This window comes from Lynx canadensis, chromosome F2 (assembly GCF_007474595.2).
Source record: "Lynx canadensis isolate LIC74 chromosome F2, mLynCan4.pri.v2, whole genome shotgun sequence".
In the NCBI taxonomy this organism is placed as follows: domain Eukaryota; kingdom Metazoa; phylum Chordata; class Mammalia; order Carnivora; family Felidae; genus Lynx; species Lynx canadensis.
In genome coordinates, this window is record NC_044320.2 from 7,610,085 (window position 1) to 7,894,948 (window position 284,864).

At 51.1% G+C, this 284,864-nt stretch overlaps 1 protein-coding gene across 1 annotated transcript; it reads left to right on the top strand.

Moving 5' to 3' along the window:
* The first annotated feature begins 44,952 nt into the window (after positions 1-44,952).
* Positions 44,953-236,619, top strand: ZFAT (zinc finger and AT-hook domain containing). Its single transcript, XM_030303806.1, is given in 19 exon segments — positions 44,953-45,245; positions 77,117-77,296; positions 90,675-90,712; positions 90,714-90,816; positions 90,819-90,925; positions 103,656-103,665; positions 114,415-114,603; positions 116,251-116,401; positions 122,563-124,031; positions 124,822-125,054; positions 142,094-142,181; positions 144,555-144,704; positions 146,492-146,665; positions 163,099-163,187; positions 190,520-190,658; positions 200,453-200,571; positions 207,966-208,092; positions 210,703-210,833; positions 235,666-236,619. Coding segments are annotated over 19 exon segments (3,756 nt in total). The 5' UTR covers positions 44,953-45,226; the 3' UTR covers positions 235,906-236,619.
* The last annotated feature ends 48,245 nt before the right edge of the window (positions 236,620-284,864 follow it).

Genomic DNA, 284,864 nt, shown 5'->3' on the forward strand with positions numbered 1-284,864 from the left:
ATAAGATTCACTGGATGGATGGGCAGACAAGAAAGAATTTACCAATAGACCAAGTGAACCGATACCTTGAGCCATAAAAGAAAGAGGAACGGACAAGAGAATTCTCTTCACGTGGCTGGCTGGTTTGGAATTTGCCTGTAGGTTAAGAATGGACCTAACACCACTTCCCAGAATGCAGCCATCACTCGGTTAGCCCTAGGGAACAGTCCGGCACGAGTCATGTGCCTGCTGCCATATCTGGTGCTGTGTATTTATAGCTAATGCTGACGGGTTTTCACTTGTTAAACAGCAAAAGCAAAATGGTTGCATGAAGGCCAAACAAAACACTAATGGAAATGGTTTTAATAATTAATTTTTAAAGGCTTACGACTGACAGATCAACTGGGAAGCTATAGAAACATTGAAGCTGAAATTTCAGCTAAGGGAACCACTCTGTGGATTGTTCTGAGGTTAAATGGGGGTAATTTAAAAGCTGCCAGGAAGAAGGCCAGTGATACTTGGTTTTGCTTGCTTTTATTTTTTCTTTTAAACAGCAAACCATATCCTTGAAAGGAAGAGCGTTTTACATTTAAGTGCTGCAAGATGGTGAGAGTCAATAAAACATGGACTGGAATGAATTGGTAGCAATATTACTTAATATAATTTTATTGCCTAACAGTTTTCAAAATCACTTTTAGATAATATCTAAGCTTCCTTTCCTTATAGCTTAGTTGGCACGTTAACTTCTCTCAGGTAATTATGGCAGAGCACAACGTTCTATGGAGGTTTCCTACTGAAGTTTTTCTTTTCCATATGTAATTCCAGCAGTGAGCCTCCGTGAATGCTCGATAAACAATTAGCAGAATTAAATTCAGAAACACAAGCAATTCCCCTTGATAAGAGAGAGAATAGAACGCGCATGTATTGAGCACCTACCATGTCCAAAACACTGTTAGGCACCTTTTCACAAGGTATCCTAGGAAATGCTCACAATTAACCTGAAAAGCTCTCTCCACTTTACAGAAAAAGATAACAGTCTTGGAGGGCTTAGGCCATTATACCACCTACACAGCATGTGGCTCAGATAGGGGTTGGCCCAGGTAGGTTCACCTGACCTAAGTCTCTTACTTTTTTTTCACTTTTCATTGTGCACAGGCCGTGCAGTAAGAAATCTGGCTATTGCAAGTAAATGTAGGAAGCAAAGGGAGTGCCCTGAGGTGGTCATGTCCTCCTCTCTTCCTTTTCATTCTTTCTCCTTTAGAGCGGATGAGCGGACCTGTATCCCTGGCTCCCCCTTCACTATTCAGTGCCAAGCTTGATGTTAGAAAAAGATGATAATGTACATTTGAGTAGTAATTGAAGAGTTTAAGAGTCTGTGACGTCTCTTTTCGTCCTCATCTTACAACAGAGAAAATTAAACTCCGAGTAGCTTTGTGACTTACCCGAAGTCGCATATCTAATTAACAACAGAGGAATTTTAACTAAGTCCAGAATTCCTGATTCCAGAGACTCTCCGTTATATCCTCAAGTGAGAACATGTGTGATTTTTCTCTAAGGACGTAGAAGATTTCACTCTCCAGAGCTCCATTTGTTTCTTTTCTTCTCTCAAGACCAGCTTATCCTTGCAAGGGATGAAATGTATTAGGCACTCACAAGCCGCTCCGTATCCTGCTGTAATTATCTGGATGTGCCGATACCACTCTCGAAAACATTCCACACATGGGTGTAGAAGAACACATCCAAGTGGTTAAACCATCATTATTTATTCCAAATGATATGAGGGTGGTCCTTGGCACAGCAGAGAGAGAGAAGGCTTAGAATTCCACCCTGAAAGAGAGCTTCCGGCCTACTTTTCTCCCTACAACTTCTTACACAACTGCTACAAAAGTCCACCAGCTGAACAGGGCGAACTTTTCCGGAAGATGCCAGAATAGGAGGGGGACTATAATGGCTCTGTGGTGTCATTTCCTCATTCTTCGTTAATAAAATTAAGCTGGAGGAGGAGGGTGAGCCTGAAAATGGTTTGCCCGAAGTGGGCAAGTCAAATGGCAGAATGGGAAGAACACTGGATTCGAAAGACCACAGAAGCAGTCTGCTACTTGAAGCCTCACTTCCCTTCTCTGTACAAGGAGGATCCGAATACCACACGGTGTTGTTGAGCGTATTAGGTCAGACGGTATATGGACAGGGGAACTTGTGTTTTGTGTAAGGAGACAGAGCAGCAATTTGAGAAGGAACTAGAACACGTTCATAGAAGATCAGGAAGTGTGATCTCTCCACAGCAGAGAAGCGGGTAGTGTTATCAAGAGTAGGAGGGGTTGGTTTAAAGATCTTCAAGTTTCTGTTTTATTGGAAAGTGTTTTTTAACCAAATGCTTTCTTCAGGTTATAGCTCTGGCTGCCTTATCATAACGATAAAGATGGCAGAACAAGCTGAGTGGACAGTCTAGCATCTCTTTCTTGCAGGCCATCCTTTCTTGCAGGATCCTTCCATTTCCTGTTGCTGCCCTTAGTGTTGGACATGTGTACTCTGATGTGTAGTTGTTGTATTTTGTTTGGCATAGAGAACAGTTCTTTATTCAATGGTTTTAACCATCTAGTACACTGGGAGGAAGTGAAGAAGGAGAAGGAGAAGAAGAATGATGGAGGGATTCTCTTCTTTTGCTAATGGAAGACTCAATGATTTAGACCGATCTTCCTAGAGAAGACAAGCAAAAAATCTGGAACAAAATAATGTTTTAAAATGAAAAAGAACTAATACGACAGCAAGGAATTGCCAGCTGAGATCCAGGAAAAGGTGCAAACTTTAGAACGATAAGCTCAGCATTCATCATTGCTTTTGTCTTAGGAGTATTTGCCAACCTAAAGAGGAAGCTGAAAGTAACAGCTAAATATTCTTGGCATTCTGGGGCTACCGGTACAGAGTCAATGCTCAGGACTTATGCAAGATAAAAAGAAATCCATGACATAATGAAATTGTAGAAAACAAAAAGCAGTGAGAAAATCTTAAAGGCAGACAGAAGAGAACTTATCTTTTAAAAAATGAGAAATAGGGGCGCCTGGGTGGCTTAGCCCGATAAGCATCTGACTCTTGATTTTGACTCAGGTCATGATCTCACAGCTCATGAGTTCAAGCCCCGCGTCGGGCTCTATGCTGACAGCCCAGAGCCTGTAGCCTGCTTTGGATTCTGTGTCTGCCTCTCTCTCTGTCCCTTCCCCACTCATGCGCTGTCTGTCTGTCTCTCAAAAATTAACATTAGAAAAATTTTAAATATGAGAAGTAGATATCTCAACAGCAATAAGAGAAACCAACAGACAGTGGACACGGGTCAAAAGACATTAATTGCCAAAGTCGCATTCAACACTTACCAAAAATACCCTTCGAGGGTGAAGGAGAAATAAAGACATTTTCCGATGAGAAAACCAAGAGAATTTATCACAGATAAACCTGCACAAAGGAAATTCTAATGATCTCCATAGTGATTGAAGGTTAGCGAGGTATGAATGAAGAACAGAGAAATTGATAAAAACAGGGAATTGATAAATTTAATATGGAGTTAAAAGTATTTAGAGAGAGCTAAAATACATTACAGCACTGGGATACAAATCAGGAAGAAGGTAAATGAAGTTAAAAGTGTCCTAATGTCTATGTACTGAGAAGACCGTAAAGGTATGGATTCACATTAGACTCTGATAAGTCAACAGTGCATGTCTAACTTCCACGTGACCACTACAAGGATAAAGATTGTATTGCTTCTAACTAATAGCCCAAAATGGAATGATTGAAAAGGGCAAAAGTCTAGAGGGTGGTGGAACATAAGTGAGACAGGAAATGCGCTTTATAAGAGTGGATTTCAATAGAAATATATCATTTATATCAAATGTAAGTGGAATGAATGCTTCAGCAGTTACAAAACAAGGATTGTAAGACTGAATTTTATTTTATTTTATTTTATTTTTTTTAACGTTTTATTTATTTTTGAGACAGAGAGAGACAGAGCATGAACGGGGCAGGGGCAGAGAGAGAGGGAGACACAGAATCGGAAGCAGGCTCCAGGCTCTGAGCCATCAGCCCAGAGCCTGACGCGGGGCTCGAACTCACAGACCGCGAGATCGTGACCTGAGCTGAAGTCGGCCGCTTAACCAACTGAGCCACCCAGGCGCCCTATAAGACTGAATTTTAAAAAAAAATCTAAGTGTTGGGGTGCCTGGGTGGCTCCGTTGGTTAAGTGTCTCACTCTTGGTTTCAGCTCAGGTCATGATCTCACAGTTTGTGGGTTTGAGCCCCACGTCAGATTCTGTGCTGACAGAATGGAGCCTGCCTGGGATTCTCTCTCCTCTCCCTTTCTGTCCGTCCCTCCCCTGCTCTCTCTCTCTGTCCCTTCTCTCTCCAATAAACAAACATTAAACAATAATAAAAATAAAAAAACCAAAGTGTAAGCTGTCTACAAGAGACACCTCAAAAACACATGAATGCTGGTAGTTTGAAAGTAAAATAATGGAATTAAGTTATAACTCAGGTATTATCACAAAATATAATTTAAGGCAAAAGGCATTACTGAGAATAAGGAAGGTCACTTTATAATGATAAAAAGTCCAAATCACCAGCAGAATATACAAACTCTAGATTTGTATCTACTAATAATAGGTCTTCGAAACACATGAAGCAAAAATTGATAACATCCACAAGGAGAAATACATAAGTCTACAAACATAGAGATTGTAACATTAAAATCCTGTTGGCAACCCTTACCCACTAGGAGATGAGAGCCAGTAGAAAAATATCCACCACATCCACCCTCAAGTGGCTCATTCCACGTGCCTCCTCAGAGAGTCCCGACAAAGTAACACCCCGATTTCTGTAAGCCGTGGTCAGCTCAATAAAGGGCCCTTGATGGGGCGCCTGGGTGGCACAGTCGGTTAAGCTTCCGACTTCAGCCAGGTCACGACCTCGCGGTCCGTGAGTTCGAGCCCCGCGTCAGGCTCTGGGCTGATGGCTCAGAGCCTGGAGCCTGCTTCCGATTCTGTGTCTCCCTCTCTCTGTGCCCCTACCCCGTTCATGCTCTGTCTCTCTCTGTCCCAAAAATAAATAAAAAACGTGGAAAAAAAAAAAACAAAAAAAAAAATAAATAAAGGGCCCTTGAACTGGATTGGTCTCCTTCCCTGTTTTACTCTTCCCTGGTCCTGTTCTTTTTCCATGGGATCATATCCCAAAGTAAGTTCTTCATGCAAGTACCTCTCTAAACCCCACTACTTAGGTACCCAAGCTAAGACACTGGGTACCACCCTCAGCCCTGCACACGCTTTCCCGATGGATTCCGCTATTGGATCAGTCAGGGGTTGGGAACCCGTGAATGCTGCTAAGTGGAGTGATGTCAACCCTGGCACGCGATAGCGTCACAGTCACTGAGATGTTCCCCAGTGGTGAGAGGAAGGATGTAGGCGGAAGGAAGCTTTGGCTTCCGTGCTCGTGGTAACAAAAAGTACGTGGTCAGTGTTCGCTCTAAGGAACATAGAACTAGCTGAGTTTGGTTACTGGGCTTGAGGAGTCTTGTAAAAGGAAGAGAAAGTGGCAGCCTCGGTTAGCCAACTACCGGCCTCAAGAAATGCTCTTTCAGAGCCTAGGGAAGCCTCCCCTCTTCCCACAGCCAGCCGAGGCTGCTGACATTCAGTGTTAGGGCTTCCTTGTGAGTGCAGGAGAGCTGGCGAGGAGAATGAATACAAGCCTCCACCATCTCTGATGTCAGAGTCCAGGCCCAGATAAGGAAACTGGAGACCTTGAGACATGGGACCGGGAGATTTGGACGGACGGACCTGAGAACCTTGAACACAGATTCCCCTGAACGCCCCAAGAGGCTGCGCCCTCCTACCTCCTGGGGGAAGAAGAGGGGTTTTCCCTGCTGGCAGGCACTGTAGAGACCACCTGAGGCAGGAGCCTCTCCAGACGATGTTTGTCCTAAGACCTGTCTCTGCCTCCCTTGCTTCCTCCAGACCAATGGGAGTCAGGCCAGCACAGCGCAAGCTGAGCAAACCAGCTCCTTCCCTAGGAAGAAAGGTTGCGTGCACCCACAGAATTGCAAGATTTGGTTCGTTTGCACCAGCACAAGCCAGGAGACCTCATGCTGGAGTGGATCTTACGGAACTGCTGAGGAAAGGCGACCTCTCTGTCCTTCGGCTTGTTCATGTGCCGGATCTGATTAATAGTGCCTGTCCAACCTACTGTGTGTGGCTATATGAGTAAATGAAGAAATGAATATTCATAGTAACCTCTCTGCTAGTCACTGTATCAAACACTTCACATAAGCTAATTAATCAGAACAAAATTAGTTAAGTGTAAACACTCTCAGAGGTTATAATCTTGTTCAGGACACTTAGTGAAACCTTGATGAATCATAGTTGAAAGAAGAAGAAAAGAAGGCAAGGAATCTGACATGGCAAAATTACAAAAAAGTATCAGAATGTGGCTTTGAGTAAATTGTTGTTTTGTTTAGGGGAGGGTGGACCACCTGAATGGTGTTCTAAGAAAAATGCCTATTTGTTGATCTTGGGAAAACCAGGTCAGGAGCAATTCTAGCGTGGAAACTCCAGATGAGAAGTTGGGGCTTCAGGGGAGCAGTGTGACGTCCTGTGGCTTCCCTACGCCACACGAGGACCCGGCGAGAAGCCCAGAAACCCAGAAGCTGCCCTTCGCTGGCCCCCCACCACACTGGTGCCCCGACCTTGGACTCCCCAGCCTCCAGAACTGTGAGAAGTAAGTTTCCGGCGTCTATAAGCAGTGGGTGGTACTTTGTTATGGCGGCCCAAATGGACTAAGACATGCCCCTGGCCTTTGTACACGCCTTAATGTGGGCCTCAGCCAGAATCCGTGTTTCAACTGTACTTCTCGTGCTGCCCTATTAGCTTCTGGAAGTCAGGGACATAGTTTACCCAACCTTATTTCTCCTGTGCCCTGTACACAGTTAGGGGCTTTATAAATGTTCATCAATAACTAACTGTAGGATGGAACAAGTGAGAAAATAGATTAAAAAAAATTTTTTTTTTGCCTTTATTCATTTTTGAGAGACAGAGACCGAGCATGAGCAGGGGAGGGGCAGAGAGAGAGAGGGAGACACAGAATCCGAAGCAGCTCTAGGCTCCCAGCTGTCAGCACAGAGCCCGACGCGGGGCTCGAACCCACGAACCGCGAGATCATGACCTGAGCCGAAGTCGGACGCTTAACCGACTGAGCCACCCAGGCGCCCCGAGAAAATAGATTTTTGGTAGAAGAAAATGTGGCTGAATTTCAACTTGCTCTCCAAGAAATATTTAGGAAATAGCAGAGCTACATAGTTACATGGAAGTAAACGCACACCAGGGCTTGCGACACGGGCAGAGACAAGGTCAAGACCTTCAGGGTGCCACACAGCATGATCTATAACGAGTGTTGTGAAGTCACACGGTGGCTAAAATACGTTAGCTGTCCTGCTTCCTGATCGGTGTGCGTGGCCTCGTGAAAACGCAGCTTATCTTGTTATTCACACTGCTTCGGGACACGGCCCTCAAGAGCAGTTAATGAAGCTCACTCGGTAAACAGATGTTTCTAAAAACTGTGCTTGTCTTGATTGTCCCCAGGTGCTGGCAGCCAACAGATTCTTTTTTTCTTTCTTTTTTTTTTTTTTTTTTTTTTTTTTAACAAAACTCATGAGTACTGGTGTTGGTACACCAGTATAATCCGGGTGGTACAACTTCTAACTTCCATCCGAGTGTCCGAGTACAAGGTCTGAGACAGAGATTGTACATTGTATGCTTTTCAGCAAGTTTTATAACCTGCCTGAACCTCATTTTCCTCATTTGTAAAAGGGAGTTAATATCAGTCTCCAGCGAACCGGTAAATGTTTAACAGTTGGTTCTTTGGGGGGGGGGGGGAATAACCTTCATTTGTAGCGTTTGCTGACGTCCATGATGTAATTATTCCCACGATGGCCTATTTCCAGGTGCCAGTGCTGTGTCCTTGGACACAGAGTAAGGAAGAAATGTGCAGAAGTAGCACACCATTAAAGAGTAGTCCCGCCTGCAGGTGTTTTAGATGCCAGTGACCTCTGGGGCCCGGGTAATGGTTAATCATAGTGAGATAGATGGCTGTCGGTTAAGCAGCCAACTTTGACTCAGGTCATGATCTCACGGTTCATGGGTTTGAGCCCCGCATCGGGCCCTGCACGGGTGGTGCAGAGCCTGCTTGGGATTCTCTCTCTCTCCCTCTCTCTCTCTCCCCTCTCTCTCCTCTCTGTCCAACTCTCCCCAACTTGACCTCTTTCTCTCAAACATAAATAAATAAACTTTAGGAAAAAAAAACAATAGTGAAATAATAGGAAGTGGTGAGCTGTAAGTATCTATTTCTTTTGTTTCTAAAACAAATACAGTATATTAATGTATATAATTTGATTTTAATAATGGCTGAATATGGAAACCAGCTCACCACATTCCTGAAATTCCTCATGAACTGGACGTACCAGTTTCCAGCATACAACTGCCCCTTTCCAGCGCCTAGGATTTCACAGACATCACTGCAATGAGCAGATTTCTCCAGGATATATACCCACATCACAGGACGTATGACTGGAATGTGACCAAGAACACTGCCAGATTGTTCCCCAGAATGGCCACATCGACTCGGCTTCCCAGCAGCGGTATCTGAGGGCTCCCATGGTCCTCTGACCAGGCGCATCACCAGAGAAGTACGATGTGGCTGGACACTGTGATACCACAGCGCGTAAAGCAGCAGCAAGGCGTCTCTCCCGGGACGGGGACCGATCATAAAAGCGTAATGCTGAGTGATAAAAAGTAATAGCAGAATGAGATTTATAGCACAATTCTATTCATTTAAATGCATACAAAACAATAGAGTTTTTTCCCCAGGATGTACAAATAAAAAAGTGTCCACCAGATATATTTGGATGGCTGCCCATGGAGGGGAGGGATTTCTTGTGTCGACAATATTTATTGAGCAGTAGGGGCGCCTGGGTGGCTCAGTTGGTTAAATGTCTCACTCTTGATTTCGGCTCGTGGTCATGAGATTGAGCCCCACCTTGGGCTCCTTGCTGAGCATGGAGCTTGCTTGAGATTCTCTCTCTCTTTCTCTCTCTCTGCCCCTCCCCCCTCAAAAAAATAAACATTTAAAAAATATACTTATTGAGCATTAAATGGAATAATAGTATATCTACAAGCACCTAACACGGTACTTGCCACTCGGTCTCTTTTCTTATCCCTGGCCAGCAAAAGCTATGCTAATTTTATGGGTGGTATTCAAGATTGTATTCTTCCTGCCTTTAATGAACTGTGCAAGGTTGCATGTTTAAATGATATATTTTCCAGAAAAACTACATGGATCCTGTGTTTAGTATATTTCTATAGATAAGCAATATTTTCAGTGTAGGTGCTACACAGAGCAGTCACCAAAGCTTAAAACCAGGATGGCCCGATTATATGTCGGCAGTATTCGTTATAACGGCTGCAGAGAAACAAGCAATTTCAACTCTGTCGTATGTATACTATTGCACTTAATCTTCACAAAATAAGATTTGAAGTTTGGAGAGGCCAAGTGTTTTGCCCAAGAGGGGAGGGCTTTGCAAGGACAAGGACAGCAGCTGCCCAGAAAACACAGGAGTCACCTGGTGTGCTGCCGGGGAGAAGAAAGGTCGGCGTGCACTTTGCTGGTGAGTGTGAGATCACGGGGCTGCACAACCCCATCAGGCTCACTCTCTCCTGCAGTCTTTGTTTTAAGGCAAGAAGCACAGGTTCCAATTATGATTAACTTACAAGTGTGAATTATTTTCTATGTAAGTAAAGGGAAGGCTGGTAAGAACCTGGGTGGTTTAAGAAAACCCTTTGCCTTTATTCGCATGATCAGAATGATAAGGCCTAGAAAATGCAAGTTTCTTAATTTGCCCAAGGTCACCCAGAAAATTTTCCATGTAGCCAGGACATGGCGCACTATGGCCTAGCTCTTAGGCCAGGTGTGGCTTAATAGAGTAAGATAGATCAGAAAGGTACAGGGCCATTAACTAGCTATAACGCTGAGAAAAGCTGCTGGACATTCCCAAGCTCCCGTTTCCTCAGTCATAAAAGGGGAAAATAGCTCATGTGGCTCATGTGACTCATGTGGCTGCTTCAAGGACCATTCATTCATACGTTTATGCGCTCATTCAACAGAGAATTATAGAGGCAACTTCTATGTGCCAGTCACTGTTTTAGGCATAAGGATATAGTAGCCAGTGTATCAAAATCCCTGCCCCGTGGAGCTTACACGCTAGTAAAGTTCTATTCAAGTCGCTAAATAAATAAACATGGCAGTCAATCAATCAATGAGTGCCATAGAAAATAATAAGGCATAGTAAGGATATGGAGAGTGACAAAGAATGCTTGTTAGGGAAATCGTCCCTTCTAGGACGGAATTCAAAACTCGACATTTCTCGCCCCAGGATCTGTATGTAGTAAGAGCGTGTCCCTTCACCCTCAGATTTCTGCTGGGTGGTCCCATTGGTTCCACTAAGTTCGCCAGCTTCCTTGTGCCTGAAGCTGAGCTCCTTTCTCCCTTCAGCTCCCTCCAACTACTCGTTCTTCTCTCGATTTAATTCATTTTAGGGAATTGGACCTTGGTCTTCCTAGTCACCGTGTGGTGTTGAGCACAGAACGTGGGCTTTGAAATCAGACAGACTTAGGTTGGAATTGACCAGCATTCGGTTGCGGACGTGCTGGGAATGCTGAAGAAATAGGTCCGGGTGAGTTTCCAGGGACAGTAAGCAAAGCCACAGCTGTTGCCCTGAACTCTCTGTCGTGGAGCCTCAGTACTACTCTCCTGGTCACGAGGGAGACCAGCAAAATTAGGAAGCAGCCACCAGCATAGCTCCAGCCCTTTATTCCATCCTGAGCCTGTCATTTCTATGCGCCAAATCAGTAGTGTTCTGCGACAGCCACCAAGTCCACTGTCCTTTGAATTCCCGTTTTCCTCCTGCTTCTCTAGTGCTGGAAATAACACACCAGGAGTGTGGCCCCCGTCACTGGGATCCCATCCCCGCTCACCGCCACTGACATTTTTCCCAGGTGCGCCAGGAAAACACGCCAAGGGCTGTCGGTACTCCCCGCGCCCCCACCAGTGAAGGGGTCCTCGTTGCCAGCCGGCCAACGACCGCTCCAACTCTAAAATCCCATCTTAGAGTCTGCTTCCTAGGACCACCTCCAGTACCAGCTGGCTTAGATGGAGATCCCTGCAAATAGACTCTGAGACAGAGAGCTGCATGTCCAAAGTCTGTTGGGGAAGGTGTTGGAGATTCCCATAAGGAGGACAGGAGTGGGCGGAGGGAGAAGCTGGCCTGGGATGTGGCTGTCACAAGCCTCAGCCGACCCAAAGGCTCCATCCACCCGGCACCCCTACCCGCCATACGTGCTCTGAGCACCTTCAGATTGACTGGTTTCTATGGCCCGAGTTAAGGGCCACTTGCACAGAAACTGGCCTCTTACTCTGACCCTCTTAATCCTGGCAGATTTCAGGACCCTACAGGGAGCTCGGGAGCTGTAGTGGCCTTTCACTTGTTCCAAACTGGAGCAAGGAGGCCAGTCAGTGGCCATGGGCACTGTGACCTTGGGTGGGGCAGTCCCTGCTCCTGATAGCAATTCCCAGCCAGGGACACAATGTCTCCAGCATCAGTTGCGTAGACCCTGCAGAGGAGTGCCACAGGATCCACACACGTGAACCTTTTACTTTAAGTAAAGGAAATGGCTGGAAGATGGAAAAACAGTGGGTTTCACTGTTTGTGTCCAGCTTCGTGTACTTACCGTGTTGACGTTATTTCCCCTCTGTGAACTTTTGATTCTGCATTTGAGGAATGGGCATGATCATAAGAACATCTTGCCACTGCACACAGCTAAAGTTGAATCAGGTGGGAATCTGGATGTGAGAGCCCATGATAGAATTGTACAAATGTGAGGCGTCACCGTTCACATGGTCCTACTTGAAAGAAATGCATGACAGACGTGAGTTCTAGGGTGGAGCTCACTGAGGCTCTTGCCAGACTTTTGGGTAGCCGAGTTTTATGAGGAGGCGGAGGAGAGTGCCCCTTGTTCCTGTGCTTCAAGCCGAAGAGGACTTGTAGGGATAGGGCCCCAAAGGGAGGAGGAAACGTGGGGAGGAAAGGAAAGAGGGAAGAAGGAAGAGATGGAATGAGTAGGCAAGAGAGGAGAGTGAATCCAACACTTGTTAAACCAGGTACTCAGGGCCGGGTGCTATGCTTGGCCTTCTGTCTACATTCTCTCTCGGCAAGAGAGGTTGTTCTATTAGGAGAGGCTGGATAGCAAGTGAAAGAAAATCCAAGTCAAACTATCTTAAGCGAACGAGAACTCAAACTAAATAAAGCCAAACAAACCAACAAAAACAAAAGCACGAGGAATGTATTGGCCCAAAAACCAGAAAGAAGGGCTGGCTTCAAGAACTGCTTGATTCTGGGGCTTAAATGGTGTCTCCAAGACCCAGTTTCTCTGTTTTCCATCTCACAGCGCAGCCTCCCACATCACTGGCTTTGCTCTCGGTGTGTATGTGTCGGCCAAGATGGCGGCAGCTCAAGCCTTTCCTTCTCAGCTTCCACCCACTGGGTGGGAGAGGACCTGCCTCACTTCGCCCTCCATTCCTGCCCAGACCTCACCCCTCAGCACCTCTCATGGGTCACGCTCCCTCCCTACTCCGAACCCACATCCGGGAGAACCTGATGTGCCTGAGGACCCGGGGCCTACACAGAGCACGGGGACTAAGGAGCTGGAAATAGATGGTCCTTCGGGACCAGTTATGAGGAAGGTCGAGTGCACAGACACTGAGCAGCAAAACCCACACGTGACGCCAGAGGCCTTTACCACACTGTAGAGGTGAGAAGATGGGTGCCAGGCAGGACTGGGTAACTTGTTCAAGGACACACACTCTCTTAATTGTCATTTGAGGGAATGCATGATTGAGACACGGCTAGAAAGTGGTGGTTCTGGAGGTGGAGACTTGAGCCACACGACTGAAGGCTGCATTTCTCTTGCACACCAACTGCATACGTCGGCTGAATCGCCTCACACCCTCAACCTCTTCTCTTCATCCAGCTCTGAGGTTCGACGACTCTACCTTGAAGAACATATTTCCAGGTGAAGTCTAATGGCAAAACCAGTAACGGCATACCTATTGCCGAGTACCTCGTTCTTTCTCTTTTGAGTATTTGTTTCACGTGAGAATAAGCACAGGTCTGCTCAGACATCGCCGTACTGTTCAGGTTCCCTTTGGCCTATTAGCACGAGGGCCCCATTTCCCATCCTGCGTCGGAGATCACGGCCGCTCTGGCCGCAAGCGTGTAGTTCGTCTAACAGGCCAAATCCTTTTCCTCTTTTACCCTGCTCCCCCAAGTTACCATTGTTCCGTGCTTTGCAGTAAAACAAATACTGCTTTCCACTATATTGACCCCAAATATTTCATCCATTCACTGTCACTGAAAGCCAAGTGTTTTTTTTTCAGGCTGGCTACGCACAAAAGCTACTTTGTGAGACTGTGAGGGCAGGGAGCCAGATTACCTTTTACTGGTCGTTTTTTGTTTGTAAAATGGCAGTGTCTTCTGTAAACATGATGTGTCGATGGCAAATAATTGCACCAACCTAAGAAGTCCTCTGTTGTCCTTTTTATCTGTATTTGCATCTACTTTGGTCCATCTTTGGTCACTGTATTTATAGAGCTATAGTGTTGCATAGTTATAATATTATATTTTGTTTCTGTTGCTTACTTCAATGATTTTTCCACGCTATTAACCTGGACTTCCCTGTTTTAATTGCTGCTTTATATGCAGTCAGTATTTGTTGGTTCATTCAACAAACATTTATTTAATAACTACTTAAGTATTCCTCTGTGGGTTTCTCCCCGGTTTTATTATTGTACATAATGGAATGGATATCTCTATGCATATACCTTTCTCTATCTTTTGGATTATTTTCTTAGGATAAATTCCCCAAATGGGATCATTAGGATGAGCATTTTTATAGCTCTTAAAGCTAACGGCCAACTGTGTGTGAATGTTTCATTGCATCTGTTTTCTCTCGATCCTACTCATTCAAAAGATAAAATCCATACTTTTTTTTTTTTAAATACAGGACCCTTCCATGAATTTCCTGTCTCTCCCCATCATTTCTTAACCCTCCCCAACTTTCCATCTCCCTCACTTCGGCCCAAAGTGTAGATACTAGTGTTTTATGTGCAGGATATCTTGATTTGCACATAAAACTTCTGCTCTCGTGGGTGCTATATGGCAGCAGAATGCCGGACACATGGACAAAGATCCATTATAAATCGTTACCCTCTTTGCTCAGTGCTGTGGACTGGATGGCGTCCCCCCAATTCATATGCTGAAACCCTTACCCCAAATGTGATGGAGGTGGGGCCATTGGGATGTGATTGCATTTTGATGAGGTCATGAGGATGGGGTCCTTATGGTGGGATTCATGTCCTTATAAGAAGACAGCAGAGACCTTTCTTTCTCCCGTTCTCCCCTTATCCTTCCCTCTCTCTCCCACCTTCCATCTTTTTGTGCCACGTGAGGACACAGCAAGAAAATGTCGTGTGAAAAGGAAGGGAGGGAGGGAGGGAGGGAGGGAGGGAAGAAAGAAAGAAAGAAAGAAAGAAAGAAAGAAAGAAAGAAAGAAAGAAAGAAAAAAAAAATGCCATTTGCAAGCCAGGAAGAAGGCCCTCACCAGGAATTGAAGTGGCCAGTACCTTGGTCTTAGACTTCCCAGCCTCCAGAACTATGAGAAAAACAATTCTGTTGTTTAAACCACCCAAGTTACGGTATTTTGTTATAACGGCCCAAGCCAACTGATACACTCAGCCTCCATCAGTCTTAACAAATCTGTAATGTTGATAGACAATAAACAGGTCATCTGGAATTCATTATGGTTCTACATCATATTTTATGGACTTCTCATGACAGCCCTATAAACATGCCTATTTAGTAGGAAATAAAGGTCAGCGGGGACATTTGGGGAACTCTAAGTGGTTCAAGATGATTCAAGGGTGAGGGTGCTGTGTGTGGGAAGTCACCGGATGGGGGGACTCCAGAGGTGGAAAGAGACCAGAGCATGAAAGACCTTCTCTGTCAGATTCAGGACTTTGACATTGGACCCACGAGCCTGGTATTTGGAAGGTTTCTCGAGAGGAGTGACATGGTCTGGCATTTAGCATGCACTCTCGAAGAGTGTGAGCAGGATCAGGAGGCAGGGGTCCCAACTAGAAGAGCTGCTGTTGGGTGAGTGCTGCTTCCTGTGGGAGGAGCCAGTGTAGACGGACTGGACCAAGCAACACATTTGTTGTTTCCAGACACGAGCTCCAAATTGTGCCCCTGCCTTTTCTGCGGATTGAGCTTTCCCAGGCTTAATTTGTTAAAGTCAATCCACACCAAATCAACAACAAAACCTTACGCTACATGGTAAAAGATGAGAAGATTACCCTTTTAAGAGAAGGAGCGAGTCTGCACTTGAAGTATATGCAAGGTCCCAGCAGAGCAACAAGGAAGACGAAGAAACAAAAGGCACGTAGATTGTAAGGGAAAAAAAAAAACAAACCCTGTCATTTTTCTCAAAGACCATCACGTGTACATAAAAAAAATCCTAAAGGGTCTTAAACTATTACTGAAAGAAAAAAAAGAACATAATAATCATTATATTTCTCTATGTTAGCAGAAAACAGTTAAAAATAGAATTTTTAAGGATATGAATTAAAGTATGATTTTAAAAGCATCAATTACTCAAGGAGCAAATCTAGGAAAGACGTGCAAGGATTCTGAAAGTAAAAACGTGAAGCTCTCCGAGAAATACTGAGCGATGTTTAAAGGGCAGCTATGCTATGTTCTTGGATTGAACAAAATCAATATTTTCAAAATGTCAGTTCCTCCCACACTGAGCTACAGGCTCAGTGCAATCCCAATCAAAATCTCCGTACATTTATTTTGTAGAAGTTGACAAGCTGCTTTTTGAAGAAAAAGAAAAATGTAAGAGGTTTTTTTTTTTTTTTTTAATCTGAATCAAGACATTATAGTATTTTAGTGAACAAGATGGTGTGGCATTTATACAAAGATAAAAAAACTAGCCAGTGAAAGAGAACAGAGAACTTAGCAACAGACCTCACATGCCTGGGCTTGTTTGTGGGAGAGGTGACAGTAGGAATGGGCAGCGTTTTCAGTGGATGGTGATGGGAGAGTAAGATCTTCATATTGGGAAAAAATTGAGATTATACCCCTTTCTCATGCTGTATGTCAAATCAGTTCCAGGTGGCTTAAAGAACTAATATGGAAGGCCAAATACTAAGCTTTCCAAAGATACTATAGGAAAATGTCTTTTTTTTTTAAGATTTTATTTTTAAATAATCTCTATACCCAACCTGGGGCTCAAACTCACAACCCCAAGGTCAAGAATTGCACACTCCACTGACTGAGCCAGCCAGGTGTCCCTATGAGAAACTATTTTTTGTTAATGTTTATTTATTGGGGTGCCTGGGTGGCTCACTTGGCTAAGTGTCTGACTTCAGCTCAGGTCATGACCTCACAATTCATGAGTTCAAGCCCCGCTTCAGGCTCGCTGCTGACAGCGTGGAGCCTGCTTGGGATTCTCTGTCCGCCCCCTCTCTCTGCCCCTCTTATACTCATGCTCTCTCTCTCTCTCTCTCTCTCTCTCTCAAAATAAACAAACATGTAAAAATAATAATAAAATTACAATGAGATAGAGTTACACACCAACATGATTGGTAAAATGGAAAAACTAGCGATATTAAGAGTTGGCGAGGATACGGAGATGCAGAAACTTATACCCCTGACAAGGAGGTAAGTTGGTGCAAATGCTTTGGAAAACCGATGTTGCATTATCTAGGACATGTTCCCATGAGATCTGCACAATTGTGTGCATGAAGATAAAATCAAAGAATGTCCATAACAATGTGCTTCACGATTACCAAGAAACAGAAGAAAACGAAACGCTCACCGTATAGTGCACATACAGCAAGAAAATGAGTATTTTAATTTTTTTTTCAACGTTTTTTATTTATTTTTGGGACAGAGAGAGACAGAGCATGAACGGGGGAGGGGCAGAGAGAGAGGGAGACACAGAATCGGAAACAGGCTCCAGGCTCCGAGCCATCAGCCCAGAGCCTGACGCGGGGCTCGAACTCACGGTCCGCGAGATCGTGACCTGGCTGAAGCCGGACGCTTAACCGACTGCGCCACCCAGGCGCCCCGAAAATGAGTATTTTAGATACATGTAACAATGTGATGAATCTTGCAGTGTTGAGCAAAAAAAAGCAAGTCACCTAGAAAAATACAATAGAGCTCCATTTTCAAACAGTTTAGAAACAGGTAAAACCAGGGATGCATCCACAGGCAATACAACTACAAGGGAAAGCGAGGAAATTAGAAAAGCTATAAAAAGAAAAGTGGTCACTCGCCAGAGCAGGGAGGGGCTGTTACTGGTAAAGAGCACTGAGGGGACTTTCTGGGGGACTGTCTGCGGGCTGTTTCTTGGCCCCGGGGCATGATGGATGGGTATTTACTTTGCAACCCTTTGTTAAACTTGTCTACATAATGTATTTTATGTTAAAACTGCTTTGTAACTTAAACATTGCTTTCTGTTTTATTTTTTGTTTTTTACTTTTTAGTGTTTTAAATGTTTATTTTTGAGAGGGAGACAGAGACAGAGACAGAGTGTGAGGGGGAGGGCCGAGAAAAAGGGAGATCGAATCCGAATCAGACTCCAGGCTCTGAGCTGTCAGCACAGAGCCCGAGCAGGGCTTGAACCCACATACCGCAAGATCATGACCTGAGCCGAAGTCAGACGCTTAACTGACCGAACCACCCAGGCACCCCAAAAATTGCTTTATATTTTACATTAAAAAAAAAAACTAACTCAAACCCCAGATATTTCTAAGATGCAATGAATATTTGATACTGAAATGAAACGGACAGATCTAACTATTCAAACAGACGGTGCACATTTATTATCAGAAATAAGCTCTGATTCCTGTGATTTACATTTCGTTAATTCCGGACTTCATCGAGACCAAAGCCCAAAGGGCTTTCACCCAGCACCAGAGACCAGAGATGCTTCAGATTCATTTGCATCTCCTTTGGGCTGCTCAGACCTTACCATAATGAAGAGGCGTTCAGTAGAATAAAAATGGAAGTAGGACCACAAAATTCCAGGGGCTTCTGAAAAGGTGAGGAAAAGATTGCCTCAAAATAAGAACAAAGAAAAGCAGGTGGCCTCGTTTCCATCGCTGCCGCTGACCCAGAGGTCATGATTTACCTGTCTTTGTTCTTCACAGTTACAAGTTCCATAAATGTATTTCACAAGCTTGGTATATTTAGCTATCTTCTGCAGGCATGTGAGTTATAAATAATAGTAGCTGGGAACGTTGTTAGGACCTTGCTGATTTGCCGTTTTGGAGAAGTGGTAAATTTTTTAGAAAATCTGTGAGCAAGTGTATTCATATAAGTCAATTATTTACATAAATGAGACTTCAGAAAGGATCCTTTTTTTTTTTTCTTTAAGGTTATTTATTTATTTTGAGAGAGAAAGAGCGCATGCACAAGCAGGGGAGGGGTGGAGAGAGTCCCAAACAGGTCCCACACTCTTAGCGCAGAGCCCGACCTGGGGCTCAGGCTCATGAACCGTGACATCATGATCTGAGCCGAAATCAAGAGTCGGATGCTCAGGGAAGTGAGCCACCCTGGCGTCCCCAGAAAGGATACTCAAACAAAGTTTCCAAACGCTCTAAAGATCTTTAGGAAGGAGAAGGTGTTCCAGGAACAATTATAATAGCATCAATTCCCCCAGAAAACACTAGGCTGTGAATTTAGCGGACAGTTTGTGATCATTAGTAATGACTAAGGATCAGCATGGTTTTCCTAAGGAAAGATTATTTCTCATTAATCTCATTTCCATTTTTCAGAGAATCACTAGGTTCTGGATAAAGAAGATGTCACAGACATACCATATCTCAGTTTTCACAAGGCATGGGTGCTAGTTCAATTAAGTTAATAAGGTTTTAAAAACGGTCAGATTACTGAAATTGCCATGCCAACCTCAGAGACCTCAATTCGTCAGCCTGTCCCTTAAAGCCTTGATTAATATCTGGGTGAAGAGGAAGAAAACGTACTTATCAACTATACAGATGACCCAGAACTAGAAGAGCTTTTCCATTACATTGGAGACTCACACGTAAAGGGATTTAAATGCGTTCCAGAAGAGGACTAAAACACGATGGAAGTCAGTAGGCTAAAAAGGTTCGGCAACACAAGGTTCAGGATTGAGAGGATCTTGACATCTGTATAGTTGAAAAAGACTTAAAGTCCCCAACTCACAAGCGTGTGAATCCCGCCAGCATCCAGAGTCACAGAATATCTGGAGCCTCAGATGGGTCCCCAGCCAGCCAGTACCTTGATTTGAGCCTGGTGAGACCCTGACAGCGATCCCAGTTAACCCACACTCCTGAGACTTCTGATCTACAAATGCGGAAGGTAACACATTTGCGTTAGCTGAAGTCACTGAATTCATCGTCATATGTTCTGTAGGCCCAGAAAACTAATGCAGGAACAAGAAATGCTTTTGGCCCATCCCTGTCAGTTTTTCTTGATAGCCTGCATTTTCTGTCACATTGCAATTAAAAACCCAGTGTCCCTCTTTGCCCAGAAAGGAAAGGCCATCTAAATTTTGGCAGGCATACCTCCTCAGGCGCCTCTCGAGTAGGAGGTGGTTGGTGGATTCCATTACCATCACCATCATGTCGAGGTCAAGGAGAAGCAGGCTCTTAGCTCTAGACCCATACACCCTCCCTACTAGTCTAGACCTAGAAGCTTCTGAGTCTAGAGTTAAGAACAGTAGTTCAGACTGGGACATGACTTCAGGAGCCATCAGCATATAGATAGTAATCGAATCTGTGATAAATGTTTCCATCACCGTGTGTATAGAAACAACAGAAGACCTGGGAAAGAATCCTGGAAAACCTACGCTGATGAAACAGCCAGAAAAGGGAGACTGGCAAAGCCCACAGAGGTGACGTCATGAGAGCCAAGGAACATCGGAGAGAATAGGGGGTGTCAGTAAGTATTGAACAGGGCGGAGGAGGCAAGTGTGATACAGGTTTGAGAAGGTTGTTGGACACGTCGGTCAGAGCACCGGCACAGGAAGATTGGGATGGGAGCCAGAGCCGGGTGATTTGAGGGGTAAAGGTAATACTAAGTAAGGATAGTGGCTCATGCTTTCAAGAACTCTGTCTATGAGGCACAGGAGCGAGATGGAGAGGAGGAGGAAGAACCAAGTGGGGGCTTGTGATTTGGGGGAGGTGGGAACTGGGGTTTGAATTCTGATGGGAAGGAGCCAATATAGGAGAGGCACGGGGCTCAAACTATAAATCATAACATATTTTCCACTTACGCCCTTCAAAATTTGCTTGAGCACCTACTGTGTGGCAGACCCCGGGCTATGCTATGGTGGCTATTATCCAGGGGTTGTGGGGACGGGTGGTGAGGAGAGAGGTTGCATGTCAAGTTCAAGGATGTTGCAGCCTATTCCTAGAAATACGTTCAAAATTTTGCTGACAAGCTGGCTCTGGTAGGTGCGATACCGCCTTCTCTTTCACCCGAGGCGATTTGTCGCTCAGTCTTCCTAGGCGCCATTTCCACTAGTTGGCTTCTCAGACCTTGTTGGTTGGCTGTGTGAAGGGTGATGACTAGGCTGTGCGGAGGCAGCCCCCCAGCCCTCCTGAGGGGCAGCGCGTGGGCGCGAGTCCTTGCGAAGCTGGGGGCTGGAGGAGGTCCTTCCAGAGCCCCGTGGGCAACCCATGGTTCCGGGGGCCTGAGGCTGGCTTCCAGGCAAGGGGCCCTGTGCTTCATTTTCTCTCAAGGTTGACCTGCCCTGAGGGCTACAACAAACGGAAAAGACGTGAGTAAGAAAGGGAACGAGGCATTCTGAGCGTGTACTTCGGACTATCTGAAGTCAAGGTTTGCTTGTTTTGTTTTCTAACATGCCGTAGCCTGATGCCACCGTCGTTTCTGCCTTTGGACCAGTAACAAATAACTCCTGGAGCGGCTCTGGTTTGAGAGCCACGCTGTGGCCCATTTCCCCTAGTAACGATGACATTAGTCCTGAGTCCTCGCACAGGCCCCGCACTTAGGGGTGGCCAGCTGCTTTGCGTTTGCGGGGCTCAGAGCTCCGTTCGGATACCTCTTCTTCCAGGAGACTCTGGTCTCCCGGCTCTCGCTTGGCGGGATTGGGTGCCTACCATCTTACAGCGGGCTTCCCCGGAAGCAGGCACCCAGACCAGGGTCTGAGTGTCAAGGAGTTTTTGGGAAATAATCCCGGGAAGTGTTGGTAATGGAAGGAGTCAACAGAGGGAGAAAAGCCTGGGCAGTCACCATGTGGGCAACCGGCCTTGTCCCGCAGGGAAATTCTGAGACACAGGCAGGATACTCGCCCGCGAGTTCCCCAGCCAGGGCACAAGGCAGCTCTTTGTTACCACCACGCCACTGTCATTTCTGGGTTGCGAGCTGCTTGGGAGGCACTGGCCCTTCCTCCTTCCCACCTGCCGGGCGCAGTGGGCTCCAGGGGGCGGAGGAGGGCAGGCAGTGTGGGAAGAGCTGGACAAGAGCAGGGACACACCCCGTGGCCGTGGAGTCTGCAGCCTCTGCTTCGCACTCCAGCCTCCTTGACAGCCCCATCGTGCGTGATGCCGTGTCCCCGCGATCCCTGCCCATCACACTGTCTGTAATTGCCTACCTCCCGGACTGTGAGCCCCCTTAGGGCAGAGGCTGGACCCTTGAGCTCCGTATCTCACCGGAGGGTGTGGTCGGGCTCCCAGGAGTGGAGGATGCCGTGACTCTGCCCCCTCACAACGCCCCCAGGGTGAGATTGCTCTTACCCTCCTTTCACAGATCAAGAGACCAAGGCTCAGAGGGGGCCGCGACCTGCTGTAGGTTACGGCGGACTCGGCCCTCCCAATTCCAGATGCTTTTTCTTCTCATGCTGCTGACGACTCTCTTCTCCGTTCGAGGTTCGCTGCCCTGACTGCACGGCATGCAGAGCACACACACCTACCTCACCTTGACCCCCAGGCTAGAGAGGCTTCATACTTGTCTCCTTTTTTTTTTTTGACCAGTGATAAGGTGAGGTTATGAACAGGTGAGAGTAATTTTCTAGTAGCTATCTGCAGCTTGCAAACCCCCTGGGTCTATGCAGGTGACCCCCCCGCCCCCAGCAGCTTTTCGTATCTAACTTTGGTGTTTCCCGGTGATGGAACACAGAGCCCGGGCTTAAGTCTGAAGAGGGTCCATCTTTGGCTTAAGAATCTGCTGCTTTGAGCTGCCTATGATCAGGGCCAGTGCTGTCATTATCCTTCTCCACTCATTTTCATGACATAATTATGGAAAAGTACAATGGGACTGTGTTTTTAAATTAAAACAACAACAACATCGTAACAGCAAAGCCTTTTCTTCAAATGAAATCCTACGGGGAGCCTCAGGATAGAGGCCAGTGAGGCCAGTGCCGCTGGTGATGGAGGGTTTCGGGGGAAGGAGACCACTGTCAGATAATCACTTAATCCTGCAGGCGGCCAGGTTGGAACAGCAAAGTTGTCGACCCTCTTGAAACTGAGCTGTCCGAGAAACACAGCGTGCGGGACCACCGTGGCATACCCTGAAATGTTTGCTTGTGGCCCCCCAAACGTCCGGTATGCGAAGCTGTCTACTTTTGCATGTGGACAGTGGTCACGGGGGTCAGTTTGTGACTCATGAAGGAAGGACCGGTCAGCAGTGGAAGGGATACGCGAGCAAGGCCACCTGCAGTAGGTTGCTGGAATGTGCTGATTTTAAATTCTTCTCTCCCTTCTCTGATGTTCCCATTTTAGTACCTGGGGCCCCGGGGCCGTGCCCAACACTGTCACCCCCACAGCTTAATAACTTCAACTCTGAGGTCTGAGGTCAGCAGAGTCTTGATCTCTACTCCTCAGCCTGCTTTTACAGCTTCCTGACATCTCTATTTCCTTCTAGAAGGTGTGGCTGGGCCTTAACCTTACGTGCTCTGATGAAAGCTTGGGAGCCTTTCCCTAGGAAAGATGCCCACCCATACTTTGGGCATAATGCGGTATAATTTTGCAGCATGCGTCTATCCCCCAAAACCATGGGTCTGGGGAAACAAAACAAAACTCTTGCTCTGAAAGTCTTTCCAGCCCCGACACCGAAGGTGTGGAGAGGCGAGTCAGACAGCCTTCCCTCATAAATCATAGAGTAGGGACAGGTGATACGGACACGCTGTACCCACGTGACTTCGCTGCAGCAGGGAACAAATGGCAGGTGCGGCTCACGCGCCCGCACGGGGAGCTGCCCACAAACCCGAGAAGGACTAGCAGACAGAAGTGGAGGCCAGACGGGGCTTTGCTGATCTGATAAGAGGATTAGGCTTCTCCTCCCTCCTCCACCCCTAATGCCCTCAGACTAAGCAGCTGCACCAGCTCACTGCTTCTCGGTTGGAAACCGTCTCTCCCTCCAGGCAGTAGCCGCGGGCCAGCGCCCCCGGGGCCAGCAGCCTCTCGGCGAACATGCCGTGGTCTTGCCCCCCCCCTCCCCCCCCCCCCCCCCCCGGGCCCGCGCCCTGATCTCTGCCAGGACGCCCCGCCTGCGGGTCACAGAGTCCGCTCAGTCTCAACCCCGAGCCGCCATCCCTCTTTCCGGGTCCACCGCTCCCTCCCGAGCCCTCGGGCCCCACGCTCACCCCGCCCTCTGTGCTCGCCACGCTGTCCCGCAGCTGTTGGTTCACAGTCCTCTCCACCCGGAGAACGAGCTTCCTGAGGACAAAGACCAACTTCCTGCACAGTGTCTGGCATGTCACGATTGCTCGTAAACATTTATGGGACGCTACCTACCTCCGGACGACACACGGCCAACCCACCGAAAGACAGCGACCGCTACAGGACACACAGAGGGGACAAGACCCTCTGGAGAGGCACCGATTTCATGAAAACATCTTTCCTGAAAATGGAGACGAGTCACAAGGCTCTACGTACGAGCGGCCTGCGGCGGTGGGAGCCGCCAGATGCGGAAGCAACCAAAGCAGGACACAGATGGCCCACCTGCAGGCCAGAGTGCCCGGGGCCTGGGACCTGAGCCCTGACGGCCGCTTCGAGGCACAGTCCCCGCATGGCTTCCTGAAGCAGGAAGGTGCCCAGGGGGCCCCGTCTGCCTTCCCACACTCTCTCACAGGAGCGAGCGCCAGAAAGTTGAAAGTTTTGGTGCAGGGGTCTCGTTTTCCAAACGCATCTTGCAGACCTGCTGTTTGTTAGGCTTTTGTTCTCTTCTAGTTCCACTTTACTGGAGTTCAGAGAGTCCAGGAGTTCCCGCAGATAAGGGGAAGGAGCCGTCAGGAGCCCAGTGCTCCTCCCGGGTCCCAACACCCCGGGGAGGAGGGGCCCTGAGGAACCCAGTCGGAAAACCGTGGCACCGAATTGCGGATCTTCCCCTAGGGATCCCAGACGCCAGTGACCCCAGAGGCCAGATGGACAACATTAAAGGGTGACAGGGGCTCCTTCTGGCTGTGGCAAAATTGGGGGTGTTCTAATGGAGGGAGCCCCAGAAAAGAAGCTATGTTTCTTCCGTGAAGCGACTGGCAGACCCAGCAATGCAGTCTCCATGTTCCCAGATTTTCCCAATGAAGCCAGAAATCCAGAATTCTCCATAGACCTACCTACTTCTTTTCTTAAAAAAAAAAAAAAAAAAAAAAAAAAGTAAAAATAATAATGGCCTTTATTTCTTGGAGTGGTTTTAGGTGACAGAAAAATGGAGCAGAAAGTACAGGGAGTTCCCAGAGACTCCCTTGCCGTTGCCCCACAGTTTCCCCCTTTATTAACGTACGTGGTGAGCTCATTTGTTACAATGATGGGCCAATATTGACGCTTTGTTACTAACTGGAGTCAACAGTTCTGTGGACTCTGCTCGTTCTGTGGGTTTGGACAAATGAATCACGACCTGTGTTTACCAGTACAGCATTCTCCAGAGCCCTGCCCCGGCCCTAAAACTCCTGTGTGCGCTGCCTGGCCCTCCTCACTACCCTCCAGCAACCCCTGGTCACCACGGATCTTCTCCTGCCTTTGTTCCTCTCCAGGGTGTCCTACAGTGGGAACCAAACCACACACTATGTAGCCTTTTCAGACTGGCTCCTTCCACTTAGCCTCACGCATCTAAGTTTCCTTCGTGTAACTCCCAGCGCTCAACTATTGAGACTGAATTGAAATCGTCACAAAATACTGCAAGGCAGCCAGCCCTTCACCCTATATCATTCTCTTCCTTGGATGAGGAATATACCTGCCTCCGGCCTTTTATAACCGGTTTTGGAGGCAAGGGGCGGAGGCGAGGGAGAGGATCATCTCAAATAAGAACTAAGCGCGAGCGAGAGGCAGGTGGCTCATGCAGGGTGCGTGGCTTGTGGTTTCCAGCTCACAGGGCTGGAGACAAACCCCTCCAGCTTCTGGGCGCTCACCTCACCCAGCATGTCGCCCTTCCCTCGCTCCGTCCTCTCCCCACCACAACCTCCTCCTGCTTTGCTTCAGAGAAAAAGCCCTTGGAGGCCGGGTCGGTGTCCTCTCGGCTATACCCATGGCCAGAAGCAGCCAGCACGGCCATCCCCTAATAAGATTTGGCAGCCCTGGCCAGTGATAACTGGCCGAAGCCAGTGATAACTGGATAATATTTCTTAGTGCGGGGCGTATAGTTTATTTTTACGCTCCTGCAATGCTCATGTAAGAAGAACCGTGTTTGCATGTAAAGCCTGTGGAACAACTTAAGAACACGGGCTCAGAGTCAGACAGGCCCGGGGCCCAGATGACATCTGTGTTCCCAGCAGCTAGCTGTATGATCTTAGTTAAATTCATACCAGAAATGAACGCAATCATTCCTTCTCTGAGAGTTACTCCAAGGATTGAATGTTTATATGCGCCTTGCCCATAGGAAACATTCACTAAGAATCAATTCCTCCTCCTCACTGGGAGCTGGGGACCTGGGTTGCAACCCCAGTGTTGTTATCTAACTTTGTGACCAGGGGCTAGTCCTAAATCAGAGGCTGACAAGCCAACGGCGGCCTTGCTCCTGTTTATTTGTAAACTTTTTTATTGCAAACCTTTTTTAAAAATTGAAAATCGTTTTCTATACACTCGGCACCCATATCACAACTGTGCACCTTGACGAATTATTAAAAGCTGAATATGCTGTGTCCTCAGGGCCCAGATAAGAAATGGCATCCCAGAAGCCTCCTTACTGCACCTTCCAGTCCCTTCCCCTGCAGGGGGCCTTATATAAAGGGAATCGTGCAGTTCAGATTCGGGGGTCTGGCTCCTTTTGCCCAACACCGTGCTTGTGAGATTCACCTGTATCGTTACCTGTGGTTCCAGGTTGTCCGTTCTCATTACTGTAGTGCAGCAGTTGGCGTTCAAGGGCCGGCAAGCCAAATGCAACCTTCCATCTGTTTTCGTAAGTAAAGTTTTTGTTTAAAACCCAGCTGTGCCCGCTCATAGAAGTCCGTGGCTGAACCACGCCACCGTGACAGAACTTGAGATGGAGACCACATTGTCTGTAAAGCTGAATATACTATCTGGCCCTTCACAGAAGAAGTTTTCTGAGCCCTTCTGTAGGGCATCCCGCTGTGTACTCGTTCATTTCACTGGTAAGAGGTTTTGTGGTTTCTGGGGCTCCTGGGTGGCTCAGTCGGTTGAGCATCTGACTCTCGATTTCGGCTCAGGTCACGATGTCAAGGTCGTGAGTTTGAGCCCCGAGCCGTGTTCCGTGCTGAGCATTGAGCCAGCTTGAGGTTCTCTCTCTGTCTCTCTCTGTTTCCACCCATCCCCCCCCCCACCCTCTGCCCCACCCCCGCTTGCGCTCCATCCACGTGCACGATCTCTCTCTCTCTCTTTCTAAAAAAGTTTTCTGGTTTCTAATTCGGGGTTATTGTGAATAATCCTCTGTGAACGTCTCATGTCCGTCTTTTGGTGAAACGTGTGCATGTGCGCTTCTGTTGAGTCCGTTCCCAGCGGTGAATTTGTTAGATCACAGGGTAGCTGTAAGAGTAACCTCAGTGAGAACGGCCAACCCGTTTTCCAAAGTGGTCGTACCGTTACCTCTGCCAGTGGCTGCGTCTGAGAGTTCCAGTTTCTCCCTGTCTTTGTCGTTTTGGCCATTCTCTCCGCCCCTGTGTTGACGCGCCCCCCCCCCCCCCCCCCCGTCAGGTACATCTCGGCCTGTGCTTGACATCTCCAGTGACACAGCACTCACGGCGTCTAGGGCCACCTACTCCATCTTGGACACCTTTGCTCCCTTAAGAAGCTCTTCTCCATACCGTTCCCCGTCAGATGTTTCAAAGGCAGCAGTTTTGGCTCAGGTCATGACCCCACTATGTCTTGAGTTCGAGCCCGGCGTCGGGCTCTGTGCTGACTGTGTGGTGCCTGCTTGGGATTCTTTCTCCTTCTCTCTGCCCCTTTGCACGCTGTCTCTGTCTCTTTCAAATCAATAAAAGTTTTTAGAAAAAAAAAAAAGGATCTTTGAAGTCATTTGAACTCCAGTGTTCTGTGCTAAATGTAATCTTGGGAACGAACTCTTGCAGAGATGCCCACGTCGATTTCAGATCAGGGATCTGGACCCCAAAAGTGCCTGTTAACATGTATCTGCTCACAGTAGAGAACGGAGACATTTATTCATCCAATTCCTCCTTCTTCCAACTAGTAGGTCCTGAGTGCCAAGGATGTTTCAGGCGCTGCAGAAGGGAGTTCGGGATGGCAGGGCGGCCCCGGGTCTGTCCTGCTACAGACAGGTCAGGCAGGAAGCTGGAGGGGGGAGAGGACTGTGTGTCCGGGGGACCCTGCAGCGTCCACGGGAGGCTGTAACTGTCCCAAACGCACTAGAAAAAGACAAGAGTCGTGGGACATGTCGACGCTGACGAACATCACTCGTGGCTGGAGGAAGAGAGGAGCTGACCCTGTGTTCGGTCACCGGGAGACTGTGGCCAGGGCATCGCTCCCTCCGGAGCCAGGGGGCAGCAGGTTCATCCCTCAACATTCTCAGGACTCACCTCGGTTGCAGCAAATAATTCCCGGGCCACTACTGCTCGTTCTGCTTTCTCTCTGACGTAAGTGTCACTAGCGTGTGAGGACCAAAGGGCAGGTCAGCAGGTCTGGATGGCGGGCATCCTCTAAAATTTCCACCGTGCAGAGACCAGCCTAATTTCACTGACCCAAACGCTGTCACAATGCGGAGGCAGGGAGGAGAAAATAAAGATGCCGATTACGTTTGTGAGATGTCACATTTCTCGGAGCCTCATAGAAACGCCGCTTCGAATATTTTAGGAGAAAACCTGGTATCGCGTGTTACTTTATTTGAGCCTCATGACAGGCCCATGCAGCGGTGATGCACCCCTTGCTTGGCAAGTGGGGAAACCAAGGCACAGAAAGTTTTAGGACTTGCCCGGGGGCTCCCGCTTGTGAGAGTGGGGCCAGGACCACAGACTCAGGCAGTCTACCCCTAGAGGCACCCTCTCCATCACGACGCCACTGTACGCCAAACGAAAGGGCTTGAGGTTTTCCGGAAAACCTACACTAGCAGGTTGAGAACCCAAGGCACGGCAGCTTGGCCGACTCTGGTGTTGGAATGGTGAGCTCTCTAATCTAACTCTCCTCCGGTTTTACCGAGGGGCCCAGAAACGAGTGCCTCGGGGTCACCGAGCACACCGATGCCCATTATAATGTCAATAATAGCGATAGAAAAAAAAAAAAAAATCACTCCAGAGGACAAGGAAGTTTCCTGAGAAGAAGCAGGATGCCGTCACCAGGAGAAGGGACCCACCAGGGAGCAAATGCAACTTGCCCGAGGTCACATAGCCAACGAATGGCAGGATCAAACCTGAACTCCAATCCACCTTACTTCGAAGGCCAGGGTGGAAGGGATATCATCACTTTATACCAAACCTTGACTGAGAGAGAGCCTTCTCTCCTTCTCACTCAGCCAAGCACGCAATTGGTCAGTGATTTAGAAAACAAGCAAATTCGGGGCGCCTGGGGGACTCGGTCGAGCGTCCGACCTCAGCTCAGGTCATGATCTCGCAGTTCGTGGGTCAGAGCCCCGCGTCGGGCTCTGTGCTGACAGCTCGGAGCCTGGAGCCTGCTTCGGATTCTGTGTCTCCCTCTCTCTCTGCCCCTCCCCTGCTCGTGCTCTCTGTCTCAAAAATAAATAAAAATTAAAAACAAATTTTTTTAAAAGAAAACAAGCAAATTCTTGGGGCATACTTAGTGCTCTTTTCTGGGTTCATGACGGTATGAACAATGGATTGCATCAACGGTCCCAATTCTTCTCTTTGTCCTGTGACTTTACCTTCTCTCCCCAAAGACCAGAGTATGTTGCCCTACCTGTTGATTCTGGGTTTGGCCTTATAATTTGCCTCCGTCGATGGGATGGAAGGATAGACTTACGCTTCTACTTACCCTTCTGGCTTCTGCCATCTGCCTGAGAGGGCGTCGCTTCGGCTCACCCACTGTCCCCGTAGGCAGGTGAAAGCCACAAGAAGCAGAGCGGACACGGCTAACGTCCCAGCCAGGCTCAGCCCAGAGCAGGGTCCCCATCCACCCCGTACATGCACGAGCAGAGCCTCTCTCCTGCCCCTCAGAACCCTCCCACCCCCCTGCCCCTGCCCAGCGCGGGGCTATCACGGCAAATGGCTGTTTCTTGAAGCCACTGAGCGTTGGGCTGTCTGTGTGCAGCGAAGTCTAACTGGGTCAGGTGTTCTTTGGCATCTCTTGCAGAGCGTCGCACACACGTATTCGGTTCAATAAATCGGTGTCACCACCTTGACCGTTTTCGTTCGGTAAAAATAAGTCATCTGCTCCCCAGTTTGCGACCCGATCCACCCAAACTGTTCGACATACATTTCAATTTTGTGCAAACAGGCTTTGCAACATGGCAAACTTTCTCTTTTCTGTTTCTCAGTTTTCATATGCCCTACATTCTGGTTAAGCCCATGTCCTGATTTTGCTGTGATAGAAAGACTGCTTGCGGTCAGTCCCATCTCCTGCATTTGTGTTTGCAATTGTCTGTAAATTGTAGGTCGTCATTCCTTACAAAGGTATTAGCTGCAGTGGAGCTCTTAGATGGAACAGACAGGTTTTCTTATCTTATAATACAGTTCTCCTAAGAAAAGTGTTTAAGGATTGTCTTAAACTTTTAATTTTTTTTGAATGTTTTTATTTATTTTTGAGACAGAGAGAGACAGAGCATGAGCAGGGGAGGGGCAGAGAGAGAGGGAGGCACAGAATCCGAAGCAGGCTCCAGGCTCCGAGCTGTCAGCACAGAGCCCGACGCGGGGCTCGAACTCACAGACTGTGATCATGACCCGAGTTGAGGTCGGACGCTTAACCGACTGAGCCACCCAGGCGCTCCTGTCTTAAACTTTTAAATATGACTATTGGTGTATAAAAATTCATGGATTCTACGATTTCAAAATGGAAAATAAAAGTCATGTATTTTATTTTACCTCCCATTTAATAAAATCCGAAATAAGTAACTGGAAAAATGGAATTAACTTTTAAGAATCACAAATTCAGTAAGAGAGAAGTATGTGGTATGTATAATTTACTTAAAAATATTTCGGTAGAGGCGCACCTGGGTGGCTCAGTCAGTTAAGCGTCCAACTTCGGCTCAAATCATGATCCCACAGTTTGTAGGTTCGAACCCCGGGCTCCGTGCTGACAGCTCGGAGCCTGGAGCCTGCTTCAGATTCTGTGTCTTCTTCTCTTTCTGCCCCTGCCCCCCCCTCTCTCTCTCTCTCTCTCACACACACACACACACACACACACACACTCTCGCCCTCTCTCTCTCTCTCTCAAAAATACATTAAACATAAACATTAAAAAAAAAAAAAAAGCCAAACTGGTTTAGGCTTGGCCTTAGGAGAAATATTTTGTAATTAAAAAAACATGTTAATACTGTAATACCAAATTTAATAGAATTGCACCCCTAGACACAGACGGGGCACATTTCAGGCACTCGGGGTCTGTTACTCATCACTGTGCCCGGTACAGCGTGTCTGCTTAGTACCAGGAGACAGGAGCACTGAAAAAGAGTCCCGACCGCATGGCCCACAGTTAGAACTAAAATGACAATGTGTTTTTGATTAATGATATTTATCATCATGAAGTAGATCAGGGGTCAGGAGCCAAATCCCCCTGCTGCCTGTTTTCGTCAACAGAATTTTACCAAAACATGGTCCTGCTCATTCCTTCACGTACTGCCTGTGTCCGTTCTCACAAGCTGCAGAGCAGAGTGGCCGTGGCAAACACCCCGTGGCCTGCAAAGCCCCAAATCGTAACTATCTGGCCCCTTGCAGAAAGCTTGCTGACCCCTGACACAGACAGCTTCAGTTTCTGGTCATGCTACTTTCTCAAAAAACTCCCATTCACTTTGAAGTCATGGGACTGGCTTGCCTTGTGTTTTTTTTCAGTTCTAAAACGAGTGGCACTTTTAGGAGCGTTCTGGGAGCTCCTGGGCGGCTCAGTTGATTAAGCGTCTGACTCTTGATTTTGGCTCAGGTCATGATCTCACGGTTCGTGGGATCGAGCCCCATGTTGGGCTCTGTGCTGACAGTGTGGAGCCTGCTTGGGATTCTCTCTCTCTCTCTCTCTCTCTCTCTCTCTCTTTCTCTCTCTCTCTCTCTCTCCCTCTCTCTCTCAATATAAATAAACTTAAAGAAAAGCATATTTTGTTGGCGTTATTTTTTCATTTGATGTTAAACCTCAGAGCGTACAGAAAACCCAAAGGAAGACACATCACCAAGAAGAGGGGAGGAGGGGTCTTGTGATGATCAAAATAAGAGGAAGCAGTGGGAGAAGACAGGGAATGAAGTAGCAACAAGGCCCTGTCCTCTGCCTCGGAAAAAAACCTGCCCCATTGCCTTTTCTGCTGCTTAAACATGCCAGCTTTGTTCTGACCTCAGGACCTTTGCACGGACTTTTCCCTCAGGAACCAGGATGGTTCCTACTCCTTACTCAGGTTTCAGGTCAACTGTCCCCTCCTTGGGAAGACGTTCCTGACTGTCCTCTCCCTACTCCCAAAACACACACACACACACACACACACACACACGCACACACACACTCACACACATGCGAACACACACACACCCTAGAAAACATTACCCCTTCTTTTATTTTCTTTACATCACTCCTTAATTGAAATGATCTCTACTCCAAACACCAGGAGAGAAGGACACATGTGTGTCTCACTCATCACGTGCCCTTACGCACATCCCGGGTCCTAAAGGGAAAGGATGTGGAGTGAATTAATGGGCAATTAGCAGTCACATGACAATTACTAAGTCCTAGGTCTCTGCTCCTGTCCCCACCTGCCGAGGCTCACAGTGGAGAGAATCAAGGCAAAGGCTGAGGGGACATCTATTCACAGCCTAATCGTTTTCTTTACCTCCTATCAATTTGGGGAATGTCCGCTCTTGGCCGGGCACTTGAGCCTGTGCCCTCAGGAAACTTACTGTTCAGGGGGAGAAAGTCACTAAACCCGAAAGAACTGCGTGTGCCAACTGGCCGTCCAGCGTGCCCAGGAAACACTCGGGAAGGACACCTCACCTCACCTGCCCGCGTGGGGAGCCGCCTCTGAGAGGGGGACTTCCAACCAGAGGCCTGAAGGGTGGGAAAAAGGTAAGTGGCAGTGCAGGGACAGGTAGGGGACGGTCCTCCCCAGCAGGGGAGTGCAGGGACAGGTAGGGGACGGTCCTCCCCAGCAGGGGAGCGTGGTGGTACCTGAGGAACTTCACAAAGGCCTTCGCCACAGCGTTTGAGGCCAGTGCTAGTGGGGAGTGGCGAGTCCTGTCCCCCAGGCTCTCCGGAGGGCCCTGGGGGGTGCAGCCTTCGGCCAGCCAAGGGGGGCGTGGGGTGACACCCTGTGAGCCCCTGCGGATCTGGCTCTGCTCCGACCCCTCCACGTGGGGCGGTCACAGCAGGGGAAGGAAGGCAGCGCCTGCCCTTGGCAGAGACAGCTCTCGTTCCGGTTTGCAGATATCTCCTGGGAACACACAGGTCGGGACGGAGGAGGTTCCTGGGCCGCGGGTCCTGCCCGGCAAACACCAGGAAGGTCCCCGACCAATCGGGACTAGTTGTTCAACCTGCCCCTTGGAGCCCTGCACACCGGAGGCCACGGTGGTTCTTAAAAGAATGAAATACTTCTTGGGGCGCCTGGGTGGCTCAGTTCAAGCATCCGACTTCAGCTCAGGTCACGATCGCACCGTCTGTGAGTTGGAGCCCTTCTTTGGGGCTCTCCGGGGGCGGTGTGGACAGAGCCTGCTTAAGATCCTTTCTCTCCGTCTCTCTCTGCCCAACTCTCTCTCTCTCTCTCAAAAATAAATAAATAAACTTAAAAAAAAGTATGAAATATTTCCATTCTTAGTGGCTTGGGAGATAACGGTCCCCTGAGCCCCTGTGCCGAGTCCCCACATCTCTGTCAGCCCAGCTTGCCTGCCCAGCATCCCCCAGGACCTGATCCCTTGAACCCCAGAACTAAAGGGGTGACCTTGGCACAGCAGGGGCATTCTCTCAGATTGGCCAGTGCCCACGCTGTAGGTATCGACAAATGGTTTTGTTGTCCCGCCTTCTGCGACGGCTTGGTGAGGCCTGGAGCTCCCTGCCCCTCCCCTGTCAAGATGCGTGCCTACCAATTTGTAGAGCCGCTGCTGTGTCCCCTAGTGGGCCGGGTATGGGGGGAAGGGTGATAGTCAAAGATGGCGAGCAGGGCACAGCCCAGAGGGTTCTTCACTGTCCTCCCTCTGGAGCGCCCACCAGGATGTGGCCGGAGCCTACCGATGGAAACTGAGAGTCTCCACCTAGTGAAGTCCAGCAAATGTTAGCCCCTGACTCCTCGGAATGGAAGTGAACAAAGCCAGGTTATAAACGAGTTTGGGAGCAACCCCGTGGTTCCTCTTCCTGGGCGGCTCGAGGCAGCACATTGAAAAGGGCAACCAGCCGCCTCTTTTAGGTCGCACTTTGGTTTTTACCAATTGGCGATATTTGGGGTGCTCACGGCCACTGTTCTTTCAGGCTTACTGGTTTTCTCTCCGCATCTCTCTCTAACCAGTCGCTGCGGGAACTCTACGAACGTGCTCCGAGGAGGAGGTTTGCTTGTGCACCTGCTATTACACGGGTAAATACGCATTTGTTGACCTCCTCCTTGTGTGTGGGGTTGGGGGGGGTGATCATCCCAAAGCCCCCTGGGACCCACGGCCCTCCCAGTACAGTGAAGGCACAGTCAAGGGGAGACTTCAGGTTAGGTTCAGCCGAGGGGACACCCCCGCAGATCGGGAGGGGGCGAGGAGAGGAAGATCTGGGCATTTATCCTGTCTCCTCTGTTTTGTTGTAGAGGGTTGGTGATGTCGCCACCTGTGGCCACGCAATCAGGACGTGGACTTTCCGGAGGTGCTCTCTCCTGGCCGTTCCATTGCTACTTCGTCCCCTGTGCCTGCAGGCTCGAGGGAGGGGGGCCTGAGGCGCTTCACGGTCTCTCTCCTACCCCCTTAAGCCCTGCCCACACCTTTGTAAAGAGTCCCTTTATTAGATTTTCCTTAAATTTCCCGTTTTGAGGGTGCTACCCAGTCCTGCTGGGGGCCTGACTGCTAAGGAGCTGAGTTGTAGAGGGGGGGACAGGTGTGGGGGGACAGGTGCTCCGAAGGGCTATGGGGCGTGTCTGTGATGACGCCTGCACAGCACCACTTAGCTCGGTCAGAACCGCTGTCACTCCAGGAGCTAATGAGCAGTGTCCATGCCCGGCTTCCCCAGGGTGGCGGCCGAGTCCGCAAGGGCCACCTCGAGAAAGTGCCACAGAGCGGGCAGCGGAAGCAACAGGAACTCATTTGTTCTCAGCTCTGGAGGTAGAAGCAAGACCAAGCTGTTGGCATGGTTGGTTTCATTCTGGGGCTGCTCTCCCCTCCCTGGCTTGTAGGTGGCATCTTCTCCTCCTATGTCTTCACCTTGTCTCCCCTCTGCATGTGTCTGTGTCTCAGTATCCTCTTTTTTTTAATTAAAAAAATTGTTTTTATTTATTTTTGAGACAGAGAGAGACAGAGCACAAGTAGGGGAAGGGCAGAGAGAGGGGGAGACACAGAATCCGAAGCAGGCTTCAGGCTCTGAGGTGTCAGCACAGAGCCCGACGTGGGGCTCGAACTCACAGACTGTGATCATGACCTGAACTGAAGTCAGATGCCCACCCAACCGACTGAGCCACCCAGGCGCCCCTGTCTTAGTCTCCTTTTAAAGAGACCAGCCACTGGGGCGCCTGGGTGGCCCAGTCGGTTAAGCGTCCGACTTCAGCTCGGGTCATGATCTCCTGGTTTGTGAGTTCAACCCCCCTGTGGGGCTCTGTGCTGACACCTCCGAGCCTGGAGCCTGCTTCGGATTCTGTGTCTCCCTCTCTCTCTCTCTCTCTGCCCCTCCCCTGCTCGTGCTCTGTCTCTGTCTCAAAAATAAACTTAAAAAAAAAGACACCAGCCCTCTTGAATTAGGGCCCACCCCTATGACATCATTTTACCTTAATTGCCTCTTAAAAGACTAGTCTCCAAATACAGTCACATTCTGAGGTACCTGGGGGTTAGGGATTCCACATATGAATTTCGGGGGGACACAATTAAGCCCATGAGAGGCTGTAAGCCCCTTCAGGTCAGGGACGGCGTCCTTGAAGCTCCGTGTGCCCAGGTGCCCAATTCCCGCTTATCTTTTGCTGAGTCATCTAAAGCCAGTCCCTTCCCCCGGAGATCCCTCCTCGGCAGGGTGGGGGACGGCTCTCAGCCTGTATCAGTCCTCTAGAGGGGATGAGGTGACATCCTGCCCTTGTCCTGTTTGCCTTTGGGGACGGCCATGCTCCATCTCAGGATCCGGCAGCTGCCAGGTGACAGCCTGTGCGTGGGTCACCTTTCACCTTTGCTTGGAGCTACGGAGGGACGACCCAAAACAGCCACCTGGTGACAGTGGTCCGGGAGAGTTAGCTCTGAGTGGAACAGGGCGACCCCCATTTCCCTCTGTTCTCGTCTCTCATCACCACCACACGATCGTGTGTCTAGCCTGCTGTTTCCTGCCCTTCCGCCTTTTGCCCAGGCTGTTCCTTCTGCCTGGAGCAGTCTGCCGGCTGAACACCCCAACTCCCCTTGAGTCATGCCTTCTCGTGGTCTTCTGTGCGCCTCACGCTGGGTTGCGTCCTCCTGGCTGTTAGTCCCAAGCTCTTCTCTCTTCCGCACGCTGCACGTACCGTGCTCCCCTCCTTGTGCACCGTTCCCTCTTCCGGGTTATGAAATTCTGGAGGAATGACGCTGTGACGTCTTTCGTGTGCCCTTAGAGAACACTTGTGGCCACCGGTGAGCACCCCATAAATGCTTTAGGAGTGAACGAAGGAACAGACCATTTTTTTATAAGGAATTCCTCCCAAATGTTACTCAGCAAACGTCCTGACAGCCCTTTCACTTCGCTACGATAAATGGTCGGTTCACTACCGACTGGTTTAGCCATGTGGGCTCAGATCATCCTCTGACGGGGGGATGATGGGCGGGGAGGGGCGGGGCAGGTGGACAGAGGTGAGTCAGGTCCTGCGCTGGCCTGTGCGAGTGCCCTGTTCCACAGGGAAGACAGGTGCCTTAGCAGGTATGGCACAACACGTAAGAATCATGGCAAAGGGCTGTGAGAGTCGCTAACTCTGCGGAGTAAGGAAGGCTTCACAGAGCAGGGGATATTTGGTCAGGGTTTTGAAGGATGTAAAGGAGTCCAACGGGTGGAGAAATGTGGGGAAACTATTCTAGACATTTACAAAGGCCTGAGAGAGTTCTAAAGAGGCCTGGCTTCCTTAAGAAATGGTGAGTTGGCGGGAGGGTGGGGGTGGTGGCGCCTGGGTGGCTCAGTCGCTTAAGTGTCCAACTTCGGCTCAGGTCGGAATCTCACGGTTCATGAGATCGAGCCCCGAGTCAGGCCCTGTGCTGACAGTTCGGAGCCTGCTTGGGGTTCTCTCTCTCCTGCTCTCTGACCCTACTCGGCTTGCCCTCTCTCTCTCTCTCTCTCTCTCAATAAATAAATAAAACGAAAAGCACAGTGGTGACTGGTTAGGTGAGGTGAAGCTGGTCCTGTGTGACATGAAGTGGTCGCTTGTACTCAAACGACAGGTGCACTGGGGGGACCTCCACCCCTCCCTCTGGGGCCTCCCGTTCCACCAGCACGCGAGCTGTGAGCCTGTGAGCAACCAGCCTGGGTTTGCGGCTGAAAAGGTGCACGTGAGAAATGGAGAGAACTGTATTAGAGCGGGGAGTCTCCTGTCTCCTCCTCTCCCTCCAGCGTCCAGTGAGGCAAGGCAGAAGGCTGGCGGCCCCAGTACTGGCACTTGAACTTGGGCTCAGCATTCGCAGAAAAGCAGCCCGCTGCTTTCAGTGGGGCCGTGGCTCTCCACAGCCCGCCCCGCGGATGCTGTGCGAAACCACGGGGCCGAGGGGAGAGCCCCGGGGTCGGTCAGGCCGGCAGAGTCAGTGGAATGTGGCGTCTCACAGCGAAGCTCTGGGCGGGGCGGCTCCGGCCTTGACCTTTCACTAATTAGGTTTCCTCTCCCACTGCCGCTCGCGCCACACTGCGGGCTAAACACATAGCCCACTGCTTCTCGTCCCGCCCGGCCTGCTCTGTCCACTCCACGGGGACTCAGATGAACGACGGCTTCTCCCCGTCCGACGCTGCTGGGCCCTTGTTCCCTGGAGAGTCCTTTGGAAGCTAAAGAGGGGGCGCCTGGGGGGCTCAGTCGGTTAAGCGTCCGGCTTCGGGTCGGGTCATGATCTTGCGGTTTGTGAGTTCGAGCCCCGGGTCGGGCTCTGTGCTGACGGCTCGGAGCCTGGAACCTGCTTCGGATTCTGTGTCTCCCTCTCTCTCGGCCCCTCCCCAACTTGCGCTCTCTGTTTCTCAAAAATGAAAAAACATTAAAAAAATTAAAAAAAAAAAAAGAAGCTGAAGGGGATGATGGGGAGGCCATGCAGAAAGGCCTGGGATACTTGCAAGGCCCTGTTTCCAATCCTGAGACGACACTGTGAAAGTCCTTTAACGCTTTGTTCACTGTCGTCTCCCTGCCCCGTACGAGGGTGGTGAAGGCTGCGTGAGACATCAACCTCAGAGGGCTTAGGAAATTCTAGAAGATCGGGCCCATGTTGTCACCCAGCATTTACTTGGTTTCGTTCCCACCATTCTGGCAGCAGCTAGAAGCTTCACGTCCACAGCGCGTCCCCCTGGTGATCATATTTTCCGGGGCTCGTGAAAGTTGATAACGAGAAGGCTCACTAAAGGGGACTGGGGGGGGGGGCAGGGAAGGGGAAGCCACACAGGTCAACGTCGGTTACAAAGGAGTGTCAGTTACAGGGAAAGACGCGCATGGTCTCCCACGGGAGATCGGCCACGGCTTCAACGCGGCCCTGAGAGACCCTCACGAGCCCTGAACCCCTGCCTTCCTCCCGTGGACCTTCCTTCAGAAAGACCCCTCCCAACTTCCTCCTTCTTCTCCGAAAAATAACATTCCTCTCCTCCGTTTGTGGGACTTGCCTGTGGTCTGGCCGGAGCTTGCTCATCCCGAATTGCAATTCTCTGCTATTCCTGAACAAACCCATTTTCGCTGGTAAAAAAGGCCGTCTTACTTGTAAGGTTAACAGCCCCAAAGGGCGCGTGTGGTCTGAGAGGTGCACGGACCACCGGGACGAAGGCCTGCACGGAATATTTGACCCTGGGATGCTTGGGGGAACACCTGCTTCCTTCCACCTCCAGGGGCCCCTGCGTGATCCCCTCTGCGGTCAGACCCTCCCTGGCTCGTCCTTCTTGGTGCCGTTTGCTCCTGCTGCTGCTTCTGGAGCTGCCTCCTGGCCTGTCTGCTCTGATCCAGATTCCAGTCACCCTGAAGGCCTTTGCCAGGTTCCTTCTTTCTTCGTCAATAAGCCCCCCTTGGTTGGAAGACAGCCCGGAGCCCAGCCAGAGGCCTATCTCTCTCATTCCCCTTCTGCTTCTGAGAAGCAAGCTCTGCGCCCCACCTCAGGCAAAGGTGGGTGATGTCCCACGTCTGTAATCTATTGCTGTCCGGCAAAACCTCCAATTTCTCACAATTTCGTGGGCTGACTAGGCCCAGCCAGTGGTTCTTCTGTGCCACGTGCAGTAGCCAACGTCCCTCACGTGGTTGCATTGGCTGGGGTGCAGCTGGGACTTGAATGTCCAGCAGAGTCTCTTGTCCTCTGGCTTTTCTCGCCACGTGACCTCCGTGTCTGGTATTCTAGCATGAGCTTCCTTGCAGCCTGGTGGCTGGCATCCAGGGAGACCCGGTGGGCAAGTGCCCATCAGGCCTTCGCTTGTGTCCCGTGGGTCAAAGCAAGTCACAAGGCCAATCCCAAAGTCAGTGCGGGAGGGGGGTCACACGAGCATGTGATTGCAGGGAGGCATGGTTCATTGGGGGCCACTGTTGGAGGACTTCCCACAGACACTCTACAAGTGTCCTTTCTGTTGGGCCTTTACAAGAACAGTGAAAACAGTGCATATCTGTGTGGCTCCAGGGTCTGGTGGCTTAGCCTTGCTACCAGCTAAGTGGTTCCTTGCTACACTTTTCCTCCCCACAAGACCTTGCACAAAGGGCCAGCCCCTCTACAAAGACGTTCTGCTTGTTTGCAGCTGGAAGCGATGGCTGTGTACCGGAACCTCCTCCGGGGGCTTTTTCAGGCCTCAGTTATGAGGAGTTTCAAAACAGTATTAGGATCTTTCGTCGTTGTTGCTGACGTGGGCCCGAGAAGCCATCTAGTTAATCCCTGGTCCCCCAGCACCGCCATGTAACAGGCGAGGGAGCTGAAATCCACAGACCTTAAGTGACACAGTGGGTTGGTGGCAACGCCTGGATCACCACCCCAGCCCCTGACGCTCTGTCCAGTGTGTTCCTCTGTATGCCCGGTGCCTGGTGTTGCTTTTTCTTTTGTCCCAGATGGACCAAAGCTACTTGGCCCAGCACAGCCACCACGGTGCTCACGGCACTTCCGGACCTTTGCCTCATTTGCCTCTCACAATTTTCCGATGTGGGATCAACACCTCTGTTGCCCAGAGAAGGACAGCACGGCGCAAATGTGTCCCAAGTCCTACAGCTCCTGTCTGACACAGCTAGGACCGGAACTCAGAGCTGGGCCTCCAAATCTCCTCCCTCTCCTTTCTTCCCTAAAAAAGCATTCTGTTCACATGGACGGACATGCAAACTGTTTCAGAGGAATGTTCAGTGGGAACTAAGTCTCCCAGTGAGCCCAGATCCCTAGGCACAGACATCCTCACGACGCTGTCCGCTGCATCCGGTTTCTTTTCTGTATTTGCAGAGATTCTCTATGCATGTGTAATCGTGTTCATGCAGATCTTATCAAAACTGTTCACAAATGGTAGCCTGGTCCACACACCGTCCTGCATGCTGATTTTCACTCAGTGGTGTATCTTAGAGGGCACCCCTTACCCATCTCTCTCTCTCTCTTCATTCCTTCTTTGAAACAGTGTTTCCATGTTGGGTAAGCCAGCTCTGTAGTCAAGGACACGCAGATGCCTGTGCTTCTTCATAGTCTCTTTTTTCTCTCTTCTAAACATCTACAACAGTGCTGCTCACACCACAGCCACAAAAGAAGTGTTTAATTATGCATTGTTCCTTTTCTTCACCTCCTGGGGCCACCCCCAGGGTGCACCCCTCCCCCCAGTCCCTTCCCTTCACTCCACAACTGTTTATTGGGCCCCTGTGATGAGCCTGGCACTCTGTTAGCCTCTGGCAGTGCTCCTGCTTTTCCTTCTTGTTGCTGGGATCCAAGGCCACACATACCCCCTTCTTTTACATGGCCCAGTTACTGCTGCTTGTGGATGGCTGGAAGAATGTTTATTATACTTATACAGCCTTTGACTTTTTTGTAAACTATTCAAGCACAACTGATAAAAACTTAAAACCTTACAAATCATATCTCCTTAAACATGCACACATTTAGCCAAATTACCATTTCAGTATAACTTCTAATATAACTTCTAATATATGTCTCATGTAACTTCTGTTGAATGCTTTGAACACAAAAGTTTTTACTGTACCCTTGGCCTATTTGTAAAAATCGTAACGATTGATTTGACTGATTTTTTTTTGTTGTTGTTATTGCTATCAAACTTATTTTTGTACTTTTCCAGGATTGCGATATCAGACCCAAAAGAGAGAGATTATCTCTTTCCCAGGTGCATTGAAATCACAGCTTTGGGGTCCCTGACTGTTGGGACTTTTAATTGGAACACAGAATCCTTCAAGGTGACTCGAAGGGGAGCAGGTGTTTCCTGGTTGGGGTGCCCTCTCTCAGATCAGGTTCAACTGTCATGTCAGCAGGACTTACCAGCCAGTTCTCGTACAGTAGATCTTCATGTACGGAAAATCTCAGATCCATCATGTTCTGCCTCAGTTTACAGCTAACTTCATTACGCATCCTTAGCATTTCGCTGTACTTGGTAGGGCCACATGGCAGCGGAATCTGTTAGCCGTTCTCCTAGGACATTTGCCTAATCCATTAACGTGCGACACCAATCACTGACTCGCTGGCCTTGATCAAGCCCTTCCTGGTTTGGGTACAGTTTTGACTCTTTCTGGAAATTTTCAACACACTTGTAGTAAACTTACCTGCTTATACAGATGTATCACTTCATAAACAGATGTGGAGAACTTCAAGTAAGAACAGAACCCCATATATGCCAAATGCACCCACTTATGAAACTGTTCTATTTTTACCTTTTCTTGAATTATAATACACTTTGTGATTACACCTGACTTTTCCTTTTTTATCATTATAGTCTCACGCCTTTCATAGGCTCAGCTTGTTCTCGTAGGTCAACCACCATAGACCTGGCTCCTTTTTGTGACGTGCGGGGAAGAGGGACCACCTCGTTCTCTGAGCCGACCGCTGCCTTCCAGCAAGAGCCCAGCACACTTTTTGCGGCATCCTGGTTTTCTGGCGATAGCGTGGTGTTTCAGGACGTTCCGATTTTCCCTGCTCCCAAACGCAGACTCAGCTTATTTGAGGGAGCCCTGGCTACTGCTAATGAAAAATACTATTGAGATCAATATTTAGGGGCTGAGGGTACAGGCTGACTGGTGAGGGGGCAGCACCCGATGGCCACAGAAAAGACAGAACTCAGAAAACATGTTCCTAAGGTCCTAATTTTGTTCACGCTGAGACTGCTCATATCGTTCTAAATATTACTACCCCCTTTTCTTTTATACAATTTTAAATGGATTTTTCTCTACGGCGTGCCTATTTAGATTTTTAATACGTCACTCAGACTGTGATTATCCCCAGCTCTGATTTTATCGTTGCTGTGTGCCTCAAGGCCCATTATTTGGAGGTCACCTGTATGTATCCTTTATCTAAACCTGCTTTCAAGAAGTGTCTCATAAAATTATGTATATATTCTCTTTTCATGTAAATGGATATTTGTCATGTAGATATGAGATATAATTATAAAATTATTGACACAAATATATTCAATTACAGAGATTACTTATTATGTAACTAAAAGCCATTTCATGTTCGCTGATAAACTTCTTGACACAAATTCTTTCACGTGCCAGCCTCGAGGGGCTGATTGCCACCAAAGGGCCAGCTGGGAAGCTAATCGCCTCTGGGAACCATTGTGGAAGTAGGGTGCCATTAATTATATAATTTTGAGCAATTTATACTTAATTCTACTAGTGTTTCTTCAATAATTGAAGCCATTTTGAGATATTACTGGCAAATGAGAAGAATAAAGATGTTTGCTCGTTGAAAATGTGCAAATCCAGCAGAGTGATGGCTGAGCTGGGATGGACTGATTTCTCCACTTGCAAATCTGGTCCCATAGAAAGGGGAGTCTTTGTTGTTTCCATATGCTTGTGGCCAGGCCAGTTTTCAGTAATGATACATGTTCAGTGAATTTTCTTTGGATAGAGACGGAAGAAAATGCCATGAGAATAATAGAGAAAATCGTAGCTGTCCAAATAACTCGGGACCGTCACCCGTAACTCACAACTTCTTCTTCTTCTTTTTTTTTTTTTCATTTTGACATTGTTAATATTCTGAGGCAACTTGGTTTTCAGATAAATTCTAAACTGCTTCATTTCCAAAATTCATTTTGGTCACAACATCCAGGAACAATCCATCTTCTAATCAATAACTGACATTTATATGCACCTGCAAGAAAGCAACCCAGCGCGAAACCAATATTGTCAGCAACCAGAACAACCCTAGTTTCCTGACAGACATTGATTCACAGCAAAATAGCGATTATTGTAAATATTTATAGTTCTAAAAGGAAAAGCTCATCAATGCAGCGTGTTGAGATTCCAAATGAAATCGGTGATGGGCTCCACCTAGCCATTTATTTGTGAGGTAGGATGCGATGGGTGTGTTGCAGCAACCTTGGAAGAGCCGTAACCTTCCAAGAGTCTTGGAATTGGCTCTTTGGGGGCACGGTGGGTAGTTCGGGCACGCCTCTGGTGGTGACGTGGTAGAATGGGAAGAACACCCGGTGGGGAGAGACTAGTTCCACACCTGGGTCTTCACTGGCTTGCTGTGTGATCTCAAAAAGCCACATAACCTCTCTGAGCGTTGCTTTCCTCATCTAGAAAAGAACGATAATCATGTCTGTCCAATTTAACATCCCTGGTTGTTATAATGATGAAAGAAAAGGGTGGGGGAAGGAGATATCTCTGAACATATATTTAATGGACTGGGCAAATGAATGTGGGGTCTCATAAGGACTCTTTATCTCTCAAGAACAGGGTTAAGGAGCAAGACACATGGTTCCGGAGAAATTTGATGCGTCACCCTAAAGCTCAAGGTCCCTGGGAGTTTTACTACTGAAACGCAGGTGACCCTGGGAACGAATGTGTTGCTCATTCAATACTACTGTGCAGTAGGAGCTGGGAAACCAGCATGAGAGAGAGAGAGAGAGAGAGAGAGAGAGAGAGAGAGAGACAGAGAGAGAGAGGGAGAGAGAGAGCGCTCCGAGTGGCCTCTGTGCACCTGGTGTAGCTCACGGACAGATAAATAACTGTCAGGGTCGTTTCTAGTTTCCGGAGCCAAAGGGGCGACCTAGGGGAGATGGAGGTTAAGTTCGTGTCAGGCAGTGACATTGCTATGTAGAAAACAGGGACTTAGGATGGTTACTTTGGACGGGGTGGTCGGGGAGGGCCCCCGTGGAGATGTCACCGGAGCACTGATCCCAGGCAAGCAGCAGAGCGGGTCCCCTCCGCATCAGAAACCGAAAACAAGGTCATCACATCTCAAGCAGACAGGCTGCTTGCAGAAGGAAGGCTGCGCGCCAGACTCGGGAACGGGAGCGAGGCGTGCTCACACGCAACTGAGACTTTGTGCGGGACACTCAGGTCGGAGGGCAGTCGCTTTCGCGAGGTGGCTCCAGGCTGCTGAATTCTGGCTGCACCACCCGGACTAAATCGAGCCGGGTACCCCCAGCGGAGAGCATCCAGCTCTGCTACGGGGACACTGCAAGCAACCCTGGAGAGGGAGGCAGGCTGTAACCTCCCCGACTGACAATTTAGTAAACTCACACCCAGGGAAGTTAAGCCGCTGTCCCAGATTAGCTAGTAAAGGGCGGAACGGGGACAGGAACCCAGAACTCTCCTTGCACGTCTAGCCCGGTGGCTCCACGTCAGGTGAGTCCAAGGATGCACAAGCCGGTAGATCTGCTGGCTCCGGGCACAAATGGGAAGACTCCCAATCCTGCGATCCGCACTCCAGGCCTCTCGTTAGCTCCTTCCCAGGAATGGCTCAAAAAGCGGAGCGGTGGAATCCGCGGAGCGGGGCGCCAAGCGCGGCCGCCGGCCCGGAGCATGCGCACTGGCCCGGCCCAGCCTAGACGCGCTCCGCGCTGGGGGAGGGTCACCCGAGGCTGACGTCCGCTACGCCGGCGTCAGCGCCCCGTGAAGAGGAGGGCGAAGACTCCATCCGCCATGTTGGATGCCGCAGATTCGCCATAACCTCGCCGGCTCTTTTCTTAAAAAAATAAAAATAAAAAGCGAAGCATCAGCGGGGCGCCCCGCCTTCTCGGCCGGCGCGGGAGGGGGCCCGGAAGAGCCCGAGGCTTTTTTTTCCTCCGCGGTGGGGGCGTTGCCATGGAGACGCGGGCGGCAGGTGAGCCGGGCTGGGGGTTGGGGTGGGGATGAGGTGGGGGTGGGGCACGGCGCGGCGCGCGGGAAGCCGTTTCGAGTTTGGAGTCGGGAAGAAGCGCGCGGGCCGCCGGGCGGCGGAGGGATCCGCGGCCCAGGGCGGAGAGCGGACGTAGCGGCGTCCTTCGACAGCACGTTCAGTCGTTGGTGGTATCCCGCCGCCTCGGGGTTTTATTTAGAAAAAGTCACGAGAGAGCCAGCCGGAGAGCGAGCGAGGGGAAACTGCGCGCGCGCGCGAGAGGCCGTTTCCAGGGCAACGGGGAGGGCCGGGCGCGCGCCCCGGAGACGGAGCGCAGGCGTCCTGGCTGGCGGGAGGTTCGAATCCCGGCCTGTCAACTCTGGCCAGCGGCGCCTGGCTGGGGCCTCCTTCTTGCCGGGCCTCAGTTTCCTCCCCTGTGAAATGGGTAGCTCCTTTAGACCCATGTAGAGACAGGGTTCGACCGAGCTGCTGCAGGAAAGCTTTGTGCCCTGTAGAGGGAGCCGTAAACGCCAGGGAGTAGCGTTGTTGCTGCTGGTAGCGGTGAGGCAGGCAGTGATAGATTATCCTTTGCCCGCTACCTGCCGCCCAGCTCCTGAGGGGCCCTGTTCCTCACCCTCTGAAGTTAAACTCCAATGCCACCTCCTCCAGGCAGCCCTCTGTGGCTTCGCCGCCGGGCCAGCCTCTCCGCAGACTGGCCCCAGTAGGTGTCGGATCTAAGAGACCCTTAACCTTGAGCACCTGTGGTTAACAACATGGTCCACACGCCGGCGCCGACCTCAGGCTTTTTGCTGCTCGGTTCTCCGGGCAGTTCTAATTCGTGTGTCATTTGCCGATGAGGGACAAAGGTTCAGAGAGGGCAACTGCATACAGCTTGAGAATGACAGAGTTGAGGCCTTAAAAAAGTCCTCTTCCTCCAGTTTGGGATGCAATCCAGACTCGTGCGTGCCTGCCAGGCTGTACTTCCGTCCCCCCATTGGTGCTTGGCCTCCGGTCCGTGCTCGGGCCGCTCTTAGCCAATGAGCCAACAGATCTGCCTCTTCCAGTCCTGTTTCCTTGCCGAGCCCGGTGACCTTTCAGAAACGCAAACTGCATGGCAAGGGGCTTACGCTCCACAACTGTCCAGTCTTGGCTTCATCAGAGCCTGGCCGCTCGTACGGAAGCATCTGTAGTGAGCGTCCCCAGCTGAGGCTGGAGAAGACACCCGAGCTTGTGTGTGCTGGCCATGGGGTCCGCTCCGCCAGCACCCCCGGGGCACTCTACCCGACTTCTTCGGTTGAAGCCAGAGCCTTGCATGGCACCACTCTCTGCATGCCAGGGTTGGGTAGAGAGCCGTAGACCCTTGGTCCCCTCCTCATCCTGTAGTTGTGTCAGATCCTGGGGTGTGTGCAGTGGACCCAGAGCGAGTGGTGGGGTCAGGCCCCCCGAACTGTGCCTGCATGCTTTCTTAACCTGATGACAGCTTGGTTTGTCGCCTCCCAAAGAATTCCGCTTCGGATGCACGGAACGAACTGCCCACGTCTCCTGTTTTGGAGTTGACCTAACAGTCTTTGAAAAGAAACCTGGGCCTCTGTTGCAGTTTCCTTCAATTTCCAGCTGTAATAAACAGAGGAGATCATGTTTCTAAATGTATCAATGTCAACTTGTGATCAGTTAATTTCTTTTTAAAATTTTTTAAAATTGTTTTATTTATTTTTGACAGAGAGAGAGAGAGGGAGAGAGAGAGGGAGCACGTGAGTACGCAAGCAGGGGAGAAGGGCAGAGACAGAGTAAGACACAGAATCCGAAGCAGGCTCCAGGCTCCAAGCTGTCAGCACAGAGCCTGATGCAGGGATTGAACTCATGAACCCTGAGATCATGAGCTGAGCTGAAGTCACACGCTCAACAGACTGAGCCACCCGGGCGCCTCATGATCAGCTAATTTCTGAAGAGAGTTTCCTGTTTTGCCTGGTTTTTAGGTTAATTTAGGGGAAGCAGTACAATAAATGATAGCAGGATGATTACCAGGATGGACTTGCCTGTGGTCTGGGCAGGCTTTTGGTGTACACCCGCTGAGATTGTCATCGCAGTCAATTGCAGATCTATTACACATCGCTCCCTTCTCAGCCTTTCTCATTTACCTGGTAAAATGGTTCCTGTTTCTTTTCTCCCCTTACCTTATAATTTACGTAACAACTTTTCAAAGATAGCTGTCCTTTAGTAGAATTAAGTTTCTGCCTAGGGCAAGGGCAGTCCAAGAATTAGGTGTATCGAAAAAGACTCTCCTTAATTGCATTTCCTTTTATAGATAGTTTCATCCTTGCCGCCTCTGAAAATCTCCCCATCAAGCTGGGCCAATTTAATTAGGTAGAAGGGACTTAGCTTAGAGTTAAGTTTTCTCTTTGTTCTCAGCTGTTTATCCTGTTAAAATTTCACTGTCTTTGAAATTTTTTAAGGGCAGGTGTCAACTTTAGGAGCAGGAACCATTGGGAGGGTGGGAAGAACAGGGTCCCGAGATCTGTCAGTCGCCAGATTCCTGACCTGAGGGAAGTCACACTACTCTCTCTCCGAACCCCTGTGCTGTCCCTCCTCCTGCAAAAGGAGACTTAATCCTGTCCCCTGCTCAGGGCCTGGTGCCCTGTGGCTGCTGGTGGAACTCTGGTATTTATCCCTTTTCAACCCAGACCCCATCTCTCCCTTGTAAAGCCTAGCGTGTTGTTTGTTATCTCCTTGCTGCTTGAAAACACTTGTGGTTGGAAAGGCTCAGTAGGCTTTAACTTTTTAAATATATTTTGTTAATGTTTATTGTTGAGAGAGAGAGAGAGAGAGAAAACCCACCAGCAGGGGAGGGGCAGAGAGGGAGACACAATCCAAAGCAGGCTCCAGGCTCTGAGCTGTCAGCACAGAGCCCCATGTGAGTCTTGAACTCACGAACCCGCGAGATCATGACCTGAGGCAAAGTCAGACACTTAACCGGCTGAGCCACCCAGGCGCCCTTGATTGATTTTTAAAGGACAAAAAAAAAGTGGGGCACCTGGGTGGCTCAGTCGGTTAAGCATGCGACTTCGGCTCAGGTCACGATCTCACAGTTTGTGAGTTCGAGCCCTGCGTCGGGCTCTGTGCTGACAGCTTGGAACCTGGAGCCTGCTTCGGATTCTGTGTCTCCCTCTCTCTGTGGTCCTCCCCGCTCATGCTCTGTCTCTCTCTCTCTCTCAAAAATAAATAAACATTAAAAAAACTTAAAAAAAATAAAAGGAAAAAAATAATCTGCGAGTGAAGCCCATAGACACATTAACCATTTATTACAGATTTGAAGTCCCTCTCTTTGTCAGTGAACATAAAGTATATAATCAAATTTGCTAGTGAAAAGATCACACTCGGCATATTAACGTAAAAAGGATTTTAAATCTGGTAACAGACTTTTCTTTGTTCTTTCACATCATGTAACAACTGGAGCTGCAAAGCCTTGGACTCTGGAATCTGGCCCCTGGGTGCCCAGACTGGCTCCAGGCTGAGGCGGGGTGGGCAGGGTGGGGGCCTGGCTTTGGAGCTGCTGCTGGCTTTGCGGGGGGGGGGGCGGGGGGGAGCCCCTCAGCCACGGCCCCTGGAAACAAGGAGCAGAAGGCTTGGGGAGCAGCGTTCTGGAAATGGGGTCTTGGATGTCCTGGCACCTCGTAGGGTGCCTTCCTTACGGGGCTTCCTTCTCCGTGTCAGACCTTCTCTTTGCTTCTCTGCCCCTTAGGATCTTTTCTTTTCCTTCCACCCCCCCCCCTTTTTTTTTCTCCTTCTTCCTTTTTTTTTTTTTTAAATTAAAAAAAATTAAAAATTCTTTTCCTGCCAAGGGGATTCCTGGGTTCACTTAGATGTTTGTGGCCAACTTTGTGCCAGGAGCTGGGGACGTAAAGTATGACACACTGTTTCCTTCTGAGGCTCTCACGAGGTCCTAGCAGTTGGAAAACCCGTTCCCTTAGGAGAAAGTGCCAGGTGCTACGACGGAAGCGAGCCCCAAGAATCCGGGCTTCAGAAGGGGTGCCCCTGGCCCAGCCAGGGGATTCTGGGAGGGCTTCCTGAAGGAGGAGGTGCCTGAGCTGCAACTTTCCGGGTGAGCGGAGGGGTACCACAGAGGGCTGTGTGGTACAGAGACACAGATGTGACCCAGCCACAGGCGTGCTCTGGGTGACTAGGTGAGCACCGGGGCCGGAGCCCGGGGTGCGGGTGCTTGAGGTCTGTGGTGATGGTCTTTGGAGGGGCAGAAAGCTGTTGGGACTTGACGATGGAAACTTTGGAGAATGAGAGCAAAAGGGGGCCTGCCAGTTTGCCTGTTAACAGCTGCCTGAGGTCAGTGTTTTTGAGGTGCAGAAATACACAGTGAACATACAGACCTTAAGTGTGCGCTGTGACCACCCATGTTACCCACGCCCCTGACAACATCCGCAACTTTTCCCTCACCCCAGAAAGTTGCCGTTTGCCCCTTCCCACCCGATTCCTGCCCTTCACCCCAAGCAATCACTGGTCTGAGTAATGTTGCCAGAGATAAACTACTTTTTGAAGCACATGCGAGAATTCTTTGGTATCTGGTGTCTTTCAACTCAGCATAAAGTTTCTGAGACCCAGGGCTTTGTCTCTTTTTATTTTCCACTAGCATTCCATCGTACGGATGTGCCACAGCCTGTTTATAGGATCACCGTCTGAGCTCATTTCCAGTTTTTGGTTGTTGGGAAAAAGCTGCCACGGACATTCTTCTACAAGGTTTCTTGTAGACGTAGATTTGCATTTCTTTTGGGTAGTGGAGCGGCCGGCTTGTAGGGCAGAGGTATATCTAACTTTTTAAGAAATGTCCAAATAGCCTCCTGGAATCGTTGTGCCATTTTGCACCCCTGTCAGCAGGTGTAGGAGAAATACGCCTGCCGCACAGGCTCAGCCACATTCAGTGTTTAATTTTTTTTCCTTTGATCTATTTTAGAGGGTGTGCAGTAACATCTCATTTAACTTGCATTTCCTTGATGATCAGTAATACTGAGTACTTTTTTTTTTTTCCTTTTTGTGCTCATCCGCCATTTGTATACCCTCTTTGAAGAAATGTCTGTTTAAATCTTTTGCCCATTTCAAGCATTGGGTTGCTTGTCTTTTTAATTGTTGACTTGTGGGAGTTCTCTATACATGGTTTGAATGAGTCCTTTGTCCTTATGTGTGTGTTGTGAATATTTTCTCCCAAGCTCTGCTTGCTTATTAATCTCATTAATACTATCTTTTGTTCAGTATAAGCTTGTAATCTTAATAAAGTCTGAGTTACCATTATTTTTGCTTTATAGGGAGTACTGTTTGTATCCTCTCTGAGAAATGTTCTCCTCCTTTAAGATCATGAAGATATTCTCCTAGGTGTGTTTGTTTATTTATCTTTTTTTAAAGCTTTATACTTCTTTTAGGTTTAGGTGTACCATCTATCTCAGATTAGTTTGTGTATGGTGTGAGGCAGGGATCCTGGTCCCCGGTTCCCCCTCCCGGTGTGGATGTGCAGTGTTTCCAGACTCCTTTGTTAGAAGAGACTTTTTTTTTCTCCATTGGATTATTTTGGTTCCTTTGTTGAAAATCATGTGTGGTTCCATCTCTGAGCTCTCTGGTCTTTTCCATTAGTACCACACTGTCTGGATTACCATAGCTGTATAGCAATTTTTGAAGTTAGAAAGAATATAAAGGAGGACATTTTGGAGGGTCAAAATGCAGGCCAGAGCGAGACCCGTCATTAGGTGCCCTTGTCGTGAGGCCCGGGGTTGATGACACTCATTCACCCCAAGGCAGTGGCTGTGGGAATAGAGGTTAGGGCAGGTTCAGCGAAATAGCTGAGAGGGAAAACCTTTGGGACTGGTGATTGATTAGGTTTTACCTTTGAGACCAACAAGCCTTCCTTCTGTGTTTGCTTTTAGGGAAGGAGGAGTAAAGAACCTACCAGGCATAGGGATGTGAAACTTCCCAGGCTTTGTACGTGCAGTGCTGGTTCATGATTTTCAGTTCCTTCCCGTGGTGGTGCAGAGAAGGCCTTTTGAATTCTCCCTGTTTTTATTTCTGAGTTGGGCCGGGGGGCTGGTGCAGAGCTGGTGCAGACCCTTCCTGGGGACTGAGTCCCTGCTCCCCCCACTTTGAGGAGTCCCCTGAGGCAGACTGTCACGTGCAGCCCTGGTTGCTCTGCCCTAGGAGGGCCCTGTGGCTCTGTGTTGGGAGCCTCTGGGGGCTCTGGGACTCTGTCCTGCCCGGGAGTGAGCCCTGCCCCCGACATTCCTCCCCTGGCCACAGGTAGGGAGCCAGGCTCGGTAATGCAGGGAGTGGGGGCACTGGGATTGAAGTGGGTGGAAGTCCTGCCCTGCTCTTCAAGGGACAGGGACCCTGGCAAGTCACTGAGCCCCTGTCTCTTTGTGCATAAACGTGGTTCCTGTTGTGAAGGTTTGGGAACACGCCTGGCGTACGGCAGGTTACTTTCCTTTCTTCCACCATCCATCTTTTCGTTCTTTCCCTCTCTCCTCGTTTTCCATTCCACTCTTCCTCTCTCAAGCCTCACCTTCTTCCCCTGACCGGCTTGTATGTTCCAATAGTGTCATTGAGAATTAAATGCATAATGAGAGGGGTTTGTAATATTTGTGTAATAATCCACAATAAAACATGATACAGTGGCTTGATCCTCTATTAATCGTGCAGTTGCTGGGGGAATAAGATGGGATCTGGTAACGATAACAGTCATTTCTGCAGACCTGCTCAGTCAGGTGCTTCACATCTCTGATACAGTTTTTCTGCACAAAAGCCATGCGAAGCGGCCGCATTCTCTCTGCTTTGCAAACGAGCAAGTAGAGGCCCAGGCTTGTTAGGGGGAGCTGAGTGGGTAACCCAGCGTTTGGACCAGCAGCAGGGCATACTTTGGGCCTGTGACCCCTTGGAGAGTCTCCTTCCAGGTGCTCTGTTAGGACCTTGCCTACTTCCAGAACCTGGGCCTGGGCCAGGCTGTGGGTGAAGGTCCGGGGTCTGCTCTTTAGGCCTGGCAGCTGGGGGAGATCTGGGTCACCAGAGAGAAGAGGAACCTCTTCCTGCAACTGCTGACACGTATGCAGTCCTACTGTGTGCACGTGGCCCTGGCTGGGCTGGGTGCAGCAGCTGAGGCATGCACCTTTGACTGTCCCCACTGGGCTCTGGTGTGATGCCCCCAGAAGCTGGGCCTCGAGGGGCCCCGAGAGTCCTATTCTCAGGGAGCTCCAGCCATGGAGAAGACGGAATCAGTTACAAAACGGGCGAAAGGTTTGCGGGAGACTTTACGGAGGAAGTGATACAGGTGTCCAGGAAGCTTGGGAAAAGACGCTGGTGTCACCATCACTGGGGACTCGCAGCTTAAAGCCACAACAAGGTACCACTGCACGTCCACCAGAGTGGCCGAAACTAAGAAGACTGACAATACTGGGGGCGGGTAAGAAAGCAGAGCACCTCGAACACTCACGCGTCGCTGCTGGGGATGCAGGACGGGGCAGCCGCCTTGGAAGGAGAACGGGGGTTTCTGACAACGTCAGGCACCTGCTTGCCGGGTGGCTCCGCAGTTCCGCTCCTGGGTGATCACCCAAGATAAGCGAAACGTGTGTCCGCGTGTCACGAACACGGACATACGTGCCACACGCATGCTTTATTGCTGGTAGCTGCCAACTGGAGCCACCCCCAAATGCTCATCAAATGATGGATAACTAAACCTCCTGCGGTAGAGCCGTCCAATGGAATACTGCTCGTCCGTAAAAATGAGGGAACTACTGATGCAGGCAACAACCTGCTTAATCCCCAAAACGTGTTAAGCGAGGGACGCTGGCCGGCTCAGTCGTTAAAGCGTGCAGCTCTTGGGGCGCCTGGGTGGCTCGGTCGGTTAAGCATCCGACTTCGGCTCAGGTCACGATCTCACGGTCCGTGATTTCGAACCCCGCGTCGGGCTCTGTGCTGACAGCTCAGAGCCTGGAGCCTGTTTCTGATTCTGTGTCTCCCTCTCTCTCTGCCCCTCCTCTGTTCATGCTCTGTCTCTCTCTGTCTCAAAAATAAATAAACGTTAAAAAAAAAAAATTTAAAGCATGCAGCTCTTGATCTCAGGGTTGTAGGTTCGAGCCCCACGTTGGGGGTGGAGCTTATTTAAGAATAAAATTTTAAAACAAAACAAAGCAAAGCAAAAGCCTGTTAAGCGAAGGAAACCAGACACAAAAGACCACCTACTGCGAGGACCAGGAGAAATTGGAGCCCTCGCGCTCCGTTGGTGGGGATGGCGATCACACCGGACGACAGTATGGAGGGTCCTCAAAAAATTAAAAAATAGGACCAGCCTATGATCCAGCAATTCTGTTTCTGTGTAATGCCTGAAATAATTGAACTCAAGGACTCAAAGTGAAACTTGTGTGTGCAGCATGTTCACAGCAGCATTATTGGCAGTAGCCTAGAGACAGAAACAACCCCAACGCCCATTGACCGATGAATGACTAAACCGAATGTGGTCTGTACGTACAACGGGATATTGTTCATTCTGTGTGTGTGTGTGTGTGTGTGTGTGTTAAAACATGTTTATTACAGTTGTTTAGGGCAGCAAAATGTTAGCTAACGTAATGGTTAATAAATTATGATGTGTTTACAGAAGGAAACGTTAGGCAATCTATTCATTCTTAAAAATTTTTTTCCACATTTATCTATTTTTTTTGAGAGACAGAGACAGAGTGTGAGCAGGGGAGGGGCAGAGAGAGAGGGAGACACAGAATCGGAAGCAGGCTCCAGGCTCTGAGCTGTCAGTACAGAGCCCGATGCAGGGCTCAAACCCACGAACCGCGAGATCATGACCTGAGCCAAAGTCAGATGCTTAACTGAGCCACCCGGGTGCCCCTCATTCTCAAAAAGGGAAGGAAATTCTGACACATCCTTACGACTTGGATCAACCTTGAAGACTATGCTAAGCGAACTAAGCAAGTCACAGAAAGATAAATACTGGATATTGTGATTCCACTTGTGTGAGGTACATGGGGTTGTCAGATCCGTAGAGACGTTCCGTAGAATCGTGGTTGCCAGGGGCGCGGAGGAGGTTGGACTGGGGAGTTAGTCTCTATGGGAATAGAGGTTCATTGGGGGAAGATGAAAAACTCTGGAGACAGACGGTAGGGGTGGTTGCCCATCAGTGTGAATGTACTTAAGGCCACTGAACGGTACTCTTAGAAATGGCTAAGATGATAAATTTTATGTTATTTTACTACGATTGAAAGAGAGCATGATTCTAAGTTTCAGAAATTGTAGGAAAGGCAGAACGACAGGGACAGGAAACAACCCGTGGTTACCGGGAGCTGTCAGGGAGAGGGATTGACCGAGGAGTCCTGGGGGAACTTTGTTCTGTGTCTGGATTGTGGTGATGGTTACACACCCGCATGCACGTGTTTAAAGTCACGGAGTTGGGGGGGCTCCTGGCTGGCTCAGTCGGTTGAGCATCCGACTCGGGCTCAGGTCATGATCTCTCGGCTCTTGGGTTCGAGCCACTTTAGGCTCTGTGCTGACAGCTCGGAGCCTGGAGCCCGCTTCCGATTCTGTGTCTCCTTCTCTCTCTGCACCTCCCTGGCTCGCACTCTGCCTCTCCCTCTCTCTCCTTCAAAAATAAATAAAGTCACTGAGTTGTGCAGGGCCCTGGAAGTGCTACAGGTTGTACAGGGTAGATGGAGGGGACGGTGCCATGGTCGCTGCTGCCTGGGGTTGGGTGAGGGGCTCCAGAAAGCCTTGAGGGTGATGTTGGAGGCGTGGCCAGGACAGTGGGAGTGTAGAGCAGGGGTGAAGGCAGGGGGGCATGAAGGAGCCCAGCAAAGTGAACCGCCTCTGCCCGCCCTCCTCGCTGACCCTCCACAGCCTCGTGCCTTCGGGGTCCGGGGCCAGGCTTGAGCGCTGAGCCCGGACGGCCTTCCCTGGCCCTGCCTGTCCGCTGCCTGAATCTGGGGTCCCCATCCCGTTGCCTGGCCGCCGGCTTGGGTGGCCTTGAGGTCCCCTGGAAACGTAGGCTCTGGAGAACAGCACCGGCTTTGCAGTCTCAGAGACCTGGCTTCGAATTTTCCGCCCCATCGTGTGACAGTTCTTTGGCCTCCTTGGAGCCTCCGTCGACACTTGGGTGACCCGGGGGAGCTCAACATCCACCAGGAGTTTATTGTCTGGAGGGTGGAGTCCGATGAGGGGGGAGGTCTGAGGCTGGTGCTGACTCCGGGGCTTTCGAGGGGGCCCTGAGGACTCACCGAGCAAGCAAGCCCAGCCGAGCACGGGGGGCCTCGAGGGGCTCAGCAGAGACTCAGGGAAGCCCCTCCTTAATACCAGCTGGCTGTGCTGCTGGCCTCCGCCCTCAGAGGCTGTCCCTGGTCCTCCATTTGCCACCCGACTGCCACCTTGGCTGTGTGACGGCTGGACCTGAACCTCACCTTGGACGACCGCTCCCCCCCGCTACGGTCCCGGCACTGCGAGAAGCGCTTTGCAGCCTCGCTCTCTGCAGGGGAACCGTGGTCCTCCTAGTCTGGGTCCTCCTGCTTTTCTGGCAGAGTCTAGAAGCATCCTTAGGCGGGCGTTTAACCCGTTGCCTGCCAGAGTTTGCGGTGTGCCCTGGGGTGGGTGTGCCCTGCGCTCGGGCAGACCCAGCTTTTGTCCTCGCTTTCCTCTCCGCCCTGCGGGGCCAGAGGTGGGGGGCCGCATCAGGTGCCTGGACTTTAGGGAAGGTTGTGGGGTTCTGGACGCCGAGGTGCCAGGAGCCCTGAACACCAGGCTCTGACTCTGCTTTTCTCCTGTCTGTCTCTCCCCCCTCCCCCTCTTTCTTCCTTTTGTCAGTTTTTAGAAGGAAACCAAGTCATCATGCTCTAATTTTCCTTTTGAATTTTCCCGAGTCTTGCTTTCTAGTCGGAGGCCATGTGAGAGGTGCTCAGGTGAGGGGCACGGGTCGGGAGGAGAGCTTTTGTAGCAGGGGCCGGGAAGAAGGGATGGGGACTGCTTCCTGGCTGGAGTCCCGGGACGAGGTCTGGGGTAAGTGGGTAGCCAGGAGGGCGCCGTGCTCTTGACCCCTGGCGGCCCTCAGGAGGCCGGTCCTGTTGGGTGGGAGAAGAGTCCTGGGCTGGACACGATGGTCCCATTGACCTTCGGGGGCTCTGGCCAGAGTGGCTCAAGGAAGGAGAGAGTTGGGCGGATGTTTGATGTCTGGAATTGTTGGCCGTGAGGTGCACAGTTGTGATCAGGGTATTCTTTGCTGCTGCTGTTGAGAGCAGGAGCACGGTCAGCACAGAGCCCGACGCGGGGCTCGAACTCACAAACCGTGAGATCATGGCCTGAGCCGAAGTGGGACGCTTACCCGAATGAGCCACCAGGCGCCCTGTTGTTTCTATCTTAAACAGATTCCTCAGCAAACCTGCTCTGTGGGTCTGAGCATCGCGCCCTGTTCCCTCCCCTCCGCTGCCCCTCCTGGGGCTGCTCTCCATCGCTCCCACTTTCTCTGCCTTTTCTTCCACTACTGCCATTAGTCGGGCGACTGTCTGCGTGTGGTCCTGACGGGCCCTGGTGACGCCTCATCCCCGTGGCTCCCGAACTGTGCCCGGCGTGTGCTGTCTGAGCTGGCGAGAGGGCTGCTGTGAAATGAGGGTTCTGTGGTTCAGGACCGGCCGTGTGAATATCACTGGTGTTTCTTGACTGAGGACGTCTCAGAGCCTGTCAGGAGCCTCCCCCCGCCCTGTCCCTCTGCCTTCTCTCTAGAACACCGGAGGCCGGGTGGCAGACATAGTGCCCTTTCACCCACTCCTAAAGATTTCCAGTGTTTGTTTTCTAAAAACAAGGTCAGTCTCCCACACAAGCACCTTATGATTATCAAAGTGAGAACACGATGCTTATAGTGCAGATTTCACCAACTGAAATTCAGGCTCACCAGTTCCGGTAATTTTCAATAGAAGCAAAAGGAAGCCCTGCCTTAGGCCCTGCGTTCAGTCCTTGTGTTCCTTTACCCTTTAAAGATGGCTCCTCCGTCTTTGTGTCCCACGACACTGTAGGGTGCGGGGCACTTGTTCTGTAACCTGTGTCCTTCTCTTGGGCCGTGTTTCGCCATGATTCCATTCAGATCCTTCAGTTCGGGCACGGGGGTCACGGGGGATGCCACAGCAGGGGCGCCCAATTCTCAGCCCTCCTGTCGGGAGGACAGGACGCCCATTTGAGGGGGTCGGGTTCTTTTGAGATACAGTTACTATTCTTCTCCTTGGTAATCGTCTCGTGATGAGACATTTTGAGACTGCATACTTACCGTGTTACTCTTCATTCCTCAAACTTCCCTCGCTCGTGGTGTTAGCATCCGTTGATGATTTCTTGCCAGAATCCGTGATCACTGATAGTTGCCGGATGATGAGTTTCTAATGCCAGCGTTTCTTCCACATTTACTAGTTGTCTTTCTATGCGAGCAAGAGTTCCTTTTTTAAATAAATCTGTCTATCTGTATTACTGTGGACTCATGAGTTCTTTCTTCAGTGGTTTGCAGTCCTTTATCATTATTTTGATCTCATTTCCCCATATTTGGCTGGTTGAAGCCTCTTTGACATGCCCCCTCTTTCTTTGAGAACCTCCTTGGTTTCTGTCCGATGAGGTATTCCTTTTCTGGCTCTGGAATCAGCTATTTCTAGAGAATGATGGTTGAGGTGGAGACTGGTATTTAGAAAAGAAGATGTGGGACTAGGTGAGCTCATTATTGCTGGAGTGTCTCTGCTTCACAGCAGGGAAATGGGTGCACGCCTGCACACACAGCATGCAGACACGCAGAAGTTCACACATGGCCGACACACGTCCATATCTGCGGATCTTTCCAGTTCCAACCCAGCGGCACCTGCCCCTTCCGAGACATTGCCTCTCAGTACCCACAGCAAGTTACTTATCTCAATCCTAGGATATACAAAAAATAGTTTCCGAATTGCTAACCTGTGTCTCTGGGAAAGAAGCCTACTAACTCGAGTTCAGTATTTAATTAGATCTGTTTCCCGTTGACCTGAGGTGTACCGTGGGAACACTGGCTTCCCAGGTGATTTGGGTTCGCCCTCCCCGCTCTTCCCTCCCGCTTCTGCATAGTTATAGTTGCTCATTTAAAGTTTGCTTCCATTCATTTGTTTGTATTTCATTTTAGGGATGATCCCCATACTTGCTTATTTGTTTTCCTACTTTAAGTGTGTGAATTTTTGGGTTGCGTGTATTTCTTGTATTTCAGTACAAGGACCGAGTTCTGCTGCTTTTTTTTTTTTTTGGTGGATGTGGGGTGCTCCGCACCTGTCTGGACTCTTCTGCCTTTCCCTGGGCATCTCACTTCCAGGCCCTTTGTCTGGGTCTGGTTTCTCTTAAGACCACCATTCTAAATGCTGCATTTGTTCCCATTTTACAGAGTCGGAGGACCAGAGAAGCAAAGTGCTTTCCCCCGGAGGGGTAGGGGTTGGCTGGTGTCTGTCCCACCCAGAGCTCGCCTTGCTTCCCCGGCACAAGGTCTGACTCGTTCTGCTGGGAAGTGTGAGTGAAGAATGACTTGGTTAACATTGTTCTCAGGCCTTCCTAAGTGAGCACTCTGGAATGTTCTAGCCCTCACAACAAAGGAAATGTAGCATTTCTCTGTTTCTAGGTAGAGATCTTTGTTCTTTTTAAGCTTTTGACTGTATTTTGAATGAAATACAGTCTATTAGGGGAGACAGAAGTTAAACAAACACACCACTGAATACATGATTACGCATTGTGGTAATTGCTGCTAAGGTGAATGAATACAGGGAGGACAAGAGAAAGTAACAGAGACCTAATTTATATTGAAGGGGATTTAAGAAAGGTCTGTCTGAGAAAGTGAGGTTGGAGCTGAGACTTGACGAATGAGGTTCTTGAACCAAAACCAGTTTGCTGACGAGATCCCAGGCACCTGCCAGCTCTTTGCGCTTTGCAGAATGTGCAGCTCGCATCGCTGAACCGGCTCTTGGAGGCCAGAGTTCTCCTTTGCTCTTTATCGCCCCCTAGGGGACATGTGTGTGTTTGGACTTGAGGCAGGTGGTTTAAGAGACCCTGGGGCCGTGGGCAGGACCGGCCTGGCCACGGCCAAGCTTGGGGACCCATCCGGTATGGCTGAAGGACTGGGATCCCAGGCTTGCGGGGGAGAGGACCTCGGGGACATCTGACGGCCTGTTCAGATCTAGCCAGAGGGGCTGGCCTTGCCAGGGTCACCCTGAGGCTGCACCACCTGAAGCCAGGCTGGGAAGAAGTTGCTTGACTTCTTAAAGTTCCCAGCTGTCTAAACATAAGTGGTAGCTGCCCAGACGCTGAGGGGTAGGGTCAGGTAGGGCTGTCTGTCTCCTGGACACTGGCTGGGGAGCTGAATTTAGGCACCTCCCTGTCCCTTCCAAGGCAAGACTCTTTGCGATTAGGCCACAAATAAAACCACAGTCACTTTAAATTATTCTCTCGTGAACAAAACGGGAGGGTCTGTACCTTACTCCTTTCTACACGTGCCTAGCATAGTATGTCACATGTATTAGGCACTTACTGAATATTGTATTATGAAGGTAATGAATGTAAGTTACAATTACTTTCCCCCACAATGGCCCAGGCATTTGGAGAATATAATACTTATTTCGTGTCTTAGTTACTAGGAACAGTGGGGCAGGTCATTCTGGTAGGCTGGGGTGGGTAGCCGGTGGGGTTTGGAGAATTCTTTTCCCATTGGCTCTTCCTGCCTCATGTGAAGCTCTGTTCTGAAATTCGAAAACACCTTGAACCCATCTGGGAATTGGAGGGTAGTTCTTTCTCCTAGAATTCATCTTCAGGTTTAGAGTACTTCGTAACTGAGACCGGTCTCAGGCTTTCATACTACGTAAAGCAGACGTTTAAAATTTGAAGTTAAGGGGCGCCTGGGTGGCTCAGTCGGTTCAGCATCTGACTTCAGCTCAGGTCATGGTCTCATGGTCCGTGAGTTCGAGTCCTGCGTCAGGTTCTGTGCTGATGGCTCGGAGCCTGGAGCCTGCTTCTGATTCTGTGTCTCCCTCTCTCTCTGCCCCTCCCCTGCTCACGCTCTGTCTCTCTTTGTCTCAAAAATGAGTAAATGTAAAAAAAAAAAGTTTGAAGTTGAATTTGCATGTTTCCCACGTCTGCCTCCGGTTCTGCGACCTCACGAGCTTGGAGCAGCCTGTGACAGTCATGAAAACGTCCCTCCGTCTTCTCCCTCTCCCGTAAAGATGTAGGCAGGGATGCTGCTTGGCAAAGCCTAAATTTTCCAATTCCTTGTGTCGATTTTCCTAACTCGGTGGGTCCCAAGGATTTTGGGGGGAGTGGTGGAGGCCGTCTGTAGCTCCCCTGGACGTGGGGGAGTAGAGCATGCATGCCACAGTTCTCTGACCTGCAGTGGGAAAGTTGCCTGGTGTTCTGGAAACAGAGAGAATACTGGATCCGTGTCTAGTGCAAACTTCGGTCTGCCGTAAGTGGAAAATACACACCGGGTTACGACGGTGTGGTGCAAAAAGAAAAAACGAAAGAATGTGAAATTTCTCATTGGTCTTGTAAAAATGGATTGTAAGTAAAATGGTAGTATTTTGGGTATACTGTATTACAGAAGACTCGTGAGAATTGATTTCACTTGTTTCTTTTTGTTTCACCGTGGCTGCTGGAGAATTTGAGATCCCGCCAGTGGCCCTGTTTCTGCAGGACAGCGTGGGCTTGGTTGGGCGTCCTGAGCCCTGGCGGCTGAGTGGCGGTCCATCCCAGAGCTCCTTGGGCGGGAAATGTGCCCGACACGTTGTAGGCACAGAGTGTGTGCACTGAGCCACGTCTGCCTGCCCAAGAGGTCATGCTTGTACAAGCCTGCTTGTCCCCCGCGATCGTCCAGCTTGAGCCCTGAAAGAGCCGCTCTGTGCCTCTCTCCCTCCCGGCCCCTCGTACCCCGCTTTGTGCAGGCAGGTGCGCATCACGTGCGTGTTCAATCGAAACCGTGCCCACTCAGGAGAAGGGGTGGGCAAGCACCAGCTTTTCTAAGGGCTTTGTTTTTGCCCGGTTTGCTCGTCATGGGGTGTGTGACTAGACTGCAGAACTGGGGACCGGGCTGGTGGCATCTCCACCGTGGTGTGCCAGGCGGCACCCTTGGAGCGATGTCCGAAGGAACTGAGTCAGTGTTTAAAATAACCAGGGCGGGGGTGCCTGGGGGGCTCAGTCGGTTAAGCGTCCGACTTCAGCTCAGGTCACGATCTCGCGGTCTGTGGGTTCGAGCCCCGCGTTGGGCTCTGTGCTGTCAGTTCAGAGCCTGGAACCTTCTTCGGATTCTGTGTCTCCCTCTGTCTCTCTGCCCCTCCCCCACTTACACTCTGTCTCTCAAAATGTGAATAAATGTTAAAAAAAAAATTAAAATAACCAGGGCGGCAGAGTGAGGAGACAAGGGCTGGCCATGCCCAGTTAATAAACAGCCCCTGGGGGGCGCTCCATCATCGAGCATCTGGCTTTCGATTTCGGCCCAGGTCATGATCTCACACTTTGTGGGTGTGAGCCCCACGTCAGGCTCTGCACTGACAGTGTGGATCCTGCTTGGGATTTTCTCTATGGCCCTCATCCGCTTGTATGCCTGTGCACATGTTTCTTTCTCTCTCTTTGTCTGTCTCTCAAAATAAATAAAAAAACCCAAACAAACAGGTCCGGTCATGATACACTGGCTACAGTGACCTGGCATCACCCCGTCCCTGGGGCCCTGGCTCTTCCTTCCCCTGAGGACTTGGGGTGCGGCAGGAAGACACTGTGGGAAGTGTGGGGAGAATTTGAACCCCTGTTGGAGAGGGAGGAGTCTGGGGGCCTCCGAGTAAGTGGTCCCTCCACAGCTGGGTCTGCGATCTTCTTGTGGGAACCGAAGCCCCGGCTGGGCTCCTGCCGCCCAGGGCCCCCCGTTGCTCCCCTAAGTGCCAGCCTGTCTCACACTCTGGTTCCGCTTCCTTCCCCTGTTTCCCCACCTTCCTTCTCCCCTTCCTTGTGGTGCTTTCTCTTCTCAGAGCCTGGCTTTGTACTCGCTATCCTCATTCATGCTGTGGCGTTTATATCCATTCCTCGGAACACTTCTGAATGGCCTGTCTTTTCTTTCCCTACGGGAAGCGTGTGTGTGTGTGTGTGTGTGTGTGTGTGTGTGCATCTGTGGTACGTATGTATGTGTGTAATGTGTGTATGTGCACGTATTATGCATGCACATGCATTTGTGCATGTATCTTATGTGTGTATATGTGTGCACATTGCACACACATGCTACCCATACGTGCATTTGTGCCTGTATGTTATGTGTGTATGCAAATGCATGTTATGCACACCTGGGCATTTGTGCATGCATGTGCGTATATGCACATGTGTGTTACACATACGTGTGCACTTGTGCACATATGTGTATATGCACGCACATTTGTGCCTGTGTGTTATGTGTGTATGTGCACATATATTATGCACACGTGTCCATTCATGCATGTGTGTGTATGCATGTGTGCACGTTAAGCACACATGCATATTTGTGCATGTATGTGTGCATGTGCACACACATTATGCACACGTGTGCATTTGTGCGTGCATGTGTGTGTGTATGTAGGACCCCCACACTGGCTTCTCTTTACCAGATACCGCCAGTGGTAGGTGGATAGCAGAGCAGCAACAACATGGTCGGTAGATTCAGCCAACCAGCCAGACATCCCTGGACTTAAGAGATGCCCGTTCTGTTCTGCATTTGCACCGTTTAGCTGTCGACAAAACCCTTTTCCCACTGTTTACCCCATGATCACATCCCCCACCCCCATATTGTCCTTACGAGGTCATCAGGCAGCTTCGATTGTCTCCTTTTCTCCCTGAGTGCCTGCAGGTTTTAGAAGTGAAGGGGACTCTACCCACTCTGAAGCTGCACTGAGATGTGGGGTTTGAATCCAGAGTTCCAGACCGGAGGCCCAGTGCTGAAAGCTGGCCTGAGGCAGCCCTTTCCCTTCACAAGTTAGATACAAGGCTCCTCAGACACACAAAGGAACCAAAATAAACTAACACAACTAAAAACCAAACACCGGAAAGTCAGAGGCCTGGTAGGCGGTGGCCGTGGGCATCACTGTGCTCAAATGTACTGTAACACGCTGTGAGATTTTGCACATTTTGTTTTTCACGTGGAAACGATCCCAGAGACACGGTCACCTTCGGGGCGTGGCCTGAGAGTTCCCGAGCCGCCTTGGTCATTGGCGGGGGACTCCCCACCTCCCCAGAGCTTCCCACCCTTCCTCTGGGGTGGGGATAGCGCTGCGGCCTGTAGGTGGGGAACTGGGTGATGGGGGGCGGTTCCCGTTCACATACATTATTCGTGATGCCGTCCTGAGGAAGGGGCCCAGCTCTTCACATAGGATTATGTTCAATGCACGTATACTCTATTGCCCAAGGCTCTCCCTCGGAGAGTGCTTAAAAATAGCTTAAAAAAAATTCTGCCAAGTTTCAACATGGAAGAAATGTGGACGCATAAAATTACAGAGCAACTGTTGGCCCAGCGTTAATTATAGCTGATCCGGGGCATTTCTCATTTTATTTTGTTAATCCACTTTCAGCAAAGGAACACCCATGGGATTTCTCCCTTGCATTGAATAAAAACGTTAACTTTGTGAGTCACAGAAGCTGGTGTGTTCATCAGCATTTTATGAGACGCGTGACGATAATGCCACAAATGAGCGCCTGAGCGGCTGGGAGCTTCAGCCGTCCGACCCTCAGGGCTGGGAGGGCACCTTGGAGATCATCTGTGGGTGTGGTGGGCCTGCCTAGTGGAGGCAGTCGCTGGGCGGGGCTGTCTCCTCCCTGGCTCTGGCCCCCGTGGCTGGTGACTGTGGCCCCGGTGGCTGGTGACTCTGGCTGGCTCTCTGCACATTAGCCTTCAGAGGAGGCTTGAAGACCAGGTTTCACTTTAAAACATTTGAAGGCCACTTCTGTTTCGAGCCTGTAGAGATTCAGAGACTTACATAGAACCTGTCATATTGGAGGTGGGAGCCAGTTAGGGGCTGGGGGACGCAGGCCCTGACTACCCTGCTGCCCTTTCTGCTGCCCTTGGAGGTATCGGTCTGGGCTGTGCTGGTCACCGAGGTATCGGTCACCGAGCTGGGCACGTTGCCTTCATGGTGGAGGCATGTGGAGGTGGTCCCTCCACAGCAGACGAGGAGACAGAAGCCCAACTGGCCCAAGTACACACAGGGGCCAGGGTCACGTGGCTGCTTGGGCAGAGGTGGGTTCCCGTCTAGGTCTGGGCTTCATGGCTGCCCTTCTCTCTCACTTCATGTGTTATTTTATTTTATTTTATTTTATTTTATTTTATTCTCTTTTGTTAATTAAAGACATTTTTTTCAATGTTTATTTTTTTAATTGTTTTAATCTTTATTCACTTTTTGAGAGACGGAGCATGCGCGGGGGAGGGGCAGAGGGAGAGGGGGGACACAGAAGCCGAAGCAGGCTCCGGGCTCTGAGCTGTCAGCACAGAGCCCAATACGGGGCTCGAACCCACGAACTGTGAGATTGTGACATGAGCCGAGGTCAGATACTCAACCAACTGAGCCACTCAGATGCCCCTTAAATGTTTATTTTTGAGAGACACAGAGAGAGAGAGGTGCGGGGGGGGGGGGACCCAGAATCTGAAGCAGGCTCCAGGCTCTGAGCTGTCAGTGCAGAGCCGGACATGGGGCTTGAATCCATGAACCGTGAGTTTATGACCTGAGCTGAAGTCGGATGCTTAACCAACTGAGCCACCCATGCGCCCCTCGTGTCATTTTAAATAAGAGATTCACTTGTGAATCAGAGTCTACGTTTTACTTTACGTCTTTACCTTTAAAATGTGCTGTGTAAATTTTTTAAGTTGATGTACAGCACCCTGTAGAAAGGTATGTCCGGAATAGACAAACAGCTCCAGGAAATGTTCACAGACTGAATTCGCCGTGTGCCCAAACAGAACCCCGCCATACCCCAGAAGCCTCGACCCCAGGACCTCGAGTAAGGGTGACCCCAGCCTGACTCAGAGAGTGCGAGGAATCATGTTGCTTTTCTACTTCGTGTGACCGGAGGCTCGCCTGTCCTCGGAGTCCGGCTTCTCTGGCTCAGCATCAGTGCTGCACAGAAATGTGGCTGTAAATGGGAAGGCACCGTAAGACATGAGAATAACTTTAGTGCAGATTCAGAATTGGGTGGGCAGTGGCTGATGGTGATGAGGACAGAGAATCCGTGGCTGGCTGCAGTTGGGTCTGATTCACCTGCTGGGCTGACCAGGATGACCCAGCCCCCACTGGACAATCAGCAGTGTCACATGGGGACTCACTTAGGGTGGGCACTCGGCCTGGGGTTAGGGTGGGGGTGAGCTCTGCTTCTGCTGTGTGCTCACCTGCCGCCTGCCTTGTGGTCACCTCCCTGGGCCCAGTTTGTGCATCTAAAGTGGGGACAGCAGCCCCTCCCTCCCTGGATTGATGTGCAGGTTAAGTGGGTTACGGGCAAACCACGGCGCCTGGCAGAATTAGGGATCAGTAAATGCTAGCCACGTTTTCATTATGGCCAACTTCTTCCGTCCCGTGAACGGAGGCTGTAGTGCCCTGATTGGCCACCAGAGGGTACTGCTAGCACGTGTATGGCGGCCACTCGTTTCCTGCCTGTTGGTAACAACCCATGTTTTTGTTTTCTGTTTTGTGATTTGCTAACAAAGCTGTTTGTCCTGTATGTGGTGGCCCTCTGTTTCCTAGTTCTAGACCTCTTGCCAAGCCGTGCAGTGGACACGCTTACTAAGTGTGTGGTCTGGGTGGGCAGCACCCACGTCTGGAGCTCTCATTTTCCAGCTCGTCGCTCCCTGGAGTGAATTGCTGTAGTAAATTATGACAGACACGCAGAGGGCGAAGTCCCCCCTTTTGGTGTAGCTCCTCTTCTTAGTTGTAATTAGCGGTTAGAAGTGTCTCTCTAACCTTGATGCGGGCTGTGGGTGGGGGACCGGGGCTTGGGCTCCTCGCAGTGACCTGCTGTCGTGTTACAGGAAATAACGTGCTGTCCCGGCACATGTTGGCCACCAGGCGAGTGGCCCATTGGAAGGTGTGGGTCAAGTTTTGACCTTTTGATTTATCGGGCTGGTTTCCTTGGCAACTCGCTAACTTCTCTGAGCCCTTGCTTTCTCCTCCATAAATTGGGATGGTGATGGGGAGGAGGATGATGAGGGTGATGACGATTGGGGTGGGAGCATCGACTTCGCTCCCTCACGGGTGGGTGGGGAGGATCAAGGGCCCACAGACATGAAGCTCCGTGTGAGCGAAGGAGGCAGTATAATATTATTCTGTGGCTGGGTTGGGCAGGGAAGGTTGAGGGTGCTACTTTGGGCCACGAAGTCTTCGTGTCTCCCCTTCCCATGGCTGACGTGGGGACTTGCCTCGAACCCCCAGCTTTGGGAGCTCCGGTGCCTTTTTCTGCCCGGCCTCCCCTGATCCCAGGCCCTCTGCGCACCTGGCCCGCCCATGTGTGGTTCTGGAATGTGGCACTTCAAGGCTGGGCTGTCCACACCCACCAGGCATCGTGTTGTGCTGGGTATAACTCTTGTGGAGAGAATGCCTTTTTCTTACTGATTCCGGATCGGAATCTGTCTTGCTCTGCTGGTTAAACCAATTTCCTCGTTTTTTGTTTTCCTTCTTTCTTCTTTTTTGTTATCTGAATACTGTGCGCTTTTCTTTGTCATCCTAATGTTTCATTTGGAGAGAATGGCAGAGAGGCATAAGGCATAACGTCTCGTCTGCCCTTCCTTGCCTGGCCAGCCACGTGTCTAGTCACCTCAGAGAGAAATATCGACAAATCATCAGCCATGGGAAACGTTTTGTCCCGTGTGCAGAGCCTGTGTCTCCAGCTCAGTGTCCGCAGCTGTGGCCTCGCTGCTTCTTCCAGCCAGTGTTTGGCCCAAACTGCCTGGGGTCAATGTCTACCTCCCCCCAAGAGGGAGACCTTATTTTGTCCCTTGCTGTCCCTTTATTTCTAATACCCATCTAAGCGGGCTTTTAAAATTTCGTTTCTTTCTCGGATGCTCACCCGTGTGATCACGACTGTGGAGATCTCTGAAACGAAGGGTAACCGGCCTTCGAATCTGCCTGCGCAGAGCCAGGAAGTGTTCCTGGGTATTGGGGGCTGGCTGGTTAGGAAGAGAGTCTGCAGCCCGCACTCTGCCTCCGTCTGTCCGTCTCTGTTTCCTCGGACAGGGCTCCCCGGCTCTCCCCAGCAGGCTGGCTGCAGCCCTCAGGTCACCCGCACGGAAAACCCCTTCTCAGAGGTTGCATTTGGAAGCCCTCCGGACAGGCCTAACCCACGGACTTGATCTGTTTGGCCTGCACAGGTTGGGTCTTGTTTTGTTTTTGCAGAAAAATCTCACCCGGTTGCCAGTGTTTAAAACCCCAGAAATTCCAAATACAGATTCAGCTTTTTGGCCCCCTTCGAGCTGGGAGGCGGCCCCCTTCTGATGGGGCAGCCGTCCGTGTGCCTCGCTGCTCCTGCCTGCCTCGGGACGGGCCTCCTGCCGTGGAGGCCGGTGGCCTCGCCACTCCTGGGCAGGCTTCCCCGGTGGGTTTTCCGAGGACCAGGACTTGCTGTCCGCCTCCAAAGGCACCCTCATGTGCCTCCCTACCTTGGATTGGTTCTCCCCCTCTCTACTCGGTGTGCCCTGCCCCTGTTGGCTGGCTTCTACTCCTCGTTTGTGGCAGCTCCCTTCTCCTGCCTCAAGCTGTCCTACCATCTCCTGGGCCAGCTCTGCCTCCCCTCCCGCGAAGTCTTCCTCCACATGCTTTCCTGTGGCGTGTGGTTAGTATGTTCCTGTATAGACACATGCCCACATGCCCGCATGTACAAGATGTGTTCCTTCCTAATTTGTCCGTTTCTTTTGCACTGACCGAGTGGCTTTGGAACCACGTACAAGTGGTTCCTCTCGTACAAGTGATAGCATTCTTATCTGTAACAGGGGATAGTGATGTCTTCACGGCTGACTTACGTAGCAGGACCGCCTCGTACAGCTGTGTTGATTGCACACTGCACCAGGGCAACACATCTAAGGGGACTCATTCACCTCATATATTTGTGTATTCCTTATGGCACCTTTCTGCAAATGGTAGGAAAGTGTCACGTTTCAAGAAAATCGGTATATTGTGACCACTTTCTGACAGGGGGAGCTAGCGTCTTGAGGAAGGGGTACATTTCCCCCCTTTCTCCTGGAGGCGTCTGTTAGCGACAGCCCTGCTTGTCAGGATCACACGCGACGGAGTGTGAAAGTGCTGGCATTCAGAAAATGTTTGTCTTGTCCTCTTTCTGGAAAGCAGGGTTTCAAATACTGTCACGGAAGTAAGCCCAGAAGCGGAGCCCCCAACCCCAGGGTGTGTTGGGGGTGGTGGGACAAGAGCGAGGCTCGAGTCAGGCTCTCCTGGGCCCACGCCCGCCCTCCCTCCCGGCACTGAGACCGAGCTGCACTTCCGTGGGAATCTGGAAGTGTTACCGAGTCCCGTTGACTCAAAGACTTGCGTTGTAGCATCGCTAAAATCAGGAGCTGTCTTACAGCCTGTGTGATAAGAAACCAGTGTGTCTTAGTTTATTTGGCAGTGTTTTCATCTTTTTTAGTGGAATGTAAAGTATCAGTGCCTCTTAAAATGGGTGTTGTCTTCGATTTGAGGAAATACAATAATAGAACCCACTTTTTAGGATGGCTGTAAGATTAAGTATAGCGTGAGCCTTGCGTGGTGCGGCTGGTGGCGAGGGTTTAATTGATTTTAGCTCCCTGGTCTTTTCCTTCTTCCTCATCGAATCGCCTGTGTGTTTGGTTACCGCAAGTTCCCGGTCATCGTGGTGACGATGATGATGTATGTGGCGCATCCACAGCTGGTGGAAGGTTCTGTAAAATAAACTAAATGGGAGAGAATGTCGTGTCCTGACCCAAGCCTCTTTTCCTGAAGATAAAAGGAAGAGGTATTTTTGATTGTACGAAGCTGCGCAATGAGCCTTTTTCATCACATTGGCTGTGACAGCAATCTGGCTTTATGTTGTTAAAATATTTCCACTCTTATTGGAAAGCTGCCAGCTCTTACGAATTTAATAACTTAAGGGCGAGTGAAAAACAAGAAAACGAAAATATTTAACTCTGAAAGAATTTGCCAGCCCTACTGTTTTCATAAGATAGATAATTTAATAGGATCTGAGCTTTGGCTGTTGAACTCTCTTTGAAGTTCATCAATCTGAGTAGAAGATAGTTACAAAGCAGAGGGTGATTTATACTAACCCAGAAGAGGAAAGAGATTTTTTTCTTTTTTTTAAAATTTTTTTTTTCAACGTTTATTTATTTTTGGGACAGAGAGAGACAGAGCATGAACGGGGGAGGGGCAGAGAGAGAGGGAGACACAGAATCGGAAACAGGCCCCAGGCTCCGAGCCATCAGCCCAGAGCCTGACGCGGGGCTCGAACTCAGGGACCGCGAGATCGTGACCTGGCTGAAGTCGGACGCCTAACCGACTGCGCCACCCAGGCGCCCCAAGAGATTTTTTTCTTAAACTAAAGCTTTTAAATAGAGTAATCTAATAGTCTAGTAATGTAGCATTTTGTCTTCTTGTGAGCACTGATAAATGTTTAAGCATGTTTAGAATCATCAGTTCATCTCACATTTATTGAGTGCCTACTGTGTCCCCAGCGGCATCATTGCTGAGGGTAAGATGGACGGCATTGGGCTGGGTGGGGCTCTGGCTACAGGGAATGGGGGCTCCGGGGGCGGAAGGTGCTTGACATAGATGTGGGATGCCAGCCCTTCAGAGCCCGTATCACCCTGCTATCCCACAGAGGTGGGCACAGGGACCTGGACTGACCCCATTCTGCCCAGCCACCTCACCCCACCCTCCTGAGCCCTAGATTTCTCATAGGGTGTTTGGGATTGGATGGGGTTGTGGATACGTCAGGCAGGATACACGCCGCTTCTCAAGTTCAGTGTCCTTTCCGGAGGATCCACACTGGTAGGCAGAGGTCTGTTTTGTCTGCCACGGTACTTTTTATTTTTTTTATGTTTATTAAAAAAATTTTTTTAATGTCTATTTATTTTTGAGAGAGAAGGGAGAGAGAGACAGAGAGCGAGCAGGGGAGGGGCAGAGAGAGGGAGGGAGGCACAGAATCCGAAGCAGGCTCCAGGCTCCGAGCTGTCAGCCCAGAGCCTGGTGCGGGGCTCGAACTCACGAGCCGTGAGATCGTGACCTGAGCCCAAGTCGGACTCTCAACCGACTGAGCCACCCAGGCGCCCCACTTTTTATTTGTTTACCTTTGTATTTTGAAATACCTTCTGGGAGGTTTCAAAGATAGTACTGAGAAGTCTCGTATACCCTTTACCTGATTTACTCCATTTGTTTTTTGACAAAATATACATAGCATGAAATTTATCATTTTGACCTTTTTTAGGAATACAGCTTAGTGGCTTTAAGGACACTGACAGTGCTGTGCAGCCATCACCACTGTGCAGCTCCTGAGCTTTCCATCAGCTCAACCCCACCTGAGTCACGTCTTATGTAACTCTTGTGCAATATCAGAGCAAGGAGTTGGTGTGGTACGATGTGCGTGCATAGTTCTGGTCCCTTCTTATCACGTGTGTGGGTTCGTGTAGCCACCCCCTCAGTCCACAGGCAGAAGTCTTGTTGACGTTTTGCCGGCGTGCGTGAGGAGTAGAGATGTTACCGCCCCGTATACCCTCTTTACCCTCCGCTTGTCATTGTCGCAAATGTTTCTTCTGCCTATATTGAGAACCACATCAGACAGACTTCTGCTTTTTGCTTCAACTGTCAAAAATACTTCAGGAAACTAAAAGAAAAAGGAAAATCTGATGCATTTGCCCGTATTTTTACACTTTCCTTTGTACTTTTTTCCCTTTTGATGTCCCAAGACTCGTTGTTTTATCATTTTCTTTCTATTCAGGGAACTCCCTTTAGCCATTCTTAGAGGTTAAGTCTGCTGGACAGCGTTTTTACTTTTCCTTCCTCTGGGAATGTCTCGGTTTCCCCTTTATTTCTGAAGGACGTTTTTGCTGGATGTAGAATCGAGGTGATCACTTGCTTCCTTGCTGCACTCGAACAAGTGCCACTTCCTTCTGGCCCGCGTTGTGTGTGTTGGGAAATCTGCTGTCACTCAGATAGTTTCCCACATGGGAAGCTGTTCTCTGGGGTCCCCCCCGGTCTCCAGTTTTCAGAAGTTTTGATTATCGTGTGCCTTGGCGTAGATTTCTTTGGGTTTATCCTGTTTGGGATTTGCTGGCCTTCTTCAACGTGTGGGTTTATGTCTTTTGTCAGAGTTGGGAAATTTTCAGCCATTATTTCTTCGAATCCTTTCCCAGCGCCACTGTCTTTCTCCTCTTTTGGGACGCTGGTGCCACACAGGTTAGATCTTCAGTTATAGTCCCACACGTCCCTGAGGCCCCGTTCAGGTTTTTCAGTCTGTTTTCCCTGTTAATCAGATTGTGTGCTTTTCCTTGTTCCATCTTTGAGGTCCTTGATTTCTTTCTTCTGTCTTTTCCATTCTGTGTTGATGCTTGAAAAATTATGAGGAATGACTTTTTCTTGAATTCTGAGCATTTTAGGTGTTAATGAGAATCTCTGAATCTTCTGTTTTAGCAGGCCCCCTGACACTGCTCTGGTGCAGACTTGGGGTATTGCTTCGTCACTGCCAGTGAGGGTAGGTAGAACTCCAGGCTCCCTCCTTGGCCTCCGTTGATGCCTGCGGGAAGATGTGCCCCAGTACCGCTGGGCAGGATGGGGGTTCAGGCTCCCCACGGGGCCTCCTCTGACCCCAGCCCAGCAGGGAGTGGGAGCGGTGCTTCCTTAATTGCCTGGTCCGGGTGGAAGTCTTGACTTCCTGCTCGGCCTTTGCCCACAGGGATGGGAGTGGGCAGCAGTGTGGTCTATGGGCTTTGGCTGTTGTAGGGTGGCTGTCGTCCTGAGCTCAGTGCTGGGAGAGGGACCGGGATGGAGGGCAGGGTGGACGGAGGGTGGAGGGGCCAGGGCATTAGGGCCCCTGAGGGGAGGGAAAGGATAGGCGTGCATGATGTTTCTTTGTCTCTCTGTCTCCTGTGATGCACAGCAAACTGCTCAGTGATGCCGTTATCCTCAAGGGGAAGATAAGGGGGCTGTCTCTGTTCTACAGGGCTCTGTACTATTTAGCTGTATTACGATGATGATGGTGATAGCAATAATAATAATAATAATAATAATAATATAAATAAAATGAAATGAAATGAAATGAAATAAAATAAAATAAAAAACTCTGTTGTAGGACCAGGAGACCTGGGATGCCTGAGTGTGCTGTCCTGCTCCGGTCATCCCACCTTGAGTGTCCCAGAGGAGATGGACTTACAGAGGACAGCAGCAAAAGGGACAGCATGCCCTTGATTGTGTGCTGGGGCCGGAGCAGCCTGTGAGCTGGCTGGAGCATGTGACTTGAGCTCAAGGCTGAACAGACTGTTTACTCAAGGGCCTGAGATTTGTGGGGAAGTCCCCTTGGGAGCAGGCCAGCTTTAGCTCACCCGTGTGTTGCCTGTGGCCAGAGTAAGAGGCGGGACCTGTTAGCTCCCAGTGACCCTTCCCGGCGTCCCAGGGGCCTGACCAACCTCCCAGGACCTACAAGCCCATTCTACTTCATGACCTTCTTCAAGGAGTGGGGTCAGAGGCTTGCTCATCCAAGGTCCCCAGACAGGGTGGTGGTAAGCGGGTGGAGCCAGAGGTCACAGACAGGATGTGGCTCTTCCTGGCTTGGGGTGTTTGCACATCAGAGTTTAGAAATGGGGACTTGCTTATGCAATTATTTTGAGATTTTCCTTCTTAATAGTACAGAGTAGTTGGCCAAAACTGGCAAATGCTTCATAGAAATTGAACACTCAAACCCCGAACTTCTGTGATTTTCTTTGTGTTGAACATGTGATTTTCTCTCTGAATCCTTTTGTTGAGGGGGAGTGCACAGTAATTGGACCTAAAAATGCATCCAAATTATAGCATCTTCATCAGAATGAGCTGACAACATAATTATGATTGTTTTTCAGGGTATAAGATACATTTTTTCATATTCGTCCACTATAAAAAATGAAAATAGCTCCCCTGTTGTTATTTTGGTGGGATAGCAGTTCTCCATATTTGGGGGGAGGCAGTCTGATGTGCCACTCTCTTCCCACGTGTTGGCATTTTGCTTTGTGAGCATCTTTACGGAGGGCACGGTTTCCCTCCTTCTTGGAGGCCTGCGGGGCATTCAGGAGGGAGCACGGTGTGTTCTCTCTGGGCTTCTGGAAGCAGCCACTCTTAAATCCAGGGTTGAATCGGGGCACCTGACCGGCTCAGTCTGTAGAGCGTGCGACTTGTAGTCTCGGGGTTGTGACTTTGAGCTCCACGTTGGGTGTAGAGATTACTTAAAAAGAAAATCTAAAAAAATAAACTCAAGGTTGCACGGTCGGTGGCAAAATAGAGCCCGCCCGCTGGTGCAGCTCGGGGCAGTCGCGTGGGCCTGTGGGCTGTTCCACGGCTGCGTTCCTTAGCGGTGCCGACCTTGGCAGGGCCACGTGGCTTCCGGGAGACCCCGGGCCCAGGTCAGGTAAGGCTGCATTCCACCTTGACTCTGCGCTTCCCTGGCTGGGTGGCCGAGGGGAGGGCAGCCTCTCTGAACCTCCTGGGTCACGTGTCCTTACCTCTGCCCACACCTTGGGATCTCCAGGTCTAGCCTCCACCCGCCTCGTGGAGCGGACGTGCAGCAGGCTCTGGGGAAGCACGTGCTCCTTGACAGCAGGCAGCCGAGGTCAGGTGCCAGCCTTACAGTGCGGCGGGCTCGCCCGACCGCTAAGCGATGGTGGTGGCTGACTTGCGGCAGCCTCCAGCACTTGGCCAGACATAGATGCAAAGGTAGTCTTATTTGTTTGGTCTCTAGACAGTGCCTGGTATGCCTGTGAGCGGAGACCCCTCCCCATAACTCTGTGGTCCCCGAAAGTTCTGCTGCGTGAAATGTCACAGAATTCCCTTTCTCCTGAAAGCGTCACAGAAACCGATAATACGTACAGGTCTGTTGGGAAGTAGTTTTGTAAAAACCGTAAGATGCACCTGTTCCCTGACGTGTCCGCCTCCCCTGGGCAGCTGGGGCCTGCTCCTTGGGGGACTCCCGCCAGAGTCCTCTCGGCCCCGGGGCCTGCAGGGGGCGCACCTGTGCCTGCTGCTCAGGACGTACTGCAGTGAACAAGGAAGAACTTGATCAGTGGTTTGGGGATTATGCTCTTTGGAATGACTTTCATTTCAGACGTTGTTGGTTACAACGGTGAGGATTTTAGCCTGACTTGAAGGAACTCCACTCACGGGGTGTAGCCGAACCAGCTCACGTCAGAAGCGGGTCGCAGAGAGTCTGTCTGGTGTCTCCTTCCTGCGGACCGTGACTCGGGCAGCCTGCTTGTCCTCTCTCAGCCGTCGGTTTCCTCACCGGTGGGAGGGGGATTGCAAACCCTTTTCTGCCTGAGTCATGAGATCGCTGTTGGGTCAGCAGGAAGCGTGTTGAAAACAACGTGGCCTCGTAGAAAGACAAGAAGTGTTGCTGTAATCTCTTCCTCTTTGAATGGGAAGCATTTTGGGTTCCTTAGGAATAAAGCATTTCTTGGAAAAAATAAAATATCGGTTGACACTATTGACGAGAGTGCCATTGAAGAAGCAGTGTTCTGCTTTGTTACATTTCTGTTTCTGGTGTTGTTTGGTCGGGGACAGTTCTCTTAGGTCGCCACCCCTCCTGCTCGTTCGTGGAGAAGCCCTTCCTTTGGATCCAGAGGGGGTTACTTGTGCAGCTCCGGTGCCTGGCGGGGTTCCGTCCTCACTGTGGCAGTGGCCAGCAGGCTCAATGCCTTTCTTTCCTGTCTCCTCCTTCTGGGAGGGGAATCTTGCTGTGAGGAGGAGGAGGAGGAAAATAGGGGTGGGGGAGGGCAAGGGGGTGGAGAGCAAGAGAGAGTCTGGGGTTAAGATGGGAGAAGTAAGCATATGGCAAGTGGCAGAGAGGAAGGACTGGTGTTCTGGAGAAAGAAGTTACTGGAACTCGGTCATTGGGCGGGAGGGGCCGTTCGTTGCCTTGCCCCTCTGTCCAGTGATCTTCCAGGGTGGGCTGTGGCACCCTCTTACCAGGTGCAGGCACCTGTAAGGATGCACTGTCTTCGGAGAATTTTAAAGCAGTGACAACATTTTTTAAAAAGTTTAATTATTCTGAGAGAGAGTGTAAGCAGGGAAGGGGCAGAGAGAGAGAGAGAGACAGACAGACAGACAGACAGACAGAATCTGAAGCAGGGTCCAGGCTCTGAGCTGTCAGCACAGAGCCCGACATGGGGCTTGAACTCATGAACTTTGAGATCATGACCTGAGCCGAAGTTGGATGCTTAACCGACCCAGCCACCCAGGCGCCCCAGACGTCATAGCATTTAAGTGTTGGTCTCCTTTTTTGTTTTGCTATCTCCCTGATCCACCAATTCTAAACAGTGTCAGTGGCAAAGATGTTGCCTGCACTGGGGTAGCCCACTCCCATGGGTCCCCTTCCCCCCCCTCCCCCCATTCTGTGCCACTGCTGGTGCCAGCCTTCATACCAGCAGGAGTCAGGCGGGTGGGTGGGTGGGTGAAGGTGCAGGTGGGCGGGCAGGTGTGGCGGAGGAAGCCCTTGGAGGCCGTCTTCTGGTGGCTGCACGTGAAATAGGAACCAAGGTCAGCGGCCGCGCATGAGGATGGGCGGTGGGAATGGAGGGGTCTGAGACATTTGTTCACCACCCACGGAGAGCAGGTGGCCTAGAGATGGCCTAGGATCGCTGTAGATCCGTCCAGCCTCCACAGAGAGCACGTGGCCTGGAGCGTGTGTGCCTGCCAGGCGGCACGGAGAGGCCCTGTGGGGCTAGTGATGGTGAGGGCCCAGCCGTGTGGGTGACGTGGGTGCGGGCACGTGGTCGGTGGAGTGCTGTGGTTTCCTGAGTGCCTGCTGTGTTCCCACCGCTGAGTGGGCACGTGAGCTGCGTGTCCTGTTTCGTACCAGCGACCGAGGCGTTCTCACTACTCCTCGGAGATCGCCCAGCTTTACAGCACTCACGGGTAGGGCTGGGAATGTAATCTGGGTCCCTGCGGCTTCAAAGCCGTTGTCCTTTCCATTGTACCAGTTCTTCTTGTCGTTAAAAAAAAATTCCAGCTTCTAATTATTTTTTGATCCTAAATTTAATATTCCTATATGTACCTACAGTTATCTTATCCGACTAAAAATGAGCGTTTTCCCATTATGTCTTCCTGCCTAGTATAATGGGATGAACTCTAATAGACTATTAGTAAATATTTGTGAATGGTGGTACTGCTTTCAAATAGGAATTAAGTAGCTTAAAAAAATCAACAGATTCCCATTCTTCTGGTTTCTGGTCCCTGTGCCGGCCAGTGCAAGGTGTCTCGGCCCTTGAGAAATGCTATTTTGATCAATTTTTTCCTGGTACCTAATTGGAGAGAGCCTCGCTGGAGCATTTCATTGCTGTCAGTGCGGTGCATTCATTTGAAGGCTGGGTTTCGTTCTTTCGTGTTGCCATGTCGATGCCGGAATCTGGGCTGTCTGGTAGGCTTTGGTAACGGGGGAGTCCGTATCAGATGCTATCCGGCAGGGCGGTGGTTTTGAATTTCGGAAGAAAGAATTTTCTGGCAATTGGGGCCCCCTGAAGTTAGAAGTGAGCTGCCTGGTGTGGAGGTATCCACGAGAGGGACGCAGTCAGGTGGAGGCTGGCCATTGCTCAAAAGGGCAGCCTTCAATATTTTCCTTTGGCGACTGGAAGTAATCATTGTTTTTGTTCAGATGAAATAACGCAGTTTGCTTTTTCTCCCCCCCAGCAGAGAACACGGCCATCTTCATGTGCAAATGCTGTAACCTTTTCTCGCCAAATCAGTCGGAGCTCCTCTCCCACGTCTCTGAGAAGCACGCAGGAGAAGGGGTTAATGCGGACGAGATCATCATTCCCCTCAGGCCTCTGAGCACTCCTGAACCCACCAACCCACACAAAAGCGGAGATGGTAAGGGGCCCGGGGTGCCGGGTGAGGGGCCACGGCCACAGATGTGCCTGCTGGTGACGATGGCTGTGATTTGCCTGCCAGCCCTTCGAGGCTGGGTTTCTGTTTGCTGGGCATAGAAACCCGGAAGGTTCCCGTCTCCAACAGTTAACAATTGTCCAGTTGTAGGTCCGTTCAAAATAAGGTTGTGGTTTTGAATTCACTGTACCTGGCCTCTGCAGGTGCTTCTCTGGCTTTGGAAGGAAGAATGAACGAAGGAACGAATGAATGATTGAGTGAATGAAAGGCGGGGATAGTGTCCAACAGCGTAAAAAAAACAAACGAACCGTGAGCTTGTTGTCGGACGAGTGGGGGTCCCAGCCAGCTCTAGGACCTACCAGTTGCGTTACCTGAGGCAGATGATATGGCTTCTCTGAGCCTCACTGTGCTCCCCTGACAAATGAAGACAACAGGCCTGTCACCGGGTGGGCGCTGAGGATTGGATGACGCCTGGCACAGGAGACAATGAAGGGAAGCTGTGACAACATACGTGATGAATGTGTAAGAACATATAATCTGAGACCCCGCGTTTCTGGACTGAGCGTGTAACCCTGGAACAAGGATCCAAATTGCAAAGCTTTGGTTCTCATGGACTCCATCAGGTTCACAGTCGGTGTGTGAAGTGAGATACGTCTTGTCTGCAGCGTCCAGACATCTCCCACTGAATGGCGTCAGATGCGGCAGGTGGATGGATTAGAGAAACCATCTAGGCCCCGTAATTAGGTCCCCACAGACAAAGACAATGTGTAGCCCAGTAAGAGTAGCTGCAAACGACAGTGGGAAAAAAAGCCCACAAAACTATTTTTATACGATGAGGGACAACGGCCAGTCGCCTGTGCAGAAGTGCACTCTGTGGCTATCAGTGTTCCATCACAGGATTCATTAGCCACACTGATAACCGACTGCTCTTTCCTGGGAATATTCAGGCTGGCATTTCTAAATAGACTGGCTTATTGATCATCTGTCTGGCGTCGTTAACAAGGAGAGAGTCCAGACAAAAAATGTTTTGGTTAATGAGTCCCTCTGGCCGTTCCCAGGGAGCTCAGAGGAATACACCTGACAGAGGAATAAGTTGTTGAGAAGTTAAGGGAAGTTCTGCTAGTCACTGTTAGTGGCGGAAGATGAAACCAAGAGAACCCAGCACCTGAAACTGGTGACGGCGAATGAGGAGGAGCAGGAGAATTTGTGTCCTCGTCACCGGCAGCTGGTAGTGCTGTGTTCACGGTGTTTCAGCTCCATCACTGGCCTCGTGAGCTCTTTCCACTTCGAGAAAGCAGGACTGAGGTGGGAAGTCACACATGATCACATCTCAGCCGATAGCGCACGTTTGATTCTCTTTGCTTTGGAGACGAGGAGGGGGAGGGAAGTCAATTTGTCATTAAGAATCTACCCAATATGGGGCGCCTGGGTGGCGCAGTCGGTTAAGCGTCCGACTTCAGCCAGGTCACGATCTCGCGCTCCGCGAGTTTGAGCCCCGCGTCGGGCTCTGGGCTGATGGCTCAGAGCCTGGAGCCTGCTTCCGATTCTGTGTTTCCCTCTCTCTCTGCCCCTCCCCCGTTCATGCTCTGTTTCTCTCTGTCCCAAAAATAAATAAACGTTGAAAAAAAAAAAAAAAAAAAGAATCTACCCAATAGCTTGATTAAAAACATGCAAAAGACCTGAACAGACATTTTCCCAAAGAAGGCATACAGACGACCAACAGGTGCATGGAAAGATGCTCAATGTCACCACCCATCCGGGAGGGGCAGGTTAAAACCACAGTGAGGTATCACCTCACGGCCCTCGGAATGGCTGCCCTCAGGAAGACAACAGGTGCTGGCAAGGATGGGGAGAAAAGGGAACCCTTGGGTCCTGTCAGTGGGAATGTAAATTGGTGCAGCCACTATGGAAAACGCTTTGGGGGTTCCTCACAAAAGTAAAGGTAGAATTAGTATATGATCCAGCAATCTCACTTCTGGAAATACATCCAAAAGAAATGAAGGATCTTGAAGAGATATCCACACTCCCGTGTTCATTGCAGCATTATTCACAATGGACAGTCTAAGTGTCTGTCAACAGATGAATGGATACAGAAAATGACACACACACACACACACACACACACACACACAGAGGAATATTATCCAGCCATAAAAAAGGAGAAGATCCTGCCATTTGATTTGCAACATGGACGAATCTGGAAGACACTATCCTAAGTGAAATAAGCTAGACCCAGAAAGACAAATCCTGTATGATCGCACGTAGATGTGGAATCCAAAAGAGCTGAATTCATAGAATGAGAGGATAGAAAAGTGGCTCTCGGGCAGTGGGGGGATGGAGAGATGATAGTCTAGAGGGCACAAACTTTGAGATAAATAAGTCCCAGGGATCTAAGGTGCAGCAAACAACATTGTATTGTATACTTGAAGTTTGCAGAGAGAGTAATCTTAAGTGTTCTCATCAAAAGAAGAAAAATGGTTACTATCGTTGATTGTGGTGAGCATTTCACAGGGTATTATGGACATTAAATCATCTTGTACACCTTGAAGAAAACATATTGTGTAATCTAAGTATATGCAATTTTTGGCTATCAATCATGCCTTAGTAAAGCTGGAAAAAAAAAAAGAAAAAAGAATCTGCCTAATGCTAAGTCCTTCACAGTTCAGCCACGCCTCCCTCTGCCACCCAGCCTGGGAGTGAGTAAGGCTCATCCTTCCAGACCTCACTGGAAGATCCCTGATGACTTCCACATTCCCCACGGCTGCCTTCCTGTTGAGCAGTTAAGATGCCTTGGCTTGGGGAGCCCACGTGGCTCAGTCAATTGAGCACCTGACTCTTGATTTCATCTCAGGTCATAGTCTCATGGGTCGTGGGTTCGAGCCCTGCATTGGGCTCTGCGCTGAGCATGGGGCCTGCTTGGGATTCTCTCTCTGCCTCTCTCTCTGCCATTCTCTCGCTCTCTCTCAAAAATAAAGAAAATAAACTTTAAGAAAGAAAAAGATGCTTTGGCTTTCCAAAGAGTGTAGCTTAACGGACAGATGGAACCACAACTTTACTCAGGAACTGATTTAATCAGAACCCCTGTCTCTGGGGTTGAACATCTGTAGAATCAGAAGAATGGATAAATAAACTCTTTTGTAAAATTCATATGGCAGAGAGAAGTCACGTGGATTAACATGTCGAGAACTTTGAGAAAGCTTGTTACAAACCCTTAATTCTATTTTTATTCAGCTTTGCTTATTAAGATTTTCTTTCCACTAAAATGAAATGTGAATGAGGTAAAAGAATCTGAATTTTTCATTTCATTTCTAAATAATGAATAAATGATCAGAGAACAGATCTTCTGGAACTCTGTGTGTCAGTGTTTTATAACACACACACGTGTGCTGATTTCCACCACCCTTGCCCTCGTTACTGATATTAGTGAAAGAGATGACTGTTTGCTCGGGAGGCCATCCCGGGCCCCCCTTTTCCTAGGGATCCCTCTTCCTGTTCGTCTCCCTGACAGCCAGCCCACCAGGCCCATGTTCCCCCTCTTACCTGCTCTGCAGTCGTGGTCCATCACTCTGTGGGGATGACCATGTGTTTTTTTTCCCCTTCATTCTCTGAATGTGGTGATTTGTATGGTTGGATTTGCATACCCAGAGTCACTTCCTGGGATACACCCTGCTTGGTGACGCCGCATAGTCCTTTTTAATATGCTGCTGGAGTTGGTCTGCTACTATTTTGATGACATTTATGTTTAGATGCAGAGATAACGGTAGGGTCATTTCTCTGATGTCTTTGGTTTGGGAATCAAAATGGTTTGTGGCCTCACAGAATGAGCTGGGAAGTGTTCCCTCCTCTTTTGTTTTTTGTTTTGTTCATTGTTTTTTTTTTTTGGAAGATTTTTGAAGTGTTAGTGTCTGTTCTTCTGAAATGTTTGATAGAATTCACCAGCGAAGCCCTTTAATTCTGGGCTTTTCGTTTTTGGTGGGAAGATTTTTGATTACTGACTCCGTTTTTTTGCTTGTGATAGGTGTACGAATATTTTCTGTTTCTTCTTGAATTCTTTTCGGTAGTTTGTGTCTTTCTAGGAAGTTTTCCATTTCCTCAAAGTTATCTCATTTGTTGGCATATAATTAATTGTTCATAGTATTCCTTTAGAATTATAAAAACCTTTTTTTGGTAAGATTAATACTAATTGTCCATCTTTCATTCTTGATTTTAGCTATTTGAGTCTTCCCTCTCTTTTCTTGGTGAGTTTAGCTAAAAGTTTGTCAGTTTCTTTTTTTTTTATCTTTTGTTTTTCTGTCTCACCTCTTTACACTCTTAATTTCATTTTATTTCTTGTTTTCCTGCTTGCTGTGCATTTGGTTTGCTTCTGTTTTCTCCGGTTTCTTGAGTTGGAAGAGTAGGCCACTGATTTGAGATCTTTCTGTATTTCACATAGGCCTTTACAGCTATAAACTGCCTTGCGAAGCCTGCTTGCACTGCATCCCACGAATGCTCGCATGTTGTGTTTTCTTTTTGATCATCTCAGTGTATTTCCTAGTTTCCCTTCTGATATCGTCTTTGACCCATGGGTTATGTAGGGGTGCCATTTAATTTCCATGTATTTATGATTTTTCAAATTTCTTTCTGTCCTTTCTTTTTTAAATTAAATTTTAATTCACATACATTACTACATTAGATGCAGTATGTAAGAAGATGGTTATTCTGTGTTTTTATACATTAGGAAGTGGTCACCATGATGGCTCTGGTTACTCTCCGTCACTACCTGTGGCTGTATCGAAGTTATTACAATATTATTGATTATATTTTCTATGCTATACTTTTCATCCCCGTGACTTATTTACTTTGTCCCTGGAAGTCTGTGCCTCTGAATCCCCTTCATGTATTTAACCTGTCTCCCCAGCCCTCTCTCTCTGGCAACCACCAGTTTGTTCTCTGTAACAATGAGTCTTTCTGTTCTGTTTGTTCTTTTGTTTTTTAGAATCCGTATATAAGTGAAATCATATATATTTATGTTTTTCTTTCAGACTTATTTTACTTAGCATGATACCCTCTGGGTCTGTCTGTGTTGTTGTGAATGGCAAGATTTCATTCTCTTTTTATGGCTAGGTAATAGTCTAATGCCTGTGTGTGCGTGTGTGCGCATTGTGTGTGTATACGTATGTATACACATGTGCGTATATATACATATATACGTACACACGCACACCCCACATCTTTTTTATCTATTCATCTATTGATGGACACTTTGGTTGCTTCCGTATCTTGGGTATTGTAAATACTGTTGCAGGGAACGTAGATATGCATGTATCTTTTCAAATTAGTACTTTTGTTTTCTTTGGTACCTAGAAGTGGAACTGGCAGATCGTAGGGTAGTTCTTTTTTTGACTTTCTGAGGAAACCCCATACTGCCCTCCACAGTGGCTGCACCAGTTTGCATTCCCACCAACAGTGCACGAAGGTTCCTTTTTCTCCACATCCTCGCCTGTTTCTTGTGTTTTTGATTTTAGCCATTCTGACGGGCGTGAGGTGTAGTTTTGACTTTGCACTTCCCTGATGATGAGTGATGTTGAGCATCTTTTCGTGTGTCTTGTTGGCCATCTGTAGGTCTTCTTTGGAAAAATGTCTGCTCAGGTCCTCTGCGCGTTTTTTAATTGGGTTTTTTGTTGTTGTTTTTTGTTATTCACGTGTGTGATTTTTTTATTTCTAATTTCCGTCCACATACTTTGCATGATTTCAGTCTCTGTACATTTATTGAGACTTGATTTATGGCCTAACATGTGGTCTGTCCTGGAGAACGTTCCACGTGCAATTGAGAAGAGTTTATGTTCTGCTGATGGTGGTGTTAGGCTTTGTTTTTACAGTGCCGTCCACGTCTTCCATCTCCTTGCTGATGCTCGGATTTTATAATTGAGGAATATGTGCTCAGAGACTGGGGGAATTACGACAACACCCTCAAGGTTACCTGGTCAGTAGGTGGGAGAGTGGGATTGGACCCAGCTGCCCTGGTGGCATTTGCTTGTTCTTACACTGATGTGGGTATAATCAAATTCTGACTGTGAAGCTACTTTAAGAATTATTTTCCAGGGCACCTGAGTGGCTCAGTTGGTTAGGCGACTGGGTTTTGGCTCAGGTCATGATCTCATGGTTTGTGGGTTCGATCCCCACGTTGGGCTCCGTGCTGACATAGAGCCTACTTGGGATTCTCTCCCTCCCTCCCTCTCTGCCCCTCCCCGATCTGCATGTTTTCATGTGCACACTTGCCCTCTCTCAAAATAAATAAACAAAAACTTAAAGAAAAAAGGAATTATTTTCTTTTGTTAACGAATTTACCTTCGACCTAAATTTTTCTTGAACACGTTTTCTCTCTCTCTTTTTTGGTGTATGTATACTGGAAGATTAGTTGCCTGTACAGTTTAATTTTTAAAAGTATTTAAGACTTTAATTAAACTCAGATTCTTAATATGAGCAAATTTCTTCAAAAGTCTTTCATTAAGAACTCCGAGTCTTTCTTTTTTCTCTCTGTGCGAGTCCATACTATTTGAGGCTTCTAGAAGCTTAGTTTCTCTCTAATGATTTCTATTCAGGCTTAACCTTCACAATTCATTTTAAGTTGAGAGATACTTGAAATGGTTTAATTAAACCTTTAACTGAGCAGTAATTGATTTATTATTTTGGTCTCCCTTTATAACATGAAGGTTCCTAATCCTTTGGTTTATTTATAGCCTTTTAATCTTTTTGCTCATGTAGGAAGTGGTCTGCATTAGAACCTTTCATTTTCTCCCCTCTTCCTAATCAAGTCTCTGGCTGTGGTCCAGGAAAAAACTGCCTCGTGGAGAGAACGTGTGTGTGTGTGAGTGTGTGGTTGTGTCGGTGAACGTGTGTGGGTGTGTGTTTGGGCGTCAGTGATGGGTGAGCATGTGTGTGCCCACATCTCTTCGTCCTGATGGCGCCTGGGGCAGGTGGGCTTCCTGGAGCTGGAACTCAAGCAGGTCACCAGAGAGCCTTGTTTGAGCTCTTTTATCTTGTTCCTCTTTCAGACCTTCCATAGAAACTCTTCTCCTTCTTATCTCTTCCTTCCCTCCCATCCTGCTTCTTTTTTTTTTTTTTTTTTAATGTTTATTCATCTTTGAGAGAGAGCACAAGTGGAGGAGGAGGGGCAGAGAGACAGGGAGACACAGAATCCGAAGCAGGCTCCAGGCTCCGAGCCGTCAGCACAGAGCCCGACGCGGGGCTCGAACCCACGAACCGTGACATCATGACCTGAGCCGAAGTCAAGACACTTAACCAGCTGAGCCACCCAGGTGCCTCTCGCTTCTTTATTCAGTAGCCGTGCACCTGTTACCTGCCTGGGTGCCGTGCTGGGGGCAGGGTGCCGGACGCAGGGGGCGCTGTTCCTGTGGGTCACCCACCTGGTGGGTGGCTGGTGGGCAGAGAGGCGGTTGTGCAGTGCAGTGGGGAAAGCACTTCTCTGGGCCCAAGTGCAGGCTGCTAAAGAGGGGGTCACACAGTCTAGTTTGAGGGTGAGAGGAAGCTTCCCACAGGAAGTTGGCATCTAAATTTAAATGTCTGTGTCGTCTCTTCTGGACAGCTGCCGCCATAAGGTCGCGCTGAGTGTCCGTAGGCGTGTTGCACTTGCTGTTCCAGAAGCCACCGAAACCTGAGCCCTCTCTTCTACTCTGGTAGGCAGCATGGGGGTAGTTAAAGAGCACCCACCTCGGATAGACTCGTTCCAGTTGTGGAGCGGTCACGTGACAGCCATGGCTGCCGTGGCCCACAGCCTTCTTTTGTGCAGATTACGAAAAGGCACTCCCGTTCTGGGCTGGTGAGTTAGTGGTAGCAGGCTTCCTTTCTGGGCGAACCAGCCGAAAACGTAATCAGGGCTGATGCAGCCCGTGCGCAGTGCCCACCCGCCTCTCGGAGCATGGCCCAGGGATCGGCCCCCGCCTGCCCTCCGCGGGCGCAGCTGCGGAAGCCCTGCTGCTGGCCTACGGGAGTGGCTCTCGGCATCTGTCACAGGGAGATAAGATGCCGGCCTTTATTTTTGAAGAGGTTATGGGATAAATACACGTTAATACCTAATGCCTTAGTACGTGGTGAGTGCACGAAGCACTTCACGGCCCCGGAGTCAGAGCGCTCCAAGGCTTGTAGCTGGGTGACACCGTCATCACTTTCCTGCAGAGTGCAGAGGACAGGTCAAATCGTATTACTTCTGTGCTCGGGAATGAATTGAGCCGACACAGGAGTGAAGCTCACGGACTCAGAGGCAAACAGTGGGTTTAAAGCCTTGCTCTGCCACTCATCTCTTCTGTGTCTTGCGGCAAATTGAGCGTTCTTCTTAAACCTCAGCATCTTTTTCTCTAGAATGGGAATAACACCAGTGGTTCCCAGACATTTGATGGGGAAATGCATGTGAAGTGCTCTGCGCGATGCTGAGCTGTACATGCTTAACGATCGCTGGTTGTTGCCGTTGTTCGCATGACATTTCCGCATGATTGCTGGGAAGTCCACGGGGAGCAGGCTTGGGGTGCCTTGCCTCCCCGGTGCCTCGTGTTCCAGGGCCAGCCGTAGTCTGTCCCGTGAAGGGGACGCCACGTTCCCCATAAGCCTAGAAGGCTCACACTCCCGCGCTTCTGATAAATAATTCATCGTCTTCCCATTGCTTCCTGGGCTCGTTGGAAGTAAATGTCAGAGACTGAGTGTCAGGCCCAACTGTGTGAAGAGTTTCAGGATTTTCCTAAATTCTTGAGTTGGAGTGACATGATTCAGCCACGGAGTGAGGGTGCTGGCTTTCTCCTTAGTCTTCAGCACAATGAAATGTGGATGCCCCGAATTCTGCCCTGGCTTTCTTGCTGCGTGAGAAACTCTAAATGAAGAAATCAAGGGAAAAGTGCAGTAATGAACAAGAACGGGTGTGCATTGACGAATCACGTGATGTGATGGTGGCCTGTCTGGGAGGCTGATAGTTCCTTCAGGGAGACTGTCCATGTCAGAATACTAATGAGCATGGCCGTAGTAATAAGCAGCTGTCACTTATCCATCACCTTCTAAGTACTACGCTCAACATCTTAATGCGTTGCTTTTATTTATAAGTGACTATAAAACAGACAGTCTTGTGTTTATTCTTCGTATTGGAAATGGAAGCTCCGGGGATTGAACTCAAGGCGGCCTGTCTCCCAGCTGGTGTTCTCTGCACCACACACACTGGTGCCTTGAACATGCTGAGCACCCTCCCGAGGGGTACGTGACTCGGTGGAAAGATCCGGGCCAGGGAGAAGGAAACCTGGATCCTGGCTCTGAGCTCAGCAGCAGGCTCTGGAAAATGTGCTGAGTGCCTCGAACCTTTGAGTCCCTCATTTCTTTTCCTATTGAGGAAATTACATTTGCTACATCCATCTCTTAAGGTTTTTTATGAGGATGAATGAGATAATAACTGGGAAAGTGCCTCGCACACTTGAGTGATGTACAAATAAAGGGCTCACGTTATTAGATTTTTAGTAGCGTGGAGCTGTTTTTTTTCATGGTGCCCATGTTGTCTTCTGATTGAATTTAAAAACCCTTGGCAGAGGCTTCCTGTCCCTTGCTCGTTTTGGCCTTGGATCTTCTGACTGTGAGGAAGCTGTCCCCCAACTACAGCTTTGGGACAGGGTTGAAATGATGCATGCTGGCTCGCCCCTTTCTTCCTTTGGGAAACTGTGGACACAGGAAATGGCCTTCTGTCGTCAAACAACTGATGGACGTGTATTTACTTATTCGGTGGCTACGACATCTCCAGCTCTGTCTGCGATCCTGTGGGCCCTGGGGATTCAACCTTGGGATGTGTGACAGAGGTGGGGAGAAAGGGACACATGCAGTTGGAGGCTGTGTCAGTGACTTACATGCTACGTGTGTCTCATACTGTCAGCGTGAGACCAGCTGGGGCGGCCTCGTGGAGGAGGCTCTGAGGGTTTGAATTGGGGCCTGGGGTGCAGGAGGTGGGCACAGGCAGGGGGCGAAGTGCGGGTATAAGAAAGAGACTGGGCTTACCTGTGCAGATTTCGGGAGGTCTAGAACATTGCCGAGCAGCAGGGAGAGAGCACAGCTCTGTGTGTGGGTGTGTGTGTGTGTGTGTGTGTGTGTGTGTGTGTGTGTTGAGCCTTGTGAGAAAGGACCTAGAAAGCCAGGTCTGAGTGTTGTAAACAATGGAAAGTTCCAGAGCAAGGGCACAGCAGTGAGACAAGGGGTGGAGGCGGAGGAGGGCAGGAGCTGGAGGCCGTGTGAAGGGATCTAGGTGACAGGGAATGGAGAGGGGGTTCCGTGGGCAGATATGTCTTTGGGACAGATCACAGAGACACCGGACAGAGGACCCACGGAGGAGGAAGGGGACGGAAAGGAAGCCCGTGCCGAGGTCTGGACCGCGGCGTTCTAGGACCTTGCTTGCCCGGGGCCCGGGTTCTCAGCACTTCTGCGGGGCGTCCGTGGTTGCCCCGGTTCCCAGTGCTCTTCAGTTATTCCAAGTTCACTTATGAATATTTCATTTTTTGCTAACTAATTGGTCTTGAGCATCTGCATTATGGATGTGGCAAGATGTAAGATGAGTTTTGTCACCGTCGTGTTAGAGGTTTTCCAAGGCTCTCAGGGCTGATTTTGTGTCTCTCCCTTGACAGCCAGATTATGCACCGCTCACCAGTTTAATTCACTGGGATTTATCAGTGCCTGCCGGCCCTGCGGGATACCAGGTTAGGTGTTGGGGGGGCAACGGGCAGTCAGGACCAGGGCCGTGAGTCCCCTGTGCACAGACTGCGGCAGGCAGAGCCCCGCACCCTGTGGCACTGTAAGCACGTGTTTCCGGCTTGTCTCCGAGGAGGGAAGGTGGGGTGCCTGCCACTGTGAGCGTGCTGGAACCCCAGGTGAGGGGCACGGTTGCCCACAAGACTGCTGGCCCCAGCCGTAAGTTTGGGGGTCCCCGGGGACCAGCTAGCTACGAATCCGGGGGACCCCAAGGGCTCTCTCAGCTTCCGTGGTTTTGTTGGAATGACTCACAGAACTCAGGAAAGCAGCATACCACGATTACCATTTTCTATAAATGTGTATGAGTCAGAACAGCCAAAGGGAGAGATGCAGGGGCCGAGTCTGGGGTTGGAGGGTTTGAGGTGTGGACCTTTTGGTCACCCTCCTCCCCCTGTGGAGTCCTGGATGCCTGCCTTCTTCCGGCTGTCTTACATGACAGGACCCAAGAACTTCCAGCCAGGGATGCTCACCCCAGCCTTCGGTGTCCAGAGGTTTTATGGGGGGCTTGGTGACCCACTGCCTACGTGGCTGGCCGTTGGTCCCATGCTCGTCCTGTAGGTTCAGATGAGACGTTTGTTCTCCGGTTCCTCCAGAGGTCAGGGCCGGTCTGACTTGTCATAGGGCCCGTCATAAATCACGTTGTTAGCCAGGCATACAGGCACCCCTGTCGGGCAGGACCTCCTGAGGGCCTGGAGGTCCCCCCCAGTAGCCAGGGGCAGAGGCCAGACGTCTTGTCTACATGGCTGCGTCCTCATAGGGCATTTCAGAGGGGAGCATTCAGGCCGTCTGCATGGCAGGGTTCAGGGTCCCTCTTCGGGGTTGCGCCCGGGCCACAGGCGTCCGTAACTGTCACGAGACACGTTTCTGCAGCTCAGCCGACGTGACACGCGGTGCGTGTTTCGTAGCCTCTCCGCCAGTCCTTCTCTGCTGTTCCCTGCCACTTCAGTAACTGCCACGATCATGCCGTGGTGACGGAAAACAAGGAGAACTGTTCTCATGACCGTGAGGTAAACAGTTCTGTCCTTACTGTGTACATTCCTTCCCTCGCCGCCCCCTCCGGCCTCCCGTACACGTCGGCTGGGCCTTGTGTCTGCACAGCTGTTCTGCTCGGTAAAACCCGGTGTGGGCCCGGGATTTGAAGCTCCTGTGCCCTCGTTCGTGCCACCTGGTCTCTGCCTTTGCCTGCCTGTGTGAAGTGCTCCCTCCCCGGCCCCCCGTCTCCAACACGCCCCGGACAGAGCGGGAAGGCAGGGATTGTATGCCTCACTGTGGCCCTGGCCGACGAGGGCTCCGCTGTGGCTCTCGGTTGGCGCCCACCCAGCCCGGCCCTGCAGCTCCACAGAAGCCCTGCCCCTGCAAGGGCTCCCCCCGCAGCTCTTCCCCCGTTCCAGCTCTCCGTCTCCTCGAGTTCTTGGGGACCCCGCGTCGGAGCAGCCTCCTCTGTCCAGGGCCCACGTTGTCAAGCCGCTCGCTGGTTCCTGGCAGATTCTGCCCCAGAACCGTCCTGCCCTCCTCTCCCCTGTGGTCTCCCTGCCTGACTTGGGAGCACCGCAGCCCATTTCACGGGTCCTCATGGGGGTGGCCGAGGGCGGGTGGGTGACGCTTTCCTGTGCAGGGCGGTAGCCTTGGAGAGAGCAGGAGGGGCCCCGAAGACCTCACCGCTTGGTACGTGACCATTTTCCCAGGGCGGGTGCTGGAGCCTAGGACCCCTCCCCTCCTCCGCTGCTCAGAGTCAGAGAGGATGGCACCCTGCGGGCGCCTGGCACTGGGGCGCTGGCCACACTGTGCTGGCTTCCTGCTTGGCGTCTCTCAGGGTACCTGTCACGTGACACCACCTGAGCCCGCGCCCCTCCACCTTCGCACGAGCAACAGCACAGGATGCTCCCCGACCCCGCTCGCCAGTCTCACTTCCTACCCGCATTCTGGAGGCGACTGCCTTAAACACGAGCGCCAATTAACCAGAGTTACAAGTTGACAAATGATTTGAAGCTTGCTCCAGAGCGGCTCTGAGCACGCCATCCAACTCGCTAGGTCGCCTGGAAACCTGAAGCACGTTGCTCTTGTCTTTAGTCCTGTAATTGGTAGATTGAGATTGTAATTCTTTTTCCCTGTTTATCAGAACAATTGGCTGTAATAATTATGACGCCTTGAAATAATCTGAATAGCTGTGCAGCTCATTATGAGCATGAAAGGCTAAGCGGCCTTTGAGAATCCTTCGCAAAGAAGTCCTTAAGCACTTTTCCGAGAACTGGGTATAAATGGACCTGCTGCTTGCTTCACTAGGAGTCTGATTTGTGAACCGGGCGGCTGCCGGTCACAGTTCAAAATCGTCCCCACTTTACGGAGGAAGCCTGTGCCAAGGTTTGGTCACACGGTATTTTAAAGGAGGAGTATTAGAAAACTGGTTGTACGTTGGCATGTGGATGCAAAACTATGAGCACTAAAGGTACGTCTGCAGCTGTTAATTTCTGGAACGGCTTCAGACTTTTCTGTTTTTCATAAAACCCGAAACTGAACACATTTCCACATTTGGAAGTTGAGTGCGTGCCGTGCACTGTCGCCTCCTGTGACTCCGTTGTGCCTCTTGTTTCCTTGGTAGAGTTTTCGGTCATGAAGAGGAAGAGAGGCAGGCCGAAGGGGGTCCACGAAGAAGCCCAGCGGCGAGGAGGAGCTGGCAGAGAGCGTCGTTAGTCCGCGCGAGGGCAGTCCGCCGGCCCCAGAGGAGGGCAGCAGCCTGGCTCCGGCAGCTTGGAGTGCGGCCAGTGCCGTCGAAAGTTCTCTAACCCGCGCCAGCTGAGGAAGCACGTCTGCATCATCGTGCGGAACTGGGGTGAGAGGACGGAGACGCAGGTACGTTCCCAAGGGCCGGACGCGCCAGTTTCTCGCGAAGACGTGTAACTGCGGACATCTGTTTGCCCTGGGTCAGTTACTGCATAGGAGATCGAGCGCTTTTATACGCGCCACCTAATCTGGAAAAAGTCTCTGTTTGGGAACCGATTGACTGTTAACTGTCGTGACGTGTCCGGTAGGCGGTGCCCCAGGAGTGCGAGTCACGGGGGCACGTCCGCGGGAGCTCTGGGCTCTGCAGAGAGGGTAAACACAGCGTCCCTGGGTGAGCTTGCGTCCTGGGTAGGACAGCAGGGTTGTGCATCACGAGATGTTAACAGGGAACGTACCCTTGGGGGGGAGGCGGCCTTCTGACGGGGGGTCAGGAGGGAGCCTGGAGTCCTGGTGTGCGTGGCATTGGCATTATGGAGGGAGGTGTGGCAGAAGTGCAGACGTAGGGTGCTCGGGGCCCCTGTGAGGCACATGCTGAGGCCAGCAGTGGCTGGGGGGCTAGGTTGTGGCAGGCATTCTGGAAGAAAGGAAAGAACACTGGTGCTTCCTCCACTTACGTTCCTGGCTAAGCTTCATCTGAAGTAACTTGCTTTTTAAAAAATAGTTGTTTAAATTTTGAGAGCGAGGGGGGGGACGTGGGGAGGGGGCAGCGAGAGAGGGAGATAGAGTTCCGAAGCCCGATGTGGGGCTCCACTCGCACAGTGAGACCGTGACCTAGCTGAAGTTGGGCGCTTCGCTGACTTTGCGCCTGAAGTAACTTCTAAAAGAGGCTGAAGGAGGTTCAGTGAAGGTGGGCAAAGAGTGCTGTCTCTGCGGTGGGGCAGGTCTCGGGGGCGACCCTGTGGGAGGAATGAGCTAGCAGGATTGCATTGGAGAGGGGAGGGCCTCTGCTGCAGGCCTGCTCTTGTCTGGTTCTTGTACCGCTTGTCAAGTCTTCAGACTTTGCCCAGACTTTGAGTTCCTACTGTGTTTTGTACTGTGCTAAGCTTGTTACATGGGAGTAACAGTTCTGGTCAAAACATAGGCTTTGGAATATGGCAGCCAGGGTTTGAATCCCAGCTCCTCCAGGCCTTAATAGCTCTTCCTTCTGCCTCAGTTTCCGTACCTGTAAAATGGGAATTAAACACAGCACTATCTCATAGGTTGCTTTGAGGATTGAAATAAGGCAGGACTTTAAAGTGCTCAGAAAAGTACCTGCTTTGAAAAGCGCTCAGCAAACATTAGCTATAACTGTTATTCGTAGCACTACGGGAGCAGTATTGTGTCTTCTTTCCTGTTGTGTATGTGAGGATAGCTAGACTGGGTAATCAGGTGTTTGTCCAGGGTTCTTAGTGAGCAAGGGAGCCTAGCCTCTGAACCTCAGTCCTCAAGTCCCTTTATTGTAAACACCTACCCAACCGGGAAGCAAGACCCTAGCTCAGATTGGGGGCGTAACTGAGTAACTGAGTACTGATATTTACCAGACATCTAGGTTGGTGGCCAAGGCTCATTGCCAACATCTGCGCAAACTGTAGAAAATATAAAACGTTCTTTCCTTTGGAGAATGGCTCCCGAGGTGACTTTCCTAGGCTGCATGGGCTAATCAAATAATGGACTAGCGCTCAACAGGATAGGCCACTGGGAAGACACCTGGTCCCGCAGCGGAGGGCACGTCATTGCTGTGGGAGGCACGTAGGCCGGAGTGCTGTGGTTTCAGAGCCATTGGCCGCCTGTTTCAGAGCCCTGATGCCCTTTGGCAAATAAAGAGACTTCTAGAACTGAGATGGTTGAGGGGGAAGGATTAGATGCACCTCCCTAGCCCATGAAGTGCTGATTTCTGGTGCATTTGTCAACCACTGGCCCTGGGTTATCGGCTGTCCCCCCCGGCCCCCACCCCATGCAACCCCCACTCTCTTTTTCTCACACAAATAGTTAATGGTGGTTGACATGTTGTTTATTTGTTCATTAAGTTTTTACTTTAATCCCTGTATAGTGTTCCTAGTTTCAGGCGCACAGTGTAGTGATTCAGCACATCCACACGTCACCCAGTGCTCATCACAGATGCAGCCCTCAATGCATCCCCCACAGCCACCTCCCCTCGGGTAGCCATCGGTGTGTTCTCTGTAGTTAAGAGTCTGTTTCGTGTTTGTTTCTCTCTTTTCTCTCCCTTTGCTTGTTTTGTTTCTTAAATTTTCACATAGGATGAAATCAGATGGTATTTGTCTTGCGCTGACGTATTTCACTTAGTGTTATACCCTCCAGCTCCATCCATGTCGTTGCAAATGGCAAGATTTCATTCTCTTTATGGTTGACTGATATTCCATTGCACATACACGTATGTGTCCATGCATGCACACACACACACACACACACACACACACACACACACCACCAGCTCTTGATCCAGTCACCAATTGATGGACGCTTGGGCTGCTTCCGTAGTTTGACTATTGTGGAAATGCTGCTATAAACGTAGGGGGGCATGTGTCCCTTTGAATTAGTGGTTTTGTATCGTTTGGGTAAATACCCAGCAGTGTGATTCCTGCATCACAGGGTAGTTCTGTCTGTAACTTTTTGAGGACCCTCCATACCGTTTTCCAGAGGGGCCGCACCAGTTTGCGTTCCCCGTGGCCCTTGCCTCTTAATGAGCGGGGCCGGCTGTAGCGTTAAGAGAGCCCTGTGTGTACCTGCCCGAGTCCCAAGAATTTGAATCTTTGGGGTCATTCAGTGCTGTCTTCTTGAGGACCTGTTTTGTTTTTGTGCCTTCACATGATTTATCCCGCCAGCCTCCTCCTGAGAGACCCCTGGGCTTTCTGTGCGATTACAGCCGGAACTCAGGGTTCTCCTTTGCAAAACCTTCCTGCTGCTGCTTCCTTCAGATGTCAGACCTGGATCTAAGTTGGATGCAGCCTGAGGAGTTCAGTCGGGTCTGTGGATTGTCTGCATTGCCCTCAGGGTTTTCTTCCTAAAACAAAGTTTTTCAGTGTCTCCCCTTCAGAGTCAAGTGCCAAGTCGTCTCTTGGGCATTGAAGGCCCTTAAGATCTTTCCAAAAAGATCTTTCCAAAAAGATCTTTCCATGGAGTTCTACAGCATTGTTTTTCTGTGTCGTATTGTTGTCAGCTGAGCAAATTTAGGGTCGTTGCCAGTCTTTTGCTGTTGTAAATATTGCTTTCATAAATACTTCTGTGTGCAGGCGTATATGTATGTACGTGCGTGCGTATGTGCCTGGGCACACATGTATTTGTGGACTTACGTTGTTACTTTCATAGGATAAATTCCTACAAGTGTAATTGCTGGGTCAGGATGTATATTACATGTTGCCGAATTCCCCCTCCCCACCAAAAGCTCACACCAATTCAGGTTCCAGAAGTGTCTCACAGTACCTATCTTGTTTTTCTTTTTAAATACCTGAAATGATGCAGAAAGTACTAAGAGGAAAGTAACAATAATCCAGAATTTTACTGCCTAGGTGTATTGACTACTATACCGTGTAAGAAAGAGAAGGAAGATCCTTCTCCGTTCTGTGTACACATGTTTTTTAGAAATGGGGTCATGTATCATGTTCTGTGATTTCTTTTTTTACTCACCAATATAGCCGATAACATTTTCCATGTTAATATTTTTTTGTTTAACAAGCTGTTTCGTAGCACTTTCGTAGCACTCTGTGTTTACTGCTGCTAGATCCCGTAATTCTCATAGCAACCTTAAGAAGTAGGCATTATTGTTACTCTCATTTTATAGGAGAGGATACTGAGGCACAGAGAGGTTCAGGAGTTTGCTTAGATCACACAGCCTGTATGTGGTGGGTCTGGGTTCTGAACCCACCGCGGTGTGGCAGCTGTGCTATGCTTCCTGACCAAACTACTCAGTAAATGCGGATTTTTGTCATTTTTAAAGGACACCCAGCATTTCATCGTATGTGTGGGCCATATATTTTCCTTCATCGGTTTCCAGTTGATTGACATCCAAGATTGCTTTTCATTTTTCTCCCTGATTACAAAAAAGAAAACCACTACTCAGGGAGTCTGAGTCAGTGAAGTGTCCAACTCTTTTTTTTTTTTTTTTTTTTCTTTTTCTTTTTTTTTTTTTTTTTAATGTTTGTTTATTTATTCTGAGGGCGAGTGCTCATGGGGAAGGGGCAGAGAGAGAGGGAGAGAGAGAATCCCAAGCAGGCTCCGTGCTGTCAGCCCACAGCTCGACACAGGGCTCGAGCTTAAGACCTGAGATCAAGACCTGAGCCAAAATCAGGAGGTGGACGCTTAGCTGAGGGAGCCACCCAGGTGCCCCAGGCATCTGACTGATTCTCGATCTCAGCCCAAATCTTGATCTCAGGGTTGTGAGTTCAGGCCCTGCACCGAACTCTGCACCAGGCTTGAAGCCTACTTAAACAATAACAATGACAATCCACAGGTGAGTGGTCTTGAGCATGCATATTAATTTTATTATTTGCACTTATGCTATTATTATCTTAGACGGATACCAGTAATGTAATTGCTCGGCTAATAAGGGTATAGTTTACCTTTTGACACATACGCCTGTTGCCAAGCCGCGCCGTAGACAGCATCTGACAGTTACTTCCCGGACACATATGTGCCGAGGGTATTTTCCACGTTTATCATTGTCTTGTCGTTTGTAGCCTTGCTTTGTTTTCTTTCGCACTTTGCTGGAGTTTTAAATGTCTGTATTGTCACTACATATTCCTTTTAAATTTCTTGCCCTTTTCTTCATGGCTTAGAACACTTACCTCTACCCCCAAATAATAATAAACGTGCTCCTATGTAGTTCTCTGTTATTTTTGTACGGTTGTATTGGTTACCTGTGTCTTTGATCCATCTGGAAATTGTATTTTTGTAAAAAGTTTAAAGTAAGACAGTTATATATTTGATCACTAAACATGGGCAAAAGAATTATGCTTAATAAATGCAGTTTGGTAGATAAGCTATTTCACACCAAAGGGTCCACAGAGGAAATAATAAGGGTCCGGTGCAACGTCTAAGAAATACTTTAAAAGAGTAAAACTTCGTATTTTGAAAATAATTGCGCATTTATAGGAAGTTGCCAAGATTGTCTAGAGAAGTCTCGTGCCCTTGACCCTGTTTCCCCTAAGGATTGTGTAGAGGTTCACGCATGACGTCAGAATGGGGACGTGGACAGTGAGATGACGTGTGTGGGTAGTTTCGTGTCACGTGTCACAGGGGTAGACATGTCAACCCACCCCCACCCCGGGCAACCACAGGTCTGTCCTCCAGCTCTGTAGTTTGGTCATTTGAGGATCTTCTATCAGTTGAATCACATGGTATGTGACTGTTTAAGATTGGCTTGGAAAACCCCCTTTTCAGCCTCACTTTCATAATTTTATAGGTGAGGAAGTTGAGTCCAGAAATGATGATGATCAGGCGGAGCCCCACGCCTCGTCCGAGGTAGGGTTGGGGTGCCATCCCACACCTCCTGACCCTCACCCGTTGGCCAGCCTGCTGTGCCACGGCCGTGTCTTGAAACCCGTCTCATTTCCACTCCATGGAGGCAGATTTTATTCATTTCAGTGTACCTTTGTGAGCTTAATCTCTAACCTCATAAGAAATGAAGGCTCCACCCTGCGAGGTTCCTGTTTATCTTCTGCTCTGTAATTAGTTCAGCCACGTCTCCTACAATGGCAGACTTGAGCAGTCCTTTCTAATAAGATTATCAGCGGCCTCCAGTAATAGCCGTAGAGAAACCGGACTTGTGTTCCATTGATTTGAATGACCTAAAAGGACTTTAAGTTAACAAATACCAAACGGAAAGGTAGAAGTTCTGGGAGTCTTTCCCTTTCTGGCCCCTGTCGAAGCCGCTGAAATATGCAGAAATGACCTTCTGCCCAACTGGCTTGTGGCTGCCGTCCATGTGTCCGTGTGACTGCTCCGGATCCTAGTTTGCCAAGCACAACGTTACAATTTGGAAAATTCTTGCATAATTGTTTTAATACACGGTCTGCAAAGAGCAGATTAGTGACATTTCAAACAGTTGACCTTGACTCTTTAGCTTGCTAAAACAATTACAAGAAAACAAAACAAGCCCTTCCCTTCCCTGAACCACAGCAAGTTAAAGTAATACTTTTGATGTGTGTTCAACGTTTGTTTATTTTATTCTGCATTTGAATAGTAAAAGAAACCAGGAAAAGAGATTTTTTTTTTAATGCCATTATGTGGAGCAGCTGGTGTTTTTGAAAAACAGTTTGCGGCCTACAGAAATCAATATGTCAACTTTATAAAAGTGACTTCTGAACCTGTCTTAGCTTGTTATTTCTGGGGTCATTTTCTGCAAGGAGAGTTGCAGAAATGGGCTCTTAACTCTTGTTAAATCTGTCCTGGAGAAGACAAGGCATTTATTTTAAGATATTCCCTAAGATGCCCCTGTAATCTTCATGGAGATTTTTTGTAACAATGTTTCAAGTGCCTTCTACTGCGTTTGTGTTAGCAAAACGGCTGACTCCGTAATGGCTGCTCTGACTGAAAACGGTTTTGGGTGAGTTGTGTTTGAAACTTTGCAGGTGGCAAGGCGGAGCAGCGTCAGTCTCTCGAACGGAACATTTTTCTCCGTGGAAAGCTGAGTAATGGTAACGGCTGGTTCCTCTTGCTGCCTGTAAACCCTGGTTTCACCCGTGCACCGGTCAGGTGACTGGAAGCCTGGAGGTCATGTCTCCAGGCACACCCAGCCTTCGGCCTGCTGGGAAGTGTGGGCGTGTGTCCTGGCACTGTGAATATTCCCTCGCGGTGACACCTTGTGCTCCCAGCTCCCCCGCTTCTCTCCAGCTGCTCCTGCCCCGCCTGCTCGGTGAGCTCCTGTTCCTCCTCTCATCACGTCACCCCCCCACCCCGTCACTGTCCCCGAGTCTGTCAGTCAGCGGAGGCCGGGCCACACCCTTACAACAGGCCTCTCCCAAACTGCAGTGGCCTAACGGAAGAAGCAAGCTCGCGTTCTCCTTCGGACTCCATACCTGCTGCCGGTCCTCAGGGGCTCTGCTCACTCGGCGTCCTGGACGGAGAGAGCAGGTCCCCGCCCCGAACGTGGCTGGTCACTGTGCAGGAGGGGAGGAGAGCCCTGCGTGGTTTCGTGTCAGCCTCGAAGTGACACCCGTCTTTCTGCCCGTGCATTTCGTTGGCCAGAGCTGATGTCGTGGCCCCACCGACTTCAAGGGGCCAGAAAGTGCCTGGGGTGGGGGAGAGCCCGAGGTGTTTGATGACTGTCACTAGTGACTGCTGCATGGCTCCCATCCACTTCCTTGGACTCACCCCCCAGCTGTGCTCTGTGACCTGCAGACGCCCTCCTTGCCCCCACCCCGTCCTGGGCTCCAGATCCGTTCGGGTGACCCACAGGCGGCTTGAGCTGTGGGCTTGTTTGGTGCTGAGCTCACTGACTAGCTCCTTATAAATGGTCCCCCCATATTCTGACTTGGTGACTGGCCCCCCATCCAGATGTCACCTCTCACATTGGTCATTTATCATGGTCAGTTGACTTTTCCTGTGAGATATTTCTCCAATCCTCCTCTCTGTCCGGCTGACGTTCGTGTGGGTCAGGCCCCATCATTCCCTCCACAGACTCTTTGATGGCTCTGGTCTGCGCCCTACTCCCATCCACAGCTCTGTGTCGACCAGTGATTTGCATACACGGCCCTGATAAATATTCATTTTTTACCAATAAATTGCATTTTTAAAATTTAAAACCAACTACAGCATCCTTACTGTAGGCCCCCCACTGTACTAAGTGTCTTAGAAATATTTTTTTTTTTTTTTTTTTAAATTTTTTTTTTTTTTCAATGTTTAGTTATTTTTGGGACAGAGAGAGACAGAGCATGAACGGGGGAGGGGCAGAGAGAGAGGGAGACACAGAATCGGAAACAGGCTCCAGGCTCTGAGCCATCAGCCCGGAGCCTGACGCGGGGCTCGAACTCACGGACCGCGAGATCGTGACCTGGCTGAAGTCGGACGCTTAACCGACTGCGCCACCCAGGCGCCCCGAAGTGTCTTAGAAATATTAATTGATTTCCTCTTCATTAAAAACCCCACGAGGTACTTACTGATTTTGTCCCCGTTTCACAGATTCGGAAACCGAGACAAGCACCCTCTCCAGTGTTACTCCGTAGTAAGTGGTGGGCCTGGGATGGGAGCCCAGGCATTTTGCTCAAATCCCCATTTGCTGTAAGAACGTGTTTATGTTTGTTGTAAAACACACGTAAAATATAAAATTCGCAAGGATGCGGTAAGAAAGGGAAAGAGGGGTTCTCCTACGTTCTCACCGGATTTCAGTGGATTGTTTTATTTTTATTTATTTATTTTTTCAACGTTTATTTATTTTTGGGACAGAGAGAGACAGAGCATGAACGGGGGAGGGGCAGAGAGAGAGGGAGACACAGAATTGGAAACAGGCTCCAGGCGCCGAGCCATCAGCCCAGAGCCTGACGCGGGGGCTCGAACTCACGACCGCGAGATCGTGACCTGGCTGAGTCGGACGCTTAAACCGACTGCGCCACCCAGGCCGCCCCCAGTGGATTGTTTTAGACACGCCCTGGGTGCGTGCACTCTGGCTCTCCCTGCCGCTGGGGCCAAGTGCACGCTGCTCGCATCCGTCCCCCGAGGACCGGCTAGCTCTCCCTGCTGCTGTTCAGACAGTCCGAGCTCCTCATGAGCCTGCTGGTTGTTTCCGCACGGCCTGACAGCTGCCCCCCCGCCGCCCCGACCCCCTCCCATGTTGCCCGTGTATGACTCTGTAACAGACTTCTGGTGGTGCCAGTACCCTACACGCTTGTCTCTTGTACGTTGTTCCCTTTGCCTGTGGAATGGCCCTCTCCCCTCTGCCCTCTGAGTAGCCACACTCGCCTCTGGCCCCAGGCGCTTGCCCATCCCTCTGCCTTTGCGCACCCATCCCTTCTCCGGGATGCCAGGGCCGTCTGGTGTTCGTGTGCCAGCAGATGCCCACCCTCCTGCAGCTCCTGGCCTCACTGCTGTCTCAGGCTGGCTCAGCGTGCCCGTCCTTGTCCTCAGCCTCTGCCTCCCGGCAGCCCAGGCTGCTCACCCCGTGCCATGCGTGGTCTCCTCGTGTTAGGAGTGTCGTATGTGTGTTTGTATCCCCACGTGCTGATAGCTCAGCAGACAGGATCTCGTGCTGTCCCAGGGCCTGGTGCCCCGCACATGGCATAGAGTCACTCATCACTGTCCTTTCTTTGCCAAAATCTAGAGCCAAACTCTGCTCCTTTATGGATTTGGCATAAGGAAGACCGTGTTACGTACGTCGTGTGGGTATGTCATTTCGTTACTCTGTCTCCAGTGTTCAGAACAGTGCCTGCTACACACGAAGTGCTCAGTAAATGCACGGATCCTTTAGAGCACAAACAGGAACTACAAAGTCTCTAATGAGCCAGGAAACTCACAGTTATTTTTCTAACTTCTATGTACGTTCTACGTGTGTGGCCAGTGACCTGGATCGGCCCAGTACGTGCTGCTGGCTGCCTGGCCAGCGCACCTGCTAATGGTCATTCTAGGACTCTGTGTTCTTTACACTTTGGGTTTCATCTCTCATTTTTCTCACCTATATTTGATGGTTGCCTGGGGAAAGTTACCTCTCACATTGCTGGTGCTTCCCAGTCTTCTGAACTAGAAACCTGAGTTGCGCTAATTCCTCCTCTGATCTCACCCCAGACTGCACTGTCATTGAGCCTTGCTGGCTTTTGTGCGCCCCCTCTTCCCCCCACCCACAAAGCCACCCTGGGGCCCCCAGTCTCTTTCCTGACCTTCCTCCCTGCCCAGGTCTACCTCCTCTTTGTCTTTCTTTCTTTTATTCTTCCTTTCTTTCTTTCTTTCTTTCTTTCTTTCTTTCTTTCTTTCTTTCTTCCTTTCTGAACACAAGTGTGCTGTTTAAGTTACTCATCGTTATCTTATTATTAACAAAATAAGGCACTGTGTTTACAGTCATGAAACAAGAAACAGTCTGGAGAAAAGTTGGGCTGGAGGGAAGGTGGGGAGGCTGCGGGGAGAAGATGGGGGGCAGGCACAGACTCAAATCTGCCCCTGTGGGGTTTGGGGTTCCCTTCCCACCCTGATCCAAGCGCTGTTCTGGATCTTCGGAGTCAGGTGCCAGTGGGACCTCCCAGCTACTGTCAGCCACAGCCTTTGGATCGGTGGCTCCACATCTCCACTGGCCCCCTAACCCCGCCCCTCCACAGAGCAGTGTCCAGTGCAAAGGTGACCCGTTGCTTTCTTGTTGAGCATCCCTCTGTGGCCTCCCTGTCCCTGCGAGGAGGGGTCTCCCCCCTGCCCTGAGACTAGATGCTGCATCTGGGCCACTGCTCTGCACACTTGTGCCTACTTGTCTCCTGGCTCCTTTGGTGCAGGCACCGTTTTCTTCTTAGGGAGCCCCCTCCACCCCCTGAGCCCGCCAGCTCTCTCTTTTCAGGGCCAGCAGCTGGTAAATAGCTCCTCAGTGAAAATACCTGTGCGTGACCTTCATTACTCTGGTAGCTTCTGGTAGCTTTTAAATGAAGTTCAGATGGGTGATAACAGGGTAGGTGACCAGACTGCTTTAGGGGAGGAAGAAAGCATGAGACCTATAGCTGGGAGCCCATGGGGAGCTCTGTCGGGCCCCAGCAATGAGTGTGAATCAGGCTGGGAAATTCTACAGATGCGTGTTTGCATGCTCGCAGAATTTCCAGAGGTGAGCTAGTCCAGAGCTTCCACGGGTCAGTAGCAGACACCCCCAGGTCAGCGGGCCCGTGATGCTCACTGGCCCCGGCTGGGCTCCACGGAGGTGCCTCGTCTTGCCGCGCCCAGCCGCTGCCAGGGCCCGGAGCATCTGTTCTAATCCTCCTGCTGGACGCCAGGGTAGGGCAACCATCTCACTGCAGACGAAGAAAAAGAGGCTTTGCCACCTGGAGGGAGTTGTCCAAGGCCAGCTGGTGATGACCTGAATCCCTTAGACTTCTGACCTCAAGCTCTGGTCATGTGGATCAAGCTATCTTCTGGGATGCTGGCCCTCCGACTCGCCACCCTGCCCTGGCCCAGAGTCACCTGAATTCAGACCTCCGGTCCTGTGGGAATGAAGTCTCCAGGTGTGAGACACAAGTAGGGCCGATGCTAGGTACCCCGCAATCCCTCCTCCTGACTTGCTGTGTCTCCCGGGCAAACCAGGGGTGCTCAGTGCCTTTTCTTGCAGTGGGAGGAGAGAGCAGAGGAGGAACACACAATCCCACCTAAGTGGGATGTTATGCCGGGACTTTTGAAGGGAGGCGTTCTTGTTCAGCATCTTGGCGGCCTCCTGGGGCCGTGCTGGCTGCGAGTGACTGTGCTGGGGAAGCCGGTTCTCCTGTATCAGGGCCAAGGGCACAGCCCACTGTGTCTTGATGTGTGAAGTTCGGTGGGCTGCCCCTGACTGCATCCTGGCGTGGAGGGACTTGAGAGGGTGTGATGGAGGCCGTGGCACCTGGGCTTTCCTGCTACTTAATGCTTTTTCCCAAGACAAGGAGCTGTTGTGCCTTGTGACCCCATATGAACAGGAGCTCGGTCTCTCCCGGGAAAACCCCCAATGGCTGAGAAGTCCTGGGATGGGTGGCCAGACTTACTGCTGGGCCTGGTGCTTCTGGCTAAAGCAGGGGGCTGGGCCTGGTGCTTCTGGCTAAAGCAGAGGCAGGGCAGGACCACATGTCTGTGGCGTACATCCTGGAGGGCTTCCTGAGGAGGGGGCCATGAGCTCCATGTCTGAGGATGACCTGGCGTTTATGTGTGCGGAGAGGAGGTGAGACAGGCATTTCCTTTCCTGTGGCTCCAGCACAAGCCTGCAGGTGCGGTAACATAGCGGGAACCGGGGTCACGGGGAAGACAGAGGCCTCCTGCCCTTCCTGTGCTGCTTCTCACGGCTGTCACTGCACGGGGCCGCTGCTGGAAGCAGGCGCCTGCCTGGCTTTCCTCCGGAGCCAGACAGCCGGGAAGATGCGAGAAAGCCGGAGGGGAAGAACAGAAGTGAGAGTGATGCGTATTCAGCAGGTCCGATGGAATTGTCGTGGGCTAATAAGTTCCTTAAACTGCTGTCTTAGCAGCGTGGAGCGAATTGGTGCCAGAGTCCCAGAATATAATCCCTTATCAGTCTGCTGTTCTGACGACTGTTCTGAGCTTTTTATTAATGTGGCTGATAACACTTACTCTCTGGGGTGTTCTGAGATTTAATTAGTTCTTGGGCAATTTAGAACAGGTACTTTGGAATATTAGTGCGGTGTTAATTATACATGAGTGCCTATGAGCTAATTTCTTCAAATGTGTGATTGCAAGCACGCTTAACTCTTCATCTGCCCTTTGCCAAGTCAACCTGCCTGGTGTGAGTGTTACCACAACGCAGGGGGGCGCTGTGAGGGTTGTTGCTGGTGGTGCGATGGCGAGAGAACAGCGTTCGCGGCAGGAAAGTTGCTCAGAGTTTGGTGGTGCGGGCGGAGAACCAGACCGCACTTGGAGGTACGCGTGAGGAGCACCCACCGAGGTCACACGGGGTCGGAGGGAGCTCAGAGGAGTCAGTGGGAGAGGGTGTGGGGGAGTCCCGATGAAGGGTCTACAGTATCCGAATTCAGCAGTGGCCATGGGAGTGGCAAGAAGGGACAGAGTCCAGAGCTCCGGCGGAAATGGGATTCCCAGGGCCCGGTAGAGGTTGGACAGGGCGAGAGGCAAGAGGGAGTGGTGGGTGGTGGCCTGGGTCTTGGCTTGGGTGCTAGGGTGGAGGACGGGCCCTGCCAACCTGAGAACCCAGGGAGAAGCAGGTTTGGGGAGAGAGGACAGGTTCCTCATGGTACCCGTTGAGTTTGGCAGACGGTGGGTGTCCAAGGGGATGTTATCTACCTGCCGTGGAGCTGTCAGGAGGCTGGGCTGGAGCCCTAGCCCTGGGCAATCAGCCTATGAGGGCACAAGTAGACGGTCATCAGGGGACTGGGCGGAAGTTCCTGAGGAAGGCCACTTCTAAGGGAGAGGAGGACGGGTCAGCGATGATAGGTGAGGCAGGGAGACGAAATGAGATGAAGGCTGGGATAGAGGCCATTGTTCTTGGGTCTGAGGAGTGTGGCTCATGCCGACATGAAGGTGACATGGGGCCAGAAAGAGGAGCCATCTAGGTGACTGAAAGGATCTCTGCGGGGAGCTGGTGGGACATGGCCAGGAAGCAGGTGCCACACTTGAATTGGCAACCTGAGGGTTTAGTAAGGGATTCCCCATCAAAGTGTGGTCATGGGGGGAGACTGTGGATAGCTCGGTAGTGGGGTGCTGTTTACGCCCCAGGTATAGAGACGGAGGGGGAGAGTGGCCCCTGAACTCCAAGGCCAGTCTGTGGCCGAGGAAGCAACCTCAGACAAGCTGGTGACCAGGAGGGAGCCCAGATCTCCTGCCATTGCCTCCTCCATTGGCCAAACCCAGCGGGAAGCCAGAGGGCAGTGGACCCCCTGGGTGAAGGACAGAGGGTGGGCCTGGAGGGGCAAATGGGAACTTCTAGAACATGGGGACACTGGAGTTTTGCCCATTACCCTTTTTTTTTTTTTTAAGTTTGTTTTGAGATAGTGAATGGGGGAAGGGACAGAGAGAGGGAGAGAGAGAGAGAGGCAGAGAGAGAATCCCAAGCAGGCTCTGCACAGAGCTTGATGAGATCTCACGAACTATGAGGTCATGACTTGAGCCAAAATCAGGAGTTGGACACTAAACCGACTGAGCCACCTAGGCACCCCGCTCATTACTCTTAAAATGGGACCCATGCTGGGTGTCTGCTCCCTGCCTCAGGTTTGTAGTCAGAGTGCCCCCTGTGTGCGAGGGCACCAGACCCTGCCGCGGGGGGGTGGGGTCTCAGCACTGTGGGCGTGCACACCCTTCTGGGAACATCTGCCTCCACATTAGGTTTCGCATTCCACCTTGCACTGTGCCATAGCTCTTTTAAACACCGTCTTTTCAAAAGGAAATGAATATAAGAATTACGGCAATGTGCTGGGGTGAGAGCTATAAGGCACAGATGTCAGGAAATTAGAAGTTATAGTTCCCGAACGTCAGTGACTCGACAGGGCACACTGGGCTGGGGGGCAGGTGAGGCACGCTCCCGCTGCAGCTCTTTTGTGTTAGCACAGACCCAACGGAACCACGGGGACTGGCGTCCCGGCCCCAGACCGGGGGTGGGTACGCACGGGCACCAGCCCCACGGCAGCACGCGCGGCCCAGGGACGGCTGTGCGTGCTTCACTGTGCAGCCTTTCCCTTGCTTGAACAGTGATTTGCTTTGCACGCACAGACCGTAAGTTTAGAGAGCTCCCGATCTATGCAGCTGAAAGACGAGTGGCGCTCACACGCCCTGCGCCCCTCCGCCCTGGCCACTCAGGGCAACGACCGTCGTCGAAGTGGTACTTGGCACAGCCCTTCTGCGTGCGTCCTCATCCGCTCGTTTTCAAGGTGTTTTCAGGGCCCTGCAGAGGTGCTAGTGGCTCAGGGGTGGACGGTGGGGGCGCTGGTGTGGGAGGTGGTGAGGGGGACCCCACCCGTTTCAGCCAGAGAAATCATGCCCCTTTGCCGACTGTTTACGTTGAAATTGCTTAAATAATTCACCTGACAGTGGTCCTGCCGCTCGACACCCTTGATGAGCACCTTCCTGCTCCAGTGAGAGTCATGCTGGGATTCAGACGGTTGAATGTCTACACAGCGGGTGTGAATTTGACGGACCAGGGCCCCTCAACTGAGGGCCTCATGTTCCGGAAGAGCACGGTCATTAGAGCCTTGAGCAAAAAGCGAAACATAAAAAGATTGGCTACAGGGCACACGGTGCATACGGTAGTTGAGTTACAGGTGCTCGTTAGGTTAATGCTCAGGAAAGCGCTTTGCACACTGTAAAGTGTCTTATCTAAGTACCGGTGTAGTTTCTCTGTCTCTCCAGATTGTTGACCGGAGGAAAACTACCAGACAGACACAGACCACCGTGAGATGTTCCGTCCGAGCCCCAGTGCTGCTGATGGGGTCAATGCTGACCTTTCCTCCTGCGGCCTGGCTGGCCTCCCCCCAAGACCCGCTGGGGTTTGATGGGAGCCGGTGCAGTCTGCCTTTTACGCACCTCGGGCAGATTTCAGCTATCGATCTCACTAAAATTACATCCTGTTTTCTGTTAGATCAAGTGTGTTTTCTGAAACAGCTCGGTGAAGATATCTTAGACAATCTTGTGCAATTTGAAGATAAAATACGACCTTACGGTGAATTGTGGTAATTAACACCTGTGTACAAAGCAGGCCGTTTGAAGGGGTTCACCTTAAAAGCAGCATCAGGAAGGCTTGGGGTGTAACCTGGGTACTTCCTTCCCCCAGCCCCCAATCAGTGTCTTTATTTCCACACTGGATGCTATTTATTAAGAGACATCGATTTTCCAGCCATTCCTTGTCAGGCACCCTGCGGAGGCCCAGGGGGTGAGCTGGGCATCTCTGGAACAAGGGTGAGTAAACGACCCAGATTACCCATTGGGGTCAGCTGGGCGCCCTGCTGGCAGCTGGGCTTCCCTGGTGTCTCTGTCTCAGAGAGCCACTGTTAGTGCCTTGTTTGCCGTCAGAGACTTCAGTCTGTCTCAGTGCAGGGGAGACAGACCTTTACCTGCACGAGCAAGTGCTGAAACTCTTGCCGTCCTCGCTTACCAAGAATGGCCTTTTCCCAACGAGGAGCTTGGCTGCAGAGCGGAGGAGCTGGGCATGCCCCCCACGAGCTGGGATGGGATCTTCGATGGCGGGCCCCGGGTGCAGAGGCTGGCCCGGCCGTCTGTTGTGCTAGGGTCTCCAGCTGTGCGACTGACTGCACTGTGTGCCTTAGTGTGGCCGGCAGATTGGCGGGGGGCGGGGGGGGCGTGGACGTGATGGGGAGCACAAGGCCTCTGAACCGCTGATGGGGACTCGACCGAGGGCACACTGAGCAAGTGCCAGCCTTTATTTCCCCCCTTAGCCTTCCGCACAGATGGGCCAGGCCCCCATTAGAGGGAAATGGCTGGGGGGAAAGAGGTTGTGTAAGGGCGGTGTTCGGGTGCCGTGGTCCGTGAAGCGTCCTGTAAGTCAAGCACTTTCTCCAAGGAGAGAGCAGAGAGAGGCCAGGCCCGTGTGTCCTCACGGCCATCTGAAGACAACATTGGCCACCGTGGGGCCCGGCTGTTTGGTTGGTTGCTGTCCATGTGCTCTATCAGGGGCAGGAGAGGGCAGGGAGAAGGCCTCACTCTGTTGCGGACAGACTCAGGGATGATATTGGGTTTGCCTCCTAATGGGGGAGGGTCTCTTGGTCCTGTCACCTCTCCCCCTCACTGAGCCTTGTCTTTTTTATTTTTTAATTGTTTTTAATTTTTTTTTTTTTTTTTTTTTTTTTTTAATTTTTGAGACAGAGAGAGACAGAGCATGAGCAGGGGAGGGACAGAGAGAGAAGGAGACACAGAATCCAAAGCAGGCTCCAGGCTCCGAGCCGTCAGCACAGAGCCCAATGCGGGGCTCGAACTCACGGACCGTGAGATCATGACCTGAGCTGAAGTCGGACGCTCAACCGACTGAGCCAGCCAGGCACCCGAGCCTTGTCTTTATAATGGGCTTAGGGACCCAGCAGCTTCATGAGGGGCCGAGGACCAAAGACGGTGATGACAGTGTAGCATGCTGAGGGCGGGGGCGCTGGTCAGTGTTGGCTCACCTGTCGAGTGGGTGAGCCTCGGAGCTCTCTGCGGGTAGGAACGGGCCTGGTTCTTCTCGGGTCCCTGGAGCCTGGCACAGGGCCAGGCCCCCAAGGGGCCCTCTGTTGTTCTCTGCTTAACAAATGGCCGACTCTGCTGCCTTGTGAAGCGTGAGGCCCTGCCCTCTCTCCACTTTATCGAGTCCCTGCAGCGTGTCAGGCACTGATAGGCTTCCTGCACAATGGGCTAAATCCTGCCGTGCTCATTGCGCTTAGATCCCTGGGGAGGGGTGGGCAGACAAGTAAATAAATGAGCCGTGTCCCAGTGACCGTCCTCACTGGTAGGAAATGGTTGTGTGAGTGGTGTTTGTTAGATCAGAACTAGCTCACTAGACTCCACGCTGTGGACCTGCCCAGCTCCCGCGTGCCTGATTGCCTTCTAGCTTACTCTGTGATATACCTATTTGTCAAGTCTTCAATATCCTGAATGTCCCCACTAGCCGTAAACTCCAGGAGGCAGGGGTCTTTCTCTGTTCCGTACACACAGTGTCCCAAATGCCTAGGACAGCGCGCGGCTCTCCATAATTATCCGTGGAGTGAACCGTTGGCTCGTAAAGAACAAATACATTCTGTAGTCCTTTGATAATTCCAAGGAACTACTTATTTCTTTTGCGCATAAATGATGTTTTGTTTAAGAAGCACAGACACGGAGAAAATCTGGAAACAGGAGGAGAACGAGAAGAAGTCAGCTTACAAAGAGAATGTTTTATTAAGTGGTAGAAAATTATTGTTGAACTTGCTATTAGAGATAGAAATTCTGTTTTCAGAAGAGCAGTGTTTGACATGAATACTTAACCAGAGTGAGGAGAGGGTAACTAGGAAGCAGGCAGAGAAACTGAAGAGACAGGCTTTGAAGTCAGGCCAAGGTTGACTTGACCCTCCCAAGTCCACAGCCCGGTGGAGTCCTGAAAATAAAAGTGAACGTGTCCATGGAGCCTGGCGGTTTAATTTGCCTCGGCTTCCAGAAATGCTGGGTCTGGAGCGAGTGTCTCCATGCGTGTGCCTGAAGGAAGGACAGTGCTGGGAGACTGGGTGGCGAGTGTGGGCTGAGAGCCGGGACTTCTCAGGGAAGTTTCCTCGTGAGGTCTTGGAGCTCTCTCCTCTCTCGACTCCCAGAGGACCCGTGATGTTGGCCGTAGGGCCCGCCTATGATTTTACCACCAGAGACTGGGAACCAGGACCCCCCCCCCCCCCCCCCGCCATGCTGCACAAATGCTACACGTCACATCCAGAAACAACAGGAGACTGGATGGAGGGAGACTTGAGAAGCAGGCGGCAGGGGAGGAAGTGGGGAGACCCTCAGACGTGCCTAGTGCCACTTTCCACAGATAAAAGGTGAGCACCTACTGTGTGCCAGAGCCGTGGCTGGGAATGAAAACTAGGTGGTAGTGCCGGCCATGATAGAGCCGGGCCGGGGGCTGGGGGACGCCACAGACAACCCAGGATTTCTCCGTGTAGACGTCTGCGTTCGTAGCCCGGAATCTCTGGGTAGCGTCCAGGGTTGTGGCCTGTGTCTGCCGGTCTTTGTTCAGCCACCGGCTTGCGCCTCTCATGCATGGTGTTTTACCTGGGGTTATTTGCTCCTCCCTGAATGCACATGCTGCTTTTTCTGTGGGAGGCTTGTTCTTTCCATAATGCTCCAGTGCCCAAGGGATCATGTCACATCATCCCCAAGAATCATTCCCAAGGCTGCTGAGGACAGTGCTCACTGTGTGGTGCCCGAGTCCATGGGAAAAGAGTCTTTGGAAGCTCTCAAGAATGGAATGTAGCTGAATGGGCTGTGGTTCCATGTTGGGTGAGGCCACAGAGAATTGATGAAGGATGTACATTTGGGGAAGTCTTCAATGGGGAGTATCTTAGCATCTGTTCCCCCAGATGCAGCCTTGGCTGTGGACAGTTTGTGGGATGGTGATCCCAGGCAGCAGAAGTGAGGGAGTGGGGAGGTGCCATAGGGACGGAAGAGAGCCAAGGGTTTGTTGTTGGGCTCACTCCTTCAGTCAGTGAAACCTCGGCTCTTCCAGAATCTTGAAGCTTCAGATGGCTTCCAGAATTGTCCACCCGAGTCAGGAGCCCAGAGTGGTCATGTGTTGGCTCCCATCCCTCATTGGTTGAGGGTTGCCCTCCGCCATATTGAACCGTCTTCACTTCTGGGCTGCAGGGGCTCAGCTAGGACGCCAAAGGACACCCTGTGCAGCAGAGGCGGGATGCTGGAAGACCAGGTAAGTGTGAGCTGTCCTCTGTAGCTGCTGCCAGAGTCGGGTGTGGGCCAAGGGGACACAGCGAGAGCCCCACTGGCATTTCAGTAAGGGAACCAGAACTCGCACAAAGCACAAACTGGTCTCTGGTGTCCATCCAAGAGGGAGGAGGGTGCGTAGTGTTCCGTCACCCCCTGTCTTACTCATATTTTTCTTTCGCTGCCCCGTATTGCTCATTCCTCCACCCCCTTTTCTCCCTGGCGCCTCCTTTCCCCAGCATGCTCCTCAAGGAGAGGCTCTATCTCCCTGGAAGGGGCTTCGAATTTAGAGATGCAAACGTTGCCTAGTCTGATTTCCCAGGTGTCGCAGACTCTTCCCCACAGTGTGACAAATGGTATCTGAAGCTTCCTTGAAAACCGTCATCGGAAATGCATCACCAAAAACCACCCTTTCCTTGTTGGACAGCTCTGACTGCTGGAATTTCTCTCTTCTGCTGAAATCTGTTGCTGACTTGTACCCACTGGTTCTCGCCTGGCTTTTTGGAGCACAGCAGTGCAGGTCTCCTTTGTCCCCTAGGGTAGGCCCTTTCTCTGCTACAGGCCTACGTCAGGCTCATAAATAAGGAGGCACGGACCCATCCTGCAGGAGAGTCACAGCACAGTGAGGCATCTGAATAGAAAATCGCAAAGCAGTGTGGGAAGTCCAGCCATTGCTGTAGTGGTGTGTTGGTTATGTGTGTGCGTGTGTGTGCCTTTCAGTTTGTCATTCGAACAAGCAGAGGATGTGGCGTGGGGGTGTTGTGTGTTACCTGTGTGCAAGGTACAGAGGGGTATTTGGTCAACTTGTCACCCAGTATTGTAGCCCAAAGGGGTGAGCAGTAAGTACTCGTGTGGGTGTGTATTTGAGTCATGGCCTTGAGGGTTCAGGGGTCGCGGGAGAGAAGATTCATGGCAGATCTTGGAGTGTTTTATCTAGTACTTTCTCCTAGTGCAGACGGGTGGGAAGCCATGGAAGGGTTTGAAGGGGGGGGCAGTGACAGGGACAGATGTGAATTTTGAAGCGATTCACTCTGGGATCAGGAAGGAGAATGGTTTGGAGGTGTGTCAGTCAAGATGACTTTTAGCAGAGGCACCAACTGAAGACGTGTTTGAGGATGAGGATGGCTGTTCATTGGGGTAAAGAGGCATCTGGGGACCAGTGGTTCCAGGCCGGGCTCAGCCGCCATCACAGTCTCAGGGGCCATGTTTCCCTTTGAGATCCTCGAGGCATCGACCCGTCTTTCGCTTGCTCTCCTGTAGTTCCTGGGTGTTTACCTCTGTTCCAAGCAGTGCACACGGAAATGCCTGGCCGAAGAAGAGGGACGTTTCTTTCTTCTTAGGGAAGAAAGCTGCTCCCAGAAGCCCCCTGGCAGCCTCTCCCCCAGACCCCCTTCGCCACACTGAGGTCCCGTAGCCCCAGCGGCCGGGTGGCTGTCCCTGGAGCGGGAGGGGCACTGCCCTTGAGGCAGGCACGGGCACCGGGGTGGGTCTGGTGGCCGGAGCGAGGGCACTGGTGGGGGAGGTGAGATTCTTACCCTCTCCCCTCCTCCCCCTGGGCCAACCCAGGCTCTTCCAGATCCTTATGTGCTCCGTCCACCATCCTCATGGTGCTCAGCTCTGCAGTGCGTTCCAACATAGGATGCCGACAGCAGAGTCCGGATCTCGCTTATCCGGGGCACAGCCAGGAGCTCCCTTCTGCTTGTGCGGGCTAACGCTGTGTGCGTACTTTTGGTTTTTTAAGTTGATTCGTGCTGTTAACCCGGGTTCTGCTTATGACAGGCTCAAATTCACAGGGTGCTGCTCTCGTTGTTGTCATACGTGAACATATCTCTTCCTGCTGTGTCGCTCATGAATTGAATTGTATCCCTTGGTGAGTCTGTTTATAAAGTGAAGCATGATTTTAAATGCAAACAGTCCCTTGGTAAGTCGTTCTTGCCTCTTCATAGCATCCAGTATATTCTCCTGTTGCTTATGCACACGTGTCACCCACGTGACTGTGACGCAGGCAACTTTAGGCTCTCTGAAATGTTTTTAATACAGCCACTAAAAAATGATCTAAAAACATTCCCGTCAGGCCTGATGCAGGTCAGACGTCACAGGATGTAAGCACTGGCAGTGACTTCGCAGGTCACTCGTTTTGCCCTGTTTCTTCTGCTCCTCAGGGGTCGTCATGCTCTTCAAGGGGTGGACCTGTATGATGGTCCTTGACTTCTCCCCTTTGGCCTTGGAGGGTAATGCACAGTCTGTGTGATTCACGATCTCATCTGCTGGTTTTTCTCTTCGCTTCAATGTTAACAGGCTTGGTACTGACGCTAATTACGTGACTAAGGACCTGCTCCGGTCCATTAAATTCCCTAAGACTGCTTCCACCAGGTTGAAACATGTTCCAAGTACTCGGTCTGTGGGGACAAACGTAAGTGTTTGTCTTGATCAGTCTGCCCCATTAGCCACGTTTTTTTCCTGGCGTCATCTTGGGAGCGCTTTCCTCCCCCCAGCAGCCTTCCCCAAGAGTTTGTGTCTCCGCATTGTATCTTGTCCCGTTGGTTGCTACATTTATGTGCAGGTCTGGCTGTCGGCCGACCTGCATCGTGGGAAGCAGGGACGTTCGGAGCTGCCTCAGGCCGTCTCCCCTTTGGTTTCTCCCGTTTTCTCCAGCTTCTGCTTTATCACTGCACCGTTCCGACCTCACCTGCGTGATGCCCCATGCCAGCGCTTTCCGGGGCCCTACTGTCCGTCCGCCTGTGCGTCTGTCCTGCAGCCATGCACCCGCCCCGCGTGCGTCTCTGCCAAAGGGCTGTGTTCCTTCCACTTGTCATGACATCCCGAAGAAGGGATTCTCGGGCAGGTTAGTTCAGGTCTGTGTGTGATTCCAAGACCGAAAACTCCTTCCCCTTCCTTCCTGTATCTCCTCTGGAATCCGGAACCGCATGCATTCAAGCGATCACACGTCCTTTTATTCCTCACTTTGGTGTTGAAGTCTTTCTTCCCCCTCAGGCTACTGCCAAGTGTCACCGTGCGATGTCCGCCACCGTTCCTTCTGTGGCTGGCATCTCCGTCCTGCAGTGGGTTTAAGTGTCCTTTGAACCCACCCAGTTCACCCTCCCCATGGCAGCAGATGTTTAAAGCACAGATGCGGGTTAGCCCTCCTCCCACATAAACTGTGGCTCACCGTTGCCTTCCTCGGTGGCAGGGGGGTGCTGTGGGTGAAATGTGGCCGCAAACGCGTTTCTCTTGGCTCTCCCATTGTCTTAAGATCTTTTAGATTAGGGCCGACCTTGAAGCATCTAAAGATTTCATGTAAAAAATTGGAATTCCCGGTCTCTCTCTGAACAGCCCAAAGATTTGATGACCTTGTCCTAAGACCTGACAGGGTGGCCCCAGCCGCAGCTGGGGCCTGTGCTCCGTCACCTGAGTCCTGCTCGGCGGCTTCCCTTGCCCACACTGCTGGACTGGCATCTGTGGGCACTGGAGTTTCCTGCCCTGCTCTCCCTGAAGGAGGGTCCCAGACCTCTCAGGGGACTTCGGGCCCTCTGGAACCTAACTTTCACTCCCTCTGCTGGTTTTATTTCCACCTCCCTGCTTCTCCATGAAGCTATAGCCACACAGCATGCACGCTAAGCTAATGGTTTCCTGCTTGTCTTTGCTGTCTTTTCTTACAATGGGATGTTGCCATTTTTTTTTTAAATTTTTTAAACATTTATTTATTTTTGAGACAGAGAGAGACAGAGCATGAACAGGGGAGGGTCAGAGAAAGAGGGAGACACAGAATCCGAAACAGGCTTCAGGCTCCAAGCTGTCAGCACAGAGCCCGACGCGGGGCTTGAACCCACGGACCGTGAGACCATGACCCGAGCCGAAGTCGGACGCCTAACCGACTGAGCCACCCAGGCGCCCCATGGGATGTTGCCATTTTTATTACCATACCCACTCCTTTGTTTCACACCCTTTTTGCGTGACCTGTTCCCCAGCATTCCCATCACTTCACAGACGCTTGTGTTTACAGTTAACGGAAGGGTTGGTTCCCCCAGAAAGCCTTTCCTGACTTCTCGAGTGGATCCTGCCATCCCTTCGCATTTCACTTAGCGCGCGGCTGACTGCCCCCCTCCCCCACCCCCGGCCCCCACCAGACTGCAGGGCATTTGAGGGCAGGGTCTGGGTCTGTGGCTTACTGGTCTTCGTATCCCCCACGGACGGTACCTAGTAATTGTAGCTTGAATGATTTCTTCCTGGGCTATAAATCTTGGGAGACTCTATCTTCCTTAATGACTCTGAAGTCTGGTAGGCGTCATGAAAACAAGGTGAGGGGTCATGTCTGCTTTATCAACACTGTATCCCCAGTGCCTCGATGGTGGCCTGTGGCCTCAGTGCCAAATTTACTGAATCAGGTGAGAGACTGAAGAATTAAAGACGATGCCTGAAGTGTTGGAGAGGCCTGCGTAGCAGTGAGGACCCAAGTGTATATATCACACACATATATTTCTTTTACTGTCGCATAAAAAGGTTATGTGCGCGCTCCAATTCTATCACTGATATAAAAGGATATTTTATACATCTCAGTATTATTTGACCTTCAGGTGATGAATCTGACCTTGAACTGGAAAGGAAGTATAAGGAGGATGATCGAGAAAAGACTCCAAGGAGGCCGCGGACACAGAGGACGGAGAAAGTCCAGAAGATCTCCTCGGGAAAGGAGGCCGGGCAGGTTTCCGGAGTGAAGAAGCCCATCATAAGTGTGGTTTTAACGGCACACGAAGCTATTCCAGGTGAGCACAGCAAGCGGGACGGGGCCAGAGAAGAATGTTGTGCTGAGTCCATACTGGGCAGTCTCACTGCTTGGACCCCGTGGTCCCGGGCAGGGGCTGCTGCTGTCGCTGCCGCAGACACGGTCAGAGGAGCAGCGGCCACGGAGCGTGTCTTTCCTTTGCTCCCCTGGCTCAGTCCCTGTCCTGGGTGTGCCCCCCCGCTCACTGTGTTGAGCGGTGCGTCCCCCGTGTGAGACAGACCTGCTGAGACCAGAGGGACGCAGCCCGCTCCCGGGAACCCATGTTCTGCGGTTCCCTCCGCCTAACTTCTGTCCTGGATTTTTAGTGGCTCCATCAAATGTTTTATAATGCTGGAGATTTCTGTCTGCATTTCCTTTCACATAAAGCAGCCTGTGGAGATTTTATAGTACCTTTTTTAAAAAAAGGCCTCTTTCAGGAAGGGATACTTCAGACAAAAAGCAGTATGATGTGATAGTAGGTTCCAAAGTATAATAATGGTTTTTTCCCTATCCATTTCGGGGGCTAGTTGTCAAATGTATTTTAAAATCAAGTGTAGGATTTTAAGAGCAGCTGCAGCCATTTAAACAGTCCTTTCCAGTGGAAATAGTAACTCCTTATTTAAGGTGAAAATGCCAGATAAGTGCCTCTTTACACTTCGATGCGGAGTACGATGATCATTAGGAAATAAAAACACTGGGCGAGAGGAACCTTCTGGAAACTCACCTCATCTGCACTAGCCTGCTTCAGAGCAGTGTCAGTCTGGGAAGAGAAACCTCGGAGAGGGGTGGCTTCTGTTCTCAGCCGTCTCTAGACGAAGTTCCCACAGTAACGTCTTTAAAATTGGCGGTAGGCTTTCAGGATTTCTGCAAGGGGGGTAGAAGTGTGATGGATGTTTGCTGTTCTAGATCCAGGGATAGATTGGAGCCTTTTCTTCACTGCACTGGATACGTGCATGTGCGTGTGTCCACATACATGTGACGTGTCCACTGCTGTGCAAGGTCTTTGATCATTTCGCATCACGGAATTGCACGAGCAGAGGGACCCTTGAGGTTTTCCACTCCAGACCCGTCATTTGCTAGGGTGGAAACAGAGGCTGATGGTAAGGTCATGCCATGTTTGGGACTGGACCCTTGGCAGCTCGGATTCCTGTTCACAGCCGATGCCACTGTTCCATACTGTCTTGGTGCGGTTTTACGCTTATTTGCCTTTATACGGGACCTTATTTACCTTTATACGGGATTTACCTTATTTACTTTATACAGGATTTACCTTATTTACTTTATACAGGATTTACCTTATTTACTTTATACAGGACCACTCACAGGTGGTCCTTTATAAAACCCGATAGGTAAACACATACGTATGTATGTCCCCGTCTTACATGTTTTTGTCTTTTTCATAGATCAAAGGGAATTACCTCAGAAAGGTGTTCTGGTAGATTATTAGGAAACTTGCCCTTCCCACCCAACACACACACACACACGCGCACACACACACGTTAAACGTGTGAACTGCAGGAAAACCAGTACCTGGTAAGGGTACTGTATACAGTGAGGAAACACTTCTGGGGCTCCACTCCCGTAAGGGGTGGGATCCAGGACCTCCGCGGTGCCCCTTCAACGTATGCTGCCTTGTGCTTCATGTCAGGTGCCACCAAGATCGTTCCAGTGGAGGCCGGGCCCCCGGAGACGGGCACTGCAAACCCCGAGGCCACCCCGGCCGACCTGGCGCCTCGGAGAGGGTACCAGGAGTACGCCATCCAGCAGACGCCGTACGAGCAGCCCATGAAGTCCAGCAGGTAAAGTGTGTGTCCCGTGTGACCTCAGCCAGAGCTGGATTCTGGTGATGGCTGTGGGGGCTAGAGGACCAGCATGTTAGCGTCCCAGGGCTGTGTTTGCAGACTGGGTTGTAGAGGACATGGGTTCCTTGATGTAACCCAGGAGTTGGACTCTCCATTACGGTGCCTGTGTGTTGACTGAGCCCAGGTTGCTTCTGGGAAATGCACGGCAGATCCACTTGCTTTAGGACCTGAGCACCGACTGGCTTAATGAAGGGGGAGCAGTTTACTTACGTCAGACATATGTTTGACCTTAATAAAAAGAGGTGTAAGTGAGGCCTTACTTAGTACGTTTGCTGATTTTTATTTATTTATTAAAAAAATTTTTTTTAAGGTTTTTATTTATTTTGAAAGTGAGAGAGAGCATGTGCGCACATGTGCACAGGTCGGGGGGAGGGGCAGAGAGAGAATCCCAAGCATGCTCTGCACTCATGTGGGGCTTGAACTCACGAACCGTGAGATCATGACCTGAGCTGAAATCAAGAGTCAGACAATGGACTGAGCCACCGAGGCGCCCCAAGTTTGCTGATTTTTAAAGTTGCACATATTATAATGAAAAAAAAAAATCTTTATTCCCTCCCCATTTTCAAAAGTAACACTTGTTGGGGCGCCTGGGTGGCTCAGTTGGTTAAGTGTCCGACTTTGGCCCAGGTCATGATCTCACGGTTTGTGAGTTCGAGCCCCGCGTCGGGCTCTGTGCTGACAGCTCAGAGCTTGGAGCCTGCCTTGGATTCTGGGTCTCCCTCTCTCTCTGCCCCTCCCCGTGCTCACACTCTGTCTCTCTCTCAAAAATAAATAAACATTAAAAAAATTTTTTTAATTAAAAAAAAGTAACACTTGTTATTTTCTTGTGGAAAGTTCCTTCACCCTGGATGATGTAGTTAATCAAAGTAACCCATCGTTCTTCTTCTAGAGGCAACTACTGTTGCCACTGTAATTTTTTCATGATATACTAAAACATAGTGCTTTAATTATGTTACTTTTTTCTAATACAAAATACCAAGTGCATTGTTATCAACTTTTCTTTTTTTTAAACTTAACCACGCCTTAGGGACACCTGGGTGGCTCAGTTTGTTACACGTCTGACTTTGGCTCAGGTCATGATCTTGCAGTCCGTGAGTTCGAGCCCCGCATCGGGCTCTGTGCTGACAGCTCAGAGCGTGGAGCCTGCTTCTGATTCTGTGTCTCCCTCTCTCTCTGCCCCTCCCCCACTCGCACTTTGTCTTTCTCTCCCAAAAATAAACATTAAAAAAAACCCACAAAACTTACCACACCTTAAAAAATGTTTTTGATACATAGTTTTAAAAAAGTATCTGCTGTTGAATAGGGTGCACTGTAGTTTGTGTAGCCAGGTTTTGCTTGATGGGCAATGTTGTGCTCAAGGGTCTCAGACCTTCGTCTTTCGGTTCTTCTTCACGACTTCCTGTGGGGTGAATTGCTAGCACTGAAATTGCTGTCTCAAATAGTAGAGAACTTATAACTGTAACCAACATTGAAAACCGTCCTCCACACACATTGGGTCAGTTGACAACCCTTAGTGAATGCCCAGGTGCCTTTTCTATACCCTCCCCAGGGTCTCGGTCTCACCACCTGTGATAGGTACCTGCTGGTGTGGGGGTGGGGGGTTAGCAAACTGCACCTGAGCTCTGCAAACATTTTTCCAGCCGAGACGAAAGACAAAGAAAATGCCAGTTGCCAGTAGGTTTCCTCTGTTTCTAGAAGAGGGGAAATGAGGCGTTCTTGAAGAGAGCATAGCTTTTAGTGCCAAACAGACCTGGGCTGGCTCTAGACTTTTCTACCATGGTTCAGCTCGACAGATTAAATGCCCGTTATATGCCAGGCACTGGGGATGAGAGAGAACAGGACAGACGCCCTGTTGCGTGGAGGAAGCCTTCGCTCTGTTGTATCTGACTCAAGTGGATGTGCCTCTGAGCCTCTGTTATTCCAGCCGTAAGATCGTCTAGTACAATCTGACTTAGTTTAGTGGTGAGAATAAATGATAAACCATATGAACATGGTGTCATGTGGGATGCTTCATTAATTCGTAGCCTCAATCCTCCGTGCTTGCAGCTGTGGGCAACTGAATTTATTGATGAAGTTGTAAAAATACTCATTCCTTTGGCAAAACTGTCATGGAATTAAGTTTGAAGAACATTCTGGTGTCAACTTAGGTTGATTTGTAGACCCTAGCTAATTATTTTCACACTCTTTCAAAATCTGCTGGGGAGGGGTTCAGCTAACTGGTCATCTAGTTAGCCAGCAAATCTATGCAATATTTAATCAACAGGTTTTGGCCGTACTTCAGCTGTCATGCATTCTAGTAGTATAGCACAAATTACAAAATTGTTATGAAAGAGGCTTTTTTTTTGGCACGATGATGTTGCTTTGTAAAATATAGACACAAACTTCTAGGTTACACCAAGAGATCAGTTAGGTTTTCACACAAATATGACACTGGTGCTTGCTGTAGAAAATTTTTGAAGTCCAGAAAACTGTAAGAAAAAACATCATTTGTAATCACACTACTGTACTATAACCACTGTTTATATATATATATATATATATATATGTATACATATATATATGTACGTAGATACATAGATATGTATATACGTAGATATATATGTATACATATATATGTATATAGATACATAGATGAGTATCTATATAGATACATATATACACATATATATACATGTATATATATTTTTTTAATGTTTATTTTTGAGAGAGAGAGACAGCATGAGTGGGGAGGGACAGAGAGAAAGGAAGACACAGAATCTGAAGCAGGCTCCAGGCTGAGCTGTCAGCAAGGAACCCGATGCGGGGCTCGAACTCACAAACTGTGAGATCATGACCTGGACTGAAGTCGGCTGCTTAACCGACTGAGCCATCCAGGCGCCCCACCACTGTTAATATTTTTAATGTGTTTCCTTCCAGCTTTTTTTTGGGCCCGTATGTTTTATAAAATGGAGTTTATATTTCATATGCAATTTTATATCTTGCTTTAAGACCTACTCACTGTACTTATTACTTTCCTCCATTACTCACGTTATTCACAAATTATTTTGTGGTGACGGCGCTATAACATCATGAGGATGTTCTGTGATCTCCTCAGCTCTTCACATCAAAGCGAATAAGACCTGGTAAAATGGCCCATCTGATTGTATCCTGTAAGACCTCACAGATGTTAGAAGAACTTGGCTACGGGGCCTTCCATGGCTGCCTCTTCTCTAGCCTTGTCCCCTCGTGTGCTCCCTGTGGTCGCTGGGCCCCAGCAGGTGTTCCAGCCATCTGGGCCCTTTGTACTTCCTTGACCTCTCCTTGCAAATGCCTCTTCCTCATTTCGGATGATGCCTCCCCTTTCCCTGGCTTGGTTATCCCGTTCACCTTTCAGCTCTCTGCTCAAGTGTCCAGTGCTCGGGATAGCCTGCCTGGAGTGGGTCCTGATCTGGGCTCATGGAGCACCCTGCCTTTTCCCATCACACCAGGGAGCCGTAGTCCTTTAAGTGCTCCTTTTCGTGGTTGTTAGTCTGGCCTGTCACCTCCTCCACAAAGTGAGCTGCAGGAGAGAATGAGTTGTGTTTGTTTTTGTCCCTCTTGTGTCCCCAGTGCCTGGAATACTTGTTTTGAATGAATGAATGAATGAATGAATGAATGAATGAAAAAAACAGATGTGCTAAGAAACTAGTTCCCTATGTTGGGACCTTCAAGCAGCTTTTCACTGTGAGCACCTTTGTTCGAGTACCTTTTGTGTTCTTTCCTTTAATTGATTCCCAGAAGTGAATAACTTTCTAAAATGCACTGGTAAGAGTGCTTCTCTCCCAGCACGGGGAACATTTGGAGTGAAGTAATTTAAAAACAGTCATATGGACACTGTGGCCCTGTGTGTCAGTTCACGGTCCTAGTGAGTAAGGCTTGCGCTTGAGAGTCTGACGTAGGCTCCTTGGAATCTTCATCAGATTCATTCCCCTTGGCAGGAAACAGGGCACGGAGGGCTTTATCAGGTTTCTGTGTAATAATACAAAAAAAAAAAAAGTCAGAGCCAAAGATTCTCCTAAGACCATTTAGATCTTGCATTAGAGGAGAAAGTACTGTGATTTGTTTATTTAATTAACGTTTTGAATCTTGGGTTTCTTTCTCCAGTGTTCTTATACCAATAAAATCTATCACCTTCTGGATTTCTTTGTCATTTGAGAAAGATCCAAATTAGTTTCCTGACATTAGCCTTGGTTTAGCATGCAGGCAGAGTGCTAACTTCAAATTTGAATATTTTAATTACATTATGTGAATTGTACCCTCTGGTGTTCATGAACTACAATCGATTTAAATATTTTTAGTTTAAAGACAAGGCAACCTATGTTGATCGAGCATAGTTGAATGGGTAGTTCCATATATACAGACTTTGCAGTTCCTGTGGATACAGCTTAATGGGCTCTGGTCAAGAGCATTGAGTGAGATTATCAGTGTTTCTGAGGGCCTTCATGGACAACCTCGACATACTGTCCAGCGGGAGTATAGGTACAGAGGAGAGGAGGCCTCACCTGCCTGTGTGTCATCTGTCAATTCCTGTCCCTGGTGCATGCTATAGTACTTCAGCGGCCATCATTCACTGGCTTCAGAAACAAGGCAGGGCTATTCCAACGGCACTGGAAGTCCCGTACAGGGGACTTTCTCTGTGTATACAATTACTTTGGGGAGGGGGACTGGCGTATGTGGTGTTTGCTGGCATTATAGAGGAGGAGGAGGAACATGCAGGCTCTAGAGGCAGACAGTCTGCTTGGGGTCAAATCCTGGCGTCACCGCTTGCTAACTGTATGATGTTGGACGCAGACTCAGTTTTGTCATCTGCAAAATGGGTGTAACGAGGCTAGAAATAAATATAGTTAGTGTAGGGTTGGGCAGTTCACACATCCTTAGTGATTATTAGCTGTTATTACCATCTCATACACATGGCCATATTGAAAGGGAAAGGATCCATGAGGCAGACCATGCTTTTATTCTCCGTCACACACACAAAATCTGACACGGCGCTTGAAACACACTGGCAGGTATTCATAAATGACAAGCATTAATAAATTATTCATGAGGTTAATAAACGGCAGTTGAACAGCAGCCCTCTTTTCCCCGTCTCAGCTCTAAATTAGCCGTCGTAAAGGAGGAGGGCGATGGAGACTGGAGCGTCAGCTCTGTTACTGATGGAGTTGCGGGGGGCACGGCGTGGTGCTCATCAGCACGGGGCTTCCCGTTCCTGGGCACCTGCCTCACCTGCAGTCTTTGACCGCTCCTGGCCAGGCCCATGCACGCCCACCTAGCTAAGCACTCACTGTACCACTTGCTGGTCACGGGCAGACCGTCCTTGCCAGAAGGGGAAAGTTGGAGCTCAGCTCATGAGGTCCAGGTGACCAGTCAGATAGGCCCGTTCACTTGCCCTGGGAGGACGTAGGGACGCGGGTCTTTCACTGACGGGTGGCAGCAAGGGACGAGCTGGGTGAATGAACAAGCAAGTCTGGCTTGTTGAAGCTGGTGGACAAACCCAAGCAGATTGTATCTGGTCTCACGGAGCCGACGGAGCTCGTTCCGTTAATGACGGGTCATGTAGCCAGAAGACGTACAGGTCAGCTTTGGAGCACAGCTGGTTGTTGTGTACGTTGTGAGTGACACATCCCTCTTCCCTCTTTCTCCTCTTGCCTCCCTCTTCTCGTTCTGCAAGCCTCAACTCAGACATCTCCTGTTTAGCAAGTTCCCAACTACCTGAATCCAGGTTAGATGTCTCTTTCTCTCTCTCTCTCCCCTCCCCCCCCCGGCCCCCCCGCACATGTTCCCATGGACACTTGCCCCACTGTCGTGCAAGCATGTGCTCACCTGTCTCCCCCCCCGCCCCCCCCCCCCCCCCCCCCCCCCCCCCCCCCCCCCAGACCGTGAGCTCCAGTCTCTGTACGCGCCTGGTCCATACTAGGCCCTCCGGTCGGTCCCGCTTGTTGCCGAATGAATGCCTCCATGCAGCCTCAGGGCCGTTTGGGTCACTTTGAGCCTTTGGCGTTCGGTTCCCAAGAAGGAGTTCACGGTCCTTAGGGCGGTGCGGCGTCTCCAAGGGTAACGGTGCTGTCGTCTGTTTTCAGGCTAGGGCCCACCCAGCTCAAGATCTTCACCTGCGAGTACTGCAACAAGGTGTTCAAGTTCAAGCACTCGCTGCAGGCGCACCTGAGGATCCACACCAACGAGAAGCCGTACAAGTGCCCCCAGTGCAGCTACGCCAGCGCCATCAAGGCCAACCTGAACGTGCACCTGCGCAAGCACACGGGCGAGAAGTTCGCCTGCGACTACTGCGCCTTCACCTGCCTGAGCAAAGGGCACCTGAAGGTGCACGTGGAGCGCGTGCACAAGAAGGTCAAGCAGCACTGCCGCTTCTGCAAGAAGAAGTACTCCGACGTCAAGAACCTCATCAAGCACGTCCGGCACGCGCACGACCCGCAGGACCGGAAGGTGCAGGAGGCCCTGGACGAGCTCTGCCTGCTCACCAGGGAGGGCAAGCGGCAGCTGCTGTACGACTGCCACATCTGCGAGCGCAAGTTCAAGAACGAGCTGGACCGCGACCGCCACATGCTGGTGCACGGGGACAAGTGGCCCTTCGCCTGCGAGCTGTGCGGCCACGGGGCCACCAAGTACCAGGCGCTGGAGCTGCACGTGCGGAAGCACCCGTTTGTGTACGTGTGCGCGCTGTGCCTCAAGAAGTTCGTCAGCTCCATCCGGCTGCGCTCGCACATCAGGGAGGCGCACGGGGCGGCGCAGGAGGGCGGGCTCTTCACCAGCTCCATCAACCAGAGCTTCTGCCTCCTGGAGCCGGGCGGGGACATCCAGCAGGAAGCGCTGGGCGGCCAGCCGCAGCTGGCGGAGGAGGAGTTTGTGTTCCCGGGCGTGAATGCGCCCAAGGGGGCGGCCTGCCCCGCAGACGCTGGGCCCGACGACGAGGGGGCCGACGAGGGGGCCGGGAAGGAGCCGGAGGCCGCCGCGCAGGAGCCCGCCCCGCCCGCGCACTTGGCCGTCCCCCAGGCCCAGGGGGCCGCCCTGCCTCCCTGCGGGCTGGAAGCCGCCGCGGACGCCTCGGACCTTCCTTCGCAGGCGGTGGTCTCCGAGGAGTTTTTACTGAAAAATGATCCCTCCTCTGCTGAGGCTCGCACCGCCCCCGAGGAGACCTTGGACGCCCGGCGCGGAGCCTCCTCCCAGACTCGGGGTGAAGAAGTCCCATCACTGCCATCCAAGGCCGGAAGTGCGGGAGCGAACCTGGACGCGCGGGGGGCCGAGAGCCCCCCAGAGGCAGGGCACAAAATGGCTGCCCTCCCGTCCGAGGGACCAGATCCTAGTAGGTGTCTCAGGTCAAACCCAGGCGAGGCCTCGGACCTTCCTCCGGTAGCAGGTGGAGGGGAAGTGGCCCCGCCGCAGCCTGACTCTTGCAGTCCGGCCTCCGAGCACCGGGCCGGCGTCAGTGCGTTCATGAAGATCCTGGATGGCTTACAGAAGAGAAGGATGAACACCGGCTTGTGCGAGAGGATCCGGAAGGTGTACGGGGACCTGGAGTGTGAATACTGCGGTAAGGAGGGCGGCGCTCGGCAAGCAGCTGGCTGAGCGCTCGTTCCCTACAGCCCCGCCCGTCCCCAGCCTGCTTTGGGTCACCTCGTGTTTGGTTTGAGCTCGTGTCTCTTTGCAAAGAACCACTCGTCAACGAGCTGTCCTCCATCATTTGTAGACAGTAGGAGGCGGCCACCTGTGTCACAGTTTAGCATGTGGCTATTTGTGGAGGTGGCCAGGATGGCGGGGCAGGTAGCCGCGCTGGCTGGGGCAGGCACACGCAGTGCTCTCTCTCACGGCTGCTGCCGGAACTTGAACCAAGAAGAATGGTTCTTCTGGCACGTGACAAGTTCAAAGTGTAGCTTGAGTCGTGGCCCTGTTCTACCTGCAGCTCCTTGTAGAGAGCCCCGATTGGAGCCCTCGCAGCTGTCCGTGCAGGCAGGGCCCCTGAGGCTCCCTGAGAGCTGGCAGTGCGGGTGGTGGGAGAGCCCAGCTCTGGCCCAGGTGTCGGCAGGGGTCGGAGACCCTGATTTAGGCAAGTGCACAGCAGCATCTGGTGCTGTAATTGGTCCTCAGGAAACATTTGTTTCCTCCTGTCCTAGCTCTGATGTCACGCAAACAGCGTAGCACCCTTAAAGTTTACAGCCTCCCGCCTCTAAAAAGCAATTTCCAGGCAGAAGTGAGGAAAGCGTGAAGGGTGACCCGGACAAGCCGGAGAGGGAGACAAATATAGTAGTAAAAAAATAATAATGAGAAAATCAAATTCAGTCTGAAAGAAACTTCCTTGTTCTCACGTGACGATATTTTTTTAGGCAAACTTTTTTGGTACCAAGTGCACTTTGACATGCACGTGCGCACCCACACCCGGGAGCACCTGTATCACTGCTCCCAGTGCCATTATTCCTCCATCACCAAAAACTGCCTTAAACGCCACGTTATTCAGAAACACAGTAACGTCCTGCTGAAGTGTCCCACCGATGGCTGCAACTACTCAACTCCAGATAAATACAAGCTGCAGGCACATCTTAAAGTTCACACGGAACTGGTAAGTAGTAAGCCCGGGCAGCAGCTTGTCTGCCCCCGCTGCCCCCTGCTTTCTAACCTTTGTGCGCATGGGAAGGTGCCCCGCTTCCCCGTGAGCCCTGCACGCGAGCGTCCTTCCCAGGAGGCTTCGCCTCGGGACCCCCTTCACAGGCAGAGTCTCAGATACGTTGCAAAATGATGAGGCAGAACAGATGCTTTCTGGGCCCACTGTTCAGCATCAGAGAAAATCTCCAGAAGGAAGAGCTACAGCGTGGAACTAAAGCAAGGCTTTCTTAAGTGACATCGTAAAGAATCATCAGCAACAGAAGTGGCAGTAGGAAGGGCTGCCCCTGGCCGTTGAGAGGTTACATGCCGTGGTGCCCGTGGGGCGGGGGGCAGTGTCTCGTTCACGGGGAGAGCGCAGTAAATGTCGATGACGCTGGTGTCCTCTTGTGTTACTTGTTGTCAACTCTCTGTGAGGGATTGTCTGTGAAGCGCTCTTATTTAAAAACAGAAAGGCGATCATTTAAGCCAAGATGCTGTCCAGATTCATGATGGTGAAGTGTGTTTAATTCTTCGGTGGAAAGTGACGTAAGACAACGAATGTTTAGTTTTGCAAATTCTCATGTAACTCAAGGGGCTGACACCCGAGCGTGGTTTGAGCCTTGTTCACGTGATAAAGGAGGCACAGCTGGCCCCAGACATGGTTCCGTGTTAATGGCTTTCCTTTTTATATCACAGACGGCTTGGCTCAGGAGGCTTCAGAAGCTGGGCCTGCTTCCACTCTGTTTGGGCACAAAGATCACCCATGCTGTAGCAGTTGGTCACTAAGGGTGAAGTCAGGGTGCTGTAGGTATAGTGGGTGGGTCAGAGCCCGTGCTTTAGGGTTAGATGCCTGGGTTCCGACACTGTCTCCAGCACTCACACTGGCTGTGGGTATTGGGACAAGTCACTTGTCCTTTCTGAGATTTGGTAGCCTTTCTGTATAAAATACCTGTGAAAAAGTATATGTCCATTTAAAAAATAATTTTTTTAACGTTTATCCATTTTTGAGAGACAAAGAGGGACAGAGTGCGAGGTGGGGAGGGTCAGAGAGAGAGAGAGAGAGAGAGACACAGAAGCCGAAGCAGGCTCCAGGCTCCGAGCTGTCAGCACAGAGCCTGGTGCGGAGCTTGAACTCACGAACCGTGAGATCATGACCTGAGCTGAAGTCGGATGCTTAACTGACTGAGCCACCCGGGCGCCCCAGTGTATGTCCATTTTATATACACACACGCACACGCGTGTATACACGTACGTGCACAGACTGCACGTGTTAAACTCACACGTACGCATGCGTATACGTGTGTGTATTACACACGCCCGCAAATGCCGAGCACAGATGTACGCATGTGTTTGTGTATGTATATAGATCTCCTAGGGTTACTGGGAGGATAACCTGGAAAGTTCTGGAGCAAGAACCTGGAGCAGCGATTGTGCTGTTGACTGTGTGCTCGCTACTACATGTGACCTGGGACCTCTTGGCACATGTTCTCTGTCCCTCTTTCTGGATAGGGCATGAAGGCACGCCCTTCTGTTTCCTTCCAGAATAGCTGTCAGATTGGTGTTGATTCCTGTACCATCTTAGGGTGGAGAAAACAGGGGTGGCAGAAATCATGGCTATGACTTTGCTAGAAACGCACATGAAGCCAGGAGCTGAGTGAGGGCGACGTGAGGACAGGGTGCTCGGGGCAGCCTTGGAGGGTAGCAGTGAAGACCAGGAACCAGACCGTGTGTTTTAAACTCTGGCTCCCCCATTTACCGTGCATCCGACTTCAGGATGAGTCATGTAACTGCCCCATGCCTCGGTTTACCCATCCTCAGGGGAAGGTGAAGTGAGAGAACATGCGTAAACGTTTTAGAACAATGCCTGACGTGGAGTAAGCACCACGTGCCATTGACTGTTAACAATTGCTATTACTTACTGTAATTATCATGTTGGGTCTTGTTGTTCTGCCCTGAGAGACTTTGAAACGGAGGCTGAAGGTCGACCCCGAGGAGGAGGCTGGGAAAGAGCTCGGCAGTGTGTGCGGCCGCCTGTTTATCCTGTGCCCTTTTCCTTGCCTGTCGCGTGTGTCACAGGGACCCAGGTCCAGCCCAGGCTTTTCTTGCCTCTGGATGCTGGTACTCAGCCTTCTGGCCACATCCCTGATCCTTAGGGTCAGCAGGGCCATGTCGGGAACATGTCCTAAGATCTTCAGCCCCAGTTTCACGTGCTTTCCTTTATCTTGATAATCCAGCACTTAGAGAAGCTTCTCTTTCCAACTCCCTGTGGTTGCGACTCTTCCTTCTGAGAGGCTTCTCTCCCTACTGTGGACACCTGAGGCAGCTGGGGAAGTGGGTGCTGAAGAAGGGAAGGAACAGTTTCTGTTTTCGTCCTGTGGTCTGGACTCTCGAACCTTTACTCTCATACCTCTTCCGGGAGGTGGGATTATTTCCTCCCTGGAGCGGATCAGGAGCCCTCTCTGTGGGGTCATTCGGTAACTTGCCCCCCATCACGCTGGCCGTCAGGGTGGGTGGAGCTCAGGCCTGCATGCTTATCTGTGAGTCACGCTCCTGTCACTGCCCACGCTGCATGGTGGGTCATGAACGGCAGCCACGTCCTTCTGAGGGGCCCCTGGGACACTTGCACACCGTTGGAAGGAACGTGGTGGGGGTACACTTTGTCCCATCAGAGCGGGGGCTGTGTTGATACTGTCCGTGATGTGTCTTGTGCCACAACAACGAAACGTCCCTGAACGTTACTGCAAGAGAGGAGCGGGAGTAAGGGAGTGTGGCTCTGTTGACCTTATAAAAACAGGGTGTTCTCGTGATTCTCATGAACACTCGTGCTTTCTTAGACGTTGTTGATGTTTGATCTCATTCCCTCCCCCCAATATTTGCGGTTCTTCCATTTGAGACACTTTTTAAAAAATGTTTGTTTAGAGAGACAGTGTGCGAGCAGGGGTGGGGCAGAGAGAGAAGGGAGAGAGAGAATGCCAAGCAGGCTCCACGCTGTCAGCACAGAGCCAGACACGGGGCTCGATCCCACGAACCATGAGACGATGACCTGAGCTGAAGTCAAGAGCCAGATGCTTGACCAACTAAGCCTCATGGGAGCCCCCATTTGAGACACTTTTGAAGGTAAATGTGCTACTGCTGCTCTGAAGCTCGCGACACAGGTCAGAGGCGCCGCAGTCTACGTGCTGGGCGTTGGGGCTTCGGATGTGAGTGAGACCCGGGGTCTGTCTTCAAGGTGCTCTTTGTTGCATGGGAGGACAAGCAAGGGGACAGTAATGGCGGTATGGCAATGAGGGAGGGAAGTGAGGCGAACACAGAGTGCCCTCCTCCTTCCACTCCGCCCCAGAGAGGTCCCGGCCGAGGTAGAGGGCTGCCCGGAGGAGGGGTTCCGAGCTTGATGAGTAGGCTTTGGCCACGAGAGAGGCAAGCAGAGAGGCAGCACATGCCAAGGGGAAGCCTTCTGTATTCCCACCAGGATATTGACAGCGTTTCCTGTGAATCACTGGGACTATATTGGGTATATATATAAACATACATGCTTTCTCAGGGTCGTGGTGAGGGTCCCACAAGATAGCACAAGTGAGCTTTGTGACGTAAAGGTGCCGAGCCAAGGACTCTGGTCAGGGAAGGGTCTACCTGAGTTGGGAGAGTGGTGTTGTGTGACCTCACCTCGGCCTGGGGCTTGGTTCCCTTACCTGTGACCCAGGGAGATGGGCCAGGTGTGTCAAGAGTCTGGTTGGGCTTTTGCATTTGACCCAACACTTATGCGTTTTCAACACAGATTCCCACGTGGTGCAAAATTAAGGAGATTTCAGATTGACCCCCTGCCCCCCCAAATGGGCCTCCATCAGGGTCCATCCCAGTTGTAATAGGAGTCTGGGATAATTTGGCTGAGTTCCTATTTCTGTGACTCTCCACCATTTCTTTTTTTTCTTTTTTCATTTTTTTTTAATGTTTATTCATTTTTCCAAAGACAGAGACAGAGTGAGAGGGGGGGGGGGGGGGCAGAGAGAGAGGGAGACACAGAATCCGAAGCAGGCTGCAGGCTCCGAGCTGACAGCTCAGAGCCCGACGCGGGGTCGAGCCCACGAACCGCGAGATCATGACCTGAGCCGAAGTTGAACGCTCAGCCGACTGAGCCACCCAGGCGCCCCTACTCTCCACCATTTCTTAGCTAATGATGCACCCAATGATCAGAAGGTGTGAGTACATGTAATATAGTCTCTCCTTGCAGACCCTCCTTCTCTTGAGCAACCAGATGGTGTGACTTAGCATCCAGGATGTATTGGCATCCAGGGCGTGTGGAGAGCCAGTCAGGGGAGGCAGTTAATGATGTTGCCGCAGCAAGCCCACTTTTTACAGCCCTGTGCAGACTTTGTGCAGGGGAGACTTAGGAGAACCCGGCGGTGATGAAGTGCCACGGGCTTTGGGTTGTGACGTGCTGTAGTTCAGACCTCGTATCCACCCCTGTGATCTTGGGCGTTTGCCGAGCCTCAGCTTTCTCAGCTGTAACGCGAAAATTAGGTACCATCTCCTGCCCCTTGGGGTTGTGGCGAGTAAATTAGAAAATATATGTAGGGGTGCTGGGTGGCTCTTGAGTTCAGCACAGGTCACGATCTCACAGTTCGTGAGTTCAAGCCCCGCATCAGTCTCTGCACTATGACAGTGTAGAGCCTGCTTGGGATTCTCACTCTCTCTCTTTCCCTCTGTCTCTGCCCCTCCCATGGCTCTCTCTCTCTCAAAATAAATAAACTTGAAAAAGTATATATATGTAGAACACTCAGGTCAGTTTTTCAGTCCCTAGGTCATGGTCCATTTGGATAGTTGTGAAATAAATGGATTTCAACTAGTAAGTTGAGCACAACTAGTGAGCATATCTTAAGAATGAAGTTCGATAGAATAAAATAGAAATCACCAGTCTTAGTCACCCTGACCCAGGGTTAAGTTTTGTTTTCTGAGGCCTTTGTTTCCACGTTGCCAAACGGGTGGCCCCCTGTGGGTCCCAGGAAAGAAGTTGGTAAGTTGCTGACCCAGCTGTTGTAACTCATGACACTCTGAATCAGAATCACATGGGGTGAGAGGTCGCCGGGCTCTTGCCCCCACTGTAATTTGAGGGGGACCTGGGAATCTGCGCCTTCAGTCCCTCCTGATGGACACGTTTGAAATGGCAGGAAACAGAGCAGATGGTGACTGCTCAGGATATGTCAGTCTCTTCCCTTTATCTCCAGCTTGGGCGCTCTCCAAGAATACCTCACAGGTATCCAGCCGATCTGGGGGCGCCGTGGCAGCCATACGCCCGCCCGCCCTTGGAAACGGGCACATTTTGGTGTCACGTGCTGACTCCGCCCCTCACAAGGCTGTGGCTTCGCTTCCGAACTTCTCTGAGAGTTCGCTTCTGCAAAGCGCTCCAGGCTTGCTGTGGAGACTCGGGGATGACGGATGTGAGGGCCGCGGCACAGGTCCGGGTGTCCAGGGGAGAGGCGGGTCTGAGCTAGCTCGTCCTTCTCGGTAGCAGGAGGAGCAGAGCGGTAGTATTGGGCCGGTGGAGGACGCATCCGTCCATCCATCCAGGGCGTGGTGGTCTCTTGGCACATGTTTGAAATGAGCGCTTGCCCGGTCTTTGAAAAGTGCTTGGTCTGTTTTTGGCTACAAGGGTACACATACTTAAAACGTCTTGCATGTACTTGCTGGAGGTAAGGTAAAATAATATCTTGTCAAGAAAACACAGAGAAAGTAGAGGAACCCACCCTCTGGATCTTTCTGGAAATAAATGGATTTATCATTTTTTTTTTTTTTTTTTTTTAGTGGAGGAAAATATTATTGAACTAAAGCGATTGGACATGAGGTTTTCCTTTTCCAAGGGCCGGGAGCCAGATGGGCTTTTCCTCTGTGATCGCAGACCGCTTGTTTCTGTGTCGCCGTGTTTGGGCATTTATCCGCAGCCCTGGGGACCTAGGGCTGGCAGAGCTTCCTGGGTGGAAAAGTGCAGCTTCCGTGAGCAAGGCCAGTGTGCAGAATTGGAGGGCATGGCCTGGCACAACAGAACGGCTTTCAGCGGACAGGATGGTCCTGGAGTCGAACTTCTAAACGGAGCACGTTTGGGGCTTTTATCTAGCTTGTTCAAATCAGTCCCCATTTCAGGGTCACCTTTTCTGCCTTCGTCATACCTTATGCCTCTGTGTGTTGGCAGTTCTCAGTGGCTCACGGGCCCCTTGAGCCCAGGGCCAGTGCCTCACACCTCTGTCCTCCGCGCAAGGCCTGGCACGTAACAGGGGCCCTTGGAACGTCTGAGGAATGAACGAGTGAGTCCATGGAGGACAGCAGATCCCGTAACCATAGCCTTTTATTCCTGAGAAATTGGTCAGAGTGCAGTCTCCCACCTTATTTTTTGAACTTGATATCAAATATTTTATTTTAGTTTTTGTTCTTTTTTTAAAGCTTATTTATTTATTTTGAGAGAGAGAAAGAGAAAGAGAGAATCCCAAGTAGGGCTCGACCCACATACCCTGAGATCATGACCTGAGCTGAAATCAAGTCGGGCACGTAACCGACTGAACCACCCAGGCGTCCTGATGTCAGATATTTTATAGGAGTGGTAATTATGCGATAGTGAATTCCCTTGGTGGCAGGGGCAGGTTTGCTGTTCTCCACCCACTGCTAGTTTCAGACTTGAGAACTGCCCAGTTGCTCTGGGGGCCAGGGCACCTGCTGTAGAGCTGTTGACCAAGGTGAAGTTCACCCAGGCAGAGAGCCAGGGCCTGAGCCTACGCCCAAGCCCTGGGGCTACTCCTGCGCCCCACACTGTGGCCACAGACTCTAGCTGATGCCTTTCTTCTTTCAAAGGGTCCTGTGTTGCTTTGAAGGCCGTTTCCACCAGAGCAAACAAACTCCGAGGTCTGGGCTCCTTGACCGTCATTATTACCGCACGGGCCTCTCCCTCTCCGCCTCTGCCGGGAACTCTTTTAACAACCGCTCTTTTTAAGTTTGCTGTGTCAGTTTGGGTTTTCATCTCTGGCACGGAACTGAGGTCGAAAAAAGAAATAAATGAGTCCTAAGAGTGCGCCCTCCTCCCAGCACCCTTTCCCACCGCCTGTGTCCTTCTGACAATCTTCAAAGACATCAAGAAATGAGGGGCCCTGATAAGCTCTAAGATAAATTGCTTTCAGACTATCAGAGATTAAAAGAAAAAAAAAAATCAAACAGCAAGGACTCAGGGGAGATCACTGTAAACTCCTTCAAAGCCCTTCTGAATGCCTCTATCATCTCTGCTGATGAGGGCACTGGGGGCAGCTGACAGGCCTCCTCCAGGACGTGCACCAGGCCCAGTGGCGTCTTTCCAAACGGTCTGTGAGCACGAGTTCCTGTGTGCAGACCCAGGGAGTGATGGAGTGACCTGGAAGGGTCAAGGGCAGAGGAGGACAGTGACAGAAACATCCCGAGCAGCCCTGAGCCCACGATGTAGCCTGCGTGGAAGTCTGTGGCATCGGCTGCGTGCAAAGCTCAGGGCAGCTTCCCTAGAGCTGCCTGGACCCCTGGGACCCCTGAGCTTGGCAGACATTGCTTGGAACCCAGGTGTTTTGTGGGAAGTGTATCCAGACCTTTTGGTGGTTCAGGGGGACTTTATTAGGTTTTGTTTTTGTTTTTAAATACCCTTCTCCTGAGTGTGCTCTGGGGAGCACCACCCTCAGGAGAGGTTCTGCAACGGCAGCAACTAAACCACAAAGGAATTTGGGAGGGTGCTGGCTCAGTTCCCTCTTGGAGACTCCCAGGCTGCGTTAGCCCCCAAGAAAGTCTGGTGTCTGAGGCTGAGTTGCATTGATAGCAGTGCTGCAGCCACAGCAGCGGAGTCTTTCAGATTTATTGAGTGCTCACCGTAGGCCAGGCTCTGTTCTAAGCACTCTATGTGTGTTGCCTCAAACTTTATCGTTTAGAACAGTTTTAGGTTCACTGCAAATTGAGCGGAAAGTGCGGAGATTTCTCTGTCCCCAAACGCGCACTACCTTCCCCACCATTGACATCCCATACCACAGTGGTACCTTTTTGTAATCAGTGAACGGGCATTGACACACTAGTCACACCCAGAGTCTGCAGTTAATTACATTAAGGCTCCCTCTTGGTGCTGTACATTCGGAGGGTTTGGACAAATGGATCATGACGTGTGTCCACCATGCAGAGTAGTTTCACTCACCTAAAATTCTCCTTGCCCGCCTGTTCATCCCTCCCTTCCCCCTGCATTCTGGCCACTGTGGACCCTTTGACTTTCTCCATCGTTCTTTTTCCAGAATGTCATACAGTTGGAATCCTATAGCATGTGGCCTTTCACGCTGCCTTCTTTCACTTAGTTACACACATGTAAGTTTCTTCCCCATCTTTTCATGGCGTGGCGTGAAGGCTCATTTCTCTTTAGTCCTGAGTATATTCCATTGTTTGGTTGTACCACAGTGTATCTGTTTGTCAGTATTATGGATTTGGGCCGTTGTAACAGGCCTATAGTAGTATCTCATTCTTGCTTTAATTTGCATTTCCTGATGACATACGATGTGGAGCGTCTTCTCATTTACTTACTTTGGTGAGCTGTCTAGGTCTTTGGCTTGTTTAAAATTTTTTTTATTGTTGACTTTTAAGAGTTCTTTGCATATTTTGGCTAAGAGTCCTTTATCAGATATATCTTTGGCAAATATTTTCTCTCATTCTGTGACTTTTTTTTTTTCTTCTCTTGACACCATCTTTCATAGAGCAGAAAATTTAATTTTAATGAAGCCCAGTTTATCGATTCAGTCTTTCATGGATTGTGCCTTTTGTTGTATCTAACAGGTCGTTATCATATTCAAGGCCATCTAGGTTTTCTTTTTTTTTTCTTTAAAAAAAAATTTTTTTTAATGTTTATTTGTTATTGAGAGACAGAGAGACACAGAGTGTGAGCAGGGGAGGGGCAGAGAGAGAGGGAGACACAGAATCCGAAGCAGGCTCCAGGCTCTGAGCTGTCAGCACAAAGTCTGACACGGGGCTTGAACTCACAAACTGCGAGATCATGACCTGAGTCACCCAGGCACCCAGGAGCCCCCAACTAGGTTTGCTTGTATGCATTCTCGGAGTTTCATAGTTTTGTGTTTTACATTTAGGTCTGTGATCCACAACGAGTTAATATTCGTGGAAGACTGTAAGATGTGTGTCTGTCATTTTGGCTGTCCAGTTGTTCTAGCATCATTTGTTGAGAAAACTTTCCTTGCTCACTTGTATAGTATTTGCTGCTGTGTCAAAGATCAGTTGACTGGGCTCTATTCTCTTTCACCGATCTGCTGTCTATTTTTTTTTTTTTTTTTTTACCAGTGCCACACTGTCTTCATCATTGTTGCTTTATGATAAATCATGAAGTTGAGTAGTGTCAATCTTCCAACTTTGTTTTTCTCCTCCAATATTGTGTTGGCTATTCTGTTTTTGTTTTTGCTTCTCTGTATAAGCTTTACAGGCAATTTGTCCATAACCATAGAATAACTTGCTGGGATTTTGGTTGGGGTTGCATTGACTCTATATATAGATCCAGTTGTGAAGAACTGACATCTTAACCATATCGAGTCTTCCTGTCCATGAACATGGGATAGCTTTCTACTTTTTTTTTTTTCTTTAATTTCTTTCATCAGCATTTTGTAGTTTTTCTCATATAGATGTGTACATATTTTGTTACATTTATACCTAAGCATTTCAGTTGTGCGTGGTGCTCATATAAATGGTATCATTTTTAATTCCAGATTCCACTTATTTATTGCTGGTATATAGGATAGCAATTGACTTTTGTGCATTAACTTTTTATCTTGTAACCTTGCTGTAATGATTGCTTATTAGTGCCAGGAGTTTTTTTTGTTTTTTTTATCTATTCTTCCAGACTTTGTACATAGATGATTATGTCATCTGCAAACAAAGACAGTTTTATCTCTTTTTTCCTGACGTGTATGTCTTTATTTTCTTTTCTTGCCTTATTGCTTTAGCTAGGACTTCAGTACAGTGTTGAAAGGAGTATTGGGAGATGACATTCTTGCCTTAATCTAATCTAATCTAATCTAATCATAGTGGGAAAACATCCAGTTCCACTCACTATTAAGTATGATGTTAGCTGTAAGTGTTTTGTAGATAATCTTTGTCTAAAGTTGAGGAAGTTCCTCCCTCTTCCTAGTTTACTGAGATTGTTTGTCATGAATGGGTGTTGCATTTTACGAAATTCTTTTTCTGCTACTATTGATATGAGCATGTGATTTTTATTTCTTAGCCTGTTGGTGTGATAGATTATATTATTTGATTTTAGAATGTTGAGTCAGCCTTGCCTACCAGGGATAAATTCCACTTGGTTGTGGTGTATAGTTCTTTTGTTGTTGTTTTTGAAGTTTACTTATTTTGAGAGAGAATGAGGGAGAGCATGAGCAGGGGAGGGGCAGAGAGAGAGGAAGAGAGAGAATCCCAGGCAGGCTCTATGCTGTCAGTGCAGAGCCTGATGTGGGGCTTGAACTCATAAACTAGGAGATCATGACCTGAGCTGAAATCAGAGAGTCAGATGCTTAACTGACTGAGCTACCCAGGCTCCCCATCCCATTTGGGGTATACAGATCTTATTATACATTGTTGGGTTTGATGTGCTAAGGTTTGGTGAGGATTTTTGCCTCTCTGTTCATGAGAGATATTGGTCTGTAATTTACTTTTCTTACAATGTTTTTGTCTATTTTTGCTATTAAGGTAATGCTGGCCTCATAGAATGAGTTAGGAAGTAATTCCTCTGCTTCTGTTTTCTAAAAGAGATTGTAGAGAATTGGTATAATTTGTGCCTTATGTGTTTGGTAGACACATCTAGTCTTGATGCTTTTTCTGTTGGAAAATTATTAATTATTGATTCAGTTTCTTCAGTGGAGATAGGCCTATTATGATTATTTCTTTTGGCATGAATTTTGGCAGATTGTGTCTTTTAAGGAATTGGTTTGTTTCATCTAGGTTGCCAAATTTGTGGGCATAAAATTGTTTATGGTATCCCATTACTACGTTTGTAATGTTCATGGGATCTGTAGTATGTCCCCTTTTTCATTTCTGATGTTAGTGGCTTCTGCCCTCCCTTTTGCCTAGTTAGACTGGCTAGAGGCTTAATGATTTTATTGATCTTTTCAAAGAACCAACTTTTGGTCTTGTTGATTTTTCTCTATTGATTTTCTGTTTTTAATTTAATTGGTTTCTGCTCTAATTTTTCATATTTTTTTCTTATGCTTAACCTGGGTTTAATTTAGTCATCTTTTCTACTTTCCTAAGGTGGGAGTTTAAATGATTGACTTTAGATCTTCTTTTCTAATATTATACATTCAGTGCTATATAGATTTCCCTCCAAGTACAGCTTTCATTGCTTTCCATATATTTTGAGAAGTTGTGTTTTCATTTTTATTTAGTTTAAAATATTAAAAAAATTTTTTTCTTGCGATTTCTTCTTTAACTCATGTTATTAAAAGTATATTATTTAATATGTACATATTTTGATATAGTCTTAGCTGTCTTTCTTTATTGATTACTAGTTTAACCCATTCTGAGCAAACACCGTATGGTTTCTGTTCTTTTGAATTTGTTGAGGGCTGTTTTATGGTCTAGAATGTGGTCTGTTTTGGTGGACGTTCTATGTGACCTTGAGAAGAACGTGTATTCTGCTGTTGTTAAATAAAGTAGTCTATGGATGTCAGTTTACCCAGTTGATTGATTGAATTCAACTGTGTTGTTGAGTTCAGCCATGTCCTCACTGACTTTCTGCCTGCTGGCTCTGTCCGTTTCTGAGAGAGGGGTGTTGACGTCTCCAGCTAAGACAGTAGATTTGTTTATTTCTCCTTTTGCCATTCTACCATTTTTTGCCTCATTCTTTTTGACTCTGTTGTTAGATGCACGCATGTTAAGGATGATTATGTCTTCTTAGAGAATTGATTCCTTCAACATTAGGTGATGCCGGCACCTTTTCATCACTGATAACCATGTCTGAAGTCTGTTCTCTCTTAAATTAGTAAGCTACTTCCCGTTTCTTTTGATGAGTGTTGGCATGGTATATCTTTCTCCGTCTATTTTCTTTTAATCTGTATGTGTCTTTAAATTTAAGGTGGGCTTCGTAGAGCCAACATATAGCTGAATCTTGTTTTTTGATCCAGTTTGGTAATCTCTTTTTTTTTTTTTAACGTTTATTTATTTTTGAGAGACAGAGAACAAGCAGAGGGAAAACAGAGAGAGAGGGAGACACAGAATCCAAAGCAGGCTCCAGGCTCTGAGCTGTCAGCTCAGAGCCCGATGCGGGGCTCAAACCCACGAACCGTGAGATCATGACCTGAGCTGAAGTCGGACGCTTAACCGACTGAGACACCCAGGCACCCCAGTTTGGTAATCTCTTAATTGGTGCATTTTAGATCATTGATGTCCAAAGTGATTATTGATACAGTTGAATTAATAGTTACCATATTTGTTACTGTTTTCTGTTTGTTGCCCTTGTTTTCTGTTTCTTGTCTTCTACTCTTGCTCTTTTCTGCCTTTTGTAGTTTTAACTGGGCATTTTATATGGTTTCATTTTCTTTCCTTTCTTAGCATATCACTTACAATTTTTTTTTTTTTAACTTTCGCTAGTGTTTACCCTAGAACTTGCAGCATACATTTACATAGAATCCAAGTTAGCTTTCAGATAGCACTGTTCTACACTGTGGATAGTGTCAGTATCTTGTAGTAACACAATAATCCTAATTCCTTCTTCATACCCTGTGTATCATTGCCGGTATTTATTCACTTATATATAAGCACATATATGTGTATTGAATACATTGTTGCGGTTATTATTTTGAACAAACTTTCTGTTAGATCAATGAAGATTAAGATAAATAAAAGCTTTTATTTTACCTTTACTTCTTACTTCTCTAGTGCTCTTTCTTTATGAATATCAACTTTTGACCTTTTCCTCTTTGCTTTTTTTTTTAACTTTATCTTGCTTTAATATTTCTTGTAAGACAGGTCTTAGTGGTAACAAATTCCTTCAATTTTGTTTGTCTGAGAAAGTATTTTCCTTCATTTTTTCCCCTTTCTTTATTTTTTATTTATTTATTTTTTTTTTGAGAGAGAGAGAGCAAGACAGAGCACACATGGGTGAGCTGGGGAGAGGCAGAGGGAAGGGGAGAGAAAGAATCTTAAGCGGGCTTTGCACTGACATGATGAGGGGTTTGATCTCACAACTCTGAGATCATGACCTGAGCCAAAATCAAGAGTCAGACGTGTAAACAATTAGCCACCCAGATGCCCCTCCTTCATGTTTGAAGGGTAGTTTTGCAGGGTACAGAATTCTGAGTTGGTGTTTTTTCCTTTATGTAAACATTTCACTCCATTCTCTTGCTTGTGTAGTTTCTGAGAAGTTGGGTGCAATTCTTATCTTTGTTCCTCTATAGGTAAGGTGTTTTTTTGTTTGGTTTTATTTTTTACCTCTGGCTTCTTTCAGTATTTTTTCTTTATCTTTGGTTTTCTGTAGTTTGAAAATGATGGGTGTAGTTTATTTGGTATTATTCTTACTGGATGTTCTCTGAGTTTTGGGGATCTGTGGCTTGGTGTTTGACATCATATTAGAGAAGTTCTCAATCATTATTGGTGTAGGTATTTCTTCGTTTTCTTTATCTCTTTCTTCTCATATTCCTACTACATACACATCCCTTCGATACTCTGTTCTGTGCTCATCAATCTTTCTGCTTGCTTTTCAGTTTAAAAATTCTTTTTTATATTTATTTATTTTTGAGAGAGAAGAGTGAGCAAGCAAGCGAGTGGGGGAGGGGCAGAGAGAAAGGGAAACACAGAATCCGAAACAGGCTGCAGGCTCTGAGCTGTCAGCACAGAGCCCGACGAGGGGCTCCAACTCACAAACCGCGAGATCATGCCCTGAGCTGAAGTCGGACGCTTAACCGACCTGAGCCACCCAGGCTCCCCTTGCTTTTCAGTTTTAGAGGCTTCTTTTGAGATATCCGTAGACTCTGAGATTGAGCTGTATCCAGTCTAACATGCCCATCAAAGGCTTTCTTCATTTCGGCCACAGTGGTTTTGATCTCTAGCATCTCTTTGTTGGTTCTGAGAATTTTCGCCTCTGCTTCCATTGCCCCTCTCCTTTACGTGCCGTCTGCTTTGTCCAGTACAGCTCTTACTCTTAGTGTGTACATCCAAGTTGTTTTAAATGCTTGGTCTCATAATCCCCACATCCTTGCCATATCTGAATCTCTTTTTGATGCTTGCTCTGTCTCTTCAAACTGTGCTTTTTGCCTTTTCGTGAGTCTTGTAATATTATTCTTCCTTCATAGCTGGACAGGATGTACTGGGTACAAGGACTTGCTGTAAATAGGCGTGTAGTAATGTATTGGTAAGGTGTGGGGGAGGAGAATGATTCCGTAACCCTGTGATTAGGGCTCAGTCTCTCAGGAGCCTCTGCCTATGGACATGAACTTCACCAGTGTTCCTCATTTTTTTTTTTTTTTTTCAACTCCCTTAGGTGGGTAAGGATGGCTAAAGTGGGCCGGGTTTGGGTCTGTCCTTTCTCCCGTGTGGAAGGCTGTAGGGGGCTGGAATTGGGTACTTCTCCTCCTCCAGGTAGCTTAGTCTCCGATAATACCCCGGCAAGCTAGGCTCTGGTGAACTGGTTTCCTCTGGGGGGCAGGTGTTGTCAAGGATAGAATGCTCCAGCGTGTTTCAGAATGGTTCCTTTTCCCTTTTCCCTGCCAGAAGTATGGGTTTTTCTCTGATGCTCACTGTGAGTACAGGGTGGAGGCCCTAGGGGTAAAACTCACAAAAGTGGGTGCCCCTGGAATGCTGAACTCTCCTACTTGGCCCTGGTGAATTTCCAGCAGCTTATCAATTCCAGTCTTGGTTGCCCTACTCTGGTCCTGGTTTTCTGGGGGGTGTCTGCCTGTGGGATTTTGCTCCAGTAAGTTGTGATTCTCTGCCTTCTCTTCAGGTTGGGGGGCACTGGCTTGCCCCTGTGACCTCACGTGTCTTAAGGGTTAAGAAGGGTTGCTCCTTTCTCAGCGTATTCATCTATTGTTAGGATGGAGTAGAAACTTCTGAGCCTCTCCCGTGCTGGACTAGAAATTGCGAGTCTGCTTTATGTGTTTGTAATTTCATTTTTCCTCCTAGCAACAGGCGGTTTTTATTGCCATTTTACAAATGAGGAAACCAAGGCACGGACGGTTAAGTCACTGGCCCAGGGTTCCCGAGCTAAGTGGCGAAACCAGGATTTGAGCTCGGGGTCTGTGAGTCCTGAGTCTGTGCTCTTGGTCACTGTCTTATAGGAGCAGGAACTCTGGACTACAGGGGTCTGCTTTGGACACCCATCTCTGCCCTCCGGGGGGTGTGGCCTTGGGCGGCTCTAAATGCCCCGTAGGTCGTGGCATGTAACACACAGCACGCTGGACGAGGAAGTTCGGAAGAAATGGTCGCTGTTGCTGCTGCTGTTATTAGTCTGAGTTGACTTGTGTTTCTGGGTGGCTCTGAGGATTGTGTTCGTTTACTAAGACATGAGAGCCCTTGGTTGGATGCTGAGCTCCTAGCAGGTGCTCAACAAATGGTGGGGGTTCGTTCTGTAAATGCAAGTGAGCGCGGACTGGGAACACCTTCCGGAACTATCCTTGCGGTCACGGCTCCTGCGGCTCTTGCAGGCTTGTGAAGTTTGTTCACACGGGTCACGCTTCTGGAGCTTCTCGTGGGTTTTTGCGGGCGTTTCTCCGAGTGATTCGTGTGCAGCCTCACTTGGTTGTCTTTCCTGACAGGGACGCCGAGGGTGGGAGCACGAGTGAGACCCGTACGCATGGCTCTCTGTTGTCTGGCCACCTCTCCCACCTGTCTGTAGCCCCTGCAGAGCAGGTGGAGTCCGGAGGCCGACCTTTCCCTTCCTCAGCTTACCCCTTGCGCTCGTCCCTCGAGCGCCTGTACCACCGAGTGGCATGAACAACCGATGTTCCTGGTCGCGCAGTTCTGGAGGCTAGCGTTCCAAGATCAAGGTGTCAGTGAGGTTACTTCCTCCTGAGGGCCATGGGCGAGAGTCTGTTCTCTGCCTCCCTCTGAGCTTCCAGCGTTTCGCCAGCAATCTTTGTCGTTTCTTGGCTTGTAGACTCGCCACCTGGATTTCTGCCTCATCTCCACGTGGGATCCCCCTGTGTGCATGTCCCTGTCCAAACACCAGACCTGTTGGATGGCGGTCCGCCCTGATGACTTCTTCTTAGCTAGTTACAGCTGCAGTGACCCTCTTTCCAAATGAGGTTTCATTCCGAAGTACTGGGGGGTTAGGACTTCACTACGTGGATTTTGCAGGAGACACGGTTTAACCCCCAACACCCACCCTCCGGGGACAGTTGGCCCATGAACTAGCCCAATAGTGAGCCGAGGGAAAAGGCAGATGAGCAGAGCTAGAGCCTGATCATTCACAAGCGTTTCTCCTTTCGTGGGAGCTAGATCCACGAAGCGAGGAGCAGGAACCTCCGTGGGACGCGGCCTGGGGAGTAGCAGGAGCGGCCCGGGTGGGCCTGTGTGCGTTCAGGTTCAGACGCCCGCTCTTCCTCTCAGACTCGGGGCTCATCCCTCTGGGCCTCGGTTTCTTCATCTGCAATGTGAGCACAGTAATGCCTGTCCACTGAGAGTGGTTGTGAGTCCCAGTAAAATAACTCTGTGAAACCCCCCCACACCACGCAGAGAGCATTGGAGGACATAATACGCATTGGGTCGCGGAGCAGCGCCGGTCTGCGTGGTAGACCTCGAGGCCCAGCCCTGCCCTCTGCTGGCCCGGCCACCTTCACCGGACCCTCGTCTGTAAGCCCCGTCCCTCCCTTCTGACGCGGAGCCGCTACTGTTCCCGGGCCGTGAGGGCCAGGTGCAGGGGCATGTCACACGTTTGCAAAGGTGCACTGTGGTCTGGCCGTGGTGGCGGTGGTGGTGACGGTGGTGGTGGACGTTCCATGGAGCCGAGGTTTAAGTGGGACGCTTAATTGACTGTGCTCTCTTTCTGTTAAGGACAAAAGGAGTTATTCTTGTCCTGTGTGTGAAAAGTCTTTTTCAGAAGATCGATTGATCAAGTCGCACATCAAGACCAACCATCCTGGTAAGGTTATGCATTTTGGAGAGGAAATTAACTTTAAGATGCTTATGTTTCATTCATTTATTCGTTCGTTCATTCATTTATTTTTAATGCGTTTTTAATTTATTTTCGAGAAAGTGCTGAGTGGGGGAGGGGTAGAGGGAAAGGGGAACCAGGATCCGAAGCGGGCTCTGAGCCAAACACGGGCCTTGAGCTCCTGAACCGTGAGATCGTGACCTGAGCCCAAGTTGGACCCCTAACTGACTGAGCCACCCAGGCACCCCTAAAATGCTTATGTTTATTTTAAAACACAGCATTACATGTCAACTGCACTAAATGGAAATAAAGAGGGACGGAGGTATGAGTAAATTTAAGGGATACGATTACCTTTATTTAAGGTTGGGAATTTATAACCATTTACTTCATTTTATCCTTTCATCTGGCCTTCAGATACTCTCCCCACACTGTCATCTCCCTTCCCCCTTTTCATGTGCACTTTGAATGCCTTCAGATGGGTCACTTACAATGTAGGTCTGACCTAGACTCCACTCCCTGGAAGCCGGTGCCTGGCCCCTGTGAAACACTTGTTCCCCAGCAGGGTGGTTTATGAAGGGTGTGCACTCCCAGACTGAGGAGCCTTGGCGAGTCGGGGTGACTGTCACCCTGGGTCTCCTCACACTGGTTTCCTTAGCCACTTAGAGGTGTGAGCACGAGCCACCTGGCCACTGCCTGCCACACTTCTGTTCTCGCCAACTGGGACACATTTCCTCCATTCTGCCCCGTTAATTCCTGTTTGTTCTCTGTGTTCTTCCTTGGGGAGGATGTGAGGGCTCCCTGGCTGGGGACGCTGACCCCTTGTGTTCAGGTCATTGCCACCTCCTTGCCACCCCGTGAGAGCCTTGGGGTAGGGCTGCCACCGTTAAGGCCCATCCCCAGATCTGGGTGTCACATGGGCAGGCCCGGGGGCACAGACGTGGGTGCTGTGTGTGGCAGAAGTGAGGGACAGGTAAGCCGGTGCACTTCCCCTGTGTCCCTGTCCCTTTTCTCTTTGTTTTGTGTCCGCTCTTGTCTTCGAGCACCGACTGCCTGATTACCGATGATAATGGGGAAAAGAGAGATCACAGGGTTCACGAACTCTCACGTTCTGTCCGGGAGCAGATGGAGCCCTGAGGCCTTCACCCGTGGTGTCCTGGTGGCCTCGTCCTGCCCTCCCCGTGTCGGCCTGTGTCCCGTGTCACCCGCATCCGGTGTGAGCCGGGGATGCTCATTTAAACCGCCCAACCTTTGCTCATGAACATGTGTGAGCTGTTCTTTCTCTTTGGCTGAAACTTCAGATGTCTACAAAACAGGGTAACAGGAGGGACCCCAAGGATCCGTAACAGCCTGGCCTCTGCACCCACGTGCACTTTATCAGATTTGTTTCCTGTACTGACCCTCCAGACTTTTGTCCTAGAATATCTTCAAGTTCGTCCCACATGCGTGCCATTTCCCCGTAAAAGAACTTAGGATGCATCTGTAGCAAGTAAGGGCGTCTTCTGAACACAGCCACTGGGTCGCCATTAAAACAGACTTGTTATGAGGAGCACTGGGTGCTATGTGTTACATTCTAAATCTGAAACCAATTCTACCCTCTATGTGAGCCAACTAGAATCTTTTTTTAAATTTTTTTTTTTAACGTTTATTTTCGAGAGAGACAGAGACAGAATGCGAGTGGGTTAGGGGCAGAGAGAGGGAGACACAGAATCGGAAGCAGGCTCCAGGCTCCGAGCCGTCTGCACAGGGCCCGACGCGGGGATTGAAGTCACGGACCGTGAGCTCATGACCTGAGGCGAAGTCGGACGCTCAGCCGACGGAGCCACCCAGGCGCCCCTAGCCAATTGAAATAAAAACGTGAAATAAAAACAAAAGTAAAATCAGGTAAAACAAACAGAATTAATGGTAATTCCTTATCATTACCTACCATTAGTTCATTTAAAATTTCCCGAGTCCACTGAAGATTGTTTGAATCAAGACTCAGGCATTTTGTTTTTAGTTGTCCCGTCACTCGAGTGTCTTCTATTCTGTGGGACACCCCAGCCCACTTTTGTTCCCGTGACATCAATTTGTTGGGGGGACCGGGTCACTTCTCCTGTAGATGATTTCACGTCCTGCATTTGTGTGACGGTGCCTTGTGGCATTGTTTCTCTGTCCCTCACGTTTTATGCTCACAGATATTTAGATCTGAGACTTGTAGATTCTGGTTTAACTTTTAGGCCGAAATTCTATTGCTGGACTCCATGGGGCACATCTGGATTTGTCACGTTAGTGCTGGGGTTCGGGCACTGTCACGAGGTTCACGTCCATCTTCCATGAGCCGATCTCCTTTGGCTTCTGATGATCACCCTGCTTTTCATCTAGAGGTCTCCATGAGCACTATTTCCGAGGTTCTCGGGAGGAGGGTTCAGCTGAAAGGGCTGATTGGAAAGAGAGCCATGAAGTGCCCGTATTGTGATTTCTATTTCATGAAGAACGGCTCAGACCTTCAGCGTCATATTTGGGCTCATGAAGGTGAGTACTCGTCTCTCAGGATGGAGCTGCCTTTCAATGTCATGCTTCTGAGCTTCACGCGGGAGCGCGTTAGGGGGAAGCCGTGTCGCCATGCGCCCTGCAGTTAGACTTCCTTCCACTTACCCAGAAACGTGTGCAGCGGCCAGCTGAGCTCCGTGATTTCAGTCACTGCCTGTTCAGTGGCAAGTGCGGCGAGCAGAGGCATGCAGTTCTTTGTAGCTTTCGTTGGGACTGCCGCGAAATAAATCCGCACGACCCCTGCACTAGGCAGAGGGCTTCAGGAGGACAGGAACAGCACTGTCTCAGTCACGGAGGTGACTGGTGGCCGCCGTGGTGCGCTGGCTCGGTAGGTGCTGAGGAAGTGTTGGTGTTGCACAGATGAGCAAAGGCGAAGAGGACAGCAGAACATCGTCTGGTCCCAGCATCGTGGAGGAAGAATCCAGGAGGCGGGAGGAACACAGGCTGTGCTTTTGGGGTGCTTGCCTAGGAGGGGGAGGAGCGGGGAGCACGCTCTGGGGCTTTGGGCAGTTGGAGGTCGGGAGACTGCCAGAGACAGTGGGCCACCAACTTTGCCTCCCGCCGTAGGGACGCGGCTGTCCTGGGGGTGAGGCTCGGTGGTGGGGGCAGGGGGAGCCCTTCCGGATGTTTGCAGAGGTCCCGCCTGTGAGTTAGGAAACTGGGAAGCTGCGGGCAGGAAAACAAGAGGGCTCCTGGGGAGGACGGAGGATGAAGAGTTTCTACGGCGTGGCCAGAAGCACCTGCTCTCAGGCCTCGGGGGAAGTGCCGTCAGGAAGGGAGAGGCGGTCGGGTTGGTCAGCGATGCAGCAGGGCCCACGCCAGGCAGAAGGAGCTGAGGTCAAAGCCGCGGTGGGGGAGGTGCGTTTGTTTACCGGCACGGGTGCACCCAGCTCTGCGCCCTGGGCACACCTTGCAGCCTCCCTGAAGCCTCAGGTTCCTCCACTGCCAAGCCTCAGGCCTCGTAGAGAAGGGCTGAACCTGCCGGGCGCGCAGCGTGGCAGGTTCCCCCTGCGCTCGGTGTCGGGAACAGTGTCCCTCTCCCCATGCCCGTGGCACCAGGTGTCGCAGCCTGTTTCACTTTACATTCCCCCCCGGACAGAGGCCGCAGGGACAGGGGCTTCTCCGCTTCAGAGAACCCCCCCCCCCACCCCCGCTGCGCTTGCTACGGAGCAGGTCCTCAGCAGGTGTTTGCTGAGTGAAGGGAGAGCAGCCAGGATGCCCCACGGTCCAGGCCATTAGCCCAACACCAGCTGATGTCAGGGTTCTGTTTGGTGTATGAAAATGTGCTTTCACATCTGATCCTAGGTGCCCGAGCACGTTGGGTTTTGCACACAGACCCTTGTTTCCTTGAATTTTTGTCAGCTCACCTCAGTCCCGTTGGATTGAGTGAACGTGTGCTGCAGGGACTGCCCGGGGTCCGTGCCCTCAAGGGGTTCCCAGACCGCGGGGAGCGGCAGTGTGAACGACTTGTGATGCACTGTAGCAGAACAGCTAGCGGAGGGGTCCAGGACATTCGCTTGGGCGGGCCAGAGGAGACCGCCCAGGGGAGGCCCTGGCAGAGCCGGGAGGAAGGGCGTGGCGGGCCGAAGGAACAGTGTGGAGGAGCATGGCGAGGCAGGTGTGCGCCACGTTTAGGGACAGGCGGGTGCACTGCTTTGTTCAAAGTGGATGTGCACATGTATCCTTGGGATGCACACACGGATGCAGATAGGGGTGTGTGCGTGTGTGTGTGTGTGTGATTCTGTTTTTTTTTTCCCCTCCTCTGGTAGGTGTGAAACCCTTCAAATGTTCTTTGTGCGAGTATGCAACTCGCAGCAAGAGTAACCTCAAGGCTCACATGAACCGTCACAGCACTGAGAAAACCCACCTGTGTGACATGTGTGGCAAGAAATTCAAATCAAAAGGGACGTTGAAGAGTCACAAGCTGCTTCACACTGCTGACGGTGAGTCCAGGACTCTGTACCATAGTGAGTTTGTTTCCCTCTTGAAAGTGTGGTTTGAGGGGCGCCTGGGTGGCTCAGTGGGTTAAACGCCTGACTCTTGATTTCGGCTCTGGCCGTGATCTTACGGTCAGTGGGATGGGGCCCCGTGTCTGGCAACACGTGCTCTCTCTCTCTCAAAAAAACCCACAAACACCCAAAAGTGTGGTTTGAAGCTGACATTCCAAGTTCAGCAGAAACTGTGCATGTGTTGCCTGCAGGCCAAGACAGAGCTGTGTCTTGTAGAATTTCAGTCCTGGGAGAGAGAGGACAGAACTCACCTGCTTCCTCATTTTCCCTGGGTTCAGTGTCGGAGGCTTGCCTGACCTCCACCAGTGCTTGCTTAACCTTGTGTGTGTGTGTGTGTGTGTGTGTGTGTGCATAGTGTGCGTGCGCACGCGCACACACACTCGTGTGTATACATAGGGCGGCGAATGCGGAGGGGACGCTGCTTCAGGGAACAAGGCACCCTCGGGAGGCCTTGATCTCAAAGTTGGAACCTTCTTCAGCCCTCCACCCCCACCTGAGCCTGAGGACCTTGAGTGGCAGCTACGCTCACGATCACACTCGACCTGATCACACCTGGTCCACTTGATTCACACTCAAGTGGATGCATATCAGCTAAGCCACCGCAGGGGTTGATATTCAGCCCCAAATGGGGGGCTCAGTTTAAAATACACACAATGCTTGGGCAAATCTGACCTTGGTGAAGTACACTTCAGTGGATTTCTACTTTCATTCCTTCATTAAGAACCATGGATCGAGTCCTTCCTCCGGTCCAGCTGTGCCTGGGGTGTAGGGTCAGTAAGGAGCAGCCTCCGGCCCTGGGGAGTTTATAGCCCGGGGGGGGGGTGGGGGTGGGGGGAGAACCACACACAGCTGTGCTGAAGGTGGATGCGGTGATGGAAGGCGGCTCGCAGCCCCGGGAGGAGGGTGTGAGTCGCCGTGGGCAGGACATGTGGTGGGCAGTGGTCACAGTGTCCAGGAGAGTCTCCCCGAGAGGGGCGGGATAGAGGGAAGACATGCAGAATCGTTGTAGGAAGCCAGGCAGCTAAACCACAAAGGCCTTTAACCTTTATTTATTTTCCTTTAAAAACCCCAGGTGTCGCAGGGTGTTGTGACTATTCCACGCAACAAGATTATAAACCATATTTATAAGTATATTGGTATTGAAGCACAATCATATACAAAAACTGGAGTTCACCGTAACAATCAGAGTGATTTCAACAGTTACTTTTCGAGAGCAATACGGCCATTAGGTGACACCTTCATTGTAGAATGTTCCAGGGAACCCATGCTGGTGTGTGTGTGCATCTGGGTGAGCTCGGGGGATTGTGGAGAGGCCTCATGCTCAGCGAGGCTTCGTTAGAGTTCAAGATCCAGGGCTTGCCCAAGGCTCAGTGGAGGCCAGAGCCATAACTATTCAGACTTCAGCACTGTGCTATAAATAAGAAAATCCATAAGCAAAATAATTAAAAATGCAGTGACAGTAAAGCAGACTTATCCTGAGTAATGAAAGCATTAAGTCATGTAATTATTCATGAGTTCTGTGCCTCTGTTATTTTTTGACATGGAAGCACCCAAGTCACTGAAACGCCTAATAACACAGTGTCACTAATGAGGAGCGGCCGTCCTCAGTGCCGGGAGGTCTGGGGTGTCCACGGGGCTGTGGTGTCAGGGTCTGGGGGGGCACTCTTGGGGCCAGGGAGGGACACTGTGGCCTCATGCAGGGCTCTGGGGTCTGGGTTCTGGCCTGAAAGGCTTTGGGGAGGTGGGGCGTGTCTAATCAGGGGCTGTGGACCGACCACCGTCAGATGCGGAGGGGACCGCTGGAGTGGGCAGCGTGTCAGGGCGGGCATGGCAGTGACATACTCAGCTTATGACACGTGTCACGTCACTTGCTTCCCCGAGCTCTTCAGCAGGAAAGGGAATTTGGAGAGGCAAAGGTGCTGTCTAGTGAAAGCAGTAAGGCAGCCTTCCTGAAGCGCACCAGCTGTCTGCCCCACCCGGGCCTGAGTTTGGTGCGTCAGGACAAGGACATGAGACCGTCACACTTCCTGGGTCCCTCTCCGCCTCTGTGCTCTGTGAGTCCAGAGGCAGGTGGCTGGAACCCCGTGGGGCAGGGTAGCTTCACCCAGTCTGAGTCTGGGCTGGTCTTTTCTTCCCGAGGGCTTCCAGTCTCGTGTTGTCTCGAAGGCCAGTTTGATGTGTGGATTGCTGGATCTCAGGCCAGATGTCCCAGCTTCATGGACAGTCTGCTGTGTACCTGTGATCAAACTATAGGCACTTCTTTTTCTTTGCAATTTTAAAAAAGCTTTGAAAAAAGTTTAGTTCCATCTCCTACCCACTTTTTCCGTGGCACTCGCATCTTGATGAATTTTGAAAGCTCTTTGCATATCAGTGGTTTGTCATAATGGTGCAAACATTTCCCTCCAGCTTACCATTTGCACTGACATTTTGTTTGTCATGGTTTTTTATGTACAGAAGTAAAATAACTTTGCATATGTAAATTTATCCGTCTTTTCCTTTATTTTTTTCTTCATGATTTCTCTGTGTTGAAAGAAACCCTCCACGTATTAGGGGAAAATTCTTTTGTATTTTCTTCAAGTTTTATTTTGGGGGTTTATAATGTTTATTAAATGTAATATTCTTGAAATTTATTTTGGTGTGTGGTGTGTGATAGGGATCTTTTTTTTTTTTAACAGTTATCAATTAACATATTTACAGAGAAGTCTGTTCTTTTCATTTTGTTTTGAAATTTGAATTTCTCAAGATGCTGGGCATGTTCTGAGATTTTTGTCTGTTTGGATAATCTGTGTCTAGAGTATGGTTTTATAAGGTGCTATTTTTATAAATCATTGTATGCACACATATGTTATTCCTTTTTCTTTTTTTCTGGACATCTCTTAGGTTTTCTCAGTTATTACCCTTTTGGATAAGCTTTGAAACTGATTGGTCAAATTAAGAAAAATAACCTACCCTCCACCAAAGAAGGGCACTCTCTCCCTCCCCAGGGATGCCCTTGGGAGCCATGTGACAACATGACACGTGCTTTGAATTCCTCAGGGAGAAGTGCTGGGATCAGGGGTTTGGCTGCTTTGATGAGGCTGTCAGCCTGTAACCCTAGAATTAGCTCTTTATTTATTTATTTTTAATGTTTATTTATATCTGAGAGAGAGAGAGAGAAAGAATGAGCAGGGGAGGGGCAGAGAGAGAGGAGACACAGAGTCCAAAACAGGCTCCAGGCTCTGAGTTGTCAGCACAGAGCCCGACACAGGGCCCGAACCCATGAACCCCGTGAGATCATGACCTGAGCTGAAGTGGGATGCTTAACCGACTGAGCCACCCTGGCGCCCCAGCTCCTTATTTGGAAACAGACGTTTAAGACCTGCCTGGAATGACTTGGTTTTTACTCTGTTGTGTCGGTGACGGTTCAATAGCTTGTCTCACAGAGAAGCTATGTGGGGTATGCAGGAGTGGAGGCCCGAGCCGCTCTTATCTCCCACCGCCTCTTGGCGTGGCCTGGGTCACATTACTTCTCTGAGCCTCCGTTTCCTCAGCAGTAAAATGGGGATGATTATACCCCCGTGCCTGATGGCCTTGGGGATCAGATGACAGAAGGAGCGCCCACTTACCTGGGCTTCACCTGCTGTCTCGCTGCTCCTTCTCAGTCTGGTTTCCTGGGGCCACCTTCGCGCTGACTTCTCCCTCTTGGAAGTTCACAGTGCTCAATCCACAGATTTCCGCACTTGTTCCTGGGGCGTCTCCCGGTCTCCCCGTGCTTCCAGCCGTTTATGTGGAAGGCTTCCCAGTTTCTGGGTGTGTGTCAAACCCCAGCAGCCCGCCAGATCCTTCAGAGCCCTCCTGGCCCTGAGGTGTCTCTTCTTGCCTTCTCTGTCTCAGGTGTCCCGTGTCGTTTCTGTGACGAACATGTGTTTGTCTCTGCCACTTGAACTCTTCCCAGTTCCTTCGTACTTTCTTGTGTGTTTCTTTTCTTTTCTTTTTTTTTAATGTTTATTTATTTTTGAGACAGAGAGAGACAGAGCGTGAGTGGGGGAAGGGCAGAGAGAGAGGGAGACATAGAATCCAAAGCAGGCTCCAGGCTCTGAGCCGTCAGCACAGAGCCTGATGTGGGGCTTAAACCCACAAGCTGTGAGATCATGACCTGAGCTGAAGTTGGACGCTCAACCAGCTGAGCCACCCAGGTACCCCTCTTCTGTGTCTCTTACTGTCCTCTGTCTCTAACGTGCATTGTAATTTCCTTATTCTTGACTTGCTGTGTCTTCCATTGGACTGTAAGCTGCTCTAGCAGGGATTTTTGACCTTTTTTAAAAAAAAAAAAACACTTTTTTTTAATGTTTATTTTTGAGACAGAGGGAGACAGAGCATGAGTGGGGGAGGGGCAGAGAGAGAGGGAGACACAGAATCTGAAACAGGCTCCAGGCTCTGAGCTGTCAGCACAGAGCCCGATGTGGGACTCAAACCCATGAACCGTGAGATCATGACCTGAGCCGATGTCGGACGCCTAACCAACTGAGCCACCCAGGTGCCCCAGGAGTTTTGACCTTTTACATCTGCTTTGTTTTGTAGCCCTGGCACCTAAACCAGTGCCTGACGTGTGTGTGTGTGTGTGTGTGTGTGTGTGTGTGTGTGTGTAGTAGGTGCTCAATAAATGTTTGTTGGTTGAATGAGTGAAAAAAATGTAAAGTACCTGGCATACCGTGCTTGGCATACAGAAGCACTCAGTGCGTTATTTCCCCCATGTCCTCTCTTGGATAGTTCTATTAAATCAAATGCTTGTGAATTGGATGTTTTAAAACACGGTAGAGGAACTCACCATTAAATGAATCTTTTTGGTTATCTTTCAGTGAATTGAGTAGTTACCGTCTCCTGTTACCTGCTTGCAAGGCCAATTTTTCACATTTATTGGCTTCTTTAAAGTGATGTGTCCCTGTTTATTCATTCTTGTTTCCCAGAGGGGCTCATTACTGTGCCTCAGAAGGGATAGGTCAGGGTGGGTGCAGGTCTCAGTTAGAAAGGTTTGCCGGTCAGTATGTACAAAGAGGGACACTGATCTGTGAAGGGCCTTATTAAGCCCTTTGCGTGTAGGCCAACGGTATGAAAGAAGTTAATGCAGAAATCATGCCGTAGCATATTTCTTCCCTTTTGACTTTGAAGGCGGCCTACACATGTGCGGTCTAGAGGCTCTTACAGGATTCCGCCTCCCCTAGCAGATGGGGAAGGTGAAATGGGGCAGCGCCTTACTGTTAGGTAATCAAACAGGAATCCTCTAATCATGAAATAAAAAGCTCTTTGAAGCTCCGTGCTAATTCCTTCGGGTACCCCCCCCTTCCCCCGCCCCATCTGACCTGCCCTCATGCACTTGAGTTAAGAAGTTTTCTGGCAAAACTTACAAAGAGGAATTATCCGAGCTTCAAGCACTCTTGTATGTGTCGTAATTAGACAAGTGGAGAGTCGAGTGTGGAACTTAGGTCTGAGTGGAGGACGTAGCATTTTTCCCCTCGCTCCTTCAGCTGATAATAAGAGATGCCATGGCTACACGTGGAGATATTCTGGGAGATGTAAGTGTGGACTTGCTTTTTCTCGTCTTTCCTCTAAAGGCGGAATCATCGTAGGATAAAGTAGCCCCGCTTATCCGGGGTCTCTTTACTTCTAAAAACGTACACTCTGGAACCAGGAAGGTAACCAATGGAAAGTGGTGCCTGAGCAACGGGCTGGTTGACCCCTCCAAGTTCATGTCCTAGGCTCCAGTGCGACTGGTCCCTGCATAGCATCCTCGTCGCTCTTACCTTTCGCCAGCTCACCCTGGAGTTAAAGGTTAAGGGCCAGGGGTGGGCATGGGCTCGGTGGGTTTCTGTGGCCTTTACCGGCCTGTGTCTGGGTGACGGGCCACAGAGGGAGGACCGACTGCAGTGCCTTTTTATATGTGCGCCCTGGCTGGGTGCACCCGAAACACTTTCTCTCAGCTTTTTGTAAACCATAGGAGTTACAGCCCGTAGTATAAAATGTACCAGACAGCTCACTGAATAGTTAGCTTAGACTAATACACAGATTTAACTGTTGAATAAGGCTTGGTTACCTAAAACCTCACCAGGGTACAGGGTTCTCAAGCCACAAATTCAAATCCCTGGCAAAGCATCTGGAACTTCAACCCAGTTGTGGCGCCCTGCCCGTTCCTGCTCTTTTCTCTGGCTCTGTGCCGCCCTCCGTCTCTTTCCATGTCTAACACTGATCCATCCCTCCTTGTATCAGAACTGATGTGCTAATTACAGAGCCATCCGTCTTTTCAGTCTGCAGTTGCCTGAAGTTCAGTCTTAAAAGTACAGAGACTTCTTTAAACTGTATTCTTGTCGCGGTAGCTGTTTCTGTTCTGAGTTGCCACTGCCTAGATTACTGCCGATGCTGGGACTGTGGGGACAGTGCTCTGCGAAATACCTGCTGCAGAGTGTGCTGTGCTGCCTTTTAAATTTTTTTTCTTTTTTCTTTTAGAGAGAGAGTGTGTGTGCACACACGGGGGGGAAGGGGCAGAAGGTGGCGGGGTGGGGCGGGGGGAGAGGGAGGGAGGGAGAGAATCTTAAGCAGGTTCCATACTCAGCATAGAGCCCGGCGCAGGGCTTAATCCCATGACCCTGGGACCGTTACCTGAGCCGAAAACAAGAGTCAGATGCTCAACCGACTGAGCCACCCAGGCGCTCCAGGGAGCTTTTCTTGTATTAGGCAGCACACCCCCATGGGCCAGGCTGTGTGGAGAGGCAGTAGGCAGAGTGGGTGCAATGGTGGGTTCCGGGAGGGCAGACCCAGGTTGGAACGACTTCCCGCCTGTGTGACCGTGAACCGGTCTTCACAGCCCTGTTAGTTTCCTGTGGCCACAGTGACAAACAAGCACAAATTTAGTGGCTTAAATCAACACAGATATATTACATGACAGTTGTGGGGCTCAGAAATCTAAAATCAAGTTGTCAGCAAGTAGAGGCTGCATTCTTTCTGGAGGCTGGAGGGGAGAATCTGTTTCTTTAGACTTTGCAGCTTCTAGAGTCTGTCGGTATCCTTTGGCTCATGAGCCCCTGCCTTCATGTTCAAGGGCAGCAGCAGAGCCCTGCCAATCTGTCTGTCCCTCTGCTTCCACAGTCATAGCTTCTCTGTGACCCTGACCCTCCTGCCTGTCTGCCATAGGGACCCTTGCGATTTCACTGAGCCCACCTGAATGGTACAGGATAATTGATCTCAAGATCCTTAACTGGGTCACATCTGCAAAATCCCTTTTGCCATGGAAGGTAATAGGCTCTGGGGATCGGGACCCGGATATGTTTGGGGGAGGGCATTACCTCCCACTGTGGGCTATGGGAAGATTACTTGGGTTCCTATTAAGTGTGTCAGCTCATTCTAAATGTTGGGTAGATATACCTGTTCCCCTGGCGGTCAGTGTCCTCATATTCTCAGTAACTCTGGACACAGCATAGGGACGGCTGTTTGTAATGCTTAATCTGCACCATCTCTGTCATTTAGGAAAGATCACATTTCTCTTCTCTCAGATATTCTCTCATTAGGATGGCACGGTGCAATAGTTAATATTTAAAGAGTATCAGTGTTGAAAAAGGTAAAGTCAGTGTTCTGATAAATTTACTTATGCAAAATATCACCTTTCGCAGTAAGACTGGATAAACAGTCATAATCAGGTGTTTTCACCTTCATGCCTCTAGATATTATTACTACTAATAGTCTGGTTTGTAATATTTAAGTATTTTAGTGCCTCTTCAAGTTTGAGGGGCCCACATAGAATTTGATTAGGCAGCAGTGACTTAACAGGTATTTCAAGCAAAGTGCCTTAAATCGGAAGGAATTTTCCATCGCTTGTCTCCTTTGTGTGCCGATGGACTCCAAATGCCAGGAGACAGAGGGCATGGTCTTATTTTCACCCGATGGTTTAGATTTTTCTACCACTCCACCTCTCCCTGGTTTTCTATAGAGCTCTATTTAAAGTGACTAAGCAGCTGGAGCCATCCTCAGGGAAGCCCGTCAAACAGACGAGGGTGGAGTTAAGAGACAAAGGAAGCTGACAGGTGCTGTGCCTGTAGTCTTTTCCTTTTTTTTTTTAAGCGTAGTTTTCCAGTCTTACTGAGACGTAACTGACATGTAACACTGTATCGGTTTAAGGCGTACAACACGGATTTGGCGTGTTGTGTATATTGTGAAACGATTACCGCAGTAGTTCAGTTAATGTCGATCACATCACTTAGTTTTTTTGTTAGGATTCTTATTTTATTGGATGTATTTAACACACAGCCTTGTGTAAAATTAAGGTGTTCAGAGAGTTTGCTACATGGCTGTGATGTGTTGCCATTGTCGCAGTGTTTATCACATTGCATCGTTAAGTACAGTATTGTTTCTGTATCCGTCCTCTTGTGCATTAGCTCGCCGTGGCTTATTTAATCCTCACTGTAGGTTTGAACCCTTCAGCAACATCAGTCTCTATCCCCCTCTTCCCTTGCTAACCACCATTTTACTCTGTTTTTTTTTTTTTCTTTCAAGTTTGACAGTTTTAGATTCCTCATAGAAGTGCAGACAGTGCTTGCCTTTGTCCGTCTGACTTAGCTCACTTAGCATAATGCCCTCAGGGTCCGTCCATGTTGAAAGTGGCAAGATATTCTCCTTTCTCGCGGCTGAATAATATCCTGTTGTTTGTGTGTACGCCATCTTTATTATCCACTCACCTGTTGATCGCATTTGGCCCGTCTGTGCCTTGACTGCTGGGAATGATGCTCTGATGACCCAGATAGCTCTTGGAAATCCTGCTCATTCTTCCGGGTGTGTATGTTGGCTGCTAGATTGTAGATGGTTTAGTAGAGCCATCTTTAATTTCTTGCGGAGCCTCCATGTTGTTTTCCATAGTGGTTGAGCCAATTCATATTCCCACCAACAGGATACCAGCGTGCCCTTTCCCCCATACCCTCACCAGTGTGTGTTTTTTTATTTTAACGTTTATTTATTTTTGGGACAGAGAGAGACAGAGCGTGAACGGGGGAGGGGCAGAGAGAGAGAGGGAGACCCAGAATCGGAAGCAGGCTCCAGGCTCCGAGCCGTCGGCCCAGAGCCCGACGCGGGGCTCGAACCCACGGACCGCGAGATCGTGACCTGAGCCGAAGTCGGACGCTGAACCGACTGCGCCAGCCAGGCGCCCCCTCACCAGTGTGTTTTCTAGGTGCTGGTCACCTGGCGGGGGCGACATCCGTCCTGGAGTGAGCCCCCCACCCCAGCTGCCAGCAAGTGCGGGGTAACTGCTGCTCCCCTCTACTTGGGAGAGCCTCCTACTTGAGCACGGGGTGCACAGCCAGGCAGCCGTTCCACCGGCTGTCCTGCCCTCTGTCTTGCACGTTCATCTTTCCCCCACAGCAGAAAGGACTTCGGCCGGGGGCACTCCCGGATCCCTTGGGGCTGGGGGATCTCGCTTTGTCTAACGCAAGGCGAGAATGGATTTCTGTTCCTTCCTTCCCCCTCCCTACCGCTAAATCCTGTCCCCTCTGTCCTTACATGACACGCTGAGTAAGGCCTGAGTAAAGGGCAGCTCCCAGGATCACCGGACACCAGACCCTGTGCTTTCCTTTACTGTCCGGTGGCACTTGAGTTCTGTCCACGTCCTGTCACCAGGCCCAGCCAGCGCCCGCCAGGTCAGTGGTCAGCTTTGTTCCGTCAGCCAGTCGGCCGTGGATTGCCGGCTGAGGAGCTCGTGTTAGGAGACTCCTCCTAACAGAAACCCAGAGGGCTGAACAGAGGCAGTGGAGGTGACGTTTGTACCCCCACGCTCCCATCTTTGAAGGGGAGTTGTACCAGATCGCACCTTCTGAGGGAAATGGGAGCCGGTGGTAAAACGTCGTGCTTCCAGAGCGAGCTGCGGGGTCTGCAGAGGAAACCTCCCGCCAGCCCGGCGCTCACAAAGATGCCAAACCGAAGGTCACAGGGGTGAGTCGTGCTGACGGTGTCTTTTTTCTTACCCCCTGCAGCGGCCGCCAGCATCATCCACAGACGGTCCTGCTGCCCTCAGACTTCATCTTTGAGCCGCCCGACACATCTTTTCTCTCTTTCTTGAACTCATCTGGTGCCCGTTCCCAAGTCCCTCCTGGGGGAAGTACCCTATTTTGTTCTTGTTGTGGTGCTTTTTTTTCCCCCCTTAACTTTTTAAAACTAAGGTACGATACCCGTGCACAAAAGTGCGTGCTTCGTAAGGGTACGGCGCACTGGGCTCTCGCAGGCGGCTCGGCCAAGTGACCACATCCCAGGATAAGACCCAGGACGTCGCCAGTCCCTCAGAAGTCCTCTGCCCTCCCCCGCGGCCATCCCCTGCTTCCTCCTCAAGTAGCAGCCGGCCGCACTTGTGACTCTGTGCTGGATCTGGCCGGTCCTTGAACTTCGTGTGAACTAGTTCATTTAATACGTGCGCTTTCGTGTCTGGCTTCTTCCCTTCAACGTTATTTGTGAGGTTCATCTGGGTTGTTGGGATTTCGACCTTTAACATCTGGGCCTCTGGGTCAAATAGGAAGGAACTCCTGCGTAGCTGAGATTCTAAGTTCCGTAGACTGTAACTTTGCCCCTGCGGTTTCCCCCTTTCCGCTGTGGTATTTGTTCTTGTCGGGAAGCCGGGCAAGCCCTCCTCCTGAGTGTTTCTCCAGAAGGTGGTAGGACTCCGCTTTCTTGTGCCCTCCTCGTTGACAGGACTTGGCTCAGAATGACTTTTGACTGTTTACAGAAGTTAAATGCCGCCTCAGCAGACAAGAAGTGGCCTGGGATTATTCGCCAAATTAGGCCACTGCCTTTTTCAGCCCAGCAGGGCCCGGGTGATGTTTCAAAAGACAGCGAACTCTCTAGAACTGCAGGTTCGGAACCGCCGATGCCGTAAAGGTTCCACGTCGAAAGGTCTGTCTTCTGAAATCGTGTGTCACAGTTGATGGCCTTTCAGAGATGGCTGATAATTTATCCGAAATGCTCTTCCGTCGTACAGCAGACATGAAAACAACAGCCCCAAAGATCTAGCCCTTTCCTGCACGTGTGCTCAGAATTCAGTCACCTCATAAATAAATTACTCTTTTAAAAATTCTTTTCCGATCATTTCTCACATTCTTATGGAACATAGTTGGTACAGTATAAACACCGTGCTTATGGCTTTAAATTTAATAATTGTAATTATTGTTTGTGGCTGCAGAGTCCACGAGTGGCACAGTGAGGGGGTGTGTGATGTCCCAGGAAGGTGGTGGGTGATCCGTGAGCGGCATAACCAGTCCCTTGTTTTTGGGCAGGGCAGCGTTTTCCGCTTTCTCCCCACTAGAACTTAGGTGGCAAGAAACCCTTTCTCGCAGGTGAACTTTTCCTTCTTTTGACCTAATTCCTTAAGACTCATTTCTGGGAACAGGATGGCTGTTGTGTCTCGGGTGTTTTAACGGTGCATCACGCTGCCCGCTTAATGCTTTCAAAGCGTTGTGCCAGAAATAAGGCAGTGTTCTGGCTCAGCCCTCCCAGGCTAGTTCCCCATGTTGTTGGAAATGGCCCGTTTCTTGGATTAACGTGTGTCAGATCTTACCACGTTACTGTAATTTTCAATTATTTGCTAACCCAGAATTGAACAGGTAAATTGGAGGGTTAAATGGATGGAGTCAGGTGATCTGCAGGAAGCGTTTAGAACGTTGGCTGGTTCGTGGTGCTAGATGTAGGTGCTTGATATTAGCGGGCCTTCCTTTGATAAATGAAATGAGGTAATCCTCTCTTGATGGATTGTTTGCTCACGTCCTGTTTTCATCTGTTTGCTTTCTGGAGTCTTGGCGTTTTAGATTCCTGCATTCACTGATTTCATTCGACAGCCACGTTTGTTGGGACTCTACCGGTTGCACTCGAGGTCGCTGAAGCGGAAAAGGGGCCTTTGTTATAATGGTACCAAGGGATCTTGTAGAGACTGAGGTCTCTGCGTGTTTGGTGACTTCTTCCCAGAACTGACTTCACCTCCTCCTCATGTGGTTTGGTCCGCCTCATCTTCCTGGCTTAGCTTGACTGTCACTTGCTCACAGAAGCCTGTTTTCATTCCGTTCTGTTCCATTTCGTGGTGTCTGTTGTGGGGAGAGAGGGACCATGGCTGAGCTGACACCCTGTTGGGGCTTTGTTGTAACTCGCTGCTGGCCCTACAGCCAGGATGTGCTCACTGCCACACCGTCCCTGTCCTCAAAGTACCCACAACCGGCGAGGGGGCCAGCAGACCAGCCAGACCAGCCAGAGAAGGTTCGATGAGCCACTGGGATGCAGCAGTGGACGATACAGGAACAACGGACAGAAGCTGAAAGGTCATGAAGCTGTCATGAAGCGACGTGAATAAACGAGATATGGCGTAGCACGATCGAGATGTGAAAATAGCAGCCCAGTGCCTGAGTCCATCCTCGGAGCGGGCAGGGGTTACCTCCCCATGCTTCTAATGAAGCCACCGAGTGGCAGAGAAGAAAGAGCCCAGGGTCACACAGGGCGAGCTGGGCAGAGCCAGAAAGAATGTTCTTGCCTTCCACTGACCCTTCTTGGGCACCCCTTTCTAATGGGCCACCATCCTGTGCCATGGCCTTTATGGTGCAGACATGTCCGTTGCTGTTACAAATTCTGTTCCTTTTGGGGAATCTGTGTCCTGCCCGCATTAGCTGAAGGATTGTTATGTGGCTCTAAATGGGGTCCTTGGGATCCAAATCCGGGCTGGGAGATGACTCCTGTCTGCTCCGAGGATGGACTCGGGCGCTGGGTGGCAAACGCCTGAAAAGCCGCCCCGAAGAGATGAGTCTGAGGGTCCACGCAGGTGGCCGGCAGCAGGCCCTGCCCCACCTCGGCCGCTCGGGACGGCCGTTCCAGAGCGACTCTGGTCCTATCACTTTGGCCTCACCGGCGTTCTCTGGGACAATCCGGGGATAGGTCTGATAACCCGGCAAGTTGCTCAGATTCTCGATCCCAGTTCTTCGTCCCGGAGAGAGGTTAACGCTGCCTGCCTCCCCAGGTTTTGGGGTGCCCGGCTGAGATCACAGACATCAAGTCCCAGCACAGCTGCTGATGGACAGTAGCCCAGTGGGTAGAGCTTGCCAGTACTCGTGGGAAGAACGGATTAATGTCTTACGCAAGCAACCTCTTTCTTTCTGTGTCATCAGTCTTTTCTTTTCCTGGGCTGTGGTGTGAGCCCAATACAGCCGTCTCACCGCCGGCCCTTCGAGGTCACTCTAGCCTCGGGTAAATACTGCGTTTTCCGGCCGACTCTCCCTGCAGCTCTCAGGAGTATCTTGACCGAAAACAAGATAGTCTCAAAGCATTGCTCTTTTATGATTAGCCGTGGATCTACACTGCATTATTTTAATTAGGCAGCAAAAGATTATGTCAAGTGCTCTCCCAGGCCTGTGGATCGGGGTGTGAGGGACTGCTAAAACACTCGTCGTAACTGCTTCCCAGACTCCGAGACTTCTGTAGGGCTGGCTTGAGGAGCCACCTTCTTCCTTGTCTCTCGCAGAGCCCTGGGAGTATATCCGTAAAAGGCTGACTCTTGATCCCAAGTGAGGTGATTATTCCATTTATTCACTGCAGAGCATCTTTTTAGCACTTAATCTTTTACTCTTGGAGCCAAGTGTATTGGTAATGAGCGAAAATATTTATCACTTTGGAGAATGGCTGTATCATCTTTCCTCCCGCTTCTGTGGCAGTGGCGAACCCGGCACCATGTTGCTCAGGCTGCCTGAGCACAATAATGATGCATTTACGTGAGTCACGAGTCTGCGTGGAAGGATGTGTGGCTGAGGTTCTATCCAAGGTGTGTAGAAATGGGCGTCTCTGTGTTTGAAAAAAGATGATGCTATATTTAAGAACAAGTAGCCATTGGTCTCTGATTATGACTTGTCTGCCTTTCATGTGGCAAGGTTTTCCCCACACTGAGGACTTGCAACATTAGCGGAATCTAGAATTTGAGGTGCGTTCCCCTGGAATGAGGTTGTAATTATATTCACCTGTTTATAGTATTGTTTCCTTTTGCCATTTCTGCCGTGTTGCTCACGTAAGATACACAAAATTTCCTTTTTGTTCCTTGTCCAGTTCAGTAAAACGCACAGAATATGTTCGCTGTGTGCCGTGCACTCAGGTCCTGGGGGTGCCGGGATGGAGAAGACACGGTCCCTGGGGGCAACCAAGGCAGCCCCAGGCTTGTGGCCAGGCAGTGCCGATGCACAGAGTCGGGCGCGGACAGGAGCATGTGGATGTGGAGAGGGTGTGTGGGAGAAGGAGGCGGGGAGCTCACCCCTAGCCCCGTTGCCAGAGACGTTGTTCAACTTGAGTTGTGAGTTACAGTGGAGAATGGCCAGATGCCGAGAGGCAGTGCACCCCAGGCACGGAAATCGTTAGCAAAGGCTCGGCAGAACATTGCCAGAACAGAAAGACTTCCTAACATGCAGGTGGAAGTCAGAGAGAAGGGTCAGGTCCGGGAAGTCGGTTCGGTTCTGTGGGGTCTTCTGGGCCGCGGTCTGAAACTTCAAATTTGTTCTGCCTGTTGGAGTCATTGGTGGGTATGCAGGAAGGGAGGGCTGTGGGAGAGCTTATGTGCGAGATCATCTGGATGGATGACGGACGGAGGGAGGAGGAGGAGGGCTGGGTAGGTGGGGGGACGAGCGGTTAATTGATGGATAGCTGGATGGGTGGATGACAGATGGATGGGAGAGTTGCCTGAAGGCAAGGACACCGGGTTAGAGGCTTTTCCCTTGTTCAGGGAAGAAATAAGGAGGGCCTCCACCAGCGTGGAGGTATCGCAACAGAGAAATAGGAATATTTAGGAGGTGAGATCAGGGCTGAAAAACTGAGGTGAGCGCAGCTGGGGTCACGGAGATGTTGCGGAAGGCTATCAGGTCTCTGACTTAGTGATCGGTGTGGGGGGTGGGGTGACGGCGAGGAACTACGGGGGCTGGAGATAGGACCCAGTTGATGGGGAAGAGAATACGTCCAATTTAGCACCTTTGGGTCAGCTAAGCAGTAGTCCAGCAGACAGTTGGATACTCAGGTCTCAAGATCGGGGAAGGGTCGAAGACGCAGAAGAATGAAGAAGTCAGAGTGGAAGGTACAGATTTTGGCATTAAAGGTTTGCAGAAGTCCACAGGGGAAGGTTATACGCAGGGACGCTTGTAGCAGGAGAAGAGTGGAGCGAGCGTGGGCCAGAGCGTTGTTGTGGAATGCGGGTGTGTAAAAGGCGTGGTTGGGAGAGAATGCCTCGCCGACACCGAGGATGCTGGCCTGTTAGCAGAGTCCAGTCTGATGGACTGAGACCCGCCACTGGCTGAGCATCACGGGTTTTCCTTGGTGAGAACGGCTTTCCGGTGACTGGTGCCATGAGGCATTTTCACTTGGTTTGAGAGAGCATCGGACAGGAGGCTGCAGGCTGCAGGGGGAGGGAACCCTCACCTGGCTCGTCTGAGAAGGAGAGAAGCGCCGGGCCTCTGGGAGGGGCCAGTGGCTCTGTGCTACCACGTGGCGTGGCTGTGCTCCTGGCTCCCCGATGGGCTCGTGCCCTTAGAAACTGCTGGGTGAGCAACTGACCGCTACCAGAAGTAGGTCAGGTTTATATTGGGTCGTGCGTCTGTGCCACTGTTTTTACTTCTGCTAACCAGGGGTAAAAAAAGTTAGTGTGCCCTTATATCCATTCATTTGTCTTCACAAATAAATTGTGGGCTGGTTCATCCCAGTAACGAATGCCTGCGTATCGCCCAAAGAGCAGTGTTTTCTGCTTCTGTGCAGTTTCTTTCTAGCATCCCCCCAGACCTGCCTTTCATGTCCCCACCAAGGTAGGGGTTCCAGACACATGTCTCGCTGCCTTGCTCAGGGGCTCTGCATTCTCCTGGCTCTTGGGGACGGTGCGACGCTCTCGGTCACGTGCCACAGGCCCTCGGTGCTCCGGCCTCACAGCCTCTCTGGGGCCAGTGCTTGCCCCACCGTAGACCTTGCGCTTTAGGTCCTGGAAGGAAGACCCAGCTATTCCGGTGTCCTGGGCACCCAGGGTCCCCACCTCTGTGCTCGCCATGTGCACCTCTTTTCTCTAGTTGGCCGGACACACCTTAGACACCTTACCCTCCCTTTAGGAGCCTGCTCAGATGTCGTTGCTCGTGGGGTTCCCCCCCCCCCCACCCACCAGGCACGGCCGGCTGTTTTTCTCCCTCCACGGCCAGCCCCTTTGTGTTGCCACTTGTGTGGACAGAGTGTGCTGTGCTGCCTTGTGTCTGTGCACGTGCAGGCTGTCCCCCCGGAGGTTCTGGACTACCCACACGGCAAGGGGCATCCTCGCGCACCTGGTTCCGTGCCTGGCCCTTGACGCACTCGCTCACCTTGTCCTCCCTTGTTTCCAGGGAAGCAGTTCAAGTGCACGGTGTGTGACTACACGGCAGCCCAGAAGCCCCAGCTGCTGCGGCACATGGAACAGCACGCCTCCTTCAAGGTGAGAGGACTCGGCACGTGGGGCCCGTGCTCACGCTGTGAGTACGTCGCGCGGCAGAGTGGAGAAGTCACTCTTTGGGGGGTTCCCCTTGCTCCCGGGCCCCCGTAGCTCGTACATGTGGAGCCTGGGGCAGAAGTCGTGTCGTGGTGTGCTCCCCCTTCCAGAAGTGTGGCATTTCTCTGCCCCTTGGAGACCAGGTCCAGGGAGGGACTGCGTGTGACGCTGCAAAGGCCGGGGAAGAGGCTGCTCTCACTGTGGAGACCCACAGCGCTTTAGAGGAGAGGATGTGAGCTGTAAGGAGGGCTGCTTCAGGTCCTGGCTGGCCTCCGGTGTGTCCCCGGCACAGCAGGTGTGACGATGCCCCCCCGGAGAGCTAGACTTGGTGTCCGTGCTGTGCCCGGCGGGTCGCCGCGGCTCTGGAGCTCGTGGCGCTCGTGCTCGTTTCTTAGCTGTAGTTGAACTGTCTTTAACGGTCCCGCTGATTTCCACCTGGCCGCTGCTCGTGCCGCAGTTACGGCCACAAGAACCGCGGTCCGGTGAACTTGTCCCTTAGAGACTTCTGCTCAGCACTGGCAACTCAACCTGAAAACCGCTGCCGCTCCCACATGTACGCATGGTGATGGAAAACAGGGTGCCCTGAAATGTTTGTGGAGACTGTGCACCCCGAAACCCGGAGAACGTAGCACGTGGGAGGGGCTGTGGGCTGCCACACCGGCAGGCTGCGTTTACTGAGCCTCTACTGTATGCCTACGCTCTGCATCAGCTCGCACCTCCCCGACAGAGGACACTATCATCCCTGTTTGATAGAACCCCAGAGAGGGTACGCAGTCACCTGTCAGGCTTGTCTGCCGTGCCCGTATCTACAGATGTCAGTCACTGTTGTCATACTGACCTACCTGTGTCGTGACCGCTCTGAGGGGATGAGGACCCGCCCCCTCCCCCTCCCCCTCCCTTTCGCTGGCAAACTCTTCTCATGCTCAGAACAGTGCTGCGAGAGAGGAGTTCTCAGGATCTTGCCTCATTTAGTTAAGAAACCCAGTGGCTCAGAGGGGTTACGGGCTTTTGTGCATTAAACATCCAGGAAGTGAAGGAGCCAGAACTTGCACTTGGCCTCCGAGTCCAAGGCATGGGGTTCTCCCACCGTGTCTTCTCAGTAATTCTCTTCGGTGGGGGGGGCACACAGGAAACCGTGAGGGCGCCGCACCTGTTGCCTGCCTAGCTACTCTACTGTGGCCTCAGTGGACCTGTGTTTCACAGGCAGGACTGGCACGTCAACTTGTGGGGGTGGCAGGAGGTTCATGAGCGTCCTGCAGATTTTGAACAGGATTAAAGTGAAGAGTGTCATCTCAGGTTTCACAGCCGCAGATGTGTTTCTCTGGGGGACCCTGGGCTGTCGTAGACAGCGCAGTTTGGGCGCTGGGAACAGATCTCTGGGGTGGCCCTCGCTCTGTAGACAAGAAAGTTGGACCAGGCAAGGTTATTTACCGTCCTCACTCTCCCAGGATTCGAACCAGATTTTTCATTTGTTCCTTGGTTCTCAGTGCGGAACCTTTTCCTTCACCAACCAGGTGCAGCTGGACGGTCTCTCTGCCCCGGAATCCTCACTGCTTTCTTTCTCAGCTTTGTAGCGTCTTTGGCTTGTGTGCAGAGGAAGTGGACTTGAGGATCGTTTGAGCTCAGGTGTCCCTTCCTATGTAGTTCTCAACTGTGTCCGGCTGTCACACAGCTACCATGCGCTGCTGGGACCTCGGGAGTCACGGGGCCAAGCTGGCCTTGGGGTCAACTCCGGTTCCTACGGGCTTCCTGGGGCTTCAGGTGCCCTGCCCCCGCTGGAGCGAGAACCGCTCAGACCTTGGCCTCTCCTCCTCCGGGCTGGGTTCTCTGGTGTTTCTCACGAGACTGGGACTGACAAAGCAAAACGAAGCTGGTTCCCGCCAGCCACCCTTATTCACGCTGACAGGTTATCACCCTTCCCTTTGGTCGCTATCATAGTTTTCTGTCACTGCTCTAACCAACACCTCCAACTTGGCAGCCGAACACCACCGGGCATTATCGTGCAGTTCCGAATTCCAGCACGGGTCTCACCGAACGGCCAGGTGACGGCAGGGCCGCGTTCTTTTGGAAGGCTCTCGGAGAAAATCCATCCCCGTGCCTTTTCTGGCTTCTGGAGGCCACCTGCACTCCTCGGCTCCTGGCCTCAGCCCTCCATCTTGAAAGCCAGCAACACAGCATCCCACCTCTGCTCTGACTCTCTTCTGCCTCCCACCTGTGAGGACCTTTCACCTGTGGGCCCACGTGGATGGCCCAGGAGAAGGTCTGTACCTTAAGGTCAGATGATTAACAGCCTCAGCCCTACCTGTGGTCTTAACTTCTCTTTGTCATGCAAGCTTCCAGACATCAGGACTTGGACATCTTTGCGGAGGCATTATTCCCCCTGCTGTATCCTGCCCCGCCCTGCTCTGTTTTCTTCCTTTCGCATCTGCTCCCTGGCAGATTTCTATCAAAATCCAAAAATACACAGTATGTGTGGTCGCACACTCCCTCTGCCTACCAGTGGCAAACATTACTAAGAAATCAGGCCCCTCTGTTTTATCAGTCCTCGATGGGGCCTCAAAGCCTTTGTGCAGACACTACTAATCTATTGCAGTTGACTTTCAAAAGGAAACCAATTTGGTTTTCTAGATCTAGATGTATAATTTGCAATATATAATTTGTGTCAGGAAACACTGTAATAAGGGCAAACTCTTGAATTGCCTTTTAAAATTGCATGTTGTTATTTATTTATTTTAAGAATAATATGTGTTCACTAAATAAGATTTGGAAAGTGCTTTTCGTTCCCTTTCTTTGTAGAATTTTTGGATATATTAATTTTTTTAGACGTAATTGAGGTCTTACTGTAAATGAGCATTTTTGGGTGGAGATTAAAACATCAGCTTTGCCGCCGATAAAGCTCTATTAGAGAATGCAGCTTAAATGAGTGGCCAGATGGTTTGCTAAGAATACTTTGCGTTTGAGTTAGAATAGCCTCCCAGTCGAAGGCAGGGCTGGAGAGCCTGCCTGATTAGGACATTATAAATATTGCCTTTTTTAAATTATCCCTTCATAGGCATTTTCCCATTTTATGAAAATATACTTACTGTAAAACTACTTTTAACGGCTGCTTAAGGATGAGTGTCACAGTTTAATTACCCATTCCCCTTGTAACTGGACAGTTTGGTTGTTTCCAGTTTTTGCCATTAAAAGTAACTCCACGATGGACGTCTTCATGCCGAAAGCATTTCCAGGTCATCGTGATATCGAAAGGACTGTAAAACATGGCACGAAGCCCATCAGACCACTGAGAATTCATAGGCAGCCAGGGTGTTACGTGTGCTTCTTATAGCTGTAATTAAAATGCGTTCCCGGGGGTGGAACCGACACTGTCAGTCCTAAGCACTTGCCCAGGAAGATGCCTGGACTGGGGTGGGGCTGCCATGGAGCCTGGGGCCTCCAAACAAAATGGGCTCGTTCCCTCCCTCTAGCTGCTCAACTCTTTGCTTCCTTGCAAATAAATAAGCCAGCATGCTGCCCAGTAAGGCGATGCGATCACGGGCCGGACTCCCCTCATTCAGTTTTCTCTCTCTCCGTTGGACTGCGTGAACCCACAACTCTGTTGAGAGAAATGTTCTCAATGATGGGGCTAGGTGACCCAGTGGTGATCTCCTTACACGTGATAAAAAGTGACTTTATTTCATTTAAAAAGTTTTATTTTAAAATTATTTATTTATTTACTTTTAATTTTATTTTAGAGAGAGAGTAGGGGAGAGGGGCAGAGGGAGAGAGAGACAGAGAGAGATAGAGACACAGAGAGGGAGACAGAGAGAGAGAGAGAGAGAGAGAGAGAGAGTGTATCTCAGGTAGGCTCCACACTCAGTGGCGAGCCTGACGCAGGGCTTGATCCCACGACCCTGGGATCGTGACCTGAGCTGAAATCAAGAATCGGATGCTCAACTGACTGAGCCACCCAGGCGCTCCTAAAATAACTTTAGACTCCCCTAAAGTCTGGCGGATTTCCCAGGTACCTATCCCCGCCTCTTCCCTCGATGATAACGTCTTCTTTAACCATAGACTGCTGTCAAAACTGGGAAATGGACTTTGGTATCCTACTATAAACTAAACTGCAGGCCTCAGTTGGATTTTACCAGTCTTCTTTCTTTCTTAATTAATAAAGTATTTGTAAAGTAGTGTTAGATTCACAGCACCATTGAGAGGAAAGTACAGAGAGTTCCCATATACCGTCTGGCCCTGCTCCCCACATAGAGCCTCCCCCATTTCCAACATCCCCACCAGACTGGTACACTTGTCACAGTGGATGAATCTATAGTGATACATCATGCTCACTCAAGGCCATACTCTACATTAAGGCTCAGCGTTGGTGTTCTCTTTCGGTTTTGACTGATGTATCATGACACGTATCCACCATTAAGGTTCTCATGCAGAGTGATCTCGCTGCGTTGAAAGTCCTCTGTGCTCTTCCCGTTCATCCCTCCCTCTCCCTTCTGCCCTGGCAACCACGAACTCTTTTACTGTCTCCGCAGCTTTGCCTATTCCGGAATGTCCTAGAGTTGGAATCATACAGTCTGTAGCCTTTTCAGACTGGCTTTTTCACTCAGTAATATACATTGAAGGTTTCTCCATATCTTTTCATGACTTGAGAGTTCATTTCTTTTTAGCGCTGAGTAATATTCCATTATCTGGACGGGCCACAGTTCATTTACCCACTCATCTACTGAAGAACATCTTGGTTGCTTCTAAGTTTTGGCAGTTATGAATAGAACTGCTTAAACAGTGTGTGCAGACATAATTTCCTAACTCCTTTAGGTAAATACTAAGGGCTGTGATTGCTGGATCGTGTGGTAGGAGTATGTTTAGCTCTGCGAGAAACGGCCACACTGTCCTCCAAAGTGACTGTACCGTTTTGCATCCCCTCTAACAGTGCGTGAGAGTTCCTCTTGCTCCACATCTTTACCAGCATTTGGTGTTGTCAGTGTTCTGGACTTGGGCCACTCTGACAGCTGTGAGGTGTATCACCTCAGTCTTGCTTTAATTTGTATTTCCCTGATGACATACACCGTGGTGCATCTTCCCTGTGCTTGCTCGTCATCTGTTTATCTGCTTTAGTGATGGGTCTGTTCAGGCTTTTCCCTCATTTTTTACTCGGGTTGTTCATTTTCTTATTGCCAAGTTGTAAGAGTTTATGTACTTTGGAAAATAGTCCTTTATCAGATACATCTTTGCAAATATTTTCTCTTAGTCTGCAGTTCATCTCTTCATTCTGTTGAATAACTTTATTTTTAAATAAAGTTTTACCTTTTCGTTTAAAGGGATACTTATTTAAAGAGGATGCTTGTTTTTGCTAGCCCTGTATGTGTCATTATGTGCTGCACTTGAGAGTTACATGCTGGCATTCATGGAGCCTCTGAAATTGGATTGTAATTACTGATTCTAAAAAGCAGAGTTGTGCTATTTTCTTTCCTGTTGTGAGAGATGTTGAGGTTGGGGTGGAGGTGCTGATGAGGGAGGGAGGGAGGGAGGGAGGGAGGAGGGAGGGAGAGAGAGAGAGAGAGAGGGAGGGAGGGAGGGAGGGAGAGAGAGGGAAGAGAGACAGGAGACGGAGGAGGAAGGAAATGGCTAGATGAGTGTCAGAGGAAAGGCAGGCTGGGGCTTGCATCACAACCCTGTATAAAAATGGTGCCACAGAGCCACTATTTTAGCTGGTTTGGGGTCACTCTTCCCTCCCTGGCTTGTTTGCTATCCTAGTTGACTCACCCATTCATTCTAGGAAATTATTCCTGATTTTTCTCAGTGCACTTGTTAGCTATCAAAGCCAGAGAATGGTTCTTGAAGGTAGTATTTTTCCAAACCCAAGAAGGAAAATATTGATTGAGCACCTGGAGTTCTTTTTTTTTTTTTAATTTTTTTTTTTAAGTTTATTTATTTTTGAGAGACAGAGAGTGACAAAGAACGAGCAGGGGAGGGACACAGAGAGAGGGAGACACAGACTCTGAAGCAGGCTCCAGGCTCTGAGCTGTCAGCACGGAGCCCGAGGCGGGGCTCGAACTCACGGACCGCGAGATCATGACCTGAGCTGAAGTCGGACGCCCAACCGACTGAGCCACCCAGGTGCCCCGAGCACCTGGAGTTCTAATGATAATTGGCTTTATAATGTTTGTCTTACTTGTATCAGTGATTGTCTCATATTAAAAATAAACTGCTCCAGGAAGCCCAGTTGAAAAATAGGTAAAGAGAACAGGTCAAATAGCTCTTGGGTATGTGATAAGGTGTCTAACATCACTGATAATAAAAAAAAAATAATAAAGTGAAAGCATACTAAGATACCATCGATTTGCTTATCAGATGAGTATACATTCCCAGGTTTGATAGCGGAGTCTGTTGGTAAGGCCGTGAGGAGAGAGCCTTTCTCATGCCTTGCCATTGGGGCTGTAAAGGGTCCCAGCTGCAGGTGGCGTAAGCTGTTGGCTTGCCTCTTGTAAGAAGTGATCTGATCCTACGGATGCACTTGCTGATGTCCCGAAATGATGACTGTGTGGTATTATTCATTGAAGATAAGTGAAATGTTTGTGGATAGAGTAAGACTTAAATAAACAGGGGGCACATCCAAACAACAGAATGCTGCACAGCTACAAAAACAGTATAAGGAGGCCCTTGACTTCCTTCCCTGGAAAGATATTATATAACAAAGTAGAAAAAGCAAGCTTTAGAACGACATAGTAATGCTGCCTTTGAGGTAAGAAAGGACAAAGATGTATTTGTATTTATTTATGTCTACCTTAAAGCTTCTTAAGGCTTATGCACAAAATAAGGAAACTGTGCGGTTGGGTAGGGAGGGCTGGGACTGGGTAGATGGGAGGCCGAGGCTCGAGGTGGGACTTCTCCCTGTGTGTAACATTTGAACTGGGTGAACTGAATGTTTTGCCTGTTCAGTAAATTTAAGTAAGAAGCAAACCTTTAAATAAAAATGATCTTTTAGAAACGACCCAATGTCAAAGCAGAATGGTAACCCTGCTCGTCACCCTCACATTGTCTTGGGAAGGCGGTGACAGATTGCTCTTTGGTAGTGCGTTGAGATTCTGTTTTGGTCTTGAAAATCTCCAAGAGCACTGAGGTATTGCAGAAAAACCCAGGATTTAGAACCAGACGGACTCAGGTTCAAATCCTGGCTGTGCCACTTACAGTCTGTTTAATTTAACTTCTCTGTATAATTCTGTTGTCTTAAAAGTGCTGACAGTAATATCTTTCCCTGGTGTTGGAGATGCTAAAAGTGATACTGTTTTATGAGTAGTGGGTATGGTGCATGGTGGATGATGAAATGTTGGATCTTTTCCCCTTCCCTGTCTTTAAAAATGACCCCAGTTTCTAAAAAAAAAACTATAAGCCAAACAACAACAACAAAACCCAGCCTGATCTTGGTTTATTTTCCTTTTAGTGAGCTTAAATTTATGCTTGCAAGTCATTTATTCTAAACATGTTCTAGGTATTATGTTTTCTTCATATGTATCTTTGGATGTTGATGTTGTTTTATTTCCATTGTTGTTATTTGTGGCTTTGGAGTGGCAGAGAAGGATTAAAATCTTGATGGCCGCTACTTACTAACTAGATGACCTCTCGGGATTTTGATCCCTTGCCTTCTAGGGCCACTGCCTCCTTATTTGGAAAATGGGAACAGTGATGTCATTATTTCGAAGGCTACTTTCAGAAGGAGGGGTTGATTTGAAGGAGGAGACCAGAATGGCTGTGTCCTCATGGCTTGGGGCAGACCTGGCCCATCAGCCCTGTGCTGGCCAGCACGAGGCGGGCGGGTGTTGCTGGAGGATCTCAGGCTTGCTCTTTTGTTAACGGCCACTTCTGGCCTCTGGCCACCCTTCCCACCAGATTAGTTCTTTACTCCGTATCATGACCACCTTGAGACCTTGACAAATGTGCAGGTAACGGTTTCCCAAGCCCAGGAGATAGTCTCACTGAGCCTGGAGGCCAGCAGGCATCCTCGAATGCAGTACATTTTCATGTGGTTGTGGTGCAGGGGGGTCCATGGACCATAATCCACCAGCCACCTCGCTGGCTTTTGAACTCGGAAGCAAACGTCCTGTCTGAATCTGCGTATTTAAAGTGTGTTCCTGTAAATAGCGTATAGCTGGATCTTGGTTTGTGCCTGTGTGTGTGTGTGTGTGTGCGCGCGCGCACACGACCAGTCTGACAATTCCTGCCCTTTCGTTGGAGTGCTTAGTCCATTTACATTTAATGTTAAGTTTTGACGTATCTCACTTGAAAAGTGCCATCTTGGTATTTAGCTACAATTTATTTTCTTTTAAGCGGTTGCTAAACACATCATATTATGCATCTATATTGTAATACATTCTAGCTAGCTCCAGATACACTATTTCATGAACAGTGTAAGAAGCATGCAACACTGTAATTCGTATCATTTCCCTCCTACCTTTTGTGCTCTGGTAGTCATGTATGTTACTCCTACTTGTTATAAATTCCATACAGCTTTATCATTCTTTGCTTTATACAGTTATATTGAAAATATATATGTGGAAATATAATTTTAAAAATGTCTTATATTTCCTTATATATTTAGTTTTCTGGTGTTCTTTTAAATTTTTTAATGTTTTTATTTATTTTTGAGGAAGGGGAAGGCAAGGGGAGAGAGAGAGAGGGTGACACAGAATTTGAAGCAGGCTCCAGGTTCTGAGCTGTCAGCACCGAGCCTGACGCAGGGCTCGAACTCATGAACCGTGGGATCATGACCTGAGCTGAAGTCAGACGCTCAACCGACTGAGCCGCTCAGGCGCCCCTGGTGTTCTTTATTTTTTTATATATTTTCTTGCAGACCTAGACTTCCATCTGATAAACTTTCCTTTAGTTTGGAGAACTTCTAGCATTTGTTATATGCTTTTTTGCTGGAGTTAAATGATCTCAGCTTTTGTCTGTTTAGAAAATCTTCATGTTCATTTTTGAAGAATATTTTGATGACTGTAGATTTGTAGGGGGACATCACTCTAAAGATGTTGTTCTGTTATGTTTTGTCCTTCGCTATTTCTAATCCTTAGCATTTCTCCCCATATTTAATGGGCCCTTTTTTCTCTGGTTTTAAGACTTTCCTCTCTTCCTTTGGTTTTCATCATATTAACATCAGTAAGTTTAGGTATGGCTTCCTAGTGTTTACTTTGCTTGGGTTTGTTGAGGTTTGGATCTTGTGGATCGATATGGTTCATCAGTTTCAGACCATTCTCTTCTCAGCCATTATCTCTTTATTATTACTTCCTCTCTATTTGTTTTCCCTCCTCCAGGATGATAACGCATCATGTATTAACCTGTTAGATATGTCACAGCATTCAAATGATCTCTCTCTCTTTTTAAATCTTCTTTTTGTGTTTTAGTTTATATGATTTCTTTCAGTTGTCGTCGTCGTCGTCTTCTTCTTCTTCTTCTTTCTTCTTTCTTCTTTCTTCTTTCTTCTGAGATAGAGAGAATGTTAAGCAGGCTCCATGCCTAGCATCGAGCCTGTTTGGGGGCTTGATCTCATAACCATGAGACGAAATCAAGAGTTGGATACTTAACCGACTGAGCCACCCAGGTACCCCTCAGTGTATATGATCTCTACTGATCTTTTTTCAAGATTACTTATCCTTTTCCCAATACGTCAAATCTGCTAGATACTCAAACTAATTATTCATTTCTGTTTTTTTTTTAACTTCTAGAATTTTCATTTGGTTCTTATAGTTTTTGTATCTCTGCCAAGATTTATCAACTGGTCACACATGTTTTTCATTTGAGCCTTGAACACATTTGTCATCATTATTTAAACATTATTTCTAAAAATGTAAGTATCTGAGCTATCTGTGCATCAGTTTCTGTTGACTTTTTTTCTTGATTTGGGATCACATTCTCTTCTTTGCCTGTCTCATCATTTTCAAGTGAATGATAGGTTGTGAAACAGCATTAGAGACTGAGCTAAGTAATAATTGGCCTCTTTTCGCACCAGGACAGTAGTGTGGGGGGCTGTCCAGAAGACAGCTGACAGGCAGACCTCACTGCTGCCTGTGAAAGGTGTGCTCACAAGCTTGGCCCTTGTCTGGCATCTGGACCTTGGACATAGGAAGGTTTCCCATAAATCCTCATTGACAGGAGAAGTTTCCTGTGCCTAACCTGTCCAGATGGCATCGTGCACACCGAATATCTGCTTCCTTCTGGGAGTCTGGAGTGTTGGTATGTGCTAGGCAGAGAGTTGCCCATGTGATTAGTTCCCCATAAAACCCTGGCACGGAGCTTCTAATGAACTTACCGGGCTGGTCCCATTTCACACGTGTTGTGACAGCTCGTTGCAAGGGAATTTCGGCTGCCCTGTGGGACTCTGCTGGGAGAGGACTCTTGGAAACTTATGCCTGGTTTCCCTTGGACTCTGCGTGCCTTTTCCCTTTGCAAATTTTGCTTTGCATCCTTTGGCTGTAAGGAATGATAGCAGTGAGTATCTGTATGCTGAGCCCTGTGAGCCCTCCTACCCAATCATGGAACGTGGGGGTGGTCTTGGGTCTCTCCTAGCACAGGAGTGAATAAATCTAGTCTGTCGCAGTTCCAGAGCCGGCTCTCCACTGTCGTCAGATGTTTTGGGAAAAGGATCGGGTCTTTCCTTTCAGCAAGGCTGGGCATCTGAGCACAGCGAGAGGCTCCAGGATTCGCTTTCTGTTTCACAGCACAGCTGCTGGCTTTCCAAACCGTGTGGGCTCCCTATCAGCTTTACAGGCAGGCTGCCAGCTTTTCGAGGTGCTGGGATGATCCTGTTTCTCTCCAGCATTCTCCCTGGGGAAGCTCTCTCCCCTCTCTGCCCGGCCCAGCCTCGGGAGAGCCAGGGTGCCTGGTGAAGGCTTTTGCACTTTCGTAAGGGTGGTGCTGGACTTCCCCTCCCCTCGCCTGCTTTGGGCCAGGGGTCCTCACTGCCATGTGTGAGACCCAGTCCCTGAGGGCTGGGGTGGGTTCTCTCCCTCCTCTCCTGCCCTGCTCCCTTGTTGTACCTGCTGAAGTTCCCCATTTCACAGGGAAGAGGTGAGTAGGTCACAGGGATGAGAGGAGCCACCGGGCTCTTCTCTCCTAGGCAGTGTCTGCTCACTTCTGGAATTTGGTTCACTTACGTCTCTTCGTGCCCTGACAGTCTGACGTTGTTTGCGTGGGAGCAACAGCCCCTTGTGGTTTTCGACACCCTGACTGGAAGCAGGAACGCCCCACCGTGTGATTGTGACAGTGCACAGAGCAGGTGCCCAGTAAACGTGGCTGTCGACTCCCTTCCCCACGCACCCTGGATGTGTGGGAATTTGCTGGAAGTCTGGAGCCAGGAGGGTGTGTGAGGCGGCCGACTGCTGCTGTCACGAGTAATCTAAGTGGAGTCACAGTCACCAGGAGCTCTGCCAGCTTCGGGCGAGGGTTTTCTCCATGCATCATCACTCACAAGTAGGCCTGGGGAGACCTCGGGGCTTCTCAGACCCTTGGCAGCGTGTCAGTGGGAGAAACAACGGCAGGCAGCTTCGGCACGAGCCCCTGCCTTGCAGCTTAAGCGATTTCTAGTTGGACTTTATGCATCATGGCTTTGTGGTCAGACGCTCTCAGAATCCAGACTTGCCACTTACTACCTGTGTGGCCTTGGGCAAGACACCTAACCTCTGTAGCTTCTTTTTTTTTTTTAATTTTCTTTACTTTGAGAGAGAAAGAGAGAGAGAGAGAGAGAGAGAGAGAGAGACCGACCCAAGCAGGCTCTGTGCTCCCAGCGCAGAGCCTGATGCAGGGCTCAGACTCATGAACTGTGAGGTCATGAAAGCTGAAACCAAAAGTCGGATGCTTAACCGACTCAGCCACCCAGGCGCCCCTGTAACTTCCTGGTAATGTGGTGATGAGGCAGTGCCTCTTGTCACTTACAGGTTGTGAGTGCTAGTTGCAGGCTTCCTGGAGGGCTTGAGGCACTGTTCTCCAATGTTACTTCTGCCCAGACTCCGTCCCAGCTTTCTTCCTGTCTCTTTTCATCTGAAGATTGTCGTATGTGCACAGTGTCGTCCTCTTTATCATACTTTCGTTCAAGATTCTTGGTGCCTGTGATGTGTTCTGTTTGCCTAATTCAGTGTCCAGTTGCCTAATTCCCCTGATTCAGTACATTCCTTTATTTATTATTTACTCTTAAAACATTTTTTTTAATGTTTATTTATTTTTGAGAGGCAGGGAAGGGGCAGAGAGGGAGGGAGACGCAGAATCTGAAGCAGGCTCCAGGTTCTGAGCTGTCAGCACAGAGCCCGACGTGGGGCTCGAACCCACAAACTGTGAGATCATGACCTGAGCTGAAGTTGGACTCTCATCCGACTGAGCCACCCAGGCGCCCCTCGTACATTCCTTTAAAACACACTTGGCCACATGGATACCTCAGTTAGCACAGAGAACCTTTTAGCAGGTGCATTTCCCGAGTAGAGTTACTCATACGTTCCCCTTCTGGCAGAGTGAGCGTCTCTCCTGGATGGTGCTGCCCAGCACTGCCAGACCTGTCCAAGCTTTCACGGATCCTGACTTCCCCGAACGTGGGGCCCACCCACTTTTTGCATTACGCCGAGCCACGTCACGGGGCCCCCGTGCTAGAGGGAGCTTGTCCTTTGGGTCTTTGCTCTGTGTGGCTTCAAGTGCACCAAGGATTTCTGACTTCTGAAAAGCAAGTGAAACACTTGGTGCATGAATTTGCCAAGTCTGCAAAGAAAAAAAAATTAGTCTGAAATCAGCAGTTTTCACTATCTGCACAGTTTGGAAACTATTCAGTGTGACTTACTACTGACCCTTCCTTCTCACTTTAGACGCTCTCGTTCCTGAAACACGCCCTTGGGTAGTCTGACAAATGGCTGTGGTCATTCCTCTGCCCTGGCCTTCCGAAGGTGAGGGCTGGCCCTCTCTCCTGCGGCCATAGGACCTTCAGGCCTATACCAGTATGTTCTTTTAAACAGGAACCAGCCAGATCGTTATCTTGAAAAGACACTATTCAACTTCATCGATATTTGATAGGAATCTAAAGCCAGTTGAATCCTAAAAAAATTGTGTTCTGAAAAGCCTGAGGAAGGGCCGGTCTATTGTCAAATTGAAATCTGCATAACTAAGGTACTTTCACAAAACTCTTGAGGAGTAAGGAAGATTTCAAGGGCTGATATTGTTATCACTGATGAGCTTTCCCTCAGGATTCCTCAAGGAGGACATCACCTCACAATTTAACACACAGAGTTTAAAGAGACAGAGGAAGTTCAAAAAGTACTAAACTTCATCTGAATCTTTGGTGCAAAACCTGAAATGTTTACTCATTTCTTTCACAGTTTTTTTTTTAACATTTATTTATTATTGAGAGACAGAGAGACACAGGACGTGAGCAGAGCAGGGGCAGAGAGAGGGGGAGACACAGAATCCGAAGCAGTCTCCAGGCTCCGAGCTGTCAGCACAGAGCCCAACGCGGGGCTCGAACTCACGGACCGCGAGATCATGACCCGAGCTGAAGTTGGACACTTAACCGACTGTGCCACCCAGGCGCCCCTTAGACATTTCTTTAACACCCTTTTCTGTGTACCCACTCTGTGCCAGGCACTATGCCAGGGGCGGGGGATGTCAGGATGAAGCCAGGCCTCTGTCTGCCAGGCTCACGAGTCTGTGGAGAGCCCAATGTGTATAAAAAGCAGCAGCAAGCGTATTAACCGCTACGAGAAAGTTATGTACTAAGTGCCGTGAGAGCCCTGAAGAGCAGCTAATTATTCCAATTCTGTCATTTTGTAGAAGCCGTGATTCAATGGCATTAATATAGTATCATCCTGTTATATAAAACCTATCGCTTTGAAAACCTACAGCAACCAGAAAGTTCCCTGATATCCACAAGTCAGAGGGAGATAGTGTAATCCCATGTTGCATTCCCGATAATGGGATGAGTCCCAGACATGTTCACAGTGTGTCCATTTGAAGCCAGAAGAGGACACCAGGCAGCTGAGCCCACAGAATCCATAAGGGGCTTAGATGCTAACTTGAACAAAAGTGGTGTTTGGATGAGGTCAGCCAGGATGTGGCTATGTAAGTAATTTACTCCCGGATTCCAGTCTAAACTTCGTGAGCAAGGGAGTAAAAGTACGGAAATGATCTCAAACAGGCAGAATGTTCAGAACCACACGTTTACACACAGTCCAAATCGGTCCTCAGTCTGAAATTCTCAGTGTCCTTCAGAACGCTGAGTCATCTGGCATTGCTTATGGCTTCGTGGCTTTCTTTCTACTATAACTTCTATTACCCGGGAGATGGTTTCACCTTTCTGTGGAAATTTCCAGCAGAAGTTGGCATGTTTAGTTAAGTATCTAGGGGCAGAATAAAGAAGGCAGGTGGACTGGTCCCTTTTATGATAGTCATGTGCTGGGCGTTACAGCAGTATTTTATGTAACAGACATAAAATTTATACATAAAAGTTACTTTATTTTGCCTCAGAACTTCTATATTGTAGGAATGATATTCCCATTTCACAGATGTGGACACTGAAGCCTGAGTCCAGCTCAGTAACACACTCAAGAGTGATGCAGTAGTAAGTAGTGAAGCTGCCTCTTTGTAGACAAAGCTGCTCTTGTCCGGGACTCTATGCCTTTCTCATTGTCATCCCAAGCAGAGGGACATTTTTGCCCCCTTGTCCTTTTTTCCCCTCACTGCTCTGATTATATAAGCCTGTAGTTCTGTGTTGTAGCTGTCAGAACTTAAGCAAGATCTTTGAGCAAGGTGCTGACCGAGTATAAATTTAGGAGGCGGAACATTTCCCACATTCAGTGGCAATTGCCAAACCCGTGGGATCAAGAAGGCACGAAGTGAAGGCTGGGGTTTCTGTTCTGGTGTTTGTTTTGCTTTTTAGTTCTTAATTTGCATGAAAGTGAAGAATCTGGGATTACTCTTTTTTTTTCTTTAAGCACTTTTGTATGTGTGTGCGTGTGTGTGTGTGTGTGTGTGTGTGTGTGTGTGTGTGTAGGTGTGTGAGGAGGAGGAAGGTCCAAGACGAGGAGGGGGGTGGTCAGCCATTTATTAACTTGTTTGAGCTGAAATGTCTGTGCTGAAAACCTGTAATGCTGTCTTCAGCTTCCTGGTATTTTAGATTTCTTAAGCACTTCGGGGGGAAAAAATGGAAATTGGATTGTCTTACGTTAAATTAAAATTCTGTCTGTCTAGCAGTGAGCGGTATATTCTTTGGAAATATTACATTTTTGACAGCACAAGCGATTACAAAAAAATCAATAATCCAAGAACGCTGAAGAGTCTTCTAAGCTCTGGCAAGAAAAGCAATTAGTGTGGATTGATTTACTGTTATTTATTGTGATGAGGTAATTGCCTCAACGCAAGCCTTTCTTGAACTTGTGGTACCCCACGGTTTAGAAACATTTATTCTTTTAAATTGTTTAATTTATCTCTGGCCTCATTTTATAACAGAGATGGCTTCACGCTTCTTAACGGATGTGATGACCTGGCTGTCTTCTCTCCGGCTCCTCAAGCCCAGGCTTGGTTTTGTCCCTGTCACGGCTGAGCCTGGAATGAAGTTCCAACCTCGTGCGCTCAGGCCCGTAAATCCTGGAGAGATGGGGACGGAGACAGAGATCACAGGACTCTTCTCTCCTGCACAGGCGGAGCAGGGCGGCCTTGCCTGCTGCTTCAGACTGCAGGCCATGGGCGGAGTACCCAGTCGGCCCGGATTGTGTGCCGCCCGCGGGACGAGGAGAGGGCGCCATACTCTCATTCGCACAGACAGCATCGCTTTGAAATCCCTGCTACAAACCTCTTTAGAGGCTGCCCGTCAGGGACAGAAGCCCGTGGAAGGCTGCCTGCCCCTTGGGGAGCAGCCTTTTCCTTTCCGGTGTGTGTGTCTTCACTTCCGCCTCCGTGTTTCTTTTCGCCCTTGTGTGCGTCCCCTGTGACCGTGCATCGTTAGGCTCTTTGTGTGTGTGTCAGTCTGGGGGCAAATGCTCTTTGGGCATTTCCCTTATAAACATCGCACGTGTCTTGTACTGGCCAGTCTTGGTCCTTTTTCTTACGAGTCTGCGTCTTTTTCCTGTTGAGTGGCTCACTTCCCACTCCCAGGTGCAGGTGCAGTCTTCGGTGATGGTCCCTCCTGGTGTTTCTCTTGCTGCAGGGAGAGGGGCCTGCATGTGGCTCGGCTGGAATGACCCCCAGAGCAGTCTGTGGGCACATCTTTGCATACGTATGAAACATTTCAGTCTCCCAGCCCGCGTCATCATCCAGAAGGTTCTTGAAGGGCCACTAGCTTTGCTGGATGACCCTGTGTGGGTAATGGGACTTGGCAGTTTATAGATTCCAAGCGATGAAGTTTCTCTGAGTAGAAAGTTTCTCACGGGCACATTTACCACTGGGTAGGGAGTTTAAGTCGGCAGCCGTCCAGTCAGAGGCTTCTGCTTTTGCATGCTTTGTTTTGCGAGTCTGGGGGACCCAGTACTCTCGTTGGTTGTAGTGGGCGACCCAACAGAAATGGAAGGATGTACGCCCCGGCACCTGAACTTGGGGAGCTCACGGTCAGCCTGGGAGGTGACGCCAGCTACCATTGGAGAGTGGAGGGTGGAGGGTGGCATAAACACGGTTTTCCGGAGTGTGCGCCTTGGGACACTCCTTCCTTGGGATCCTGTAGGTGTCGTGTGGACAGGATACAGCGATTCTTAAACTTATTTGACCGGGGCACCTGGGCGGCTCAGTCGATTAAACGTCTGACTCATAGTTTCGGCTCAGGTCATGATCTCACAGTTCATGAGTTTGAGCCCCACATCGAGCTCTGTGCTGACAGTGCAGAGCCTGCTTGCAATTCTCTCTCTTTCTCTCCCTACCCCTCCCCTGCTCACTTGCTCGCTCGCTCTCTCTCAAAATAAATAAATAAATAACTTAAAAAACAAAACTTATTTGACCACAGAACCACCTTCTCTTTTTTTCTATCCCCATTGTACCTCCCAGCATTTGGATTTTATGGAACGACTTGGTAAATACTGGTTATCAGAGACTCCAGAAGTAAAAAAAAAAAAAAAAAGCCACCATGTCCCTGGCCAGTCCCTGCCACTCCTGCGGCTTCTGAGCCCACTGCGAGGTGGAGCTCAGATCTTCCAGAGGGCTCCGTGCGCCTCCCTGCCCGCCCCATCCCCCCACATGCTCCCCACCTCTCTCTGCTGCACACCTTGCCCTGCACCCCGTCGCCTCGCCCGGCTTCACACCTGCTCCTCGTCTTCCCACCACTCTTCTCCCAGAAGGCCGTGCAACTCGCTCACCTCCTCCCAGGCTGGGTTCACCTGCTTTGCTTCCCTCCGTGATGCTTGATCTGGTGGGTCACGTGTGACTTGTTTGTGATGCTAGAATGCGAGCCCCGGGAGGCCCCGTGTTTTAGTTTTTGTTCTGTTCTCAGCACGTAGGCAGCCCTTAACAAATATCTGTTGAGCGAACCAGTGAGCAAATAACAAATGCTATGGAACTTCGGTGTAATAGCTGCATCATGGAAGACAGCAAGGTGGAGGTGGAACTCTGAGCTCCTTTGAAGGCTCGTAGCCATGGAGACACGGGGTTTAACGGCTCTTCCGTTGCTGGGCCGGCCCAGCTCGGGTCTTCACTCTGTCCTGAGTTCACTGCCTGGCCTCCAGCCCACGGGGCTCTCCTTCTCTCAGTGTAGTGAGGGCCAGTGAATCCAAGAAGGGGCACAACACGTGTACGTGCTTTAGCACTGAGATGCTCAGTCCCGGGGAAGCCCAGCATGGTCCCAAGGGCAGAGGATTTTTCACATTCGCCCGAGGCCGTAGGCCCACTGCTGTGAGTCAGGCCCTGTACGACGGGGAGGCTCCGCGCAGCCCGTCAGGAGTTGTTCTTTTAGCAAAGAGCAGATTTAATATCTGTAAATGTATTGTTTTCTTATGTAGGGCACAGAAAGCCTTGCTTCATTATTGTATTATGTTCAAGAAATCTCTCAGTGGAGATTCCGTTCAGAGGGAGTGTGGGTATCTGGTGTGCATTTTAGAAATCTGTGGAAATACAGGCACGGTGGCTGTCAACTGGGTCTACCCTGTAGTTTTGGAGGTAGCTGCTAGCAGGCAGTCCCGCGGGCTGTCCACACGGCAGGCTGTGCAGAGCCAGGGCCCTGAGGCAGGACCGATGGGAGGCCAGGGCAAGACAAGGTGAGTGGTTTGTGCTACCAGAACTTCGTGTGCTGCAAATCCTACCCTGAAAACAGCATCACCTTGTTGATCCTGTGAGCGGAACCAAAGTCCTTTGCCAAACTGAAAATCTCAGAGTAAAAGTTGCAGAAACTGTCCATCCAGTCCATCAGCAGGGAGACTGCCCAGAAGTGGTGTTTGTTTGCTGCAGGCCTGCGGTGGGCAGGGCACCAGCTGTGCTGAGGAGAGTGGCCGGCACCTGGGCTTTGGAGTCAGACCGACCTTAGCTCACACCCTGGTTTTTGCCGGGGAGCAAACCGCTTACCCTCCCAGGCCTTTGCGTCCCCAGCTGTAAGGAGAGAATCGACGCGTCTTCCCAAGGCGGTTGTGAGGCGTATGGTAGAGACCCAGGGGTCACAGTCTTCATCGCCAGTGCATTCTGGTGCGCCTCCTCGCTCCGGTCTTCCGTTGTTCCAAAGGCAAACGTGGAGATTCTAAAATCCCACGTGCAAAAAGGAACACCACTCTTACCTTTCCTTTGAATGATGCGGTGTGCCCAGAGTTTCTGTGTCAGAACAGTCGATGATAACAATTCGATGAGCATCTCCACGCAGGCTATTCTTTTCACGTGATCGCTCCTCCTTGCGAGAAAATGAAGAAGCGTGCCCAAGGTACCCAAATGTTCGGCAGCGGAACCCCGACTGAGCGCAGGTGTGTCTGGCTCCAGAAAGCCCTGCCACTCAAAGGTGGTGGTGAGAAAGGTCCTGGGCCCCAGAGCTCTCCAAAGCACATGGTGGGGAAGCATCAGTCGTGATTATTGCTTTCCAGAAGTAAAATCCAGGTGGGGCCTCAGTTGGAAGAAGCTGTCACTTCCCATCTCGTGGGATTTGGCAGGAAACAAGGTCCCCAGACTAAGGCCTTGAGCCATCGACACTCACTGAGTCTTGGGCCAAAGTCAAGCTCAGGGCCTGGGCCAGTTGTTTTTTTTTTTTTTTTTTAATCTATTTAACTTCCCATTTACGTGTCTCTAATTACTTAAAACATGCATTCTATTCTAGAAATCCTAGAAAACATCAAAATTTATGAAGTCTCCATAGCCTAGTAGTGTCTGCTGCTCGCCCCTCGGTATTTCCTTCCTGTCTCCCCGGGTCTACAGGAATCTAGACTTGGGAGCCTTCAACATAAAGAGCTGGTCTAGAGGGAGTGTTCCCAGGTCAGCTAAATTCAGTTAGTACTGAGCTTACTGCTTGCGGGCACCGTTCTAGGTGCTGTAGTAACAATGATCAAAACAGACCAAAAAGCAACAAAAGAATTCTGCCCTCCTGGGGTTTATATTCTCATGGACGGAATAGACAATAAGCAGAATAAGTAAGTAAATCCTGTCTTCTATTAGAAGGTAATCAGCGCCATAAAGAGCAAACCAGCTCAAAGCTGTAAGGGGCGCCGGGGACAGAGAGAGGAGGCCTCACAGGAACAGTGACATCTGACCATGACCTCTTTGACCTCAGGTTGCATAGACCTTCAAAGGGGCACGCACCTGGGAGAGCCTGAGGTGCAGGTGGGTTAGCCTACCCTTCTGTGGATCTTTTCTGAGAGGATGTTGGGTGGGAGAAGACCACACAGTGGAGCTCTGATACTATAGCATCTCTGCATGGTGGCAGTGGCGGTGGTGATGGCGATGATGTTTATGGTGATGGCAATGGTGATGGTGATGTTTATGGTGATGGCAATGGTGATGTTTATGGTGATGGCGATGGTGATGATGATGTTTATGGTGATGGTGATGGTGATGATGGTGATGATGATGTTGATGGTGATGGTGATGATGATGTTTATGGTGATGGTGATGGTGATGGTGATGGTGATGGTGATGGTGATGATGGAGCAGATATTTTGAACATTTACTCACCCTTTCATCTGTATAACTTCTTTGGTCCCACCCAGTAATTCTGTGCTGTCAGTGTCTTCCCAGTCCCAATTTCTGAGGAGTAAACCGAGACGCCAGAAGTTCAGGTCTATGCCTGAGGCCACATGGCTAGTTGATGGTGGCCCTTGTGTAGTGAGGAGGTGGACACGGCTGTCCTAGCCACAGCTTTTGTTGGCGACTGGTACTCGCTCAGCCTTGGTTGGCGTTTAGAGACAGTGGTTGTTTTAGCTCTTGGCTGAGGGCCAACGTCAGGAGCGCCTCCTACCGCCTTACCCTCCTCGTGCTCAGAACATTTTCTGAAGCCATGTCTTCCTCCCTCTTCAGTTTGGCCACGGCTGCATTCTGTGGCCCCACTGCTACTTTCACGGAGCTTCCCTTGGCCTGCTGTCGACCTGGTGTCCCTGGTTGGGCGGTCCCCCAGAAGGGAAGCAATGGGAGTGTAGTGCACTTGCCCCACGTAACCTGGCCTCAAAAGACAGAAATGCAACTCTCTTCAGCATTTCTTCTTTGCCTGTGTAACTAAAACTTAATTGTTCTTTGTAAGTCCTGGGAGGTTGTTTTTTCTTGTTGCTAGTGTTTATTTTTTATGGTCAGTTTTCTGATTTATTTCTGTTATTTTACGCTATAACATTTGACTCTGAAAATGATCTTAGAGATGATAATAGTTAACATTCACAAAACCCTTATGGTGCGGGGCCAGCCTCGAGCCCCGGGCTCTCCTGGATGCATCCCCTCTATGACCAGGCACCTTGGGAGGGTCACAGGCTGCACCAAAGAGGAGGCTTCTGTAGGAGGGAAGGAGGGAAAGAGGGGTGACCCCCACCAGGAGGTGCTTCAGAGGATGATAGTAACAAATGTTAACGTACTAATTAATTAAGTGTAACAGGGGGCGCCTGGGTGGCGCAGTCGGTTGGGCGTCCGACTTCAGCCAGGTCACGATCTTGCGGTCCGTGAGTTCGAGCCCCGTGTCGGGCTCTGGGCTGATGGCTCAGAGCCTGGAGCCTGTTTCGGATTCTGTGTCTCCCTCTCTCTCTGCCCCTCCCCCGTTCATGCTCTGTCTCTCTCTGTCCCAAAAATAAATAAACGTTGAAAAAAAAAAATTAAAAAAAAAATAATTAAGTGTAACAGTCATGAGGCCTGATGTGCCTTATTTCTCAAAGCAGACTCATACTCTTTCTTGACACATCATTTAAACCCTGTCAGGTAAATAGGGAAAGTTTTTTTTTTTCCATTTCACAGATGATGTCTTAGCTGGGGTATCCCAGCCGATCAGTGGTGTGCCCAGCACCTGAGCCTCAATCCCCTAGCTCCTGGTTCATTCATGCTTTCTGACTCCACGCTTCGACCTACGCTTGATGTAAAATGCTATTGGGTCATTACGAGGGCCTTTGCGCCACAAAGGTGTCCACGTTCAGATAGCCTGGTCTTCATCAAGCATTGTCGAAACTGCCTTGTACCAACCAGTCCATATATTAGGGGTTGTAACAGTCGTACTATCTCTTCCTGCAGTTGGAATCCAAAGTCACTTGGGTATCAGTTAGACTTGTGGTTTGTCTCCTTCTTTACCTCGTCTTTGTCTCTATCTCTACCTTAGCTGGTTTTTTAAATTAAGGTTATAAAGTCTTCACTTGTGGTTGTAGGTTTCACCCCAATAGTTATCCAGAACCTTCTCCCAGGTCATTATCTTTTTCCATCCTCTCCAGAGAGGGGTGGGCCCAACTCAAGGGCCAGGCTCACATCTCCATCCCTGAGCCTTTTGACATAGCTGCACAGCCATCTGCCGTCCTTGGTTACCCAGACCACAGCGGGAGCTTGCGTGGCGAGGGCCTTCCTGCCTGCCGGGCCAGCAGGGCACCCTCTACTCCACCCGAAAGCTGTCCTGGGCTTTGCAGCTGGTTACCAGTGTTACCACCTGGGACATCGCCTCATCGCCAGCTTCTCCTCTGTTTTAAAACATTCCTGTTGGTGCTGACGGGAAGTTGGATTGGCCTCGCTTGCATGCAGTTAGATGCCTTCTAATCGGTTTCTCCGAGCCCAGTTTCACAAGTGAGATGGGACTTCCTGTCCCTGTCTGTTTGAGGAACCAGAACCATAAATCCTCCAGTTGTGAAAAAGTGTCTTTTACCTACTTCCCTGATGTAAGTCTGAGAACATCGATTTCAGCCTCCACCAAGTCAACCGCCCTTTGTCTTTCAACTCAGATAGCTGATCTTTGGTGCACCCTTTGAGAAAGACTTAAAACATCATTGAAACATGACCCCAAACCCAGCTTCTGCCCCTCGCCTTCTCTCCTTGACTGGCCATGTTACTGGAATTCTTCTTAGTACAGCCACCGGGGCCACGGCCCGGTCCCGTGGACACCCGTTAGGCCTTGCCTTACCGGGTTTCTTAGTGTGTTGTCCCTGCCATCCCTGCCTCCGTGAAGGGCATTGTTCCATAGATCCCGTGACTCCACCCACGCCTGGTTCCTCTGCTGTCACTCTTTCTCATCCTTCTTCGTGAGCTCATCCTCTGGTCTGTCTCTCCTGTTCCAGATGCCGCCCTCGTGCTGCTGCCCTCTTCACCTCACACACCCTCTCATGATGGGTGAATTCCATCTGTCGGCCTCTGCTACTCGCCTGTGCTCAGATCTGTGTCTACAGCCCAGAACTCTCCTCTGAGTTAGGACTCATTCTCCAACCTCTTTCTGGAAATGCCCTCTTGGGTATCCAGAGTTCTGTACTCACACCCCTCTTTCTCCTCATCCGTAGAACTCCCTCCACAGCTGGCGCAATGCCTTCCTCTTGTGTCTTCCTTGCTGGAGACTTGGGGTCATCCTGGGGGCCCACCTTCATTTTTTCACACTGCTTCTGAGTCACTGGGTCCGGCTGGTTTTACCTCCCCCATCTCTCTTAAAGCCTCTCTTCACTTTCCACTTCCTTGTGCCATGCTCTCATTTTAGGGCTTATACAAATATCTGTATCATGTATCTGTAATATACATACATACCTGTGTAAAGACACATAATCTATAATCCATATGTGTGTATTATAGATGTATCTGTGTCTCTTGTGTGCACCTGTAGCCACAACTGGACACGTGTTCCCTGCCTCCAGTCTTGTTCCTTTCAAATCCACCTTCCATCAGTTTCCAGAATGGTTAATTCTAGGTGTGAAGAAACCTGGTGGAGACATGTGTTCCTGAAGCCACGATGCTGGCATGCCCCCCTGTGATCTGGCGACTGTCTCCTGCCGTCTTCTCAACCCCCAGCAGTGCCTCCCCCATTATGGTGCTCCAAGAACTGCCTACAGTTCTCCCAGCCCACTGGGTGCTCCCCGTTTTTAGGAGTTGTTGGTTAGCTCTGGGCTTTTTTATGTCTGGGAGATCCACGCCTTCCCTGATGGAGCTCCCAGGGGACCTGGTTCTTCAGGAAATAATGGCAAATGGGAAGTCAAGTCATCTCTTTGTTGCTGGCGGGGCCTGGATCCCCAAATCCAGTGCAGACCAACTGGTCAGGCTGGGAACGTGTGACACTTCTGGTGGATTCCGTAACTGTTCCGGACTGCAGTTTCCTTATCTGTAAGATGGGGATAATAATTGTACCTAGCATATTAGGTGGTTCTGAGACTTCTAGGAATTAATCCCTGCAAAACACTGAGAACTACCTGGCCTGTGGCAGGTAAAACTGTAATAATTATTATGCTTGATTGCGTTTCTTAGTAACTCCAGTGTAACCCTGAATAGCAGGAATGCCTCGCTGGTGATTCAGTTTAGTTTTTGGCCACAGTAAGAACGTGGATGTTTTGTTTTACACGAACTCCGCTGCTGTAGCTGCTTCTATGTTCCTCCTGACTTTGGGGCGTCTTTGGGCCCGAAAGCTCTCGATAAAGAACTTCCCTTTGAAGATCTGCTGTCCCTTGCCACCTACCAACGTCTGACTTAGACCCCGAGTTTTCTGATTTTCTTGCCCAGATAGCATCTATGTCTCCGAACTCATGTGGATTCAGAGGATCACAGCTCTCTCTGTCCATCACTCTCTGTCCAGGGTGGAGCACAGTTCCACCTGTTCCCCGAAGGCGGTCAGTGAGTACATGCTTCACCACTGAAACCTCAAGACTTGGAATATTAGTAATGCAGTCAGACTTGGTGTCTGGCCGTGGACGTAGAGATGCCACGTGCCCTCTCCTCCGCCTTTGTCCCCAGCCCTGCGACAGCCCCAGCAGAACGCCCTGCTGACAAGCGGCAGCACCTCCTCATAGGTCTGAACTTGCTTTGTTGGAAGGGTCCAGATGCGGCCCAGTGACCGCAGTTGTAGGGAGAGGATGCCGAACGGAGGTTCACTGGTGATTGATGTCACCGAGAGGTTGCAGGGGGCCTGACACAGTGGAAGGGCACTGAGGGTAAGAGGCCGCAGGGGGACAGGTCTTTCTAAACCTGGTGCCGTCGAGCAGCTGAGCGGCTTGTCACCTCCCCGCATCTTCCAGCGGCTACGATCACGGCCTGCCAGAGGCCACAGGAGGACGTGCCCTCGTGGAGTGAAGGTTGGTTAGCCTCTGAAAGCGTCTCTTTCAGCTTTAAGAATTGAAGATTTTGGGTGAAATTGGTGGTCAGTCGGTCACAGGTGGGCCTACCTGTACATTTTTTTGGCCTGTCTGCTCACGTCTTGGCAGTTTTTCTCCTCATTCGCAGTCCTGTCGAGGAGTGAGCATGGGAATACAAGTTGAAACTCTCACGGGGAAGTTAACCCGCTTGGCCCCACGAAGGGCGAAATTGGCTCTGGGGCATGGAGTTAGGTCCACAGGACCATTTCTGTAGTTGCCCCTTCCTGCCTCTTATGCCCACTGACCACTCAGCCCTGGTAATAGAGTATTTTTCGATTGTTCTTTCTGATTTCTATGTAAGTGCTAGTGTTCCAAAAGTAATTTTATAACGTTTGCATATTTAGGAGATGAAAGCATTTGAAAATGTTTTAGCTTCTATTTTAACTCTGCAAATAATGACACAGTGGCATTTTAGATTGCTTGTTCTCTGCTCAGTAGACGGATGAGAGAGCCTGGCTAATTTTTGCCTTTGTTCCGGGTCCTTTTGTTTAATAAATCTTTGTGGGCCAAGCCACGGGGTTTTCTTGCACAAGGGACTGAATGTAGCACATGCAGTGTGGCCCAGAGCATCCTATGACCACAGAGTGGCCTTGCGTAGGGTGGAGGGAACGTTTCAGGTTTTCTCACTGGATTGACTTCCGTGGGTCTTTCTCTCCAAGAATGGCCCTCCTGGGGGTAATAGCATTTGCTTTATAGGCCGGGATGGCCCCTTGCTATGTGCTGCTGGGACAGAGAGGAGCAGGAGCGAATTCTGGAGAGGTTTCCGAGGAAGCCTGGACGAGACTCAGTAATTAGGTGAATAGTAAGAGAAAAGAAAAAGTCTAGGGTGACACTCAGGGGTTTGCCTTTGGGTGATGAGCTGATTTTGCAGAAAGAAGAGTCTGAAATTGTGTGCGTTTATTCTGAGGTGCCTGCAGAGCATCCCCGTAGAGATAACCGGGAAGACAGTTGGACATCCCTGTTTGTGGTTTGGGCGCGATCGCAACAGGATATATATCACGCTGTCAGACTGATCACTGGGTCCGCCGCAGGAGAGCAGACAGGCCCTGGACAGAGCTCAGAGAAAGCCGGCATTTCCCGTTGTCCCGTCCGGATCCCCCGGACTGTTCCCAGAGCTCCTACCACCATGGGCTGCTCCCTCTCTCCTGTTTCTGCCAGCGAGCTGCTTGTGTTCCCAGATGGGCCCTGAATGCACATTGGGGATTCACGTGGCATTCTGCTGGACAGTTGTAGGGCTCACGGTTCAGAGGGATACTGATACTGTCTTGCCTGTGCGTCAGGGCGGGGGATGGAACAGTGATCCAGACGTCCATCCTTCACTCTGCCGATGGCATGGCCTCACTGGGTTCCCTAAGGGGCTTGAGCAGGCACCCCTTTCCTCCTCACCACTCATTCTGGACCCCTCAAAGCAGTGTGCAAGGTGGGAGCCAGGCCGCATGACCCCTTGCGTCCTTATCTTGAAAGTGCCTCATCCTGCCCAGGTGGGGGCTGGAAATACATTTACCAGGTGGATTTCCCTAATGGGGGACAGCTGTGGGTGATGCCTGTGTCTGTGCACATGCTTGCAGGTGAGTCCTGTGGAGAAAGTGACTTGGAGAAGCAGGTACATCAGGGAATTAATTGTGAGGGGAGCTACTTTGAAAGACATTTACTATTTTATTTTATTTTATTTTATTTTATTTTGTTTTGTTTTGTTTTGTTTTGTTTTATTTTATTTTATTTTATTTTATTTTATTCTATTCTATTCTATTCTATTCTATTCTATTCTATTCTATTTTATTTTATTTATTTTTTAAATGTTTGTTTATTTTGGGGCACCTGGGTGGCTCAGTCGGTTAAGCGTCCGACCTCAGCTCAGGTCATGATCTCACGGCTCATGAGTTTGAGCCCCGTGTCAGGCTCTGTGCTGACAGCTCGGAGCCTGGAGCCTGCTTTGGATTCTGTGTCTCTGTCTCTCGGCCCCTCCCATCCTTGTATTCTGTCTCTCTCTCTCTCTCTCTCAAAAATAAACAAACATTTAAAATAATTAAAGAAAATAAATGTTTATTTATGAGAGAGAGAGAGAAAGCACAGACAGGGGAGGGGCAGAGAGGGAGAAAGAGAATCGCAGGCAGACTTCAGGCTCTGCACACAGAGCCCGACACAAGCCTCGATCTTACAACCGTGAGATCATGACCTGAACCAAAATCAAGAATCAGATGCTCAACCAAATGAGCCACCCAGGTGCCCCGGAAGACATTCACTTTAAAAAAAAAAAAAAAAAGGAAAATGATAGATTGCTGTGTTCCTCTTATGTTATTTTCTTCTTGGACAAGAAGTGGACAAAATGAGAAATGAAAGCGACCACATTGAGCACAGACCCTTCCTACCCAGGGGACACCTTGTGCAATGACTTGCTTGGTCCCCGCCGAGGCAGGACTCCGCATCCTGACGTTGCGTTTTTCCCTGGAGCGCATCCTAGGGGGCAGCCTGCTCATCAGGCTTTGGGGGTGTCAGACACCCCAGGGTGGGGGGTCGGTGGAGGAGGACGTTGGGGCAAGTTGCGCCCCTTCCGCTTGGGGCTCGACCTCCCCTGGGGCTCACCTTCAGTCCTTGTCCCTACAGCCCTTCCGCTGTGCCCATTGCCATTACTCCTGTAACATATCCGGCTCCCTGAAACGGCACTACAACAGGAAGCACCCCAACGAGGAATACGCCAACGTGGGCACCGGGGAGCTGGCGGCCGACGCACTCGTCCAGCAAGGTAGGCAGTGTGCCCCTTGAGAGGAGCTGGGACGTCTTGCAGCTCAGCCCCGGCCCCTGAGCATTTTGTTAGTTCCCCGTCGTCATGACTGTGCTCCACGCTCCCCGTTGGTATGTCTCGGCGTTACTTGCTGCCTCCGTGGAAATCCAGGATGAGGAATCCTAATTTACCACCCTCCCCACAGCGTTCACTTGCCAGCGCTGGCTGCCTTGTGTTCTTGGTCCATGTACCTTCCTCCTGCATGAAAGTTCCTGCTCACGTGCACATTCTGTTGTCTCCCTCAGTATAACTTCCAAGGGCTGTTTGTGGTCCAGCATCAGGTGGCCCATTTTGTTTCACCCTGCTCCTGTTGGACATGGTAGGGTTTCCAGATTCCTCTTTTGTGGCAATTATGAATCATGCCGTGGCAAGCATATTTGTAGGTGAGCTTCTTTAGATTATCCAGAAATATTTATTGAGTGCTCAGGTTGCTTATTCATCCTGAAAAGGATAAACCATTTAGAGCATTTAAACTGAACAGAATGGATGCAAACCTCTCATATTCTTGAAAAGCCTGAGAGGTTTTTTTTTTTTTTTTTTCTGCTTTTTTCAGTAAATGATCGCATATTCCCACTTGAGAAGGTTGAGCTCATGAGCTGTTGCCATACAGAGAAGTGCTGCCGTATTTATATCCGTGCCTCAGTAATTCAACTAAAAAAATGATTGCCGCACACAGTCCATCAGTTTTTACTACTTCCTGAGTCCTGTGACTCTTTGAAGCCAGAGACCGTTTTAGAAACCTGCCCCCAGTGAACAGAGATGCGGGCTGGCGCTCCCGGCTGCAGGTGCGGGCGCTCCGAGGTTTCCGGTGCGGCGCGAAGTCCCCGCTCGCTGGGATTGCCTTGAATGAATCTTCATATAAAACAAATGAATTGACCGAATCCTTCAGCACTTTCAGTGACAGGGCTGATGTATGGAGGTAGATAACGGCATAAAAACTCAGGATAATTTTAGAGCCATCCATCAGGGGTAACGGGGAGTGTGTGCCTCGTGTTTTAATGACCGTTTCGTAGAGCTGAAGACCAGGATGGTGCCGTGGGGGGTACAGGGGCCCTGGCTCGAGTCTGTGCTCTGCTCCTTGAGTGGTGCCATCAGGGCACGTTAACCAGCCTCTCCAGCTCAGGCCCTTCGCCTGAGAATGGAGCTTCTCTCCTCGTGGCGGATGGGGTTACCTGAGCAAGCACCTGAGTGGCATGCAATACATTTTCGTACTTGTTTCCTTTTTCCTGAAAACATCTACGCCCTCTAGAGCTCTAGAGCCATTGCATCATTTTTGATGCCCCCCGCCCCCCACCCCGCCCCTCCTGCCCCGGTCCAGGAATCACAGAGGAGAGAACCGATTGCCTTAGAGTCACAGCAGATTGCTTCAGAAGCAGGCTAGACATTCCTTTTATTATCCTTCGCGCAGTTGGGTTGGATTGGCAGGAAATAGACCTTTACTGCGGCTGTTGGGACAGGCGTGGGGCTCTGATTGATGACACTATCACTGCTCTCTGCTTCCAAACTTTCATCATCGCCTTGCGGAGAATGTGCCAGTGCCGAACTGTTTCCTGCCCTACGTTTTCAGTTACCTTTCTAAGACGCTCTGTCATCCGTTGGCATTCCCTGACAGGGTCTGCCGGGTTTTAATTTTTATCTTCGCAGGGGCATTTTTGGTGTCTTCATATATACGTAATACGTGCGTATACATATATGTATATATGTGTATGTGTGTACGTATGTGTGTGTATATATATATATACATACATATATATATATATACACACACGTACATGTGTACACACACACACACACATATTTCCAGTGCCCCCTTCAAGGGACAAGCTGAGGAAGGAAACAACTAGATGCCTCTCTTGGCTCATAAGAGACATTACACCATTGTATTTTGGCGGGAGAATAGTCTCTGAAATGAGATCGCTGGTTGAGTATGGACACAGGTTAGGGTCTTTAAGAGCATGATGCTCCCACTGTTCCTCTGTCTGAGAGCAGGCAGGAAAACGGAGGGACAACATGGGATGCACACAGTTGCTGTGTTCGGAACGCTGGGTGCTTGGGTACCACTGGAAATTTTCATCTTCTTTTGATTAATTTCACAGAATTCTCCCCAACCTCTCCCCACCCCACACTTGGTTTTGTTTTTCTCTTCTAGTCCCTCATCAAAAAATATCTTCATGGGACTTACTAACTTCTTGTTTTGGTATAGAGAAATATGTGTTAGAGTAATGTGACAGCAAGCTGTGAACAAAATGTACCCTTCTCAGAGTGGTGTTACTTACCCACAGGGGAAGGGACTCCTTGTCCATCAGCCCAGCGTAAGCAGTGCCACGCTGTGACACAGGCAAAGCCATCAGCTGTGGGCAAAGGTTCTCTTACCCACGATGCTCAGGGATTTGGGAAGGATGTCCACGTGTGGCACTGTGCAGGAGGTAGGGAGGAAGGCCTAAAAGGCAGAGATGTTTCCAGGTCAGACATTTCTGTTCCTTGCCAGTTTCTGGGGGAAGGTTCCCCGGTGGTCTCCGTGGAGTCGGGGTGATTTTCAGTGGGCTCCCGAAGGCCTCTGGAGTGGCGGCTGCTCGGGCGTCCACCCGTTGTGTTCTGTAAATGTTTACCAATGGGCTGTTTCAGGGGCAGGGAGCAGGGAAGCTGGTGTACAGCGTTCGCCAGCTTCTGTAGTGGAAATGGTTGTGCTGTGGCCAATTTTTTTTTTTTTAATTTTTTTTTTCAATGTTTATTTATTTTTGGGACAGAGAGAGACAGAGCATGAACGGGGGAGGGGCAGAGAGAGAGGGAGACACAGAATCGGAAACAGGCTCCAGGCTCCGAGCCATCAGCCCAGAGCCCGATGCGGGGCTCGAACTCACGGACCGCGAGATCGTGACCTGGCTGAAGTCGGACGCTTAACCGACTGCGCCACCCAGGCGCCCCTTGCTGTGGCCAATTTTAAGCTATCAGTGTGATGTCACTGAACTGGATGGAGATGCGCACAGCGGCTTGCGAGCTGGTGGCAACTGGCTCCCGCCCGCCACTGGTCCCCAGGGCACAGGGGTGACGATGGCACCCCTTTGGGACCCACAGTCCCCTGAGAACTCTGGTGCGTTTCGGTAATGAGACTTGCCCAGAAGGCCGTGTCGATGTGTTACTACTCCCTGCTTATATTTGGTGTCCTTCTGATACTTCGAAGGCAGATTGGACAATCTCTTGCTAATTTTCTTAGCCCGTCGCTTGTTCGTTAATATGGACGTGAGGCATTTTCCCACACAAACACACGTTTTCACGTCGTGTGGCTGCAGCGGGCCCGGCCCTGTTTCCTCTCGGAATCTGCCTGAGTTAGTAGCTCAGGGGCCGCTTCCCTAGGTCTCGGGCTGGGGGCTGGCTTCGCTTCACAGGCCGTTAGCTCTGTCCTGAGCTCACCGCAGGACACAGGTGGGACTGGCAGGCTGCTTACTTCCTTCCCAGTGACCTCAGAGCGGCCCCGCAGGTCACTCCAGGTTATTGGCGTGAGCACAGGCATGGGAGTCCGGGGCCCGGAGCCGGTGTGGCCGATCGCTGTGGCGCTGGGACGACTCGCTTAACTTCTCTGAACGTCGTGTTACGTGTCTTCGAAGACGAGGTGCTGATACTGCTCAACAGGAGTTGCAGAGATTGGATCCTACTCTCTAAGGTCCCAGGAGGTGCCTGACACGTAGTGCTTGATAAATGGTTCAGATTGACTATTGTGTTTATTCCCACGTTCCTTGGTCACCATGTGTCTCTTGTGCTCCTAGTGTGCCCGACATTGTGCTGGACCCTGGGATGTGGTGGCCTTTATCGTGTTGTGGCCTGGGTTGCGGACGAAGGCTGGGAAGCTCCTCCAAGGCCCCGTGTTCTGGCTGTAACAGAATGTGTGTTCCTTCCAACAGTTACCCACGCTGCTCACAGGAGGAGAATTCGCTGCTTCTCTGTGGTGCTGACCCTTCTCCCTGCAGCCCCACTGTTCGAGGGTCATTGAGGCTGGGGTGGCGATTGGGATGAGGGGCAGCGGGAAGAGCAGGGCTCGAGGAGAAGGCTGCGTTTGCGGCATCTGCTAAAATCTTGGCGTGATTTTGAACTACCCTAATAGAAGAGTGTAAAAGTATGTGCATACGCACCTTGAATAGATATCCATACCTTGGCTTTTCACACCAAATCCAGGGCAAATAGCATAGAAGAAAATCCAGAAACTACCAGGTTACACAAAAGTCATTGATTTGATTTGGAGACATTTTAATTTTAAAATTGTTTTTATTAGGGCCCGGATTCCATACCTGACTGGCAGGTGCTTCCAGTGATGTGATGTCATCACACCGTGTTATTGCTCTGCGTTCCTTTCTCTCTCAGAGGTCCTGTGAGGTCGGCATCGTCATTCCTGTTTTCAAGAGAGGAAACACGGGTGGGAGAGTGGTCAGGCCAGGCCACAAAGTGGGCGAGGGCCCGGCTGGTCCCCCCTGAAGCTTGTCTCACATTTGCACTTGTTAAAGAGGAAGAGGAGGAGGAAGCATATGGTCCTGTTCTGGGACAGTGATTGGCTCGCATTCCATAGTGGTCACATGATCCTGTGTCAGAGGGTCTCGCACACACAGGCTGCCGTGTACTCTTTCTGAGTTTTTTTGTCTCCAGGTCTAGTTGCTGATCTAGCTGCTGATCTGATGGTCTGGGGTTTGAGAGAGATCCAGGTAGTGTTCTGACAGCATGCTGTGTGACCAGGGGCCTCCACGTCATGCTTGCATAGGATTTCCACTAGACTGCTGTCCTGGGCGCGTTTCCTCGTTCTGGGCTGGGGCTCTGCCGGGTCTCAGGACAGGCACTGGATTAAGAGACAGCAAGAAGTGGGGATTTTAACAAAGTCCGGGTCCACATTTTGCTTCCTAATATTGTATCATCACATTGCCCTGTATCCAGTTTCCTTTGATAATTAAGCTCATTTGTCACAGTTACTGTCTAGCTGCTTGTATCGGTTTCTTACCGCAGCTGTGACAAATGGCCACAAACTTGCTGGTGGGTTAAAGCAACACAGATTGATTATCTTAAGGTTCTGAAGGTTAGAAGTCCAAGACAGGTGTCACAGGCTCAGGTCGAGTTTGCTAACACGTGTGTATTCCTTCTGGAGTCTCCAGTGGAGAGCCTGTTCTCTTGCCTGTTCCAGCTTCTAGAGGCGGCTCACATTCCTTGCCTCAGCCCCTTCCTTCTTCCACTATCACGGCCGCCAGTGACAGTAGAGGCTTCTCTGTGACCTCTCTTGTGCCTCTTCTACAGGAGGACCCTTGTGATTACATTAGTCCCGCCTGAATAATCCATGCTAATCTCCCTGTCTCAGGAGCCTTGATGAATCACGACCTCAAAGTCCCTTCTTGCCTGGGTGACCCTCCCATGTTGCAGGGATCAGGATGTGAACCTTTCTTTTTTCTTTCTCTGTGTTTATTTATTTTTCATTGTAATGAAAACCTCACACACCTGTCTTTGTTGTGTATCCGGGCACATTCCATTCCAGACCATCAGCTCCTGGGGGCCAGGACCCCCACCTGTTTAGTGTGGGCTCACAGTGCCCCTAGAGCCTAATCCAGTTTACAAACAGGTCCCCACTGCTTTTTTTTTTTTTTTCCAGCTTTACTGAGGTATCGTTCACAAAGCTGTAAGATATTTAGGATTCTCATCATCCAGTCGGCCGACACATTCATCACCTCACACACTAATCCTTTGGCTCTTGTTGAGAATGTGTAAGTTCTACTCTCTTAGCAAACTTCAGCTATCAGCTGTGGTTACCGCATTTCACATCCGACCCTCAGACCTTAATCATCTTATAACTGCCAGTGCGCACTCTCTTACCAGCCTCTCCCTGTCTCCCGTGGGCCCCCGCTCCTGGCAACCACTTTTCTAGTGTGTTTCTATGAGTCTGACTTTTTTGGTTTTTGTTTTTGATTCCCCCTATAAGTGAAATTATACAGTATTTATCTTTCTCTGTCTGACTCATTTCACTTAGCGTCATGCCCTCAGGGTCCGTCCATGTTGTCAAAACTGGCAGGGTTTCCTTCCTTCTCATGGCTTACTAATATTCCTGTGTGTGTGTGTGTGTGTGTGTGTGTGTATACACTACATCTTCTTTACCCACGTGTCTATTGACAGGCACAGGTTGTGGTCATATCTTGGCTATTGTAAATAGTGCTGCAGTGAACATGAGATTGCAGATGCTGCTTTGATACTCTGTTTTCATTACCTTTCCATACAAACCCAGCAGCGGGATGGCTGTATCATAGGGTGGTCGTATTTCTAACTTTTTGAGGAACCTCCATACTGCTTTCCAGCGTGGCGGAGTTTACATTCCCACCAGTAGTGCACAAGGATCCCCTTCCCTCCAGGATGTGAATATCTCTGGGCGTCCATTATTCTGTCTACTGGAGTGCCTTTGTTAAAGTTACGAGCTTTAGCATTTCATCTTAGAGAAAACAAAGGCCCGGGAGTTTCAGGAAGTGGCTCCTGGGTCATGTCAGTGCCAGCTCCAGGTACCTGACTGCCCAGCCTCACGTTCCGCACCACCCTGGGAGTAATGTTATTGGAGATGAAATTGAATTTTCAGTAAGGTCACCCACCACAAAGGAGCGCAGATATTTTAATGCCTAAGACTCTTCCAGAATACGTTGCATTCCAAAAAGAGCAAAGGTGCCATGATCGATTTTTAAAATTGTTCCTGACGTCCTGTGCTCTTGCCTGGTTCATCACGCCTTCTGAGGAAACTGCAATTTTGGGGTTGGCCGTTCTCATGGTGTGCACTTTATACACCAGGGCCACAAGTAAATTCGCCACATCTCCCATGACCTTTATTGTGCATTGCCTAAGAACGCAGTGAATCGAACTGGAAATTAATTTCTCTCGGCTTTGATGCCAATTAAGTGGTCGCATTCTGCATTTAGTCTGGGTCACATGCTTCCAATGTATTGTTCTTTAATTAAGGGCAATGTGGCAAAGGTTGAGGTTTTAATTAATGTGGGGCATTAGCATATTAATTTTAATTTAAACATAATATAAGGATGTTTTTTCTCCTTAAATTAGTTTCCATTTAAGAGCACCCCGGAAGGAGTCTTTAATTCCGTTTAGGTCGCTTTTGTTCGCTGCCTCTTGCTAAGTCTCTGTAGGAGGACCTATCTCACTTGAACCAACTGAAAAAAGGCAGAGGTTCTCACATCTTGGAGAGCTTTAAAAAAGGTGATCCTAGGAAAATACATCATTTTAGATGATTAATAAGTGATAACAAAGGAAGTTAAAATCTAAGTTAATTATCAGCTAGGTAGGAAAGAATAAGCCCATTTCGTTTGGCCTAAAAAAAGAGTGCACAACATGTAAGTTTTGGAAAATATAAGCCCCTGTTTGAGCTGCCTCCTCTGTAGAATGTTCTGGAAGTTTATAATTTGGTGTTGCCACTCTTTCTGCTGATTCTGTCCTGTCTCTGTTGGGCCTGCTGTGCTCTCCTGCGCCCTCCCAGCGTGGCGAGGCTGTAAAGCAGTGAGTTGAAGGCGCGAGGGGACACGCTGTTGGCCATCTGGGTTGGCTTCCTTTTCTGCTCATGACTGTGTGGGGAATCACGCACCACCTCAGGTTGTATACAGGAAGCCCCAGTTACAGAAGAGTACACTGTCAGATTCCACTGACATGGAATTGATTGCGAAAATCAAGCACATCATACTTGCATCTGGGAGATGCTTAAATTACATTCCGCGTCTTCATGAGATTTGCCTGTTATTATGCAATTTGTCAAGACAGCCTCGTCATCAGTACAGAATTCCTCTTCTCCCTCCTCAGTACCCCAGTGAGCAAGAAATAAATCTCAGACCCTGGGCAGGTGCAGGAGAGCACAGCAAGTCTGATGGAGACAGGGACAGAGGCAGCAGAAGGACTGGCCGTAGACTCCATGAAACCAGGTTTGCCAAGAAGGGAATGAGCTTGGTCAATGCCAGAGACAGAGAAAGGAGAGACTGTGGGAAGGGTGGGGAGGAGACAAGGCCAGAGAGAAGGCAGGAATAAGATCACAGAGGGGTGACAGTAAAGTCGTGCAGGCTACCTCTTGGAGCTGGGATTTTATTCTGGGTCTGATGGAAGGTTCTATACCTATGAGGGATGTGATTTAGTTTATTTTTAAAAGCCCATTCTGGGGGCGCCTGGGTGGCTCAGTCGGTTAAACAGCCGACTTTGGCTCAGGTCATGATCTTGCGGTCCGTGAGTTCGAGCCCCGCATCGGGCTCTGCGCTGACAGCTGAGAGCCTGGAATCTGTTTCAGATTCTGTGTCTCCCTCTCTCTGACCCTCCCCCGTTCATGCTCTGTCTCTCTCTGTCTCAAAAATAAATAAACGTTAAAAAATAAAAAATAAAAAAAAATAAAAGCCCATTCTGTGGGCACCTGGATGGCTCAGTCAGTTAAGTGTCCCAGCTTCGGCTCAGGTCATGATCTCACGGTTTGTGGGTTCGAGCCCCACATCAGGCTCTCTGCTGTCAGCACAGGGCCTGCTTGGGATTCTCTGTCTCCCTCTCTCTCTGCCCCTCCCCCGCGCTCTCTCACTTTCTCTCTCTCAAAAATAAATAAACCTTAAAAAAATTCAAAAGCCCGTTCTGTGTGCGGGGTGGAGACTAGACCGACGGTGGCTGCAGGAAGACCAGCTGTGCCCACGACGCCACCCCGGCTTGGCTCGGGGTGCTGGCCTGATGGTACCAGTGGGTAGCCTGACTCTGGCCTGCTAATCCTGCTAATCGTTTGTGTGGATTTGGAGACCTGGTGCCGGGACAACTCCCTCTGAGGCTAGAGTTCCTGAAGCTAGAGTTTGCTTCTTTTTTCTTTTTTTTAAAACTTTAAAAAAATGTTTATTTTGGGGAGAGACGGAGAGACAGAGCGTGAGCAGGGGAAGGGCAGAGCGAGAGGGAGACACGGAATCTGAAGCCAGCTCCGGGCTCCGAGCTGTCAGCGCAGAGCCCGACGCGGGGCTTAGACTCACGAACTGTGTGATCATGAGCTGAGCCGAAGTCGGACACTTATGTGACTGAACCACCCAGGCGCCCCTGGAGTTTGCTTCTGAATTCACAGCCTGTGAAAAGTGATTTTTGTCCAGTCACTAATTTAGTTGCTGCTCTTGATAGAATTTTAGAAAGGTAGTCTTTTGTGTCACTCTGAGGGTTTTTTCTGTTGTTTGTCTTTTTACCTAGAGCTGTACATGCTCTTAAAGCATCCACGCCTCCCACAACACGTGTAAGATTTTATAGCGGCGTTTTACTTGGTCTTTACTGGGAAATCCAAATGGGGATTTATACAAATGGCTCAGCTTTTGGTGTGAAGGAGCCTGGCTCTTGGTTCATGTTTTGGGACACAGGCGGTTGAGGAAAGCAGCCTTGTCCTTCAGTTCTTTTTGTTTTCTAACTTACTTGTTATTTTCAAATGAAAACAAAAATGAAAGAATGGTGAGGCCACCTACTCACTTGGCCACAGGAATTCTGTTACTCCGGCACCGAAAATATGACGTATGTATTAGACTTTCTGCAAATGCTCGTTGGAAAATGAAAAGAAGTACATTAAGCTTTAGAAATGTCTGCCCTGAAAAACATCTGTGCTGTCGCTGTTCTGTTCTAGTACGGAGGGGAGCTGGGACTGGATGTAAGTACTGGAGACAAACAGTGTGTTCCCTGGAGTTGAGGGACGGGAGGGAGGCGCACTGGGGCCCTTTTATGTGCTGCAAACGCTCCCTTTTCCTCTGTGCCTTCAGGTGGTTTGAAGTGCCCTGTGTGCAGCTTTGTGTATGGCACCAAGTGGGAGTTCAACAGACACTTGAAGAACAAGCATGGCCTGAAGTTGGTGGAAAACGAAGGAGATCCCAAGTGGGAGGTAACTTTTTAAAGTACGGTATTGATCTTGACATTTCCAGATGCGCATGACAGATAGAGCAGGCGTGGGTCCTTCTCAGAGGATGGGGTTTTCTGGTCGGGAAGCTAGGAAGTCTTTTCAAATCCCGTCTCCTGCCTGAGGGGTGAGACCTGGGCTGTGCATGTAAATTCGTACCCGGAGTTGAGTTTAGACCATTTTGTGAATGTCTGTGTTGGTGTCATTGGCACTTTCACTTCTGTGACTCACCAATCCAGAGTTTCAATTATTGCATCTGAAAAAGCGCAAGGCAAGGAGTATGTTGTGAGTCCTCACCAGGAGAACCAGGAAGGTCTCTATCTTCTGAATCTAGGCCCTACTGTCCTGTTCCTGAAGGCCTGTGCTCCCTCCCGCCATCTTTGTTTTACCCTCGGTGTTAGAACCAGTCACTGGCTGGAAACACATCTGTGTTCTCAAAGCCAGTAGCTCTCTTTTCAAGTGCCAAGTGTCACGACCACGGACTTATTGCAGTCTCTCCCTAAGGCGGGGTTTCCTGATCTCAGCACTGCTGACATTATGATCTTCCACAGTATCATCATTTGTATATAGAGACTGTTCTGTGCATGTCGGGATGTTTGGTGGCATCATGGACCTCCACACACCAGATATCAGTGTCATCCCCCGTTTTGACAACCAAAAACGTCATGGACATTGTCAGTGTCCCCGGAAGTCAAAGTCACCCCCACATGAGAACCACTTATCAAAGGACTTTCTGGAGGACCATCAGAGTATCCAGGGGTTAAGAGTAAGGGCTTTGAAAAAAAAATCATACGTCATGACAATGTGTGAAACATTCCAGAATGCAAGGGAATGATAGTTCGATAGGAGGGAATCTTTTAATATAATCCATCATAAAATAAAACTAGGGAGAAAAATGAAATGATTATCTTCACATATTCAGAAAAGGCACTTGACGAAATCAAGCCTCTGCTGATGAAAAATAGTCAATAAAGTACAATTGGATGGGTACATCCTTAAGACAAAAACAGTCTATACATGCATCTCAGTCCCAAAGCCGGTGTCTTCTTACTTGGTGAGGAAACACTGGAGGGTTTCTTGGTTGAATCAGGAAGAAGACAAGGATGTCCCAGAAGCTCTGGGACTTAGGTCACCAAGTCTTTAACGTCAGTTGGGATGCATCAGCCAGTGTGTTGGGCAAGACAAAGTAAATGGTGACATTAAGAATTGGAAGAGAAGGGGCGCCTGGGTGGCGCAGTCGGTTAAGCGTCCGACTTCAGCCAGGTCACGATCTCACGGTCTTTGAGTTCGAGCCCCGCGTCAGGCTCTGGGCTGACGGCTCAGAGCCTGGAGCCTGTTTCCGATTCTGTGTCTCCCTCTCTCTCTGCCCCTCCCCCGTTCATGCTCTGTCTCTCTCTGTCCCAAAAATAAATAAACGTTGAAGAATTGGAAGAGAAGAAATCAAGTTACCTGTATCTGAAGATGACAGGATTCTGTTTTTGGAAAATCCAAGAGAGTGAATGAAAGACTACTGCACACAATAAGCATCAGATCGAACCATAAACATAAAATAATGAATAGCTTGCATGTAGAGAGAGGCAAGAGCAAAAAGATTTGAGATTTAAATGTAAAAACAGTGAGATTTTGGGGCGCCTGCATGGCTCAGTCGGTTAAGCGTCCGACTTCGGCTCAGGTCATGATCTCACGGTTTGTGAGTTCTAACCCTGCGTGGGGCTCTGTGCTGACAGCTCGGGGCCTGGCCTCCGATTCTGTGTCTCCCTCTCTCTCTGCCCCTCCCCTGCTCATGCTCTGTCTCTCTCTGTCTCTCAATAATAAATAAACGTGAAAAAAAATAAAATAAAAAGACGGTGATATTTTAGGAATACCAGAAGAAGAACCTGAGTGAATGAATTCATTTGTAAGTTCAGGGTGTGGAGGGCTTTCCTAACTATGCCTCAGAATCCAGATTCACTACAGGGAGAGATTAAGAACAATTGGCCACATGAAAAAATTTTAAAAAGACTTATGGAAAAGAACTCATGAACAAGGCAAAGAGACCGACAGATAACAACGAAAGAAAATATTTTCAATCATACTGTAGAAAAAGGACGAGTGCTTTTACATTATGAAATCTTTTTAAAAAATAGTGATCAACAACCCAGTAGGAAAATGGGCAAGAGATAAGAAAGGTTCATAGAAAAAGAAATGCAAATGACCTTCAATATCTGAAAATGTGATCAACCACACACATAAGGCATGTTAATTAAAACTGGAACGGGATGGGATGCCTGGGCAGCTCAGTCGGTTAAGCGTCTGACTCTTGGTTTCGGCTCAGGTCATGATCTCACAGTTTGTGGGTTTGAGCTCTGCGTCGGGCTCTGTACTGACATCGTGGAACCTTCTTGGGATATTCTGTCTTTCCCTCCCTCTCTATTCCTCCTGTGCTCGCTCTCTCGTGCTCTCTCTCTCTCAAAATAAATTTTTAAAAACTTAAAAAAAAAAAAAACCGGAGAGAGAATTTCTTACCTATTAGAATCCAGAATTTGACATCTTGTCTGTTGGAGAGGCTGAGGGGAAAATGCACTCTCACGCATTGCTGGTGGGAATGCAAAATATTACTACCTCTACGGAGGGGAAATTAGCAATATCTAGTAAAATTACTTGTGCATTTCTTTATCCATTAACTAAACAATTCCACTGCTAGAAAACTACCCGAAAGTAATACTGACAAAAAAGAGAAAAGGTGTCTGTCTGCACAAGGTTGTTTATTGCAGTCCTGTTATACATCGTAGGTCCAAATAAATGAATAGATTGCATGTGTTTGTATACACACCAACAGATAGATTCAGAGCCGATTCCAGACATGTGCCCACACACAGCTAGTTTACATACCTGTGCTCCTTAGAAGCCTTTTGTGCTGAGAGAGCCCAGAAGCAGTGGCACCCCGTGGCCGTGAGCACATGGGGACCTAGATCTTGGTTTCTAATAGGATTCTCCAATAAAAGGAACCAGGGTCCTTTGAAAAGTGGTTGATTCCAGGGCCGAGGCAGAAAATATGTAAGCTGATCCTAGAGTATTTTGTGGTCCTAGAAAGTAGCATCTTGCATCTTTCCCAGCCCCCCAGAAAGGTGGAGGCATGTCAAAGGACAAGAGACCACCAATGGCCAGAGTGGGAACAACTTGAATAACAAAGCAAACAATGGTAGCGTTGTGCTACAACCCAACAGATAAGATAATATCTGTGAGTCCATACTGATATAAATGGATGGTGGGGAAGGAGCACTTCTTCCACACGGGAGAATTCTGAACAATACATGTAGAAGGAATGAGGGAAATAGAATTCCCCTTAGAACACTGCAGTAATCATTGCTGCAGACAAACCCATCCATGAATGCTACAACTAGTAGACACAATTTAAGGAAAAACACACTATCTACATAGCCTCAGAATCTCTGCCCCCAAGTATTTACTAGATCACAGAGGGAAAAGTAGTGTCTGTACAGTAGAGGCACCTGGCAGACCCGGGGCTAACCATGCACCCGGAAGTTAGCATCCTCAGGAGTCATGGTGACCTCGTGTGCCCCCGGATGTGATGATGAGAAGGACACTCATTCTTCAGAAAAGCCTCCCGGCATTCTTCAGAAAAGCCTCAGCCTCCATCCAATCATGAGCAACTGTCATGTATCCAAATGATGTTGCTGATGTGTATGGTCATACACCTGACCAGTACTCCTCAAAGTATCACGGTCACGAAAGACAAGGGGAGACTGGAGAGCTGTCACCAGTCGGAGGAGACTGTGATCCGGCACTGGGTCCTAGGACAGAACCGGGACACCAAGGAGAAAACTTGTAGAAAAACTGCCTGAAGTCTGCGGTTCATAGTATTTACCATACCAGTGTTACTTGTCGGCTTTGGTAATTGTCCTGTGGTTGTTTCAGATGTTAATGCGAGGGGAGGCTGGGGCAAAGGTGTATGGGAACTCTTCTGGAAGTCAAAAATAATTCAAAATAAAATAGTCAAAACAAAGGGGGGGGGGATTTTTTGTGGAAGGGTAGGAACACACCAAGATGGAGAGGATAAAGAAATCAGCCAGATTCCTCTTAGCACATCCACTTGTGCAGATTTGATTCTGAAACCGTGGATGTATTTTATATAATATTAAAAAAAAATAACGTTTAAAAAATGCAGACCTTAAACGTTGAGAGTAAAGGGAAATAAATGCTTCTAACTGTATATGAAAACGATGGCATAGCTACACAGAGGATCTATTCAGCAGTCTTTTAAGGTAGGAGTTCGCTCCTCCCTCGTGGGGCATAAGCTAAGGCGAAAAGAGCTGCAGAAACACGTACTCTTTTCAATTATTTGTTGTTGGGGGAGGGTTGATACTATTACTCTGAGGCTTTTGCTAGTATTTAGTAACTACGGCGAAGCACATCCAGCGTATCTCAGTCCGTGGGTTTATACTGATCCTGGGGCAGATGCTCAGGCACCTTGTAGGATATTAGGGCATCAATTCTGTTTTGGTAAGTAAAGACCAAGAGTCCAATTATTTTAACCATTTTCTGAACAAACTATACCTCAGCATAACCACACATTTGATGAGGAGAAGCTCCTATTTATAAATTTTCCAGCTAACAAACGAAGATTGACAAGATCACCATTTTGCAATCCTCTCGTGATGTCACGGATCCAGCAAGTGGCCGACCGCTGCCTACTGACATCACAGAAGCAGTAGAGACACCCAGGCATCACGTGTCTCCTGCGGGAAGCGGACAACCCAACCCTCGAAGCGTTCCTGCCCCAAAGGGAACCGGTATCCGATTGAGTTTCCACATCTGCCAACGGGCAGGAGACACGGTGGACAGAAGAGCACATTCAGGGATTCCATGGTGGTGCGGTCAGTGAAGTCCAGACCGTTGGAAAGTCTGGAGACAAATGGCCCGCTTCCCCCAACAGAACTATAAATGGTGGTGGTGGGGGGCAGTTGGAACGGAGGGAGAACCTAGAAATTGAAGTCTTAGGAGACGTGTCAGTCAGTTCTAATCCACGGATTCAGTAACTCACATTTGGTTTGAAGAGTAAGTTTTAAGAAATGTGGCGACTGGCAAGGTGAGGACACGGCCTGGATGTGTGGTCATGTTAAGGACTTACCGTTGGGTGTTGGAGTGTCCCAGTGGCGTTGTGCTTATGTCTTCAAAGAGTTTCGTGTTCCAGGGATACGTTCTAAAATATTTGTAGATAACATGCTGTGACCCCTGCGTTTGCTTCAAAATAATCCAATTGAAGAGTGTGGAGTGTGTTGGCACGGAGGGGAGATAAGGCCGGTCGTGAATTGATGATCATTCACGTTGGGTGACGTGTGCACGGAAGGCTCATCCCTCTGTTGTTGTGTATGTTTGAAATTTCCTGTGAGAACACGTAGGGTGTGTGTGCACTGCAGTCTGGCAGACTTGATGTTGAACCCTGGTGCCATCCCGTATAAATAAATGGCTGGACCGTGAACCGTTTTTTACTTGATCTCAGTGGCCTCAGTGCCCTTATCCATGCAGTGAGGCTGGTAATACCCAGCAGGTCAAAAGGATTGAAAGACAAGACAAGATATTCAAAACGCTGAGGTCCCTGGGAGGCCCCCAGGGTTCGGTAGCTACTGTGGTTATTGGTGGGGGTGGTGGCATGTGTGGCCAACCTCACATCCTCATCGAGGGGAGAACATATAGTCCTCTGGTGTTTCAAGTTCATGCCACAAGGATTTGCTCTCTGTTCATAGGGATCGTAATGCCATTTCTTGACCTAAAACCCATGTCTCCTGGTCAGTTAGTGCTTCCATAAGTACGTGTGGTCATGGCCCTCTGCTCCGAAGGCCGTGCTTCTTGCAGATGCCAACACGTTACGCAGAGCGTCGAATCCGACACAGGTCGTTGGCACAAAGCCACGTACTCGACTCCAGAAGCAAGACAGAAGAGCAGGCAAGAAGCCAGTCTCAGGTGCTGGGTTACCTGTGGGGTGACGAGCTGCCTATGCCACTGGTCGGGTCCTCCCCACTTGTGGTTGGGACGCAGAACCCCCCTCCCGCCATGAGAAAGAAGCCATCGTGCGTGGGTCCTGTTTTTCACAGGCTAAGACGTTGCTTGGATCCAGCCATTGTCAGGCAACACGTGGCTTACCGGTAAAGGAAGTAGGCTTTTTTTGTTTTGTTCATCTGTGCATTCAACACATATTTATTGGGTGTCTGCTACAGGTCAGGCTGGAAACCCTGACATGAACTTGGCCCCTTGCCTGGAAAGGAATAACCACCTGGCATTCTGAGCTGTATCAGTTACCACGAAGTGCTCACGGAGCATGGGAACTTCAGCTCCTATAAATTTTGTGCAAGGTCCTCCCTTTTGTTCTTCTTTTTTGGTGCCATTCGTGTTTCCTGCCTTCTAGCTCACCCACACTCCCCACCTCTTCCAGAAAGAGAGCATTATTGATGCAGATTTCTTGTGGAAATTCTGTTCCTCCTCTTCTCTCCTTGGGGCACAAGGTACCTGTGAATGTCACTCCAGCCCCTCCCACCCTCCCGACTCCTGATTTTGCAGATATATTTCCCCGTGGTCTGTTGTTTATCATATCCTTCATATGAAAATGAGAGTGGCCCGAATAGCCCCCAGGCTCCCTGAGCGCTGGGTGCCAGCACATGTTACGGTGTTTCCCGCTCCCTTCCTTCCACCTGCAGCTCTGCTGTGCCCTCCTTCCATCAACTGATGGCTCAAGGCCCTGGGCCCGGGCAGGTTCCGGCAGCACTGACAGCAGTGGGAGGAGACAATGGCCGTTAGAAGAGCGCATACGAGACTCTCGGCGCATGTCTAATCTCTAAATACGAACAGCACACTAGCACACTCCGTTCCCTAAGGCAAGAGTGTGTACCAGGAAGCTCTCCACCAAAGCTGGTTTCACAGCGTCTTGGTGGGTCACCTGGGTGGCTCAGTCGGTTTAGCGTCTGACTTCTGTTCAGGTGGCGAGCTCACGGTTCATGATTTCGAGCCCTGCGTTGGACGCTGTGCTGACAGCTCAGAGCCTGGAGCCTGCTTTGGATTCTGTGGTTCTCTCTTCCCTGTTCCTCCGCTGCTTGCTCGTTCTCTCTCTCTCTCTGTCTCTCTCTCTCAAGAATAAATAAACGTTAAATAAAACAAAATAAATAAAATGAAATAATAAAATCGTCTTGGTATTTGCAGGGAGAAGTTTCCTTTTTGGGAAGTGTGTTTTTATCGGAACAGCAGATTTCTCAGGGACGCCAGGTGCATGAGGTGCCACAGGGGCTCCTCGTGCGTATTGATTTGGTCTCAGTACGTTACCCTGGGGCTTGTGGGTAAGTAACAGGTGGCCTTCTGGATCACTCAGATGATCTGTTTTCGTTTAGCCAGCAACAGAAGCCCCCGAGGAGCCCTCCACCCAGTACGTGCACATCACAGAAGCCGAAGAGGACGTTCAGGGCACGCAGGCAGCCGTGGCGGCGCTCCAGGATCTGAGATACACTTCCGAGAGCGGTGAGAGCGCGCGCTCGGTCCCCTTGCGCACCTTCGAGCTGCCTTCCAGCTGGTCTGCAGTGGGCAGGCGGAGTGAGTGAATCTGTGAGGGAGCGGTGTCCGTGAATCGGTCCCCTTCAGCATCCTTGGCCCACCATTCGGACCGCAGGGGGCCCCGCCGTCAGACCCGGAGGCCTCCGCCCCCTGATAGGAGCCCAGGAAGCTCAGCAGAGGCAGAACTTGACGGCCGTGCGGCCAGGCCTCCGCACGTACCGCGAGAAGAGGGCTTCGCAGTAAGTGGCCGGCTGAGCCCCGGAGCTGGGCCTGCCGTCTGGGTTTCTGTCCCATCCTTGGCTGCCTCGTGGGCCTGTCTCCCAGGAGGCTGGTTCCAGCTCCAGGGGCAGCGGCGGCCTCGCCAGGGCCGCCCTGCGGAGCTCCGAGCCCAGCACCGCCTGCTTCCCAGCCGCCTGGAAAGCCCCGAAGCAGGATTTCTGTGTCAACAGCCACCACTCTGAAATGCCAGATCAGTTTTAGGTTCAAACCACTCTGCCAGCCTGGTGGTGATTGGGGCCTGAAGCTTAGAGATGTTTTCCTAGCGCCCTGTCTAGCACACGAACCCCAGTTAAGGTGTGACCATAGCCCGATCTGCATTCGGAGGAAGGCATTAAGTAGAGGCAGGATGGGAAATTGCCACTTTTTCCCAGTTCTTAAAGCCCTGAAGAGCAGGTTGTAGAAGCCTGTGCGGAACACTCCGTGGGGCTGTTGCTTCGGGGCTGTGCTCACTGGGCCGCCGAGCTCGCGGGGACTCAGGAGACAGCGGACAGGGTGGCCCGGCCCTGGCTGATGAATGGGGCATCCAGAGCGGAGGCCCGGCCTGAACCTGTGCTTCCTTCCTTCGTGTTCGGTGACTTCAGCAGTTCTTCAAGCTCTGGCCTTGGCCTGTCTGTCGTCATCCCTGACGCATGCATGCGCGCGTGCACACACACACACACACACCCCTTCTAAAGCCTCTCTGGGGTTTCTTCCTGGCACTTGGACTAAAGCTCAGACTTTGCACCCATGCAGCCAGGCTGGGCCGCTCTGGGTCCTGGCGCCCTGCCCTGTGTCGCCTGCCTCCTGTCTCTGTGCCTGCTGTCCTGCGTGGGCTGTGCAGGCACGGCCTTCCTCTGTGCACCGCCCTGTGTGAACTCTGTTCCCTGCATGGTTTTTCTGGCCACCTGCCTGCACCTTCAGCGTTCAGATCATATGTCGCCTGCTCGGGACCCATGCGACATTTCTGCTGTGTTCCCTGATTGCCTCCCAATACGGGACCAACCTGGTGTGGTGATAATTTGCTTACAAATCTGTCTCAGGAGCCCGTGAGTCCCGGGAGGAGGGGAGAGAGTGTTAGATGGAGGCCGATTCCCTGCTGGGAGCCACGCTCCTGGTGACAGGCTTGATAAATGGTCACTGAGGGAGCAAGCGCATGAGGAATTAAACCTTACTCTAGCTCAGTAAGGTTTTCGGGTAAATGTTTTGTTTAGTCTTTGGACGTTCAGACTGGCTGGCTGCAAGGCACAGTTGACACATTTCCCTTAAGCAGAGAGCGTGTGTGCACGTGTATCTGTGTGTGTCTGTGCTGGTGTCTTTGCATGCACACATGTGTGCGTGTGTGCGTGTGTGTGTGTGTGTGTGTGTAGGGGAACGCCAGGGTGGTGCAATATGAATACATACAAGTCGCTAACACTGTCATCGCCCCAGTCCCATGCCAGCGCCTGCCCTCCACATCGCACACATCACGTTCCCCTCCTCCATCTCTCACTGACGGAGTCACATTGGGCCGTGGCCCAAGGAAAATGGGTCCACGGGGATGCAGACGCGCGCGGAGACTTGGTAACATGATGCTAACACAGAGATCATGCGGTAATTTCCCTTTTAGTGAGTTAGCGATCAGGGTCAGAGTGCCGTGTTCAGAAGAGTCACAGATGGCCAAGCAGATGGTGAGACCATCCAGGGTCTATACTCCGTAGCTGCCCTGATGATACGGATTCCAATCTTCTGAGATGATTAAAATAGAACCCCAAGCTTAAACTGGTTTGGCATTCTGAAGCCCACCGGTTTCAATAATTGAGACATCCTTGGATGTTCTGTCCTAGCGTGTGTGATTTATTTGGCACACTCTCCTTGGCCACCTGCTGTGCGTGTGCTCACGGGACCCTGTTTGCGGTTTGCTGTGCGGGCTGGGACTTCTCAGGGGTCTGTTTGGAGAAGCAGGCTTGTGTCACCAAGTGTGGATTCAGAGCATCTGGGCTTCAGCTCTGGCTTTGGGCTGTGACTGACCCAGTGACCCCAGGCAAGTCTCCTGTCTTTCTTGTGCAGAGGTAACCAATCCACGAAATGTGGGTGTCTCATCACAATGTCATCTCCCCACAGGATCGTTTGGGGTTTTGAGATGTTCTTATAGAAATTGCTTTAAAGCTATCAAGGACCACACGGATTATTCTGTTGTTAGAGCGAGCGATTGCTGAGAACCCATGCCTCCCCCGAAGAAGACACCACCCAAGAATGGCCTCTGTTAAGGTCTGGTTTTGCACTCAGTGCCCTCCAGTGCCCCTGGGCTTAACGGTGTCCTGTTTGTTTCTTCCTTGTAAGGGGACCGACTTGACCCCACGGCTGTGAACATCCTCCAGCAGATCATCGAGCTGGGCACCGAGGCCCATGATGCCACCGCTGTGGCCTCGGTGGTTGCCATGGCTCCAGGGACAGTGACTGTCGTGAAACAGGTAAGGACCCTCCCCTGCCTCTTAAGTATCATCCCCTCGCACTGCCACACGCCCTCTCTCTCTCCTTCCCCATGGGTTTTCAAGGCCTAATTTACCTACGGTGGGGTTTGGAAAGAGAGAGCTCAGTCTCACGCATTTCTTACTCTGCCTCCGATTATTATGGGCTCGTGTCTTCAGGAGCTCCGTGTGTGGAGGTGTGTTTTAGGGGAGAGGAATAATACAGTTTTTAAAATTATGGAAACTTCATTCATTTCTCTTCAGAGAATCCCAGAGTGAAAATGAGCAGATGTGGACACACTTGGACACATCTGTCACGAAAAGCAGCCCTCGGTGCCAAAGGCACCAGCGAGCAGAATGAGTGGGGACCGTGGGGACCGTGGGGACAGGCAGAAAAGCCAGGAGGGCTTCCCCGTGGACCCCATGGACCACGGACTGGCCGTATTAGATATGCAGCGTCACCTGGCCGATGGCTGAGCCAATGGGAAGGAAATCATCCGTTTTTGAATCACGGTGACTCTCCTTAATTGACAGTTAAACAGTTTGGCTCATTTCCACCCCCAGAGACCTTACCAGCTGTTAAAATGCAGTGTGTTTGGGAATTAGATCATCCTTTTGTTCTGTCTGTACCTATCTCTCTACTGCCTCTTGCTTTGTTTTACAAAAGATTTAGTCCAGCTTACCCAAGCACTTAAAAAAAGCAAAACAACAGTAAACACATCAGACTCGGGCAAAGTTCAAGTTCACGGAGTAAGGTGAAATGCACACTGTAGAGTTTTATGCAGTTAACCGTTCCTGTAGCCGTTCATTCAGGAGGTACTTCGTAAACACCCCCTCTCACTGGGCAGCATGCCTGGGGTTCCAGGAGAGAACCAGTGCCTGCCATCAGCATGGTTACTCTCTCGTGGGAAAAAAGTAAGACACACATGAACGAGTGAGACACAAAGGGTGTCAGATGGCGAATAAGTGCAGAGGAGGAAAGTAAAAGGAGGAGGAGGCCTGTGGGCCCAGGAGTGTGCTTGGGGGCTGTTTAGAAAGGACTGTCGGGTAGATTGCTGATGTTTGAGCAGAGCCCTGGGAGAGGCGTGTGTTATGGGAGGTATGCATGTTAGACTGTGAATTTGGTACTGAATCATAGAAGGGTAAAGCAGGAAACATGCAACACGAACTTCGTAGAAGGAGTGGGTTTTCTTGGCACAAATAAAGATGTTTCTTAGTGCGGCTCTGACATGAGGACCCGTGGGTGCCGTGCCCCCAGCAACCTCCCTTTGATACATGGGAAGTACGCTTCCCGAGCTGTCTCCATGCCGGTGCCCCCAAGTGTGCCCAGGCCACAATTCAAAGCATGAAACCCAGGTGACAGAATTCTCTGTGGAGTTAGTACGTTCTGGTTCGACTCCGGCTTTCCCGACCTGCAGACAAAACTCAGCATGTCTAGGTGAACGTGTGGACCGCGTATCCCAGAAACGCTCCTCGGTTGGTGTGGTTTCTCTCAACAAGATCCTGCACAGAAGTCGCGCAGTGGGATGTGGCGTTTCGGTCTGCAGGGCCCTGGCGCCGGTGGGTTGGGAACAGACCCGCACGCCTTGTTGCTAACCACTCTGTTAGCTTCCTTTTGTGTTTACTAGGTCGCTGTCTTCCGACTGTCTTACTGTAGCTTTTCTGAAACTGGTTTTCCGCACCGTGACCTGTGGAGTCCTCAGCTGGGCCTGGCGCTTCAGGAAGGGTCTTGCCGGTTTCCCTGCCAAATTCTTTTGAGGATTATAGGAAGGTGCTCCCGACGGTGATTTGCCACTGCTCCGGGACGTGATGTATTGAGCGTCGCAGGCAGTGCAGGATACAGCTTAGATGTGCTTCAAGGCGTCAGGCTGCCAGCACCACATGGGATGAGGCAGATAAGCCTCCAGTCCGACCAGTGTAAACAGGTACAGTGTGTTTTGGTGGCAGAAAACAGTGGCATCCTTTAGAGAATCTTGTGGTTTTTTGGAAACTCAGGGCGAGGAGGAGCATCCGTGTCCTGCACGGTCTGGAGCAGCTGCGTTTGGAAATGTTCCCCAAGAGTGTGTGTCCTCGTCACCATCCTGCCTGTCTGGCCTGGGACCTCGCTGGCTGGGGCTGTTGCTGCTTAATGGGTGGAGCATGGACGGATGGACCGGTGAGCGGACAGCAAACACCCCCTCCTTTGGCAAAGGGGTTGCAGTGTGTTAAAGAATGCCCTCTGAACTCAGTTATCCTATCACTGAAATGTCGAGGTGGCTGTTTTTATTAGAGAAATTGGTGTGATGTTTTTCTTCTTTTCTGAAACTCTGGTCTAGGATTTTTCAGCAGAGGAATTACCTCTGCATGACGAGTATGCTTGCACCACCGCGGTGTGGACTCTAGCGTACCTGTTGACGTAAAATATTGCCCTTCCTTCCCCGTGCAGGGGACCTCGGTGCTGGGGATTTCGTCCTGCTGCAACCCAAAATAATAACACACATAGTAGTTGCTCAGTAAATGTTTATTAAGTGGGATGGAGGGAGCTCTGGTTTTCACCTTTTGAATTATATCCCGTAGAACAGTACTGGGAAGGAAAAAGCAAGATCACCTTGTCAGTAAAGTGCATGGCATGTGTTGCAGAAAAAAAGGTTTTCAGGTTGCTATTGGATAGCTTATTTTGAGATCTTTTTCAGCTTTCCAGTTTTATACATATCTTCCACAGGGCCAAAAACATTCCAGGTTGTGTGTGAATGGATTCTGGAGGTTTAAAAATCTCAAGATTTCTTTCCCACGTGAAAAAATAGTTATATGCTCTGTTCCTAATTTTATTTTTTCCCGGTTTATTAATGTTGATTGAAACGATCTTTTCTTTACAATTTTTTTTTAACATTTATTTATTTTTGAGAGAGAGAGAGAGAGAGAGAGGCTGAAAGAGAGGGAGACACAGAATCTGAAGCAGGCTCCAGGCTCTGAGCTGTCAGCACAGACCCCGATGCGGGGCTCAAACCCACGAACTATGAGATCATGACCTGAGCCAAAGTTGGACACCTAACCGACCTAGCCACCCAGGCGCCCCAGAAAGGATCTTTTCTATATGAAAGTGAATCAGTGATCATTGAAAGTGGTTAATTACCAGTCTTTTTGGGTTTTCAGTTTCTGGGTTGAAAATACCGGCAGGCTTGGTGGGTAGGCTGGGGGTATTGGAAGCAAAGAGCTAAGAAAAAATGGTTTCTTGGGTTGCTTTCTTCTTGTTCTTAAATGAGACATGGAAAAGACTTCGCCCATAATTCAGACCGTTTAAATTTTCAGTTGGACACAGAAACATGTCCTCAACGATTTCCTGTCACATCTTTTTTCTCAAGTGTCAGCATTAGAAACAGATTCGCGGGGATCGAGTGTCTCGAAGTGTTCAGGAGGACGAGTCCTTACGCGTACCGCACCAGCCGGGCCCGGGGAGACGCTCGAGAGCTTTTAGTGCAACTGATTGCATTTGTGAAGACCAGACAGCTTTCGATAAATAAATTGGTTTCTCCCCCCCCCTCCCCCGCCTTTTGTTAAATCTTGATTTAGGGTTTTATGAGGAGGAAATTTATCTTTGATTAATAAAACTGCCTTCAGTAGATGAAGGGTGAGACCTGCCAGCACAGGAAATATTAGCATAAGCATCTCTGAGTCAGTCAGTTACTTAAAGAAAAAACAGATGCACCACCACCACCTCTGTGGCTCACGGCTTAAATGCCCCTTTGCTGCTTTTCTGGATCAAAATGTGTGTTCGAGACTGAAAGCTAACATTTTATGTACTGACGTACAGCATCCGCTTAGCAGACGGCCCATCTGCGGTGCACCCGTCACTGTGTGCGGCATCATGGTTCCCTCGCTCCTCTGGCAGCTGCTGCGACAAATGGCCCCCGAGTGAGTGGCTTCAGACTGCACAAATGTATTACCGAATAATTCTGGAGGTCAGAAGTCTAAAATGGATTTCACTGGGCCAGAATCAAGGCTTCGACAGCTGCGTTCCTCCTGGGAAGGATTCCCTCTCTTGCCTTTTCCAGCATCGAGAGGCCCCGGCATCCCCGACCTGAGGCTCCCTTCCTCCACCTACAGGGCCAGCAAGGGCAGAGCGAGCCTTCTCACACCCCATCGCTCTGGCCTCTGCTTTCTCGCCTGGTTGCTTTCGCTCAGTCAGGCCCTCCTGCCTCCGTCTCATAAGGACCCTCGTGATTACATTAGGTCCTCCCAGATAATCCGGGATAATCTCCCTATCTCAAGGCCTTTAACTTAATCACATCTGCAAAGTCCCCTTTGTCCTGCAAGGTAACATTCTTCAATTCTGGGGATTAGGGCATGGACCTCTTTGAGGTGGGGGCGCGTTAGTCTGTCTACCATGCTGGGTTCTGTGGTTAAGATAGGTCCTGCTCTCAAGAGGCAGATAAACCTGGCGAAGGAAATGATTCGCTCTTTTATTCAGCAAGCACCCCTGAGCTGCTTCGACCAGCCTGGTGCTGTTCTTGGCTGTTTCACTGAACAAAACAAACGAATGGTACGCTTGAGCTTACTTTCTTTCTTTCTTTTTTTTTTTTTTTTAATTTATTTATTTTGGGTGATAATGGAAACACAAGCGGGACAGGGGCAGAGAGAGAGAGGAAGAGAGAGAATCCCAGCATGGAGCCCAGCGTGGGGCTCGAACTCCTGAACCGTAAGATCATGACCTGAGCTGAAACCAAGAGTCTGATGCTCAACGGACTGAACCCCGCCCCCCCCCCAGGCACCCCGAGGAGCATACCTTCTAATTGAGGGAGATAGCTAATGTGTACATGTACGATAAATAACATGGTATGCTGGAGGTGAAAGGGGAAAATAGAACCAGCAGAATTCAAGAGGTCTGAAAAATGCGGACCTTAAACAGGCAGCTCTACCTGAGAGTGATGAACGCCTTGGGGATGTCAGCCAGTGCCCCAAGGGTGCTGTAGGAGCACCAGGGGGCTGCCCACCTTGAACCTGGGTCTGGGATAGGGGCACGTGTTGGGCAGAAAGGGCTTCATGGACGCCATGATGCCCGAAGGGAGTTCTGGTAGCAGGGAGTTGGGTGGGCACGGGACCCAAGGCAGAGGAGAGAACAGGAGCTGGTGGTCAGTGCTGGGTGACTAGATGCAGGGGGCGGGGGCAGGCGGGGCCCCACTTCAGTTAAATGATGGGCCCTCTTGCAAGCACCAAGTGGTGACAGAGGAGTCACTGCCCAGAAGGACCTCAGCCTGGTCTCTCTCTTCACTGTCCCTTCCCACTGCTCAAAGGCCAGTGAAGAAAGCCTGAGTCCAGACAGCCCACCGCTTCCTGTCACTTCTCGGAGCCAGATGTCCTTTCTCCATGGGCTTCTTGACCTGTGTTACCCCTCTTGAAGGCATGTTGGCATTTTTGACAAATCATAGTTTCCAGGTTTTTCCATTCAGTCACAGAACCCAAGCAGTGAATCTGCTCTGAGCATTCCTGCCATTTGATGATCAGAGGAACCCCTTGTCCTCTCTGATACTGTCACTGACACTGGGCATGGCCTCAGAGCCTGGTCCCCAGGCCAGCATGTGCACCACACCCCTTTCTTCCATGTTTCTGAATAGTAAGGAGACTTTATAATCACTCAGCATTTTCCTTTTAAGAAGGTCAGGATGACTGAACAGGTGGTTTTTATGATATGGGTCTTTTTGAGTTAAAAAAAAAAGCGTGTTGCTTATTACTGTTGAGGGTGACCCCTAGACAGCAGTTGGGGAGGGTGGGTGCATTGCAGGGCATCACCCTCTGGGGCTGTGGGGGTATCTGTCTGGGAAAGGACCTCTGAGCTGCAGGTGGAGTGGATATGTATTATTCATTCATCTGTTTGCTTTTAAAATCCAGTAGCCTTTCAGGGTCCATGTGGTATTTGTGGCCTGTCTGGAGCATTTCCCTGTGCCCAGGGACCGACCTATCACAGGGTTAGTCCAGGCGAGGCTGTCCGGGGGCATGCACTTTGCCAAGCTCGCTTCTCTGTGACTCAGTTACCGTTTCTGCTGAGACTTAATGAAAAAGCACGTTGTATTAGTGTTGTCCCGAGAAACAGAACCAATGGTGTGTGTAATGTGTGTATGTGGGTGCGTGTGCACGTGTGTATATCTGCATGTATACAGAGACTAATTATAAGGAATTGGCTCACCAGGTATGGAGGCTGACAGGTCCCAAGATGTACTCTCTGTAAGTTGGAGCCCCAAGTGCTGACAGTGTAGTTCACCTGCGTCTGAAGGCCGGGGCACCAGGAGAACTGATGTTCCAGTCTGAAAGCCAGAAAGCTCAAAACCCGGGAAGAGCTGGAGTCCAAAGGCAGGGAGAAAACCCAGTGTTCAATCTCCAGGGTAAGCAGGCAGGAGAAATTTTCTCCTTCAAGGAGAGCCAGCCTTTTGGCTGTGTCCAGGCTTTGGCTGATTGGGTGAGGCCCACTCACACTAGGAGGGCAGTCTGCTTTACTTAGTCCTTTACTTTATTTATTTATTTTTTTTTCAAATTTTATTTATTTTTGGGACAGAGAGAGACAGAGCATGAACGGGGGAGGGGCAGAGAGAGAGAGGGAGACACAGAATCGGAAACAGGCTCCAGGCTCTGAGCCATCAGCCCAGAGCCCGACGCGGGGCTCGAACTCACGGACCGCGAGATCGTGACCTGGCTGAAGTCGGACGCTTAACCGACTGCGCCACCCAGGCGCCCCATAGTCCTTTACTTTAAATGTTTTTGTTTTTTTCTTTTTTCCTTTGCAGATTTTTTTTTTTTAATTTTTTTTTTCAACGTTTATTTATTTTTGGGACAGAGAGAGACAGAGCATGAATGGGGGAGGGGCAGAGAGAGAGGGAGACACAGAATCGGAAACAGGCTCCAGGCTCTGAGCCATCAGCCCAGAGCCCGACGCGGGGCTCGAACTCCCGGACCGCGAGATCGTGACCTGGCTGAAGTCGGACGCTTAACCGACTGCGCCACCCAGGCGCCCCTCCTTTGCAGATTTTTACTTAAATTCTAGTTAGTATACAGTGCAGTATTGGTTTCAGGAGTAGAATTCAGTGATTCGTCACTTACATACAACACCCAGTGCTCATCCCAACCAGTGTCCTCCTTAATCCCCGTCATCCATCTCGCCCACCCCCCCCCCCACCTCCCTCCATCAACCCTCAGTTTGTTTTCTGTGGTTAAGAGTCTCTTGTGGTTTGTTTCCCTCTCTTCTGTTCCTCTCCCCTTTCCCATATGTTCATCTGTTTTGTTTCATAAATTCCACATACGAGTGAAATCATATGCTAGTTGTCTTTCTCCTACTGACTTATTTCAATTATCGTAATACACTCTAGCTCCGTCCACGTCGTTGCAAATGGCAAGATTTTATTCTTTTTGATGGCCGAGTAATACTCCGTTGTATGTGTATATCACATCTTCTTTATCCATTGCCCAGTCTCCATAGTTTGGCCATTGTTGATAGTGTCGCTATAAACATCAGGGTACATGGACCGCTACGGATCTGTAGTTTTGTATCCTGTGGGTAAATACCTAATAATGCAGTTGCTGGATTGTAGGGTAGTTCTATTTTTAATTTTTTGAGGAACCGCCATACTGTTCTCCAGAGTGACTGCACCAGTTTGCATTCCCACCAACCGTGCACGAGGGTTCCCCTTTCTCCACATCCTCACCAACACCTGTTGTTTCCTGTGTTGTTAATTTTAGCTATTCTGACAGGTATGAGGTGGTATCTCATTGTGGTTTTGATTTGTATTTCCCTGACGATGAGTGATGTTGAGCGTCTTTTCATGTGTCTGTCAGGCACCTGGATGTCTTCTTTGGAAAAGTGTCTATCCATGTCTTATGCCCATTTCTTCACTGGATTGTTTGTTTTTTGGGTGCTGTGTTTGGTAAATCCTTTATAGATTTTGGATACCAGCCCTTTATCGGATATGTCATTTGCAAATATCTTCTCCCATTCCGTCGGTTGCCTTTAGTTTTGTTGATTGTTTCCTTCACTGTGCAGAAGCTTTTTATCTTGATGAAGTCTCAATAGTTCATTTTTCTTTTTGTTTCCCTTTCCTCCGGCAGAGTGTCTAGTAAGAAGTTGCTGCAGCTGAGGTCACAGAGGTTGCTACCTGTGTTCTCCTCTAGATTTTGATGGTTTCCTGTCTCACATTTAGGTCTTTCATCCATTTTGAATTTATTTTTGTGTATAGTATAAGAAAATGGTCCAGTTTCATTCTTCTGCATGTTGCTGTCCAGTTTTCCCAACACGTTTGTTGAAGAGATTATCTTTTTTTTGTTGTTGTTTATTTATTTTTGAGAGAGAGAGAGTGAGTGAGTGAGTGGGGTAGGGGCAGAGAGACAGAGAGAGAGGAAGACACAGAATCTGAAGCAGGCTCCAAACTCCAAGCTGTCAGCACAGAGCGCAACGCGGGGCTCGAACTCACGAACTGTGAGATCATGACCTGAGCCGAAGTTGGATGCCCAATTGACTGAGCCACCCAGGTGCCCCAAAGAGACTGTCTTTTTTCCATAGGATATTCTTTCCTGCTTTGTTGAAGATTAGTTGACCATATAGTTGTGGGTCCTTTACATTAAATGTTAATTTTATCCATAAACACCAGCACACAAACCATCGAGCATAATGTTTGACCAAATATCTGGGCATCCGGTGACCCAGTCTAGTTGACGCATGAAATTAACCATCACACATGTCTGTGTGCATTTCACAGTGTCAGCTGAAGGTCATTGTTTGCTCCAGGCAGTTATTTAGTGAAATACCCAGTTGTCACAGAAATGACTTTGATTTACAGATTTCAGAGAGTTTGGCAGCTTCCGGAAAGCATACATATTTTGGTAGATGTACATGTCTCTCACAGTTGATGTTTCAGTTCAAGGCTCAGGAATGAGCTCCCATCCTGCAGATTCTTGAGGGGGTCACAGTTGAGGAGAGGCCAGCAGAACCACACCAGCCCCGGGGGGGGGGGTCTTCTACTGAACATAAATATTCCACCTCAGTTGCCAGGTCAAGAGCAATTAGATCGTTGTTACTGTACGCTGAGTGACTATTTCCCCGGTGACTGTGATTAGCAATACTCTGTTGGCAGGGCCCGATCTGTCCACACCGTGCATCTTGCTTGCAGCTAAGGAGTCACGCTCCCAGATCAGGGGTGGTGCACCCACTCGTTATTCCTGGTTCTCTACAACCCTAGAGTTGCCGCTCTTCTGTTCACGATTTTCCCTGGATGTGCTGGACGCTTCCAAGCTGTCAGCCAGGGCCCCCGCGGCAGGGAGCGGCTGAAAGGAGCAATTAATAAGACAGTCTCTGACCTGCAGGCACCCTGCCTACTTCCCTCATGCAGACCCTCGGCTGGCACGGTGCAGAATTACGCTGCCACCTTCTTGTTCAGAATCCCAAATGCTCTTACCACATGCTTTCACTGCTGATTTGAAAAACAAACAAACAAAAAGCAGAAATCCCATATTTGCCCAAAGCAACCCATCTTCTGCCAGCTGCTTTCCCACGCCCTTTGCCATCTCTTGGCGGGTCACCTGTGGTGGATGGAGCCAGAGGGTGAAGTTGATGTGTTAGTCTGGGGGAGAGGGGCATGCAGAGCCCCCCTGGGCTCAGTGTGCAGCGCTTAGTCTGAGAGGCAGTTTTGGTAGCAGTTCGGGGGGTAAGACGTGTGTTGGTTGCCAGCCAACGCTAGAATTGTTGCTTGTTGTTTGCAGTTCATTATTTTTGCAAGGAAATGCAGTCCATGTCTATGGCTGACCACGTATACCATTTGCCTGCTTGCGAGAAAGTGCAGGTGCAGCCTGTCCTGTTTTTAATTGAAGGCCCTGAGTCATCCGGTCTCCTGATGCCCTTTTGTGCTGTCCGTGTGTCCAAGGGCATCTGGTAGGAGACGCTGTTCTGCAGAAGGTGCTTCTCAAGTGCAGCCGTGGCTGGGAGAAGCCTCACACCGTGCGATCCTGCTGGAAGGAGAGCTCAGAGTTGGCCGCCTCCTCTGGGGGTGGATGTTGAGCGTTTCATGATACTTGTGGCAAAATAAGGGGGACAGGGATCTGGAAGGTGACTTGTGTGAGGCTTCAAAGTCTGTTTTCAGTGTTCTTTTAAAACAGTCACTGCATTCTATTAATATGATTGTTCAACTGCACTGCAAGAGACCTGGCGGCAGAATCGCATTGGCACGGAGACTCTTGCAATCCTTAAGAGGTCAGAGAAGATCCTGGCCATCTGCATTGTCATAAAGCTGGACCGAGTCGAGATCTGTCCCCTTATCCCGCCCACAAAAGGGACCAGGAGAAACCCTGTTTTGTTTTCCACTTAAGTTCAAATAACTGGTGAGTTGATGGACTTTTCTTGTTCCCGCAGGAGGTACTTTTTAACTCATGCGGTGAGCAGACCTGTCCCTGACTTCCAGCACCACCCACAGGGTGGCAATAACAGGAGTGCCTCTCACGCTTCCTCTCTGTTCTCCTCTCCCCTCCGGGACCCCCTTTGTCTTCAGAGCACTTGCCTGAGTACGGGAGACATCACAATTGCAGCGTTTCCTCCTTTTACACCACGATAAAACACTGGCGTCTTCAGTTCTGTTGTTCATTCTCCTTTGCCATTGTGGTGGTTTTGCCATGGTTGTGGTTCGTCTTTCCAGAAGATTAGGAAAAGGCATACGTGACTTTAAAAGAGCTGATAGTATGTGCAGCTGCTCTCGTGTTCTGTTCCTCCTCGCGTGGTGGGAATGTCCTGTGTGTTCCATGCCTCCTGGTTTTGTAGGGTAATTACAGTCAAGATGGACCCCGATACCTTTGAAAGGGCCCACGCAGGGGAGTCATGGGTCTTTTGCAGGCGACCGAATGCATTGCATGTTGCAGGGGCTGAGGGCATATGTGTGACTGCTTCCTAACTCTTGGTCTGGGCTGGTGGGGGAGGGTCTAACACCGGCCTCTCTGTTAGGGCCCTGATGGATGCCTGCAATCCAGATAGACATCTCCTTTTATTCCCAGTCCTTTTGAGCTTTATAGAAGCACAAAGTGTCACTGATGACTTTCTCTGTTTTCCCCTTACCGTATCCCGTACTATGAGAACCGGTTGGTTGTCAGCTACACGTCTTGGGTAGTGAGGTTTGGCTCTCGCCTGAAGAACTTTATGGTACCGTTTATTTGATCCTGGGGCCCTGCCAGTTTTAATTCTGTCAGGCTCCTAATTATACACACAGGTAGCCTCTTCCAATGCTTTTGGACTTAACGTTCCTTCTAGAATGTTGTTCTACCGCTGCTGCAGGGCGACCTTCACGATGTCGATCCAGATTCAAAACATTCATTCAGGGTCTTGGCAGTGGGTTATGCTCCCTTGTCACCTAATGCCAACTCCTGTCCTTTGTGAGCCTTCCTTAGTGCTCCCTTAGCCCTGTGAATCTTTATCTTTGTTTTAAATAAAACTTCCTTCAGAGACCTCGGTGTCTGCTGTGATTTCGGGAGGATGACTTGAAGAATTGCATCCTTGTTCCCACCTCTCTTATTACTTGCTGAGCTCCTTCATCCCCTGGCAGTGATGGAAAATTCCACTTCTTTGCGAGATTTTAAAGTAAAAATCAGTGCCATGATCTCTCTGTGGCCATGTGGGAAATTGTCTGAAAAAATAGAGGATAAAGGTTTCCCGATCTCGTTCTGGCCCTCTTGTTCACATAAAGCATCTTTCGCTAGCCTGGGGATGTCAGTCTGTTGAACTTTTCTCCTCTTTTCTCTTCCTTTTCCCTGAGCCCTGATTTTCCTACCGTTGGGCCCCCGGAAGCTGTGGCTTGGCTGGTACTGTTTGCAGAATCCCACTTTGAGTTTCAGTGTTGTTGGGTTTTCTCACTGCTCCTGGGGGCCTGTTTCCTGATCCACAGCCTGGGCTGGGGCAGGTGGGTTTCATCGGCCTCCTCCCGTCTCTGCAGCTCGCCCCGCAACAGCCCTGATAGGAGGGAGCCATAGCCGTGGGCCCCATCTGAAGGATATGTGCTCCTGGCCTTCCTTGAGTTTGCCCCGGGGCAGGGCTGCGGCCAGCTGGTTCCCCTTTGCATCCCCGGGAGCAGTCACCTCCGTCCTGCTCTGAGGAGTTCCCCTAACCCAGCGCTGGGGACTCCACAGCCCTCCCTCCCCATCCCCGTTAGCTTCCCTAGCCGTGAATGCCCACCCTCCGCTCCAGTGCTCAGCCCGAAACCAGGGGGTCCTCACGTGTCACCCCCACGTGTGATTGTCAGCACGTCCTCCCCTTGCTGTGCCATCTGCCCCCACAACACACCTCACGTGTCCCCGTGTCCAACAGCCGCCCGCTCCATCTAGGCAGCTGCTACTCCAGACGTGGTCTCTGGACCAGTGGCATCAGTCTCAGGGAGCTTGTTAGAAGCTCAGAGTGTCTGGCTGCACCCCAGACCCCCCAAGTCAGGCGGCACGTAGCGCCGTCCCTGGTCCCCACTGATTTGTGTGCGTGGCCGAGTCTGAGAAGCTCTGCTCTAAACTGTGGGTCTCCCCACCCTGGTTTACAGACCTTCTCTTCACTGATGTCCTTACCTTCCCTGCTGCTGCTCTAAGGATTCCAGCACCCCTCACTTAAAACCCTCCGGTAACGTAGAAAGTGTTCAGTAAACTGGGAGTAGGACCTCCCCACGGCAGTCTGGCGCCCCTGCCTCCCTCTGCCCCCGTGCTTATAGTGCGTCCGCCCGCTGGGCAACCCGCTGATCCTCTTTTCGCACCTTTGCGCCCTCTGCCCAGAACGGCCACTCTTCGCCAGCCTTTACGGGGCTCACTTCCTGTCGCGCGGGGTCAGCTGCAGGGCCACGCTCTCCGTCAAGCCCGCTCTCGAGCTCTCCGGGCCACGTCGGGCCTTCTCCGGAACCCGTGGATGGGATGAGCAGTCCTCCTCGGGCTGTGTCATTAGGTGGTGCAGTTGACCTTGACATCGGAAGAGTAGCCAGGTTGGGCCCTGTCTAGTCCACGAGCCCTTGAAAGCGGAGAACTCCCTCACCTGGTGGCAGACGTCGGCGAGATGAGAAGCAGAAGCATTTGTGTCTTTGTGTCTTCAGCCACTTCGCTTGTGGTCATCTCTCGGGCAGAAATCGGAAGCGAGCCCAGTCACCGAACCCGGATGAGAAGCGGAGCACCCCTTTGTTACCGTCAGGCAGGCCGGCCGCACCGTGCGGGCCTCTGGGCAGAGTGGAGGCCTGGAGGCTTTGGGGGCCTTCTTGCGTCCGGGTCCGCGCCCACCCCTGCTATTTGTAACTGCAAGGAAGTGGCCGTCCCGCTCTGCCCAGAGCGGCCGTGGGAAGCGGGAGGGCTGGGGGAAGCGGCTTCCTGGGGGCAGACGCTCGCAGAGGAAGCCCAGCCGGTGGGCTTGTCAGGGGCCGTCACCTGCATCTGTGGGCAGAACGGGGGCCTCCTCCCCAGTCAGGACAGTAGGAAGGGGTAGGACACGGGCTGAGTCAAAGCTCTCCTGTCCTCCGGCAGCGGAGGAAATGGGAGGAGGTGGGATGGGGGTGTGCCCCTCTCACCACCGTCCTTGGGCCCTTGTCACAGACCACACCCTAGTGTGCCTGGACTCACCTCTGCCTTCCCCATCAAATGGGGGCTCGCTGAGACTGGGGTTTGCCCTCCTTCTTCTGTGAGGTCTCCAGCTCTTAGCTTGGGGCCTGCCGGGTTTGGAGGCTTCCCTCGTGCCCGGCATCAGGGATCGAGGATCGGATGGCACGCGTCTGAGCCGGGCGGGCTCGGGCTCCCTTCACCGTGGGCTGCAGCTGCCGTGGGTGCCCAGCCCGGGGAGCTGCAGGCCTCCCCGGACACACAGCACGGTCAGCCCAGGCCATGTCGAGTAGGTGGAGAAGGAGCCCGTGCCACAGCCGGGAAGGGAGCAAGTGCCTGAAAGGGAGTCAGCCTGTGTGGGCTTGAACTCACATCCGTCACCTAACGGTATGTGACCCGGAACAAAGCACTTCTCTGCTTTTTTGTTTGTTTGTTTGTTTTGTATTTTAGAAAGAGAGAGTGAGCAAGTAGGGGAGGGGCAGACAGAGAGGGAGAGAGAGAATCCCAAGCAGGCTCCACACTCAGCCCGGAGCCCAGAGCAGGATTTGATCCCTCAACCCTGGGATCGTGATGTGAGCTGAGATCAAGAATCGGACCCTCAATCGACTGAGCCACCCAGGCGCCCCAAGCACTTTTTCTCTTTGAACTTGTTTTCTCTTCTGTAAAATGGGACAGTAATAGAACCTACTGCGTGGGGCTAACGCACAGATTACGTGATTATGCAAATGAAGCAGCTGGCAGTGCCCGACTCGTGATTAAGTCCTCAATAAATCTTAGCTCCTGCCATAGGAGTGACATAGCTCCTTGTCCCCTTTCTGTGCCTGTAGAATTCAGCCATAGCAGTTTCTGCTTCTAGAAGTTTCTGTTCAGCAAGCAGGCACTAACACAGCTGTCCAGGGCCTGCGCTTGGCATTAGGAGTCCCAGGGTTTCATAGGAGAGTTTGTTGCTTGGTCCAGACAGATAAACGGGTAGTTGCATCGTGTAGATTAACATCGAGTCTGTCAGGTCAGCACTGAGAAAGGCCGGGGGCTGCAAGGATGGTCACTTGGGGTGATTTTGAGAAAAGTCCACGAGGGTGGAGGACTTCTCTCCTGAGCAGCGTGCCGAGGAAAATGTTCTCAGAGTGCAGCACGGGGGCTTCGGTGAGAAGAATGACCCTGAGAGCTGCCGTCTGTGGACGGGTTCCCAGGCGGGGGTGAGGCTTGTAGGGAGAAGCATGTCTCCCGTGCGAGGTGCCCTACGGGGCTGCACAGCCCCCCCGCCAGCACCTGGCACTAAACAGAAGTTCAGTACCTGTGTGCTTAAAGGCCAAGGAAGTAAAGCATTATGCACAATAAACTTGTCTAAATAGCAAAAGATATTCCTAGGCAGTAAGAAGCTGTTTCCAGCTTCTGTTTCCAGACTCCTTCCTCCTTCCCTGTCACGGTGCATGTGCTCTGGTTCTGTTTGAGTTCAGCTTTAAAATATCTCCTGAATAATTCCGTTCAGATGGGTATCGAGCACCTGCTGTAAGCCGGCTGCCATGTGGGCACGGTCTACAAGGGGGACGTGGCGGGGCAGTGGGGTCGGGGCATCAGATACCTGCCCTTGGAGGGGAGGGCACCTGCTGGCGGTCATGAGCACCGCGTGTGACCACCTGCCCTGCACCAGCCCCGTCATCACTCCTCACATGTGCGTAGAGAGACCACTCTGTCCACCCCATTTTACCACAGTTTCCAAGACAAGGATTCTTTTTTCCTCAGTTGATTGTTGAGACCACACTGAACTGCTCTTGGACTCTTGAGAAATTCGGGACACATCAGATGTCTTAGCCCTTTTTGCTGCCCGAGCATCTGTCTCTAACCCCCCCCTCCACCGGCTGAGTGAATTTGGCCCACACGCAAACCTTCTTACCCTTGTTCTGTGATGGACGCAGGGCCAGTAGGGGGGCATCTTTCTGTTTCCAGACATCTCTCACAGCGAAGGGAGTCGGCCCCTCCCTTCTGCGCAGACCGGCCCTCGGGACCCTGTGGACAAGTCTGCTCCATGCAGGAGGGCTCCCCAGGCCCTAGGAACCACGCTGCCGTGTTGACCGGCCAGACCCCACAGCACCCCCAAGCACCGGGATTTGATTGGGGATGGCAGCGACCGCCTGTAGTGAGCAGTCTTTATAACCTGGGCTTTGGACTGTTTATAGGATCAATATTTTCAGAAAAGAAAGAGTATCTACTGTCTATTTACAACCAAGAGAAAAGTAGGGCGGAGGGGAGGCATTATGCAGTCTCCCCAGGAAGGATGAGTCACGGCCTTGCTCACTTGCTGGGCGTTTTGTCCTTTTTGAAAGGCTTTAAATCTTCATTGATACACGGAATGGCTTCTCCCTGCCTGTGAATATCTTTTGATGTTTCTACAAGTTTCTTGCTCATAATATCCTTATTTCGGTCCTGTATATACATACGTATTTCTAGAGTTGGAAATTTACGATGCTTTTTTAACAAACCACATTCATTTATACCTCTTCTTTCCTCTATAAATTTGGTATGGTATTTACCATCCTCCCTTTGTTTCTGACATTTACAGCACCACACCTAATCGACGGCAAACGTGCTCGCTTGCTAACCTTGGGACATGGGTCTGCCAGCCCCACCTGTAAGCTCTCGCTCGGTTATACGTTCAGCAGTGGGTGAAACCCTAGTTACTGCGAAAAATGAGGCTCCTTCCTCAGAGCTTAAACATACACAGGGGACTGTTTCACCTACAAGAACAGACTGCGGTGTTATCACTCTTGTTGTTTGGTTGTATTGGGATAATTCCTGTTGTTTGCTTGTATTTGGATCTCTATCTGCAGCCCTCTCTTACCTTGCCGTGAAATCTGCGAATTCCTGCGGCAGAAGGGACCCTGGAAAGGTGTTCGCAGTCTGGGTATCCCACAGTGTTCAGAACCAGGGCCCTGTCCTTCAGGAAACCTCCTGCCCTGCCCCCAGGGGTCCAGGATGAGTGCCCCGCCTGCCTCCTTCCCCTAAACAGAGCGCAAACCCGCGGGTACCAGCCCTGGCTCTGTACTGAAAGGTCTCCTTTAATGCCACGCGATGTGGCCTAAAGCACAGGGGCTACGGTGAGCGCCCTTGGTGACCTCATGCATTTGGAGACACAGGCTTCTAAGGGGCCTCTGCTGCGGTCGCAGGTGACTCCTCCCCATGACTGGCACCATCTGACTGTGGCACCTGCACGGTCTCAGCTCTGCTGTCTTTGGTGGGTTCTGAGCAAGGGTAGCACATTTCTTAAGAGTTCTCCTCTGCATTCATTTTTCTCAGTGATTCATCCAAGAAGGAGGGACTCACTATTTACTGTCTGCCAGGCGTGATGGGGGTCAGTGCTGGGCATGCTAGCTCAGGGCGTGGGGGGCTCCCGGGATGACAGGGCATAGACCCGATTCTCAAAGGAAAGGAGGTGGGGTGGGTGTGCAGGCAAGCAGAGCAGCAAGGACAGGAGTTCAGGGGCAGAGAGAACACGTGTGTGGTCAGGGTGCAGAGCCGAGCATGGGGGAGGCAGGGACTGGGGCGGGAAGATCCTTGTCCCTCCCACTGGAGGGCTGGGCTTCATCCGCAAGGCTACAAGCCACCCAGTAGTAGACAGAGGCAGTTAGAAGGACTGTAGGCCTTGGAGGGTCTCACCTGGCTTCGCCTTCCAGAATCCCCTGTTACTGGCTGTGGGATCTCAATAGCATGAGGTCAGGAGTGTGGGAACACTCTGTAAACTGGCGGGGGGGTGGGGTGGAGGGGCTGCCCGCTAGGTCACGGGACGAAGGGACGGTGGTACAAGGAAGCAGGTGGTGTCGGAAGATGCAGACTGAGGAGGTATGAAAAGGAAGGTGAGGAAGGACAGAGAGAAGTGGTGCAGTGTGAGTTTAGGCACCTCTGTGTGGCCATGCTCGTGTGCACGTGCACACACATCCACGCACACACACACACACATGCCCACACTCATACATACACATGTGCTTGTACATGCATGCACAGATGTATGCATACCAATGTCCACATGCTCACGTACACACACGCACGCACACACACACACACACACACACACACACACTTACGACACACCTCCAGTTTGCCTCCTTGTGGCAGTCCAGCTGTTGTTCTAGGTTCTTCGTGTCTTCCGTGCCTGGCCTCATTCCGCCTGCCCGTCACGGGCGATCATTCCATTCTGTGAGTCGATGCTCTGGACGGTGGCTCTGCCCTCCCGGTGGTGTCTGAGTCCTGTCTGCCTCCCCTGCACCACCGTGGGCCGGTGGTGAGGCCGGCTCTCGGCTGGTCCTGAGAATGACCGCGGCACCAACAGGAGGAGAGTGGGTAGGGCTCCCCCGTTCATTTCCTGGCTTGCAGCCCTGGGGGTCTCCCTTTCAAGGGCTGTGCCCCCGGAGACGCAGTGTAATAAATAGGAACTTGGTTCAGCATATGGGGACGTGGATGGAGGTGTGAAGGAGGCCTGAAGCCATCTCCCTGCAGCGGCAGAGGTGACCGAGGGCTTTCTTCCTCCTGAAAACGTGAAGGAAGATCCCTGTCATGGAGACATTCAGACCAGAATCTCCCACGTGAAGGTGTTTAGTATTTTCCCCACACCCGCCGGGGGCAGTAGGCTTGTGGGACAGCAATGGCATGTGGGCCGCGTCCTGATGGAGGTGCTTTAGTGCGATTTTCATTCCAAAGGGTTATGAAGCGAATAGACACTAAAGCAATGCCATCCCGACAGGTATGGTTCTGGCCTCTTTTCATTCTAGGGCCAACAGAGGTTTTAAACCTACCTTTGGTTACTCATCGTTTATTTCTGAGCTTGGAGCCAAGTTTAAATAAGGCGCTAGGTTTCGACGGAGCCCGACTGTTGCCTGGAAATTCCGGTGCCTGCCAGGACTGAAATTGCAGAGGTCTGATTGAGCTTCTGAGGGGTTTTGTGGACTGGAGCCCCTCCGCACGAGCTCATGGCCGACTCGGGCACCAGGAAGTTATCCACGCTGTTCTGAAAGCTCTGGGTGGGAGGCGTGATGCACGCGTGTTTTGTATTATAATCCGCCAGCCGTGTTTAGAAATGGTGTGTTTAAATACCCAGCTAGTAACAGCTTTCCCTTTTTTCTCACTGCTGCTTCTGTGGGATTCAGCCGTGAGACACAGCTCTTTCTTCCCTTCATTGGCCTTTGTTTGTCATATGATGTCCTTGAAAGTCTCTGGGCTGTTCTGGTGTCCCGGGGGCGTTGTGGTCGGTGCGGTGCATGGCACAGGACGGCGTGTGCTGGGCACGTGTTCCAGGGCACGGAAGGCTGTGCACAGAGGTGACGTGCTGTTCCGGGGCAGGCTTCCCCACGGGACACCGCTTTCCCGGACGCCTTCCCGTCTGGCAAGACAGCCGCCTCCACGTACTTCTCCTGGCCAGTGTCAGGGATTCCTGAGGACAAGGTGTCCTTGCCGTCACTGTCCCCCAGGGGCGTTCTTGGGAGCATCTATGTCTGAGGCATGGGGACACTCTGACAGAGGAGCCCGTCGGTATGTTCTTTTCAAAGCGGAAATGGAGCTGTGAAAATGGATGATGCCAGGGTTGGATGTGGGAGGCCAGCGGGAGAACCAGGAAGAGGGGCGGTCCCGTGCCGTGGGTGAGGAGCCCCAATCATCTGTCTGCCCGTCAAAGGCGTGGCAGCCCGGGGGGCCGCTGTGTGGCCCGGACCGAAGTATCTCCTGGCCTGGCGTCCAAGCGCGTGGGTGTGGGAGGGGGCAGAGCACGGGGGCAGAGCCCTGAGAGAGAGCTCTCCGCCTCCCTTGAGCCCCACGCTCCTCTGGAGCTGGGCACTGAATCCTCGAAGGTGTTGTGATGACCGGCCGCTACTGCAGAAGCAAAATCCTTCCCGCGGCATCCGCGCGTGCCCCTCCCCCCGCCCCTGCACAGACTGCTGGGATCGCCCTTGGCGGTGAGAGGCAGCCGAATCCGGGAGCCGCAGAGCTGTTTTCATGTGTGTCCTCACTCTGTTACGTGTCTGCGGTGTTCACCCGTGGCCCGGGCCCCGGGCTAGACGGGCCGACCGTGTTCTCCCAGGAACCACCCCCGCGTCGTGGCTGGCGTGAGGCCGCCTCGTGCAGGCTGGAGAGTTTTCAGACCAAGAGTCAGAAGACCTGGGCAGCTTCCTTTCTCTCTGAGCCTGCCCCTCTCCCGTAAAATAAGGGGGTGGACCTTCAGGACTTTCGGAGCCAAAGGGGATCCCTGTGTGGACAGTTTGCCTCTGAGCCTCCCTGTGGTCTGGGAGGGCTCCCGTCAGACAGACACCAGGGCCAGCAGTGGCCTGGCCTGGGGTGTGGTGGCAGCTCCAAGCTGTTCTCTCTGCGATGGCTTCCAGGTTCTACCCCCGGATAGTTCTGTAGGTGGCACCGACGCCCCCCGTGTGTCCGCTCAGACCGTGGCGCCGGGCTGGGACGCAGGAGCCTGTCCCTGCTCTCCAGAAGCTGCGGGCACATCGGGGGGATCTGTGCAGGACGGGCTGTGATACAGAGCCGGGTGAGGGCTCTGCACAGGCTCCATATGGCGCGTGTGAGCGCAGGGAACCCCTCTTCCTTGAGGGCTCCCCCAGCTGGGGCCGCTTCTCGAACGTTGGGAATGAGAACGGACAACCTGCCCGTAACGGTTTTTACAGAGAAAAGCGGACGGGGGACCAGGAGCAAGGGGAGCATGTAGGGCAGGCAGGGGGGGTAGGGAGAAAGCGAGACAGTGGGGCAGCTGGGCTGCTGGCCTGCCCCATCCCCATCAGTGCTTGCCCTTGAGCGGATGAGGGGGCTGGCGGCCACAGGAGCGCTGGGCCTTGGCGGGAAGAGCGTCCTTGGCAGGAGTAGAGCCCAGCAGCCAGCCAGCTGGTGTAGATCCTAGAGCTGCAGAACTCGGAGCCTGACTTAGTGAGTAATTTGTACAGTCCCGTGGGTTAAGGTTTTCTATTAAGCTATCTCTGCTGCTAATAATTTAGCTGGAAGATATGTTAGATACAGAATTGGGGAAACCCATCTCAGGGGATAATGACATTGTGAAGCCATATTATGTCTACCGTGGGGAACAATTTTAAGCCTGTGCTAATAGTTGAAGCTACGAGAGATGATTCTGAATGGAGGAAATGGTTGAGGGCTCTGCGGGCAGCTGTAAGGCCTTTGGGTTGTGGAAGGTAATCATGTAACCCGATTGATCGGTGACACGGAATCCCATTAGTCGCTGTCACACCACACCAGCCGAGGAGGGTCTCTGGCCGGGGGGTCACCCAGACCGAAGTCCAGCTCTTGGTACCTTCCAGCTGTTTGACCCCCGGTGAGTCACTGGGCTACTGAAGATTTCATTCAGAAGGGCCCCAGCACGAGGCACTGTGCGTCCAGGGCCGGCCAGCTGGACGCCGGGCCCCACGGGACGCGGAAGGTCCATGGTTTGCACGAACATGAAACGTGGGGCGTGGAGGGCGGAGAGGGGCTCCCTCCGCTGTGTTCCGTTCCCGGATCAGCTGTAGGCCAACGACAGCTGGGCTGGCAGGGCCCCTGGCTCACAAAGGCTCCTGAAAACATTAACACTGCCCTGCAACAGGCCCAGGCAGGCTTCGGGAACCGTGGCCGTCGTGAGTTAGGTTTCAGGACTTGGTAAGGTGATGGAGCAGTGGCACGCGGACCCTCTTACGCCTGTGCCCCCCCCAGAAGGACGCTCTTTGCAGGACTCCTGCAAAAGTCACATTTACCTTCGTCGCCATCTCTCTCCCTGGTGAATTAAGCCCGAAAGCCCGCGTTGGGAAGGTGTACTGTGTGCTCTCACCATTAGCAGTGGATGGAGTGAATGGTGATTGTGTCGCACAAAACCCTGGAGCTGAAAACTGAAGAAACAAAACAGAAACAGAAAGGAAAAAGGGTTGTCTTTGGACAGACTTCATCCTTCGAGAAGACGATACAAACAAATGCACGTATACATGTAAAGGGACAGTGAGACAAGTGTAACACTCTGGGAGTCTTGACCTCTCACGTTAGGCAAGTTTTGATTGGTGGGGTTTCATAGATGGGGTGATGCTGGCCCTTCTTGGAAAACCGTTCGTGCCTTCCTTTGTAAAACGAAGTCTTAGTCCCTCGGCTGAGGGAAGCCCTTCCGGACCCGACCGTGAACCTCGCTGCCGCTCCTTCCCAGTGCTCTCTCCGTCCTGTGACTTTGGCACGTTGGACAGATGCCCCCGGAGGGCCTCCCACGAGCAGATGGCCCCGTGGCCTGCAGCTCAGGGTGGGGCCCGGCGCCTCTGGCTCAGCCGGGAGCAGAGCCTCGATGCAGAGAGGGGTCCAGAGCAGAGGCCGAGGACGGGGAGCCTGGAGTGTGCGAGAGGGCTCAGAACAGAGCCCAGGTGAGGCTGTGGAAGCAGCAAAGAGGGTGTCCCAGTGAGTAAAGCTGAGGTCAGCTCAGCAATGTGAGATGGCGCAGAGCCTTCTGGAAAGGTGAAGACAGAACTCTGCCTGGTGGGTGTGCTGGTTGGGAGATGCTCACTAGCCCCTCTCTGTCTGCGAAGCCTTTTGCCGCCACCCCGGACAGCACCACCCTCCACGACGCAGCCCCCGGGCCCCCACGCGACGGTGATAAGCACTTGGTTTACCGTTATTCCAAGCACGGCGGCCTCACTTGGTCTCTGCCTGTCTTCCTCCCCACGTCTGTGGGCAGAGGCCGTGTCTGGGTCATCTCGGGACCTCCCCCTCCTCCTGGGCTGGCTCCGGAGAACCCCACTATCATGGACACGGGAGGCTGCGGCCTACGCGGGGGGCAGGGTTCCCCGTGTCCACGGCCCTGGTTGCGGCCCTCGTCAGTACGGGGCCGTCGTGGTGTCCGCGTCGTTCACAGGGACAGGCGTTTTTAGCCAGTGGAAACTCGCTGTTGTGACTGCCTGGCGTCTCCCGTGCCCAGGAGTGTGTGTGTCTCAGAGCTCGTGTGCTGGTTGATCTCAACATTTTTATCGCATCATCCGTTTACCTGAGGTGCAGCAGGCTTACTTGGCACGTGGAAGGTCCCAGGCCCTCAGCACGGATCACCCCGCCCCTGCACCTCTTCCTTTGTGTAGAATTTCCTGACAGTTAAGGGGAAAAAAAGCATTTGTTGTTCCCCTCCTTTCCCCAGCCTTCTGCCAGGCACTCTCTTTCAGTGTGAAATAAATCAATATTTGCTTCTAAAGTCTGGGTGCACAGTACATTTTCCCATTTAAATGAAATGGAAGCAAACACTAAAAGAAAAAAAAAAAAGAAAAGGTCGTGATTCACTCTAGAAAAACAAATCAGGCTAAATGTGTTAAGAGTTTCCACTCAGGATAGGTCTCTGCTTCTGGTGAATTTTTCTAGTCCACATTAGCAGTTCCTCCTGATCGTAGCTTCGTGTGGTGCCCTCCCCAGAAAGGCCTTCCCGTTCCTCTAAGTGCAACATAATCTCCCTGTTGACACAGCGCTACCTGCTCACAGGGTACAGTACTGTCACAGGGCCGGAGGGGGACCCCTGGAAGCCACTTGGGTCAGTCCCAGGGGAGCATGGAGTCGTGGTTGTTGCAGACGGACGGGCAGGGAGAAGGTGGCTTCTCTAGACACCAGCTGGGAGAGGAGTCAGGTGCCATGACTAGGAGCTTCCAGAGGCCACCTGACTGCACCCGCCTTTCCCGTCAGTCCCTGGAGTCACTGCTCCTTCTACCCGCCCTGCCTGGCATCCCTCCCTGCTTCTCCTCCAGAGATGTTCCCTGGCCACCGGCCCCTCCCACCCCCCAGGCTCTGCCGGCCCCTCGGCCCCTGCGTCTGCCCCGCTGGGCTGTGGTTTTCCACCGTGCCTGTCACGGCCTCTGGTACCTGGTGGGGCATCACTCAGCAAATACGTACTCGTGTGTGCCAGTCATCCAGCTTGGCCCTGGGGGAGAGCTGTACCTGGACTCCGCAGCCCCTGCCCGCACGGAGCGCAGCGTGGTCTGGCGGGGTGTGAGAAGAGGACAGAGGTTTGGAGGAGGGGAGGAAGTCACAAGTGACGGACAGGTCGCAGTACCTTTCAGGCAGCGGGTGTTTACGAAAGTCATGTCCGACGAATACTGCGGGTGCCGGAAGGGCCGTGGTGTGGTTAAACACCCACTTCGTGTGTAGAATGTCCTTTATCTTTCCTCCAGCCCCCTGAAGTGGGCATTAGTCCCCCGTTCACAGATGAGAAAACTGAGGGTTATAGGGTAGGTGTGTGGCCTCACAGCTAATCGTGGCGAGCAGCCGTTCAAGCCCTGCTTAGCGCAGGACAAAGGGCCGTGTTGACCAAGGGACTCCTTTGGCCTTGCCGTTCGGACCCCAGCCCTTGCCCTGGAAAGGATGCTCCTGTCTCACGTCCCTGCACACGTCTGAGAACTCTGATCCCCTTAGAGAACAATCCCATACCCTCCTTCTCTTCCAACCCTTCCGTTATTTTTGCGGCCTCAGGCTCCCAGCTCCTCCTAAACCTTCCCCGTGTTCTTTTGATGACTTTTCTTCCCGAGATCAAAGACGGCTGTTATTTAAAGCAGGCCAGAGCCCGCAGGGTCAGGGACGCTGGGCATCAGCACTACCGGAATTGGCTCTGTCTGGAACCCGCCTGCTTGGAGCTCCGGACAGTGGCCTGGCTGTACAATTCAGGTGCCCTCCACCGACAGATGTCCCCACAGACTCTCCTGCCCAGCCCCGGGGCGCGGGGGCTACCTCCGCCGGCCACCTCCCCCGGATAGCTAAGGCATTGGTGTTGGTGGACTGCATCTGGGGGGAATCAGTCTTGCAGGAACATCTCCTTTTTCCCAGTGCGAGACTGATCTGCAGTACAGGGGGCTGGGCTCCCACAGTGTGTGGAAAGCCAGAAAACCCGGGATAAACCTAGGCCCCTTTCTCAGCTCCAAATGGCCCAGCTTTGAATTTCCAGGAGCCGCCCACCCAACCCTCGACACGGTTGCAGTGCATAATCTGTGCGCTGCCCTCCAACCCGCACACCCTTGGCCACCCCCGCGCCCCTGGGAGGCAGCTTGGCGTCAAGAGAAGAGCCTGGACTTTGGGTGTCAGCTCGGGCTCCGCCACCTGCCGCTGCTGGGGCCTCTGGCCGTGTCGCTCTGCGGCGTGGAGCCTCCCTCTCTTGGTCCATAAAGCAGGGACGGGAGCAAGCGCAGGGCCCTGTGTGCAGTGGGGACGAGCTCCCGGAAGCTACCAGACGCTCCGTCAGCAGTAGTTGTGATTCTGTTGTCGCGGCTCGACCCGGAAGCAGGACCCGTGTGACCTTTCTCTTGCCCTCACACAGGTCACGGACGAGGAGCCCAGCTCCAACCACACGGTCATGATCCAGGAGACCCTCCAGCAGGCCTCCGTGGAGCTGGCTGAGGAGCACCACCTCGTGGTGTCCTCTGACGACGTGGAGGGCATCGAGACGGTGACCGTCTACACTCAGGGCGGGGAGGCCTCGGAGTTCATCGTCTACGTGCAGGAGGCCGTGCAGCCCGTGGAGGAGCAGGCGGTGGGGCCGCAGGCCCAGGAGCTCTAGGGGACGCGCGGCGGCGGCTGGACGCCACGGGGCGGGCCCGCCAGGCTCTCCGCGGGACGGCACCCTTGGTGGCTCTCTCCTCCACGGTCCCCGCCCAGGCGGCCAGATGGGGCTCCCCTCGTCCCCCTTTGGGGGGGCAAGGCGACCGGCATCACCAGCAATACAGGACCCCCCGTTCCCAGCACAAACACACACACCCCTTCCTCTGCGTCCTCTGCTTCCGGAAAGACTAGGCATCGACTTCCCACACAGCCCACGCCGCATCGCCCCTTTGCTTCGGGATTCATGCAGGGACCCGGTGCCCGTCAGCGTCTGCCCTGAATCACACCCCCAACTCCCTGACCCCGTGCAGGTGCCCAGCCTTCCTCTGGGACCGCTCTGTGGCCTGAATGATGGGAGGGAGCCAGCCGGCACGGAGAAAGTGACCTTCTGGTTTGGAATCCCCTCCCGGGGAAAAGAGGGGAGGGGATCCTCGCTTTATCCACAAGGTCCCACTCCCCCACGTCCCCAAGTGTCGAGGGCACTTGTTACCGCTTGCGGAAACCACGGTTGAGGACCTCTTGTTCCCGCGACAGGCGGGGTCTTAGCTTACGTCTTAGAATCCTGCTTTTTAAAAAAAAAAAAAAAATGCACTTTTTACTATTCACCTCCCGTTCTATGAGATGTGGTGGGTAGAATAAAAACATTCTCGGCCTGAGCACTCCAGTGTCTCCATTAGCGTGGGTGGTCTGTGTCTCCCCCTCTTGTGAATCAGAGTCTTAGGTTTGGGCCCCACCCGGAACCACCCCATCCGAGGTCCAGAGTCCTCAGCTCATAGATGAGGGTGCCCCCCCCCTTCTAAAACATTTTTACATTTGCTTTGGGGCCACGGCTGGAGGTGAACGGTCTTGCCTTTTATTTCCCGGGGCCTGGCCCTTGGTTTGCTGCCTCTGAGACGCTGCCCACCCCTCCTTTCCACCTTATGCTCAGGAGGGGCGACCAACGGACCGAAGGCGTCATGGCACGCTGCTCTTGGAGGTGCAGGCCGGGAGCCGTGATAAATCCCTTCTTGAGCCTCTGCCCTGTGCACAGCATGGTAGGGGCATCGGGGTGAGTCCTCCGGCGGCCTGCCCCGTCCTGGGTCTCTCGACATCATCACCCACCCTTCAGTTCACGGAGGCCAACATGTGTTTTCTCTGAGAACCCTTCAAATGAAATCTTCGGCGTATATAAACGGATGCACCGACACAAAGCGGTAGTTGCTCTGGTTGAAGACGGTGGAGTTCACCGCCCCGCGCACTTGGCCCTCCGTGGGTCATCCCACCCCGGCAAGGCCCCAAGGCGCCTCTTGAAGGAGGTGTAAAGCTGCTGCTCTAAGACCAGGAGGCAGGTGGCCTCTTGCCCTAAGCAAGGAAGGGAGTTCAGGGAAGGAAGGACACTCCCCGGTCGGGATGAGTTGGGGAAAGTTCCCAATGGAGGCGGCCTGTGATCAGAGCCTTGCAAGCTAGATGGGAGGATAATGGTAGAAAAGTAGCACTGAGTCCTGCCCGGGACGGGACAGCATGGGGGAGGGCCAGTGACCCTTGGGCAGTCCATCTGGCTGATGGGTGGCTCTAAGGAGAAAAGCAGAAAGATCAACCAGAAGCCAGAACCTAGAAGAACCAGGGATGATGAGACAGGATGGATATTGATCTTATTCAGTGAACCACGGGGACGTGGCAGCTGTGCGTAGCCCCAGGGTGTGGAGGGCAGAGCGCTCCTCCCGAAAGGGTGATGTCTGGACACCAGGGTGGGCTATGTTGCGATGCTGGAGCATATCCAGGTTGGAGGCAGAGTTCCCGGGCTCAAGCCCAGCTCCATCCCTTCCTACTTGAGTGACCTTGACACGTTTCTGAGTTTTAGTTCACTCCTCTGTGGAATGGGTCTCAGGATAATTGCTAACTGCTAAGATGGCTGAGAGGATTGAGTGGGCAAAGCCCTGGGAGACACTCACAGAGTAGCTGGCCCATACTCTGCACGTATCGGTTACGATTTGTATCGCTAGGCACGGGGGACCAGACCTCCGCGCCCCCCAGACTCTACCGTCTAGTGGGAGAGATGGGACGTGAACACACAACAGGAAAAGACTCACTGAATGTGCTCAGTGCTCCGAGTGAGGCCACAGGGGGGAACCTGCCCTTCCTTGGACCAGAACTGATGGGGACATGGGATGCTGAGGAACAGGTGCCCAGCCATTTAGGGGCACTCAACCGCCCGCACAGCTGTCCACAGAGCTAGAGTCTGGGCGACTTCAGGGCGGGGCCAGTCCTGCATGCTGGTCCCCTCGAAAGTTGGATCTGACTCTTTCTGAGATGCACGTCCAGCATGGGCCTTCTTTGCATCATCGTGAAAAAATCTTGTTCTAATTTGCAAACTCCCCATGAAGAGATACCTGTCCTGGCTGGTGTTCGGCGTGAGTGCCCTGGGTGCCTGCTGGGTCGTCTGGAGCCCTTGGGCACCGCTAAATACAGATTCAACGGACAAGCGGCTTAGTGTCATGAGGGCCTTGTGCCTGGGCAGGGAGACAGGCCTTGGTTTGAGTCCGATTTCCACAGTGAGGATTTGTTGTGATGTTGGTTAACCTTTAAGAGTATCGTGTCATCACCCGTAAAACGGGATAAATCATTCGCCCCATTTGCCTGGTTTGTTTCAAGGATTTACCGTGATCGCGTTGCCGTAACTGCGCGTAGTAGGAACACGGCAAATACTTTTTTCCCGTTGTTCACGGTGGGTTCCTAGGAGAATCCCATAGCAGCTGGACAGGGTCGCCTCATGTCCCCGCCTATGAGTGGAGCGGAGGTTCACGTGTAGTCCAGTTGCAGAAGCCTGGTGTCCACTGTCTCCCCTCTCCTGGGCCTGTCACGGTGCCTGGCATGCGTTGAGTCACACGCTGAGTCCGCACAGGCCAATCAGCTACCTCCAGTGGCCGGGCACTGGGCTGTGAGCTGGGAACACAGCTCAGCAGTGACGCGCCCCAGGCCTCAAGGACTTAGCCCTGGGTCAGAGGGTGGAAGAGAAGCATCTGCAGAAGCAGAGCCCGGAGGGGGGCCGTGGAAGACATGGCTGTCACCTCCACCGAGCCCGGGGCCAGGCAGGGTGGAGGCTCACCCGGGAGATGGGAAGTAATGGAGACCCGGAGCCGGTGTGGACTGGCCCAGCCGAGCCCTGCTCTGTGTCCCACCTGTGCCACGCTGTGGTGCAGCTGGAACTTTGGGAGCCTGTGGCATCTGGCTGGTTGAGATGACTCCAGAGGACGGAGGCAGGGACCCCTGAGTGAGGTTAGGACCTTGCTAGGCCTGGAAGGAAGGGGGTGGGGAGAGAAAAGGATGGGTGGGGAGAAGGAAGGGAAGAGTTTTGCTGTTTAGTGCATCCACACCGTATTTTGTACCCACAGACCGTTTCCCTTGACCGCGGTCCCGAAATCATCCAGCCTTTGGCTCTCCCCTTGCAGGGCTGTTCCTGGGGAGGCTTTGCTCATTGCAGATGTTGGGCAGCAGACGGTTTATTTTTGCTTCCCTCCCACCCCCCACCGAATCATGCCAAGGCAGACAGTGGGTGACACCCCACTGTGGCTGCTTGGTGGGGCAGGGCAGGTGGCCGGATCTCTAGAGGCCTTTCCTAGGGAGCTAGTGCTGAGCGTGGGGTGCGTCTGAGTGGTATGCCCAAGTGATGGGTTCCTTAGTTCTGATTATTCCCCCTTGGCTGTTTCCTTGGATACTTCTTGACCCACACTGTATTTTGGGCCAAGAGAAGTGACAACTTGTGCTTGGGAGACTGGGCTCCTGCCTTCCTGTTTTACTGTGTGTGACAGGGACCTACTGTGTGCCAGGTACCGCACTAGGTCCTCTGCCCTCCGTCGCTGTATTCGGTCTCTCCATCCACCTGTGTCTTCGTAAGATTGAACTGCCGACGCTTGAGTGCTCGCTCTGTGCCAGCCTTGTGGATGTTACGAATTCTCACAGCAAGGCGAGAATGGTGCTATCGTTAGAGTTTTACTGATGGGGAATATTAGCACAGAGCGGTTAAGAAACTGGCTGAAGGTCACACAGAAGTAGCAGAGCCAGAATTGGAGCCCCAGCAAGATCCGCGCTGATAACCAAAGTACCCTCGGCCAACTCTTCTGTCCCTTTTACAGCTGAGAAAACAGAGGCTCAGTAAGGAACCCACCTTGGGTGACATTTGAGGGCAGAAAGTGCTGTGGGACTTGAGTCCAGTGGGAGTATCCCATTCCATCAGCTACTCTCAGCGGTCTGCCGCCTCTCCTGTTATCTTCCAGCCCTGACACCAGGCAGGCAGAGCAAGGACACGGTGTGGGGGTCAAGGTCAAATTCGGGGAGTGGTGGGGAGGAGACTTAGAGGCAAGAGAGCAAGAGCCCCTCCATGGGCCCAGGAACCATGTAGCTAGGAGGCAACAGCAGGTCTGAGCTGGAGCCGGCAGAAGACAAGAGCCCCAGGGCCCCCCAAGGTCAGACACAGAGTCGCGATGGGGACCAGCCAAGGGGGGGCCTATGATGTTTGGCTGGCCTGGCTCTCGAAGACTCCTGGCTCTGTGCCCCCCCGCCCCCGGGCACCCCTTCAGCCGGTCTTGTCCTCCAGGAGCCCTGACGCCAGCCGGCATCTGGGCGGGCTCTCCCTCTGCGGTGGGGACCCGCCCCCCAGGCTGCCATATGTCACCGTAGGGCCAGGCTTTCGAACGAGCAGCAGAGGTCCAGGCATTACATACCTGGGCCTGACTCCACTGCTTAGAGCTTGTGTAACTTGGGAAAGTGATGTCCCCTCGCCGTGGCGCTAGGGGGGCTAGAGAGGGATGGCCGCAGGGTGTGAACAGCTTCCTGCGACAGGACCAGACATGCCTCCAGCCCACTTAGCACAGCACAGCGCTGCGAGGCGCGGGGGTTCCGGCCCATCCCGTGGACACAGGTGCCTCGGGGAATGTAGAAAACAGCCCCAGGGGTAGCGAGATTCACGGGGATGACTTTTGTGCTGTGCTTACCACAGCAGTCTGGCGTGGAAGGACGGCTCTGGCCCCTGGAGACCGTGCTCGGTGACGAGGCGTGGCCTCCCCATGTGGCCGCACAACGTGGCCGGGCCACGGCAAGTTTGACCCACCTTACCTGCTCTGAGTGTCACAGTTTTGAGGAGATGGTGACTCATTTTCTAACCGGTGTCTACAGGGCTAATTTAGCAGATTAATTTTTCTTGTAATAAGGATTTAAAACTCATTAGCTGTTGTCACTGATGATTTTCCCCTTGTTCTTCAGCTCCATGTTTCAAGGCTGGAGGGGAGAAAAAAAAAAAAAAAAGAACTCTTTGATGACAAATCCATCTCCCCCACCCCTTCTAAAATTTCAAAGTGAACTGTCCCATCTCGTCCTTGGACGGAACCCGGCCTCGCACGTCCGTCTCCCCCCGTGATGATAGTTTTAAGGCGGAGGAGGAAATCTTTGGGAATCAATTACGCAGACGGATACTTGGCTGGAGAAATAAAACAGCATGCTGGAGGGGGACTTAATTTACCATGCATCACAAAATTTTCTAAGTAAATTATTTTCAAGTCAGCTTGGCCCTTCTCTTAGCCATGACGGGGCCACGTTGGCGTTTGATTTAAAAAATTCTAATCTATCACTGTCACTGTTCCTGCTGCAATTTAAGGCTTGGGTGGTTTGTGGTAGATAACGGTTGTTACACTTCCTGCAGGCTAAGAAGGCAGTGACAGTTTTGGTATATTAACTATCATAAAGCAGACAAAAGGGAGAAAGAAGGTCTGTGTAGACAGAAGAAGGACGTGTCAGGCCAGAGTCGCCTGTGGCGCCTGCTGCCTCCCCCTGCCTGCGCGCGGCCTTGGTCCCGCCGTTCAGTGCGTCTCTTCCGACTGTCCCAGGACCAGACCCGTAGGTGACGGAGTTGCGTCCCTGCAGCAGCCTCGCCCCCAGGGGGCTCATGGTGGACCAGGAGAGGCTAATAAGACAGCACTAGGGGTACAGCCCCCCGTGACGGGCGCTTAGGTCCCAAGCACCTACCCAGATACCTGGACGGGAATTGGCCTTGAAACGCAGGTCCTGTAGGCCGTGGCGGGAAGCGAGACCGCCTGGCTTCTGTCACTCGCGGGTCCCAGCATGGTGACTGTAGTAGTCTGGTCTGGGGGGCCTCTGACAACCTCTCAGCTGGCCCTCTGTGAAGAGGAAGGGTGGGTATGTTTTCCGCAGGGTCTGAGGTCACAGTCCTGGGTTGGAGTCACGGGTTCACCGGGTACTGGCTGGTGCGTCACGTGTTGTCCCCGAGCCCGAGTTCTCTCATCTCTGAAGTGGTTATCGTGGTGGGACGCTCCTCATCCAGCCGCGGGGAGGCTTCCGTACCCTTTTCCTGGCCCACACAAGCATCCGACCAGGGCTAACCACCACGGTCCTTAACGATGGCTGTCATCGTCTTCATTCCGCAATCACCGTGTTGCAGGCATGGTGTCGGCGGAGCTGGAGGGTGGGCTTGGACCAGAGGAGCCCCAGAGGCTGGGGGAATCCAGGGGAGACTCCCCGGTTTGCAGGGATCAAGAGGGACAGCGATGCAGAGCAGAGACTGCGTGCAGGGCCCAGGGTTCCAAAGCTGAAGGGACTGGAGGGGAGGACAGTCCAGCAGCCCCATTTTATAGATGAGCAGACTGAGGCCCAGAGAGGGAAAGAGACTGCTCCAATTATACAGGACAAGTGAGCCTGTGAAACGCTGAGGGGACATCCTAGGGGGGCTGAGGTCCCTGCTGCACTCCTGGGAAAGGCCTGTCCCCTCTTGCTCTGTGCCCTGACAGCAGCCTAGCCTTTACCGCCTCTGACCTCATCATCAGACCTCCTTTTGGAAGGGGGCGGGGGAGACGCCTGGGTCCTTGCATATCCCTTGCTGTAGGACAAGCCTCTCCCACCTGGGGGTGGGGGGAACCTGAGGGGGGCAGCCACCCGTGAATCTGTGAGAAGAGAGCAGAGAAGAGAGGGTGCTGTCAGCTCAGTCCTCTCCGCTGTGATTCAGACACCGGCCGCCCCCAGTGCTGGGAGACCCGACACCCCATGGAAGGAAGAAGCCCTGAGCCTTGGACACTGCAGAGCTGGGAGTCTGGTCCCGGCCCACCCGTGACCTTGGAGGAGGTCCTGAAGTGTCTCGTTTCCTTGTGGCAAACAGCTTTTCTTGGGATATTTGCAAACCTGAAGTTACTTGCTCCCTCAGTCCTTCCTCGTGCGCACGCCTGGCCTTCCTGGGTAAGTGTCTGCGGTGGGGAGCTCTCGGGGTGGGGGCAGGGTCAAATGGCCATAAACCTGCCGGCGGAGGACACGGGCACCGCGCAGAGCAGACCCCACGTCGCCATTCTGGCACGAGAGCCGTTTCTTGGGAAGGTGTGGATGTAGGGGGCAGAGCTGAGAGGTCCTCGGGCCTCCCCCCGCCCCAGAAACGCTGATGCGGCAGCCAGCCACGGACCAAGTGCCTCTGTGGGAGCCTTGGGGCCCGGGCAGGGGGTTGTGAAACCCCGGTGGAGCCCGAGGCCAGGACGGCTGCCCCGGGAAGGCAGGCCGGTGCCTCGGTGCAGGCCCCTGACCGTGGCGTGGCCCCAGCTGCAGACCCAAAGCGGCCCCGTGCCCCGTGGACTCAGCTCCGGCCCCCCTTCTCCGTGGCCCTCCCGTCAGTCCCATCTGCCAAGGGACCTGGGAGGACCCACACCAGTCAGTGTCCCCGGTAACGGGCCCAGCATCTGTGGACCCGGGGTCTCCTCAGCCCAGGGACCCAGCGGGAGCCATGCCTGCCCGTCTCCCAGTAACAGGCCTGCTGACAGGACCCCTCGGCAGACGCGGCCGCAGCCCCGCACCCCAGCTCTCTCCCAACCCTGTCGGTCCAGGCACCAGGCGGGAGAAGACGGTCTGGGAAGAATGGAAGGGGGTCTGACCTTCCAGACGCACACACGGCAGCCAGAGGCCATGAGGGTCCTGAAGGATCGGGCGAACATGACGCCATCCAAGGCACTGACGAAGCCCCGGCAACTGACCTTCAAGGAACAGAGACTCATTAAATGCTTGACAACGAACTCAGAATAATCGTCTCAAAGGAGTTCAGTGAGGGGCGCCTGGGTGGCCCGGTCTGTGAAGCGTCAGACTGCTGATTTCAGTCCAGGTCATGATCTCACGGTTCGTGGGTTTGAGCCCCGCGTCAGGCTCTGCCCTGACAGCGCGGAGCCTGCTTGGGGTTCTCTGTCTCCCTCTCTGTCCGCCTCTCTCTCTTTCAAAATAAATAAACTTAAAAAAAAAAAGAGAGAGAGAAGTTCAGCGAGGTTCAGGAGAACACAGACAACTAAATGAAATCAGAAGAACAACACGTGAACACAACGAGAAGATAAAAGAAGTCATTTCCCAAATTGGGGCTGATCACGTGGAGGGACCCAGGTGGCTGCAGGCCTCAGGGTACCCTCTTCTCATGATGGGTCCACACGGCAAGCGGCCCGTCCATGATGGGTCCACACGGCAAGCGGCCCGTCCATGATGGGTCCACACGGCAAGCGGCCCGTCCATGATGGGTCCACACGGCAAGCGGCCCGTCTCCGCTGGTACAGTGTTTTCAGAGCTCTAACACGGAATGTGTGCTGGAACTCTTCATGTGGTTGAAATCGTGTGGTTTGAGTCCAGGCTGACGGGGGGTGAGTGTCTACAGCTGAGCCTCCAGACTGTCCAGCCCCGAATGTGTGCAGGGGGACGGCGTTCAGGTGCACTTACTCCCGCCCACGCTTCCTGGGTACCGGCCGCTAAGCAGAGAGCCACAAAGGATGCCGTGCGCACGCTCTCTGTTCCCTATTCCGTTCATCCGAACAGTGTTTATTCTGCCCTCAGGAAGCATGGGCTCGGGGCGGAGCGAAACATGAGGCTTGTGTGAACCCCAGAACTCCCACCAGATCCCAGATGTCGAAGAGGGAGGGACTTGAGGGCACCCGGCTCAGAAAAGGGCACAGGCCTTGTTATTATCATTATTATCATTAAATTAAAAAAAAAAGCAAGAACGATCTCTGTTCCTTGGAAACCCATTTTTAAAACACGTATCCGTAAGATTAAAAGGTTCAGAGCACATTTATTTGTACGCAGCACATACACTCACGGTCAAAACATCTGCCAAAATGGCATAGGCCCCGTAAACAGCTGTCCTGGGAGAGGCTACAGGCGATCCGCCCCACTGCCCAGGGCGTGTGTTCTCTCCTTCGGGGTACGCTCCTGCGGTAACACCAAAAAATGATCAGGTTTTAGCCATAAAATATCCCAAGGGATGCCAATCCATGTTAGAGGCTTACGATGGGCCAAATGACAATTGCATGTATAACTACACATTACTTATATCATTACCTTGCAAATTATACTTACAATTATGCTTCTACAAATGGTGGAGGCCAGTGTTCTGGACACACGGTCTGAGAACGGCAGTGTGTGGCAGGGCCACTGAGCCCTTTGGGGGTTCCGATGAAAGCCACAGACCTACTACCCCCAGGAAGCCACACACACGCAACCTCAGGGCAGTTGCAGGGGGTTCGTGAGTCCCCATTAAAAAATTTTTTTTTTAATGTTTATTTATTTTTGAGACAGAGACAGAGCACGAGTGGGGGAGGGGCAGAGAGAGAGGGAGACACAGAATCCGAAGCAGGATCCAGGCTCTGAGCTGTCAGCACAGAGCCCGACGCGGGGCTCGAGCTCACGAACCGTGAGATCATGACCTGAGCCGAAGTCGGACGCTCAACCGACTGAGCCACCCAGGCGCCCCTCGTGAGTCCCCATTTAAGAGAGCCTTTGATCAGATCTGACCTCCTCCACTTTCAGAATGACGTCTGCAACACAGAGCAGTTAGGTACGGCCAGTGTCTCCCAGTGAGGCTTCGCAGGGCAGCGCTGGGACCCGCTCCTGCCCACCCAAGGCCAATGTAATTTGCTCCCGCCCCTCTCTCCTCATTGGCTGCTGGTGAGAAAAGTTAAGAGTCGAGGGATGTCTGTTGAACATCCAGTAAAAGCCCCCACGGGGCATATAGAAAATATGCAACACACAGCTTCTCCCCGTTGTAAGGTGTTTGGGAGACCAAGGTTTGGAACGGCTTGAGAAGTCGGCACAAGACAGGGCGGAATCCCGAGCCGGCAGACCCCGGGTGCTGTGGGAGGTGAGGGCAGAGAGGGCAGAACACCGCCTGCCGAGACTGGCCTCTCCAGGGAGACTGAGGGTCGGGTCCTGTGTGTGCCCGTGGCTCCTCTACGTGCCTGCTTACAGTCCCTCCTAATCCCCACAGGTGGCCTGTGGCCACCCCACTTCACAGCGTGGAATCACGGTTCTGAGAGGAACACAGGCCTTTGCGGGAGGTGGGTGGGCGTCTGGGCGGGCGGGGATTTGAACGCACGGCTGCCCGGCTCCAACACCTGCCTTTTCCAGCGTTCCAGCACCACTGCATGCTGTCCATCATCTCAGTGGTGCTGAAGCCTGTGCAACCTCACTGTGACCTGTAAGTGCACGGCCCCCCCCCCCCCGTGGGAGTCAGTGTGGGGCCAGAGCAGGGTTTGAACTAGAGAAACTGAGAAATGGCGCTGTGGCGTACACAAGCCAGCAGGGGGAGCTAGGAGCCCCCTGGACGACCCAAGCCACTGGCCCAGGGTGGGTGCAGGTGGGCAGTGGGTGTGCAGGCCGTCTGGGGAGGTGGGAGACAACAGACCTCACGTTCAGGGGAGCCGGTGTTCGTGTCTCGGCTCTATGAGATGTGTGTCCTGGGACCCATTCCTTTCTATTTCTGGGCCTCAGTTATCCTTATCTGATAAATGGGCATGATGAAACTCCTGTCCATGGCTACTGTGCAGGTGCCTCACCTGACTCCAGGTGCCCCATCCGTCCGTCCTGTGTGCGACTGAAGTTCGGCCTGATCGGATGGATGCGGCTCTGCATCGGGAGCCAGAGGCCTCGGGCCCTTTCCCCATCTCTGCCACAGACTGTCCGAGTGACCTTGGAGGTCTCTTCTGTTGTCTGGGCCTCAGCTTCCCTAGCCTAGGGCCAGGGGCTGGTCCCGGAGGACCTCTGAGGTCGCACCCAGCTCTCTGCACTCTGGTCCACGCCTGGGGAAAGAAGGTGTCAGCTCTTGGTGAAGGGGCCTGACAGCAGGTGGAGCCTGGAGTGAGGCTCCGTGACCCCAGGCAAATTCCTTAGCCTCACTGAGTTTCAGCGAGCTGAGCTCTTCCGTAGTGGGGATGTTACTTCCCAGCTGCAGGGTTTAGTCCAAGGATTAAGGATGGCAATATTCCAAAACTTGTCATCTGGTGTCCTTGTCATCTGGTGGCACAGAGTGCATACTCAATATTTGATAGCCGTTGTTACTCTCTTTGCTGTAGGATGGTTATTTTGGTTCCTTTGGCCCTTGGAGGATTCGTGATGGAATCATGGGCTTCTGCACCTCTCTGGGACTTGGAAAACGTTTCTTGCAAAGAACCAGATAGATATTTTAGGGCTTGTGGGTCATACGGTCTGTTGGAGCTATTCAACTCGGCTGTCATAACCTGAAGGCAGCCATAGACAGTACGTAAACCAGTACACGTGGTTGTGTTCCAATAAAACTTTATTTACAAAAAAATAGGTCGTGGGCCAGAGACCGTAGTTTACTGACCCCTGTCCTAGATGCCTGGGTCTGCAGGACCAAGTTCACAGAAACGGCAAAGGGATTTGTGTTTTGTTTTGATTTCTAGCAACCGGGCACCTTTATAATCATAATTTCATTTTCACAAATGTCACGTCATCTTAAAGGGGAGTAAACTGGGTCCGCGGGTTGAAGAGCACAGCCCTTTCTAGAGCTGATGGAGGTGGGTGGGTCTGTCGCTATCTGATTCCTGGGTGGCCCTGCGGACGCCCCTTCTTCTCCGTGGGCCTCGATTTGTTGCTCTGTTTAAGGGGCCTGGACGCGGAGAGTGTGGGTCCTTCCCGTCCTGATGGGGAGACAACTGCGGTCGAATCAGCCTTGGTGCCTCCGAATTCTGTTCGTTCTGCTCTGAGGAAACTGAGACATGATCGTAAAGGGGAAGATCCTTTAATTAAATTGCTGAGGAATTAGGAGGATTGAGTGATTGAAAGCGGAGAGTGATGCTGGGGCCAGGGCGCTCCCTGGGGATTAATTAAGATGCTGCTCTCTGCTCCCTGCCCTCCACTGTGGGCACCCGAGGCTGGGACCCCAGAAACATTTAGCAGACCCTCCAGTGTGTGGGGGGTGCTCCTGCTCCACACAGCTGCCCCTCTCGCCCCCCTCCGAGGCCTCCCTTCTCGCCTCTCACTGTTCCTCCCCTGCCTGCTCCTGCCATGCCAACAACTGATGGATGTTCCCAGGATGGGGCGATCTTAATTAAGTTGGATGATCTTTCTCGAGCTTGCAAAAGCAACGAATGCTTTCTACCTCGGCCACGATGGGCATTCAGTTTGGTCCAGCTGCCCTTCTTGGAGAGGCTGGAAAACGTCCTCCCCGAATACGGGCTCTATGCCGCTAACCCTGAGCTCTATCAGTGGCCCTCCCACCCCCATGTCCCATCAGCGGGGAACGGGAATTTTGACCCAGGTTCTGGGATTCCATTGAAACTGGGAGTGTGAGCCCCAAGGCCCTGTATCCTCCCCCAGCAGGCAAGGCCGCTCTCTGTCTGGAAGTCTTTCCTGACTCTGGCCCTGTGATGGCATCTTGTCCCCATCTGTGACAGCACAGCCTCAGCACAGAGCACCTCGATGTCCTCTCTGGAGGTCCTCTCCTCCTGCAGGTGAGACGCTCTATAAGGCTCCCTAGGATGTGGAGGAAATAGCGTACTTACCGTTTTCTTCGTGGAGTCTAGCACATTCAGTCCAACCCTTTTTTCTTTTTAATGTGTCCTGTATTACTGAGAACCCATTCTGCCCTGAGGCCTGAGGTAAGCATGACTCCATCCAAGCCCCGCTCTGTCTCCCGGTCTGATGCAGCAGAAGACCACCGGGCAATGCCAATAGCAAGGGATGTCGGTGTCTCCAGGGGCTGTGGGGGCACCGAGGTCAGGCTTCCTCGGGCTGCTGGACAGTCTGAAGCCACAGCCTTAAAGGTGCCCATGCTTCAGCCAGAGGCGTGGCATTTACCAAGGCCTGAGGGCCACCGAGAGCATGGCCCGGGGGCCCGGGGGGAAGGAAGGAATCAACACAGGCCTGAAGAGGCGAGAAGGGAGTCAGACAAGGGAGGGCATGTAGGGAGGGAAGAAAGGAGCAGGTGGGGGAACACTCGAAACTCTGCAGGGACCATGGGGCTTAGTGTCTCCCCAGGGATGAGGAAGCAGTGGGTGGCCTTTGCTGTTGTCCCTCCCTCCCTTCATCCCCCCAAACCCACTAACAGTCCCTCCCTTTCCTCAACCCCGACTGAAGATGGGCCTTTGAGGGCGAGCCCCAGGGCAGGGCTGCTGGGCTCCCAGCTGAGCGCCTTTCCCAGGTCACAAGCCACTTGTGGCCACGCGGTGGGACAAGAGATGCTCCAGGAGAGCCAAGCGCGATGCCTGTTCCCCTTACACAACTTGTGCTGAGTTTGCTTCGCACGGAGACCTTCTCAGTGGGGGAAGCAGGGAACCATCTATGTTTCTACTGTAGCCCGGGCTCCTGCCATCTTCTCGGATCGGCCCTCCAGGCGGCATTGACGCTCAGCCCCGCCTCCTGCGGGTGGAGACGGGGTCATCTCACCCTCTGCCTGGCACACTGCCCCTCCTCTCCTCTCCCCTGACCACTCTTCTGCTCCCCGTTCTCCCAGCTCACATTCCCGTGCGCTCCCAGAGGAGCCCCTGTCCTCCTGCGCAGGACTCATCGCGGTGGCTCACCGCGGCCTTTCTCCTAACGTTCATTGGTGTTTTTTTTCTCAAGCAATCCATGAGCGCATTCTCACGGTAAATGGTCTAGACCTTACCGATCAAGCTCCGGTTCCCCATGACCACCTTCTAGAACAGTCTTTGTCCCCTCCTGAGAGGCAACTACTAAGTGCGGTTTGCTGTATATTATCCATTCACTCACTTCGTTAATATTTACGGAGGTCGTACGCCAGGCCCAGCGTTATTCTGTGTCTTGGGAATATGGCATCATAGGAACTCAGGGTGTGTGTTCTAGTCCCAGGAGTGAGACCCTAAGCAAGCATGCAAATGAGATGCAAATGATCGGGTGGTGACAAGTGCTCTTTATTTTTTTTAATTTAAAAAAAATTTTTTTTCAACGTTTATTTATTTTTGGGACAGAGAGAGACAGAGCATGAACGGGGGAGGGGCAGAGAGAGAGGGAGACACAGAATCGGAAACAGGCTCCAGGCTCCGAGCCATCAGCCCAGAGCCCGACGCGGGGCTCGAACTCACAGACTGCGAGATCGTGACCTGGCTGAAGTCGGACGCTTAACCGACTGCGCCACCCAGGCGCCCCTATTTTTTTTAATTTTAAATGTTTGTTTATTTATGAGAGACAGAGAGAGAGGCACGAGAAGGGGAGGGGCAGAGAGCGAGGGAGAGACGGAATCCAAAGCAATGTCCAGGCTCTGAGCTGTCAGCACAGAGCCTGACGTGGGGCTCGAACCCACGAACCGTGAGGTTACGACCTGAGCTGAAGTCGGGTGCTCAACCGACTGAGCCACCCAGGTGCCCCCACAAATGTTCTTTAGACGATAAAGTTGGGTAAGGGGAGCGAAGCTGCCGGGGCGAAAAAGGGTCACTGTCCCCACAGTGATCAGAGCCCCTCCCCAGGAGGCAGTTCCGCAGAAGTCATGCAGGGGAGGGGCTCTGGGAGGGGCGGAGCGGGGGGGGGGCTCTGAGGCTGGGGGGGCAGGGGGCTGCCTGGCTGTGGACACCCAGGAGGACAGGCCGGCAAGTACAGGTCTGGAGAGCAGCTGGCAAGAGCACAGAGAGGCTTGCAGGCCACGGAGGACACTTGTGTCCCCTTCTCAGGGAGCGGGAAGGTGCTGGAGCCTTGGGGATGAGGAATGGCATGGGCCCGTTTATGTTCTAAAAGGACTGCCTGGCGGCTCTGCGAAAAATGGACCCCCTCCCATGCATTTTTGTGACCCTGTGTTATATATCTATGTATGTCATGGATAAAAACAGATGTGAGATACATACATAAATCTACATTTTCCTTCTTCTCCAAAAGGAAACATTGTTACTCTCTATGTGCATGTGCCTGTCTGCAATGTGCTTTTTCACATCCTGGTATCCTGGAGAACCGCAGAACTTTCTACATCACACATCTGGACCCACGACATTTTTTTTTTTTTTTTTTTTTTTTTTTAGTTTTTAGTTTTTATTTAGTTATTTTGAGAGAGACAGAGACAGTATGTGTGGGGGTGGGGCAGAGAGAAAGGGAGACAGAGAATCCCAAGAGGGCTCCACACTGTCAGCACGGAGCCCGATGTGGGGCTTAAACACATGAAATCCTGAGATCGTGACCTGAGCCGAAAGCAAGAGTGGGATGCTTAGCCAGCTGAACCACCCAAGTGCCCTGGACCCATGTCATTCTTTTTGTTTTTAGTTTTTCTAATGTTTATTTATTGTTGGGAGAGAGATGAGAGAGAGAATGGGGGAGGGGCAGGGAGCGAGGGAGACAAAGAATCCAAAGCAGGCTCCAGGCTCTGAGCTGTCAGCACCGAGCCCGACATAGGGCTTGAACTCATGCACAGTGAGATCATGACCCGAGCCAAAGTCGGACACTTAACTGACTGAGCCACCCAGGCGCCCCTATTCTTAAACCGTTTAATATAGTCTTTCATGGTACGGCTCCTATCGATGGACCTGAGTTGTTCCTATTTTGTTTGTTTTTCTCCTCTGAGCAGTGGTCTGTCTGCAGGCAGGGCCTTGCCAGTGGAGGTAAGTGGAAAATGGCCCTGATTCGGCTTTTGTGTCCATTCTGCATCCATTCTCAGGCCAGTGGTGATTTTCACATACGAGGCAGGGTGCTGAGGCAGGGTGCTGAGGCAGGGTGCTGGGGCAGGGTGCTGAGGCAGGGTGCTGGGGCAAGGTGCTGAGGCAGGGTGCTGGGGCAGAGTGCTGGGGCAGGGTGCTGAGGCAGGGTGCTGGGACAGGGTGCTGAGACAGGGTGCTGGGGCAGAGTGCTGGGGCAGAGTGCTGAGGCAGGGTGCTGGGGCAGGGTGCGGGGGCAAGGTGCTGAGGCAGGGTGCTGGGGCAGAGTGCTGGGGCAGAGTGCTGAGGCAGGGTGCTGGGGCAGAGTGCTGGGGCAGGGTGCTGAGACAGGGTGCTGGGGCAGAGTGCTGGGGCAGAGTGCTGAGGCAGGGTGCTGAGGCAGGGTGCTGGGGCAAGGTGCTGAGGCAGGGTGCTGGGGCAGAGTGCTGGGGCAGGGTGCTGAGGCAGAGTGCTGGGGCAGAGTGCTGAGCAGAGTGCTGGGGCAGGGTGCTGGGGCAGGGTGCCGGGGCTGAGTGCTGGGGCAGAGGACAGAGGCAGGGTGCTGGGGTATGGTGCTGAGTCAGGGTGCTGGGGTACAGTGCTGAGGCAGAGTTTTGGGGCAGAGTGCTGAGTACTGAGGCAGGGTGCTGAGGCAGGGTGCTGGGGCTGAGTGCTGGGGCAGAGGACAGAGGCAGAGTGCTGGGGCAGGGTGCTGAGACAGGGTGCTGAGACAGGGTGCTGGGGCAGAGTGCTGAGGCAGGGTGCTGGGGCAGAGTGCTGGGGCAGGGTGCTGAGGCAGAGTGCTGGGGCAGAGTGCTGAGCAGAGTGCTGGGGCAGGGTGCTGGGGCAGGGTGCCGGGGCTGAGTGCTGGGGCAGAGGACAAAGGCAGGGTGCTGGGGTATGGTGCTGAGTCAGGGTGCTGGGGTACAGTGCTGAGGCAGAGTTTTGGGGCAGAGTGCTGAGTACTGAGGCAGGGTGCTGAGGCAGGGTGCTGGGGCAGAGGACAGAGGCAGAGTGCTGGGGCAGGGTGCTGAGACAGGGTGCTGGGGCAGAGTGCTGAGCAGAGTGCTGGGGCAGGGTGCTGGGGCAGGGTGCCGGGGCTGAGTGCTGGGGCAGAGGACAGAGGCAGGGTGCTGGGGTATGGTGCTGAGTCAGGGTGCTGGGGTACAGTGCTGAGGCAGAGTTTTGGGACAGAGTGCTGAGTACTGAGGCAGGGTGCTAGGGCAGGGTGCCGGGGCAGGGTGCCGGGGCTGAGTGCTGGGGCAGAGGACAGAGGCAGGGTGCTAGGGCAGGGTGCTGAGACAGGGTGCTGGGGCAGAGTGCTGAGTCAGAGTGCTGGGGCAGGGTGCTGGGGCAGGGTGCCGGGGCTGAGTGCTGGGGCAGAGGACAGAGGCAGGGTGCTGGGGCAGGGTGCTGGGGCTGAGTGCTGGGGCAGAGGACAGAGGCAGAGTGCTGGGGCAGGGTGCTGGGGCAGGGTGCCGGGGCTGAGTGCTGGGGCAGAGGACAGAGGCAGGGTGCTAGGGCAGGGTGCCGGGGCAGGGTGCTGGGGCAGAGTGCTGAGTCAGAGTGCTGGGGCATGGTGCTGAGGCAGGGTACTGAGGCAGGGTGCTGGGTACTGAGGCAGGGTGCTGGGGCAGGGTGCCGGGGCTGAGTGCTGGGGCAGAGGACAGAGGCAGAGTGCTGGGGCAGGGTGCTGGGGCAGGGTGCCGGGGCTGAGTGCTGGGGCAGAGGACAGAGGCAGGCTGCTGAGACAGGGTGCTGGGGCAGAGTGCTGGGGCAGAGTGCTGAGGCAGGGTGCTGGGGCAGAGTGTTGGGGCAGGGTGCCGAGGCAGAGTGCTGGGGCAGAGTGCTGAGGCAGGGTGCTGGGGCAGGGTGCCGGGGCAGAGTGCTGAGCAGAGTGCTGAGTCAGAGTGCTGGGGCATGGTGCTGAGGCAGGGTACTGAGGCAGGGTGCTGGGTACTGAGGTAGGGTGCTGAGGCAGGGTGCTGGGGTACAGTGCTGAGGCAGAGTTTTGGGGCAGAGTGCTGAGTACTGAGGCAGGGTGCTGAGGCTGAGTGCTGGGGCAGAGGACAGAGGCAGGGTGCTAGGGCAGGGTGCTGAGACAGGGTGCTGGGGCAGAGTGCTGAGTCAGAGTGCTGGGGCAGGGTGCTGGGGCAGGGTGCCGGGGCTGAGTGCTGGGGCAGAGGACAGAGGCAGGGTGCTGGGGCAGGGTGCCGGGGCAGGGTGCTGGGGCAGAGTGCTGAGTCAGAGTGCTGGGGCAGGGTGCTGAGGCAGGGTACTGAGGCAGGGTGCTGGGTACTGAGGCAGGGTGCTGAGGCAGGGTGCCGGGGCTGAGTGCTGGGGCAGAGGATAGAGGCAGGGTGCTGGGGCAGGGTGCTGGGGCAGGGTGCCGGGGCTGAGTGCTGGGGCAGAGGACAGAGGCAGAGTGCTGGGGCAGGGTGCCGGGGCAGGGTGCCGGGGCTGAGTGCTGGGGCAGAGGACAGAGGCAGGGTGCTGGGGCAGGGTGCTGGGGCTGAGTGCTGGGGCAGAGGACAGAGGCAGAGTGCTGGGGCAGGGTGCTGGGGCAGGGTGCCGGGGCTGAGTGCTGGGGCAGAGGACAGAGGCAGGGTGCTGGGGCAGGGTGCCGGGGCAGGGTGCTGGGGCAGAGTGCTGAGTCAGAGTGCTGGGGCATGGTGCTGAGGCAGGGTACTGAGGCAGGGTGCTGGGTACTGAGGCAGGGTGCTGAGGCAGGGTGCTGGGGCAGGGTGCTGGGGTACAGTGCTGAGGCAGAGTTTTGGGGCAGAGTGCTGAGTACTGAGGCAGGGTGCTAGGGCAGGGTGCCGGGGCAGGGTGCCGGGGCTGAGTGCTGGGGCAGAGGACAGAGGCAGGGTGCTAGGGCAGGGTGCTGAGACAGGGTGCTGGGGCAGAGTGCTGAGTCAGAGTGCTGGGGCAGGGTGCTGGGGCAGGGTGCCGGGGCTGAGTGCTGGGGCAGAGGACAGAGGCAGGGTGCTGGGGCAGGGTGCCGGGGCTGAGTGCTGGGGCAGAGGACAGAGGCAGAGTGCTGAGGCAGGGTGCTGAGACAGGGTGCTGGGGCAGAGTGCTGAGTCAGAGTGCTGGGGCAGGGTGCTGGGGCAGGGTGCCGGGGCTGAGTGCTGGGGCAGAGGACAGAGGCAGGGTGCTGGGGCAGGGTGCCGGGGCTGAGTGCTGGGGCAGAGGACAGAGGCAGAGTGCTGGGGCAGGGTGCCGGGGCAGGGTGCCGGGGCTGAGTGCTGGGGCAGAGGACAGAGGCAGGGTGCTAGGGCAGGGTGCTGAGACAGGGTGCTGGGGCAGAGTGCTGAGTCAGAGTGCTGGGGCAGGGTGCTGGGGCAGGGTGCCGGGGCTGAGTGCTGGGGCAGAGGACAGAGGCAGGGTGCTGGGGCAGGGTGCCGGGGCTGAGTGCTGGGGCAGAGGACAGAGGCAGAGTGCTGGGGCAGGGTGCCGGGGCAGGGTGCCGGGGCTGAGTGCTGGGGCAGAGGACAGAGGCAGGGTGCTGGGGCAGGGTGCCGGGGCTGAGTGCTGGGGCAGAGGACAGAGGCAGAGTGCTGGGGCAGGGTGCCGGGGCAGGGTGCCGGGGCTGAGTGCTGGGGCAGAGGACAGAGGCAGGGTGCTAGGGCAGGGTGCTGAGACAGGGTGCTGGGGCAGAGTGCTGAGTCAGAGTGCTGGGGCAGGGTGCTGGGGCAGGGTGCCGGGGCTGAGTGCTGGGGCAGAGGACAGAGGCAGGGTGCTGGGGCAGGGTGCCGGGGCAGGGTGCTGGGGCAGAGTGCTGAGTCAGAGTGCTGGGGCATGGTGCTGAGGCAGGGTACTGAGGCAGGGTGCTGGGTACTGAGGCAGGGTGCTGAGGCAGGGTGCCGGGGCTGAGTGCTGGGGCAGAGGATAGAGGCAGGGTGCTGGGGCAGGGTGCTGGGGCAGGGTGCCGGGGCTGAGTGCTGGGGCAGAGGACAGAGGCAGAGTGCTGGGGCAGGGTGCCGGGGCAGGGTGCCGGGGCTGAGTGCTGGGGCAGAGGACAGAGGCAGGGTGCTGGGGCAGGGTGCTGGGGCTGAGTGCTGGGGCAGAGGACAGAGGCAGAGTGCTGGGGCAGGGTGCTGGGGCAGGGTGCCGGGGCTGAGTGCTGGGGCAGAGGACAGAGGCAGGGTGCTAGGGCAGGGTGCCGGGGCAGGGTGCTGGGGCAGAGTGCTGAGTCAGAGTGCTGGGGCATGGTGCTGAGGCAGGGTACTGAGGCAGGGTGCTGGGTACTGAGGCAGGGTGCTGAGGCAGGGTGCTGGGGCAGGGTGCTGGGCTACAGTGCTGAGGCAGAGTTTTGGGGCAGAGTGCTGAGTACTGAGGCAGGGTGCTAGGGCAGGGTGCCGGGGCAGGGTGCCGGGGCTGAGTGCTGGGGCAGAGGACAGAGGCAGGGTGCTAGGGCAGGGTGCTGAGACAGGGTGCTGGGGCAGAGTGCTGAGTCAGAGTGCTGGGGCAGGGTGCTGGGGCAGGGGTGCCGGGGCTGAGTGCTGGGGCAGAGGACAGAGGCAGGGTGCTGGGGCAGGGTGCCGGGGCAGGGTGCTGGGGCAGAGTGCTGAGTCAGAGTGCTGGGGCATGGTGCTGAGGCAGGGTACTGAGGCAGGGTGCTGGGTACTGAGGCAGGGGGCTGAGGCAGGGTGCCGGGGCTGAGTGCTGGGGCAGAGGATAGAGGCAGGGTGCTGGGGCAGGGTGCTGGGGCAGGGTGCCGGGGCTGAGTGCTGGGGCAGAGGACAGAGGCAGAGTGCTGGGGCAGGGTGCCGGGGCAGGGTGCCGGGGCTGAGTGCTGGGGCAGAGGACAGAGGCAGAGTGCTGGGGCAGGGTGCTGGGGCTGAGTGCTGGGGCAGAGGACAGAGGCAGAGTGCTGGGGCAGGGTGCTGGGGCAGGGTGCCGGGGCTGAGTGCTGGGGCAGAGGACAGAGGCAGGGTGCTAGGGCAGGGTGCTGAGACAGGGTGCTGGGGCAGAGTGCTGAGTCAGAGTGCTGGGGCAGGGTGCTGGGGCAGGGTGCCGGGGCTGAGTGCTGGGGCAGAGGACAGAGGCAGGGTGCTGGGGCAGGGTGCCGGGGCAGGGTGCTGGGGCAGAGTGCTGAGTCAGAGTGCTGGGGCATGGTGCTGAGGCAGGGTACTGAGGCAGGGTGCTGGGTACTGAGGCAGGGTGCTGAGGCAGGGTGCTGGGGCAGGGTGCTGGGGTACAGTGCTGAGGCAGAGTTTTGGGGCAGAGTGCTGAGTACTGAGGCAGGGTGCTAGGGCAGGGTGCCGGGGCAGGGTGCCGGGGCTGAGTGCTGGGGCAGAGGACAGAGGCAGAGTGCTGGGGCAGGGTGCTGGGGCAGGGTGCCGGGGCTGAGTGCTGGGGCAAAGGACAGAGGCAGGGTGCTGGGGCAGGGTGCCGGGGCAGGGTGCTTGGGCAGAGTGCTGAGTCAGAGTGCTGGGGCATGGTGCTGAGGCAGGGTACTGAGGCAGGGTGCTGGGTACTGAGGCAGGGTGCTGAGGCAGGGTGCTGGGGCAGGGTGCTGGGGTACAGTGCTGAGGCAGAGTTTTGGGGCAGAGTGCTGAGTACTGAGGCAGGGTGCTAGGGCAGGGTGCCGGGGCAGGGTGCCGGGGCTGAGTGCTGGGGCAGAGGACAGAGGCAGGGTGCTAGGGCAGGGTGCTGAGACAGGGTGCTGGGGCAGAGTGCTGAGTGAGAGTGCTGAGGCAGGGTGCTGGGGCAGGGTGCCGGGGCTGAGTGCTGGGGCAGAGGACAGAGGCAGGGTGCTGGGGCAGGGTGCCGGGGCAGGGTGCTGGGGCAGAGTGCTGAGTCAGAGTGCTGGGGCATGGTGCTGAGGCAGGGTACTGAGGCAGGGTGCTGGGTACTGAGGCAGGGTGCCGAGGCAGGGTGCTGGGGTACAGTGCTGAGGCAGAGTTTTGGGGCAGAGTGCTGAGTACTGAGGCAGGGTGCTGAGGCAGGGTGCCGGGGCTGAGTGCTGGGGCAGAGGACAGAGGCAGAGTGCTGGGGCAGGGTGCTGAGACAGGGTGCTGGGGCAGAGTGCTGAGTCAGAGTGCTGGGGCATGGTGCTGAGGCAGGGTACTGAGGCAGGGTGCTGGGTACTGAGGCAGGGTGCTGAGGCAGGGTGCCGGGGCTGAGTGCTGGGGCAGAGGACAGAGGCAGGGTGCTAGGGCAGGGTGCCGGGGCAGGGTGCTGGGGCAGAGTGCTGAGTCAGAGTGCTGGGGCATGGTGCTGAGGCAGGGTACTGAGGCAGGGTGCTGGGTACTGAGGCAGGGTGCTGAGGCAGGGTGCCGGGGCTGAGTGCTGGGGCAGAGGACAGAGGCAGGGTGCCGGGGCAGGGTGCTGGGGCTGAGTGCTGGGGCAGAGGACAGAGGCAGAGTGCTGGGGCAGGGTGCTGGGGCAGGGTGCCGGGGCTGAGTGCTGGGGCAGAGGACAGAGGCAGAGTGCTGGGGCAGGGTGCTGGGGCTGAGTGCTGGGGCAGAGGACAGAGGCAGAGTGCTGGGGCAGGGTGCTGGGGCAGGGTGCCGGGGCTGAGTGCTGGGGCAGAGGACAGAGGCAGGGTGCTAGGGCAGGGTGCCGGGGCAGGGTGCTGGGGCAGAGTGCTGAGTCAGAGTGCTGGGGCAGGGTGCTGGGGCAGGGTGCCGGGGCTGAGTGCTGGGGCAGAGGACAGAGGCAGGGTGCTAGGGCAGGGTGCTGAGACAGGGTGCTGGGGCAGAGTGCTGAGTCAGAGTGCTGGGGCAGGGTGCTGGGGCAGGGTGCCGGGGCTGAGTGCTGGGGCAGAGGACAGAGGCAGGGTGCTGGGGCAGGGTGCCGGGGCAGGGTGCTGGGGCAGAGTGCTGAGTCAGAGTGCTGGGGCATGGTGCTGAGGCAGGGTACTGAGGCAGGGTGCTGGGTACTGAGGCAGGGTGCTGAGGCAGGGTGCTGGGGTACAGTGCTGAGGCAGAGTTTTGGGGCAGAGTGCTGAGTACTGAGGCAGGGTGCTGAGGCAGGGTGCCGGGGCTGAGTGCTGGGGCAGAGGACAGAGGCAGAGTGCTGGGGCAGGGTGCTGAGACAGGGTGCTGGGGCAGAGTGCTGAGTCAGAGTGCTGGGGCAGGGTGCTGGGGCAGGGTGCCGGGGCTGAGTGCTGGGGCAGAGGACAGAGGCAGGGTGCTGGGGCAGGGTGCCGGGGCTGAGTGCTGGGGCAGAGGACAGAGGCAGAGTGCTGGGGCAGGGTGCCGGGGCAGGGTGCCGGGGCTGAGTGCTGGGGCAGAGGACAGAGGCAGGGTGCTGGGGCAGGGTGCTGGGGCAGGGTGCCGGGGCTGAGTGCTGGGGCAGAGGACAGAGGCAGAGTGCTGGGGCAGGGTGCTGGGGCAGGGTGCCGGGGCTGAGTGCTGGGGCAGAGGACAGAGGCAGGGTGCTGGGGCAGGGTGCCGGGGCAGGGTGCTGGGGCAGAGTGCTGAGTCAGAGTGCTGGGGCATGGTGCTGAGGCAGGGTACTGAGGCAGGGTGCTGGGTACTGAGGCAGGGTGCTGAGGCAGGGTGCCGGGGCAGGGTGCTGGGGTACAGTGCTGAGGCAGAGTTTTGGGGCAGAGTGCTGAGTACTGAGGCAGGGTGCTAGGGCAGGGTGCCGGGGCAGGGTGCCGGGGCTGAGTGCTGGGGCAGAGGACAGAGGCAGGGTGCTAGGGCAGGGTGCTGAGACAGGGTGCTGGGGCAGAGTGCTGAGTCAGAGTGCTGGGGCAGGGGGCTGGGGCAGGGTGCCGGGGGCTGAGTGCTGGGGCAGAGGACAGAGGCAGGGTGCTGGGGCAGGGTGCCGGGGCAGGGTGCTGGGGCAGAGTGCTGAGTCAGAGTGCTGGGGCATGGTGCTGAGGCAGGGTACTGTGGCAGGGTGCTGGGTACTGAGGCAGGGTGCCGAGGCAGGGTGCTGGGGTACAGTGCTGAGGCAGAGTTTTGGGGCAGAGTGCTGAGTACTGAGGCAGGGTGCTAGGGCAGGGTGCCGGGGCAGGGTGCCGGGGCTGAGTGCTGGGGCAGAGGACAGAGGCAGGGTGCTAGGGCAGGGTGCTGAGACAGGGTGCTGGGGCAGAGTGCTGAGTCAGAGTGCTGGGGCAGGGTGCTGGGGCAGGGTGCCGGGGCTGAGTGCTGGGGCAGGGTGCTGGGGCAGGGTGCCGGGGCAGGGTGCTGGGGCAGAGTGCTGAGTCAGAGTGCTGGGGCATGGTGCTGAGGCAGGGTACTGAGGCAGGGTGCTGAGGCAGGGTGCTGGGGTACAGTGCTGAGGCAGAGTTTTGGGGCAGAGTGCTGAGTACTGAGGCAGGGTGCCGGGGCTGAGTGCTGGGGCAGAGGACAGAGGCAGGGTGCTGAGACAGGGTGCTGGGGCAGAGTGCTGGGGCAGAGTGCTGAGGCAGGGTGCTGGGGCAGAGTGCTGGGGCAGGGTGCCGAGGCAGAGTGCTGGGGCAGGGTGCTGGGGCAGGGTGCCGGGGCAGAGTGCTGGGGCAGAGGACAGAGGCAGGGTGCTAGGGCAGGGTGCTGAGACAGGGTGCTGGGGCAGAGTGCTGAGTCAGAGTGCTGGGGCAGGGTGCTTGGGCAGGGTGCCGGGGCTGAGTGCTGGGGCAGAGGACAGAGGCAGGGTGCTGGGGCAGGGTGCCGGGGCAGGGTGCTGGGGCAGAGTGCTGAGTCAGAGTGCTGGGGCATGGTGCTGAGGCAGGGTACTGAGGCAGGGTGCTGAGGCAGGGTGCTGGGGTACAGTGCTGAGGCAGAGTTTTGGGGCAGAGTGCTGAGTACTGAGGCAGGGTGCCGGGGCTGAGTGCTGGGGCAGAGGACAGAGGCAGGGTGCTGAGACAGGGTGCTGGGGCAGAGTGCTGGGGCAGAGTGCTGAGGCAGGGTGCTGGGGCAGAGTGCTGGGGCAGGGTGCCGAGGCAGAGTGCTGGGGCAGGGTGCTGGGGCAGGGTGCCGGGGCTGAGTGCTGGGGCAGAGGACAGAGGCAGGGTGCTAGGGCAGGGTGCTGAGACAGGGTGCTGGGGCAGAGTGCTGAGTCAGAGTGCTGGGGCAGGGTGCTTGGGCAGGGTGCCGGGGCTGAGTGCTGGGGCAGAGGACAGAGGCAGGGTGCTGGGGCAGGGTGCCGGGGCAGGGTGCTGGGGCAGAGTGCTGAGTCAGAGTGCTGGGGCATGGTGCTGAGGCAGGGTACTGAGGCAGGGTGCTGGGTACTGAGGCAGGGTGCCGGGGCTGAGTGCTGGGGCAGAGGACAGAGGCAGGGTGCTGGGGCAGGGTGCCGGGGCTGAGTGCTGGGGCAGAGGACAGAGGCAGAGTGCTGGGGCAGGGTGCCGGGGCAGGGTGCCGGGGCTGAGTGCTGGGGCAGAGGACAGAGGCAGGGTGCTAGGGCAGGGTGCTGAGGCAGGGTGCTGGGGCAGAGTGCTGAGTCAGAGTGCTGGGGCATGGTGCTGAGGCAGAGTTTTGGGGCAGAGTGCTGAGTACTGAGGCAGGGTGCCGGGGCTGAGTGCTGGGGCAGAGGACAGAGGCAGGGTGCTAGGGCAGGGTGCCGGGGCAGGGTGCTGGGGCAGAGTGCTGAGTCAGAGTGCTGGGGCATGGTGCTGAGGCAGGGTACTGAGGCAGGGTGCTGGGTACTGAGGCAGGGTGCTGAGGCAGGGTGCCGGGGCTGAGTGCTGGGGCAGAGGACAGAGGCAGGGTGCTGGGGCAGGGTGCCGGGGCAGGGTGCTGGGGCAGAGTGCTGAGTCAGAGTGCTGGGGCATGGTGCTGAGGCAGGGTACTGAGGCAGGGTGCTGGGTACTGAGGCAGGGTGCTGAGGCAGGGTGCCGGGGCTGAGTGCTGGGGCAGAGGACAGAGGCAGGGTGCCGGGGCAGGGTGCTGGGGCTGAGTGCTGGGGCAGAGGACAGAGGCAGAGTGCTGGGGCAGGGTGCTGGGGCAGGGTGCCGGGGCTGAGTGCTGGGGCAGAGGACAGAGGCAGGGTGCTGGGGCAGGGTGCTGGGGCTGAGTGCTGGGGCAGAGGACAGAGGCAGAGTGCTGGGGCAGGGTGCTGGGGCAGGGTGCCGGGGCTGAGTGCTGGGGCAGAGGACAGAGGCAGGGTGCTAGGGCAGGGTGCCGGGGCAGGGTGCTGGGGCAGAGTGCTGAGTCAGAGTGCTGGGGCAGGGTGCTGGGGCAGGGTGCCGGGGCTGAGTGCTGGGGCAGAGGACAGAGGCAGGGTGCTAGGGCAGGGTGCTGAGACAGGGTGCTGGGGCAGAGTGCTGAGTCAGAGTGCTGGGGCAGGGTGCTGGGGCAGGGTGCCGGGGCTGAGTGCTGGGGCAGAGGACAGAGGCAGGGTGCTGGGGCAGGGTGCCGGGGCAGGGTGCTGGGGCAGAGTGCTGAGTCAGAGTGCTGGGGCATGGTGCTGAGGCAGGGTACTGAGGCAGGGTGCTGGGTACTGAGGCAGGGTGCTGAGGCAGGGTGCCGGGGCTGAGTGCTGGGGCAGAGGACAGAGGCAGGGTGCTAGGGCAGGGTGCCGGGGCAGGGTGCTGGGGCAGAGTGCTGAGTCAGAGTGCTGGGGCATGGTGCTGAGGCAGGGTACTGAGGCAGGGTGCTGGGTACTGAGGCAGGGTGCTGAGGCAGGGTGCCGGGGCTGAGTGCTGGGGCAGAGGACAGAGGCAGGGTGCTAGGGCAGGGTGCCGGGGCAGGGTGCTGGGGCAGAGTGCTGAGTCAGAGTGCTGGGGCATGGTGCTGAGGCAGGGTACTGAGGCAGGGTGCTGGGTACTGAGGCAGGGTGCCGGGGCAGGGTGCCGGGGCAGGGTGCTGGGGCAGAGTGCTGAGTCAGAGTGCTGGGGCATGGTGCTGAGGCAGGGTACTGAGGCAGGGTGCTGGGTACTGAGGCAGGGTGCTGAGGCAGGGTGCTGGGGTACAGTGCTGAGGCAGAGTTTTGGGGCAGAGTGCTGAGTACTGAGGCAGGGTGCTGAGGCAGGGTGCCGGGGCTGAGTGCTGGGGCAGAGGACAGAGGCAGAGTGCTGGGGCAGGGTGCTGAGACAGGGTGCTGGGGCAGAGTGCTGAGTCAGAGTGCTGGGGCATGGTGCTGAGGCAGGGTAGTGAGGCAGGGTGCTGGGTACTGAGGCAGGGTGCTGGGGCAGAGTGCTGGGGCAGAGTGCCGAGTCAGAGTGCTGGGGCAGGGTGCTGGGGCAGGGTGCCGGGGCTGAGTGCTGGGGCAGAGGACAGAGGCAGGGTGCTGGGGCAGGGTGCCGGGGCAGGGTGCTGGGGCAGAGTGCTGAGTCAGAGTGCTGGGGCATGGTGCTGAGGCAGGGTACTGAGGCAGGGTGCTGGGTACTGAGGCAGGGTGCCGGGGCGGCCAGACGCAGCTCCACCCTGAGGCAGTGCAAGAGGCCAGGCCTTGTGCGACTCCCGGGATCTATCCCACTGAACTTTTCCAGATGGTTCTTCTCTACCCTTTGGTAGTTTTCTCAGGTTCACGAGCTGATGAGATATTCAAGGCGGTTGTATTAATATTTTATTGCGGCCGTAGCAAATTACTACAAGCTTAGCAGCAACAGAAATGTGTTATCTTCCCACTCTGTGGATCACAAGTCCCACCTCGGGCTCTGTGGGTGAAGAGCAAGGTGTCGGCAAGCCTGTCTTCCCCGTGGGGACCCTATTCTGGCTTCCTTCCAGAATCTTCTCAACCCCGGAGGGGAGGATCTATTTCCTGCTCACTTGGGGTCTCGGCAGAATGCAGCTCCTTGTGGCCCCCCGTTGCCGCGCTGGCTGTCAGTCGCAGGGCATTCCCGGCTCCCACAGGCCGGCCACGGTCCCCTCACGGCCCTCCCCCCACTTCCAAAGCCAGCAGTAGTGGGCTGAGTCCTTCCCGCGCGGCGACTCTCCCCTCCCTCCAGCTCCTCTCTCTCGCAGAGCAGAGGCCGGGGTGGGGGGGGGGGTGTGTGGAGGCCGCAGCACCCACCCCGCGGACAAGGACCGTCACCGGGGCAGGATCCTGGCAGGCCTGGTCAGTGCAGGCCATCTGGCCTCCTGTTGTCTCCCCAGCGGTGTCCCAGGTGCCCCCGGAGTAGTTTAGACGTGCTTGTCCGTTGGTAGACACACGGCTTTGACCTGACCGCCGGCCCTCTGTCCCTCTGGCTCCCCGGCACCCGGCCCACACACACCCGCCGAGGGCCGGAGGTGAAAGCCGAGAGGCGTTCGCGCCGCCATTTTAGTTGTGCCCGCATCGGGGACTCAGGGCCCCGACCCCACAGAACACAAATGCACCCCACACAGACACACACCTACCCACCCCCCCCAACACACGTGCGCCTCCAAACTCCATCACGCACACGACTGGAGCACGGCAGAGCTCTGCTTATTTCCCGAGGAATGCCTCCCCACATCCGCTGGCTTTTAATTGACTCTGGCTGCAGGCCTGTTTATCATCTTTCCCCAGTGCTCGGGCACCAAATGAAGACAGATTCCAGGAAGCTTTGAAACGTTCCCAACCCAGAAGCCTCAGACTCACATGCTTTGAAGATTAGAACAAGTTTTAATTCTCCTGCCCCCACCCTGGCTTTTTGATTATTTAAAAAATAGTCCTCTAAAAATGCTCTGCACCCCGTGATTTTAGAAGTCACGCAGGCTCATTCGTTCAACCCCGACTACGTGCCGGAATGTGGTGAGCAGTTCACCCGTTCGGCCCTCCCTGGGTCCTGGCAACAGCCCACGAGGGGAGGAGGAGGCAGGCGTTATGATCATCCCCAGTTTATAGATGAGAACGTGAGGCCAAGGCACTGCCCTAGATCAGAGTAGTTGTGGGGCCAATGGCGAGTCTAGGCTGCTCAGCCCCAGAGCCCAAGGTTGCCAACCTCGTGCAGTAATGCCTCCTGTATACGCTGGGTAATCTGCAAAGTCCAGAAAAGAGCAATGCAGAAAACACAAACTTAGATCTAGGGGCTCCTGGCTGGCTCAGTCGGTGAAGCATCTGACTTGAGCTCAGGTCACGATCTCACGGTTTGTGGGTTCAAGCCCCGCGTCGGGCTGCGTGCTGACAGCTCGGAGCCTGGAGCCTGCTTCAGATTCTGTGTCTCCCTCTCTCTCTGCCCCTCTCCCCCACTTTTTCTCTCTTTCTCTGTCTCTCTGTCTCTCTCTCTCAAAAATAAATAAACTTTCAAAAATTAATGAGAAAAAGAAAATGCAAATTTCTAGAGAACCTGTTCACCTTTTGGTGGATTCTCAATGTATCTATGTACGTGTGAACGTATTTTATTACGTTCGCTAAATGATTTTGTATGCAGCTCTTTCCCATACAATTGCTCGTTTTCAAAGACTTAAAACCGAGGCAGGAGGGAAGAGGAAACTGAAGGACCAGCAGAGGCTGTTCTTTGAGTCGGTGACGCAGGTGAGCTGAAGGAGGCTTGCAGCTCATGGCAGGGAGACCCTTTTATTCTAGGACCGGGGGGCGGGGGGAACACTGGAATTTTCTGGCCTCGGATGGCTAAGTGCGAGTCCTGTCCCCCGCCCCCGGCTCCCGGGCAGAGACTGTGAGGCTGTCCAGGCCCCCATCTGCGAACCGGGTCTGGGCCCACCGCACTTGGTGAAGTGGTGAAGGTTGGCTGAGGGCATAAGTGAGGGGCCTGGCTCGGCGCCCGCACCCCGCGGCCCCCAGCACGGTTTCATTCCCTCGCCTTCTGTGCATTCCCCTCCGGGAACAGAAGTGACCTGCACCCATGTCCCGGCTCGTCCCATGTCCCGGGGCCCAGGACTCATTCCCTTTGCCCGGTGTCCAGATGTAGAGCAGGGGCATGTGGGTTCTGCTGGGAGGAGGGGGTCTCTGTTCCCTTCACGTGCCGCCTGTCAGCAGACGCTTTGCTCGCATTGGTAGAAGCATCCAGAGCCCGGCCCCTTCACACCTTCATGGCTCCCAACCGGGTCCAAACGCCATTGTGGCCAGATGTCCCCCTGACCCCTGGCCACCTCCCCTGTTCCTGCCCGTCCCTCCTACAGTCATTCTCAGCCCGGCAGCCAGAAGGGCTCATGACGACACCGTCCGGTCACGTGGCCCCCCAGCTTGAGGCCGCCTGTGCTTCCCTCCCCACGGGGGCAGCACAGTCCCCCGGGTGCCTCCTCTGGCCCACAGCCTCTCTGACCTCATCTCCTGCCACCTCCTCCTCCGGCCTCCCTGCCTCCCGTGGCGGCTCTAGCACACCCAGTGAGCCCCTTGTCAGAACACTGGACTGGCCCAGCCTTTTTCTGGAGCAATCTCCTGGGTTTTTTTTTAATTTATTTTGAGAGTGTGAGAGGAGGGGGAGGGGCAGAGAGGGAGAGAGCGAGAATCCCGATGCCGGGCTCGAACCCACGCACCATGAAATCAGACGCTTAACTGACCGAGCCACCCAGGCACCCCCATTCTGGGGCATTCTTGGCCCCAACGGTCTGCTCTTTCCTTTCTCAGGCCTTTGCTACGGACTGTCCCTGCTGACCCCGTAGCAGATAGCAGCAGCCTCCGTGACATTCCCCGCTTCAGCTTTATTTTCCTGAGCAGTGTTGACCGCATCTAGATCTGTATCCACTGTCTGTACCTACCTGTACCTGTACCCACACCTGCACCCACACCTGCGTCTGTACCCACACCTGCACCCACACCTGCACCTACACCTGCGTCTGTACCAACACCTGCACCTGTACCCACACCTGCACCTGCACCTGTATCTGTACCTTTCCCTGCACCTGCACCAATAACTACACCCATGTATTATGATAGTTGCCCTCCATGCACACACTAGAATGTAAGCTCCGGGAGGCCAGGGGCTGTATTTTGCTCTCTGTATCACCCCCAGTACCTGGTGCACTGCCTGACATCTTGTGGGTGCTGCATAGGTAGCTACGGAATAAAAGAAGGAGCCGTGAGGAGGTAAATGGGGAGAGCACAGCGGTGCCTGGAAATAATGGTATGCAGCCGGGTGGTGGGTGTGTGGTGTTCAGCGTAGCCCCTGATTTCTGATGACGCCTTCAGTATCCATTTCCCAGCCCTGCGCGTGCCCTGGGTTTTATTCACTGTGGGCCGGGTTGATGTTGGGGGTGACTGAAGGGAACCCCTTCAGCGGCTGTCGGGGGAGAGGAGGGCTTCCCTGGGGGCTGCCGCCACTTCGCAGCTTACCGGGAGGGGGGCGGCTCGAGTCAGATCTCCACCTCCTCCACTGCATGGTAACCACTATGATAACATGTCAGGCCACTTTGAGGAATAAAACCGGTTGGGGACACGAGGTGTCCTGAAACCGTTTTCAGCCCAGGAAAAGTGAACGTCAGACCAGAGATTTGCAGGGGACAAAGTGCACCAAAATCAGATTGGGGGCAGGAGAGAGGGAGTGAAATACAACACTCATCACGCCCCGTAAAGCCTGCCCAGTGCCTCCAAGAAGATCTGGGACATCTCCAAAAGCTAGTCCCAGAGTCCATGGTCAGGCTCGTGTCCGATAGGCAGCCGCGGGGGGCGGGAGCCACTGGGACTCCAAGCCTGTGTCCCAGAGGACCTGTCCAGCTGGCCTGCACCCTCTGAGGGTAGGGGTGAGGCTGAGGACAATGGCAGGGAGGATAAATCGCCACATTGTAGCCCACTGGATTTGGGGCGGGTGGAAGGAAAAGCTGACGGGGGATGTCAGCATTTGTCATGGGCGTGTCAGGTGCTGCATGACGAGGCAGGCAGGCAGGCGCCTCTGGTCCCAGGCAGAGAGAGGGATGGGCGGTCCCCCAAAGGGTCGGTGGCGGGGAGCAGGTGCTGGTGGCGGGGGGGGGGGGAGGGTGCTGAGGATGTTGTCTCTCTTGTCATTTAGCTACAGCATGAATTATTAATGGACCGCTGTCACACACACACACACACACACACACACACACACACACACACAGCCGAACATCATTTTGCCGTCCCTGGCTCCTGCTCTGCTCTGGGCTGTGATGATGAAAGTGCCATCTGATCAGAGGGCAGGAGTGGCACCCAGATGACTGCCATTTCACCTGCACAGTCGCCAAAGAGGACGGGGGCGCACTCTGTGCTGGGTTCTTAGCTTTCCTCCGAGATCTGATGTAAGCGGTGGCCCTCTCCCCACCATTTCTGATTTTCCTCTTTCCCCCCAGCCATTCTTTCCACGTGAAGGAAAGGTTTTACCCCCTCCTTGTCTGGTGTGCCTGTGACCCGGAAGCTCCAGGGCCCAGCTGCTCCAGGCTGACACGTTCCAAAGCCTGGGACTTAGCACCTGGCCCCCACTGCCTCTGTGCTAGGAATTGAGTTTGCAACTTTAATGTCTCTTGATGTATTACTGGGGAAGGAGGGAAAACAGAAAGAAAGGAGAGTCTTTTCTAGCACAGCCGCAGAGGGAAAAAAAAAAAGGTATGTGGGGGTGCAGACTGTTCTGGAGGCAAGATTCCAGGACATTCTCAAGCATGTAGGGCTGTTCCTGCAAAAGAAGACTGGAAGCTGAGTTTCCCATATGAAGGCACCTTCCTTTTCTCTTGCCTTCCACGCACCGATCCCTCACGAGAGAAGGGCATTCCAGTGCTGAGGTTGTCCACCTTTCTGGCCCCTGGATCTCTGCACGTTCCTCCATGTGGACCTCCATTTCCTCCACCTTCCTTCCAGAATCCTGCCTTCCTTGTAGGCCTCCGTCTGACCCTGCCTTCTCCAGGGGCCCTTCTTGCCTAATGGGGACCGTCTTCTGTAGCCTGCACAGCCAAGTTCAGTTTACATCTCAGAGACGCCACATCTCAACTGCTCCCCGTTGCCCTAGACTCAGCATCACTTCCCTCTTTTGAGGCTGATAAAGTAGAAGTTTAAGAAGCTATGTAACACACCCAAGGGCACTTCGCTCCTAAAACACCATTGCAAATGCATGGACCTGACTAGAGTCGGGTCTGTGGGGGAAAGTAGCCTCTTCATCTTCTAGACTTATGCTCAAGACATCCCCGCTTCCTCCAGAAGCATTTTGGGAGTCCCTGGGTTTGGTCAGAAAGGTAGCCAGTCATCTCAGCGTTCTTCAGGTCAGCCGTACCTTTCTGGACATCCACACCCCCCGTCATGAGCTGTGGCTCTGGGTGGGTGGGAGAAATGGGGGCTGTTTTCTGGCCTCACTCTGTCTGACCTCCCCACTCCCAGCCCCGCTTTGACCTAACAACCCCCAAAGGCCAGGGGGGTGAGCATCCCTCTTCCTCTAACTTTCCGGTAGGGATTTTCCCTCTGTCAGAGTCTCTTCCCAGGATACAGGGCAAGAGACCAGCTTAGCCCAGTGACCGTGAACGCAGGCGTAGTCCGTGGTGCTCCAGCTCCAGGCCCTGGCCCACCCATTAGGAGCACGAGTTCTGGAACCAGACAGGCCTGCACTCAAATGGCAACACCTTCGTTCATCAGTCCATCAGGTCGTTCCTGGGCACCTCCTCTGTGTCACCTCCGCTCAACGACCTCCTGCTTCATCTGTAAAATGCAGAGAATTCGCCAAACTCCCAGGGCTCCTGGGAAGATCAAATATCATTGTACATGAAGCACCTGCATGTAGTAAGAGCTCCAAGTTACCCACCATGGTTAGTTCTGGATCTCATTCTCATCTGGAGGTGGAAAGAAAGATCTACCTTGAAAAATGAATGTGAATTTTAAGGGGATGAAATATTTAAAATTGAAATCACAATCCTAAAGAAATACCTGCACTCCCATGTTTTACCGTGCCATGATTCAAAGTAGCCAACATTTGGAAACAACCCAAAAGTCCACTACCAGGCATATGGATAAAGAAAATGTGAGATTCTCTCCCTCCCTCCCTCTCTCTCTCTCTCTCTCTCTCTCTCTCTCTCTCTCTCTGTCTCTAATCTCTACCTATCTCTATCTCTATATGACGGAATATTATTCACCCCTAAACAAGAAGGAAATCCTACCATTTCCAACAACATGGATGCCCCTGGAAGACATTAAGCTAATTGAAATAAACCAGTCACTGCATGTGCTATAGACTGAGTGTTGGTGTCTCCCCAAAATTTATATCTTGAAATCCTATCCCCTAGTGTGATGATATTTGGAGGTGGGAGTCTCTGGGAGGTTTGGGTCTTGAGGATAGAGCCCTCATGAATGGGATCAGTGTCCTTTAAAAGACTCCAGAGGGCTCCCTTACCCCTTCCACCAGGTGAGGACATGGTGAGAAGACCACCATCTTGGATCTCAGATCAGTTGATTTTAGACTTCCAGCCTCTAGAACTGTGAGAAATGCATTCCTGTCATTTTAAGTCACCCAGTCTATGATAGTTTGTTATTGCGGTTCGAACAGACTGAGACAGTATGATTCCACTTAAATGAGGTATCTGAAATAGTCAAAAGCATGGAAGCAGAGAATGCAATGGTGGCTGCAAGGAGCTGGGGGCAGTTATTGTTCAAATGGCATAAAGTTACAGTTAGACTAGATGAGTAAGTTCTAGGGATCTGCTGTACAGCATGGGACCTATGGTTAATATGGTGTTGTGCACTTCAAAAATTTGTTAAGGAGGCAGATCGATCTCATGCGAAGTGTCCTACCATAAAACAAAACCAAAACAGAACAGACAGAACAACAACAACAACAACAACAACAAACCCCCAGGAAGTGTAAAAACTCTTTGGGGGGGGCCACGGATATGTTTGTAGCCTTGTTTTATAGTGATGGGATCACTGGTGTATGCATGTCCAAACTCATCAAAATACACACATTCAGTGAGAACAACTTAGTACATTGAGCAGACCTCCGTAAAGTTGGCAATAAATTCTTGAGAAGAACATTAAATGATAGACCACACTGGTCTGAGTGTCCTAGCTCAGATCTGAGAAGCTCCTTCCCCAGATGGAGTGACACTATTTGGGGCTCAGCTCCCCACAGTGAAAGAGGTGAGGCCGAACCCCAGGAACATACAGGACCTGGAGAGCTTCCTGCAACGTGTGTTATTCCATGACATGTGTGTGGCATCACTGACTGGAAGGCCCTCGGAGAACATCTATCCAGTTTCCGTATTTAGCAGTGAGGAGCCTGAGGCCCAGAGATGGGAACTGACCCAACAAAGGCCAGCACACAGGCGGAGACAGAGCATACCCAGAAGCCATCCCTCCCTACGACCGGTTCCATTAGCTTCCAGCTCATCTCCCTTGCCACCCTGTCTTCCCTCAAAGTCCGGAACGGGGATGGGGATGGTCCTGTGGGCACCTCACAGGCCTCTGTGGGCACCTCCGCGTGCCTGCCCAGAGCTGAACTCAGGGATGTTGCGGGAGTTCCCTGAAGCTGCTCCCACCTAAGGCCCTCAGCACATCAGCACTCTTAGTTTAAAAAAAGAAAAGGTATTTACGTGCAAAGCCACTTATCTCTGTAGCACCTCCGGATAAATCTTCTAATTTACGGGTAAGCTGACACCCTCCAAGAGCCAAAATCAATGCGTGTCACTGTAAATCCAAGCTGGGCCTCAGCATCGACTCATACGAGCCAATTGATGGCCTTTGCTTTTTCACTGGACCAGCTGAAGGATGGGTGGCGCGGATCCTGGTGGAAGGATCCTGAGACACCTGCTCTGGGAACGGGACCCTGTCTCCCACCTCAATTCCCCTTACCTCTCAGAAGCCATCTTGGCTCTAGGGGTCACGTGACAAGGCCCCACCTGACTTCTTGGTAATATTTAAGTCATCCTTCAAAGCCCAGCTCAGATGCCACCTGCCCCCGAGAGCCTTCTTTGAGTTGCCCACTTGGAATTACCTTCTCCTTCATGTTGTCCTGGGAGCGTGTCTGGGAAATGCCACTATGACGGCCAACCTCAGATGACAATATGGCGTGCATTTGCCACTTCCAAGGTTGGGAGCACTGTGGCCAGGGCTCCATCTTGCCCCCCTTTCTGCTCACCAGCGTGGGGTCCTATTTGTGTAGCCTTCATTCATTGAGCACCTACCATTCCCTTATGTCCACTGTGCTTGGGGTCCAGGGATGGGTCAGATACAGCCCCAGTCCTGGGGGTGCTCATGGTCTAATCAGGAAGACAGACAAGAAATTAGATATCGCAAGTGCTCCGCGGAAGAGTACAGGGGCAGTATTTATGTCCGACTGAGAGGTCAGGATGGGCCTCCCTGAGGTGACTCAAAGGGGGCTAGGAGGTGGCCAAGTGAACAAGTGGGGATGAAGGATGCCCCCAGTTGTACTGCCTGGTTCTTTCGATTGGCAGGTACAGAGAATCACGCAGGCCACCTCACGAAAACATAGGACAAGGGAAGGTGTGCGAAGGTGTGTTAGCTCTCTTACATCCCTGGAATCCCCAGAGGCAGGACTGGTGGGCTGGTGTTTCATGTGTTTGCCAAAATGCTTAAATTGAGTAGTTGCCTTGGGCCGTTAAGGTAGAAGCATTTTGTTTGAAGACCTGCCTGTGGTCCTGTACATGAGGGAAGTCAGTCCCGGTTCCAAAGACTGGATGGAACCAGCTAATACCAATGTCTTTGAGGATCCTTGATGCCAGATTTAACCAGGAAGTGTTGGTCTGTCTTGAGGGGTGCCTGGCATTTGGCTGTCTCTACCCGGCCACTGCTCCCCTCCAGCCCTCTCCCCCATCCGCACCCACAGATGTGTCTCGAGGGAGCTGCTGACCCTGCTCTGCCAGCCCAGCTGAGCATCTGCCCTCAGGCCCAGGATGCTCCGTCCCCCAGCCAGTCCTGACCTGACTGGCAGGTTGTTATTCTCCACAGGCAGTTGCACGTGGGGTCTGGGAGTCCTCAGGGCACCTCAGCCCTGCTGCAGGTGCACCAGAAGGACCCAAGGACACCAGCTGTAGTCTCACAAGGACGCCAGCTATAACCTCTCAGCTTCATCCCAAGGTGCGTGCTTTTTGTAACATAGGTTTTGCCTCAGTTCCTGTTTGCCGGTTCTCTGCTCACTCCCCAGCCCTGGACTGAACCTCAGCAGTCTCAGGGGAGGCGTGACCACCTGGCTAGCCACTGAAGTCCCCCAGTTCCTGAGGTCAGACCCTGGCTCCTATAAACTGGGGTGCCCCGTAAACAGCCACTGTATCCTCAGCCCGTAGCCCAGTGTCCTGGCTCAGTAAATGTTTGTTGAGTGAATGGGTGAATGGAGGAAATGGGTTAGAATGCCATGGATTCTAGAATTGCCAAAGCATGGGGTGTGGCTGGTCATGCTCAGTCTTCCTGGGATACCAGCTTCTTCATGACTCAAGCCCAAACTTTCCAGGCTCCTTTGGACAATGAAAATGGGATATCTGGCTATCAACAGGGATCCAGTTGGTTTTTTGTTTTGTTTTGTTTAATTTTACTTATTTAAATAATCTCTGCATCCCACATGGGGCTTGAACTCATGACCCTGAGATCAAGAGTCACATGCTCTTGCAATTGAGCCACCCATGTGCCTCCCATTAGGGGCCAGTGAATTCAGCGTCAGCCTCCCTCCTTCTCCAGTTGCCCTGCGCTGAAATTCCAGCCCGCCTCAGGGCCATCGAATAGAGAGATGCTTTGGTGCACAAGATGACTGGGGCGCAACTGTGCGGGCCACGATTCTATCGCTTGTAGGACATTAGGATGTGTCATCTCCTGGTATGCCCATGAGTGAGCAGTCGGCACCCACGGACCGCGAGATCGTGACCTGAGCCAAAGTCGGACGCTCAACCGACTGTGCCACCCAGGCGCCCCATGTGGTCATATATTTATATACTCACATGCTGGGGTATTTTCCTCATGGGACTACATCTTCCTGTTCTCAGAGGCTCCAAGCTACAGTGTTCTCTCATTGCCTCTTCTAACCTCCCCTTAAAGTCTGTGAACTTCTCAAACTTTCATAAAAGCATTAGAACTGAGAGTTTTCCTAACCACATTAGGATTGTGGAAACTTGTTCTGGGCAGGAGGTGATTTCCCAGCCTGGTTCTAAGTCAAAGCATCCAGTTCTTCTAGGTCCTTTGATCTTCTGGCTTCTGTGACTCTTCCACAGGCATTTCCCACAGCACCAGACTGGACAACAGCCAATGAGCCATTGATCAGAACCGTGTTACAGCTGTACAAGTCAGTCTCTGAGATCCCAACATTTGTTGCTCAATTTAATTCAGCAAACATCGACTGAGCACGTGGTTTAAGCAAACACCAGGTGACTTCAGGGGTCCTCTGCCAATTTTCGGGCTTGCAGCTTGTTTGAATTTAAGCTGCCATGATAGAAAGAGCTGTGGTTCTATTAACTCATTGTATCAGGTGTCTGTTGCTGGAAGCTCACTTCTAGTAATTGTGGACTCATTTGTACTAGACCAATTCTCATGCTAATAATAATGATAAACTCTGGTAAAATGTTTTTTTTTTTAACCCATTATATGGAAAGTGACAAAAACAGGCAGAAATGAAAGGGGATTTGACACCTGAAGAAGGAATCATCCCCGACTGAATTTCCCATTTTTATAATTTTGCACCTGCAGCAAGTTCTAGTCGTGGCAAAATTTCACATAGATATCTGAAGTCTTACTTGTTGAAGGATCAAGAGAGGTGAGGTTGGGAAAACCACCATACCTCTGAAGTGAGAGAAGAAATCTATGAAGAAGAGAAACACAAGAGGGGGCAGCCTAAATTCTAGGTATAAATTCTGCTTAAATTTCTGTCTTCGACTATGCATTTTGGAGGCAAATTCCAAGTATTTCAGCTAAAATAAAAAGCACTGGGTAGAAATTTTACTGATGGCTACTAAAAGGGAGACGAAGTTTGAAGTTTGAGTTCATCCAAGTTAACTGCCTGCTAAAGTAAAAATCTATAGATTTGAGAAGAACTTAACAGAATCCAGAGTCTTTACAGGATATCTTGAATAATGTCTAGAATACAATTCCAAATTACTAGACCTATAAAGAAACAGGAAAATGGGACCCATAGTCATGTTATCTTTTGCTACAGTTTTGCAGAGAATAGACAATCACAATAAACGTTTATTTTTGTTTCCATGTCTACAAATCAGCTGACTGGTTTTGCTGACTTGAACTAGGCTTGATTGGGGTCACTCATATGTCTGTGGTCAGTTGAAATTTGGCTGGGTAGCTTCACTAATTTTGGCTGAATCCTCTTCCAGATCCTGGGCCTCAGTGTGGGCAACAGGGCTGATTTGGTTTTGTTCCAATTCTCTTATCCTCCGACAGGATAACTGAGCAAGTTCTGATGGTGAGGATTGGGAAGAAGAGAGTAGAAATGCACAGGCTTCTTGAAACCCAGGTTCAGAACTGGCACACTGCATTCCACTGCATCCCACTGACCAAAGGCAGCCACAGGGCTAATAGGATGAGCCATGAGGTCACATTGAGAAGTCCTGGGTGCAGGAAGAAGTGAAGAACTGGAGGATTTTTGTAATCCATCCATTACAGGCGTAAAACTATGATTTTTGCCTTTGTTTGGTAGAGATGATCCTAGGAAAAACTAGTAGGGAGTAAGGAAAGTGAACCAGGAAAGGGGAGAAAGCCAGTCAAGATGTGCTGAGCAGATTATTACTGAGGGGTGCTGGCATGTTATTCCTCTGGAGTTCTCTAGAGATAGGGAGAAACTTGCCTCGGAGTTTGCCTACCCAAGGGGCGAGGAAACTGGGGCATATTTCCATTGAATCCCATTCATCATAAGGGCTCCTTCCTGAGGCATAGATTCCCCAGCACCTTCTTTTTGGCTCTTGATATTTTGCGTGATGGACTGTTTCTTGGAAAGGGGTAGAAGGTGGGTGGGGCTTCTACCCAGGTCAGGCCACAGCTGACACAAGACAATAAGCATAGAAGGAGAAGAAGTGAACTAAATCCAGTTCGGCCAAGAGGAAGACAGGGAAAGGATTCATTAAAGCTCTAGGGAGGGCCCTGAGTACACATACTCCATGCAAAGGAATGTGTAAGACTAGTATACCTACATCTCTAGTTGAGGAAGGCCCTGAGTGACATCTGGGTTTATAGTTCTAAGACAAAGTTCTCAATGAGGGCAGTATAGAGGAATATAAATATTTTCAGAAATGCATTTTCCAAATATACATGCCTGCTTCACATCCCCTATGAATTAGATCTAATTTACTCTTTTCTAATGGCATGCTGGTAAATGTTGAACAATTGGCTCCAAGGGAAAAATGTATGCATATACACACGTACATAGGCTTATAATAAATTTTACTTATATTAAATATGTGTGGTACATAATTTACTACTAATGATACCATATACAATATTCTTTATTATAACTTCCATGTCCTCATAGATTCTCATAGAATGCATTAGTTGACTTTTGCCAGTTTTTATTGATTTTGTCTATAGACAACCTATCATTGCAATTGATGAATAAGCAGTTACAGCATGAATGGTGGTAGTTTTGTTTATGTTAGTAAGATGAACAGGAAACAATGAAATCGTATGTCAGAATGTTGCCCGTTTCTATGGTAGAAGCAACTTCTTTGTTGAGTCAGATAGTTTTTTTGAATACTGGACTATTTCCTCAAATTTTTGTGCTATCCACTGTGTAAGTAGTAACAGATACAATATACTTTCACATTAATCTGCATTATTGACACTTCTTCCTCCTTTTCTTGTCTAGACATCCCCGAAAAGAAAGTCAAGCACTGAGTGAGAGAGTTTGCTGATTTTTGGGGTGTGAATACTACCTCCATGGTTGATTGCAAGCTCCCAATATGATGCCATTGGCCATGCTGTTGGGAAGATGTTCATTAGAGTCACCACTGGTTTTTCTATGTACAGACAATAGCCACAAATAACCTGAAGAGCCTAAATATGGTAAACCACAGTAAAATAATGACCAATCAGCGAGGTTTTAGAATTTATTGTCTTTGGTATTCATGTAATTTATTATAATTTTACATAATTTAATTTTCAGTAATGGCTGGGTTTAGCAATCAGCTTGCAAACTTTCTGAAAATTTAATAAGGCTTTTGCAAATGCATGTGAGCTGGCTCCCGTGCGCCCCGGGGGCCTCTTCCCTTTCTACCCACAGATGGGACTTCTAAGAGACGTCTGAGGGAAATTTATGTTTCCCCCACAGTTGTGTGCTCAGGACCTGGCCTGACTCCTGGCACAGGGAACGCCCTTAATAAAGGTGCGTTGAGTAAATACAATCCTAGGCTTTTTATCTTTCTAAGAACCCATGAAGCTAAAGGGCTTTTCTTCTACCACCACCACCACTACACTGTGAGGGCCAGTGGGGTGTAGACTTGAAGGCTGCCCAAGTTTGGATCCCAACTCTGTTGCTGACTCACTGTGTGACTTTCAAAAATTATTAGGCTCTGTGTGCTTCAATCTCTCTTTTGAAAAATAGGCATAACATTAGCTGTTCCATCCTAGAGGTGTAGCTGTGCGACATGAATGAGAAACTATATTTCAACTACCAAGGACAGTACCTGTGACCTAGTAGACCCTGTATTGGTATTTGCTGCTGTTGTTGTTGTTGCTATTATTATTATTACTATTATTATTATTATTTTTAAACCACTTTATTAATGAATGATTGACACACAAAAAGCTATACGTATTGAATGTGCACAACTTGGTGGGTTTAAGATGCAGCTGTTTTTTTGGTTTTTGTTTTTTTACCTTACGTCCAAGTTAGTTAGCATCCAGTACAACAATGATTTCAGGAGTAGATTCCTTAATGCCCCTTCCCCATTTAGCCCATCCCCCCTCCCACAACCCCTCCAGCAACCCTCTGTTTGTTCTCCATATTTAAGAGTCTCTTATGTTTTGTCCCTCTCCCTGTTTTTATCTTATTTTTGCTTCCTGTCCCTTATGTTCATCTGTTTTGTATCTTAAAGTCCTCATATGAGTGAAGTCATATGATATTTGTCTTTCTCTGGTGACTAATTTTACTTAGCATACTACCCTCTAGTTCCATCCATGTAGTTGCAAATGGCAAGATTTCATTCTTTTTGATTGCTGAGTAATACTCCATTGTGTGTGTGTCTATCTATCTATACCACATCTTCCTTATCCATTCACCCATCGATGGACATTTGGGCTCTTTCCATACTTTAGCTATTGTTGATAGTGCTGCTATAAACATTGGGGTACATGTGCCCCTTCAAAACAGCATACCTGTATCCCTTGTAGTGCAATTGCTGGGTCATAGGGTAGTTCTATTTTTAATTTTTTGAGGGACCTCCATACTGTTTTCCAGAGTGGCTGCACCAGTTTGCATTCCCACCAGCAGTGCAAAAGAGATCCTCTTTCTCCGCATCTTTGCCAACATCTGCTGTTTCCTGAGTTGTTAATTTTAGCCATTCTGACAGGTGTGAGGTGGTATCTCATTGTGGTTTTGATTTGTGTTTCCCTGATGATGAGTGATGTTGAGCATTTTTTATGTGTCAGTTGGCCATCTGGATGTGTTCTTTGGAGAAGTGTCTATTCATGTCTTTTGCCCATTTCTTCACTGGCTTATTTGTTTTTTGGGTGTTGAGTTTGATAAGGTCTTTATAGATTTTGAATACTAACCCTTTACCTGATATGTCGTTTGCAAATATCTTCTCCCATTCCATTGGTTGCCTTTTAGTTTTGCTGATTGTTTCCTTCACTGTGAAGAAGCTTTTTATTTTTATGAGATCCCCATAGTTCATTTTTGCTTTTGTTTCCCTTGCCTCCAGAGATGTGTTGAGTAAGAAGTTGCTGCAGCTGAGGTCTAAGAGGTTGTTGCCTGCTTTAATCCTTAAGGATTTTGATGGTTTCCTGTCTTACATTTAGGTCTTTCATCCATTTTGAGTTTATTTTTTGTGTATGGTATAAGACGGTGGTTGGTCGAGATTCATTTTTCCGCATGTCGCTGTGCAGTTTTCCCAGCACCACTTGCTGAAGAGACTGTCTTTTTTCCATTGGTTATTCTTTCCTGCTTTGTCAAAGATTAGCTGGCCATACGTTTGTGGGTCCATTTCTGGGTTCTCTATTCTGTTCTATTGATCTGTGTCTGTTTTTGTTTCAGTACCATACTGTCTTGATGATTACAGCTTTGTAATACAGCTTGAAGTCTAGGATTGTGATGCCTCCTGCTTTGGTTTCTTTTTCAAGATTGCTTTGGCTATTTGGGGTCTTTTCTGATTCCATACAAATTTTAGGATTGTTTGTTCTAGCTCTGTGAATAATACTGGTGTAATTTTGATAGGGATTGCATTGAATATGTAGACAGCTTTGGATAGTATCGACATTTTAACAATATTTTTTCTTCCTATCCAGGAGCATGAAATCTTTTTCCATTTTTTTGTCTTCTTCAATTTCTTTCATAAGCTTTCTATAGTTTTCAGTGTATAGATTTTTCACCTCTTTGGTTAGATTTCTTCCTAGGTATTTTATGGCTTTTGGTGCAATTGTAAATGGGATCAATTCCTTGATTTCTCTTTCTGTCGCTTCATTATTGGTGTATAGGAATGCAGCCTATTTCTGTGCATTGATTTTATATCCTGCAACATTGCTGAATTCATGAATCAGTTCTAGCAGTTTTTTGGTGGAATCTTTAGGGTATTCCATATAGAATATCATGTCATCTGTGAAGAGTGAAAGTTTGACCTCCTCCTGGCCGATTTTATTTCTTTGTGTTGTCTGATTGCTGAGGCTAAGACTTCCAATAGTATGTTGAATAACAGTGGTGAGAGTGGACATCCCTGTCTTGTTCCTGACCTTAGGGGGAAAGCTCTCAGTTTTTCCCCATTGAGGATCATATTAGTGTTGGGTCGTTCATATATGGCTTTTATGATCTCGAGGTATGATACTTTATCCCTACTTTCTTGAGGGTTTTTATCAAGAAAGGATGCTGTATTTTGTCAAATGCTTTCTCTGCATCTGTTGAGAGGATAGTGTGGTTCTTGCCCTTTCCTTTATTGATGTGATGAATCACATCGATTGTTTTGTGGATATTGAACCAGCCCTGAATCCCAGGTATAAATCCCACTTGGTCACGGTGAATAATTTTTTTAATATATTGTTGGATCTGGTTGGCTAATATGTTGTTAAGGATTTTTGCGTCTATGTTCATCAGGGAAATTGGTCTATAGTTCTCCTTTTTAGTGGGGTCTTAGTCTGGTTTTGGAATCAAGGTAATGCTTTCTTCATAGAAAGAGTTTGGAAGTTTTCTGTCCATTTCTATTTTTTGGAACAGTGTCAAGAGAATAGGTGTTAACTCTTCTTTAAATGTTTGGTAGAATTCCCCTGGAAAGCCATTTGGTCCTGGACTCTTGTTTTTTGGGAGTTTTTTGATTACTAATTTGATTTCTTTACTGGTTATGGATCTGTTCAAGTTTTCTGTTTCTTCCTGTTTCAGTTTTGGTTGTTTATATGTTTCTAGGAATTTGTCCATTTCTTCCAGATTGTCCATTTTATTGGTGTATAATTGCTCATAATATTCTCTTTTTATTGTTTGTATTTCTGCTATGTTGGTTGTAATCTCTCCTCTTTCAATCTTGATTTTATTCATTTGGGTCCTTTCCTTTTACTTTTTGATCAAACTGGCTAGGGGTTTATCAATTTTGTTAATTCTTTCAAAGAACCCACTTCTGGTTTCATTTATCTGTTCTACTTTTGTTGTTGTTGTTGTTTTTGGTTTTGGTAGCATTGATTTCTGCTCTAATATTTATTATTTCCCTTCTTCTGCTGGTTTTGGGTTTTATTTGCTGTTCTTTTTCTAGCTTTTAAGGTGTAAGGTTAGGTTGTGCATCTGAGACCTTTCTTCCTTCTTTGGGAAGGCATGGGTTGCTATATACTTCCTATTATGACTGCCTTTGCTGCTTCCCAGGGGTTTTGGGGTGTGGTGTTATCATTTTCATTGGCTTCCATGTACTTTTTAATTTCCTCTTTAACTTCTTGGTTAGCCCATTCTTCTTTAGTAGCATGGTCTTTAGTCTCCAAGTATTTGTTATCTTTCCACATTTTTTTCTTGTGGTTGATTTTTAGTTTCATAGCGTTGTTGTCTGAAAATATGCACGGTATGATCTCAATCTTTTTGTACTTGTTGAGGACTGATTTGTGTTCCAGTATATGATCTATTCTGGAGAACATTCCATGTGCACTGGAGAAGAATGTGTATTCCACTACTTTAGGATGAAATGTTCTGAACATATCTGTTAAGTCCATCTGGTCCAGTGTATCATTCAAAGAAAGCCATCGTTTCCTTGTCAATTTCCTTTTAGATGATCTGTCCATTGCTGTAAGTGGGGTGTTGAAGTCCCCTACTATTATGGTATTATTAGCAATGAGTTTCTTTATGTTTGTGATTAGTGATTTGTATATTTGGGTGCTGGAGCATAAATGTTTACAATTGTTAGGTCTTCTTGGTGGATAGACCCCTTAATTATGATATAATGCCCTTCTTTATCTCTTGTTACAGTCTTTATTTTAGAGTCTAGATTGTCTGATATAAGTATGGCTACTCTGGCTTTCTTTTGGCGACCATTAGCATGTTAGATGTTTCTCCATCCCTTACTTTCAATCTGAAGGTATCTTTAGGTCTAAAGTAGGTCTCTTGTAAACAGCATATAGATGGATCTTGTTTCTTATCCATTCTGTTACCCTATGTCTTTTGACTGATGCATTTAGTCCATTGACATTTGAAGTGAGTGCTGAAAAGTGTGGATTTATTGCCATTATGTTGCCTGTAGAGTTGGGGTTTCTGGTGGTCTCTGGTCCTTTCTAGTCTTTGTTGCTTTTGGTCTTTTTTTCCCCGTCTTTTCTCCCCTCAGAGAAACCCCTTTAAAATTTCTTGCAGGGCTGGTTTAGTGGTCATGAACTCCTTTAAATTTTGTTTGTCTGGGAAACTTTTTATCTCTCCTTCTATTTTGAATGACAGCCTTGCTGGATAAGGAATTCTTGGCTGGATAAAGAATTATTTTTCTTATTCAGCACATTGAATATATCCTGCCACTCCTTTATGGCCTGCCAAGTTTCTGTGGATAGGTCTACTGCAATCCTGATCTCTCTTTCCTTGTCAGTTAAGGACTTTTTTTCCCTTGCTGCTTTCATGATTCTTTCCTTGCCTGAGTATTTTGTGAATTTGACTATGATATGCCTTGGTGATAGTGGGTTTTTGTTGAATTTAATGGGAGTTCTCTGTGCTTCCTGGATTTTGATGTCTGTGTCTTTCCCCAGGTTAGGAAAGTTTTCCACTATGATTTGCTCACATAACCCTTCTACCCCTTTTTCTCTCTCTTCCTTTTCTGGGTCCCCTATGATTCTGATGTTGTTCCTTTTTAATGAGTCACTGATTTCTCTAATTCTTAGTGCTGTTTTACCTTAGTCTCCCTCTTTTTTTTCTGCTTCATTATTCTCCATAAGTTTGTCCTCTATATCATTGATTCACTGCTCTGCCTCATCCATCCTTGCCGCCGTGGTATCCATTTGAGATTGCAGCTCAGTTATAACATTTTTTTATTTCATCCTGACTAGTTTTTACTTCTTCTATCTCTGCAGAAAAGGATTCTAATCTATTTTCAACCCCCAGGCTCATGACCTGAGCCTAAATTAAGAGTCGGACTCTCAACTGACTGAGACAACCAGGCACCCCTAAACAGTATTTTAAAGATGAGGTAACTAAGGGATTCTAATCTAAGGGTAAGTAAGGGATACTGATCTAAGTGTAACTAAGGGACTCTAATCTATTTTCAACCCACAGGCTCATGACCTGATCCTAAATTAAGAGTTGGACTCTCAGCTGACTGAGCCACCCAGCTGTCCCTAAACAATATTTTAAAGATGAGGTAACTAAGGTCCAGAGAGACTTTGTGATGCTAGTAGAGGGTAGAGCTTCCAATAGGACCCAGGCTGTTTGCTTAGCTCCAAAGTACAGATTCCACTCATGCCACGAGGTTGGGCGTCCGTGAATCTAGAATACTGTGTTTTCCTTGTGCGTCATTCCAAACAGCTGTCACAGCTCTGGACTCTTTACTTGGGTTTACCAATTTATTTCAAGAGTCCTTTGTTTTACTCTCTTCAGTTGAGAGAGAGAGAAATAATGTGTGTGTGTGTGTGTGTGTGTGTGTGTGTGTGTGTGTAACATTTGTATCCATCAACTGGACGTAAAAAAAATGTTAACATTTGTCGTATTTCTTCAGGTTTTTTACATAGCAAAACATTACAGAGAAAGTTAGAATCTACTCGGTTTTCCTTCTAAGGCCAGGACTAATGGCAGACCACGGACCTCACAGAGTTTAAGAATGAGAAAGGGTGGGGGGGGTCTGTTTGCAGATGAGGAACCCTTGAGAAGGAAGGGGGGTGAGTCACCCAGAGTGTGACAGGCAGGCAGGTTGGGGTGGGCTTGGCTCCTGCATCACACATTCAGAGTGCCCTTGATGTGCACTTGAGGTGTCAGGGGTGGGGGGACAGCAATTATTACCCGCAGCCCGTGTTTCCCAAGTGCTTCCAGTCCCAAGATGGAGAGGCATGAGCAACCCCAAGGAACCCAGCTAGTATTCTTATTATTGTGATTATAAATTCTGGTTCAGACATCTTGCTTATATCTGTGTTGATTAAGTCCCTGCCTGTTATTTCTTCCTGGTTTTTCTTTTGGGGTGAATTCCTTTGTTTCATCATTTTGAAGGAAGAAAAGAAATTAATAAGGTAAAAACATTAAAATTAAAAAATGAAAAACAACACACACACACAAATCAAATAAATGATGCTAGATCCTAGGTGTGTTTTCGTCTGGTTGTTGAAAGGAACTTGATAGATTAGAGAGAAAAGGGAAAGATAAGAAAGGAAAAAAAAAAGAAAAAAAAGGAAAATGTTTGAAAATGTGAAAAAAATTAATACAATGAAATAGAACAAAACGAAATGGTGGAAGTAAAATATAATTTGAAAAACTTGCAAAAAAGTAACAAATATAGTAGAAAAAAGTAACAAATATAGTAGAAAAAAGTTAAAGAAAATTATTTTTAATAAAAGTTGAAAAATAAATTTTTTTCTCTTTCTGTATTCAAGAAAAAGAAAAGAAAAAGAAAAAAAAAATGAATAGAAGGACCAGGGAACAGACTGAAATACGATTGAAATTACATTGGTTTCCCCTAGAAGTCAAACTATGAAGCACTTTGTAGTCTGGAAACTAAGCAGGCAGAGAGACTTGTGTTCCTGAAGAGCGAGGTTGGGCCAGTTGGGCGGGGCTTAGTGTAACGGCTCCGTTCTCCACTAGATGGCGCTGCTCAGCCTACAGGGGTGGATTGTGGTCGTGCTAGTGGGTGCTTATGCGCATGCGCGGGAGTGGAAAATGGCGTCACCCAGCTGCCCCGGTCACTAGTATCGGAACTCTGCCCAATTGGGTAAGCAGTCGCACACCCGTCCTTTGTCTTCAGCTTTCTCCACTCCCCGCTTTTACGCCGTCCGTGACCAAGCTGTCAGGTTGCCAGGCGGCACCTCCCTCCTGAGTTTTATCTCAGAGGCGGCTGTGTTTCCCGGCCCCTCGCTTCTGAGGGACTGCTGCTTTGCCCCGCTCAGATTCTCTGCGGGAGGGTCTCACCGAGCACTGACCTCGGCCGGTCGCCCTCAGGAAGGTTCCGGCACCGGTTGCTGCCGACGCCCAGAGACTGCGGCCGGGTGCCAGCCCCGCGCCAGAAAAAGTTCCCGCGATCGTGTAGCGGCAGCGTCTTGGGGACGATGGAAAGTCACAACCCGCATCTGGCACCGGGCTTCACCCCCAGCGACCTTTTTCCAGCACCAGCGAATGTGGCCATTCTCTGGGGTCTCCTGGGACCGGGTGGCTGTGCAGCCTCTACCAGATGTCTTCCCTGCAGAGGAACCGCCTCTGCCTCTGGCGTGAGGACCCCAAAGACCTCTCTCTCGGCTCCCGGAAATTCGCCCTTCCCACCAGAGCACCGCCAGGTATCGAGTGGAGGAGTTTCAGACTCTGCGCTCCCCCTGTTTGTAGAGTCTTAGTGGAACTTAAACCCTCTCCTTTTCCCTTTTTTAGTTCAGTCCCTGCGGCTGTTTCCACTTTTCCACTTTCTTTCCCGCTGCTTTGGGGGGGGGGGTGCTTTTCCCATATTCTACCCCCACCCCCGTCCCCATCCTCTCTCCACTCGCAAAAACAGCTCCCCGCCCTCTGGAGCTTCTCTCTCCCCCTGTGCCGTGTACCTGCTAGTTCTGTGGTTCAGGTTGTGCAGATTGTTGTGTTATTCCTCAAATCAGTTTT